A 202,987-nucleotide genomic window follows, 5' to 3' on the forward strand; every position below is an offset into this window, starting at 1 on the left:
TTTTTCTCCCTTATCTTTACTGTTGCGGTTTCTGCTGACGGTTTTACCTTCATTTCTTGTTGGGTCTCACTGTTTTCTCTCAAGGTCCTGAGGAGGAGGAGGAGGTGATTCCAAATCATAACAATTAACACTGCCCCAACAGTGAGCTAAGGCTTTGTCCCTCAAGGTCCTAATGCCCTGCACTGGTCTTATTTCAAAGCCTTGCCATCGTCCCTTTCGGAGTGTGAGACACAGGAATGCAGACTGCTTGTAACTTCCTTATCTTCCCAGCTTGAACCAGCTCTGAGGCCCTTTTCTTACCGGACTAAGTAAAAGTTCATTATTTTATCTAAGTGCGGCCTAAGGCTTCAGCAAATTTAGCTACTCATGCTAAGCAAGTTTTATAGAAGTTATGCTAAGCGGCTACCTCTAGACAGTTTCAGTTCGCTATTCTTTAACAAAGGTATTGCACAGCTATGTGGTATCAGCATTTTTAAAGATATTGAAAAATTGAAAAATGCAGTAAAGAATCACAAACATTATTTTGATGCCTGAAGAAGAACCTTGCAGTAGGAGGCATAGAGTTCAATCTGGTCTAATAAGCAAGAGAAAAAAAATGGAGAAGTAATTCAAGTAGAAAGGCCCTTAGTGGGAGAATATACCTAGTCTCTACATTAGTGAAGACATTCCGAGAACTGCTGAGTGGAAGGTGAAGCCACACAAATTCAAATGAGAGGCTTAAATTTTAACAATGAGAGCAATTAACCTTTGGAACTAACATGATGGATTCTCCATCTTTCAGTGTCTGCAAATCAAAACTCGCCTTTCTGCAAGTTATGCTTTAGAGCAAATTGTTGGGCTCATTATGGTGATAAATGGCTGGAATTTAATGATCTGCAGAGGAGGTTAAAGTAAAAGATCTAATGGTCTCTTCTGGATTTAAGCTTTATGAATTCATGGTGCCTCTGTTAAATTTGGGAACAAGCACACGAATTAGGGTCAAAGGTGATCTTGCAGGTGTTTTTGGCCTGCCTGTTCTAGTTGGATTTTCTCATCCATAATTTAGTCATCAGATAAAGCAACAATGTCTGTACTGGAATAAGAAGTGAAAGGAATCTAGGATTATGCAAGTTAGCTGGGATAAAGGGAATAAAATGTGGGACACCAAGACTTCTTGTGAATTCTCTAAGAGCTCTGTTTTTTTCTGTCTTTTTTTGTAATGACGAGAGATGCCAGCCCCTACTCATTATCACTAATGTACTTCTCTGAAGTACTTTGAATTTGGTTGATCACGGAAATACCTGATTATATTACTGAATGCGAATTAATGACTTCATTAACTGAAAGATCAGTGAACAAATGTAAATGCATGTTTGTTTAAGCACAACTAATGCCATGAACAGTTTTGTTCACCTTCAGTATAGTTCAGTAATGTTTATTATGCCAGTAATATTCATGTAAATGTACAGCGGACATGGGAGAAGTGTAGTAATGGGAAAGGTGCCAGAATTTAATGTCGGCATATTGTAGTGATAGGAAAGGAACTGTGGATATGGCACACATTATAAAATGTGGAGATTAATGAATGTTGATTAGTAGTACTCTAATACAGCTAATTCAGGGTTGGGATGTTACTCCTGTTTTCAGGTATATTTTAGTAACTTGATATGGTCACCAAAAAAAAAAAAAGTGGCAAAACCAAGAAAAGAACAGAGCTCTTTGGATTAGACAGTAGAACATGCTGCCTCACTCTGCCATGTCAGCAAATGGTAAGTCTTTACAATTTACAAAAATATAGTCAAGCATAAGGAGTCAAATTCAGTAAAGGGTCATAGAAGCTGAAAGTTGAACATATGAGGTGTAGAGTAGAATCCAGAACCCTGAGCAAGATAACTAGCTTCCATATACAAAGAATCTGTGATCATAACATGATCCAAAGTAATTAACATACTTATTAGTGACACTCGCAGCCATTTTTTTTAACTGTAGATGTCTAGTCAATACAAAACTACTGATCTCAGGGGCAAATTTTAAACCTCCTCTTTCAAACACCTTATTTTTTCAGGAAAATGCTTCTAGCCACCTAAAATTCACAGTGCTGAACCATAGTTTGAAGATGGCTTTTTACACCACTCCTGTCCAAAGAATAAATGAAGCTTCATTCATTATAATATTCCCACAAGAAATAGGGTGCATCCACACCTTCTTCAGTAGTCTCTGTGCTGTTCATTCAGGAAACAGATTTAGATTTAATTCTGTTTCAAAGACAGGAAAGTAAATTCACTTCTCCAGCACCCCAGTAAGATACCCTAGGGTACCACAATTCAGTAAAGAATTTAAAATGTGGTGGAGTAGAAAGGAAACACAGTATAACACATGGACTGCTGCTCTCACAAGGCAGATTTTTTTTCTGATCTCAAGACATTGGTTAGCTTATCAAACAATTTTGATAAGTCAGTAAGTGTTCTGGGCTACCACTTTTAAAAGAAAGTGGTACCTGCAATTTTGTTTTCTGAACAGCTTGCCCTGCTGGTGTTTAAGTATGCTCTCAGAACAACTACTGGAGTGAGGTACTTGGGGTACTTTGGTATAAGAACAACTACTGGACTGAGGTACTTGGAGTACTTTGGTATAAGAATATCTGTCTTTAAGATTGTGACTGAACCTGGTGTAAGTTCAATGCTGACCCTTTTCACAACAGAAACCGCTGAAGAGACACATGAATATAGCTGGCTTTTTCCCAGACCACCACTTAATCTCTGGGACTAAAGCTTTTTACTTGTCTGGCTCTGGAGGTGAAGAAGTTCATGCCTGTTCGACTGCCAATCACACCAGACACAAAGAGCAAGTCTCATTTGCCAGGTTATTGCTGATCCTGATTTGTGACCTAGGCCTGCTCAGCAGCAAGGTAGGATTGCCTGATGTAGTGGGGAGTTGTGACATCAACAATTCTCTGGAATTTTTGCCAGTTGGAGATGCTAAACAAGAGTGACCTCCTTCTTACTATGTAGCACCTGGTATTCCTATCATGCAGTTGCACCTCATACAAACTCATGTGGGATTTAGGGCAGAAAACAAGGCTTGGACCAGGCTATAAGAAGAAGAGCGCTCCCTCTTGTTTTTCTTCTGTTAATGAAGGATGTCTGATAAGGATTGTGATAAAGAGAGTTGCTCTGCTCTTGATGTGGTACACTTCAAGAATGCTTTGAAGCAGTTCCAGAAACTAGTTGAAAAAAAAGTAACCCAGAAGACAGAGGAGAGATTAGGACTGTACGTTAAAGATGATGGTAAGAGGTACTCTCTCTGACTGGAAGGATGTGTAATTTTCAAATTGAGAGAAGGTGTCATGGAGACAAGACTATAAGAAAGACCTCAAATTAATGTTCAAACAAGGCAGTGACTTCTTGACTTCTACAGGAAATAGGCAGATTGCTCTGTGAGAGTGCTTTTCACCTCCTGCTAGGACTTCTTCAAATTATAATGCTATGCTAATTGCTCACAAAATCATGGTTAGCAGAGTTGCCACGTATACAAGTTATCACTTCTAGGATGCTTTATGTTTGTAGTGGTCTGAAGAAGCACAAAGCCAATGAATTATGTAATTCCAGCTTCTTTACTGTAAATAATCAGGGTAAGTTTTGCTCTTTTTAATACAAGTGGCTGTTACTGCCTGAAAGGATCAGCTTTATCCCAGGACATATTTTGGCTTCAGATCAACAAACCAGAATTGTGGGATGAGAGTAAGGGAAGAAAGAAGAGCTGAAAAATTTCCGGCTTTTGTTTTATCTCTGTTTCTTGCCATTCATTGCAAATCAGGTGATTTTGGAAGTGAGACAATAATTTTTTGGCAAAGTGCTTTAATACAGTGTGAGGAGATGGAACTTGCATGCTATTCATATAGAAGGAGAAATAGAACAGGAGCTAGGAGAGATTAAGAAAAAAGCTATAGCTTGCCAGTTTTTGACTCTGTGGATATTGTTCCTTCCATACAGATGAGATAGACTATGATAAGTTCTATGAAACTGTACAAGCACTTTTTGGTCCAGAAATAAAGGACTGTAATGTTAAGGCCTTTTTCAGGAAGATTAGCAGCAACCTTGATGCAAAGACAGAATGGTGTGAGGTAAGGATTTATTTTATTTTATTTTATTTTATTTTATTTTATTTTATTTTATTAGATATAGACAATTAGAATCTTAGGTAGCAGTATTTAACTGCTGATTATGCATGTTATACATGAGTCTGTTATCTTTCCATGGCATAATGGGGCACTCTTTTGTTATTATTTATTCTGCCCATCATTCTTCTGCTAAAAGCCAAGTGATACAGAAGATGGATCTGCCTTTGAGGTTAGAAAATTACATTAAAAGTATTGTTTTGGATGATCTAGACAAAAAGTAAATTAAAGAACTGGCTTAGAGTATCTTACATGTTACTGTGTTGTTCTATTTAAGAAGCGATGTTGAATTTTAACAAGCTGAGAAAGAAGGGGGGTCCGTGTTTATTTTTAGTCTGATAGTGAACAATTTAATAACTTGCATGCCTCCATTTATTGAATCAATGTAAGTGTCTATCGAAGAAAATTGAAGAGAGGAAGGTAAAATCTGTCCTTTGGAAATTTTCATGTGAAACATAAATGGTGATATCCATTCTGGTAAGTGCTAATGTGCTTTCATCAGTGAGTTGAGAACTGAAGGAGTTAACACTGTAAAATTTAGCTCTTTCTAGCTATTATTAATGTTATTTTAAATAAGAAAAACCCTGTGCTCCTATTGAAGAAATCTGGAATGTGAAGCTTGAGCGTAAGACTTGTCTTCAGTGTAAGTGGAACTTGTACATATGAAAATGTCCCCAGAGGTGTCCCTAGGATTCATCCAGGCCATCATGTCAGTGAAAGATTAAGTATGGCAGAGTTTTGCTGAGCCCTGCCTTCCCTCTCTTTCTTCATGTGAGTAAATACATGGATATTTTGGAAATGACAGAGTTGTCTCTACAAGCTTCCTGTACTGGATTTTCTGCTGACTATCCCTGGCTAATTTCAGAGTTCTACATGTATCATGCAAAACAGCGTAATGCATAGGAGAATCTATGCTGCTAATTCTAGCATGTTTCTAAGAGCAAGATTTGTTCGTACTGTGCTGGTAAAATACATTTCTATTTGTAGAGAAACGACTTTTCTTTCCCTTCCTACCCCTACCTGTGTGGTACATCAGCTGAGCTTGCAAATCAGAAGTCTTCAGCATTTAATTATGCTACACTGATTTATGTGAGTTGAAGAACTTGGCCCTTGTTCTCTCCGAACCAAGTTCCGTAAGCCTGTTATGTGGATGCACATGGATTCATATTAAAGAACATCACAACTGAATAAAATCGTATTTTTCCTGCTTGTGTTGTTAAAGAGCACTGAGCTGTCTACCAGAACTGCTTATCCTCAAGCAAAGTGTGAAATATTAGATTCCTGACAAGGCAGCTGGATCTGGAGGGTGGAGCCTGAGGGCCAAAGTCAGTATGTCCAAGTCTTCTCCTGAATTGTTTCACTCATATACATTGGCCTCAGGCATCTTGACAAAATGCAAGGTCTCTTATGACTGTGGTATGCAATTTGTGCCTTGAGGATGAGTCTATCTTTAGCTAGGCTATGAGAAATTCTTTCTTTCTTTAAATATGTATCAAGGATAAATTTGTCCTTTAAATGCAAAACATTATAGGCATGTCAACATTTTAGTAGAGGTTTGTAACCAGAGAATTACATAGGTATTCTTTGACTCCGTAGCTGGGTGAGATTCATGTAATCCATTTTTCTGTCTCTAACGATGGTAAATAGCAAATCTTTGGGAAAAGCATACAAGAATGAGGCAACTATGAAATTGCAAATCTCTCTGTTTTACCCCTCTCAGCTTTTTGCAATATACAGAATTGTGCAGAATTGTACAGACAAGACGTAACTTCTAGCACACAGTGACTTCTTGTGACAGCATGGGTGGCATTGTATATATGGCAAGTCCTTGATGGACTCACCATATAGCCAAAAGGCAAGGTATTACCAAGTGACATGAACTATAAATTCATTAGCATATTTCCATTTTACTTTACAGTGGAACATCATGTTGCTTTTGTGAAGCTTGAAGATACCTATCTCCTGTTCTTTACACATTATCAAGGTTAATATCTAGTAAATTCCTGATACCACCCCAAGAGCAGTGTGTTCAATCCATTCAATTTAATAAGCTTCTATATGGTAGCATTTCTGGCTAATACGTCTCTTAACATTGTTTTTACTTGTGATGTCATATTGCCCCCAAACTCACTTAGGTCAGACATTAAAGATTTTCTTCTAAGAGGGCGTGGGGGAAATCTGTGAAATACTTAGCTGAAGAGGACTTAAACATCACATAACTCTCTGCTGGTGAACTTGCCTATATAGTCTCTTTATCAGATGAAACTTTAGGCCACATCCAATCCCTTTGTTACTAAATTGAGCTGCTGAGAGCTAAATTTGAAATCTGTATCTTTGCATGTCACCTACTTGCATGTCACCTTTCTTCCTTCTTCTTTCAAAATGAGAGGTTACTTAAATGTGAAGACCTGTTGTTACCAGGCTTTGCTCAACTTTTCTCTGAAACGCTCTAAAAAAATAGAAAAAAGTCCTTTCCAGAATTGCTGGTACATGATGCTCAAGCTTAGTTCTTGGGAAATAGCCAGCTGCCATCAGATGTGCCTATGTTCTGGCTCCCTTGTAACACTAGTCAAATTCTTGTACGATTCAAAATCCTCTGCTTCATTTGAAGCTTCCTGCTGCTCTTTGTGTGGGAGAGGAGAGAGAGATGGCATAATCTCTTGTGTAGATGTGGCAAGCTTGATACATATCCTGTAGAGAGTAAGATACGCTCTATGGGTATGAAGAAGGGACCCATTGGGAAAACTGCTTCTGAGTTCATGGAGACTGTCAGAATGAGCCAGCCCCTAGTTCAGGAAAGTAGAGCAGTAGCAAATTATGTTTAGATCCATTAGCTAATAGGATAACTGAAGGAAGGTCTGTTTATTAGTGGAGTGAATATCTTTCACTCCAAAACCTTACCTGAGTTTCCAATGCAATCAGAGTAGTTACCTGGGTTTGAAGATTATTTCTAATTTCTGGAAACATTGTCTGAGTTAATCATATGCTTAAGTAATGTTTAAAAGACTGCATGGAAAATAGAAATGTCAACTACTGTTACTCATGGATGCTAGATAAAACTGTAAAATGCTCAGTCTCTTGTGCACTCTCCCTTTTTGACAGCTGGGAGAAATATAATTTGAGGTACAATAATTTTAGCATTATTCAGCACCAGAATGGATAGTAACAGCTAATGTACTCAGCATCTTTATGAACAGGGAAATTAAAGGAAATAAAGAAGCAAAGAAACTTGGAACTGTCACAGAAAGTTTCTTCATTAGCCGATCCATGTTCAGGATGGTAAAATGATCAAGACCATTGACTGATTGCATACTGATATAGCAGTTCTTAGGGTTCTTAGGAAGAAATACCTGCAAGAAACAAGCTCAGAATGAAAAGGAAAACTATTCAGTTGATACAATTGAAATACTTTGGTCAAACTGCTTCATACATGCCCCAAAATAGCTTTTAGACCAAACAAAAATTTCACAGAAAGTATTTCATTTTCTTTCTGTTTTTTTTCCTTTCTGTTTTAAATTGTTATACTCTGAATTTGCTTTTATTTTAAGGATTTTTAATCAAAACATCTTCAGGGAAGTCAAAAATTTCATTCTAAGCTATCCAAAAAGTATAGCTTTTTTTGTTTAAAGCATCTGTAACTGCAAATAGTTCTATCAAAGCTCTCTGAAATTTCTGGAAGAATTATGATGACCAATAAGTTCACAACCCAAATATCAAAAGGCAAAGAGGGCTCTTAACCTGCTGCACGCTGTCAGGCATTTCAGTTCACCAGGATATGGAGCTCAGTATGGTATAGCACTCTGCATATGTCCCTAGGATGAACAAGAGAACCATTGAGAGCAGTAGAGAGAGTCCTGGAAAATTCCTGCTCCCCAAAACATAGCACCTGCTGTTTGAGTGTTCTCCTGCAGTTCATGACTAGGACAAATCTGAGCAGATCTGATTCTCTTCAAGAAAGGACTGTGTTATACAGAAATACTAGTCTGGATGACCATATTTCAGCATCTATAGAAGAATACAATGGGCAGTCCATTGCAAATGGAAGAAGGTAGGGTATAGTTTCTCCCTTTTTTGTAGGCCAGGGATGTGGGCTCACCACAGTTTGGGCCCTGCTGTTGAAGGGGGTAGCTACAGCCCAGCCGTGCAACTTTTCACTGATGATGGCTGTCCAGAATATGGGTCAGGAAGCTGAAAAGAAGCCATGGACATGCTATGGAATTGACAGCTGACAAGTGCAGTATGGGATCTAATAAAAGAGGTGAAGTACTTTTAGTTTTCTCATGAAATCTGTGTTTGTGTGGGATATGCCTGGGATAGAATTCCCCTGAATCCTTTCTGTGAGCATTCCTCAGATGTTACCAAGTATGAGAAGACTCATTATAGCCTTTTAAAATGCTCTGTGTACAAGCTTTCTTGAAAAAAGTGTGTGGTATTTGATGGAATCTTTGGCATCCCACAACACACATTTCATGTAGGAGATGGATGACAGTCAGACTATATGGAGTTCTGTAGGGAATGAAATAGGCATACTAGTTATTTCTCTGTTCAAAAGAATCCTGAATAAAGTATTACTACATTTTCTTATTTTATTTTCTCTTTTGCCCCCAAATGCAAACATATACTAAGAAAATATAGTATTTAATGTAAAATAACTAGAAGTTCAGGCATAGTGCAAGTGGCAATGCAATTATGAAAGATAAGAAGACAGAGCATTTGAATCAGCTTCAGTCCAACTTTGATTTCTTTACCGAGGCACAGCCTTATCCAGCACAGTTTGAAATATGATACTGCATTGAAAAGCTGCAGCAAGTTTTTCACTTTTTTGTTTTCTTCCTGTTTACTGTGAAATCTGATGGTGATACATATTAGAAGCTATCTATACGCTATGGAACACTTTACAAATCTAAGCTCCCTTCAGGACAAAAGAATAAGATTTGTTTTACAGGTAGTCTGGGTATAAAGAAGGAGATGAAAACTGAACTAAGCAAACCTCTGACTCCTGTAATTGTTCAGATTTAGCTTATATTAAAGGAAAATAATTTTTGCATTGATCATCTGATTGTTGTCTGAGCCCAACTTACATCAACCATAACTTGAACATCAGTTTTTGATCTGCTGTAATCGTGGTAACATCGTATCTGAAATGATTAGACCAAAACAGGTATTTACAGGCTTAGCTGAATTGGTTCTAATAAAATAAAATGGTACTGGTTTGTATCCTACATATTAAATAGTGGTGGGTCATTTTTATTTTCTTTCTCCAGCAAAATTTGCAGTTTCAGTAGGGTTCAGGTAATCCTGGAGAGAGACAATTATTCCTGGAATGAAATCTGTGTTCTCTATCCTTCTGTGTCATAGGCTTATGACTATAGCTGCACTTTGTCCTTTTTGCCATCTTTGCTAGACATTGCCTCCGTCTTTCTGGACTTCCTGCTTCAGGCCTTCCAAATATCCGTATTCCTTCTTTCCTTGGACTGGCAATATCTGTCAGAGATCATTCCTATCTAAAGTATCCTCATCTCTTGTTTTACCTCCTGATGCTCAAATACTTTTATTTGTTACTGGTAAGGATCACAGCCTTTTTTTTTTTTTCCCCCTTCCTCTAGTATTTGCAGCCCTCCTCATTTTTATTACATTTTATTTTTTAAAGTTGATTCTATGTAATACTTGGTCAGTCTAAGTGCCACTTGCTTCTTTCTCATCCTGCTTAGCTTTTTCATTCCTTTAAAACTGAACCTTTTCTTTCTTTGAAAAAAAACAAAAGGAAACCCCAGAAAACAAATCCATTCTGGACTGGTAAAAGGGAAACAGATATGCCTCCCTTATTTGATATGTTCGTTCTACTAATGTTCTTTGCTTTGACTTCTTTTTAATCACTTCAATTTTTCAAATGGATCATTGATAACAGCTACTTTCAGTAAGATCCTAAATACCCATCACAGTTTCTGCTGTCTGTGCTCCAGTTTTCTAATGAGCTTTTTGTACAAGGACTGTGTTTCATCCCTGTTCTCCTAAAATTCCCCTGCTGCTCTTGGCACTGCTGAGCATGCCTTCTGTCTTGAAAGTCAAGGAAGAGGCATATATGTCACTTTGCTCCTTTGCTGTTTTTCTTTTATCATCTTTGTCTCTCTCTCCCTTCTCAGAACTCCATCCTTGACCCTTTGCTCTTCTCTTCATGCTCTCACAAATCTACAGTTTTCAAATCTACCTCTCAATTTCCGGCCTCTTTTAGCTTGACAGTAGCTCCAGGATATATTTCCATGACCTAAAAGATCGTGGCCTGGTGTGTTTCTATTCCTTTCTCTTTCTGATGCTTCTCTTTTGCAGATATTGGCAGCCCTGTGCTTCCATTTCCAAGGATTTCCTAGATTTCTGGCAGTCTCCACAACAGTCTACCCATACTCAAAGGATGCTTTTTTGTTAAAAAACAATGAAGTAATTTTCAGTCTTCTCTTTAATTGTACTAGGGTGTACTGGCTCCAAGGAAGACCTATCCTGGACGGTCTGCTAGGTGTCATTTGTCAGTGACTTGGAGAATTGACCTCTGCTTCTCTTCCTTGAATCTAGCTGGCACTTTGAAAGCTCTATTTTAATGACAAATCTCTGAAAAAATGTGTAAATTGTGTTTTACCTCATCTTTTATGCTCTTTGTCAACCTCTGGTAGGCATTATGGGGTGGGGTTTGATGGAATTGCCTGTCTCCGTGTTGGAGACACAGAAGCCACTTAGGCAGTTGTGAGGGGTTTCTAAGATGGCTTTCTATGGGCAGCATTCTACCAGTGAGCTGAAGCAAAAGATCAGATCTGGCATTGTCTCATGTCTGCGGGAGGCATGGCAGGGCACGTCTGGGGCCTCACTGAGAGATTTCTACCTCCCTTGGCTTTAGGGCAGCTATTGGCCTAGCCTAGCTGCTGCCTCCAGCAATCCCATCAGTTCTGAGGAGTGACCTGATACCAAGTCACTGTATCATAAAGAAAAGTCCTCCCACCAAGAACTTAGTTCCCAGAAAAGTGAAGGGCCTGCTTTCCACTGCCCGGAAAATGTGAATGCTGTCTTTATATGCATTATTGGTGGAAAACTACTGCAAGAATATTAAGTGACAATAATGAAAACGCTACATCCTTGATGTTTTGGGAAGCAACGCATTATAAGGCTCTAGCCACATGAGTTTTTTCAGAACCCTTTTACATAGTACTGCAAGTTACATAGAAATAACTGTGGAATTCAGATGTAACTTAAAACAGTGAGAATCGGCTGTGAAAATGCTAAAACACAGAAAAGAATTCATATATAGGAATTACTAGTATTATTACTTTTTGCATATCAAGTGAAGACTGTGTCAATATATGACATTGCAGAAGGAGCATACATATAGAATTCTGATTCAAGTTTGGATACAAGATGGAAAGACAAGGTGATGTTACAAGAAACTAGGAGGAGGAATGTAAGGGGCTATAACTGACAGATGATGTATGAACAGATGGTGTGTGATAGATAGTAATTGTGCACATAGTAAGATAGAACTGTGAAGTGAAAAATGAAGAGTAATGTTATCATGTAAGAATATACAGAATATTTTTTGATGAGCTGTATATCTGAATTACCCAGGAAAGAGAACAAGGGAATTCTATTGTATAACATGAAAAATATCGATCTAGAAAAAAGAGTGAAGTTTTCTTTTGCATCCAATTGGGCTTTGATTTCAGAACTTAAGTGAGAAAGTGAATATTTATAATATCCACAATAGGAGAGAGGAGAAGAAAAAATACCTGTTCAGCTGAGTGGGATTGAACTCATTTCCTGAGGAAATGGCTGTCCTACTCTTGGGCCCAGAGCTTGAAGATTGGAGAGTATATTTTAGTTAAAGTATTTCAACACCCTGGAATAGAAATGAGCTGCCCATCTGAATCTGCTATCTTGGGATCATAAGGTATAAATGGGACATTTCAAGGCTTAGGAAGAGTGTTGAAAAAATTTTAAAAACGGAATTTGTTTTCAGGTTTTTTTTTCAGGCAAAAAGGCACCTTAAAGGAAAAGTTCTTCTGCTGTATAGGCTAACCACTATGCTAATTTGAATCTCTCAGTTTATAAACATAGTGAAATCTGGTTTGTCTGTATTTTACTGTTTTCCCTTCTAGCTAAGGTCCTTAATAGGAAGCAAAAATAGGTAAAACTGTAACAAGGAAATTCAAGATGACTGTTTATAAACAATGACGACAAACCGAAGTTGTACTAGCAGCTTTATGAGTTAGGCTTTTTTTTATTTCTAGAACCTCCTGTGTACGCTGGCTTCTTTCGAAACACTGAAGGAAGATTGTGCCTGACCAGCAGATCTCTGCAATCTAAAGTCATATTGATAGCTAATGATTAAGGGAAATAACACTAGGAAATTTATACAAAGAATATGAAATAATAATAAAAATGTCAGATAAATATTTGATTTTATACATGTAAACATATATTCCAGAAGTCATTTTGTTGTAAGTTTTGCTCTGTTCTGTTTTGTTTTGTTTAGATTTTTGGCTATTTCATAGTAGAAAGTGATGCCATTTCTTCACAGCTGAGTGAAGAAAACACAGTTTTCCTCGTATCCCAAAAACAGCAGATCACTCATACAGGTGACATATTTCATCTCCTATCTGAAACAACAATTTCAGTCTGTTTAATGCTGTGTGATACACACTTTATTGAAAGTGCAGTGATAAGATCACGTAACTGCCTTTGCTTATTATTAATGATACTCCTTCCTATGTGTTCCATAAGATATCTTTTTTACTAACCTCATTGTCTGAACATTCCACTGCTGCCTTGCCCAGTTCTCCATTTCCTTAAATTATTTTGAAATTGAAGAGTTGTCTGACTCAGACTATTTATTTATGCAGTTCTTCTTTGCCTTTCTCTGTTGTTCTTAAATATTGTAGAAAGAAACAGCACATCCACAGTGTATTAATTATATTTAAAAATGCAGTATGATTATTTAAATCAAGTATAGGATAATCTACAACACTATGCGTTACTGGCTTGAACTTGGTACCAATGCATATTTCAGGAAGAGAAACTGTTCTTGGCATTTTGGTTTTATTTGTTTATTTTTTCTATATTTGTGGGATGAACAATAATATTGTGTCATTGACAGGTGTCAAGAGACGAGATGTGATTAAGGGTATAGCGAAGGTGCCCCATCTGGATTTCACAGTAACATCATCTCAGAAAGGAGTGCTAACTGTTTTTAACAACCAGGTAATTCTGACTCATACTAACTTTTCATTATTCCACTAGGTAGTATATTTGTAAAGGAAGTGAATACAGGTCTAGAGTGCAAACTTTACCTTATTAAAAATATATATGTATATATTGCTTTTTTAAAAATGGGTAAGTTTAACTATATTTTTAGGTATATAGAGAAATATATATTGTTATTTTAAATTATAAACCTATTGAACAGTCCATAAAGCTTGCTAGTAAATAGAAAAGAAACTTATTAAAAAAAGAAATTCTTATTAGAAGGCAGTTTAATAGAAAATATCAGTATTTCTTTTTCTAGAAACTTTTCTTTAATACAAAATATGCTTTTGGCTTGTGGAATTAATTTTTGCATATACAGTGGAAACTACAGAATTAACTATTTTGTACAGCTACTGAGGACATCTAGAATGGAAAAAATATTTTTCAGAGGTTTGCAAAGAACAATTATTTCATAGAATAAAATCTTGAAGCTTGCCAATATTGAATTTTCTGACGGGTCTGCATAACTGCTTCACAGTCACTCCTCTCATCAATGAACTGTAAGGAGAGCTATACCATTTTAAGTAGGAGTTCAGATACAAGATGCTATTAAAGTAGAATTTGAAATCTCCTAGAGATTTAGAAATCTCCCAGATTTTTATATTACTGTTTAGAGGAATATACTTCCAGATATGATATGAGGTACATCACACATCTATGCTCATTGGCACTTTAAGTTTCTACAGTTTTAATGCAGCCAGTTTATTAAAATTGTTTTAAACAATGCAGTAAAGCTTTAAAGCAGCAATAATGCTCACCAGGGATTTCAACTAATTAGTACATAACGCTCATGACAGGAGCATATAAGGCAATAAAGGACTCCTGTGGATGATTAAAAAAACCAACAATGCTGAGGCTTTGGTAACAACTGGAATAATTTATTTGAAAGCCTAGTTCTCTGTCCTCCAGAGCGTTATCCCTCTTAAGTAGCTAGGAAAAATAATTCCACAAAGTATAATGTTAAAAATAGCTCTCCACCCCACCCCCCGCTATTTTGAAGTTCTGAGTTGCTGCTTCCTCATAGCCCAGACTGATGTCACGCTGACATCAGTGACTGCAGTGTGAAAGATTTTACACCCAGCTGCTTAAAGTAGTGCATTAGAGACCTCAAATCCCACTGCTAAAACTGTATGTTCTGCAAATGACTAAGGCATTACAGCAGTCATTTAGTCATGATGTGACCTCTGATCTCAGCTGACCTTAGCAAAGGGCCTTTGACTTCATTAGTTGCTCTGATGTACCCTGATGCAAGCAAGAGAAAAATCTCGTTCTTTAGCATTGCAGTCGCTTGAATCCTGTTACTAGAAGATGACTTCACATCACAAAGCCAAATATAGAGCTGGCATCTTTTACATCATGCTTCTCCCAGATGCCAAGGATTTAAAGAGACCTGGCCTTAAAATTTCAGTTTGAGTTGTTTCCTCTAGTTCAGCTTTGCAGCGTATTGGTAAGGGAATATGAAGATGCTTGACCTGAAGTTGATTCTTGGTGGGACTTGTGCTCTAGCTAGAGGGGCCAAAATATGAGTTCATGAGCACTGTATTGACAGCTAGACAGAGAGGCTTATTTTTGTATAATTCTTGCATTTTTAAAGCACAGATTGTTAAACATACAATGTTCTTGGATGCACATATATCACACAGAATTTAGTGTGTTCTATTTACATGAATGGATAATATTTTTTCTGATATAATTAGTAAATCTAGTATAATATAGATTTTAATTTTGCCACTTCTGGGGCATTTGGCTAGTGAAAAGCATACATGTGGAGGAAAAGAATGAGCCAAATTCTGTTCATTCACCCTCATGTAAATTGCATGTCCAGTTTGACCAAGCTTTCCACAAGATCAACTGGGTATTCTCTTTGGAGAGCATATGTAACTTGACAGTCTTCTTAATGGTTATATTATATCCCTGGAATCATCCCAGTTGACTGCTTTCATAAGGTGGGGTTACAGGGTTACGTTGCACTAGAAACTTAGAATAATTAAAAACTGTAAAAATCCCCACCCTATTTTACAAATAAGAATAGGAACAATAAAGAGGAATCAAGCCATCACACAGCTTAACTATTATACTTCAGTTAAATAAGAGTTAATCAGATTATTTCCAGCAAATAATTAGTATCTGTCATGTTAGCTGGCATTCAGAATGCTTGCTTTAGACTGGATACATCAGGATAGCTTTCAAGATCACCTCTTAGTTCACCTGTGACAGCCTTCCATCAACCACTATGTGAATTACTATTGAATCTAATTATTGTCTAAAAGAGGGCTTGCAGGCTTTTGCAAACCTTGATTGCTGTGACAAGAACTGCCATGTTCTCTTGCATACCTGCAGCTATTGAAAATTGAAGTGAAGGCAAAGAAATAATAATTTATTTCTAAACCAGTGGATTCTTTATTTGAGGGCCAAACATTGCCTTCTGCAACAAATGTGGATGTAATGTGCTTTAATACTTGTATGAAGCACTCTGCATTGTCAGCCATTTTCTGCTTATTCTAGTACATGAGCCGGGTAGTTACCCTCCTCAGGACCTCAGGCAAGGACTCTGCCTGCGTCCGTTCTAAAGAGCTTTCGGAGTAGGCAGCCTTAAAAAAAATTGTTTGTGCAGGTACTAGTTAATGTTGCTATAGATAATGTTGTTTATTTAACACTACTCTGCTTACAAAGACTCTCTGTGATGGACACTGGTTGTCACACTTACATGGGAAGCAAGACTTTGGCTACAGCTTCTCAGTTAATGAAATGTGGAATTGCTGGGATGTGATTGAGAACCACTGATGTATTATTACTGATGATGGGTAGTCGCAAGAGGAGGTGAAAAAGCAGCTGTGGGAGCTTCAGAGGGGAAAAATTTTAAACATACCAGTTCTAGTGGTATGTGCTGTGCTGTCCACCAATTATTAAACTTTGGTGAAACATGAGGTACCAACACAGGTATTCCTGTTTTGAATCTAAGATGTTGCCTCTACCTGGTATTTTGCTGGCACTAGTTGACAGGGCATTTTGGCCAGCATTAGCTTGGGTTTGTTTATACCACATCCTAACTCTTACAAGAGGTGTGGCTGTTCTCGCTTTGGCATCCTTTTGGCAGTCCTTCTAGCTAGAAGGACTATTAGAAACACACTTCCATCAGGAGAACTCTGATCCTGTACTTCACTATAAAAATGGGTATTTTGTACTTTGCTTACTCCAACATCTCCAAATTAAAAAAAAAGAAAAAGAAACAGCAACCATGGGAGAATGAGATGGTTAAAGTTCCTCATTTTACCTCTAGGGCGATAGAAATAGGGGAACATACAGTCAGCAGGCTAAAAGATGATCTCTAACCCAGAACTGATGCTGTCTCCTCTTGAGGAGTTAAAACTGTTGCTTTCTGGAAGATCTTTCCTGGAAGATCTCAACAGCCAACTCTTTCTGTTACTTATTATTGTTCTGTTCTGCTGGTGATATAGGAGAGCTGACTGTGTTCAGACTTTTAAATTAATTGCCAACTAGTTATTGATAGAACTTTTTTTTTTTTTTTCAGATGAGGGTTCTGGCAACCACCCATGTTAAAGTGAGTTCATTTTCTTCCTTCTATTAAGTAATGATTTGAATTAAAAATCAGCAGGTACTAAAGTGAATTAATTGGAAACTGAACATTATTCTAGTGTTACTTCTATCCTTGAGACTGCTGAATAATTTTGCATAGGGTGCCTTCAGATAGACAGGTTCAATTGTTTCCTTTCAATTATAGAAACATTTAGATAACTTGATTCCTTTCCTTTGGTAAATGTTGTTTTTCTACCAAATTGTCCTTCACCTTTTGAGGATTTTTTTTCTTCTAGGTAAGATATAACACTAAATTTGTGACTATAAAATTTAAATAAAGAAAAAAAGATTGTAAGTTCGCTAGTGGAAAAACAGTTCTACATGTTGCTAGTTAGACTGGCCTGCTACATGCTATATACTTTTAAAGTTCCTCTACCTTCCTTCATTCAGTGTTCTCATTCTTAAGGTGTTAAAGAACAGAGACTTACTTACTCAACTAGAGTGACAGAGGTCTTGGCCCTTTATTGAGGTGTTGAGCCAGAAAGGCTGTGAAACAGTAATTTTAGGAAAAAAAAAACAGTCAGTTTGAGCCATCAGAATTTCCCAGACTCGTGATGGTGTAAACAGAACACGAACTATGAGTACAGATCATTTCCTATTTTGTTCCAGGGATTTTATGGAAAACAGGTCCCCTGATTTCATTCCTTGATGAGATTATGTGACTGAGTGAAAAGAATAGGGGCAAAAAAAAATACACTTGAAATCTCTGTGCAGTATTTGACTTAGTACCATATAACTTTCTGATTTAGAATATGACCACTGCACTAAATGGAGTGCATGTTAAATGAATTAAGCACTGTCCAACAGACAGATCACAAAATATTAGTCAGCACGGAATCAGCACTGAATGGGGATACCGGTAGCAAACAAGTCACTTCTCCTGGAGAATGGAAATGTCTTTTAAATATGACAAAGAATAGCTTCCATCCATTGCTTCTGTTTATGCTTGAGCCAAACAAGCTGAAATCAGATATGGTACTGAAGATGAGGGCCCATGAGTAAGAGGATGGAACAAAGAGGAAATAGAAAGGGTTGAACTGGTATAGCTGCCTGGTTTGTTTGTCCACCAGATACTGCAGTGCTAAGAGGGAGAATGCTTATAGCCTTTGCTCTAAAGCTGGAATTAGACAACACATTCTGCTTATAGCCTCTGGCAGACTGTTCCTTGCATGAGCCACTTCTCGGTGTGTCAAGCTAATCTGTTAATTTGCACATTGCTCTCCTCAGGACTCCATGCTGTTAGTTTCTGAGCACTCTCAAGCCCCACTAGGAGTTTACTTTGGTGAAGAGCTTTCATTTTGGATATTAAGGATAGAGTACCATGCTCTGCTGTTTACACAGCCCTTTTATTCCACAGGTTGAGGTCCTTGAACATAAAACCTTCCTTGAAGGCAGTGTTAGCTAACTTTAACAGTCTTCCTGCCTCTATTAGGCTGTGGATGTCTCTGTGGGCATTCTCTGGCTATGCAAGAAGTCAGATTGGGTTATTATAGTGGTCTCTCCTGGCCTTTATATCCACCAATCCTTGGTGTAATTCAAGTAGTTTCACTAGAAATATCAAAGACAAATTCAGTGCAATCTGTCTTAAGATGTCACTCTTTCTGTTATATACATGAAAACAATTTTATTGCTGCCTGTTCCTGAAAACTTTAATTTCTCCATGCTGGACTTTTCCCTGAATGACAACTTCTAATAATCTGATGCAATAAATATCTTCTATTTCTACTTTTGCAGCTGCATTATGCAATAGGACTGCGCCTATAAATAATGCTAAAGGAAATAGGAGGATAAATCAGCAGTTTGTTTTATTTAGTCTCCCTGTCTGCTGTTGTATACAAATAGCAGATGTCATGTGTTGCAACCTGATTTTTTCAAATACTTTTTTTTATTCTGTTAGTCTGTAATTAGAAACACTTATCTTCTCTGTAGAGGAGAATCTTACAAAAGAAATTTTGTCTTGGTCAAGGTCTTTGGCCCGTGTTTTCCTGCTGTCGTAATGTTCACTGCTTCTCTATCCATGTTTTTCTTCTCTCACTCAAAGATCATTGCAGTTCAGAGGCTGTGAGGAAAACAGTTTTAGTGCACGTATACCATGTGGTTTTGTTTATATGTCTGTTAGATACAAGTCAGTGTGATTCAAGATGCCAAAGGTCTGTACAAAGGCTACATAAGTCATGAAATGTGAGACTGAGTCTTTATTTAACTGAGATCGAGTCCTTAGTTTATCTTCTTGTGTTTTCAGTGCACATTTGTAGAAGGATAAAGGATACTTGCATATGGGGTTTTAGTGTAGGTGTGGAGGGGACTTCAAACAAAGAATAAAACTCAGTCCTTTTTCCTTCTGAATGGCATGGGCTTTTGTGTTCTTATCTCCTATTTATTTCTTCCATTCTGTAAAAACCCTTGTATGAACACACATTCCTATTTACTCTTCAAACCAGAAAGCATTTAAATACTTCTCGGGTTATCATTTATGCCAGTTTTTCTCTGCTTGTTAGTGAAATACTATCTAAATGATACTCAGTTCTCTAAGCCAGTGCATCCTACAATGTAGTGGCTAGGCTGCTGCACTGTAAATGTAGGATCAACCTTGATTTTACTTAACTGTTGCTTAACTGTTTACTTAACTGCACTGTTTGTGCTTGGGAAAAAAGACAGTTAGAGCCAAAGAGGCATGTAGTTCAAAATTAGTTTTCCTTTCACTGCTAATTCTTTAGAGGGATTAATAGTCCTCAACCCTATGAGAGAAATGTTTTCACTGATAACATGCTAAACATTAGGATGCCTTTAAATAGCAATGCATGGGTGCACATTCTTTGTTTCATTTACCTTGAGAGTAACTGCTGCCAAGTTCTTATCTGACAGTCTGATTTTCTAGTCACAGATACTGTGATGAGAGAGGGAAGCTGAAACCTGTGCTCAGAGCCTATTTGGTGGCTCAGCACCATTAGCTACATGGAGAGAACAAGGAGGGAGGAACTAATACTCAGAATTGCCTAATAAAAATGAATCTAAAGTTATTTCATAGATTGGTGGGAAGAAGACACTTAAGGCCCTGTAAAGTGCAAATATATAGACTCCAGTGTAATTAAGACTCTAACTTGCTAAAAAGATCAATTGTTTAGTTGTGGAAACTTAAATGTTTTCCTTTTTTTCTGAATGTGAAAGGCCAAATCTCATTTATATATGCCTATGAAAATCTAAAAATAAATTCACTGACTCCAGTGGCTATATCAGATTTTTGAAGGAGAAAATGAGAGAAAACTTCATTCATAAATTACTTATAACAAGATTTTGCATTCTTGCTTCTGAAAAGTTTAAAGTGTTAAACTTACAATGCTCAGTTATGTCTATAAAAAAATCCTATTAATTTCATCATCAGTTTAATTCTGTAGCAACAATGCTTTCTGGATTTGAATTATATATATATATATGTACACACACACGCACATGTATGTATGTAAGGGATATTCAGGATTTTTTTTCCCCTAAGGTTGTTGCAAATGTGGTGCTTGGCTATTAATGTTATGTTTACACAGAGATAATATTTTGAGGTTTTCACTTATCTTTCTCCTGTAACACAGACCAGTTAGAAAGAGGGAAGAAAAATATCTCCCCTAACTGGGTTAATACTATTTTTTGTCTCTGTTGGCTTTTTTTATAAAGCCTGTGTCATACTGCCTGTCATGATCTGTAGATTGAAACACAGAAGAACACAAGTCTAACAGTTCTGCTTTTACCTGTGGTGTTGGTGTTGAAATACCAACTTGAGAACTGTCTCCTACAAAACAGAGATTGCCATATAAATGTGCTCCCATTGCATCTAAGAAAGAAAATCTTCAAGGTAAACCATAAAATGCCTTTATTCTTGGCTTACATTTTAAGTTCATTGCAACTTACTGGGGGTTCCTGTATAATCTACTCTATACCCCTTGCCTGGCCCCACTTGTTTTTTTCCATTTACAGGATAGCACTGGAGGCAACGGCTTACGTGCTTTATCCCTCACATTTCTGATTGCATAGACACTACCTTGTCATTACTTTGTTTTCTTCTGACTGAATGGAATATTCTACTTCCCTGGACCACCCGCTGATCTTACAAGCTATTGAGCTAGCAAAGTTCAGTATTTATACCTAGCCCAGACTCTTCTGAGACTTCCACAACCTTAATACCTTCTACAATCAACACAGAATAACTCCTTAAAAGATAATAAAGGATAAGGCTATGTTTTGTAGCATAATTATAATACCACCTGATAATAGGACCAGCGTGGTATCTTTGCAACTCATAATATATTTGAAATGCAGTTACATATGTCACCTCATTGCACTCACCACTAATCTGGATTTCCCAGCCTAGCATTCTCATTCTTCTTACTTGATGATGCAGAACTTTTGGGCATCCTGGTTACATTTAGTGCTAATCCCTCAAACCAAGCATGTTCACAAGACTACTCTGATAATCTAAATCAGTATAGTCTGGATCCCAGATAGTGGATGTAACAGTTCTAGGGCATTGGGTTTTCCTTCCCTGAAATAGATTTCCAGGAGAAAGGACGTTAGGTATTTCTATAGTATCTGTTGATTTATGTATGGATATTAACAATGTAACATTTGCTTATCTTTACTTTACAAAGCTTTATGGCTTTTGACAGTGGTATGTTACAAAAAAAAGTCTGCAAATGAACAAAATCTTGGATAAAACTATAGCCACCTGTTGGTGTATTCACTCATTTCCACTAGATTCTTTGTACAATATGAATATTGCTTGCTGTAGCGAATGAATTGTTTTTCAGTAATTTCTATTTTTCTTCTGCTCCAGTCTCCACACATCTCTGTTCCATAAAATTTTTATACCAAATCAGACTGTGGAACTTTTCTTTCATTTAGCTCAGCTGAGTGCCCTTCCCAATCTAGCTGTTAGTTTGCCTCTTGCTTTCAGTTGAGAACTACACGAACAGAAGACATTCAGTCAAATCGTTTTCTATATCATTTCCAAAGAGTGCAGCCTGAGGTAAATTTTCAGGCATGCAATAACAATTTAAACTGATTGTCGTTATGGTTTTTTGTTTGCCTCTGGGAAATAGATGAAGATTTACTGTCTTTAGATTTGTAATGTTTTTTGAAGAGGCTAGCAGGTGCTGCTGTAATTCAAAGCAACAGATCAAAAAGGTAAAACATTCTTGCCTTCCAACTGTGGAAACACAGTCTTCTGCTTCTCTTCTGAATACACTTCTTGTGCTCTCAAGTCAATGCTTCGTTAAACCAGGCCCTTTAGTTTTGAACTATTTATGGTAAAAAGGTCAGATAGTTCCATAAACAACAAAACGTAAGAGTGGTAGGCGATGTTCATCAACTACCTGTTGCATTAAGAATACTGGGTTGTCACTTCATCTGCAAGCTGTCCTGAATTTGTAGCTGTATACAGATATAAGTTGTTGCTACCTGAACAAAATCCTCTTACTTCCAAAGCTCTGGACCCCCCAGTATCAGCACGGTGCAGGCAGCACGCTGTTTCCATGCATGGTCTTAGCTAAGCAAAACTCACAGTGTTAACCATATTTATCTTGCTGAAGCAGTAAGTTCTATGAGATGGGCAGGCTGAGATGGAGCAGCTCTATGTTCTGTTCCCAGTTGTACCAATTAGTTAGAGGTTAGGTAAAACAGTAGAGAATTGTTTTCCACACACATTTATAGTGTGTAAAATTGGGAGGCACTGGAACATTAGAAGTTTCTACTTCATATTCTTGAGTTAAATCTGAACAAGACAGTTTCCTCTTGCTCTAGGTGGTATACTTGTCAATTTTAAGCATTACAGGAAATCCTTACTTGGGAATTTCAGCAAAAAATGAGCAGGGACATAGCAAAGATAAATGCACTGATAACCCCATCTCATTCTTTCATAAACAAAGAAATAGTAAAGAGTACAGTTGTATAAACTAAGAATAGCTAGAGATTTAAGTTTTTACTAGTGAAACTCTTTCATAAATTCCTCTGTTTACTGCATTCTCCTTGTCATGTGTCCTTTGGTAATTGTGCAGAAGCCCGTATCTGTTCATGAAAATTTTTTGTTCATGAAAACACACAGGCGCGCGCACACACACACACACATATGTGTGTGTGTATACATATGTCTTAAATATCTCATATAACAATTCAAAACAAATCTAAAATTCCTTTAAAGTAATCAGTCCACTCAGTCCACATAGGTTGTTCTAAAGACTGTTCTGAAAATCAAGCTGTTTTGGGGTAGTTGGTCTTTCCGTTCATGTTGTTACTCTTGTTTTGTCTTTTTATGATATTTCCAGGGGGGAAAATCTCATGTCCTGATGAGCACTTCTCAGTTTCCCTGTGTGGTTTTGTTCAGAAATACTGTTGATGAACCTGATTCCTCTAGAGATGTGCCTCCAATATCTTCAAGAAATGGGTTCTGGAAGCTCAGCTGAATTCAATCTAAATACTGCTTGCAGCTGTTGGCTCGGAGAGTGGCTTTCCTGCAGAATATATTCATGTTGCTTAAGTTTTATTTCAGCATCTTGTTTTGAAATTTGCTTCAGGTCAGACCACTTAAAATTTAAGCTGTATCTGTGCGACCGAAGATAACTTTCTTCTACCAGCCTTTAGAAGTTTCTTAGGTGAAAGTTAGAGATAAATGTCAGCCAGCCAGCAGGCCAAAATATACTATGTTAGAGTACAAATTTTATTTATTTATTTATTTATTGCAAAGGTCTTTAAGTTGACATTGCATTTTGTACTTTCCATTGGCTTAGATATAATGGGGACAAGTGGAATGATGTTAAAATTTAAGCTCTGTGCAAATGCTAAAAATGTCTAATAGGCACATGATTTGGAATACCTTCAGGAACTCCATATCTTGCAAATCCAAGTAGATGATATGTACCTTTGAAATTTGTAGAAGCAGAAATAATTTGTTACATCCATATGGCTACTTGAATCCAATAACTTAAGTGAGTGCTATGACAAAAAACAATCTCTGCTACCTCCTGCCATATTATATAAAGTGTCTGTGCAATGAATAGTGGTATCATGGAGATTTGCTTCCTTTCTCCACCTCTCTTTTTTTTTTTCTTTTTCTCTCTTTTTATGTTTTTCCTCCTTACTGTCTTCTACGGTCTTCTTAGTTTGGCTGGACACCCGAAGTGACTGTCCTGCTTGTTGATTTTGCAGAGCATTTCCTCCTTTAAAATGAAAGGTACAGTTCTTTCAGAAATAGAGCATTACCCATGTAACGGTTTTCCAATTATTGTGGAAAAGTAGACATTTGGAATTTGACCCATTTTTGGCAATCAAAAAAGATCCTGACATGTGACGTCCTTCTGTTTCCTATCTCTGATTAGATTCAGCCAAAGGTAAAAATAATAAATAGATTTCAGGATATATGACAATTTACTTTTCCAGCTTATCTAAATACAGACTACTCATAATTTTGTCAGTGTTCATATCCTTATAGTATAAAATTTCATGAGATAGTTGTGATTGTTTAAGAAAAGTAGTGTATTTGCCTACCTCATCTCAGCAGGTAGAAAGGCATCTGAAATTTGCCTAAATCTAATGGAGAATGGAAAGCGGAATTTCACATGTTTTTACTATTTACTGGATTGAGTAATGTCTTGCATAACTAATATTTTGTGCACCAGAAAAATAACCTTCAGATTTATTGTGCCAGTTTAAATATTCATTTATGAGCAGTGACAGACAGAATATACGCATACCATTTTTTGTATTACTAAGCATGTTCCATTTCTGCATAAACAAGAGAAGAAAAGATAGAATTTGAATGTTTTATGATTTTTTTTATTGCAGAAGGGAATGATTTCTGGCTGTCCAAAGTGCATAACATTCCAGCAAATACTAGAGACACTTATGAAATCATCTATAAGACTGAAAAGTTACGTTGATTTTAGAACTTGTTCTGCTGTGTCACTTGTGTAGGTTTGAAAATTCTTCTCCAGAACTAATTAACATGGATGAGGATGTACAAAGAAGTAACCAAGGGACATGTTTGTTTGTCTCCACTTGGAATAGGGAGAGCTGATCTTTCACAAGCCAAGAGACCTGAGAATCAGATCTAGCTTTCTCTCTTCAGTTACTCTATGCTGTGAAAAGGGCTCAGATCTCCGCTGAAAGAAAAACTTAAATGAGTGTCAGGTGCCAGGACCTGGTAAATACCTTCACAGAATGTCGAAGTGGTGACCCATAGCTCCTTAGAGGAAGGCTTCAGGAGAGTAGACTTCAGACAGTGGGCCTTGAGGCAGAGAATAAAGGAAAATGTTTGCCATATGAGACGTTTGAGGAAAAAATGATTGGAAACGGTAGCTAACTGTTGAAGACATAAACAACATTATTCTGACACTGCTTAATTCCTGTCAGAATTAGTAATTTCTGCCCTGAGAGAAAATCCCGTGCACACCCAGAATGATTTCATTCTGTCCTATGCTCTAAAAGTATTTGAATTTGGTCCTCAGTATGGGAAATGAGAATAGTAGCCCTTTGCTAATATGCCTAAAAGAAGTTTAAGTATCATGAAGACATTTCCTTTGAGCTGCCAAGCCAGTCCCTAGCCTTTCATATTTGTTCTTCCTTAACTGTTAACAGACACTTTGCTTTCTCCTACCCTACAACCTTAGCCTGTTCTCACACTTTAACTGAGTTGCTTCTCCTAACTGGGTGAGAAATACTTGACGTTTGGTTGAGGTAAGTCACCTCTCAAGGCATGTACTGACTGATTTGGGACGATTCAGTTACCATGAGAGCATCTATGGGGGATAGAACTTCTCAGGGGAGCAAGACATTTAATCTGTAAATAATGGCTAGCTGTGTCTTCCCAAATCACTGTCCGGTAATGTGATTTGTTTTGTTTTATTGTTTCAAAGTAATACCCGAGATTCTTGGCTGTATTTCTAGGTAAAGATATGAAATAAAGCTTTAGATACCAATGTTTAAAGTCTTTTCATCAGGGCTTGTTTTATTGTCTAGTATTCAACTACAACAAAAAAAGAAAGCAAGTGGACATCTATCCCTTAGACTTCCTCTGTCAGCAGTCAGGAATTGCAAAGACTCTCCTTTCTGCTTGGTTTTGGTCTTCCTTTTACCTCCATACCATCTCATCTATATGTGATAGCCTGTTAAATCTTTGCAAGATGCAGCTCCTTTACTTCGACTGTGTAATCACAAACCAGCACTACAAAACAGTAATTTAATTACAAATGTAAAACCAGCTTTGTCCCACTGGTTAGTCATTGTTATCTGGCATTATTGTAAGGATCCTAAAAAGCCATAAATAAAAAGGTCTTCTGTAAGAATTTCTGAGCAATCCCTCAGGACATTTGCCACTTGTCTACTGTAGAAAGCAACACAGGGAATCCTTATAAATAGATTAATGCTTGCCCACAGGCCATTAGGAAGGAATGACATTTTCTCTGCAATAGAGAGTGCTGACATCACTCTGCCAGGATTTCAGATCCTTTAAACTAATGGCAAAATCAATACTGTGTACAGCAATGGAAATAAAAGTAGGAGCATCAGCACCTGCCTTCTGTTCACCGTGGTCTTAGTCTTCTGCTTTTTGCTTCCTAACTCCCGTCATGGATGAAGATTATTTCTTTGGCAATATAGATCCCTGTTTTAGCTGCTTACTAAATACTTCTACTGGAACTACTATTTTTTAGAGACTGTAAGTAGGTAGAGCATGCTTGCAGAACTGTGAAAACTGTGTTGTTCAAGGCTGTGTCAGACTGTTTCTTTTGTAAATTTAAGTTAGAAGAAAAGATAAGTTGTTTTACTCAGTGTTATTTTATAGATGTTCTGAATTATTTTAAAGTAATAGATAATTGTGCTATTGCAGGTATAGCAGAAAATACCCTGTATTTCAGTACATTAACCTAATACAGTAATATGAAAAAAGCATGAAACTCTATATAATAACCTTTGAAATGAGATTTCTGAAACAAGATTTTAAAAACTTTCAGAAATGTAAATGAAATGGAACATATTCCATTTCAATCCCACTCTCCTTTTAGGACTGTCCATTACATTTTGGAAAAAAAAGTCAAATGGCCATTTATGTTTCAACAGAAAATAAAATTCTGGCCAGCATGGTAGTGAAGTTGAGTCCTTAACCTTACACTTTGCAAAAAAATATATTTTACATTAAGATCTGTATAGTAGTAGGTATACTTGACATAGGGGTGAATATGGGCAAAGGCACTGTATATCTTTGTAAATATTTGATCTACCTATTGGGAGTACATACTTAAGTTATTTCATGCAAGAGATGAATTATTTCTCTTCGTTAACATTCATTTCAAAAGGGTGCATACTATCATAGCTGAAATTTTTACTGCCTTGAACTTTCTTTTGTTTTGAACCAAAGTATACCCATGTAGCAATTTAATTTGCTTCACCATGGATGTACAAGCTAATACCTTTTAACTGAAGTTTGCTGTTCTCTGTCAGAGTGCTTATTCAGAGGTTCATCACAGTTCAGCCAGCAGTATATATGTTTTGTGTCCTCTCCTATGCAACACTCATGTACCTGAGGTGAGTCACTGATAAGAGAGGTTGAACCTCTGTAACTTCAAGTGTGAGCTACTCCTGGAGTTAGAACACCTAGTTGCATTAGTTAGGGCTGGAGCAAGTGGATCATTTGTCTTACCTGGGGATTGAGCAGCCACTAATGAAGAATATATGGAACTCTGTGTGGAAATGGTTTATAATATGTATTTTAATAACAGAGAAGGGTATAAATTTACATAGAAAGCCTTCTTTAGCTAGCCTTTTTTATTTTCCATCAGGATACTGCTTGGGTCACTGGATGTGACTTCCTAACTCAGCTGAAACGCGTCGTGGCTGTCACTGAAAGGACAGTCATCGTCTGGGACTATAAATCAAAAGGGAGTCAGGTAGTATGTTGGATCAGGCAAAGGTTAAAGAAGAAGCCTGAAAAAGATTTCTCTTTGTTTTCAGCATACAGTCATCTTCCTTTTGTCCAACGGGATGAAGTCCTTAAATTTGTCTTTATAGCAATTCGGTGAAACAGTGGAATTCATACTACAGAAGGAATACCCTTTCCACACCAAATGGTTCTTTTTAGACTGTCTAAAAACTTTCAAGAAAGATGAAAATCTTGTCCTATTCTGTAAACAGACCCCCAAAGCAATCTGTGTTTCTGTGTATATCTAATGCATATGTGTGAGCATGTATATGTAACATGTGTGCGTCTGTATACATATATTGGAATCTATTGTTTGAGAATCAGGGGACAGGTCTTTAAAAGGAATTTAACATACACTCCTTTGGGGTAACTTCCCAATTTAAAGAAAATCTTTCTTCACATCCTGCATTTTGTTCAGGGCTTTCCAAGAGCAAAAGCGTCTTGATGTTTATAGTGTATGTTCTAACAGTTGAAGTTTTCTTGAATGCCAAGAATTTCTGATCCATACCTTGGCTTTTTTCTCATGTCCTGGGGGCTTTTCTCAGTAATTCTGAGTTGGCAATTGCATGCCTGTTGTTGTTTTACTTCCTGAGTTGTGGTAACCAGAGAACCATGTGGTACACAAAGAACCATGAAGCAGTTAATTCCTATGTCATGTGGAAAGCTGCCAGTTTAGGTTGGCAAGGATGCTTTACTCAAATAACAGATGGAGTCAGGCAGTAGAAGCAATACAGTGGAATACAAATGACCCCAAATTCCATTCCTAGGCCTTCTCAGTCTAGCACAGTACTACAGTGGCTTGCACTTACATTCATTCCCTCTATCTCAATTCCTGAAAACCCAGACACCTGCCCATATAAGTACACTTGATATTCCCAGGCTATATTACTAACCAGGACGCTAGTATAATTTCTGGGCATGTGTTTCTGCTGCATTTTATGGCTTGAACAACTCTATAATTCTGCTATTTCACATTTTCTTGGCAGACAGCATTTTATTTTGAGCAAGATGCCTTGTCCTGTCTTGCTAAACATACCATACTGCTTAGTATGGTGAAATCTTCCCTAAAATTTGTAATGAATTTTTCCTCACTCAACTGCAACAGGCTGTGTCTGAAATAAAGCCTCACTTTAATCCTTTAATTCTTTAAAGGAAACTTTTAACTTCAGTCAGTGATCTTCTTCAATGAGTTCCTCATACCAGAAAACAGCTATCAGAGAGGGTCTTTGAAAAGCCAAAGACAAGATTTGGATGCTGATGTATGTAGATAAGTATATGTTCTGTCTATTTCAGGGCTTGTGTGGGATATCTGATAAACTATTTACTATATTTCACAGAGTAATTGCTTTGTCATCAAACCAATGGAAAATGGTCTGCTCTGTGTTTGCACGGTGACTGCATCAGATCATCTGGCTAAGGATAACATCCTGATGGGAGATGATGGGGGTTATGTCAATCTGCTTACAGTGACCAGTGATGACTTTGGATTGAAACAATCTAAAGCCAAAAAACAATCACAATTTCACATCTTGGACTCCAAAAATTTTAAGATGTAGGTTGCTTATGATAAAATATTATCAGTCTGGCAGTTTTTTTAAATTTGGGGTTTCTCTGGCCTGAGTGGAGGATTAGCTTTTGTTTATAAATTAACCCCACCTAATAAACAAAAAAAATAGTTTTTAAGACTGCAGTGAGTATGATTTGCTTGTTGTTGTGTGGAAGAAGTGTGTCATTTTTAGTGAGAGATTTTACTACAGAGAGACTGCAGAGTAGAACTCCAGGCAAGAATTCACGGTTGCATTTGTCCAGTTTGACATAGGCACAGCTCTTTTGTGCCCTATTAAATAGAAGCATAATTGCTGCTATAGCAGTGCATGATTCAACCCTAACCTTAGCTCTGCTCTAAGATCTGCTGGCTTTTAAACTGGAAGAGCAGTTCTGCATCTGCCCTGGATATTAAATTCAAGCATTTGTTGTGTATAATCTCACTGACAAAATCCCTAACCAGCTATGAGCATATTACACTGAATGCAAGTATATCCTAATAACCTCTCAATTTATATCCCTAGTGTTAAACGCAAGCTACACGATGACTGGGTTATGAAGGTTAAGTATATTTCTGACCTGAATTGTTTTGGATCGTGCTCTATAGACAGCATTCATTCATTTGTTTTGGGTGACATAAAGCGACTAGAGGACAACATGTAAGTACATGGCGTGTTCTGAAAAAACAGACTTTTTGCTTTTTATTGCTTCCTGAGATCAGTGCCTTGCAAATCCGTCCTGTTGTATTGAAGCTGTCTTTTCTAAAGCATTGCTAATACAAACTAAGATACAACTACTTAAATACTACAATATATTTGTTCATTAGCTTTTGATGCAGGAAAGGACTGTCGATGTGTTCATTTCTCACAGCCCTTAAAAATAAATTATGCTGGTAGTGTTGTCTGCTTACCTTCTCTTCAGCAGACAAATTTTAGTAAATATATTGCTTTCTAACATATATATTATGTATGCATTCATTTAAAATTTATATCCATACATATTCAAATACGTTTCAAGTTAAACAAACTTAGATCACTATAGCAACTTATCCTGAGGTCTGCAAAGTTGGATTTACCATGCATTAGGCTGTGGCCTCCTTATCTGGGCATATTCTTATTCATATGGCCCATCAGTGCTGTAGCTGACTCCAAGCCTTGCTAGCATGTGATTGTAGAAGAGTCTATAGCCCAGTTAAATAAATAATACATGCAAACACAATTTTATGTAGAAAGGAACTATAAATAACATTTATGTAGCACTTTTCATTCAAAGATCTCAGAGCATTGTAAGCAGTAGATCAACTTCACAATTTCTCTGTGAGGTAGGCCTAGAAATTAATAGATTTTTAAGGCTAGTGGCAACAATTATGATAATTTTTCTTGTCTTTTGTATAACACAAGCCATAAATTTTCATTCTAATTCTTGCATCAATCCAGGAACTTCAGATTTTATGAGTATTACATATCTGTTGTAGACAGGGAAAGTGAAATATGAAATAGTTATAGCTTGGTCAAGGTCACGTACTGTGTCAGGAGAAAAGCTGAGAAATCCTATCTGAATTTGCTGGGGATTTTGGAAGAACAGATTTAATCTGAGGAGAAGGAAAGCAGAGACCAGAAAGCTAAAATTATAGTCAAAAGTTTTATGCTACCACCTCACACTGTTTGTTATACATTAATATTTACATTAACTGCAAATATTTTGGTAGGTCTTTTTCATTTAACACTGACTGTAATTGTGTCTCCAATTACATTAAATACATTTCTCTAAGGAGCTTCTTATAGGAGTTAAATAAAATTACGTTTAGACAACTGAAGAATTACACTGCTGTTAAAATGAAATTAGTAGCCCTAAAAGTGGCTATGCATCAAATCATCTTTGGAATGCCCGTTCCATAAGTAATTGTGGTTCAAATATATGATTAACTGATGCTAACAAAATAAATTTCCCCAATTAACTATGCAGCAAGCAGTTGTTATTTTGATTGGAAAGGGAGCCAATATAGCCTGTCTCCTATGCAACTGTTAAGTTCCTTTGTGGATAATGGGTGGCAGTTATAATCTTTCCTTGTAAGGAAGCATGGCTGGGATCGCAAGGGGCTTCTTTGCAAGGCTGTGACTTGAGCAGGACTTCCCGTTGCTGGAACCTGTTATTCACTCTGATGTTGGAAGAGTATCAGGATCATTCATTAAGGAGCCAAGGGAAAGTTATACAAAAGTATTTAATTTAAGAATTAAAGGAAAAAGATGGCAAATCCCGTCAGAATCTGCCAATCACACATTTAAGTCAGTTACTTGCTATTTTACACCATCAAAGGTGTTAAGGTTCCTGTGTTAGAGCTCTGGAAAGAAAGCTTTGCCACCTCTTAGTAGTAGGAAGTGAACAGCCTTTTACTTACTCCTGCCCAGAAAGAGCAAGCCCTTTCATTTAAGCACTGAGGTCCCCCAGGTTTCCAGAGCCTTTTTTGGCAAATTTAGCCTCATTCCCAGTTACAGTTTGCAAGATCCATCGTTACTCTCTAGCCCAGAATGAATGAAATACCTACTTGTCTGGATTTTAAAGAAAAAAAAATTAAATTTCCACCCATTTCGTTTTATATAACTTAAGTAAACTGGCAGTCATTGTTTCCTCGCAAAGATGGGCCTTAGCCATGTAGATGCTGAATCCAGAATTCAAGAAAATATTTACTATGTAGTAGCCATGTATGAAACATGGAGAGACAAGCAGAGATTGCACAAAGAGTTTGGAAGGGATGCTGAGTCAATCTCAATCCGTGTTGGCTTAGTTTGAATGCTGGTTCTGTTGCAGTATTTTTCTGAATAATTCTGTTAAGCTGAGTTTCAGAAACATGCAGTCTCTTCATGTTATTATCTAACACAAAGTAGATAAAATAAAGGCTATACATTATACCATATGTTATTACAGAAGCAGCATAAAAGTAATTGCACTTGTTTTATGTAAAATAGAAGCCACGATAGAGTTCTGTGTCTGAAATAGGCACAGGCAGTTGGTTTTAATACTTCTGCTCAGTGATGAACTGCTTTATATGTGCATCAAATGACTTGTGTGAAGGCTTACTTTGACAACAGCTACCATTTTAGGATTCTGTTTGGAATATGAATGATAAAAGATTCCTCTGTTCATATCAGAGATTTATTATTCTAATGGAAAGTGGACCATGTTCCATTTTTATTTATGCTAGCATCTAAGTCACTGTTATAAATCAATTTGCTTTTAACAAGATACTGTATATATTATGCAAACATATATTCTAACTTAACAATATATATTGTATATAAACATGTGTATACAATATATACATAGCAATATATATTCTATATATATACAGAAGAGTAAAGTGGGAGGACTGTAGACTATATCTCCCTAACACTTTCTACCTGGTTAACTGTTTTATTAATGATTACAGGCCTGTAAAGGAATTTTCTGTCCCTAAAGGGGTCAATGCCTTCACCTACTGTGGAAAATCAAATGTCATTGTCACTGGGGGTAAGTACCAGGCTTATATAATCTATGAAGAAAGTTGGTTTTTTTCCAAGAGATTGTTCTGTTGTGATTTTTTTTTCCAGTTAAATAAGCTCAAATAAAAGCTGGGTCAGTTTGTTAGGAATTTAATGGCTTCAGTTTTAAATGATAGGGAACAGAGGTCTTGTTTATAGTGCTGGGAGCCTGGCTTTGAGGAGGTATAGCTCTTGACTGGAGTCTTTCAACAGTTTGATTCTACTGTAGTCTGGGTTTGATTTAAGCATCACAGCATATGTATAATACACCAGGAGAAACAGGATGCTGGACTAATTTAAGGCACCTTTCCCAGCCTCAGTGGTGACCATCTTTCACAGATTACTGCTCGCAGTGTCAGCAGGGTTCCCATCCCCTCCTCCTACTACTCCTTTTCCTTCCTTTCCTGCCCAAAGGAATCCCATTGGCTGCTATTAATAATTTTTGTTGCTCTTCTCTCTGATCACATATCCCCAAAGCTCTTATTATTCTGTCTTTCCCTTAGCACAGACTGCAGAAATAGCACTCTTAAATTAATTTCTTCCCTGTTCTCCAATATTTTTATGAGCTTTTATATTGCTGTTGTCATACTTCATGTTGCAGAAAGGAGGCTAGAGTGTGGCAGCAGTCTTGTTTGTGTATTCTTTCTGACAGGGTGGTGCCCTGGGGTGACTACATTGATGCTGCCTGTCCGTGAGCCTTCAGTACCACAGTCTTGCTTAAAACTTTCTTAAAAAAGCTTTCTAATACATATATCACCGCAATTCTTTTATCTGTGTCTAACAAGAAGAAAAAATTGACCGAGGCTCCATTGTCCAGCCTTGAGAGTATGCAAGACTGTGAAATAAATCTGGAGAAAAAAAAGACCCCTAGACGTAGGGATTAATGCAAATCAAGTTGAAGTGCAACAGTTTACAAAAGTTTACAAAACTTAGACAGATATCAAAATAAGTATCCAACTAGATATCTATTTTGGAAGTTCTATTGATTTTCTAAACATAAAATTCAAAGGGAAATCAGTAGGGTATAGGAAAGCTACAAGTGAAAATCCTGAAGTTCAGCCTTGGGGGAGATATTATTTACACTGATTACTCCAGCACAAAAAGTTCTCCAGTGAAATTTACTGATGACATGAAGTGGAGAGACCCTATAAAACAGAATATGATCAGAATTTTCTGCAGGTAGAACTGGAGGATTTTCCTGTAATAATAAAAACAGGATGAAATGTCACAGTACAAGACAGAAGGTCAGGTACACAGGAACAAATAAATATTTTTGTTACACACAGAAAATTCTTCATACAGAAATAGCAGAAGAGGAGAAAAATCTGAATAAATGTCTTAAGAAAATATTAATAGCTATGATAGGTCAGACCAAAGCTCTGTCTAGCCTAGTATCTGCTCACTGATAGTGGACAGCAATAAACACATATGGCAGAGTATACGGACAGAGCAATCATACAGCAGTACTTCCCCCAGGTACTCGTGTTATTTGAAATATCTGTTGTGCAGAAAAGGAAGCATTAACTTAATTGTGTATGACACTGTAAAATCTTATGTTATACTAGAATCCAGTATGTTTGTGATCAGACATGTTCAAGAAATATTAGTTGAATATGGAAAAAGGGGCAAGAAGGAGCTTTAGAATTACATGGGGAATGGGAGACCTATCACAAGAGAGAGACTAAGGAGTGTATTTTCTGTCGCCTAGCAAGTTGAGGGAGGGTTAACGAGGAATATCATTGCTATCTATAAAAATATCAGGAAGATGAACATTAGAGCAAAAATTAGAGTGGAGATGTTCTGGAAGACTTTTCCAAATAATGGCAATGGTGGTAAGAAATACCCTCCTGATTTTAAAATGGAGCTTGAAATTGTTGAAAGGATATATTACATATTTGTCTGTGCTGGCTGGAGGCTAGACTTGGAAGATAGGACCTCTTGTCTTATCTAAACAGTTTCCTAATCAGAATATTTGATAAAGAGATGTACTTTCTCATCACTGCATTTTAATATCCGTTTTCTACTGTACAAAAGCATGATAAACGATGAATGATTTTGTGTTCAAGAAGGAGTCTGCAACGATGACTGAAAATGTATAATAATTGTACTTAAAAAACTTTTATCAATCTTCCAGTCTATTCCTGAAGCATAACATTTACATTAACTAGATTTGGAATTCCAGGAATTTGGATTGGATTTCTGTCTGGCTTGTTCACCCACTGGCCTTCATCTTGACATTAAAAGGCATCCTCCTACCTCTTACCCTCCTTCCCACTGCTCAGTCCTGCTGCTTCCTTTGAACACAGAAGGAAATTATTCCTGAGCTGGATTAGTGTCACAGGAGAGAGTGGGAATGCATGGCCAAAGACTATGAAAGGGTGGGATTGTCCCTTTCAAGATCATTGTGGAGTTTAGGTCAACCAATGACTTTCATGAAGTTGCACAGTGAATTAAGAATCTAATCCTCCAGCCTTTGAGAGATCCATCTTCTAAACTGGTAGGATTCAAACATATAACTTACATTAGCAGGATGCCAGTGACCAGCTACACATTTCAAAAGTTTAGCTTTAGAGTTCACTGCTCTATGAATAAAATATACTGATCACAATGGCACAGCAGTCAGCAGGACTAGTGCAAACCGTGTTTGGCTCTGTGTCTTAAAACTTGTCCCTCTGTCTTATCAAGCTGGTGATGATTCAGTCAATGAGAGAATTAAACTGTTTCAAATGATCATAGGCAGCTGAGTCATTAAAGCCCTGCTAATTAACAAGCCTGCAACTTTATCTGTAATATATACTAAAAATCAATGACCGGAGCAGGTGAGTGATCCAGGAATCATAATATATAGATTTCTTGGTGACATGGGCAAACATTTGTAAAAGCTGTGTCTATACATCACATTCTGCAATAAAGACAAAGAAAATCCAGTCTTTAACTGCAGGATAGCTTCTTATGTATTCAGCAAGGATTAATTTGCTAACCACTTTTTCTGAGCCCCAATATTTCTTATTTAGCCAAGTATTTATAGCACAAATGATATGCAAAATACTGGATCCTACAACATATTTTTACACTGGGAACTGACTATGAAAAAAGTCATGTTTTAACTCCCCTACTCTTCCACCACATTTATTTAGTTGTATTTGAATAAACTCATGAGTTTCTGTAGGAACAGGAGACTGTACTACTGTGACACAGCTTAATTTTGCCTTCCAGACATTTGGCATTTATAATCATGAATAAGAAGCAAACCTGAGACAGAGTTCACTTTTCATGATGAAAGCTATACTTCTTTAACTGTTAAATGATATATGCCCTTTAGTAGCATAAAATATGGAGTCCACAGTAGTTTAGAGTAATTTTTCTGTGTAAAGTTTTGCATTAATATTATACTCAATGTTAAAGTGATATGGTTATCCTCTTACTCTATACCCATTTGAATTCCAACTATATCTTAATCATCGCTTTAAGGAATAGCTACATCTAGAAACAAATTATATATCCATATAAAAGCTGGGGATGATCAGTTTTAAATTATATAATAAATCAACTTCTAACATCATTAGTTTTTCAGATTCCAGCTATTGTTCTCTTGTGAGAAATAAAGAGGAAGCAAAACTATTAGTGATTTCTAAATCTAGCAGTAGCAGCTTAGGACTGATAAAAGCAAGTGCTTGTTCAGTAACCTTTGTGTAATCCTGGCATAAGTAAAGTAGCTGGTAAAGTCTCAGATTTTTTTCTATTTATCTTTTTACTGGCACTATAAATCAGCAATGACATACTGGGGAGTTCCCAGGAATCCTAGTTTTAGAAATCTCATCCAAGGACTCCAGAGTTTTTTCTATGGTGCATGCTAAATTTAAGAAGAACACATGAAGGCAGACAAGGCAGCCCAAAGAAAACAACAAAGAGACATTAGTCAATGTGATAAAGACATAAACTTGTCTTAGCTTACCAGATGTCTGACTGTTCTGAAGTCATTTTGCAGACATCATTACCAAAGAGTATTTAAAAGTTAGACTTGGAGGAATGATAGCGAAGTGGCTTTAAAGAGTAAGAGGTCCTCCTGTGTGTGAGAAGCAGCATGGAAAAAAAAACACAGGAGCTGTATTTTTCATTTTTAGCTTATTGGTGAAGGCTCAGTTAAGCCTGAGTTTTCAGTCCAAAAATGCTGTTCTGTATGGCATTTTAACACCATGGAAATGCAGACATCTCAGTAGACTTGTACCACACAAATTGCAAAACTGTATAAGGAAGGAAGACACAAAGGGTGAAGGATCACACTTTCTAAGAAGGCTATGAAATCCTTAACATCTAGCCAGGGCAGAGCTATGGTCATAAAATCTGTCTTTAAAAAACCCAAAGTACATGCTTTCATTTTTATTTATCTTGGAAGGGAGTACACTGAATGAAGCCCACTGTGATTCAGAGCATTGGTTTCACAAAATCTTAAATACTTGCTGTCTGTTATTTAGACACTTAATGCATCCTCTTCAAGCTTTTCTTGCATGTGCTTAATACTCATTCTATGTCAGGATTTTCAATGCTGAAGGCATATTTGGAGCACAGAGAGAATGAATGTTCCAGCACATGTTCCACTGAAGCAGTAAAGCAGTGAATGTCTGTCTTAACTGCTCTTAGGGCAGGATGAGCACATGGCCTTGCAGTGTCAGGGCCAATCTGGCATTAGTTCAGACAGAAGAGAGAGAACACTCCAACTGCACTATTACCTCAACATCAGTGAAAGGAACAAACTAATCAACCATTTCACAAAAGAAGCAAGCAGTATTTTTAACGTAGGGAAAGACAACAATATGGCCTGCCTTTTTAATCTCACTTTTGCTGCATTTTCTTTCTTAATGACAATTGTTCTTCATGTTTATATCTTAAGTAAATAACATGTATTAGTGATTCTATTCTTAAAGAAAATCTCTGTGCCACAGTTAAAGGGCAATATCCTCCCCTCCCTTTATCTGCCATCACCTGGAGGACGTAAAGAACAGACCAATTAGGAAAGCTAAGGAAGATTCTGTTCCTCAGGAACACAACAATTAGATAGTTATATTGGTCAGACACAATCAACAGCTCCCAGGTCAGCATCATTTTAAGACTTTACATTTTCCATTTGGAGCTGCTAAAGAGCATGCTGTTGAGGCACTCTTTGTTCCCTCTGACACTATAACTCATCTCACCAGTCTCACTGGAGGCCCCTGTCTACCATATGTCTTCTCTTCATGTTGTCTTCCTGGAAGGTCTGCACACTGAGTTTCATTCCCATGGTCTTATTTCTCAGGAATGTATTCTGACCTGGTCACAAGGGTTCTGCTAACTCATTGGGCATGTCTACAACAGCCTGACACAACATCTGGGGAAGTCAGCAGGACCCATTGTGCCCTGCATTAAAACCATCCAAAAGGGTTTCACAAACTCCTTGTGTGATTATGGCCTTTTAAAGAGAATTCCTGCCATACTAACAGCTTAGACAGTTAATCTGAAATAGTTTTGCCTCAAAGTGCTCCTGAAGGCACTTGATTCCCTTTGAAGCTACTGCCAATCCCCTTTCCCTTGCAGGAGTTATCCATCCCTCCATTATGCCAGTACAGCTGTTTGCATGGTCACATTCTCAGTCAGACCTGTGAAATGATCTGGCATAAAACAAGATGGCTTTTTTGTTGAAGCTATTTTAAGAGCAGATGATTTCTCCAATGTCATTTAGAGAGAGGCTACATAAGCAATAGAATTAATTTAACTGAGAGGAGAGTAATGGTTAATGGAGGAAAAGGGAGATGGAGTGTTCCTAAATGAATCACATCTTGCTGTATTAAGAGGGAAAGGACTAGATACATCTCTGTAGAGAGAGAGGGAGTGACTGACCCATTGATTGAGCTTGGGTTGACAGTGGGTTGAGCAAGCCTAAGGAAGATCCCTAAAGAGCAGACTGAAAGAGCTGACCTTTAACTGTTCTCCTTGTTAACAAAACTGAGTTGAGCTTCACAGTCATGAGGCTGGGTGTTCTGTGCTGTGGATGTTCTTCTGATGTGTGTACTTCCCAGTGTATGCATTTTTGGCTTCTGCACTTCACTTTAAGCTGAGAGCCTCGAAGCAAAATCTAGGTTAAAGGTAGCTGTTTCCTCTATTGTGTGTCCGAGTAGTTAGATTTTAGACTGCTCAGCTAATGCAAGGCTGAACTTGTACAGTAGTAAAATATGGATAATAGAATCGCAATATTTGCCAGGAACCAGATGTTAAAATACCAGTGCATTAATGTCAAATTTAAAGTGGGCTCAGGTTCTCTTGCAACACTTGTGAAAAACAGCAACTATTTCAAGACACCTGGTATAGCTGTGTTTGCATCAGTATGTAAGGAATTGACTAATACACTTTTAAGAACATTTTTGTTCTCAAATTTGAATATTTATGAAAATTGTTATGAAAATAGTACCAAAAGACTCTGCTATAATGCAATCAAAGGTGATGCCCTAAATGTTAAGAAATTTAATGTTTCAACATACAAACACATATAAAAGACCAAATTCTTATTTACTTAATACTTAAGACCAATTTCTTATTTTTAAAGAATTTAAAATTCTTTAAGACACAAAATCTCTCATCAGCAGTTACTGTTTGCAGTCTGCCCTCAGCTTTCATGTGTGCTCCCCTTCCTGTTCTTCACACCCATCCCCTTCCATTAGAGGCCATCATCCCTTCATTATCTGGTTGTGTGGACATCATTATTATTTTGATCTTTTTCTAAATCAAATCTTTGAAGGAAAATAATCCAATCCCCAAATCTATGTTTAATAGAAGTATTCTGCTTTTATGGGAATAGCGCATGTTCTCACAGCCAGTGCCTCTAGGCACTTCTCTGATAAAGTTAAATGGTTTTGAAGTACAAATGAGTTATGTGGGTTTTAATGCAAGTATGGGGAATAAGCGGTGAAAAGAGGTCTGAGCATAAGTTGGAATCCAGCTCTTAGAATGCAAAATTCTCATCCTTGCATGGGAGTTGCCTACACAGTAAAAGTAAGCTCTCCATTAAGAAGCTAATTTATATCAGTGACTATTCAGCCTCCCTCAACATAAAATATTTTTTCTTGTCAGGTGATGATAGACTCCTTCGTATATGGCATCCTAATATTAATACTAAGCCTATAGGAAGGTTACCAGGACACCTATATAGTGTTGTGGAAATCGTGACAAATGAAAAAGATCAGCATGTCATCAGCCTTTCCTCTGCAAAGGTAAAACACTTTATCCTTAACTTCATGGAAATCAATGCAGTAAATACTAGTAACAATATGTACTTGAGTTACAACTTTTATTGGTGTCTGGTCCTAATCTCATTGTTTATCAGTTAATTTCAATAAAAAGGTGGTGTTATGGCTTAAAGGTTCCAAATCATTTTATAATGAGAAGCAAGACTAGAATGGAACTATACATGTATCAGAATAATTTGACTTATTTTTTTTTCTAAACATAATGAAAGAATACTAACAATAGTAGGTATTAACATTCTGATAATTTCTGTATTGCTTTGACATCTCAGAATATATACATAACCTGTATCTGAATGCCTCATTCAGTAGTGATCATCTTCAACTTCCTACAGTTTCATTTACCCTTCTCTGTACCTGTCAGCCTACTAAATCCACAAGTGGAGTTTTTCTTACACTGACCACTCTATAGGCCATGTTAAAATCTTGACCTCTGTATTAACAGTGTCTGTCAAGAGGGTTACTGATCCGAAACATTGTCCATGAACAGGAAAACTAATAAAATCAATAATACAATATCTTCAAGAAAGTACTGCAAGATTCTTCTGGAAATGAATGAGTTTCCTAAATCAGTGGTTTCTCTCATTTGTCAAACTGAAACTACTCAGGAGAGAATAAAAACTTCTAAAAAAACTGTGCAAAAACAGTTGAGAAACAACCGAAGGAATAGTTCTTAAAGGCTACAGGGCTCTTCCAAGTGTGGTCCTATGCAATATTTTCAATATGCAATAGTGTTCAATATTTTCATTAACATCTACAATGATGGAATACAGAGTATACATACTAAATTAACCAGTTGACCCGAACTGGATAAGGGCTGCAGGCAGTGGGCAGAAGTATTAGAATTCAGAATGGTCATTAAAATTGGAGATATGATGTATGGAAAAAGTGAATTGCCTCTTATAAGGCAATAAGGACTTAATCATAGTTATATATGTAGATGGGAATAATGAGGTGAACGACTCTATGATGAACAAAACTCCCTAAACAACAGTGCTGCAGAGAAGAACCTTGGGGTTACCAAGGATCACAGCAGAGCATTAAAATTAGTCAGTCAGATCCTGGAGTGAAAAGGCAAGTGCAATACAGGGAGGTACCTACAGAGGTATAGCCTACAAGAGATACTGAGTGAGCCATAGAAAGGCATAGAAACAGTGGACAGTTTCAGGCACTGCATTTAATGAAACAGGAGGGCAAACAGGAAAACTTTCAGATCAGTATGAAAGAGCGGAAGTCTCAAAAATGCAACCTGTGAGGTGGAAAGAGATAAATCTGTGTAGTCTAGCAAAGAGAAGACTGAGAAACTGTGGGAAAGAAGAGAAATTCTTTATAGTTATGTGCAGTTCACAAAAAAAATTTGAAATTAGTCTACTGAGATAACCATCTGTCTCAAGATAAAAGGTTTCCAGCTTTTTGTTCTGTTTTGTAGGAAGTATTATAAAACTCTTTATTTAACCTGTCCTTGCTGCTTCTCTGCCTGTAATTTCTTACTACTGCTCCTTTTGTTGCTAGTAAAGATTATATTTTCATGTCTTCAATGCCATTTTTAAAATAGTCCACACACTTCTAAAAGTACTACTATCTGAAAAAAAGTAATCATAAGTCTCACATCTTCAGATAATCTTGGAGCCATAACATCCCTCCTCCCTCCCTCCCATAAATCTTTACCTGTACTTTTCCTGCAGGCATACATTACTGCTGAATTAAGGAGGTTTTTGACAGATAGCCCGCAAGCTATGCATGTAGGAAAAATAGAATAAGACATAAAATGTGACTTAAGGGGAATGAACATACATAAAGATATTTATAGAAAAATAACTAGGAATGAAGTGCCCAGAGCAGCTAAATGACTATAAGATCTCTTGAGTATCTTGCTGGGCCTGTCTATGATTCAATATGCTATCTTAGGAAGGAAACAAAATCTATTTTACAAGGCTACATCCACAAGCATGTGGATGCTCATACCAGATCTTAACTATAAGTTAAGTGGCATCAGTAAGATCACTTGTACGTGAAACTGAATCTGTAAAGGTATGTTCTAATTAAAAGCTAACTATGTGTCTTTAAGCAGCACTGTGAGTTATAAGGCAGATATTAAAACATGAAAAAAAAAGAGATATGACAATAACAAATAAAAAATCTGATAAATGCCAAGGCTTTCAAGAGTCAGGTAAATTTTGTTCCATAGTTGAAAGCTATAAGAAAAGAAGAAGGGATCCCTCACAGAAAAGTCTAGAGGACTTTATGAATAAAGTAGAGATCACTCTGTGCCTCAAAGAATTTACAATTTATAGATGATTTATGCGGTATACACAACAGTGAAGGAAGGTCAGCTATAATGTGGTTGCTTCCAACACAGTTAAAATATATTTGTGTTTGTCGGTATAAACAACTATTTTACAAAAGTGCATAACTTCCCAGGCAACTTTCAACATAAGTTAAAACATTCTTCGTTTCCACCTAAGTAACCAAGGCCAACCTGCTTTTTAAGCTATCTAGCATAAGGGAAATCAGAAGAGTTTCTCTATTACATTTTCGTCTTTTAATGGCTGTAGTGTAGAAGGTATAACAAGGAGAGCCTATACATGTTGACTGAAAAGTTAGAGAGCCATCAATGTTTTCAAGGAAGAGTTGCAGCCAAGGGAAACAAAACCTTTTGTGTTCAACAGATTTTGCCTCACCTATTTGATGGAATAGCAGCGCTAGGGAAATACTTAAGAAAATTAAATTAAAACATCTTCTGCATATTTCCCAAATTAAATGTAACCTAAAATGTGTCAGATATTCATATTAAAATAAAAGATTTTTAATTATGCCATTTTTCAGCTAAAATACAGTTTTTTTAATTAAGTTTTGTAATTTTTATATTACCACAATTGAAGGCTCAGACTGATTTTGTATTTTATGGCTATTTTTCTTGAACTATTTTAAAAATTTTCTAGCTTTAGTATAAAGATTTTTATGTTACATAAAAGTACCAAGCTTCAAAATGGCATCCTAAAGGCAAGCCTAAGACCAGTGCATCTGTTCATTAAGTTTCTATGACAATGAATGGAACCGGAAGGAAGACTGTGGGATTTTCCCTGTCATTTCCAGGTTTAATACTGTGTTCTTCAGATAAAGATACATACATTCACAGAAAGAGGTGTATCTCACCCTAACGTTAGGTTAGGCATTCATTCTTACCTAGTGGTACAGCGCCCCCTCTGAATAAAAAAGAAATTGAATTCCAAAAGAATTGGAAAGAGGTACATAGCTTTAGAGACTTACTTTGCCCTGAATGAGAAGGGAGAAGCAATCAGCCTTTAGATGTTTCTGTTTCTTTCCACCAAGTGTAGAGGCACCCTATATGACTAAGACAAGACATCTGACTTTTACATATCTAAAATTTGATGAGCTAAATCTGACTGACGGTTCATATTAACCTATACTGTTGTGTAATCCTAGTGTATCCCATACTCTTGCAACCTCTTACAAATAAAATATGTATAATTTTGGATGCAATTCAAAATGTCCACCAACTCCAAGAGTGCTATCTTGGATTCACTGAAAAAGTCCAATTTTGTTCCTATGTGAGTGAGGCCAAGATTTCACCCAATCAATTTAAAAATAGAATGCTGTTCACTGGAGATAGTATGTAAACCTACGGTGAAGAAGGCAAAGGGCGATTAACATACCTATCAAAATGCTCAAAGTGCCTCATGTAGCGAACACTAGATGCAATGGTGTCTACTTAGAGTAGGCAAAGCATATATAACATTATAAAAATAAGATGCTAATGTTTAGAGTGTAGGTACAGACACACCCAAGGAGAATGAATGAATGAATAAAACACTAAAAGAAATATAATTTTGAGTGGTAGAATTAATTGTTTTTCCAAAGAGGAAGAAAACTGCTACCTCCCTCGTTAGGTCTGAAATTTCTCACATTTCATAGACAAATGACTTCCCATCTTTACTTGTCAGAAAAAATGAATATCATCTGTTAGATCAAGGGGAAGCTTGACCTCAGTTCTTGAGATGTAACCGCTTCAAAAAGAGATTGATTTGAATGGGAGTTGCTTTATTTTATGGGCTGGGCACCTGTGTGGACTTCAGAAGCATTAGAAACCATAAATGCAAGTTACTCTTTATAGTCTCAAGGCCTCTCTCAGAAATGCTATAAACTTCTGTGTGAGCACTGTTTGTTTCCATTTCCTTCAGGAATTGAGATGTGAATGACAATAGGAGCTTCTTCCCAGTCAAGTTCAGTTTCTTAATTCTCACCAGGCAAAAATTGCCCTTATTTTTTGAAATAAGTGACTGTAGTGACAGTGTTGCACCAGTGGACAATCACAGATTCCAGCAGAGGAGAAGCAAGGCCAAGATAGAGAAAGAAGGGAGTTTTTTATACATCATGCAAGAACAGTACAAAAAAAGCTTTTGTATTACGGTGGATGGATGTCTCACTATTTTTAGCTGTTCTTTAAAGGATTTGAGAAATGGATGAAACACAAATGATCTATTTGAAAAGATAAGCACCCATACTAAGAGCAGGAAAGCGGACATTATTTTCAGTGCCGTTTAAATATCTAAAAATACTATTAAGCCATTTTAGTATCTTTAAGGAAATGAGTCAAACTTTTCTTTCTGTAACTTGTCGTCTGTACTTACCAGTAAAACTACACTTACTTACCAGTTTAGTTTTACTTTACTGACATCCTGAAATAAAATGCAGCAATATCTTCAGTACAGCTTTTCTATTACCACACAATTCTTGACTATAAAATAGCTATTTTTAGATTACTCTTATTTTTTTTTAATAGAACAGGACAAACTAAGAGTCAAAGAGAAAGGTTAAAAGTCTAGAAGGGATCTTAGGAGATCACATAGCCCATTTTCTATAACCCACTGTGGGGTCAACTATACTTACATCATTCCTGTCAGATGTTTATCTAACCTACTGTTAATGATCCTCAGTGATAGACACTATATACTCCTTAAATGCTTTATCTCAGAGCTCCATAATTTCCAGTGTTAAAAAGTTTTTCAACAGCTTTTCCTAACATCTTGCCTGAATTTCCCCAGCTGCAATTTTAAGGCCAATACTTCTTGTACCAGCCACAGTGAATGCAGAGAACAGCTTGTTCCATTTCTCTTTGCAGGGAATAGTTTATTCCCTTCACTTCCTATATTTGGAAACTGTCAGCTCGTCTCTCTTTTCTTTTGTAAGCTGAATGACTGGAGTTCTTTCCTTATCAGTCATGGTTTTAGATCTCTGAGAGTTTCTGTTCTTTTTTCCTCAATTTCTTCCAGTTCATCCACATAATTTCTTAAATGCATGGCCAAAAACTGCAGCCAGTACTCATTTGAGGACTTGCAGATTCTGAGTAGAATGGAAGGACTTCCCATATCCTCTAGGCTGTACTTCTTTTATGCATTGCTCAATGATGTTTGGTTGTTTGTTTTTTTCATAAAACATAAATGCTTTCCAAGTTACAGTTCCAGTTTACTAACTGGGATCAGTAGCAAGGCAGTTTATGAATGGCTAAAGGAGAACTATGGAAAAAAGCTAACCTGAAGCTTTAGGATGTGTTTTGCATCCATTTCTATTTTTTCTGCAGAGATGTAGTCAATAGATACTACAAATCCTACGCGTTACATTCCAGTTTTAGTTGAGTGTCCTGGCTTAGGCTACTAGTCTCTATAAAGCATAATTCTGTATTAAAGAGAGTAGTTTCACTCTGTTTTGTTTTATAAAAAATAGGTGCCTGTGTTCTAAGTATTGTTAACAAACCCTCAGTATGGCAATATTTGCATATCCTAGAAATATCTTCAATAATAATACCAAGAAATAATACAAACAAAAAGCTTTCTTGTTTATTTTCCTTCATAAGACTCTTTATGTCTCTGTGCCTAAGGAATAGGAGTGTTATGAGGATGGTTTGGGCTAAAGATATTTTTTGATAGCAGACTTGGGATGCTTTTATATCCTCCTGAGAATGAATAGGAAGCAGTGTCTGATATTGAAATCGTTCCTGACAATAAAAAGACATATTTTTTTCTTACCAATTTTTTATGTCTACTATTTTCCTGGAATTGTGTCATCCACATAACTTAGCTACCACTGAGCCCAAATTCAGCTGGGTGAATTAGTCCATCACCTCTTAACTTTAGGGAAATGAACAAGTCATCTTCCATGCAACACTGAAATAATTTTAAATGTGATTTGATGTTCTCTGTCTGTTGATGACTAAAATTCTGGGGATAATTTGTCCTCCAATGTAGCTAGAATGATGGTAAATTTCTCTTTTAGTCACTTTTTAAATAGATTTTGTATGTTTTAGCAGGGAGGAGGTCTAAGGATTTGAGCATGCAGTTACCAACAAACGAAAACTTTAAGGCTATGGATATTCTTCAGAGTATGACTAATAGAGTTTTGAGAGTTCAGCTAAGCACTAGCTCCTGTTACTCATTAGTCCATGTACATAAATGAAAAATAATGATATGGGAAATCTGAAAATATTCTTGAAATTCCCCATAATCAGATTAGAATTGAAATGGAGATTAAGGTAATGTAACATGCTAATTATCTTGACTCAAATGAGAAATGTTTGAGTCTTTACTCAAGCATTGAGCCAACTCAGTTCAGTTATATATACAGAAACTCTTAGGAATGTATACAGATGTGCTTTCCAGTAAATACACAAAATACTGTTGAGGGAACTGTTCTATGGAGATAGCTCTTTTTCTTTGCTTTTCTTCCCATCCAAAGACTGGAATGTGAGTCACTGCCACAAGTCCCCTGTGCTGGTATCCATCCACAGCCTTTCTTCACACTGTTATTATAAGGGTGGATGTCCTGTCATTTTATGAATTAAGCAATCTGATATTCCCATTCATCTTGTTTCCCTTCTCTATTTCTGTAATGTATGGGTGTAAGTGTTTGTTGTGATCCCAAGAAGAAAGGCACTCTGTAAAGTACTGATTAAAATGCCATTTATTAGAACTAACACTAGAAGGAAAAAAATATCCCTTCAGATTAGGGGAACCCTGAGTTTTGCACCATTGGACAGACCTCCAGTCAGGTCATGGCAAAGGTGCAGATCCTGTCCATGGAGAGGTTCACCCACATGGTGGTCTTTACAATTTTTATAGGATTGTCTTAGAAGTACACAATTCTATTCATCATTTTTACTGTCAAGTGAAAGGATGTTCACAAGAGAATGTGCTGGTTCACTTAAAGAAAAGGGCACACCTGTGGTGTCACTGTCAGGTGCCCAGTGGGGCCACCTACAGGCTCCCCCGTTAGAATTAGCTAGCTGAGTTTGTCCTGTGGCCAAGGGATATGTGCAGCTTAGCACAGGCCTGAAGCCCAGCTAGCCCAACTGATAGGTACAGCACAGCAGAGTAAAATGAGTGTCAGAGTTAAGAAACTATCCTCAATCTGTCTTTCTTTATCTTCATCATCTCTGTTGTGAGTAGGCACATGCTGATGATGTTCTTATTGCAGAAGTCAGATTACATGTATTGTAATTAACTTCCGCCTTTCACTTCCTAAATCAGTAACATGTAATTTTCTGTATTCCTTTACATATTACACTATAAAGAACAAGTAGCGTTTATCTTGGATAGATGGCTTTTAAGATATAATGTGAACTATATTCCTGGGTATTAATATCCAAGTAGGTATCAAGCTAGCAAGCACATTCTTCCTGTGTGTATTTAAGAAAATCAATTAGTCAGTCTTCTGGTAGCCAGTCTTCTTTGGTATGTTTTGTATATAGCATTCACTTTGTATATTAACAATTTGTAAAATGCTTTAAAACAAATATCCAAACAAAGAATTTTACTAAGTGCCTTGCATTGCCCTGATTTGACCTCAAAGGACTTTTAAGAATGAAAAGCCATAGACACATATGCTCCCAAGAATATTTCCCAGCCCACATATATAATTGATTTATAATATAGAGTTCAACAGTAAGGGCCTGGGTTTCAGGCCTGTGCTGCAACAGACATTTGCAGTGTGAAGAGGTATTGGCTGAGTTAGGCGGTTCCAAAACTCCACTGAATAGTTTTAAAGATATCACAAATGTTACACATCAGTTACAAGAAGAATGGGATTTAGTGGTTGTTATTAACCTTAGTTCCAAAATACAGAACATTAATGTATGCAGTAGTTAATATAGAAATGTAAAAATAAAGCACTCCTACACCATAGTTTCACAGCACTGATGAAAAAATTAGCAAACGGGCGATTTGTATGACACTGGAAAAGCCAGCTTACAAGATTATTAACTGTAATAGTCTTAATATCCCAGAGCATGGAAACCAAAGAGTGGAGCCTGGGAGAGGGGAGGGAGGCATCAGGGTGTTAGCAAAGCATCAAAAGAAACATCTCAAGCAACACAATGGCCAAGATACAAATCAAATGTCTCTGTGAAGGGAACAGTATGATCATGCTGATCTTAGATCAAAAACTAAAACTTCATAAAACAATAGGGTTCTCTCAGCTTCCGAAGTGCAAGGCTTCTTTAGAATTAGTTTTTACCAGTGAGTTATTGATAACTGCATGCTAGCTGAAAAGCAACATTCAAGTTTTCAGGAAGTTTAGGAAAACAGACAAAAATAAGCTATTTCATGTTGTGCTCATTTTGAAGGCCTTCTCCTTAGCATCTGTCCAAAGTTTTAAACAGAAATAAGTGATTTTTAACACAATGCTTGCTTTATTCACATTATTTTTCAGCTGTATGTGCTTTATTTTAGAGGACTGTTCTGCCAAAAAAAAAAAAAAGCAGAAGAATAACCTGCATTTGCAGTGAAAAAGCAGAAGAATAACCTGCATTTGCAGTGGACCCATGCTCAGTCTCACTGAATGCAATACAAGCTGAAAGTCTGAAATTCTATAAATTAGTAATCACATAAACAAGGTTTAACAATACTGTGGAAACTGCATGAGCTACTTTCATTCAGCAGAGTACAGCTCAGCTTTTATTATTATAATAAATGTGCCGTCCAGCACCTGAATGAACTGGAGAATTCTTAATATGACAGGCAATTATTTTAACATGGGCCTTGCTACACTGTATGTTGATATCACTTTACCAAAAAGTAAAATGAGAGTACAATGTGGATTATTTTCTTTAATCAGATTGTTATGCACCATAGTCTTCATCATGATAGCTGAGAGTTTCAGGCCTTGTTTAAACTGTGAATCTCCACCATACTGTCCACCTGTCTGATCCTGATGCATAACCTGTCTGAATCCCACTCGACATCAGCTCAGGACCAGTGCACAGACCGTTTTCCTCACCCCACATCCCAGCACAGTTGTCTCTACTGAAGTAAACTTAGGCATGGATAAAAGAGGGATTCACAGCACAGTTCGTCCGGATTCCCATCCACATTATCAAGAAGCAAGGACTCTGGGATGAACTCCAGCACACTGTTGTTTCAGTGTACTGTACAATTCAGATATAATGGTAAAATCTGCATGTATCATTGTAGTAGTTGACCTGCAGACTCTTATCAAGGTCAGCTATAGACAATGTATTCTCAACACTTTGGCTATGGTAATTAAAAAAAAAAAACCAAAACCCAAAGATTAGGTCTAAAAGGCTCACATATTTTAAATGAATTACTATTTTTTTCTGTCATTCCCCCCTGTATGTAAAGTATACTTACAGGAAATACTAATTATTTCTCTAGTGCTGTAATACAAGTTTAAAAACCAGAAGTACAGCTCTACAGTAATATCATTAAGGTAGCTTGGATAGTAAATCACTTTGACCCCCCCCCCCCCTTCATCCTTAACCAGTCAAATGGTGTTATGCAATCTAATGCATAGGCAGCTGTAGTCAAGTCTATATCTTTCTACAACTTTTTCTAAAGGGAGAGGTAGTGGCAAAATCTGAAATGGATATGCATGGCTTCTTTGTTTTCAGGAAGAAGATAGTTCTCTTCACTGTTACTGCCAGTAACTACGTCTTACATCTTTCTGGAATCATAGGATGATGTAAAATAAGCAACAAATGCATCCAGTGAAAGAAAAATGATATCAAAAGTTTGATCAGTCCTGCCTGATTTTTTAGTAATTATGTGAGACAGTTGCTGTCTGAGCAGTACTGAGTTTCTTGTAGCACATTGGTTTCTTAATGGTTGCCCGTAACAGATCTGCAAAGAGGATACACTTAACCTGGGTGTCAAAATTCAATACTATATTTGGTGGCAAACAAGACCAAAACAGGTTGCACTGAAAGCTGGAATTCAGGTTAATTGTTTTGAGCAGACTTTGTTTACAGGGGGGCATTCTGGCCAGTGTGCAATAGAGCTTTGTGGAAAAACATTGGACAGATCTTCTGTGATATTTAATTTAACTGAAAAAAGGTTACCCTAATCTGAGCCAGTAATAATAAAACAAACATTATTATGATAGCAAATAAGAGACTATTTTGGAACTGAACACAAATGACTATTCCATTCCAGAAAAAATGAAGGTTCCTCAAATCAGTCTATAACATGCATGCTTTATTTGCTTGAATATTGTAAAGAGTTCTTGACTGAACGAATTACTAGTAAACTTCTGTGTGGTAGCTATTAAAAAATAATGTATATATCAAATTCTCTTATCCCAAAAGTCGAACTTACTTTCTTTCTTTAATAACATAAGAATATCTACAAATTAGGCAGAGCCAGGGATTCATAAATAATTTCTATATGACCACTAGTCATATGAGTATCTCCATATTAGTTACACTGAGGAAGAGAAGATGGCAGAGACTGGAATTGCCATAATTCTGTGTTGCTGGCCTTGCTTTACAATGTAATAAGCCTAGAAAGAAGATTGTTTCTGGTCTTCCAGGTTGAGAAGACCTTAAACGCAACAGTATGCATAGATGCAGTTACAGTTGTAGTCCACAGCCATTTCTTTTTCATCTGCTGTTCAGCTCAGTGATTTTCCTAGGAGATCTGTTGACAGCCACTGAAGTATCAATGTCACATATTTGTTCCTAATCATTCTAGTGAAAATGTTGAGATTTCCCACAAATGCAAATTACTCCTTCTGTTAAACCATATATCACAGACTGACAGGAACCACATTCATCACAACTACTCTTGCAGTGTGTCTGTGCCTTGACTTATGTTTTAGTTGAAAATATTACTAAAAAGAAAATGCTGTTTAATTTGTTTGAAGGTACTAACTTGTATACTGTGTCATTGCATCAAAATACAGACTCAGGTTTTTGCATAATACATGACTCATTTCCGATAAAGTGTCAGCACCTTGAGCTCATAAATCAGTTTATTGGCATGAAAGTGAAAGTGTATGTATTTGACTGCAAATATGATATTGTATTTAACTCTCTAACTGAAATTATTCTGCAGAAGCCACTAACTGAGTTTGTCTGGAAGTGTTTTCTACAAAATGGCTCCAACAGTCTATTCTCTTGGTTTAGACTTGGAATTTCACTGATATGTATCATCCTGGAGTTACAAAAACAGGAATGAATGAGGTATTTCCCACTGGTAAAAAGATTCTACACCTTTTCGCTTAGGTCTGAGAAAGTAAAAGTAAAACAGTACAGCTTATTCAAGCACAGGAGCAATATCTTTTTTTGCTGAAGAGAAATGCTGACAGAACATATAAATATTTAAAGAGTGCTACCCTTGGACTTAGAATTACAGCTAAGCAGTATCCTCAGATGCTTCAGGATATACACTAGGTAGATAATGAACCGTGATGTGAGTTGGGTATCTCAAGCCACGCAAGGCAAGAGTGTCCTGTACAAAGGTCCTTGATCTGCCTGGTTTCTCTCAGTACTACAGCATTTTTCTACAAATATCATTGCTGTAATTTAATAGAAATTGCTGGCCTTTTTTTAAAAAATAGTCCCAATCCTTTAGCCTGTAAGTCTATCAGATACCACCCCTGGACTTCAGTGACAGTCCAGCTGGACTGGACAATACTTAGAGGAATGACACACTTGCCATCATTTGAGCTTAGATTCTGGAATGTATCTAGGTCTACCAGTCTATATGAAGCTTGATAGAGGAGGAAGAAGAGCAAGCAAAGGTTCCCATAAAATTTGGTTTCCAGAAACAAGGATTGTGACAAGTTTCAGAAAAGTTTTGGAAATCTGTGCAGAACCCCTGTTCATGTTACCTGCTGAGGCAAAGGAAAGAAATGGGCTTACATATGGAATGATGCCAAGACCATCAGCCTGACCTTTGAAGTAGCTGTGTTTTAGGAGTCTCCCATTAGCCTGCCATGGGAATGCCTAGCCATAAGAAGTGAATTTCCCTGCCTGATCTGGCAATGGTCCTGCCCCGGTACTGTCTGTGGTTCCCTACTGCAGTTGCCTCACTGGCTGCTGCAGCTCAACCCCCCCATGTTTTCAGGAACAGACAGAAATCGCAAATGGATATAAGAACAAATTTATTTTCTAAAACTTGGACCATTAGTTCTAGGGAATGTAAGGCAATATGAGAGCAATTTGCAGCACAGAGAAATAAAGGAAAACCGAGCTCACATCCCAGCCTAGACAGAAGAGTTTTTCCTCTCCTTCCTATTATCTGGACCCTTTGTTGCCCCTTCCTCACTATGGTTATTTTGCCCATTATTTTCTTCCTACAGCTTGAAGCTGTCCTTCAGCATTTACTATTTTAATTTTTCGTATTACAGAGCTCCTCAAATGCATTCAGGAACCAGTAAGAAAAGGAGCAGTCATAGGGATAGGAGCTATAAATCTGGAGATGTGGTGGGAAGAAGATCATTATCTGAGAGATGATCTTTCTCCCAGAATGCTCTACTGAAACAAGAATATTAAGGTCAATGGCAGAGACTGGACTGCACAGTCCTTGTAGAGGCTTCAAAGGCTGTGAAGCAGTGACAACCACACTCTCTCACTTAGTGTGGAGTGGGGATTCAGGACTAGAACAAGGGAGGCTAAAACTTCTTGTCTTGCTTACCTGAGTTGTTGATGGAAGTCAATAAGCCTAAATTTGCTGCACTAGTAGTTCCATGATTTTTACTAGAACTACTCCAGTGCTGGTTTGGTTGAATCAGGCCACTTAAGAGAATCAGGTGAGCAAGATCTGACCTACTGGCTTGAATACCTGAAAATAATCATAGTTTTGTTTGATCATCAGAGTGGGCAGAGGTAAGGAGCATGTTCCCAGCCTTTATAACACTATGCAGTATTGTTTGTAAACAATACAAAACCGTGGTCCAAATCAGTGGAGAGAATGTTCTTTGGCCTTTCTCTTTTTCAAAGTGATGTCACTTTTGGCAGCTAATACTGAAAGAGGGATACATACATGTACACGTGTTAGAAGAGTAGTGCAATAAATTGGCTGATTTCTTGCATATCTTTTCTGGGGCATGGCAGAGTTTGATTTGATTCATAATTTCTTCAAAATCTGATGCAGGTGTCTTGATGTAAGCACACAAACTCTTTCATGTTGAAATCTGCCCATACTAAGTTGATGCTGTTATATATATTTGGTTTTTATTTTTATTGAACCCATGGGCAGAAACCAGAAAATGGGTTTCAGAGAGCATAGAAGGAGGTAAGATATGTCATTAATTTTTGTATTTTCTGCCTTTTGCAAATTTACTCAAACCTTAATGTTATCCGTTTCAGTCCTTTCTCTCCAGGTCTCCTGAATAGCAAACTTGTTTTGCGATATTCCAGTGGGGAGTCCTAAATGTCTCTTGCCTGTTCAGAACTGAATAGGTGATTGTATTAACGTCTGTGTAGGCTAGTATGGATGTTTATCTAACCTATTTTGAAATCAAATGACATTGTTTTCAGGATGCATTTGTAATGCAGTCAGTGGTCTTCCTGAAAAGTGAGGGCAGATGAGCTGGAAGCACAGTGTTTAATTTATGTCAAAGCATTGCTAATCGGGGCTGTTACTGAAGTGTACTGTCTATCAGCATCATTAAATTTAATCAAGATAATTTGAACAAAAGGCATTCGGGAAATCTGCTTCAGTCATGCTTTCATGAAAATTATGTGGCCACATATTTATCAGATATATTTTTCATATACTGCTTTGAAAGTCAAAGTTAATCCTTCCTTTGCTGCTGAGTTCTTATAAAAGTTATTTATCCTCTTCTGTTTATTTGCTTTTCCCAGATATTAAGAATTTTATTCTCTTCTTTTGTTACATGATCTTGCAAGAACATTGAATGTTCTTCCTTGGACTTCTGATGTAACTTATCCAATTTTCTGTTATTTCCTGTCCCCTTTTCCTTTATGCAAATTACCTAGTTCCTTGGTTAGTCTGCAAATAAAAAGTGCAAAATGTAAAAGGGATTAGAACTAATTAAAAATATACTTTTTCAGCTCATACTTATGTTTTCTTTCTCTAGGTCTTAGATTTACTATAACATACATGCATGCAGACAGCCAACGGGTATCTGGAGTGTTTGAGGGAAATCTCTGTCCTTGCTATATTGAGGTATCTTTGGAAAATATATATTTTTTTCTCACCATAAATGACTGAAATGATCCAGTAGATATTCTGTTTCTGGTCAAGTATTTGATGATTAAAGTATTAAATAATATGTATTTGCTACAGATAGAAACAGACCTAGATCTATATGCAGCCCATGCTGGTTCCTATAGTGTTTCTACCAGAAAACTGAGCTTTAGAGTATGAGCTATTTTAAAAACATATTTCCAGACCAGTTGATTCCTGGTTACTGATTTTTCTACTAGGGAAAGAAGAAATAGGGGAGCTTCAAAATGTGAATGAAGAGCTGTATACCTGAAAATCGCTTCAAATGCTATACTATATATAGTATATAATGTGAGAGTAATGCACAGTCATATCATTCTAAGATTGCCTGAAGATTGATGGGAAAACCTGACTGCTTTTCGAGCACTTCTGCTGCAGGTGTTCATGGGCAGTCATCTCCTCTACCTCTAGCCTCCTGCTTCTCTCCTACACAGCATCTGACTCCTACTGAAACTGCTCCACACAAGCTGTTGAGGGTCACTTCATCTTTGCATTAGTCAGTGTACTGAGCAGGCTAGAGCCTTCATACCTTGTGGTATAGAACCCAATACATATCTTGCAGGCTCATTACTATACTATTTGAGGAAGTGATTTGAAATATGCATAATCTTGAACTTCACCAAATTACTGTATCATAAGGCACTAGCTACAGTGCCAGCTGCTGCACTACATTGCGTTAATATTCTTAGAGCTAAATCCTCCTTGCTTTAGCCTCACAACTAATCCCATTGACATCAATCTGTTCCTAAGTCTTCTAATAACTACAGGGAGTTGTCATACCTCACAAGATCACCTTCAGGGATCACAAGACACACAACTGCACTCTCTGCAGATAACTTCTCTATTAAATGACGCAGTAAGCAGAACTACCATTTGATCTCTGCTTCATGCCTGGTGATTTTTGTCTTTGAGGGCTCAGACCTTCTGTATGAATTTGTAACTTTCTTTACTTAGATGACACTTTGATGCCACTTTGAAACAGCTGAACAGTGTAATAGATTGGGGCAGAGAAACTAAGCATGTGAGCCTAAAATCAGCTTTAATTGTTGCTCACTCTTCCTGTCTCTGCTTACAGTGAAGTTGTGGCTCATGCAACTTCTTTCTGTCTGGCTGAATTTTGGTGATTCCTGCAGAAGTCCTTTTTTCATACAGCTGTTTTAAAGCCTTGCAGCGTCAGTCATCCATAAAACTGAGGAAACTAGTCAGTCCATTTCAAAAAACAAATATTCCTTAACCTATAAAAAATATCAACAGAGATGTGAGAATTTGCAATCATTAAAAAGAAATTATTGCATTGTCTTGAGAGTTTTTGAGATACTTTCTTTAGAGCAGTGTTTTAAGTTCACTTTTTTATTCTTTACTAGCAATAATTTGAAGCAGTATCTTTTTTTGATAAGCAGCCCTTGGCTATCTTTAGTCCTTCTCTAACTCCAGTTAATGACAGACAGAAAGGGGCAGAAGAGGATTCACTTCTCCCAGAGTCAAAGCATGTTTCCACAATGGCCTCTTCATGACAGCTCAGCAAGAGATATGGTGTTCCTGAGGCCTGAACTTTATTCGACTGAGAGCATGTAAAATATTTATTTACCAAATCTGTCTTGCCCAATTTCCCATTTTTGTCCTGTCTCCCCCTTCTGCTACCATATTAGTTAGTAAGTGCTGTGATGGATCTTTTGTCTTTTATTTTGGTATTAAGAAAAATAGAAGAGAGGGGTGTTGCAGGTTCTTACGTTTTCACAAAGTACAGGCTTTAGACCAAACGGAGAAGATAGCTCTGGCTTTTTTCTATGAGGTTCTGAATTTTAGGGCTTGGAAGAAAGATGATGCTTGAGAGAAAAGTGTTTATGTATGCAAATGTACACATTTACATTTTTTAAGGCATCTCAGAAGGCTTTGGCATGAATTTCCATTGAATTCTGGAGAGATTTGGCTCCCAGCTGTCTTTGGAAAATTCATCTGTAACTATATGGTTTTACCATTGGGTTGAAAGATGAAAGGCAGAAGAAAAGTAACCCAAAACTAAGGGGAGTGATCCAAGCTGTAGTCCTGAACAGGATAACAAACTATTTTGCTAAAGCTTTCGCAGCCGAGATACAAAAGAAATAGAACTTACGTTCCAGGAATGCTCTTCTGTGCCTGTTACCTACTGTGTGAAGGAGGTTAGCCACAGTGTGGGAACTTGGGCAAGAGTCCCTACACAGCAGATTTAGTCTCAAGCATATACACATGGTATATCTGTCAGTCAAGGCCAATTCTGCTAGCACTCAAACTGAGCCAACAGGCTTTTCATTAACATAAGCCAGCAGTGTAAGATACTTACTGTAACTACAGACGAGCTTTTCATGCCAGATGGAAACAGCTGGAAGAAAGAAAGAAAGAAGCTGTTTCCAAAAACAGTTGAAGCTCCTTCTCTTCACACTCCCACTGTTTCCTACTGTGTTTTGTTTGCTCGAATACAGTCTGCAGTTTCAGAAGACACAGTCTAGAAGTAGTTTACCATGAAGAATATGTTTTCAGAGGATTTCAGGGATTCCTGAATTAGTCAGGCTTCATCAGAAATTCTTCCATAAATAAGTAGAACAATAAAGTAACCATTAATGAAATATTCCTGAGGCAACTCCCACTGGTCACCTCCTAAGTTCAAAGTAAACATGCCTGTCACTGCCACTCTTTGTGCATGAATTCATGCACAGCCATGTGTGTTGATGCAGATGAACAGCAGTGACATTATATCTCACGGCCATGCTGGTGATGCCTTGTGTTGAAGTAACTCATGTGAAACAGTGGTTTGTGTAATTTCTCCATCCTCTGCCTACAGGCTAGAAAAGGAGGAAGAGAAAAGATTTATGAATGCTGTGATGTGTCCAGGTTTTTGCTGTCCCTTTAAGTGACTGCATTTTCTTAATGTGGTACTGATATTAATGCAAAGAATAGTACAAGAGGTTCTGACTTTTATTCATTTGTGCTGTGAAATCCCTTGTTCTTCTTACTGTTTTGATAAAATAAAATCCATAGGATTATTAGAATTGCCTGTCTTCAGTTTTGTTTTGTATTTTGTAGTTAATGTTGTTCTACCAACTTTGTAACAGATATAGGTGATGTTTCTGGAAAAAGCCATTATATCTCTGTTCAGTGACAGATTCTTTTCATACTACAGTATTTCCCTAGATACCTACTTCTGAATAGTCTGCAGTTGTTACAGTCACAGATATTATATATTAGATAGCTATTAGATAGCACAGCCACTGAGCCATCTAATATATCAACCAGAAAAGCACAAGTCATTTCAAAATAACTCCCAGTCTCACTGTCCAGTGGCTGGTGTTCTGATTCCACTGGTTCCTTTTCTTGTTGCAATGCCTATCTGTTATGGACAGATGCTTAGGATTGTTTCAAGAGGCTTACTGGATTGTCTTTCCACAATAGGCAAACTCATGTACCAATACAGCATCTTATGCTGCTTTTACCTGTGGGTGATAATCGGTATGTTTTCAGGAATATAATGCAAGAAGCTGCACCTGAAGTGTCTACTGCAGATGTTTTTGGCCTTGGATTCACCTTTACCATAATGTTTTCATCATCCAGTAGATCCTTGGAAGAATCAAAGAAATGGATGTAGATTCCCTTAGGGTTTTTTCTTATTTTCCTCATCATACCTCCAAAAATTATTGTTCTCTTAGAGAAACAGAAGCCCAGCCCTGGTCATGGCTAGCTGGTTGCTTCCTGCTTCCTGGCCAAGACTGCGAAGTTAGAAGTTGACTAATTGCTTCCAGATCATCTGAAAAAAGCCACTGAGTTATAAATTGAGTGATAAGGTCAAGAATAAGGATCAGCTGAGACAGGAAGATCTCAAGGGACTGTAGCACAGGAAGCAGTAGTATTTATGGGCTATTTCTGGCTGAAACACATCTCAGCCACTAAATTCAGTTGAATATTTGGTGTGGTTTGTGCTGATGTGTTTTATAGACTAACATTTTATGGGACATTTCATCCAAAGATTCAAGCACCTTTGTCCATGCCCGAAACACTCCCGATATGGATGGGAGCATTGTACCAACATGTGTCTTTGCGTTAAAAACAGAGTGCAGCCTCGCCTTTTAACAACACAAATGAACTTGCACAAATGCCCATATAAAACTCACCACAGTTTTGGTAACTGAATGAGAGTTGCACGTGGAAGTTCTTGGTGATGACAGAATAACTTTTGAGAGCCTAGTAAGATTATCTTGCTGGGAAATTTATCACACTAAAAACCGTGGCATCTGAGAAATTACATCATGATTTGTTGCAGGATTGAGAGCAGTTTGCACAGAATAGCAGTAATTACAGCACCAGTTTTGATAGGGATAAATGAGTGTTGCTTACATGTAATCACTGACCAGTAAGTTCTAGAGTTTAAGGCAACTGCTGTGTTCTCTGTTGGAACTGAAAGTAAGGACAAACATATTGAGCATGCTGTTCCTTACAGGATAGTACCCTCATTGTGGTTGGTAGTAGTTGCTTATGGAGAGCATTAAGCACTATGTGTGCATAGAAATGATCTTTTTGCAGTATGTCCTGATCCCGATTTGCTCCAGCAGCTGCTGTCAGTCAAAGATTTCAGGAATTCCTGAACTGGAACCTTCTGAAATTAATCTTTGTATTGCTGGTAGTTCAGATAGTGTATGCTCTGCTCAGTAGACCAGTTCAGAATACAAGCTTTTAAACTATTTTCATTTATCTTTACATGTCTGAGAAGCATAGTACAATGGAGTCAACTTGCCATTAAGGAGTAGAACTGATTCTCAGGAGATCTGGTTCTACTGTGGACTTGTCAGTTTATGATTAAGAAACTCAGTCTTTTTGTGCCTTTTATCCTTAGTAAAATGGGGATAAAGATGCCTTTGTTATTTGCCATGCTGATTTTGGGAAGTACCACACATAACCATGTGATTTTCACTGGAGGCTATATTCTTATCATACAAATGAAAAGTAGTTGAAAATCTGATCATGACATAGTACTAGATTTTTTTGCCTTTCTCTCTCTCTAGATTTTTAGAGTGTGGGATATACAGACCCTAACACCGCTACAGGTCTTCCATGATAATCAAGAGAGTCCTGGAGAGATGGAGATCTTTGCCATGGTATTTGACAATAACCACCACACGCTTATCACAGGTATGTTACTGCAACTAATGTGTGAGTGCATCCCCCTTGTTAAATTTGGTTTCCTTTATGGGTACATATAACCAAAGTTGAGGACAGGAAGAAGGTATATGGGATGCACCAAATTTTGGGAGGTAAGAGTATTTACACATTTAGATCATTTTGAAGTGATTCTTGCTATATACGGTGCTAGTTTCAATGTGGAATTATGCATGAAAATATGCATCAAGAGAGCTAAAAGCAAAAAACAGAGTAAATGAGAAATGCTTCTCTGAAGCCAAGGTGAGCCCTCTTCAGAAAAATTAAACTACACATACCCTTCTGGAGCCTTGTTGTTTGTTAAAACCTACTCAGCTGCTGATCTTCCTGGACCCCCCCCCCCTTCCTTTGGCCCTCTCCTCCCATTTAGAGGTTAAAGCAGCAAAGTGTAGTCTCTATACTCTCACCCTTATGGGTGTATTCAAAGTCCTTGTTTAACTGAGTGGCTACAGAGGACCCCACAATCTGTGGCTGCAGCACAGCTGCACTGTCAAATTTATCAGGAATTAAGTATTGCAGGAGCTCATCCCACAGTTTCTGTGCTCTGCCTCTTGACTCTGTGGAAGGGAGCCTGGAAGCTCTGAGGGCCCAGAGCTTAGTGGGTGATTTTATTTTCTCTGGACATATTCCTAGGGACTGTAGTCTTCTGGGTCTAAGGCAGAGAATCTGGAGACTGGCAGCGTTTCTCTGACTCAGGGACATAGTCACTGATATCCTGGAGTCCTGAGCTTTGAACCTCTCCTCCTGGGGCCATAGAGGCCTGAGACATACCAGGCAAATAAGGTCATTGTCTTTGAAGAGAGCTTTTTCTGTCCTTGTCTCAGGAGTAAAGGCACAAAGCTTGTCAAATCTGAGAAGATGAACCTTTTGTTTTCAGTGACCTCATAGTTTCTGCTGAATAAACCCCAGTTTGCCATTAAACCCCAGTTTTAGAAGCCTAAATATATACATTGAACTCCAAAACACAATTTGTTTAATGGATTTAGGCATTTGCTCAGTAGAGCAAAGCATAGGCAACTTCAGCTACTAGGTCTTATTTAAAAATGTTCAGAATACTAATCAGTCCAGTTTCTAAGGATATTTCATCACTCTAAGATACAGATAGGATCTTCAATTCAAATTTATGTCAGTGAAATTTTCAAGGCTCAGTCATGTAGTTAAATCCTTGTGAAAATTAGATGACTTTGCCTTTATAAACACTGATTGGAGCAGTGCCTAAATATCTTGAAAAATCTGGGCCTGGACTCTGTTAACAATTCCATTAAAAGGCTAAATGAATGACTCCTTGTCCCTGAAAAAGTGAGAGACGGAGGCTATACGTGAAAGAATTAATCCTCATAGCTATGTACCTGACTTTCCAGAGGAGATTTTCAATTAGTCTACTACATTCATAAATCACAAGAGACAGTGTTTATGGATGATTTCGACTCACCTTCATGCTTCATTTGAATATTACCACAGCATTCCTTCTGTGTCTTTTTCCAAGCTGGCCTGTATGCCTGGACTCATGCCAAGTATTAGGCAAGTTCTTCCTTTGCTACAAATGTACTGGTGACTGCTGCCCCTCTGCTGGTAGGACTGCAGTATATTGGAGCTGAAATAGGAGGCTGGATGTGTGCGCTGGCTTGTGAGCCTCTGTTGTGAAAACCTTGTCCTTTCCTTTGTCTTGTCTGCCCCGTCTGCTTTCCTGTCTTTGTAATCCTTCTGATCAGACACCACTGGAAGGTGGTGGCAAATGCCGTTCAGAAGGAATGTATTTATTTATGCTTCCATAAAGGAAGCTACTGAAAAGCCCGTATTGCCTGCAGATAGAATTGCTTTATCTCTAAGAATGCGGATACCAGAATTGTTTTTAGTGAGATATCTGTCAGTCAGTGTCATATATTTGCATTCATTCCGTTCCACACCAACCCACACTGGGACTGGGGGCTTTGCAGCTCCTAATGACCTTTGAGTCAGGGTATCGGTCCCATAAAAGGTGGGAGGGTTGTTGTTTAAGGCCCGGAAATACTTCACAGTTGTTTAACTGGTGCCTTTTTGGGGAGCATGTGTGAACATTTTCTGTTTTAGGGAACAGACATACTCAAGAAACAGCAGAGATTCCTTACCATGTTCAGAAGAACTCAAATGGACTTTATGGCTTATATAAGGTTTTTCTATATCCAGGGAATATAACTGGTACTGTACATAAAATGCATGTATTCTCACCGCTCTCACCATGTGCAGGTTCATCTGTCATTGATATTTATCCCCTGACTCATGTGATACAAGATACAAAACAGGTTCCACAGACACATGAGAAAAGCATCAATGTTCTGGTTTACAACAAGGCTTTTCACCAAATTCTCACTGTCTGCTCTGAGTCAATACTGAAGGTGAGTGTAAGTTGTCACCTTTTAAACTGAAAAAGAAAAGTTTCAGCTATTTGCATTACATATAAGTTACTGGGCAATTAAATAAGAGTGATTGTTGTTTATTTTTCAAAGTGTTGGTTTTGTGGCTATTTTGTGCTCTAATTGTTCAGGGAAGTGGTAAGCCATGAAAAGTAAGCTATTTGGCTTCAACGTCATTACTTTTCTCAGAAAACCACTTCTCTGACCTGCACTGACATAATTAGTTTCTTTTATCACTGCAAGCATCAGTCAGATGGAGTAGATTTTGGAGGCACTGGATTTGGTTGTGATTTTATTTCCTCTAGCTGTATTTTAGTACACTTTACCTGTTACTGCAATGGATTCTTGCAAGTGTAACAGAGGCAGTGAAAGTCCATCGGCTGTATAGTAGCTACAAAGGAAAATTTTAAAGCCCTGATGACAAATTGTGCATCCAGTCAATAATTTCTGGAAGCACAATTACACATTATTCCCCAATTCAGAAGGTGTATCTGGTGAGCACCTCTTTAAAGTTCAGTAAGTGCTTGAGTCCCAGTCAAGTCAGTGGAATATCTATGTGTATGTAAAACACTCTATGAATCAATGTCATGCAAAAAAAGAAAAACCTCACTTTGTATAAACAGGACTGTGTAAAAGATTTTGCTCTCACATAAAAAGCTTCCTTGACTAAAATTGGTAAGTTCCTCTAGTACATACAGTGTGCCTAAACTACACAACCTGACTTTCATCTTACTGTTGTATTTCCTATTCTTTTTTCTGAATCTGTTTCTATTTGGCTAGCAGTTCTTGGAGCCAATCTGCTGACCTTCTGTAGATCCTTTTCTCTTTCAAATAATTTCTTAGAACACATTTTCCTGAGTCTTCAGGATTTCAAGTCCTACTGTGAGGGAGAAGTGTTAAAAATAATAGCTAAATAGCAAGAAAACTAAAGTGATAGAAACCTCTCTCAGTTGTTACTTTTTATCACAGCTCACTTCTGTCCCCTGACCACAGGCTTTGTTCAAATGAGCTTGTGAGGCATTTGGGACGGGGGGATTGAGTGAAATGCATCTAAAATATCTAATTTTCCAAAGCACTTAGACTTAGATCACAAGAATTTGTGGGTATCTAGCTCCCATTTAAGTCAATGAAAGTTAAAAACGTAAATACCTTTCAGGGATCTGGCTGTAGGATTCTCCATTCATTTCAATTTATTCATTTCATTTCAGCCTCAGCCTCTTAGAGACAGTTGTTTGGACACTGTTTTAGAAACAAACTCAGTCACTCAGTAGATTTTCGAAGAACTCCTAGGTACCCAGTACCCACTGATTTCAATGGGACATTAATATCTGAGTGATTTTAAGTATTTCCTGGACATTTTTAGATACATAATGATAATAACCATAAAAATGTGGTCCTCACAAATGTTTGTTCATCCATATCAATTTTTGAATTGTGTTCAATGACTTTCATATTCTTACTGGTCTGTCAGCATCCATTGCCTCCAACATCTGCAACCTCTTCCCACCCTGTCAAGCTAGAGATGCATTCTGCAGCCATATTTATTTGTGTTGAAATATTAATGAAAAAATTAAATGTGCCTATTAATTCTACTAGTTACATTTGAATCAACTGAAAAATAGTCACCATGCAAGTGTCAGAAAACGTACAGCAAACATAACCAGTCATTACTGGTGTAATTAACAGTGTGACACTGATTATCAGAGGTACTGAAGACCTGCACTAATCATTAATTGCTGATGGAGTTAGGCGGCAAGATTTGTAGGAAGAGGTAGTATCCATTTTGGGGGCCAGCTGGTGATGTATGCCATTCCTTTGGAGAAAGGCTTGTTTGTATAATTGTTTGTGTATTTTATACACCTAATAAAGATGCTATTTCTCTCTGTAAACCTTCCCTTCCATAGACCATGGTGGCTACAAAACCATTACAATTGCAAAATAGTTGTGGGCATACAGTGATATAGAAAATCAGATCCAAACAGTGCATCTGACATGAGCAGCTACTTCATAAATCCGGTTAAATCCAAGCTATTCCATTACAGAGGCCAAACTCTATACTGGTATTTCATTACGAGGCACTGTTTAAAGTCCAAAAAGGCTTCGATAACGATCAGATATAGTCGTTCCTACACTTTCAGACCAAATATTTATGAAGATCCCCATTTGGATATTCAGCATACAAATTATAGATCTAACCATTCTGTCTAGTTAGATTTCCTTGATTTTTACATTGTAAAAACTAATATTTAACAACAGTCTCTCTGACTTAGCAAGGGTCTTTCTCATACCTTATTAAATAGGCCTCTCCATGCTACAGTGGTTTCACTGCGGAGTGGGACATTTTCAGAGAAATGACACAATTATTTCAGTGAAATAGCACAGTATTGTGATAGTGAATCAGATGTGATTTTCACATGGGATGTGAAAATTTGCCTTTGGAAGTATTCATCTTTCTGCAGTTACACTAGAACAGATTATGTGAGTTTTTTGGAGGTGCAAATAATTAACGTCTTACTTTTTTAGGTCTGGGAACTAGAAACAGGGTATCAAATATATCAGATTGAAGATGCACATGGGCTGAATATTGAAGTGACCTGTGCAGCCATTGAAGAAAAAGGTTTTCATCTTGCTACTGGGGCATGTGATGGTAAAGCAATTAAATAATTACCACCTTTTCATTAACGTTATTTAAAATTATGTATGGTGTGAGCAGTCAGAACTATTTGGCTTGAACCACTCTGTCTCAGTGAGAGAAGGAAGTGATTTTTGGCTGTCCTGCAAAAAGGAGAGGAAGTATGCACAGAAAGGAATACACAGCTTAAATCTGGGGAAAAGGGGGGGGGGGGTTGGTCTTGTTTGGGTTTTATTTGATAGGTGATTCATTGAAAGGTGATTTTAGGCTGCTTGAACTCTGGTACTTTGCTACTCTGTTACTTTATGGAAGACTACCTGCATAGCTCTTGGTCTGAGAAAGTGTTTCCTCATAGGAATTCAGAGCTAGAGCTGGGTACCACTGTAATTAGATGTTTCCAAATTCAGTAGACAGATTTCTGTTTTAATAACCATTTCAAAAGGCCTAGGATTAAACTGTGCATAATAGCTATGAGTATCCACCTTTGTTATGCAATCTCTAAAACACTTTGAGCTCTGCAGTCCTTCTGGAATGATAACGCTTAGATAATCCAATGTAAATTGAACTGTAAAAAGTATTGCATTTGCTTCCTGAGGAAAATAATCCATATATCTGAAGTTTGGTTGTTAACTTTACATTAGAAACCATTTGCTAATCCCTTATACTGAGTCTGCTAGAGTTAATATTGTAATGATGGCATTTTTTGGACTTCCAGCATCCCTATGTGTTCTTACTAAAACTGGCTTCTGCCTGAGATGATTTAACTCAGCTTTCTTGAATTCATATGACCTCAGCTCAGATATTTTTCACACTGTTTTCATTAGCATTTTATACCCCTGTAGCTCAAGAAAGTTGCATTAAAATGAAGGTAAATATGCCAAAATGTGTATCCTCTTCAAATTTAAATGTTTGCCACTTCAGAAATACTGCATTGACGTTATCCAAGTTTGTACTCTTTCTCATTCTTTGCTATATTGAGACATGGTTTCCATTTTAGTTTAAAATGGTGTTCATATAAAATAGATCCATTTACAATGGGAACATAATGAGTATAGCGGCATTTATGAGACAAACATATCAAAAGGACATTTTTTCCAATTTGGAAAAATAGTTATTTTGAACTAGCCAAAGCATGGAAGTCTCAGGCAGAAAGACAGAAAGATATTTTAATAATTTAGTTGTAAGATACTGGAGAAAAGTCATTTTTCAAATTTTATAGTGTCTCAGCTGAATTTTATAGTGTCTTGCAGACACTAAACACTAGAATATATATACATCTTGAATTTTTCCCCTGTGTTATTTAGGATGAATTAGTTTTAGATAACGTGACAAAACCTCTCCAATTTATTCACAAGTGCTACACTGTATTTTGCTGCAAACTTTAATAATTTTGTTATCTGTTAACATGGCTGAATAATTCTTGATTTCTTCTCACATTCATATGTTCAGAAGTGCACACCTGAAGTATTAAAATACATGAAATATATGAGAGCTGCCTCATACAAAAAGGAGATAGCCTTTTCCACACAGCTTGGTGACTAATGTTTCTTATTTATGCTTGGGAGCAGAGAATGCATCCTTTATGGATCTTAAGAGCACAAAGAAAGTGAATACTATCAAGCCTTACAAAAGCGGAGTCATATGTGATAACTGCTTCACAGAAGATAATGTTCCAGTTCCTTCTCCTCACTAGCTCTGTGAGATAAGTCTAGTGATCTGGGTCACTCAGCTCCCTGCTGTAGCTCAGACCCTGAAGTCTTCTGTCAGACTGCCCACCGTGCTGCTAATTCTCTGATGGCTTTAGTCCAGAAACAAAAATGAGATAGGCAGTGAATTTTCATCCTGGGCTGCAACATAAAACAGATGTGGAAAAAGGTAGAAAAATAACAGGACTAGCAGTGAAGATGTTTTCTGGTAAGGCTTGTCTCCCTAAGGGTGCTTTCCTAAGAAATACATACAATAATATTAATTTAAAAGATCAGTGACTTAGCTCTGAACCTTCAATTGGTTTTTATTTTTTTTCTCCCTCTCTCTGTCTGATCCATTTCAAGTTTCTGAGTTTGAAATGTGTTTTTCTTGAAAGTTCATTCCCTTTTATACATCTTCTTCATTCCTGTCTAGGAACAGTGAAAGTTTGGGATTTTGGAAGTGGGCAGGAAGTGAAAGCCTTGCCTTTGGCCCAGCACAGCAAAGATGATAAGCATCGTCTGCTTCAAGTAGTTTATCTGAAAGCTAATCAGAGTCAACATGTGCTTCTCGTTTTGGAGCAGAGTGGGAAGATGAAAATCATTCAGGTTTTTCATATATATGTACAAGTATATGCATATGTATGTAATTTTTTTAATAATTTCATTTGGTAGCTCCTAATTTTAAAGGTAAACAGAGACTTTTTTCCCTTAATCAGTAGATAAACTCTTAGAAACTGACAAGGAACAATCCATTTTCTGCATATCATCAAATTAGTTTTCTGCATTTCTAGTTAAGTGTTAATATGTTTATTAGTCCGTTGCTCTTTTTCAACATTCTGATCATTTCTTTCCATGCACTTCCTATAATGGGACATGCACATTTTTCTCTTTGTGACTGGGCTTTTGTGATTCAATTTCTGAATACGTTGTCACAGTTATCAGATTAATCTGTGTTTGCTGGAAAAGAGCCCCAGGATCTTATGTACTTAGGCATGCATATACTGTTACTCATTAAAGGTAATAGGAATACTCAAATAAGTGAAGTTATGCATGGTTGCAGAATGTGATTCCTATATCTTAAAATTGTTTCCCTTCTTTTCTCATCCATAAATTAACATTAGAGGCTGAGATGCTCCCCTCTGAATTATTGATGCAAAGGGACTACAATGGCCTGAATCATTTAGAGAAAGTTTGCAAAGTAACTCTGAGGCTTCATCATGTGCTGAAGCTGTGTAACTCCTAGTCCTGGTATCCATTAGCTTTTAAAGAGAAACCTTGACATAAATGTATTGTGGACTTGTGTATTTGATACACATTGTTTGCCTAGCATATATATCACATGACAAAATAGGATCGGTAGAAACCAGAGGCCTGACGCGGAGCAGAGTCTGCACAGACTGAGTCATGGCTACCATCTGCAAAACGCCTCGGAGCCATTTATTCTTCGTGGCTTATACAGCCAAGTGCTCCCTACCTTGTTTACCTAATATATATGTGCTGGCAGTTCACAGAGAGAGAGGAAGCACCACATTACTCCTAAAGATAATGTTTTAGTTATGAAAGAGATATCTAAAGACTTGATTCCATTCCATAGCAGTGAGGCAATGGGAGTTTGCATAAAGTAACACTGGCCATTCTGTGGCCACTCTGATCAGAATAGCTCCAGATCTGTCTGTTGTAATGATACCCTTTGGACTGGATGTAACATTAAAAACTGTAGTGTTTAAATGCTTTGCTTTGCATTAGAGAACTCATCTCAGTAATATTTATGTGATTTACTAGAGTGGTGTAAGAAATAAGAATTAGCTCTGCTGTCTATGCAGCAGCGGCTTTCAGCTGTGAAGGAACCAGCATCCATTTGGGAGGCTTCTTGAAGTGTATGGGAAGGATATACAATCTACACAAGAGGAAGAGGAATTTTGCTAAAATGGACTGATCCGCACCTGAACAGTATATTTTCTCTTTTTAAATAGAAGACACCATTGTTCTCAAGCCTCTTGTCTAGAACTCTACCCTGAGACATAGATCAAGAGCAGCTGAACATCCTTAACCCCAAAACCAGAGCCTCAGATCCCTCCCAAGTTCGGTCACTCAATCCACTCCTTCAGAGGGCTGCTAGGTTCATTGGAGAAGGAGAGCACAGGCTTAGCCAAGGAGTCACAAATTAGTCACAAGAAGCTTACTTCTGAAGCATTTAGTTACAGATCCTTTACAGTAAAAGCTTTAAAATAATGCCATTGTTGTTATAGATGGAATTTACCCTGTTTAAAGAGTTTTAGTTCACTAGCAGCTGGGACAGGCTAGAACTGTTCCTGCAAATCCTGCTTATGTACTCAGCCCCACTGCTCTGATTAAAGCTCTGCTCTTTAATAGTACCTCAGACCTAGTGCCATGTTCTCACAAGGCAGCTGTACCTTTTCCTCTTCCACAGCTGCCTCTCAGCCTCAGTGCACTCCTTGGACCATGGAACAGCACAGATCATCTTCCTGGGTTTTTGATAACCATCCTGTATAGAAAGACTGTCCCAATTCAGCCACCAAGCACTGAGATTCAGATACTTGCCATTCCATCCCAGCCATCTCTATGCCATAGGGGCTCCATTTAGTATTTACAGGTAGCAAACTCTCATGACTCAGGATTCAATATCAGAAACCTCAAAGGCCTCAAGCCTATAAACCTGTATGAATTTTGACCTCTCCAGCTAATGCCCAGTATTCCTCTTGTTACATTTTTCCTCTATGGGGAGTAGGTCACCATAGTATTACTCTGCAAGAAAACTCAATATCAGAAAAGATTTTGATTAAAGGATTTTTTTCCTACTAAAATACTAAATTAAGAAAGTGGCTCCTTAAAAACTGATACAAAGTGATAAGGCAGTAATACATCATATTGACTTCCTGAACTTGGCTCAATTTTCAGAGTCTACCCTGTGTTCCTTTCAGCTAAAAATTAATGGGATGTATTTGGAGCTTACAACTGGGGCCTGATTTGTCAGACAAACTGTGTTCTTCTGGAATTATCTTCCTCAGATTGAAATGTTTTGCTTATGACAGAATTCTCCATATGAACCCTTAAATCCACTGTGTGAAAGGGAAGGAGGATCCATAGGGAGGAGTAATGAGATTTATTAGCCAGATGATACATTTAGGAAAAAACATACAAGCTTTTGTACTTGGTATATAATTTATTACTTATGAGTCTCCTGCTAATAAAAAGCTGCTTTCACTTTTGATATTCAGATTTTTCTGAAATATTAAGCCCAATAAATGCCCCCCAGTGTTATTACTAAAATTGTTAAAGCATGCATGTGATGCAAATGTATACTTCGACAAACAGTTTGGTGAAGAATAGTTGAACCTCCTCCAAGTCTATATGAATCTAAGTACATTAGCATTCTGGCGTATAATTGTGAATCTAAGTACATTAGCATTGTGGCATATAATTGCAGAACTACTTTTTTACACAAATGTTTCAAAGAAACTGCACAGAAATACTGATTAAAATTTTAAGTCCTTCTCACAAGTTATTTCTTGTTTCAAACATTTAATACTCATTCTGGAGTTCAAGGCGTCTATGAAAACAGAACAAAACCCAAGGAGCTGCTTTTTGTAACACTTCTCAAAACAGAAAGATAGAGATATCAAGGTTAAAGCAGAAACTAGATACAGAAGTGAATTTGTTACAGGTGGAAAAACTATCATGATAACTCCCACTGGCTCTAGTCACAATGGGGAAAGATCAATAACCGAGAGCCATGGCTGAACCAAAGACCTTGATTATTTCACACAAGTGGGACAATCAACAGCTTTGCTGACATGCCAGATATGAACTGGAGATTACCAAAGTTAATAAAACAAGCAGCTGTAACTGAACCAACAACTCACTTTAAGTGAGTTAAACTGCAGACAATCAAAAAACTCTGAACTCCACAGCTAGTCAACTTCTAATTTACCAGCAGGTAATTCAAAGTAAGCTGAAATATCTCTAACTGGTGCTTCCATTTGCACTGTAGGCATATGCTGGGTGAAGTGTGTAATATTTTTTGTAGTTTGGCACAGAAAAACAAGGTTTTGGCACACACTTACTGATCTTTTACTTATGAACACAAAAATCCTTTCTTTATTCTTTCATTAAGTCAATTGTTTTAATAGGGTAATGAAGTTCAAACGTATCTAAATGTTACATGGGTGCTTCCTGAGGCAGTGGCATTTCCACGAAAGAATCCAGTGTTGTCTCTGTCACTGAAGCCTGACGCCTTACAAACACATGAATTTTTCCCAGATATGCAGCTGTTACCTGACACCAGTTCTCTAAGCAATGAAACAGAGGTGAGAAACACTTCAAATTTTGACATCATTTAGAAAAGATCAGAAAGTAAAAGGTTTACTATGCAGCTGAGAACTGCATGTTTTAAATACTTTAAATAAGTATTCCAAACTTTTCAGTACACTGAAGGTCCAAAATAAATCATGTAAGAGGGTAATTGTTTCTATGGGATATATTTGCCTAATAACCCATTGCATGGTTGTGTCCACGATTAAGCACTTCCCATTCCTGTACAAAATAATCAGTTGAGGTCCTTTTATGATGGGTCTTTTACAAAGGAAGTGCATTTCAGTATTATTGATAAACTGATCTTCAGTAATAGCAGCACATAAAGACTGGGCAGGCTGTTAAAGTGATTCCTACCCCTGTATGTAACTGGTGAGATATCTTTCCCATTTCAAATAACATTAAGCACTGACTTGCCAAATCCCTCTTCCCAGAACAAATATTTTTTCACAATGACTGTGGCTAGTGCTGCAGACATCTGCAGAATGCTGCCTCTCACTGTGCTTTTTTAAAAAGTGCTTCTAGTCCTTGTTGCTGTTTAAAACTGCCACAGCAAGTTGCAGATAACAATAGGATACTAATAGGAGATCATCTGCAAACCTAACTCCTTTGTAAGCTCTACTATTTCTGCTTCAGAACAGGTATGGAGAAAGCTGCTGCAGTTGATGCACCAAACATTTCTTTACCTTGGATAAGTGTAGAGAAACCAAAGTTACTGTAAATATCACAGTTCCCTATTTATCCTTACTTCTTGTCATCTCCAGCTATATCTCTCCAGGACTCCTTCCTTCAGCAGTGTTACCATCTGCCTGGTATCCTTTTTACTTTCCAGTCCATTTTTTTCCCCACATTCCTTCCCCATGGACTTTCGGAGAGAGCCTTCACTGAACTTCATCTCAGAGAGATCAAGGACACAAAATATATCTGAGCAAACTGTTGATCATATAATAGCCTAGTTCTTTAATTACTACCACTCCATACCTATTCTGAAGCAGAAATAGTAAAGTTATAATAATAGAGTTATAATAATAGAGTTATAATAATAATAATAGAGTAGAGCAGAGACAACCATTGTCCTTATCAATAAAAAGTGATAGTCATTTATAAAGTTAGGCTATGCTAGGGTTTACCATATAACAGTGTCTGAGACAGCAAGCTCTTAATACCAGGTGCTCCTTGCTCATCCATGCTGGCCTCCTCTAGTCTTTTGCTTTATTTCTTGCTCTTTGGGAGGAACCAGTCATAAGCTTGAAGGAGGTGATCCTAGAAAATCAGGAGGCCTCCTGGACTGCTCTTCCCTCCAGGACTGTATCCCATGGGGTTCTTCCAAGCAGGTCCCTGAACAGGCCAAAATGTGCTCTCCTGAAGTCCAGGGATGTGATCCTGCTTTTTGCCTTGTTCCCTCCTCTCAGGATCATGAACGCTACTGTCTCATGGTCACTGCAGCCAAGGCTGCCCCCGACCTTCACAACCCCAACTAGTTCTTCCTTGTTTGTAAATGTGAGGTCCATCAGAGCACCTCCCCTCATCAACTCTTCTGTCACCTGTGTCAGGAAGTTATTATCAGTGCACTCCAGAAACCTCCCGGATTGCTTGTGCTCTGCTGTGTTGTCCATCAGATATTGGAATGGGTCAAGTCTCCACTGAGGACCAGAGCCTGCAAACAGGAGGCTTCTTCCAGTTGTCTGAAGGTTTCATTTACTTCTTCCTGATCAGGCGGTCTGTAGCAAACATTCACCACAATGTTGCCCACATTGGTCTGCCCGTGAATCTGGACCCATAAGCACTCAACTGGCACATCTCCATAAATTCCCCTTGCTCTCTCATATAAAGGGCAACTGCTTCTCCTCACCTTCCCAGCCTGTCTTTCCTCAAGGGGCTGTATGAATCCATTGCAGCACTCCAGTCATGTGAGCTATCCCACCAGGTCTCTGTGATTCTAGTAAGATCATAGCCATGCAACCATATGCAGACCTCTAATTCCTCCTGTTTGTGCCCTGTGCTGAGTGTGCAGGTGCATCAGAGAGGCACTCAGTCATGCTGATTTCCCAGAAAAGGCATGAGCACTTCCCCCATAATGCTGTCCTGTAGCAAACTTCCTTATGTGTACATACTTGAGCTGGGCCCCTTTCTGCCCTATTTTGTTGATTATGAAGTCTCTCCTGCCTACATCACCCTGCACCTTTTGATTACCAGCCTGGTCCACCTCTTCCTCACATGACTGTTGGTCATCCTTTCCCTCCCCCGTCATTCATAGTTTAAAGCTCTCCTCACCAGGTTGGCCAGCCTGTTGGCAAAGATGCTTTTGCCCCACTTCGTTGTGTGGATCCCATCTCTTCCTAGCAGTCCTCAATCCTCAAAGAGGGTCCCATAAAAATGACCATAAAAACAAAAATCCAGTTGCTGACACCAGCTGTCCAACCAGTTTTTGACCTACCGAATCTGTCTGTTCTTCCTCAAACTCTTCTCTCTCACTCATGGCAGTATTGAGAACACCACCTGGCTCTCCATGTCCTTGACCATCACCCTCAGAGCCATGCAGTCACACTGGATACATGCCGAGACTCCCCTAGTAGTGTCATTGGCACCCACATGGAAGAGCAGCAGGGAGGCAGGTCTGAAGGCCAGGCAAGCCTTGGCAGCCTCTTCACAGTGTCCTGGATCTGAGCCATTGGCAAGCAGAAAACTTCCCTAGACAGCATGTTGGGTTGGCAGATGGGGGCTTCCATCCCCCACAGCAGGGAGTCTTCAACTACTAGCATTCACTGCTTCCTCCTGGTGCTGCTGGATGTCTTAATACAGTAGGATTTGAGTAAAATACATTGAATTTACGGTTGCCGTAGATGCTGTCAATTTAGACATCTTGTTAAATTAACAGTTAAAACATTTAACTCTCTAGTGTCCACATTACTGCTACTAAAACTCTTTCTTATTGCTTTTGTAGAATTTTGTATCTTCCAGGGAAATTAAGTGCTTTGATGTGTTAAAAGTAGGAGGATGCAGTTTGATAGCTACAGGAAGTGCAAACGGTGCAATAATTTTGTGGGATTTTGAAGCTGCCTCTGTCAGATGTCTGTAAGTAATATTTTCATGGAAGCATTTTGATCTCCAGTATTTCATTCTAACCTTTCAAACAAAACATTGGAAATTCTAAGAAGTATCATTCCTGATGTGTGACCCATCTATCAAGTGTGATTGAGAAGTAGGAGTTAAGAGTAGCAATTTATCTCCCCCCACCTCCCTCCTTCAAGATTATTCGGCTAGCCAGCATGCTGGCCATTTGTGGAAGGGGTGATGTAATCAAGAATAGGGTTTTGACATAATTCAGCACTGTCGCTGAGCAAAACTGTTGCTAAGTCTCTCTGTCATTGATTAGTGGCTGCTACAGAGCTGTAGAACCATCCTTATTTTGGATGTTTCATATTCGAGAGGACATCTGGAAAGTAATGCTATTTCCACTAATACTGGCAAAAGTGCTGCATTATCAGTGATTGATGTGGTGGCAGTTCTGCTCCCTATTTTATCTTATTTCTTCATCTTTGTTTTGGAAATGAGTGTGCCTCAGAAAATAAAGTAAGTAGAGGTTCTTTCACCCAGACATATGCAATCTTAGAGACACTTCTCCACATCCATATGAACATTTCTGGCACAAGGTAGGGACAGGCAAGCAGCTTCAGCGTAGGCTCTTAAATGACACTTTCAAAAGCTCTGCACATTTCTTTTTTATCTTATCATGTGCCTTGAGAAAGACACTGCAGTGGATAGGCTGTTGGCTTGTTCCACTGTTCTTGTTTGGCTGGAGAAGTTTAGTCAGCATCCCTCCCTCACTAGTAAGATGCCTTTTATAGATGTGTAGCTGAGTATCCCAGCCATTCATTGAAAAGAGAAATTGAAATGCCCACTGAACTGTGTTACAGCCATTGCTTCTGTCTTTCAGATTGGGATTCAGTTATATTTAGATGTACTTTCAGATGGGGAATTTGGCTGTTCTTCTATTAAAAGATCCCTTAACCTTGATTTTTGGGTGAAAATGGCATTACCAAACTAATTTTTAAAAAATGAGGCAAACAGAAATAAGCCTGTCACAGTCTATTGAGCTGAGGCTGTGGGATTAAGCAGTGATCTTGATCTTGAAAGTGAGAAAGATGGAGTAATGGAAAGACATTCCATCCCAAGAGGTGAAGGGGAAGGACAGCCATCACTGCTCGCCTGAAGGGGTAAGGTGTCAAAGGAGAAAAACAGATGATTTAATAAGCAACAAGAAGAAAGATATGACCAGTGAAAAACAACACAACCAGTTTTGTCTTAAATGAAAGAAATTAAATTCTTTTGCAGAGGAGAGTACTGTTTTGGCAACAGCTGGGTTTTTTAGGATTACTATTTTTGTATTATCCTCTGGCCTTTTTTTTAACCTTTGTACTGTTCTAATAACTGTGCCTTTTTCCAGTTCTGTATTTTTCCCCTTGACCTATATTTGTGGTAGTGCTTCTCTTGTTCCTTGCTGATTTTAAATGCCTTCTTATTCTTACCTTCAATTCTGATGAAGATAATTTCCTTTTGAAATAGCTATTCTTTCTCATAGACAATTTAGGAAAAAACAGGCAATTTGAGGGGGCTGGGAAGAGACACAACCCCAAAGCTGTACTGCTCTGAGGAATGTTTTACCATACCTTCCCATCTCCTACCAACTAAGGAGTGGAGGCATTTTGCTGAAACACCTCCATGATTCCAGCTGGCTAGCTGCCCAGATCAGATTCTATATCAAATACCACTGACCAATTTTGCCTAGTTCTAGCAAAAACTTTTAACAAGACTAGTAGTAATTAATATAAAAACTTGTTGGTTAGTTTGGGTTTTGGGCAATCAAATTTAGGGGAGAAAAGTGTGTTTTAGATTTGTAGAAGTTGAAAATTTATTTAATTTTCTTAACTTCCAAAGAATACAAAAATTCATCTGGGAAAAATGTTTACTTCAACTTGAAATGTTTAGCTGTCAGTCACTTGGAAGAAAGAGGAAATGTTGAAAGTCTCTCCACTCGAGAAGCCTATGACTAAGGTACTCCTCAGTACTTTGGAGACATGGGCTCAGTTCCTACTTATGTCTGGATGGTTTTGAACGTACATCTCCCACAAGAGTCCTTTAACTATCATGCTACAGGATACAGTGCAGTGCAAATGGCAAAGGGGAATCTTCATTTTCTTTTCCTGGAACAATTTCAGTTTGCATGGAATTCTTAGCTATGTAGGGAACCACAAGATAGGAAAGAAATATCCATACCTCCCAGGTCTAGTCAATTATTTTTTCAAAGTAGAGCAGCATCAACAGGAATGGTTGAGAGCCTGCCTTTGCTTCATCAGAATACGTGGCAGCTCTTTGGCAGGTGGAAAATGTGCATTCCAGTGCCAGAGTCAGTATTGGTATTGGTTTTTTCAATTATTAGTTTGAGTTCAAAGCTGTCAGCAACAAGAAGAAAGCCACGGGTCACATGTCCAACAAGGAGAAATCTGAAGTGATTTTGGAAGTCTGGTAAAGATCTTCCTATTTGCTCTTGGTTACACGTAATATGCTTCAGGAAATACAGAGGTTCACAGAAAGTGACGAAATGGTGCAGAATATTTCCAGAAGTTCACATCTGGAGTAAGCTGCCACATCAGGAAAGTGAACAATGACAGCATATCATGTTAGATGATTGAGTGGAGAGGCATGATGGTTTTTCTGTGTTGGTTATGGAATACAGGCCTTTTTAAGACCATCCAAAGACAAGATTTAGCTACACTACCCAATAGTTTCATAGCATCCTTCATTTGTAAAATTGGCATATCTGTGAGAAAGTGAGCTGAATTTATCTGCACAACAGGAAATAAAAGCTCAACTGCAGTTCTGGCACTGTCTCCTCTTCGTTTGCTTTTTCCTTCCTGTATATCAGGAGGCCAGTTCATGTGGATACATGGAAGAAAGGGAAATCAATAGTTTGCAAGTAGGGTATTATGCCTGGGGGTTACATGACTGGATTGAATGCCAGGAACAAGATATTTTTCTAATATTAACTTAGCTAGTTAACTCCAACGTAAGTTATTTTACTTTTATCTTAAATACTAATTCTCAAGGAAATACTTGGTGGAATGAAATGTTTATCATTCCATCAGGTTACTGTTTTTTCTGGCACCAGCACATTCTGTGCCTACTCTTTACTATCATTAATTCGTCATCACTGATTAACTGATTTTGGAAAACTGTCTAAAACTTTCAGCTGACATATGCGCTAGGAAACAAAATGTTTAATTTTTTGATTACCAATAAAGTCTACAACTTTTTCTGGGAACAATACACAACCTACCTGACATATCCTGTACAAAAATCTTTATTTTCAGGTATAATATTAATGAAGACAGCCAGCCTTCAGTTCCTCAAACACCTGGAGTCAATGCTGTGTTATTCCTTGTCCACAGTGCTTTCTGCTCTGGGTAACTGTATGCATTGTATCTTTTACCATGGCAGGGGCATTCATTTGGAATTTTGCTATATAAAACTGATGTAATTTTTGACCAAGACAGCTGTTTAAAATTGCAGTTTGGTTTTGTTTTTGTGTTTGTATCTAATCAATTCAGTGCCAAGTCCAAGCAATTAATTAGTTTTCCCATTATTCAATTTTTGGTATGTTTATTAATGCATATTACATAGTCTTCTTTTTTTACCACTCCACTAAACTATCCTTTTATGATCCAAATGACCTCCAAAGTCTCAATTCTGTTCCAGCTGAAGTCAACTTTTGTCTGGTATTAGTTCTCCTGTGTGCTGTACCTTCTTTGACTCCTACCTCTGTCGGATAACTCTGTGTCCTCTGTGGCAGCAGGTTTTTTCTTTTTTCAAATGTGGTACAATCCTCAAGGCATTAGACACTCTCAGAAAACAGAGGGAAGTTTGTTGAAGTGTGCAGCCTCGAGTCTCATCTTAAAACAAACTAGAAGCTGGCATACACTGGTAGTGCTGCATGGGGAACAGAATTTCAGCCAAAGATGCCAAAGATGCCCATTTAAGGCAAGCTCAGGAAGTATGGGACAGATGAGCAGACAGTGAGGTGGACTGAGAACTGACTGAAAGGCAAAGCTCAGAGGGTTATGCTCAGTGGCACAAAGTCTAGTTGGAGGCCTGTAGCTAGCAGTGTCTGCCAGGGGTCAATACCGGCTCCAGGACTGTTCAACTTATTCATCAGTGACCTGGATGGACAGAGGGTGCCCTCAGCAAGTTTGCTGATGATACCAAACTGGGAGGAGTGGCTGATACGCCAGAGGACTGTGCTGGCATTCAGAGGGACCTCAACAGGCTGGAGAGATGGGCAGAGAGGAACCTCATGAAGTTCAACAAAGGGAAGTGCAGAGTCCTGCTCCTAGGGAGGAATAACCCCGTGCACCAGCACAGGCTTTGGGCTGACCTCCTGGAAAGCAGCTCTGCGGAGAAGGACCTGGGAGTCCTGCTGGACAACAAGCTGACCATGAGCCACCAATGTGCCCTTGTGGCCAAGAAGACCAATGGTATCCTGGGTCGTGTTAGGAAGAGCATTGCCAGCAGGTCGAGGGAGGTGATCCTCCCCCTCTACTCAGCCCTGATGAGGCCGCATCTGGAGTACTGTGTCCAGCTCTGGGCTCCTCAGTACAAGAGACACATGGAGGTACTAGAGCGAGTCCAGTGGAGGGCTATTAAGATGATTAAGGGCCTGGAGCATCTCTCCTATGAGGACAGGCTGAGAGAGCTGGGAATGTTCAGCCTGGAGAAGAGAAGACTGAGGGGAGATCTTATGAATGTGTATGAGTATCTGAAGGGAGGCTGTAGAGAGGATGGGGACAGACTTTTTTCAGTAGTGCCCAGTGGTAGGATGAGAGGCAACAGGCACAAACTGTAACACAGGAAGTTCTGTCTGAACATGAGGAAAAACTTCTTTACTGTGAGGGTGACTGAGCACTGGAACAGGCTGCCCAGGGAGATTGTGGAGCCTCCATCCTTGGAGATATTGAAAAGCTGTCTGGACACAATCCTGGGTGGCCCGCTGCGGGTGACCCTGCTCGAGCACGGGGGTTGGACTAGATGATCTCCAGAGGTCCCTTCCAACCTCAACCATTCTGTGATTCTGTGATTTTGAGTGAAAGGGGTTGCATGCATACGTAACTTCAGAAGTGCTTATCTTCCAATGCATATGCAAAGGCAATGGCAGCCAAAAGGACTTAATACAGTTTAAATGCTTATGCAGCTTTAAGGTCTTAAGCAATTAGGCAACCTTTTTGCTCCCTTAAATCATAAAGATGGTTTATGCTCTTATGTTGCTTTAAAACCTTCAAGGAGCTTATGCATTTACTACACTCCTGAATGTGACATTGCCACTTAATTGAACATAGATCTGCTTTTTGACATTACAACTTAATGATTAATTTAAAAAATACTAGGTAAATTAAATGCAGTAATCATAATTCACAAATATATTTTTTATAGATCAAGAAAAATTCTGATAATGTTCAAGTGTGAGGTTCCTGCAGTGACTTTGAATTGATTTATGTTCTGTATGTCCTGTAAAGGTATCTGAGTGAATTTGACTGTGATCCTATATACACAAAGCATGTTAAAGAATGGTAGTAAGTTTGTAAAATCAAGCACTGAAAAACTACAAAATCAGGGCCACCTGTGTAAATCTAAGTGGCTGCATACTTTCTGCATAGTCTTTACATTATCCCAGTTATTCCGATAGTCTTGTAGAAAACAGAACAATTGTGATGTCAATGTAAGTTAAGTCTGTTGTCTGTTAGAACTTTTCTTGACTCAAAAATGCAAACATTGGAGACCACATCCAATTTTTTTTCCTTGAGTTTCTTCCACACAACCCCATTTCTGAGCACTGTCTTAATAGATTGAAAGGAAGTTTCTATAATTAATTGAAAGCTATTTGCAGAGCAAAGTACTGTGTAAAATAAAAAGGAACAAGCCATTAGCAAGTGCTGAATTTTTCCCCTTCACTTTTACACTAGCATGAAAACCAGCATTTTGATTTATTATGGATTTAATTTGTTCACAAGTTCTGACAGGATAGGTTGGCTGTGTGATAAGCAAATCTTGTTTAGTTACTTGGATAAATTTCTAAAACATCATCAATCCTTAGTCTAACCAGTCTAATCACTTCAGGCACTATTTTTATTATCCTTTATTACACTGGACAATGTTGATTTCCAGATAGCAAACAGTATCTTCAAGAATGTTAGTGATCTCCATTACTATATTTTGTACTGTCAGCAATCTCTGAGTATTTTCTTTCACACAGGAAAATTGGTTCCCTGTCTTCTACTGCTGCTACTGTAAGGAGTGATATCAGTGCCATTCCGGGACAGGGGAATACTTATTTGAACCTAAATAAGGTAGGTATAGTGGCTTCATGAATTCTGCAGCACCCAAAACAAATTTCTGTTTGGTTTTATTTTCAAATCTAGTAGCTTACTAAAAAGCCTCCATACAGCCACGCAGAAAGCTAGAGGTCAACAATAACACAGGAATGAACTTTGTTTTTCTAAGCTTGGAGTAGAAACAAGATGGGGAATTAAGAATATATTCTGTCAGGCAGCTGGCTCTCTGTTACATGGAATGGCTGACTACCAAAGTTTTTGTCAGATGCTTATCACCAGCAATTCTGACTTTCAAACAGTTGAGAACTAGAAGGAGAAGGTAAAACAGACAAATCATGAAGTGACTACATTGCAGTCAGACTGGCTTGGATGACGTGGATATATCGGCTAAATTTAAAGCATTTTCAAAGAACAGAAATGGTAATTTTTTTTAATTTGCAATCAAGCTGCTAGTATCTCAATTTGTGTTTTTTTGCTAGGGATACCATTGTGATCTTTATGGTACTTTTTCCTTTTCTGCCAGAAGAAGATGCCATATCTGCAGAACAATAAATGGCAAGTAGGGAAAAGGAGGAAAAAAACTGTTCCTATCTCTCAGTTTCTTTCAAGCTTTTTTTTTCAGCATATGGCACTTCAGTAGATTCCCAGGTTGGCACAGGTCTAGTTTTGATCTGCAGACTAAAGTATACAATAGCCTGTGCTATGTAGTTATTAAATAACAAAATGCACAGCCATATGCAGCTCTTAAAAAGATCCCAAAAAGCCCAACACATCAAGCCTGGCAATAGGTAGGATGAAATTGAAGTGGTTTGTCCTCTTCTAAGACACCTCAAACATGGCTAGGTAATTTTTCCTGCCTTCTTTGACTTTAATTTTTGAGGCTTGTGCTGATTATGGTCAGCCTTGGGGATCATCAGAAACCCATATAATGATACATAACTGAAGGTCTGTGAAAATTTTCCTACTGAAGATTTATATGCAAGTAGATGTTACTGCTACTCCTGAATTTTTTTGACCTTTTCTCAAGGTAATAACAAGATTATATGCATGTTCTAAATAAAACACAATAATCAAGAGATCTAGGGCACATTCACGTGACTGTAAGTGATCGAGTTTGCTTGCCCTAAGAAATTATTGCCCTCCAGCCAAATTTACCTTTTGCATATTCTTAGCTTATTCCAAGTAATGTATCCTCAAATTGCAGACTGGTTGAAGCTGGCTGTTTTTACTGTTTTTACTATTTACTACTGTGCTGTTGCTCTGCTTTCCCTGAGCATTCATCAGAATGCAGAGCTGGAAGAACATTTGGCCTGAACTCACAGTAGATGTACTTATACTCTACCTAAAGTGGATGAATATAGTGGCGGCATCTGATCATGGAAATGTTTTAAATTAACTGTATTTTGCATTTGCAACGAGCTAGCATTACAGCATCTCAGCTCAAAGGTGACAACTATTCAGGTGTGCTAACTTGACTGCCTGCAGTCATGAGTACTTACTTTACAAAGATACCTAACTCCTGTTCATTTGTGATTTTGACACCTTCCGATTAAATGTTCCTTGTTTTCACTCATTATTCTCCCAGATAGAAGGCAAATTGGGAGAATATTTGAATCCTCCAATTAAAATATTATAAGTTCCTAAAATAATTTCAAATAGAGAACTATTTTGTAGACTCACGTGAGTTCTGTTTTCTAATTCTGTTACATTTTATTCCTTCCTTTTAGGAAAATACAAGAAGTGATGAAATTAACACTCAAGTAACAACAGGTATAGAAGTATGTTGTTTTTCATTCTCTTTGTTGTTAATCCATGAGTGTTCTGCTCACATTCCCATATGAACTGAACAGGCAAACTGGCAAACTTCTTTTGAATTTAGAATAACTGGGATACCAGCTGGCATGTGGATGACACACCTCCATGTCTTTTGCTCACACCAATTTTCAGTTATTTCCCAAAAGCCAGCCCAAGATGCAGGCTTTACAAGGGCTCAAATACTGATTTTGCTAAACAGATGTGATGCTGAAAGTCTTGCGCAGTTTGGGAGCACTGATTATACAGTGTTCCCTTCCACATAAACATTTGAGCAATGAATTAGTGAAATGCTATACCAAGAGAGAACTTAAGTCAAATGTGAATGAATGGCCTTACAGAAAAAATCTTCAAAAGTAGATGGAATTTTAGAAGGAAAAGTCTTGTCTATAGTATGTATCCTTAAAACAACAGAAACAATAGAGAGTCCAGTGCTTACAAGCTAAGGCACTAGACTGTGCACAGGGAGGGAGTCAATGAGTTTGCAGGAAGCAAAACCTCTAGATTCTTCTGAATCTTTTAGAAATCCTCTGCTGAAAAGGAGACTTTCACAATAACAAGAAATTTGATGGTTTGAAGTGTGACTTTAAGCTGAATTTATTCTGCTAAAAAAATGTGCCCAGATTTTTAGAAACCAGAATATCCCCAAGCCTTGTACCTGGTCAGTGAAATATACATTCATGCCAGGTCTTGCACCCATTGAATGCCCATTTCACTGAGCACCTTCATAAAACCCCAGGATCTCCAGCTCTAGGGAAGTCACAGCAGGAACTCAGAAGGGGTTTTCTGTGACCCCCAGATTGGGTTTAGCAAAAGTTTTGAACATGAGATGTACGTATAGAAATCTATGAGTTCAGAGTTGGTAAGTGTCATTTAGTTATTAAACTTTATTTCATTGCTAAATTTCTGGTCATCTCAGAACCCTCACCGAGAGACTGCAGAACTGCCTCTCCCCTGTCCTGGTGACCACTGTCTTGCACTGCTCCTCCACCCTCACTGATGTGTGCAGTTTCTGTAAAATCTGTTGCTATGCTCTGAATAAGGTTTCTCCACCTCATGGAGAAATAGTTTAGATGAGATCATGGAGACTGTTCTCATGTCTTTTCAGTTTTTCTTTATCCGTATCTGTAACACATTTTCAAAGTGATGTTGTCCTGCAAATGAAGTTTCTTTCCAAAGTTACTTTTACCTAGTGTGATGTAATTTCTGTACATTCAAAACCAGTACCAAAAATTGTGTTGAGATGATGTATTATCATTTGTGTTCCAAAGCAGAAAAAGACACAACAATGTGTAAGAATGTGCAATACTTGGAGAAGAACGTATCGTTATCCAAAGCTGTAATGCGATACTCACCAGTACTGGCTTCTGCTCATGAAAATGGCTATATCTATCTGTGGAGTATTCAGGTAGCTATCTGAATGTCTTTGGGATGGGACTGGACCAAAGGAGAAGGCAATTCTGCCAATTTTTGTAACACGCTTTCTACTAACCAGCATTTGCAACAGCTTGCATTTTTTGGTTCATAGTTTCTTCCATGAACACAAATTACTTCTTTTACAACTGTAGCAGAGAGTAATCACAAATGGAAAATGAGGAAACATATGACTAGAAACAATTATGACAAAAACTGACTGTAAAGTTGTGTGAAAGGCTAGTAGTCAATTTTTCACCCATTTAATTTACCTTCTAAGAAGGATGATAGGCAAGGCATAGCATCCTGCTCTCAGAACAGGAGAATTATGTCTCACTAGCAGACTTTCTCCAAAATCATTTGGAGATAACAGACCCCGTGCCCTGTAATGACAATCAGAGATGACCTGCATCTGTGTCTGGGGAGGAGTAACCCCATGCACCAGTATGTGCTGGGGACTGATCAGCAAGCAGCTGGGCGGAAAAGGATCTGTGGGTTCTGATGGACAACAAGTTGAGCCAGCAATGTGCCCTCACAACAAAGAAGGCCAACAGTATCCCAGGCTGCATTAGGAAGAGCATTGCTAGCACGTTGAGGGAGGTGATCCTTGCCCTCTACTAAGCACTGGTGAGACCACGTCTGGAGTGCTGTGTCCAGTCCTGGGCTCCTCAGTACAAGAGAGACATGGATATTCAAGTCCAGCAAAGGGCCTACGGGCCACAGAGATGATTAAGGGATTGGAGCATCTGTTGTATGAGGAGAGGCTGAGAGAGCTGGGAATGTTTAGCCTCAAGAAGAGAAGGCTTGGGGAGACCTTATCAATGTGTATAAATACCTATGGGAGAGAGTAAAGAAGACAGAGACAGACTCTTCTCAGTGTTATCCAGTGACAGGACAAAAGCTGATGGGCGCAAATTGAAATACAGGAAATTCCACTTAAACATAAGAAAACACTTTTTTTACTGTAAGGGTCACTGAGCACTGGTACAAGTTGCCCAGAGACTTTGTGGAGTTTCCATCCTTGGAGTTATTCAAAACACAACTGGACATGGTCCTGAACAACCTGCTCAACCTGACTGCTTTGAGCAGGAGGGTTGGACTATACGATCTCCAGAGGTGCCTTCCAACTGCAACTTCTCTGATTCTGTGATTCTGTGAGTGCAGCATTGCACAAGTCAGTTAGCACTAGCAGGGTTACAAATCAGGGAAGAATAGTATCCTGACACATGGGATCTATAGGTATAATCAGACTGTAAAGCCAGTCATACAACAGGCTGCCAGTGGCTTAGGTGTTGTTACCACCTCAGGCTCTGCTCCAGGAAACATGTCATTCTAAACATGAGGCAAAAAAGTAAATACAGAAAGAGGATAGAGTACCATGACATAGTGAGATAATATTGGTCATCATGGTGGACAGTGATCAACACACTTCAGCCATGTCAGGCTTTAAAAGGTATCCCAGCAAAGGCAAGTCATAGGGAGAAACTTTCAGAAAGGTGATTAGGTAGCTTTGCAAATGTTCTATGCAGAAATAGAATACAATAATGAATGTCTAGAAGTACAGTAAGTGTGGAATATGTTCAGTTTTGTTGTCTTCATTATTGATACTTTAGTGTGCTCAGATGCCTGTAGGAATTCCCAAGTTCAGATGGCAGTGATGTCATCATTGTTACGATCATCATCATCATCATCATCACTTGGATGACAGAGGCAAGAGTCTCCTCATCAGTGAGACATTCTCCCTCACCTCCTCCAAGGCTGAAGGGATAGAAATGCAGAAAGTCCACTGGTGTTTGCTTGAACATATGACAAGCGGGTGAAGGAGGCATTATGGATCTATTTGAAGAAAGAACTGACATTTCAGTAGCAAATGTGATATACAGTGATGATATTTCATAGCAAATGAGATGTGACCAGTGAGGCAGGGATGGGTGTAAATGGGCTATGAATTGGCTCTAAAGTGAAACAGCACAGGCTTTTGATGTAGAAAAGATGGCAATCCAGTAGAGTACACCCCAGCTATCTTGGTGATTCAGTAGATTAGGAAAAAAAAATTCTAGTAACTTTCTGAATGGATATGAGCTGGATAAGGCTGCATATATCATTTAATGACATTCAACTTCTATTGCACTGATTTTTTTCATGTAGATGTTATAAAGAGAAATATGTGTGTTTATTTAATTATTTTATTGTAGGGAAACTTGCTGAAAGAAATTTTGCCCTTTTCAAAATATCCTTCAGTTTCTCTGACAGCACTGTGCACAGACATCTCTACTAAAGTTCTTTTGGCAGGCAGTAAAGGTAAGTGAACACATTAGTCATTCTGTCAAGACAGTTTGTAGGACCACAAAGACCAAAGGACCACATAAAAGATTATTCTGTAAATGTGCCAGAAATATGGAAAAGAAGGTCAAAAGGCTGCCAGCCTTTCTCTATCAAAGCTAACATTAAAATAATCAAAAAGGATATTTTCTATATGCATGGATGGTATGTTGAAGCTTAGCGTTAATAACATTTTCAGTAGTACAGTTGTTTTAAAAAAAGACATTACAATTTTCTTTATTCAAAAGCCTTGCATACACTTTCTATCTGAGTTGATGTATCAGTGCCAAAGGCAGAAATTATTATTAAGAATCAGCAAAAATTTCACATCCCTGGTAACAGGTTCCCACAAGTAAATGAAAAACTGCTGCTATGGCTGTACCAAGAGACATGTTTCAGTCACTGATGTGCATGCAGCGCACAGTAATGGCGTCATATGTACACAGCAATATAAGGAAAGAAAGCACTTGTGGTCTCTGGTAGCAGCTCATTGTCAGACTATTAATTTCACACCAAATCTGGCTTTCATCTGGCAGAAAATCCAAGAGTTTATCTGCTGTCTGACTCTTCTCCAAACTTTTAGGCTCACCCTGGGAATTTTTCTCTTCTGCATCTGTGATATGAGATTTGTGTCCCTTAATGTGTCACTTTTCTTCTAAAATACCTACTACAACTGTGTATCCCATTGGCTTCCTGCACTTATACTGTCAGGAAGTTGGATGGAGAAAGCTTTTTTTCCATTTGTTTCAAAACTGAGCAGTAACTTGAAGTTGATGCTGAAGTTGAAGGGGAGTTTCCAATCTCCTTTGGTTCAAATCAGTAAATGCAGTTCTGAAAGGCAGTAAGCACTGAACAAGATTTTAATTATTTGTGGAAAAGTATCCATCTATTCATCTGATATCCACCCCTTTTCATCTCATACTCTCCCTTTGTCCATTTTTGTTTATGTCACTAGGTCTATTTGCTTTTCATGTCTTCTGCATCCTTCTGTTTTATCTGCAGTGCTACTCATCACTTCACACCACTGGTAGCTTCTAATTGCCAAATGTGCTACTTTTCTTGTTCCCATTACAGATTTTGCTTGTTAGGAAAAGACCAACTTCTCTGTCTGCCTCCCTGCTTGCTGTCTTTCCAGCTCTATAGTCCTAGAAAAGAGATGTGACCAGGATATGGGCTGGAATTACCTACAAGATTCCTCTGTCTAGTGGGAGAAACTGAGAGATAAGAGGAGACTTCCCCAGCAAAGAGGGAGCCTAGGCAGGAAATTATTAGGAGCAGTCTTGGGTCATAAGGAAAAAGGTTCTTGTTTGCAGTCACTGTCATCTTGGTTTCTAGTTTCACATGAGTGCACTAAAAGGTGGTAAAACATTAAGCTTTCATTATGTATGCAATTCATCAAACTTTGTCCCTTTTACTAGAATTGAAAAATAGTTTCATCCCCAGGAAACGCTTGTTCTTGGTTTGTGCAATAGATAACTTTCTTGACAAGGTGACTCTCATTTATTCCTCATACCATTTAAAGAAAAATCTTTAAATTCTTTCAATGTCAAATCTATTCAGTTAAAGACACATTACTCACAAAGAGTATAGACATTTCCATTACATGTTAATAAATGGTCTAACATTTTCTACATTGCGTTTCACAATGAGATAGTAACATCCCATTAAAATAATTTTCACGTACCTGTAGTCTTTGCTTCATTTTGCCTGGTGGATACCAAGAGGATATGGTAGCAACTGGCAAATGTGTAGCACTAATGAAATCTATTCATGTTTTGTTTTTTCCTTTGTTAAACAGAAGGATATATTATGCGCTGGAACATTGGCTCATTCTTTGAAGATCTACAGAACAATAAAAATGTAAGGAAAAACCTGACAGATTTTCTTATCCTGGACAGTATACTGTTCTGATAAGACAAATAGAGAAAAATGGATTTGGAGCTCTACAGGGACTAAAAATGTTTCCTGCACATAAAGGTCATGTCTTCTGCTTGACATAATAACTTTATGCTGTGAAAAACAAGAAAAATATAAGTAAAGTGCTGCTATTGTTATTCTATTGTGTTCAAAGAGGTTATTTTAAGAATGAATTTATCCATGTCCCCCAAACAGTGTTTCTACCTAATGCCACCTGCAGCCTATTTCGTGGAGGGATTATTATTTCACCGCTTTTAATCTTCAGAAAGCCACACTGATAAACCGACTCAGCTAGTAACTGTGGTAGCACACAGAACTGCCTGAAATGTGGTTATGTTGCTTTTCCCCCTCAGCAAATAAAGGAGGAGCTCTGCTGGAGGGCACACTCTACTAAAGTGGTTGACTTATTTCATGAAGAGGAGAAAAATGTGGTAGTGACAGCATCTATTGATGGTTCAGTCAGGTACGAAAATGACTAATATTTCTTATTGCTGTGGCCAATGAATTGAACTGTCTCCAAAGTTCCTGTTCTTGCTGGACTTGCGTATAACCCAGAACTTAAATAAAATATAACATTGGGTGCACTTTCTTTTCTCCACATGTAAGAGCTAATGTTTTTATGGAATGCTTCCACTTTTCCCAGGAAGTCACCCCTTTAATAAACTGCCATTTTTTTTTTTTCAGTGATGTGACTTTGAATGCATAGGTAACAAACCCACCATTTGGAAATGAGCTCCTGTTCTGATCCCATTTTAGCTTTCAATACTTGCTAAGTTAGCATGGGCCCTAAACATTTCATCTGGCAGAGTAAATCATTTCAGTCTCAAGCTGCTTTATAGAAAACTACACAGTTCCTTCTTGGCTACCAAGTAGATTTGAAGGGATATTTTTGTTTTTTGGAAATCAGTAACATTCAGGAAATTTTGCATCGACAGAGCTTCCTGCTATGGTGGCAGCATCTTACTGCAGGAGCAGTTCAGGATATTTGTGCCTTTACTCTTCTATTTATTAATTGTACAGCTGAGCTGTTTGTTTGGTTTTGATTTTTACAATATCCTTCTGAAGTTTTTTTACTCTCAGGTTACATTTTAACAGTCAACTTCAATCTCATTGACATTGTTTTATGACTAGCATACTGCATTCTAGAACAATTCTGTGGAACTTTATCAAATAGACAGATATTTTTTCACTTTTTTTTTCCCACTTCTAAAAGCATCCATTTTTCCTTTCTCTCCTTTGGCACTGCTTCTATTACATATGTAGGCTCTGGCATGCCACGAACGGATACTATCTTGGTTACTTTGGACAGCCCAGGAAGTTTGAATTATCAGAGATCAGTCAGCTGATTTTGCCTTGTGATGTTAATAAGTTTCCCACAATAATTAAAGAGGAAAGCAAGTATATGGAAAAGAAGAAGAAATCTGAATATCCTCTAATATTGGACAGGAAAAAGTAAGATCTCAAACATTTACATACGTATATGATTTGGGGAACAGTTCTGAAAATATTATACTTAACAAAGCCCCTGTCACCTCAGGGTCAGAAAAACATTAATATTTCCGATGAATTATTAAGCATAATCCTTTCTTGAAATGATTTTGCAAACTTTGGATAAATCTCTTAATTGTTATGGATTAGGTAATGATCAGGATTTGAATGTAGTAATAGTGATGGCTAGATAATTGCCGGAAATCTTAGCTTAATTACACTCTGCATGTTATGTACATTGTTTGGGTTAGGAGCCTGTTTCCCTTCCATTTCTACAAGCTGATATTTTTCTGATATTTTCCTCCAAAATTTTAATGAAAAAGCTTCAAGTTAGTAGTCTCAGTCCCAAAACAAATCTTTCTGTAAGACTAAATCCAGTTCAGTCTTTCACTTTAAAAATACTTTTAAAAAATTTCCTGGAGTGTTGTGGATACATACATGTATCTCAGACCATGACATTCTGCCCTGGCATAAATGTGATGTATTCAATAGCAGTGTTGGCTACTTCCTTTTCCATGTACAGTTCTTAAGTTATAAGTCAAGCTAGAGAGCCTTGGCCCTTTAGTTAAGGCTGTAGTAGCTATATTTCTAGCCCAGGAACTCTCTAGTTCACTAGTCAGAGGGTTGAGCAACATAAACATTAAAGGAGGAAGCTTCAGAGGCATGTGGCCTTTATTGACAAGGATAAGTAGTTCAAGTTTGGGAAAAATTACTTAATGGCTTATGAAGTCATGCATGTTTTAATGGTAATGTTTCATGTACCATGTTTCATGTAGCCTATTCATTTCTGGGCTGCCCTTTCACCAAAGCACTTTGAGACAATGGGAAGGCTCTTAGGTGCTTTACTGTTACCACATTAAGGGTGGTATCCCACTAACACTTATTATTACATAGAGTTCTTGCTAGTGTGAGTAGTTCCACTGAAGTCAGTTTATAAATCCTCCATAAAGATAACTGCCTGGCTATGTTTGAAGGACTGTGCCCTTCAGTCTTTTCAAATAAGCAGCAACTTGTTTGAAACCTCTGGAATCACACCTGCTATAATTAAAGCCAGCTAGCCTTAAAGAAACGTTGCTTAAATGATATGCCTGTGTCAAACTGTGAGTAATTTTTAAGGATCCTTCAAATATTTCAGTAAAGGAGAACTGTTAGCATACATTCAAAGCACGTTAATTGAACAGACTTGAAGCAAACAAGAAGCTTGTTTAACTGTACAGAAATGACAACTAGACAAAAAAAAGCCATACGCTGCGCAATAAAAAGTTTAAGATTTATCATTCAGTGTATTCTGTGTGCTGTCACCTCAGGGTAACTAGATTTCTCTCAATTAACTGTAATGGATAGCTAGCGTACCTTTGCTAGTCAATGATCATCCAAAAGCTTGTGTTACTTATGTATACTAGTCTTTGTCCTTTACAGGATGTATTATATTCTTTTGGGTCTACTTAGACCCAAAAGTCTTCATGATGCTACTACTGTTTCTTTATTGGATAGCTTCACTAGGATGATATTTTAGAATTTCAAATAACAAATTAAGTTATAAATACAATTAACAGATATTCTGCAAATGTTCATATACACGAAAGGGAATGAACCTAGCTGAATGGCATACATGCTCACAGTTTAAAGCAGTGGCTCAGATGACCTACTGAAAAATTTCAGCAGTGCTATGCAGAAAAATGGTCTGAATTTTTTGCCATAGTTTATAATTCCTTAGCTTGTTTGATTTGACATAATTTTTCTGATTATAAATGAAACTGTGTTAAGCTCCACCAATAGACTCTAGATCTTTTCTTCTTGTGATCACCTTTGGAAGCCAGGTATATGAGCAGAGGAAACCTTTGTTATGAAGGTGGCATAGAGGAACTGTAGTCAGAACTGATAGAAATGCTGAAGAGTCATTATTAGACAGTGAGCTAGCACTCAGTTGTAATAACTAGTGTTTCTTATGTTAACATATCCAGCCTCCTAAAGATAACAAGCCAGTATCTGGATTGATGAAGTGTTAGGGAAGCACTTCATGACACCTATGAAGCTCCTAATATAAATTATATTTTGAAGATGTGCGGAATAATTTATACTTTAAAATAATTTTATTTTGGAGCCAATTATGAGTGTATGTGTGTTCAATTTTGGATATTGTCATTTTGATGGCAGCATGATTCTTTTCTGTCTTCTTCTGTCTTGTGTGTACAGGTGGAAGTCACTGACCAGATCATCTTTAGTTTTAAAAAAGCCTGCACATGAAGATGTAGTTCAGGACTTCAAGTTTTTCAGAGCTTTGACTTCTCCAAAGGTAGCTAGTATATATGCATCAGTTCTATGCAACATATTAAGAAACAGCCATAATAATACTTGTCATTCATGGAAAAGCTAGAAGAAAAATGCATAAACAGAGGGATCACACAAACCTTCTCTTTGGTTTTTATTCTCTTTGTGTCACACTCCCAAATTCCATTTAGAAAGAAGCACACACTGATTCACTTGTTTGGCTTAACAGCATAAAAAAATCTAGAATTTTTACATGCACCAACAGAAATCCTAAATATCCTAGGTTTAGCTGATGGAAATGTGAAAATACTAGAACATGAGTGGATCCCTGGTTATGTGCAATAGTTCTTTCAGGGTTCCCATGAAATTGGACTTCAGGAGGTTCTGAGTCAGTTTGGATATCGCTACAAATGTTTTCTACAGCTCTAACTGAATAATGGTACAGCTCCTAAAGCTCTAACTGAATAATGGTGCAGCTCCTACTTCTTTACCTGGCTTAGCACTCAAAAGTCACAGGCTTAGATAAGGCTTCTTTTATGGAAGTTGTACAAGAAGAGGAAAAATAAAAAATACTAATCCTATGGCCACTTGCCAAAAAACTTCCCTTAATACCTTCCAGACCATTATTCCCAAAGGTTAGTGACCAACAGATAGTGATGGGAATGAATTAACATCCTCTCCCAAACTCTGTAGTACTGTGGGACTTCTTTGTACCCCAATATGTTATCCTAATGAGACCAGCTAAGGGCCAAACAGTCAGTAAAAGACATTAGTCCATGTGATGAGTTACTTCTCTCCAGGTGCTTTTGGTGAAATGATGGCAGGGTGAGTCAACCACACTTCCCTTTACTGTTTATTGCCCTGGCTTGCCAGCCACTTCTTCCTTTCTCTCTTATCCTCGCTTACGGGGATTCCAGTAAGATCAGCTCTCTCTTCATCTGGATGCTTGACTAGTTGTAGCTCAGGGCCCTGTGGATTATGCACTGCTAGGTAATGGTAGTCAAGCATGCAGTATTGAGGCATTCTGTCATTTCATTCCAAGGCAGCAACAGGTTGCCAAGCCCCCTTAAGACACAGCTACGCCAGACATGGATACTACATAGTCTTTTGAATTGCTTGTGTTTAAGCCACAGGGAAACGACTGGAGCCACTCTTGTGCCATAGCAGCATGTGCTACACAGTAAGGATAGTTGAACATTGATCCCCTGCTGTTCAACAGCTGTAGACACAGCGCTGCATAGTAAGAGAGGAGAGTGTTATTGGGAAAAATATGTTGCTGCTCTGTACAAAACACAAAATCTGTTGTTACTGTTGTAGTGTCAGTGCCTGAGTGTATTGTGAGAGAAGACAGTAGAGGCAGGCTCCACTCTACTTGCACGTTCAGACATATTAACAGTGGAGTCCCCTTCTGATTGGGCTGTTGATGAGAAAAAAGGATTGATTCACTTCCATTTGCCTTAAAGAGGAACAAATCAGTGGACTTTAGTTTGCAGTTCAGCCTAGATGTGTGCCATTCAGTGGCTGTGCAAATATCTGGAGTATCTCATTAATTCACTGTAATATAGTTGTCCTATCCTGCTGAAGCCAGCATGCTTAAAATTGACAGACAGGAACTGGAGCAGATTCATTGAGGAATGTTTTACATTGCTGAAGATGCAGTGTTTCTTAAACTGTTACTATTGCAGTACACTCAGCTGTGTATTTAGAAAGAATGTGAAAAAATGTACTTTACAATGTACTGTTTCAGACAAAATTTGTGTTTTCAAAATTGATGAAAACAAGAATTCTTTGCAGTACTTCATGCTTTAGGTGTATTTGTTTTTCTTTGCAGTACTTCATGCTTTAGGTGTATTTGTTTTTCTTGTGGTGAATCATAAATTGCCCTCCCAGGGTGAAAGCATTGCTATATCATCTAAGGACAGTTACCTTTCCTGCCCTGTCCATAAGGGCAGGTACCTATTACCTAGTTAAGTCTCAGAATTCATGTGAGAGTGGGTGAACTATCAAAGTATTTGAAGAATTTTCACAGCTTCAAGGCTTTCAACAGCTTACAGCAGAAATGTCTTTTTGTTTATCTATTTCTGTTCCTAACTGGCAGCTGAAGGGTTCCTGATTTGCATAACCCAAGAAAGTTACTGACTGCCCTGAGATGATGCTGTCATCTTGGAGAGAGTGCCTACTCCATTACCCTTGGCTAGACCTCCACTGTCCTCTAACAGCATGCATCCACCAAATCTGACAAGTTCCCGGAAAATGATTCCTGCACTGAGCTTATTCAAGGTGCTAATAGGTGACAGACCTAAACAAGTGTTTAAAACTAGATGTAAAGTAGGTGATAAAAATCGTTTTGCTGTTAACTACCTTGATTTTGTGTTCCTTGGAAAGCTGGAATTTTGCTAGTTGTGCATTTTCTATAGCAGAAGAATGATCCCCTCCTAATTTTTAAACAAAACTTTCCAGACAGTCTTTACATGATACCAAGGAAACCTGGGCATAAACCACAATCTCTCTACATAATAATGACGTACATTTCTTCAGGTAACATGAGTGCTATCGTACAGTTCAATAACAGAAGTAATATTTAACAGCATTTCTTAATTAATTTTTAGCTAGTAATGAACTGACTTTGTTTTTGTGTGGTCAGATCCTTAGACAACCTTTGCAAAGTTTCAAGTCTGGAAACAAAGAGGCTGGTGTGATATTTGGCTCTATTCCTATATATGAGGTAAGCACAAGTGTTTTCTTTTCTACCTTTTGCAGTGGCATTGATACAGCAAAAGCCATTAGCATAAATAAATGTTTAAAATCACGTACTTTGACTTTCTATTATTAACTCTCTGCTTCTCAATTTAATTTTTTGACATGGCTTGCATTACTACCTACTGAACTCCATTCCGCTTTTGGTGGTAGCTGGGAAGCCCAGTTGAAGAGAGTGTGTTGCCGAGTGAGTATTCCAATCCTTTACTTCTCCTGCTAAACTACACGTCATTAACTTTGTACTCAGACTTTTTTCTTGTAGCCAGTCCAAAGACTATTGATTCTTATCTGCACAAAGCTTTGGCTACTGTAAGTTAATATCATTTATGGGTGGTATTGTTACGATTTACTGTGAGCTGTCTAGCTAAGATTTTAGGTTCCTCCTGTGGAGAGAGATCAGCACATCCACAGCTTAGTGTATTCCACCTTTTATAGGATGGAAAGAATCATGCCTTGCAGAGGTTCTGATATCTCTCTATAGAGAGAATCTAGACAGTTAGCTTGATGAGATGCTGTTTGATGATTAGGATGAGATTCCTAACTTTTAGATTTTGAAGTTAGGTGGGATGAATAGGGTACTATGCATTCAAATGTGACTCAGTGCTTGTGTATATGACTCAATGCTTGTGTAAGCAGCATTAGAAGCAGAGTATCTATCTCATTCATAATAACCCAATGAAGGAAAACTCAGGAGCTAGTATATCCTGTTAGTGTTCAAATAATTGGCACATATGATATTCTTCTGCTGCCCATTAATGTGCCTTGGAAATCTATGTTTTGTTTCTCCAAGAAGAAGAAAATAAAATGCAGGGGTCTTGTGCCTAGACAAATTGGGAGCAACTAAACTGAAGCCAATGGTATCTTACAGTAAGATGAGATCAGACTTTATTCTTTTCTATGGGCTGCATACCTGACAAGCAATTGTCTGTACTGTTACAAAACTATCAAAGTGGCCTATACACTTGAATTATTATCTCTTGAAATGTCACAATTTATTTTTTCAAGGTTATCAATGGAACGAAGCTGAAAGGTCCAGTCCCACTGAATGGAAAATGGAGCCAGCACTCAGTGGAGAATAGCGTCAAGATAAGTAAACATAGTATCTATCTTCAGGCAAGTGGATTAGCAGTTTCCTCATGTCAAAATTTTTCCTAATTTTTTTATCTTATATTTAAATCCATTTCATTAGTAAGTAGAACATTCAGAAATCGAGTATTTACCTCCATTCCAGTCATTCATGGAGAAAAAAATCTAATAATGCTAGTGTATGGTTATAACGAAAGATATTCACACAACAGCTCATCTCACTGCATTTTTTTGATGTTTAACGAGAAAGAAAAGCATCTTGCTACTATTAACTACTTACAGATTCAGGGATATAAACCTGCAAAAATGCTTGTGTTGCTAGCCATACAGATTTCTCTGAAGAATAAGAAATGTTATTCCAGAGCTACTGCTCTAACCTTTCTCTCATGTTTCTGGAGCTTTGGTGTTTTTGGATAGGCAAAGATTTGGGATGGGATGTTCCACAGATAGTACACGCATGCCACAGTATCCTAGACAAATGTCGTCTTCCAGAAAACATTTAGATTTCTTTACTAATCATGCTTGACAGGCTACCACTTTAAATAACTTGGAAACTTGGGAAAATTGTGTTTTGGACATTAAATGTGGAGAGTGCTGCCAGGATAATCTGTCCTCTGTCCCCATATTTGTGGGAGTGCACAGAGCATCAGCAAGTGGCATCTTTTAACAAAGTGCAGTGTGCATTTTCTACCCAGTGGAGACAAAGAAGGAAGCCTAACCAGTCTAGGTGCTGGAGAAACTGCAGGAAGGGGTAGTTCTGCATGACACACTATAAATATATATACTTGGTGACTTCCGAAAGCCAGTTACCTGCAGGAAGACAGTTTCTGAAACTTCAGGAGAGAAATCCCCCAGAATTTTTGGCTATCTTTTCTGGCTACCTTGGCATGCATTTTTATTCCAAATGGGAAATTACTATTAAAGGTTTTAGATCAAAAGGAATTCTACAGATGAAAGCTTATAGGCCAAGGACCAACACATGTTGATCTGCAAGTTTTTGGTAGAGAGGTATGCTTTGATCCACTGAAGCCAGAAAAAAGTTTTCCATGACACAGCTGGTGCCAGAAACCATATCTGCTAGCATGTTTGTGAAATTTGAATCAATATATTTGAGAATGTATCTGGAGTACTGTATCCAGTTTTAAGCTCCCCATTACAAGACTTCATATATTCACTTCATATACTGAAATGAGTCCAGTAGAGGGCTGTCAAGATTGTCAGGGGGCTGGAGCACATGACATATGAGAAGCGTCTGAGAGAACTGAGTCTGTGCGCTGTTAAGAAGAGAAGGGTAAGGGGAGATTTTACTGCTGTGTATAACTACCTGAAGGTAGGAAGACAAAGACAGAGCCAGACCTTCTCAGAGGTGCACAGTGACAGGACAAGAGGCAACAGACACGAATTCCAAATAGATACAAGAAAATTCCAAATAGATACAAGGAATTTTTTTTTTTTTTTACCGTGACAGTGCTCAAATACTGGAACAGGTCACCCAAAGAGGTTGTGGAATCTCCATCCTTGAAGGTGTTCAAGAGTCAACTGGTTGCAGCTGTGAGCAATCTGATCTAATCAGGCCCGTTTTGAGCAGGGGGAGGACTACATGACCTCTAGAGGTCCCTTTCAACCTAAATCATTCTATGATTCTGTGTTGAAATACAGACTGATATTTTATTAACATCATAGAATAAAGGCTTGTGCATGTAAATTACAACAGAAAATTGAGCTGAATTTGTCTCATACTGGAATATATTTGTTTTATATAGTAGAAGTGTAATGCAATAAGTTACCAGAAGAAAATGTGACTTGTTTCTTCCTAAATAAGCAAAGGATGGAAAAAGTTTTAAAATCTTTTCTGTGTTATCTTCTCTAATGCTTTGTTCCTAAGAAGGAAATACCTATGGTGAGCAGTGTGGCATTCACTTAGCAGTTAGTTATGTTAGTATAAGTTATTTTTTGTAACTAAATCTTGTGTTCTGTTTTACAGCAATCACATTTGTTTAAGAGAAGAATCACAAGAAGGCACCAGCAACAAATGTGGTCCCATTCTGCACTTTGGCTACTTCTTTGTGCCATGTGAAGTCCTACAAGTGTCTGCAGTTATAATCAAAATAAACTCTGATGTCAAGGAAAATTAGATGTACTGAAAGTAATAGTCACAAGCATTCAGGCAGGTGCTATTTCTGCTCTGAACTGCTCTATTTTGAGAACTTCAACAATATCATGTTAATTCACACACCAGTTCTTTTAGTATCTTGAATATCTATTACTTTCCATTCCAAGGATGCAGGAGACATTCATTAGACTTCACAGTCAGCATAGACTAACATCCAGGGAATGTTTGCTTCTAGCAAGTCCATTAAACCTAGAAAGCAGTTCCACAGAAAAGGGTCTGAGGGTCCTTGTGGACAAGTTGAACATAAGCCCTTGCAGCAAAGAAGGCCAGCTGCATCCTGGGCTGTATTAGTAAGAGCATAGCTCACAGATCCAGGGAAATGATTCTTACCCTCTATTTGGCACTCGTAAGACTGCACATGGAGTGCTGTGTTCAATTTTGGGTTCCCCAGTACAAGAAGGATATTGACATATTGGACAGAGTACAACGGAGGGCCACCAAGATGGTCAGAGGACTCGGGAACATGATGCACAAGGTGAGGCTGAGAGAACTGGGCCTGTTCAGCGTGGAGAAGAGAAGGCTAAGGGGAGACCTCACTGCTGTCTACAACTACCTGAAAGTAGGAGGATACAAAGAAGACGGAGCTAGACTTTTCTTGGAGATGTGATAGGACAAGAGGTAGCAGACACAAGTTGGAACATGGAATATTATGATTAGATATTAAGCTTTTTTTTTTTTTGCTTTTTTTTTTTTTTTTTACCATGAGGGTGCCTAGAGTGATTGTGGAATCTCTGTGTTTGAAGGTGTCCAAGACTCAACCGGACACAGGCATGAGCAACTGAATCCTATTAGACCTGTTTTGAGAAGGGCATTGGACTGGGTGATTTCTAGAGGTCCTTTCCAAGCCAAATTATGAACCTGTGATACTCAGTCACTTAGGAGAAGCCTCAGGCCTGCCGTGATACTAGGGCTGCCTGTGCAATGCTTGGTGAGACTTTATGCCTCAGTATAATAGTTACAAATTCCAGCACACTGAGCAAGAAGACACTCAGACTACCAATGAGAAACGCTATGAGGACCAGGCTATTGAAACCTATGTCCTTTTAGGAGATGGGCATCTTGGAGTCACATGATTGAATTCCTTTCTAGAGCTGAGGCTGGTATGTACACCTTTCTCAAAGACCTCTGCTTTATTTTTACTATAGCCTTGTTGTTTAGGAGCTTTGCTTGGAGAGAAGACATTATTTTCCACCCTGTGTTCAAAGAGGTGTTTAAATATTCTGTATTAGTTATTCATTTGGACTTTTGAAATGTCTGAAGAAACTAAACAATTTGAAAAGAACAGCCGGAGGGTCTAGAGACACTCAGAAGACAAGTATAAACATGGAAACAAAGCCAAATAGAACAGGTACCTCTCTTTAAATTACACTTGTTCCATGGTTGAAACTGGTTGAAGTTATTTCTGTGGTTTGCAAACCATTTTACAGGCTGCTTGTTAAAACCTTAGGAGTATTTGCCTTAAATAGTCTTTGCATCACAATGATGTTTTATAAGGACAAGAACGTTCCTCTTAAATTGTCTTCATGTTATCAGACCTTTTCATTAAGCAAAACTATCATTTAGTTATGGTAGATGTGTTTCAAATATACACAGTCAATACAGCACTCCGGAGCCATACGGACAATACCAAACTGGTAGGAGTGGTCAATACATTGATGGTAGGGCAGTCATTCAGATCTAAAAAAGACTGGAGATATTGGGCCAACAGGGGCCAATACAGTTTCCTGAAAATCGGGTGGGATAACCCCATGCAACATTTCAGGCTGGGAGCCAAATGGATGAAGAGCAGCTTTGCAGAAAATGACATGGGGTTCCTTGCAGACAACAACTGGAACATGAGCCAGCAGTGCACCTTTGCAGTGATGAAGACTAACCACATACTGGGCTGTATTTCAAAATTTCAGGTGTATTTCGACTATGACCAGCATGTCAAAGGACATGATTATTCCCCTCTATTTGGCATTTGTGAGAGTGCACCTGGAATGTGGTGTCCAGTTCTGAGCTTCCTAATATAAAAAAGACACTGACATACTGAAGGAGGTCCAGCAGAGAGTCATCAGGATGATTAGGAAGCTGGGCACACGTGACATGTAAGAGTCTGAGAAAATTTTAGCTCTTACTGCTATCTACAACTACATAGTGGGAAGTTATAGAGAAGACGGAGCCAGACTCTTCTTAGCAGTACGCAATGAAATGAGTAGAGGGCAACAAGCACAACTGAGATCAGACATTAGGAAGAATATTTTCACCATAACAGTGGTCTAACATTAGAAGAGGTTGTCCAGAGATTCTATACTTGCCTCCTTGGAGATAATGCAAAACTCAACTGAATATGATCCAGAGCAACTTTATCTAACTTTGAAATTGGACTGAACTTCAAAGTTGACTCTGCTCTAAGCTCAGGTTGGACCAGGTGACCTCCAGATAATCCTTCCAAACCTAAATTATTCTATGATTTATGATTAGTGTATGATAAAAGGGCCATCCCTCATTAGTAAATGTGAAGGATTTCTGTGACCAGATCTCAGTAAGGGAAACGATAAACAATGTGAAAAACCTGGTTTCCTGCAAATTCCATTGTTACAGGGTTTCTCTGCACTTAGCTATCAGTTTCAATTTTTGATTTGCTCTGTGGCTTCAAGCACAGTGTATATAAGTTATTAGATAAAGGTTCCCCAAATGGACATAAATTTTGATGATATGTCTTTAGTCCTAGATATCTTTATATTGTGTCTGAGCTTTTTCTAATGTTTTTTCTGGTGAGCGAGTGAATCTCACTACTGGAAGCAGTTTGTAAAAGCAAAACCGTATCAGTACTACAGGTTTTCCCTCAGGTGCAATGTATCCAGGTCTTTCCAAACTGAATTACCCTCCTAATGGTCTCTTTTCTCGTTTAATTTGCTCTTCTAGGTTGAATGCTTTTACCTACATGAGTCACATTCTATTAGACTCCTATTCTTGGTTATGTTTTCTTCCTTGGCAGATGAATTACAAATGACAAATACTGTTTCTGAACAGAGTAATCTTCCTTTACTGACATTTCCAGCCTGATCAGTTCTACCACCATACATTCTTTTCCCTGTAAAGCTAACTGACACACTATTAGGGGTTGTATAAAACCTAAACAATGTGTTTTCAGCCCACAAAAGTCTCAGTATTGGGTATCCTGGTGTGACAAGTCACAAATTATTTTTTCCCAGTTGTGTGTTCTAGTCTGCAAACTGGTTTTATCGAGCATATACATTTTTCTGCATTAAATATGTATTTGAAAAACAACTGATAAGTTATTTATTTATTCTGCCACCAATCAGCACTGTTTGTAAGTTGAGCCATCACACCTGGATTTGAGAATGAAGTGAATAAAAAGCTCCAGGCATCACTCCACCTACATAGAGGTCCACTGCTCAGGAAAAAAATGAAGGGCTTTTTTCTGCAGGAGGTGGAGTATACTGCCAGGAAGTGTCCTCCTTAAATAAAATGATGAACTCTGCAACGATGAGAGGAGAGATAGGAGGTCACTCAGAAGACATCTGAGATCTTTAGAGAATGCCAATGCAGAGGAGGAAGGACAGCCCAGCAAAGGAGCTACTGCAGTCAACCCAAGAGAAGGAGCAACAATCTTCTGGGAATAACTTTTCCCACAATGTATCTCTCTCAGCACAGTACACTGTCTTCATAGTCAGACAGACTATAATTGCTTTTTCTGTTGGCTAATCATATACATTGTTCTTTGAAACAAATCATTTGCTCAGAGTCTGTCGTTTTTGTATTCATCCAGACTTCCCTCAGAGCAAGCCTGTCAGATACTAGTGACAGAGACAGTCTGATTGTTCAGGTGGGGACAGACTGGCTTAAGTACTGGAAAAAAGACTTCCAAAAGCAGAAAAGGTAGCCTGACAAGAAAATGTATGAGGTGGTGAAATCTTGGTCTTTTCAGATTCTTTTTTCCTGTTGCCACAGTTGCTTTCTCTAACAGCTGCCTACACCTTTAACTAGACTTGAGCAAAGCATGTACAGTGGATCTAGGAAAGTTAGGTTGCTTACCTTTCTCCAGCTTGGGGATGAGAGAGCTTCTTACACCTCCGAGATGTTGTTTTGGAGGATGTCACAGCAGGAGGATGAGGAAATGAGAGTGATAGTGCTGGATGACTAATAGAGGAATAGCCTTATAAAGCCAGCTGTGGGTGCCAGAGTGAGGATCTGCCTCAGCCCTGAGTCACTGAGAATGTAAAGGCAGGTCTGAGGCTGCGAAGAGGCTCCCCTGAAGGAGCCACAGGGGTTCCTTACCAAAGCGCTAGAGGGAGATGCAAATGCAAATTTTCTGTTCCTGGCCCAGTAGCTCTTCAGTTGAATCCTCAGAAGATGCTATACATCTGCGGTCTTCTTTAGAGATACTACTAAGGACAGACAGTAACATGAGGTAAATTCCTTTGAATGACAACCTTGTTGCACACTTCTCCCACCAAGAATGAGCAAATGCCAGCCTGGAATAGACCAGGGCCTGATTCCTGAGCCTTTCCAAGTGACCAAATCAGCTTTAAGGGATACAGATGTAAACTGATGCTTGCATCACTGCTGTACTGGTTCTGTGGATAAAGAAGCTTGTCAGTATTGAAGATAACAAGCATGCTGCTTCCAAAAACACTAAAAAAAAAAATCTTTCTTACAAATTACAAATTATATATATATAAGAAATTGAAACATGATTGGGCTCTGGTTCCTTTTCAAGGACGACTTTTATGACTTTTATGACTGTAGCCTTTTTAGCTCTTTCCGTCGCAGTAGGTATCTTTTTTAAAGTGTCTGCCTCAGAACTCAATTTTATACTCACAATCTCATGGAAGTTAGATACAAAACAGAGCGTTAATATGCCCTTCTGGTTTTGCTTGTTAGTTCCTTGCTTATGCTTTCAAAGAGCATGTCCATCCTCCTAGCTAGAAGAGTACATGCTGAGCTCATGTTCAGTTGTCTATCATGATTTCCCAACTCCTTCCTGGTATTTCAGCATTCCAGGACAGTGGCCCACTCTCTGACATGACATGACACAGATTGGAGAAGACATATCCTATCACCCTTCATCTGACTAAAGGTATAAGTCATTTCTCAAGTGCATCACTTTAGTACATAGAACAATCCATGTAACTAGTGCAATTAGTACCTACTATTCTGGGGGCAAAAGTCCAGTATCTTTTTTCTAAAGTGTTTTTTTTTTTTCCTAAACAATTGATAATGAACAGTGTTTGATATGCTGGCCTTCTTAGAAAGACTGCCTTCTGATGAGCAGAATATGGAATGACTTGCAATGTTTTATCTGTTTTTAATTGATTTGTTATAGGCCTATGTTGGATTTTTGGATAATGATACGTTTTTAGCATAGTATCCTGTGGAAGTATGTTAAATAGTATGATCAACCAACCTTATTAAAACCAAAATCAAGTTTGTCTGACAAACCAAGTGGCAGCAGATAAACCATAATCTGTTAACTATTTACTATTTGTGTCCTCTTCATGCTTCCCATGATTTACCAGTAGCATATGAAAGCTAATACTCCTGCAATTCCCTGAGTCCTGTTTTCCTTTGAAAGACAGCCACATCAGCTTTCTTCCAGTTATCTGAAACTTACCTAGTCCTCAAAGATTCATTACAAATGAACAGTCCAGGTTCAGAGAGCCCCTACAAACAATCCATGCATGATGTTTTATAATTGTGTAAGGGTTTCTCTTTAGCGTTGTCCCTACTTATAATTGGAACAAAAGTATTTAAGTCTGGCTGTAAGATGCAGCTATCTCATCCCACTTCTTTCCAGTTTACTAAATACTTCTTTACAACTGACCAGTTAGTCATTCTTCTCTTTTATACAACCAGTACCACTGCCAGGACTTCATAAGTCTTACTTTCCGAGTTACACTGTTTTCAGTCTTGCTAGCAGTTGGCTTTGGCTTTCCTTGTTAATTGCGTGTATTTCTCAAGAGCTGATTTGTACTCATTTCTGTTCATGTCATCTTATTTTGCACTGTGCAGAATGGTCCATCCCTAAAGTAATACACTTCCCTGTAACAAATTAAGTGTTTAATCCTATGCTGAATGTAGTCAGTGCACAAGCTCTCAGGAGGGAACCATGCTGTAAGCAGAACTGTTAAAAAAACATGACTTGTATGTTCTAACTTTAGCAGCCTCCCATGCAGTTACTACTCCACTGCTGTGCTATTTAGTTGGAAAAAAAATACAGTGCAATGTAATGCTCTCAGACTTTTTTCTCATAATTCATTAAATTAACAAAACCTGAAGTAATTCAGATTGCATGTCATTGCTCAGCATTACTGCTTCCGTGAAGAGCTCCAAATCCTAGTGCTTTTTAAACACCAAATGAAAACTTTTCCCAGTCCCAAACATTTACACAGTGATATTACCCAACTGTCTGTTTTTTTCAAGTGTCACAGGAAAAGCAGAGACAGTCCATTTCTGTGAGCAGATAATTTACTAATGCACTGCAATGCACAGAATTATTTAGGACAAGCATAGTTGTTTATTGTATCCTACAAAACAGAGGATGCTACTGGAAAGAAATTGAGAACAGAAAAGCGTATCAGACAAGCGATATTTCCAGAGATGCCCACTCATCTTCAGGCAGTCTTTTCACTGTTGGATCTAGTACAAAGTTGTTTGTTAACTGGTTTGTTGGTACTAGTTGTGGATTTTCTCTGTTGATGTCCCTCTGTTCCTTTGCAGGTTAGCTTCATCCTTTAGTATCCATGACTGATTGCAGGTTTAAGTATTCCAGCTGTATCAATTCTTCTGTTGTTCCAGATCATTACTGTATTATGGAAAGCAACCTCAATAAAGACAGCCTCTTTCAGCATGGCAGAAGCTCGTGGCTGTACTGGTTGCAGTAGTTGGTTTGCCAGAACTTCATTACAGCCCTTGCTAGTGCTTTACAAAATTTGGGACGTTCTTCAGCTGCCCTCACCCACTGCGGTAATTCAATCTGAATGGCATCAATGGTGCCAGAAGTACGGGAGCCAAAAGTCTTTGTGATGTATCCACCACTATAATAGCTACCATTGTTTGGACTAGGATTGGATGGAGAAGGCACACAAATGTAACTGTTATTTTGTTCTTCGATGTATCTACCCAAACTTCTGTTCCCTGTGAGCAAAGCCTCAAAAGACACATTGACTAGCTGACTGGCCAGATGGCTAATAGAGGAAGATGATGCAGAAAAGACCCCCAAGTTGAGGGAAGTTTTTGAAAGTGTGTAACCTAGTTCTATCCATTGTTCAGGGTGTGCTTGTCCGTGGATATCCAGAATCAAGCCCCCTGTCATCTGTGATTTTGCAGTGCTCAAAAATCCCATGTACTCTTCCCAGGCCTGTTCTGCTTGGGGAATTCCAAAAGATGCTTCTTCCTTTTCCCTGTTTGCATCCATCTTGAATCTTTGGAGATGGTTTACAATGATATGTGGAAAAAAGCCGTCAGTAATTTGGCTGATTTCTTCAGCAAGGGCCTGAGCCACCTCTATGGTATACCTGTCTTGGTTGGTAAGCACCTTGCACTTCTTAAAATTTTGAATGCTTCCAGGAGGGCAGTCATGAGAGAAAATACAAGAGGATGTCTTTGCATCCCAACAGCCAGCATCTCGATCAAGGATGTCTTCGGGTTCCATTGACCCACCATGTGGGACAGAAAGAATCAGGTTCATGTTGCCCACTTGATATTCTGTAAAATGATTTTGACCAAAAATAACTTCCTTGGTGTCAGTGGGTTTCAAAGGCAAATATAAAATGTAAAGGAGGAACAGATACATTTTGTTTTCTACTTTCCACTGGAGGACTCAGCAATATGCAATATATCAGTACCTACACAAAAGCAAAAGACAGATTTTTAGAGGATTTACGGCTGTGAACATAGGAGAGAGTGTTCAGCTGCTGCTGAACAGTTATTGATTAACCTATTTTAATTTAACGCCATGTAGTGCAAAGAAGAAAAGTACTTACATGAGAAGCAAAAATGAACAGGGCACTTAGTGAAGCTAGACAGAGCTAATGCAGTGTTTTCAAAAGAGAGGATTTTCCCAGAATAGCAGGGGAAGGAAAATTGTAGGTTACTGGGCTTCCTTCCTTCCCCCAAAAAGCACAAAGACTATTTGATCATCCTGTATGGTCCCAGAGACTCACTAGATCTTCAAAAAATATTTAAAATAAATCTTTTCCCACCAAAGCTTCTCTTTCTTCACCTCTGAATTTTCAAGAAAATTGTAACAAAATTTGATAGAACATCTGCATCTCATTAAACTGCATGAAATATTTTTCCATTATCTATACGGCTACAGAAACTAGAAGCCATGTCAGCTCAGACCATCACTGAGTTTGTCTAAAACAAGCAGACTGGTAAAAATTGGGTGCTATCAAGTTCTACCTCTTGCTAGCTCCAGACTGTATTCATTTGATAGCATCATAGATAGGTACCAGTGAAAGGATTAAGGAGTGAATCTCCATTCTCTTCAGTTTTTCAAGTTTCCATTCTCTTCAAGAGAGCTAAGATTTTTTTAAGCCTTCACTAACTCTTCCATTTTTTGCAAAGCTGCAGTTCAGCAAGATGTTTGCAGTGCTTTCTGGTTTGAAGGCATTAAATCCCTAGAAAAATCAGAGCCTTGGGTGTCAGTGTGTTGGATGGATGTAAAACGAATGACTAAAGTCACGGGAGAGCAAATTAAAAAAGGACCTTGGATACTTTTCACTTCCATGAGTTAAAAAATGCCTCAGCTAACATAGGCCAGTTAAGGAGTACGTGAATAGGTGCAGATAAGGCATGCTGTGCTGTTGTCTCTCCCCTCCTTATCGTTCCATCACCTGCAGAAACGCAGAAGATAAGAGGGGCAGACAAGGGAGAGAGTAAGAAAGCTGCAGATCTGCAAAAATCTGCCCACATCCCCTGGCCTGAGAGCATGCATCCCAGCAGCCAGTAATACTGAGAAGAGAAGCGCTGAAGTTCGCGTAACCTCCTGCTCCCCTGTCGGTCTTTGCCCGCTAACCTGTTTGGGGCTGCCTTCCACAATTCTATAACATATCTGTCTTCAATCTAAAGGAGCAGTAACCAGCAAAGGAGGTATTCTATCCTCTGTCCTAGCAATGCTGCCACAAAGACAGCCCAAAGTATGGTTTCTCTCTACTCCCTGCTGCAGCCTCTATACAGTCTCCTACAACCAGTGCAGCTCCTGGCAGGGCAAGGTACCGTATGGAAACTGCTTCTTCACACATAATTGTCTCCTGCATGACAAGAGACAAATTACTTTATCCTAGCTTGTTTACTGCATCAATTGTCCATCTGCATAAACAAAGTCAGCACTTCTGTACTTATTGGTATGCATGCTACTCACAAAATATCAACAAAACTCTACTATTCTGGTTTTCAAAGAAAATGAAAGTATGAATGAGAGAAATGGAGTCCTACAGAAGCTGATTTTCCTCACACCAGCCAGCACAATGAGTGCCATGCACTGTTGATCAATTGTCTAGTCTAAGAAAAGGAGAGGACAATTTCACCCAATCAATGCAGCAAAAAATTCTTTCCCCTCTGTGAGGCCAGGCATCAACATCCTGCTGGATTTTAAAGACAACCTCCTCTACCCATTGGGCTGGTCCACACTGAGGAGCCTGTACATGAAAAGCAAGCATCTATCCTTCTCTCGTTTTTGTGGTCTGAAAGTCCATTGAAAGTCTGTGGACTGGAATCAGGTCCCTGGGAATCTGAACTGCAGTCTTCCCACGGGTCATGATCAACAGCTCTTTCACGTTTTTCAGAAGGATCTTCACTCCTTTTATATCCCTGTTACTTGAGCTTTAGGTTTAAAACAATCTTTTATCCAAGTCCTCACATAGTCCATGCTTCCCTAGGCTAACCTAAAATACAGGCCTTCACCTACTAGCTCACCACATTACCAGAAGTGTTGACACAAAGGAGTATTTTCAAACGCTATTCAAAATCCCTTTTGTCAGAGAGTACGGACTGCACAGGAAAAGTGACACAGGCTACCTGTGTAATTTAGGAACAACTTACCTCAGGTACAGTGAGGCCCAGCAGCACATTAAATAAATCAACAGCAACAACTCACAGGTGCTGTTCACCTGCCTCAGAAGGACTTAGGTTTCCTTTGCCTCAGGCCTCCAGCTTAAATATGATGACACAGCTGTTTCTTTCCCACTGCCTGCCAAAATGTTTATTGTCATATGTGGCAGTTTGCTTGATTTTGCAATTTCTCGTTAATGATTAAATCAAGCTGTTAAAACTGCTAGATCATCTTTAGAAGATATTTGGAGATGGAGCTGTGTATAACTCCCAAACTGAGAGAATGTCATCTAGGCACAACTCAGGCTCTGGTGAGGGTTGGAGAGCCCAAAAGAACCTGATGACACCAGACTGGTTTATAGAATTCTCTGGACAACATACAGGGGATGCAGAATAAAAAAATCCTAATCCCAGTAATAAAGGCTAGAAAGCTATTCTGGATCTCATCCCAGCAAAACACACACCTTCCCAAGGGATTTGAACTCCAAGGAGTTGTGTTTTCCCTAAACAGAAAACCACCTGCTCACACGGATGAATATGCTAGAAAAGGTATCTGCTCGTCTTCTTCAGCCTAAGTGTAAAGTGGTAGTGCATGAGCATATAAAATTTACCCATAAAGATTTACCTATAAAGAACATGAGTTCCTGCCTCTGTGCTTCCATAAGCAAACCTGAACTGATCCTGGTGCTTGGTTTCCCTCGGGGCTCAGTATCATAGCAGATCTCTAGAGGCCAGTCATACAGCTACTTGGTAGAGAGAATTCATGTGCACTGGGACTGATCATTTAACAAAGAAAGACCATAAAAAGGAAGAAAATATACACTAGTTTACTATAAGATTAGCATGCTTTTGTGCTCTATATTGACTTATATCTTTAAAGATCAAAAACTCTTGCCACAAGCACCACTTCGTTTTGCTGTTGCAAAAGTCTCATGACCCAGTGGGCCTTTGCATTCATCTGGTATTGTACTACAAATAACCCTCCTCATTGCCTTAATTCCCTTAAACATCTCTACTTCTGATGAGATACGAGAATGTCAAGGGATATTTCACAGCATTGGTGGACTACACAAATTTTGTGTTTATACATTCCTAACCACATGAAGATACTATTTATTATGGGCATTCAGAATTAATGCAGCCAGTGCTAGATGGCTATTTAGAAAAACCTTTTAAGCTTCAGAGAAACACAGTCAGTGAGTGGGCATTATGTATATGGCTCATACATCGAAACACTGACATCTACAAGAAAAGTTTTCTATGAAGGTAAATAGCAATTTGAAATATAACTCTTTTATGCTTCTTCTGTATTGTAAACATCCAGGAAGACTACTTTTTCCTGTTTACAGTACATCCATAACAGAGCACAAGGTGTTGGAGACAGGGCTCTGTTGTGGGTTAGTGTGAATGCCTGAGGCTGCTGACAAGCATTAGAATAGATTAGGCTGAGATGGCTGAAGTAGTGCTGGCCCCAGATGTTTGCTTTTCTACGTTCCTGGAAATGGTCATTCTGCAAAGAAGGAACAGCAACATGGCTTGTGAACCAACTGCTAGCATATTAGCAGGAACTAAAATTGATGCTCCGTACCCCCTAATACACAGGGAGGTAGACTGGTTACTGAATTACAATGATCCATACTATTGATTTGGAGCTTCCAGGGTTTCATTGAGTCATAGTTGTTCATCTGCTTTAACTTCTTTGATATCATTTGTGATGTCTGTTTAGACTACTTGAATTTTTGTAAGCAATAGATTAGTGAGTAATGAGGAACACGCTCAGTATATACTGTCAGATAAACAGAGCTGATAAACTGGAGCTTCATAAAGACTTTAAGTAACTGACAGCAATTAATTTTGTTAGCTTCATTCTTATGTATTGGAGTGAATGTCAAGCAGCATATTTCTTGTGAAACCACTTGGGAATCCAGATAATATGTATGTTTTACCAAACCTAAATCCTATCATTGGAATCTCTGCTTATAAATGAGTAAGACCAGGCCGTAAGTGGAAAATTTGTGGCTGATATGTTAGCCTATGCAACAGCAGCAAACTGTTAAACAAAGCAAGTTAAGATTGCTTTGCAGGAACAGACCCCCACACTGGTAGTTAAAGGCCTCTTTTCATCTCTAGAAGTGATACAGAGGATAGAACAGGTGGCAGGAGGCACAGCGTCCCGTAACTTCCCTGGCTTAGCTCTGAAGAGAGAGAAACCATCCCTCTTCCTAAAAGGTAGAAAGAGCCCAGAATTAAACAATGATTCCATTAGTGTAGAAATGGCTTGCCTAGCAAATGGCAGAACATCACTCTGTGCAAACTTAATAAAATGTTGTTGTTAAAAGTAAAATGCTGAACTACACCCCTTTAACTTCAGTTCTTAACGATTAAGCTTAAGCCACTGTATCCATAAGCAGTATTAAAGAGATTCATGTCATTCTGTGATGCCACACATACACATCCTCCCTTTTTCAACTGTGAAAACTACTGTATGAGGAGTGTTTAATGGGTAGTGTTAGGACCTTCAGTGATTTCAGATATTTTCAGACAGAAATATTCCTTGTCTACACTTCTTTGTATGGCAATAAATGGAATGGATTCTTGTTTCTATTTGCCTAATTGATTATGTTTCTATTAAGATATATAACACATCATAAAATAATACAGGTATGTAGGGACCTCTGGAGGTTGTCTTGTCCAACTGCCTGTTTAGAGCAGAGCCAACTCTGTTTGCTCAGGACATTGTCCAGCTGAGCTTTGAATATCTCCAAGGATTAACAAACCCTTCTCGGCAAACACCCTCCCGTGTTTAAGGTTTTCTATAGTCATCTTGGCATTGAACACAGCAAATAGTATGAATTTTATTATTTGCATTTTTTAATTTCACACCTTACAAACCTCCTGAGGATGCTAAGGTTCCTGGGTCTTCATAACAGTATGTTGCAGAAGAGGTCAGATTTTATGGCATTTTATCATAGAAAAGTGTTTGGTGCAAAGACTCTCCCCAGTCAGTGTAAACATGCAAACAGAAATACTAATGAATTTGCAGGAAACAATGTATACACTGCAAGTTCTCATCCAAATGCTAATCTCTTAAAGGAAATACAGGGACTGTAGTCGTCCCATTAGTAACTGCTTGCACAGGATTGTGTTAGCAGCCATTCCACTCCTTCCCTATTTCACCCTACACCTCCATTTCCCCATCACTTGCTATCAGACTTACAATCATTATGATCACAGCGTCACTGGAAAAGTGTCATTATAAAAATATGTACAGAAGTAGAAGAGGACAGCTCTGCAATCATTTATTGTAATTGAAATAATGACAGGTTTTCTTTTTTCTTCTGAAGCTATCAAGTTTAGAGATCTATACATTTGAAATATTACCTAGAGGTGAATGCTGTATGCTTGAGCACCCACTGATCCCAGAAGGCACATGGGATAAACAAGAAGTGTATTGTCAGAAACATCTGGAAGTAAGCTTACTGGGTGCAAGACAGGAGTAGTATGTGATTATTCCACACTTTCTTTTCTTACCACCTCTTATATCTTTATTTCCTCTTAAAAGGAAACCATTAGGTAAAGTGTAACGAGTCACAGTGCCATTATACCACCTGGAATCTACCCAGGCTAATACTTTCATCTTAGAAGTCTGCTGCCTGGATACGAGAACAACATCCTCTTAATTCAGGCCATGAATTGGTTGATTAATAAGCAGGAGAAAGGACTCCCATTTATTGAACCACCAGTGCTGCAGCCAAGAGCACCTGAGTTTCCATTAGAAGTCTATGAGGCTAATCTCTACTGGGTGCAGCTTGATTAAATCAATGGTTGAAATTGTAGACAAAAAATACTAGTGGAGGAAAGTGCATTTTTGTAAAGGGCAAATAGGGGAAGAATTAAAGTAGTTCTTTTAGCAGCAGAGTTAACAAAGCTTCATTTCCTGCCCCCTCCCCTCCAGATTTTCCTGATTTCTAACTGAAGGAGACCATTAGCCTTTTCCCTTCAGTAGGGGGATATAGACAACAACCTACTTTGTAAAGGTAGGTTTTCCAGGTCTAGCTATATTCCCATATGTCAACTGCATACAAAGAAGAGACCAGAGAACGCACCAAGCTCACCCCCTTCAGTAATTTTCATGCAAAGGGAACTCAGGCATGGACTGTGGACAGGAGCAGCCCACTCCCTACTGATCATGATTTGTACATCATGATCCATATGCCTGCATGATCGGGGAGCCGGACCATAGGCACTCCATGATACAGAGAAAAAGGATGCACCCACAAGTGCTGAGGGAACTGGTGGATGTCACTGGACAACATGTTCTAGGTGACCCTGCTTGAGCAGAGGGGTGGAAATAGATGATCTCCAGAAGTCCCTTCCAACCTCAACCATTCTGTGATTCTGTGATTTGTTTCAAATATTACTTAGCTGGGTTTGTGTTCCTTTATAGTATATATATAAAAATAAAGATATCTCTACTACCACATTCTCAGGAAGAAGCTAATGGACACAGATCTTACCGAAAAAAATTCAGGCAAATACAGTAACCTTTGCACAACAAGGGGATGCCAGAATTGTACTCACAGTTACCTTCACTGGAATGTGATTCTAAGAACTGGGTTCGCCCAGCAGGGAACAGTTAGGAACTGGGGCCAGCCGAGATGCTAACTCTCTGAAAATCAAGGTACATACAATTGTGATGCAGGAAATTAATATGGCTTCTCTTTTGTTCTGTTTTCTAGTACTGCAGTGGCTGAGATCTGAATGGCATCAGTTTTGCAGACCTAGCTCATAAGTGAGATACCACTCAAATCTTGCTCTCAGCCTGGACTGACTGAAGCAGATGGCAGTTACAATATTAACTAGATAATCCAGATTTGTAATGACTTACATTAAGATATTTCCCAGATGAATGAAGAGCTTTTAAAAAACATTTCCTCTGCAACTAAATATAGTTTTAAGGATGTCTTCCTCTATACTTCCCTCAGGTATGTGTGTGTATATGAGTTTGCTTATGCATACATACTAAAGCTTGGCTTCTCAGCTGAGCTAAAAAAAAAAAAAAAAAGTGAAAATCCACTGTCCATAAATGCAAAGTTCAATAAAAGCACAGATCAAGGGTGCAGTAAATGTAACACTGCCACCTACCAGAGAGTAATCAAATTTTGCTTTTCTAATGAATCGATTGAATTGATTAAATGAACTGACAGTCATACTCTCTGAAATAAAAGTTATCAAATTCTAAGCAATGCAGATATTATAACAGCAATAATAAGGAACTCCCTGAAATTCTGGAAAAACTAATACAAACCAGGAACCTGATCTACTATTTTCTGGTCTATGTCGTTAAGTTACTGCCATAGCTGATGATCTGACCGGGCGCTTCAGCAGAGTGCAAGATTTTGCGTATTTTAACCTACCCCATGAAGACAATTCCAGAAGTACCAGACTTACTATACGGAAGGAAGTTTTTTAAAAGTCTATAAGAAGTCCTTGTCCATTGTGGTGCATAGTGGGGACAAAATTAATTTTGTTTTACCTTAGCTGTGCAAAGGTTAGTTGTCTAAGTTCAGTTATCCCATTCCCTCTCCACAGTCAGTGTTCAGAAAAAGGCACCCCTAGAATCATTTAGCTCACTTATCTTGGCCACCTATCCTAGATTTCTATCAGGAGTCTACAGGGGTATTTTTTAATTATAAAGAGACTCGACTGAGATTCCACTGAGACTTTGACCGTCCATTTTAATTCAGTGAAATGCACCCCATACGTTGTGCCATATGCCAAGGGAGCAGCGAGGAAGCTGTGTAGCCCCCTTGTCTGGGCTGTGGCTGTTCCCATTGTTGATTCTCAAAGCCAAAGGGAGGGAGTCATTATCTAAGTGGGAGTCAAATCCAAGTGGAAGCTGCCCTGCTTCTACTCTTGCTGTAGGAGTCCTGTGGGTGTAGAGAATTTCAGTCACTCTCCCTGATAGCATGGTAACATCTCCATAAATAGCAAGCAAACAGGAGATTAACAAGGAAAGAGACATAAAGGTCCTGGGCTCCAGAAGTGAGATGTTTCTGGTAGAAATGCTAATGATTTCAGCAGGATAAGAGCACCCTTATGTTACTGAATTCAGTAGGAGGCCATGACAATACAAAGCCCTCCAAAACTGAAAGATCACACTGTTCACTTCAGCTACTGCTGCTGTACTTGCCAGAGGAATAGCAGATTGTAGTCCTTGCCAGGGCACATTCTAAATGTGCTCTCGAAAGTTAGCAAAATCTTCCTCCTGATCAGCTTTGGGAAGCAGGGACTGGTTGGCAGAGAGTCAGGAGAAAGAGATGAGAGACTGAAGTTCCAGTACAATCTCAGCTATTGAAATCTTATTGTAATCTCAGAGAAATGCCTGCTCCTGTAGGGTTCAGTCTGCTCATCTGTGGGAAGAGAATAACAATACATTCCTGCATTCAGGCGTGTCCTGCACTCATGAATGCAAACTGCTCTCAAAGAGCTAAGAATCATCAATGTTTCTTTCATTTATCACAATATTTGAGTGGCAGAGAAACTCAAGCTACAAGCTAGATACCAGACTTTAAACACTTATGACTGTTTTTCCACACATGAATTTCTTTCCCCAGTATCTGTAAGCTCAGTAGCAGAAGGCTTCAAATTGCAAACTACATAGTCAAAATCACAGCAGACTTGGTGAATTAGAGGGGGAATTTAACTAATGCAACCTGGGAAAAAAAAATACCTGCCAATCCATCGATAGTCCTGAAAAAGAAAGCGGATGACTATTTAGTTCCCATTTTCAAAATTCCTTTAGGATATAAACAGCTTATTAACAACCCAGCATAAGAGTAACCTCTACTAGCTTCTCCAAAAGAAGAATGTCTTTTCTCATTTATAGCGCAGAATACCATCAACCTGAAGTTCAAATGAAGTAACTCTCTAAAGCTCTTCATTTCTTATTACATGATACAAAGCAATCATAAAGGAATGTTTCTGCTCTACCTTCTATTTCCAGATCTATTTGTAATGTATTCTGCCAGTCACCATTACAAAACTGCCCAAAGAAGTTAAATAAATACAACAGGGATTTGGTACAGTCATTTCTAGCCTTATTAAATCCTCCAGGCACACAAGCTACTTGTGAAAGGAAAGGTTTTTACATATTATTATATTACATATATAATATCATTTTATATATATGATTATATACATTTTAAGTCTTGTTCCTAACTACAAGGACATGCCACTTCCTAGCTTCGGCTCGTATTTACAGGAAATTATACAGGTATATTACAGTGTTCTTTAAAGGAAAGATATTATATGCTTATACAACATACTCACATGCTTATACTTACATGCTTTACTATTCTTTAAATAACTCATCAAAGTATTATAATTTTACTACTTCCTTCTAGGAGGCATTACAGAGCTTAAAGAGCAGTATCTTTAGCCTGTATTATTCAAGATAACTCTGAAATCAACAAATCCTTTAACTCCTTGTATGTAACTTGATACTTCACAGAAATTATGAAATGCAGTGAAAGATGTCACAGATAATTTGATTAAAGCCATTTGTTATAAACTGAATGTTAATGGATATCACATACATTATACTCTTTGAGACATTTTTGTGAGAAAAATGTAAAAATGTGAACTTAATAGAATTTCTTTGCATGATTTATTTGTAGAGGACGCAAGACAGAGGTCAGTTTGCGTGATCGTGGTGACCTCAGATGCCTACTACTACTACTGTAAAATCTGCTTACAGCTTTCAAAGACTGAATGTAAATCATGGCACACCTTCAATTCCAAAATATCCGCCCTTCAAGAATAAGGAATTGAAGAGGAAAATCTGAGCTGGGCAAGAACTCTGTGGTTCTGGCTTTCTTTAATGAGTTCCTTGGCTCCAGTGCTTCTCAGTCTGAGGTTCATCTTACAACTATTTTTAATGTAATCTATACGAAATGGTCAAAAGTGGATGTAACTGAATTGCACATGACATTTTAAATGATACTGTTATATTATATTGTCTACCTTGGTTATTGTTTTCACCATGACCAGAACAGTTTGAGGTAAAGAGAAATGTCAGAACTGATGTAAAAGAACATTTTTTAAGAGAAGTGATCATAATTCAAATGGAATTGTAATTGCAATTGAATTTAAAACTTCTGGAGCATGCCAAATACAGACAGAATCATGGAGTGAAAAAGATCAGTAAAGAGGAATTTAATCAACATTTTCATCTTTAAAACACCCTATGCTGTCACTCTCACTAAATTACTTCTATGCATTTCTCAATGCACACACACTTTTCTTAAGAAGTTATAATTCAGATACACTCTTTTCAAAATGTGCTGAATTTAAGTCTTTGTTGTCCACTGTTTGGAAACATTGCTTTTTGCTCTGCTGACCAAGTCATTCATGTAACAAAATCAAATTATTGAAAGAGCTACACAGACTTCAAACTGGCAAACCATAAAACAAACTGTTATCTGGTAGATATCAGCCTAGATATATTTTTCACCATATATTTTATTTTTAATTTAAGCAAATGTACCTTTATGTTAACTAGCATGAAAAAGAAACTTTATAACATTTTTCAAACTCGAAAGTCTAGTCATTTGTTGATCATTTTACTCCAGACATCCTGTTTCTCAGTTCTACCTTGAAATCTTTGCAGCAGAAGTGTAGTACTAAGATCTCAGGATGGCTTGTGTTGTAGTTAACATGACTGGCACAAGGCCCTGATGCAGGGAATGTAAGTGTGCTCTGGCCAGCCCACTGCTAGTATTATTCCTGTTTTCTTCATTCCCACAGCTCTATCAGACTGACAGCAGGATCTCACTAGGACGTGTCAGACCCATCACCTGAGGATGAACCAGTCCGATAATTCCTACTTGTGGCGGGAAATGGGAAAAAAAATGAGAATGCTCTTCAAGATACTCTAAAGCGAATTAAATGCTATTTCATGAGGTCTGGATGGACATCTACAATATGGACAGAAACAAAGAAGACTGCATATGCAGTTTGCTGATTTTCATGTTGCTTAGGAATGGTAAATCTTATACATATAAATGATTGATTTCCTGTTTGTAATTACAAATGAAACAAAAATTCAAACTATGTGAAATTTCAAGTAAAGAAAGCACTGTTTGATCCTTCTGCATCCCTATAACTTTTTCCTCCATTCCAAGACAGGCTCATGGTTTCTCAATCTCTTTTAAAATGCAGACAACATGTCCCTAGTCAGGATTCAATCACCAGCTTTCCAGACCTCTACTGACAGCAGCTGAATACGGCAGTTAAAGTTAAAGCATTTTAAAATCATTATTTCAGAAAATAAATAAATAATTTATTCCTGTGAAGTGATAACTTCTGTTCTAGAGTGTTGGCAAGACCTCTGGTCCAATGACCTCAATACTTGCAGCTGGAAACATGCATACTTTCCAGTGGCCTGCAGTCTTATCTGAATACTGGCTCAACAAATAAGATAGCCATGCAGGTTTTTTTAGGAGAAAAGAGAAATTTTGCATAATTCAGTATTGCATACATGGTCTCTCCTTTGCTCTCTTTCTATATCTCTCTCCATTCTTTACCAAGTTTCTCATTAGCAAAGATATGAAGACATCTCTTGAGGATAAGAAATATCAGAACTAATATCAATCTGAGACTCCTCTAGGTTCCAGTATGTGCGCTACTAGAAGGAAGAAATTAAAGTTGGCACTGTAATGAGTCCTTTGTTGTCCTAGTCTGTGGTGCCTGCAGTTGGCTACCAAACTACAGTTTACAGTGTTTTGTGTGTCAGAGAGCTCACTAGTAGCAGATAGTTAAATTGCAACTTGATCCCATTCATGACATGCCCCAAAACAGTAACTAGATCTGTGCAATAAAAATGTTACTTGTATACCTGTTTGGTGCAGACTATTTTTTAAAAATCCTTTGTGCACCACTTCAAATTTCAGTATGTCATATGGATGCTCAGGGCTTTTTAATGAAAGGAATTATAAAAGCATGTAAATACAGATTTAGAATTCTAATTTTGGGCACCAATACTTGAACTAGCCCCAGAGTTTCACTGCTACAACATCTGTCCCTCACCTCTTTCTTTGCAGCCAGTGGCCTATTTCCACTCTCCCTGTCCTCATTCACTGGATGAGCTGCAGGACTAAGTGCTTTGTTGCATCCTCCCAAAATTCCGTGACGGTATATTTGATTCCAGTATATTTTAACATTTTAAATTTTCATGTTCATTGTTATATATAACTGCCTTCAACAGCACGTCATGGATGCTTTGCTGTAATTGACTGATCAACTGTCTGGAGTAATCACTATGAAGAATAATTTCAGAAAAGGCTCATTCTATATGACTACCATCTCTTACTAACAATAGTACAGCACTGATAGTTATTTAAGTTCCCTATTCATATCTCTGCTTAGATCTTCAGAACTTTTACTTACAGGTGTTTGGCCTCTTTAGAAGTAAGTACTATAAAAAGCACCAAATATAAGCATATTCTTGCTCCTATGGTGGTTCTTCTGTTGTATTTTTTCTTAATTCACAACTACCAGAAAAACTTTTCTATATACCAGGGTACAGATGTGACCAGACAGCAAGGATAAAAAGAAAGAACTGAAAATAAATCCTCAGTACAATAATGACACAGTCTTTCCGGGATGTTGACCATGGTTTTCTCCACTAGCAACTTAGTGGTTACAGAGAATTTGCATTATGAAGTACTGCCAACACAAAACTTCCAAAAAGGCATGTATTAACCCCAAGGTAAGGAAAGAGCATTTTAATTTTTTTCTACATTTTGCTGAGAAACAGCAAAAGACTGAATTCAGCACATGACATGTATTGATTCAGTGCTACAGCACTGAATATATTTTACTACATTAAATATATTTTAATACTTGTGCAGATGCTAGAATTTGCTGCACCTCCCTTGCTAGCAGCACATTCAGCAGTGTGCCTTTTAATGCCATTTTCCCTCAGAGCTCGGGGCGCCTGTCCGACGCTCTTAAACCCTTCCTCACCCTTCCAGCTTGGTTTCAAACGAAAGAGAAGCTTCCGGAAAACCGCCGGTCCCCGCCACGGAAGCGACCCCGGATCCGTCAGGGCTTCCTGAGGGCGCCACCGCCGGCCGTGTCCCAGGCGCTGCAGCCGGGCCCCGCCGCACCGCCACGACCCCCACCAGCCTAGCCCAGCCCAGCCCAGCCCAGCCACAGCCCCAAGCCTCGGCGGCGCCTCCTGCTGCCGTTAACGGCTCGCGCCCCTCCCCCTGCCGGAGCACCAGCGGCTCGCCCCGCGGAGTATGCTGGGAATCGTAGTCCGCCGCGGGGGCGGGGCCAGAGCCCGGAGCGCGCGCTGCTTGAAAGCTCTGAGCGGCTACCCCGCGCCGTGGCTGAGCGGAGCGGGTGGGGGCTGGCGCCGGGGTCTCCCCTCCCCCCGCAACGAGGTACTGGCGCGCGCGGGGCCCCACGGCGGTTGGTGACCCTCGCGTCCCCCCCCCCCCCCCCCCCCCGGGCGGGCGGAGGAGGGATGTGGGCCCGTGGAGGCAGCGGCCCGGAGCCGGGAGCGCTGCCTTAGAGCCCCTCGCACCGGGCGGGTACATGGCCGTTGTGCCCCTCTCCGCCGGCGGCAGCGGGGGTCGCTGGGCCCCCCCGGCCCCTGAGCGCACCGCGGGGAGCGAGGCCGAGGCCGCGCCCCACCCGTCCCGTCCCCCCCGCACAGCCCGGCGGGGAGCGCGGCGGGGCCTGCCGCCCCCCGGCCGGCGGCAGGCCCCGAGGCGGCCCCGGACGGGGAGCCGGGGACCCGCGTCCCCTCGGGCTGCGCACGCCCTGACTGGCAGGCTTGGCGTCTTGGCGGGCGGCGGGAAGGAGCCCGGCCCTGGCCTTGGCTGCCCTGGGTGCACGGTGGTGTTTGCAGGAGCCTCTATTTCTCTGGCTCAGCCAAGGAACTCCTCTGCAACCTGAGCTGACCTTCCCTGTGCAGACTGAGGTTTAATGCTGTGCTAATGCTTTTCTTTTTTCCGGGCTCTAGTTTAAGTAACATCATGGGAATTCAGGGCCTACTCCAATTTATCAAGGAGGCTGCTGAACCTACCCACGTGAAGAAATACAAAGGGCAGGCAGTAGCTGTGGACACCTACTGTTGGCTGCACAAAGGAGCTTATGCTTGTGCTGAAAAGCTAGCCAGAGGAGAGCCAACAGATCTGTAAGTCTTCATTAACATTTTGGTCTTGGCCCTTTTACAAATTAAAGTTTTGTTAACTTGAGATTTCTTGAGTTTAAAAAATAAGTTAAAGCAGTTTCATGTGTTAGCTGTTGCTTCTGAATTCACCCTCCCAGTTGTGGTATTTGGTAAAGGAAATACTGGCTCTACATAAATAAACTGTCAACTGTGCAAAGTATGTATTAAAGAAAATACTGGAAAAAGTCTACACTAAGATATTTTCTATTAAACCACCAGTAGTTTGGCAAGCTGGTTTTTTTCCAGCACGTCATTATCCCCATAATAATCTAATAACTCTGGTGAGATCCCACAGATGAAATTCACGTGTCCCAAATGTATTATTTTCAGCAACTGATTTGTACCTAGCCTGTGAATTCTGCTGTGCAATAGAAGCATGTAATGATACTGAGGCCTTCTGATACATAGTGCTGTGAATAAGGTGTCCTACACTGTTTTTATTATTGCTTAACATACGATATTTTTTAGTAACAGTAGCTTTTTCTAATGCAACCTACTATTTCACTTAGCAATATTGTTATATCAGGAAGGAGATGAACACAAATTGTGGTCATATTTCACTTCCAGCTCTGGAGCTTAGGTAAGGCTTGTGTAAGTTCTTGCCCTGTCATTGAAGAACCGATATGAGCTCTTGTTTAAGGTTGAAAACTGTTTTAAATGAAAATGAACCTTTTGCCTTCATTTATATGAGATTTTTGGTTAAATCTTTCTTTGGAGGCAAGAAACAGTTGGTTTGTGAACTGATACAAACTTTTCATTCCTATTTCTATTGATATGAAAAATGGCAGTTTCATACAGCTCTGCCTTTAACTTTGATTCCTCAGAGCTCTGAGAATAGAGTATATTTCAGGCAAGAAAGAAATTGACTGACAGGGGGAAGTATTAACAGTCATAAGAAACTTTGAATCCTAAGCTATGTAGCAAAGTCAAACTGAATTCTACCTGAGTTCTTTCTTCATCTTGTGTAGAAGAGTAGTAGTCTGTCCAGTATTTGCATTGGGAAATGAAGCATTTCCTTCTTCCAAAAAAAAAAAAAAAAAAATCATTCAGGTGTTCTTATTCTTTTTGTGGTGCTGGAGCCAGCACCGCGTAGTATGGCCCACTAACATCCGCAAACAATAGTTATCCTGACCTTACATTTGTCCTTTCCTGCAAATAGGAAATATGCAACAGACTTGAACAATAAACCTTATTGCTAAACACTTCTTACTTTTTGTTGTTTCTGATACAGTTATGTAGCTTTCTGCATGAAACTTGTTGATATGCTCCTGTCATTTGGAATTAAACCAATTTTGGTATTTGATGGATGCACCCTACCTTCTAAAAAGGAAGTGGAAAAGGCCCGAAGAGAGTGAGTACTGAAGTGTATTAATTTGCAAACAAAGCAATGTGTTTAATACCTCAACTCATTTTCAAAATGTTGAAAAACTTGAAACTTGAGTTAGGCAGTAATCTTTGATAAACTTTCTTACAATGTGATGCTATTTTATTTAATTTACATTTAAATCATACAAATCTGTTCTTAGAGGTTTTATTCCAAAAATAGAACAGTACTTCATAAATGAAAGCTCCCTTTATAGAGGAAGGAAGTAAACCTCTGAGCATTATTTCCTGTAATGTGAGTTAAAGGTTTTCACATGACATGTCCCTATGATCTTTCTGGACACAAAAGGTATTTCTTCCCAATATAGTTTTAGTTGAAATTAACACCATCTTCTTTGGATTTGGGTTTCTTTATAATGGGGCATCTCATGAAGTTGTAATAGTTTTTCATTAAAGTGTTTTTATTTATAATTCTCATGAGACTTATGCCTTCTTCAGCCTGCAGCGAACAATTTCTGGTATTTGAAATGAGGCAAATTATGCCTTCTAACCTCCAAACCAATAAATATCTGATATCAAATACTCCCAGATTCATTTAAATCTCTTTTCCTGCATCCTAAGAATACCCGTCTCTTCTTTTTCACTGCTGATTTCAGTTTCTGAGTTGTCACTCTTTTCTGATTATCTATTTCAACATGCCAGTCCGAGCATCCTTTGGGACAAAATGACTTGCAGTTATGCTCATGTTTGAAACATCAGACAGTAGAATAGGTTTGGGAAGTGTTCACTGGTGAAACAATTCATTTAATTTTTTCCTACCACTCTTTTCGTCCTTTCTAGCACCTTTTCTTTCAAGTGAAAGATAATCTGAGGTAGGATATTTTTGTTTACCTTGCAGGAAGCGTCAAGCCAGCCTTCTGAAAGGGAAACAGTTACTTCGGGAGGGAAAGCTGTCAGAAGCTAGGGAGTGTTTTGGGCGCAGTGTAAATGTTACCCATTTTATGGCTCATGAAGTTATTAAAGTAAGTTGCTAGTGTTGTTCAGATCAACAGTTTAAAAAAAAAATATCTACACAGTAAGTAGCATTTCTTTCTTCATGCCTTCAAAAAATATTTTCTCCACTTGCTTAGCCTTGTATTAGCCAATTGTATTGCATACCATGAATTGTGTTAAGCATAGTTCACTAAATTTAGCTTTTCTGCAGATTTATTATGCCTAGTTGTGTATGATGCTCCTTTGCCAACTAAAGCCATAAACTGATTTTGTTATCATCTGGGGTTTTACTTTTGCCACATGAAGAATAAACACAGTACCTTTTTTCCTCAAGGTGGTTCCTGAAAATAGACTATAGAAAAATTATTGGCTGCTTAAAAACCTTTTCAGTCACTTTTCCCTACCTTTCTGCTGCAGTCACAGGTTCTCTAACAAAACAAAACTACATTTGTTCTAGTGCGATTTTCTTTGTCCAGCATATAACTGATATGAGTCTGAAGCTGACAGTCGTAGTCAGATGCAGTGGCCATAGTCTTACAGACCAGCACAGGAAAGATGTTTAGATCTACATAGATTTGCTTACAAAAACTACTACAGACTTTGGAGTCATGAATATGAAGTTGTTTAAGGGGAGCCATATTAACTTCATTGAGAATTTTGTGGTAAAAAGAGCAGGGTTTCAGTTTAAGGTTTTTTTTGAGGGAGGAGTTCTTCTTCAGTGATCATCTTAAGATGTCTGAAAACAAAATGTTCCTATGCTTCTTGTTCACGTACAGGCTGCACGAACCCAAGGAGTTGATTGTATTGTTGCTCCTTATGAAGCTGATGCTCAGCTGGCTTATCTTAATAAAACTGGCATGGTTCAAGCCATAATTACAGAAGATTCTGATCTTTTGGCTTTTGGATGTAAAAAGGTATGGCAGAAAATAGAAATATCCCTTACCTCCCACTGATATCTTAAAAGGAGAGTCCAAAGTTGCCAAAAGTGTTTGATGTATGGATTTATTCTTCTACAATAAATAGGGAAAACTGGGAAGATAAGAGTTACACTTACACTTTGCAGAGGTAACAGAGGCTAACAAATTAACACATGTATAAATGAAAAAATGAGTTTATAATGTGGGTGAAAATCACTGTTTTCACTTCCTTTTCATTTCCAGGTGTTTCTGAAAATTGACAAGTTTGGAAATGGACTAGAGATCGATCAAGCTCGGCTAGGAAACTGCAAGCAGCTTGGAAATGTGTTTACAGAAGAGAAATTCCGTTATATGTGCATTCTCTCTGGTTGTGACTACCTCCCATCAATCCATGGAATTGGGTTAGCTAAAGCATGCAAGTTATTAAAGTTGGCTAACAATCCAGATATTATAAAGGTAATCTTACTTCAGTCTAGTATATTGGCTTTTTAGAAGCCTCTAGCTAGCTATCTGAGATTAACACTTAGTCGAAAACATCTGAGCAGTTTTTAACTTTCTCCACTTTGAGGAGATGCTTAAAGAAGTATTTTACTGTGCTTGAGAAAGATGCTGAACTAAATTTATCCATGTGTTGAAGCTATTATATACTAATGAAATACACCAAAGTAAGCAAGTCTAGATAAACAGTTCAGCTAATCCTCCAAGGGCCTATTCTATTCAATGAGTTCAGTTAGAATTCGTGAAAGTAAAAAGAGAATTTAACTTTTTCCATTCTAATCATGTTTTTTAGTTAACTTCTTTTTGAGCAAATCTTCAAGATTTCATCATTTGTAAAGCTTATCACTTAGTAATTGTCATGTGATTCATCATTCCTGTAAGTGTTGGAAAGTCCTGAGTCAAAAGATACAAAGTAGTCCAATACTGCCAGTCAGAATTCCTATTTCTTACTGAAAGGAGTAAATTGACTTGGAGGTAGGACACATTGCTGAAATACAACTGATGTTTTACTTCAGGAAGAGGACAGATTGTGGCCTTCATCAGTATAACAGACAAACTCCTCAAAATAACATGATATGTCTTCTGTGAAATTGGAAAATGTTTTGGGCAATTAATGAAATATAAGGAAACACTTGAAGTGGCGTAGTAATAACATATAGGAGGAGCTGCTGGATAAATCTGTTGTTCTTATGACAATCAAAAATGTTGCTAATTCAGTGTTTTTCTACCTATAAACACCTACATGTGACGTATGTGTTCCGGTAATGTAAAGGATAAAACTTGATACACCTTACTTCCAGTAAATATATGTTGATGGAGATGCTCCTTATTTCTATTCACATTTTGTATTTATCTGTTTGACAAGAAGACCTTATGAAAAGTTGAATTGTACCACTTATGTGATGTTAAACAATTTGAAGGTGGAAAAACAATGCACAGGACTTCTCCCCCACCTAAACCTAGGCTGCTTTTTCTAACAGGATGCACATTCTACATTTAATGACAAATAAAGATGCTTAAGAGTTAAACAGAAGGGTAAACTTATTTTAAGTTGCTTTTTGGGAAGGCTGTTGTGTATTCCTTCTCTTCACTCTTCTGTATATTCTGCTAAAACCAAAATTTTGTTTAATTAAAAATCTGAAGATTTTGGAGTAATGCCTCTGAAGACAGGCATGGAATTGTCTTATCTGTTTAAATGCAACAATTAAGAATTTTTTTTTTTCTGACAGGTTATTAAGAAAATGGGTCAGTACTTGAAGATGAATATAACGGTACCAGAAGAATATATAGAAGGTTTCACACGAGCCAATAATACATTCCTTTATCAGTTAGTTTTTGATACAGTCAACAGAAAGCTAGTTCCTCTGAATGCCTATGGTGATGATATTGATCCAGAAACACTAATCTATGCAGGACGGTATCCTTTCTGTATTAAAATAACAGGTGAAAATATGGGTGAGCAGTTGTAGTGTTTCATCCTGTTTTCCATTGTATGAATCTCCTATTGGTTAAAATCTGGCTTTTCTGCAAACTAGAAAATCTTTTCCTCTGATTTAATTCATTTTTTAAAAAGTAGGGGGAACAGAGTAATTAAAAAAAACCCCTATCACTTAGGTAGGAATAACTTTTTTTAATTTTTTAGAAAATAAATCCTCAAATACAGGTTAAATTTAAATTGTTGAGTTATTTTAAAACTTCTTTTAAAATTTGTGCCTATGTTGTGTGTCATAATATCAGTCAGTTTAATTCTTACAATCAGTGCTCAGCTCATTGCCTAATCTAAGCATTCTCCATTTTACCAGATTTTTTTTTCCAATAGAACAAGTAACGTTGCTCCACATTTGTGTAGCCTAATTTCATCATGGAAGATCAGGAAAATGAACAAAGGGAGAGGACTGTTGAAATAGATACTAGTCTCTGTATGTTCTTCAAGCTATGGCATTTTCACAAGTTAGGAAGGAGAAAGAGGGTAAATTTTCCTGCTGATGATTGAAGGTTTTTCTTCTGACTTTTGAGATCTGCCAAACCCTGCAGATCTGGTATAATTCTTATTGAATCAGATTGAGCCATGAGTATGTATCTTTCTTTTCCTTTTTGTCTTTTAACACAAAAATGGGAAACAGCAATCTTAATTTTCATGTTACGATTCTTGCAATTTAGTCTGTATTCAGATATTTTCCTTTAATATGATGTGGACAGACATTTTGGTGATGTTACTGCTTTTCAAATTGCTATTGGTAACGTCGATATCGACACAATGGAACATATTGATAACTTTAACCCTGATACTGCCCAGGTAAAATTTTTGTTCTAAAATAATATAGTAGGATATTGACGTGTGTCTGAAGACTTATGGGAAAACATGGTTGCATGTTATCCACAACTAACTTGGCAATGAAAGCTATTCTACTACTACAAAAACTGTGTATTCCCACAAATAAATATAAAGTAAGGGTCAGAGAGCAACCCAAGGTAAAACTGTGTTTTCTTTTTTTCTTATTTTTTTTCTCTTCTGATCGTGAGTAAAGGATTAGTACTTCAAAAGGGATTTTTGTATCCTAAAATATAACTGACGCCTAACCTACCAATTTTTGCAGCATCTTTAAGACTCTCTAAGTAGTAATGGATATGTGGGGGTTTTTTTGTTTTTTGTTTTTTTTTTTTTTTGTTTTTGTTTTTTAAATTCTTGTGACTTTTTGGTTTCTCCATTCACTAAAGAATGCCAGATGACGTTTCATTCTGGCAGTTTTGAAAGCTCCCATTCAGGAAAACATTCTCACATGAAGTGAATTGTCCCAATGGCACTTAAACTTAATTTAAGCTTTTTAACAGGTATAACTAATAAAGCCTTTATTGTCAGTTAAAAGATGCTGAAAAATGTAAATACAAGGGTGTGCTTTTAGCATGCATTGTTTTATGAACTATCAGAGTTCTGATTATACCTGCTTTTTAATTGCTTGCCTAACTATGGTTGTGTTTTAACTTTTAGTGAAATAATGGATGTTGGTGTTTGGAATGATATGTTCATTTTGATAGTAGGGCAAGACTGAGTATAGTAGCATTCGAATCCTGGTTCTTGTAGCTTTTCACTTTGCTTTAAATTCTCTGCAGTTTCTGAAAAATGTAGGCAGTTAAGCACTCTGACTTGAGTGGTCCTTGACTCCCAAGGAAAGGCTCCTTACATGTAAGTGATGAAGAGAAATAAATGATTTGGCAATGATCAGAATAATCCTGATTACTTACAACTGTCCAAACATAAGAAAATAATCTACCACCTAGAAAACCACCTAGATTGGGCATTTATAGAATTAAATCTTCTGTATTTTTACCTGGGTTTGGAGGTTCTTTGGTTTTTTGTTTTTTGCTTTTCTTTGTTTGTTTTAATGGGCACATTTGTGAAAGTAAAGTATGGACAGCAATAGGAAAAATAAAACACTTCGGCAGTTATTCGTAGGAAAATTTGCAATGTCCTTCTACTGTAACCTGAAACACTCTTTTCCAGTGCTGAAAAAAACCTGTTACTAGAGATACTTGCATGATATAATATGAGGTTTGGGGGATTTTTTTTTCTTTCCCTCCCTTGAATATGTTTATTTACAGTAAAAGAGTTGAACTCACGTATCTTAGCTGAGTGTTGATATCTACATATGCAAAGAGGATGACTGTGTAAATTAGGTGACCTGTAGCTTACAAAACTGTACTTTTTGTTCTCTGCACAAGTAAAAATCTTACTTTTCAAGGAGTTTGCCTTTAATGCTTGGTTTACTTTCAGACCTTCTTGATAAGTCCTTAAGACTATTTACAGAAATAATTAAAAATAAACAAAAAAACCCCCAATTCATGAAGTGACTGAGCATATACTTTTTTCAGTCATATACAAGAACTGTATTTCCCAAAATTAGGGGTTTTTTTGAACCAATAAAAATTAAACTTTTTAATTTGTCTTGGATTAGCAATTAATCATGTTGGAATGAACTCTTGACAGAACACAAGAAAAATAATTTGTATGGAGAGCATGAGAGATGTGGGAGCAAGAAGAAAATGTTTATGTGGAGTAGCCATATCAGCACTTGGTGTGCAAATGCCAATATGTCCTTATATGCTAAACTGTGAAACAACTGTGAAAAAAATTATTCAACTGATGTCTTGCTTTTATTTCTTCTGTAGTTTATGCAGCAGAGAAATCGTGGCTGGAATGATAGATCTGCTAACCACATAAATAGCATTTGGAGCAGAGACTACAGATTTGGCCCTAATACAGATACTTTTCCACATACGATGCATTTGCTAGAGAAAGCAACAACCAAAGGCATTGAGAAGATAATTAGTATCAAAGGGCTGAAACTTTCAGGCAAAGAGCTCTTAGCAAAAAGGCCAAGAGGTGGTATGTTTGTTTAAAGAAAAATTAACACAGAAGAGGGTTGTGGGAAAGCAAAACTTTTATCTTTGACTTGATAGAATTAAAGTAGAGTTAGGCCTCCAGAAATCTCATTGAGTCCTACGTATTGTGTTCTCAAGAAGCTGCAAGACTGCAGAGCCACAATATTAAAGCCTATGTAACAATTTCATGTTTGGCAGCAAACTTTCAGCAACATTAAATTGTTTGCTTTTGTTATAAAAGCTTATCCTTTTCAATTGTTGTCATTTAAAAAACTATTTGTTCTATTTTTAGGTATTTTTGGTTTTAATTTCTATTTTATACCGGCTTGTGAAGAACTGAAAGTAGTCCATTCTTTATAGATTCTTCACTCTTTTGTCTTTTTAAATCTCAGCTGTTATGTTTTTACTCCAACTACCTCTTCATAGAAAGCTACTTTAAGGCTATGTACTAGAAAAGAACTCTGTTAAAGATTTCCGAGCTGTAACATCTAGAATGTCCCTACTAGATCTTATAAGTGTTTTTAAGCCTGTGAGAATAAGTATGAAATACTCGGTTCTCTCATAACTAGTAATTAATTCTAGAGCATACTTCTACAGTGATGTTTAAATTGTCTTTAGATTTAGAAGAACTCTCAGATGGAGACCTGCTGAACCAATATTCATTTTCAAAAGCTAAAAAAGCCAAGAAGGAGAGTGTTGAAGATTGTGAACCACAAAAGATTGTCTCCGCAACACAAAGCGCTGATTCTTCAGAGAATTCTGTCAGTAAAGAAAGCTCTAATTCCCTGCCCAGAATTAGAAATAAATTTGCTTCCTTTCTGCAAAGGAAAAACAAAGAGCGAGATGCTGTAGTTGTTCCAGGAACAAGAAGCAGGTATGCTTGCATCACACTTTCTTTTAAGTATGAAAATACTATTAAATATCATAGTTACTGAAATACTGGTTTTTTGTTTTGTTTTGTTTTGTTTTTTTGTTTTTTATCTTCGGTGTTTTATTTTGGGCTTTATTATGAAACTATATTAATGCATGTATAGTCCTGAGCTGAGATGCGAAACTCTTTGTGCTAGGCACATTATGTGTGAAAAGCTATTCTTGCGTCCTAAAGTGTTAAATACAAATTCATTGTTAAAGGGTGAATAATAGAAACAGCTGAGGGGTGAACTCACTGGTCTAAAATCAGGTCACTGCTTGATAATAGAACTTAATCCAGTGTCCTGTGAATTTGAGTTGGTCTTTTGGAGGAGGAGGGAGGTGGAAATCATACTAAGTAACTGATGAGATACAATTTTTACATTTCCACTTGTTTATGAATCCCTTGATGTTTGATCTTTGGTAGAAGATTAGGAATAGTACAAAAGGCTTTAGTTCTAGTTTTGTATTAAAACGGAAAAGTCTGCTTGGATGGGAGGTTAATATATTTATACCTAGATGTGAGATGAATGAAGAACACGTATGATAATTCAGCTCTATTTTTGCTAGTGGCTTGTAGTATAAAAGCATGTGATGGGACAACAAATCATTTGCAAAACAATTTAAGTGATATTTTATCTTGTGACTGAACAGTTTGAGGTTTGGTTTTGCTTTGGTTTGTTTTCCCTGAGGCCAATCGTTTCTCTTCATAAACACAAGCTATGCCCTGACTAAGCTTGTATTACTTGGCTTTTGCTGAGTTTGTTGAAGAAACATCTGTGGATATTTTTCCCATCTGAAAAGTGAGTGAAGAGTAGAAAGCAGACCTAATTTGTGGCATATAGTTGATGCTTTTTTCTTTTTCCCCCCCCCCCTCCAATAATGAGGACTGTGAGGCAGAATTTATTTTAGTTTTCCTTTTTACAGTTCAGTACATGGATATCAAAATAAGCTAGGAATTGATGATGCTTCTTTTTCAGGAAAAGATCATGCGAAGTCTCTAAAAAGAGTGTGTGTTTTGTGCCAAATATGTAAGCAGTTACTGCATTTATGAAAATGCAACATTTACTCATTGTCTGACTTTGGCAGGTTTTGTTTGTTTCCATTAAAGCCAGTCCTTGGTAATACAGTATGCCAAATACTTATTTTCTTTTTCTTATCCCATCCTAATCAGTTTCTGCTTTTCATGTTTGCATCAGTACTTTGGGAAGCAGGATGTTGGACTTATCAAGACTACATAAGCAAGACTCTTTTGTGGCATTTGGCCACAGCTAGTTAAATTAGTTTTATAAAGGATTCTTACACTTCTTATCTCTTCTATTGTATACTTTTTATCATAAATAGCATGAATATTAGAATTTTTTGAGAGCTGTTGTTTTACAGGAAAGTCTTTGATGTTGCTTAGCTCAGGAAGGTGTGAGTGAAAGCTTGAGAGTTTTGTTATGTTGCATCGAAAGTTAAGAGCTGTCAGTGATGGTTGCTTTTTCTGTGAAACAGTGCACAGTTTCATAAAAATCTTTGACTAGTAATTACTCCTAAGTGCTGCTGCTATAATGTGGAAAGAGCTGGCTAGATTGTAGCTTTCTTGATAAGAAGCACTGAAGGGTTCTGTTACAATTTAGCTTTTTGATAATTAATGAATATAACTTTTACATTTTGTAGAATTCCTAGAAGCTTGTTTTCCAGATGAAGAACTTATTAGTATTTTCATTCAATGGCTGATGTGTTTACAGATGATTTTTCCCATTGAAATATAAAATGGTTTTACTGTTGTATTTTTAAGTTAAATGCCTCCATGAGGGTCTAGAGGATGACGACCTTAGTGACTTGCCCATTGTCAAAATAATCTGCCTCCCCAAGTGCAGTTCAAAAGTCAAATTGTTGGGTACAGAACTGCTATTGGATTTTGGAGATGAAATACTCATTTGCAGTAACTCTTCTCTCTTGCCTTCATCTATATTACGCTTTGTTTCTTTTTTCCTTTTTTAGGTTTTTCTGCAATGCTACAGATATGCTTGATTTTAGAGCAAAGACAGGTGACAGCCAACTAACTCGAGGTGTGGAGAGGGACTGCCAGAAACAGGAAATAAAACATGTAGTGGAAAATGTTTCTCTGTTTTCAGAAACTGAAAAACCTAAAAGGACTACCTTATCACTTCCTGGAGAAACACAGAAAAGTTGCTTCCAGTGGTTTGGCAGTCTTGAAAGTAGTTCAGGAAATCCTGGTCCATCTCATGCTGTTTTGTCACAGCAGTTTCACCAACAGAAAAGCAACTACATGGCATCCCAGGAGAATGAGATCAATAAATTGCAAAGGGAGAGTGGGTCACCATGTGGCGAATCAGATGAAGAATCTTCTCCCGTAACAGAACTGGAATGTTCCTCACAGTCTCAGGTGTTTTGTAAGCTATCAGAAAGCAGTTTGGAGTCTTCAAAAGTGTCACAAGTGTCTAACAATTCACCTGCAGAAGTAAGAAAATTACACTGTTTCAGCATTTGCTTTCACCTTTCACCATCTAAGAAATTAGGCATCAAAGTCTCCTCTTTAGAACAATATCCTGCAGATAGCACAGCCAGGTTTTGTTAGAAGTTATGTTTAATATAGCTGTGTAGCATGGATTGACTTACTAGCTTAAAATCAAGTCTGTACCTTGTTTCTAGTTTGTACTGACAGCAGTGGAAACACTGAAAACAATAGGTTACATCAAAACTGGTAGCCTAAGTTTTTTTCTCTGCTTTTGTTAGTCCCTGAAGAAGTCTTTTAGAAAACATATATATCAACGTAGTGTTGCTTGCTGAAAGTAAGCTCATGCTTTTGGGTAAGTTTATAGAAATACTGAGAGCACTATGTTATAAATGTAAGGATATAAAAATATACATTGTATAAACTGTTTTAAAACCAACTGACTGTCTTTCATTGAAGGAATCTGATTCCAGTCCAAAACTGGCTGATAATCCATGTACTTGGAGCTCTCCAGTATTTTCTGCTGTACACCCTGACAAAAAGAATATGCTCCCAAAGACCAAGGTAAGAATTTCTTTAATTTTACTATGAGATCTATTGAACACAGAAATTTTTATTTTGTATGCTAGTTCATTCTAAACTTATGCATATGCTTAAGATTCTTCCATTATGTGTTGGTAAGAGAAAATTAGTTTCTTGTTCATCTGCATCAGGACCAAGATGAACTTTAACCTCCTATGACTGACATAGTTGCAGCTTGCTTTGGGATCTTGAACATTCAGTGTACATCAAGAGGCCAACCTAAAGCCAAAAACACCTATTAATTTTCCTCAGGCATGCTAAATATGTAGGTTTTTATAATGTAGATTAGTCATGTTCCTAATTCAGATATAGTCACAAGATACAACATTGTTTCATTGCTGGTGTGGATGAATCCACCAGTTTTGCTGTCTCTTCCTCTTTTACTAGAAAAAGAGCGTTTAAACTTCTAAATTGGGAATAAGTTTTAACTAGTCTTTTGTTTTAAGTTGCTCTAGTTATAAGCCGCCTTAGACACTAGAGAACTGCATTGAAGAACAGTCAGTTTTGCTTTAGAGCTCAACTTTTAGTCAGATCCCTTTTCCTGTTGGTAGGGCTTGTCTTCTATGTGCTTTTTTAGATGTCTAAGAATGGTTGAACTCATGTTCCCTGTCACTGTGACATTCTTAAGAGCTTTATCTATCTGTGTAGTTTACAAAACCCTAACATCTGAGAATCCTCTGACTTTTTAGGCATTTTCATTAGAATTTGGCTAAAAGATTCGTATCTAAGGCAGGACACTATTCCTTGTATGTGCATCCTTGTTAGCTTCCTTCTCTTAAAATGGGCTGAAAAGCTTGAGCTTTGCAGAATAGGAGAACTGCATGTGTTCTATAGAACAATAGTGACATCTTGTGGTTATTTGCACTAACTTTCATGTTAAGAAACTGGAATTTTTGTCTTTTTTCTTTAACATTTGAACTGTTGCCACCTGTTTACAAGGCTGTGCTTTTTCATTAGAATAACATTTTGTGTGGTTCTCCACAACAAGACTAGACAATGAAATGAAATCATCCAGGGATTCAGAATTGTATGACTTTCTTCTTAAGAAGTTATTTAATGTTTTGCTTAAAGAATAATTTTTCAACTCGAATGTATACTGGGGGAAAGTATATATGAAATACAGGGGAATACACAATATAATGATAATGTAAGCATCTTATATAAACAAACTTTCAGGATGCTTGGAGCTCTTCAAAGTATACAAATGTGCTGAAAATCCATTATGACAAGAGGGTTCACTTAAAGCAGGCTGCTAGTGGAAGGATTTTCCACACTTTGGCCGTGCATTCCCTCTGATTCTTTTATGTGCTGGCAGTAATAGTTTTTGACCGGGTTAGTTCTCCAGTCAAATCCTTGCGACTAACTCAGCAACAACAGCAATTACATCAACTATATCAGAACTCTGGCCTACCTGGATTCATGAGCTCTCTTCATTTTAGCACCAGAGAGACCATGGGAGCAAGTAGCCAGTACTGAGGAGGGGAAAGAAAGGAGCATCACTTTTGGCTCAGCCTTCCTTTGGGATAAGCTTACTGCAAGTGTAAAAATTACTAGTAGAACAAGGAAAAACCTTGTTGATGGTGGTAAGTACAGGAAAAGACACTGAAGGGAGTAGTGAGTTCACAATTTATGGAAGATGCAGCCAATCTCTTAAAAGGCCAATTGTTCCAATTTTTGCTGAGTCGAGTAGCATAGCTGATCTGTACAGAAATTTAACAGCTAGGAGAGGAAATCTGGAGAGGTTGTCAGCTGTTGTCATGGTTCCAGTTCAAAATGCATGTGCCTAGCTAGTCAATTCCAATATTAAAACCAATGCATGCCTATAAAATAATGAACTCTATAGGATCTTGAAGTCAACTATCTATAACAACTAACTATAGAAGGCTACTACCCTACAGGTATTGTACCCTGTTTTAATAATTATGTTTTGGTACTTTGGACAGGCGAAAGCTAGCATAATGAGCTGGAAGTGAGTGATTGCTTAGAAACCAGCCACTGTGAGCTGTTGATGTTCTATAATCAAGTGGCAGAAGAGCTGAAACAGAAAAATGTTGTTCCAGTGCCTTAAAATGGCCACCTCTCAAAGTTGAGGAAAGTTATATGTTAGACAGAAGAAAATAGATGGAAAATATGAATAAGAGGCCATTTGTGGCCTTTTTTCATTTGTGAATTTGTAGTTTTAGACAAAATTAAAACTTTCTTTGCCAAAGCAAATTACATGCATTGAATTGGTATGCTGTGATTATACCCACACATAGCACAAAGGGAAGAGATTAAATAGATAGCAATAGGTATAACTTCAAGCTAGACACAGGTAGGAGAAAAAATCTAGCTGACTTGACTAAAGTGTATTTCTTTTGCTGTTAAGATAATGTTATAAATGCTTTACTTTCTGGCAAGGTTAATTTTTTTTGTAACAAAAAAATAAGCTTTAAGTGGTATTCATATTTCTGTCCTGCATATAGGAAGAGGTTGAAATAGTATGCGAAGGAGTTACAGTGGATAAACACTCTAAATGGTCAGATTTGCTTGAACCCTCAGCTCTCAAGAGAACTGGCTGAGACTTTACTGACTCACTTATAGTAATATTAACCAACAAAATGTGTGAAATTCCAGAAGGCAAGAAAGACCAATGTATCAGTATTGGAAGGGGTGAGAACAGCAATCTGGGCAGCTATATGCTGGTTACTTTGATACTGACCCTAGAAAAAAGATAGGGATGTAAGAGATTCAGGTTAGGGATGAGGGCATAAAATACAGAAATCATACTGCCTAGATTAATCGCAGGGATTAGGTCATGTCAAAACACTTCTGTATGCTTGTAAATGTCAAACAGATTCAGTGCTTTGAAACTAATATGTGTATTGACATACATTTTTAATCATAAGGATAGTTCATAGCTAGAGTAAATTATTTAGTGAAACAATGTATTTTGCTTTAATTGATGTCTTCAAATTTAAGACTGGTTGCTGTTCTAGAGATGTGTTCTGGCCAGTCACAACTGCTTTGGCTTCCAGATAGAGAAACTGTGATAAGAAGGTCCAACTAGAGATCCAGTGATCCTTAGGGTAATTGTACTGGTATCCTTCTTTGCTCTGCTTAGATTTTGTGAAAAATTGAGTCCTTTGTGTCATAGTGGCTTCTCTTAAAATTCTGGAAACTGATATTGAAGAGTTTGGTTTATTCTACTCTGTCATGTGAACAAATGAGGGAAAAAAATATTCAGGAGATTAAAAAATTGCTTCCAAAAGAAAAGTGCTTTTGCAACCTCTTCTGGTTGCAAAGACTCATAGAAGCTAGTTTGACAATTCTTACAACTGTATCTTCTATAACGTGTATGACAAGGAGCTTTTTAGATTATAGGTATATAAATATACATTGTTGTGATGTCAGATTGCATTGTCTCAATACAATATAAAGAACTTCATTTTTTGATTATAATCTTTGCAACGGCAGCATCTCTGTTGCTTGCAGGTTGTCACTTTAACCAGTTTATAATGTAACATTAAAATCCCACAGGTTCCTGGTTTACATAAATCCAGTTTGGTAGGGTCACATATTGTGACAAAGCTTAAGCCATTGATACCAGCTAAAGTAAGTGGGTTAAGCAAGAAACTATCACCTGTCCAGAAGAGAAATCACTGTGATGTTGAAAATAAGCTGGGACTGCAAGCCACCATTAGTGAACTCTGGAAAAACTTCCAATTTAAAAGGTGAGTGTCTTTAACCTCTTACTATGCTAAACTATTTACTTCTCCCTCCTCCCCACCCCTCCCCATTGCTTCTTCCCTCCTTCTTTGTCTGATCTGTGAAATGTAGCTGGGCTTTTTCCCCTTTCCCTGCTACTCCTTCAGTATCATTTTAGGGAAAAAGATGGACGCAAAACAGAATTTCCACTTTTTCACAGAGAAAGGACACAATTCTTTTTTTTTTTTTCCTAATTCCTGTGAGATGGAACCTCTAATAGCTTAGTTTTGCGTTTTCCATATTCTGCGGTGTGCTAAGAGTCAAACTGTGAAAACAGTGAGGCTGTTCACATAATGTCCTACCGGTGCTCTAAGAAACACTTTAATCTTATCACTAAAATGTTAAGCTGTGCACAGGTCCCCACTGTGTTGAAAATAGATCTGTGCATAATTCAGATAAGTAACGAACTACTGAATTACTCCATCTGGCCTGATGAATACTAGCACCCTGTAAACTAGAGTCTATTTCAAAGCAGGCTCTATACATGTTTCCTGCACACAACCTAACAGAAAGAACAGCTTAAAAGATCTATTTTTCTACATACCATTCTTTAATTTCATAAGCAATTTCACTTTTTTCATTGTTTGACATAACCGTGAAGTATGATTTGTGGTAAATATACTCTTTACTTCTAATTGCTACTTTTTCTTTCTAACCAGGAAATACTCTTGGCTAAAATAAATTTTAAGTAGTTCATTTAGTTTAACATAGTTTATATAAAAGTTATCATTATATTTAACATCAAACACAGGTTTTTTTGTTTGTTTGTTAAATTTATGTGCCTCTCGCATTTTGGGGTGGCTGATTATCAAATATGTTCTGCTTTTAAAATAATGAGGGTGAATGGATGGAATATTTGTTAGATAGTCTTTGATTAAGAGAGACCTTTTTGCACATCATAAAATGCCATTGTTTTCTATTGTGCATACAAATTGGCTAACTTGAAGTTTTCTGAAAATCTCATCAAGGTTTATTTAAACTTGAAGGACAGTGATCTGCTTTTTATTAAAAGGAAATATATATATATATATATATTTTAACTTACACTACTTCCATTTGGGCTCAGGTAAAAAGGCATGGTGGCAAAGCTTTCCCAGAGAAAAATGCTTTCAAAGAGCAAGTGACAATATCTGAGTATGTCTCTCTTGTCATCAAACTGGGAATGTCTGATTAGGATTGTTCACAGGGAGACCACCTGTGCATTTTGATTTGTCCAAGTACAGACATATAAGACAGTGTAGATGGTATCATGTTCCTTTTCTCTGCTGATGACTGCAAGATTTTGCTCCCCAAAACCATGTTCTATCCATCCAGTTTTTGCTGTGCTGTAACTGTTGAACCTACCTAATTTTGCATAATTAAAGTAGCTGCTTATCAGTTTTTTTTAGGGGATTTTTTTCTTGTTTTGTTTCACAAAAAGGTTTTTCCCATTGCCATGGCTTGCTTAGCTCTGAGTGTTTTGGTGTGCATCCCCCACCTCCCACAATTTTAAGCTGTTTCTAAACTAGCCTTAGGTCTTAAGAATTACATTCACTGGTGGCAAATAAATCGCGTGGGATTTAATCTGTTCTGTCCTTTTGTCAATACTCTCAGGATATGCATAAAACTACAGTTCTTCAAAAGACTTGTATCTTTACTCTGGGCGTTACACACTTCCTTGAATGTGGTACATACTGTGTTTCTGATGTAAAGCTAATAGCTATCATTTGTTCACAGGATAACTGGAACAGAGTTGAAATAATTTTCAAAAAATTGTTCAGCAGGAGTGAATTTGGATTTAGAACTCTCATGAAATTTATTTTGTGCTTATTCACGGAGGAGTGGGTAGTTGGGTGAGGGTTTTTGTTTGGTTTTAACCCATGTGTTCTTACAGGTCTGTGATTAGAACATAAAATGTCATAATATCCCTGTGGTTTTTTTGTGTGTGTGCAGAGAGTATGAAAAACTCCCATCCTGTAAAAAGTCAGACCCGTTGTCTCCAATCAAAGATAACATTCAGCTCACTCCAGAAGCAGAAGAAGAAATCTTTAATCATCTTGAATGTAGTCATGTTCAGAGAGCTATATTCCAATGAACTGTATGCAGCTGTTTGCACAATAAGACGCATTTTTAATCAGTATCAAAATTTACTTTCTGTATATCTCATCAATATAGAAAAGATATTTTGAAAATCACCTGTATATTTTAGTCTGACTATTGATTTGTAAATTTTTTAAAAACTGTCATTTGAAAGGTACAGTTTTATACGGACTGGAATAAAAACCTTCAGATATCTGTGTTCTGTCATTCAAAGTCCAATTCTAAACTTCTGTCCAAGCTTTTCTAAGCTGCCCCTGACCATTTTATATAGGTTATATGTGTAAAACAACTTTCAATACTATGGTTTGCCTTTGCATAACAACACCAGAACAAGTTTTTAAGTGTTTTAATTTTCATGCCCCTCCCTTCTTCCCTCTTGGACTTGATCTTCTGTCTCCAACACACAAGTAAAACTGCAGATGGCTGTTCTTGTCTTCACTATTCTTCCTGTGTTTTGGTAACAATTCATTTCTATAAGGTAAGATCTTTTCTCTCAGCTGTTAGTTTTCTATTCCTTCCACATGACATAATTATGTTATTGGCAGGGATAATTTGGTACCTGCAGTAAAGGATATCACAAGTATTCAGTCCCCAAACCCTTATGTCAATAGAACGGTCTCTGAACAAAGTTAATGCGTTCTTCTGTTTTTCCTGCTCTTCTCATTTTGTTTTTGTTTTTCTTGTCCAAAAATATCCAAGCAAGATATCAGTCTTCATGGCTAAGCATCATCTTCAGAACAAACCAAGCGTCAGCCTTCAAGGCCCAATCAACTAAAGGGAAAGAACCAGGGAGTTTGGATGACTGAATTATCATGAAATAACGTGACGGGATTTCAAACTCCCACCTTTAAAATTGAGATTTGAGTCTGTGTAAAGATAGGTCTAAAACTTAATTTTCAAGAAAAGATAGCATTTTTTCTGCAGCAGACAAAGGTACAAAAAGATATCTAACTTATGAAATGTATCCTTGCCACTTTTGAGATGAATACTTTCCCTTCATCTCTGAATTTTTTGCAAAAACAAACTTTTAGATTGGCATATGTTTTTAATTGCAAGGTACTTTTTAAGACAAATCCTTCTGGTGGACGGTGAAAATATGAAATAAAAATGTCTGGGAGAAAAGGAGACTTTGGAGAGAAAGAGAGAGAGGTTGGTTAGAAAGTAAGAATTTGAAAGATGGCAGATGTGAGGGTGGTTGGGTACAAGGAGTGAGTGGTAAGACAGCACACTGGAGGTATGTATCTTTGTTCTTTCAGTATAACTTTTATTATTAAGTTCTGTGTGTGTGTATATATATATATATATATATAAAAGAATTAATAATACATATAACTAGTACTCTAATTCTATCAACAGGATTTCAAAGAATTCTTACAAGGCAGATGGCATTATTATAGCCTATTATTAAAAGGGTGAATCTAGCCTGGAAAAGCTAATTCTACTAATAGTGATCTAATCAAGCTTCACTCTTGAAAGTGCTGACTAGACATTCCTCCAGGAAAAATGATATGAGCTACAAATATTCAGAATCAGAGAGAATGAATATCAGAGCCTAAACATCCAAATCAACTGGCGTTATTGAAAGTAGGTAAGTAATTTGTCCAAATTCAACAGAGTCCTCCTACCTGAATCTTTGTTCTCATTACAGCAAGCTGATACTATCCACATTCCCCTATTGTGAATCAATGTAGTAGTTAGAATCATTTTTGTAGTACAGAAAAATATTTAAAGACTCTAGGGTTTTGCAATCAGATTGTAAACAGAAAGTCATTGTATTTGAATAATACTTTTTAATGCAATTTGCAATATTGTGGGTTTTTGTATAATATTAACTGATACCATTATTTTATGAAGCATTAGAAGTTCAAAGTATTCAGATTTTATGTAGCAATTAATGTTTGTTTGAAACTTTTTTGTTAACAAAAGGTCACTGGATTCTGAGGTGGTGAAGCTATGGGATGGTTTTTTGCTCTTACTCTTAGTATCGAAGATCAACTACCAGTTCCTCTTTCATTACATGGCATTCTTACCAGTGTAGCTATATGCTTTTTTGGTTTTATTTCTTTGTTGGTTTTTTTGTCCTTTTATCTTTGTATGATGATTCCTCCAACAATGTTTTTTTTATAGGAGTGATACAGTACCAAATTAAAATTATCGGTATAGGAGGGAGGAAAAGTAGAGAAATCTCTTCCTGAACAGTAGAGGTCACTTTATACCGATAAGACACCTGCATTTGGCTGCAGTAACCTAGAATTTGGTTGTAATAGCCTAGAAATGACTATCCTATAGCTGTCCTGTGGCCTTTTTGTGTTTGCATACCTTTGAGTCTTGCAATGAAATGAGAGGGTGTCTAAATGTTTCATGCTAGTTGGGTAAATATTGCAGAAACCAGTAGTATAGTTTCAAGAGACTTCAGAAAAGCTTTAAGGTGGTAGCAAGAGGGAGGAGAGAAGAAAGTGGGAAGTGAGTCTTCAAACAATCCCTGAATTTATTAACTCAAAAGTACTATGCAGCTATTATTATAGCATGAACTGTTGAATTACTACATTTCTTGCCAGAGTGGATAGATGTAAGTTCCCATAAAGAACAACTTTCACAAGTATATGCCTCAGTCCTCTCTGTCATAAAATATTGGTGACTTGTTTTAGGAATTAAGGGTTTGGCCCAAGATGGCAAAAATAAATCGTATCAAAGGTATTATGAAACAGCTCTAGATAATGAGGCACTCAGTCTGATGGAGGCCTCCATCTTGTTTTTTCAATGGTATTTGGCAAGTCATGCCGGATTTCTTATCCAGAAGATAGCCCGTATGGCACAGAGCCTTTCAAAGCTGTCGAATAGGGTGGGCAGGGAGTGCAATGCAGGTCAAAGGGTATGCATCTGTACTCTGCCAGAAGTAGGATGAATTGTGCACACAAGACAAAGTAATTCTGGATGATGAAAACTTAAAGGTGACAGAGAGGGGATAAGGAAAGACAGGATAACAGAATTTGGCTTAAAAAAGAAAAACGATAAGGAGAATTAATAGCAAAACATCACCTCAATCCTATTCCACAGAACAGTTATGTTGGAAATCAGATAAGGTGGAGAATATCTTTCAGGCTCAGGTAGATAAGTAACTCTTCTAAAGTATTCAGAGGTTTAAGTCTGGCCAAAAAGAAACAGAAGTCTGTTTAATATTTGCTTTGAATGAAAGGCATACTTGTGAAAGGATTGCCCCTCCTTATGTGTTTGCACAGCAAGGTCATAAGCATAGGTAGGATTCCTATGCTACTAATGACAGAGGGATATTAAGTAAGTATTTTTCTTTATATTACAAACACTGTCTCTTTCTGTTCAGGAACATTCTAGTAGAGATGCAGGAGTTCCATGCTTAAGATGAATTTAAAACTGACTTTTTTTTTTTGGAGAATGCCATATGCTCTCTTCACATTTGCAGAATTCATCTTCTAGGCATGGAGTGAATTTTGTCAGGCTTTGCAAGAATATCAGTTAAATTAATCTGAGGTGTAATGAATGGCACCTAATAGAAAATGATTGGGACATCTCTCTTCTGTGTCCTGCATAGCTTCTGTAATGCAATAACTGTATGTTTACAACTCTGTCTAAAATCTGGTGCTTTATGGATACCCTGTATCTAAATTACTTTTTTATGGTTTCTGATCATCTTGGATCATTCCTTAACCCATTTTCACTTTCTCTGCAGATGGAAGAATAATGTTCTGTGGTGAATAATGAGAGTTACTACCCCTGTTGGAATAGAATCTCCCTTGTTTTCCTTGTTGGGTTCAGCTTATGCATTCCCACAATGGACAGTTCAAAAATACTGCTGATCTCCAGTTCTTTTCATTTAAAACTGGGACTACACATATTTCCCTGATTCGTTTAGGAGATTGTAGGAAACATTAGGTCAGTAGGATGGAAATGCTTGTCACGGAAACTTTCCTTGTACAAAGGATTATTTTCTGTTTTAACAGCTCATATTCTCCCCAGACTCTAGTGCTTTAGGCAAAATTTTACTTCTAACAGATGTAAAATTCTGCATTTGGAACATGACACATGTCTATGTGAGGTCCTGTTTTGGGGAGGCTTCTTTAATTCCTTCTACCTTACTCTGTTTAGTGTTACAAATATGCATATGAAATACAACGGGGGCACTGTAAATGCTTTGAGACATATAGGGAATGTGCCACTAAAGATGGATAAGACTGTGTTTGGGAAGATCAGAATATTCTTTGTTTCAATTAAAAAACAAAACAGGAGGAGTTATGAACTACTCTAATTTCCTGGTTAACACAAGCTGCAGCATTTTCTTTAACTTGTTTCAAGGCCAGTATCTGAGGAAGAACCAGAGTTTATTTTTCAGAAAACTTCCAATTGGTTTAAGGACTTCCAGTGATGGAGCATTTGTTGCAACACTTGTAATAGCACAAGTGTTCAAATGACTCTTTAGTTTTAAGTCTAGCTTGTCTTTCATCCACTGGCTTGTGTTATTTCTTTGTCTGTGGTATTAAAGGTCTGTCCTACGATATTTAAAAAAAAAAAAAAGTCACTAGATGTTTCTTTTAAGCTCATACTAACTGGATTTAATTATATTATTAACTTCTCTGAGGTGATGATTGTCTTTCCCCCTTAATGATTTCTGTTAGTACTCAGCAGAACTTGAGATCAAACTCTGAGTGAGAGAGATTCCAGAAATACACTATAATTTATGGCTGTGAAGCCAAACTAATTTTTTTTGGCAGTTCTTTATGTCTGAAAGTAGATTGGAGACTGTTGTTTGGCCACTTCAGACACTTTTAGAAGGTGTCAGTACCTCCATGGTAGCAATGGAAAGAAACATGGCTTAGATCTTACTATAATTCATTTTTTTCATGGGTTTGTTTTAGTTTCTTTAAAACTAGAAACAAAAAAATTACACAACTTGCCCTTTAGGTTTTTTCATTGTAAATGTTCATGCCAATTCAGAGCTGGTTACACATGAGATTAATGAATCTATTCTTTTTACACAGATTACTAAATTTAGTGGACCACACTTCACTTTGCAACTTGTATAATGGGAATAAGAAATGTTCCAATGTTACTGTTTGGCTTTAAGGATAAGTCTGCAGAGCTTTGAAAATTGTTTGTGGCTGAAGAGACAGAGATGAAGTTGAAGCTTTTCCAAATCCTAGTCTAATTATTTAGAAAGTTACTTGTTTTGTAACTCTTTATAGTACTGAGCCTACTTTGTTATCCAAAAGTGAGCCAATTTTCAATTGAAGTGAAGCATTGATCTGGAAGGTGGGTTTTCCTTGTTTACACTACAGTCAGTTGAGCTGATGGAATGCAAAAAAGAGGAGGAATCGTCTTCATCCACAGGATTATTCTGATTTATCTAGCTCAAAGAGAAACTGAAAGAATTAGGATAAATACACATGAAATATGTTAAATGTACAAGTCATGTAACTGAAAGAGTAGCAGTTCAAGACTGATGCAACAAAATATGAAATGATACTATTAGTTCATGACTGTAGGCTGCAATGAGCTCTGTTAGAGTGCACAAAGGAAACTAATACATCTAAGCTTGTGTAGGGTAGGATGCAGTAGAACATGCAAGGCAACTCAGTGTGGTCACTTAATGGAGAAGCCCATGTTCCAGGAGGCCTTCTCATGATTCTCCACAAATCTCAGCACAAGAATGATTCACTCTTCTCACTTTTTTTCTCACTTTTTTTCTACCCAGCAGCTCATGAGTTAACAGAGCCCACATGTAGTGAACAGATTATGCTTTTCTTCAGTGGATAAAGATGGAACCAAGTAATACATGGAGCCTTTTGACAGCATTATATTTATACAAAAGTTAAGGATCTAAGTGCTTGTTTAGACCAGGGCAGTGTTTCCCACATAACCAATATTATGTTGGTGCAAAGCCCAGGGGTAGACAGAGGAGATTCAGCCCTATTTGTATTTGGATTGACACTTTTAATTCTCCTTGTCACTTCTGCATGCATGCAAGTGCTTAAACATAAGGAATTTGGAATCCTGCTACTTGTAGAAAGCTGAGAACTAGAAAACTCAGCATCTCAGGGAGGCTCAGCACCTTCTAGTATTGCTTGCCTACAGTTCATTCAGCTGAAGTTTGCACACCCATTTATTGTATAATGATCATTCAATTAGTGATTCTCACTTTCTTTTTTCTTGATAATAGAGATACTTTTACAGTGCATCAAAGAAAGAGGGAACATTTCAGAACCCAAATTAATACATTTATTGTATGTAGATGTGTAGTACTTTGATTTGGGAAAATCTAGGAACCAAGAATGGAGTATCAAGTTCTTAATTAAATTAAACTGGCATCATCATGTCACTTATGGAACTGCTGAAATAGTGTGGCAAGTTTGCTTTATTGCTATATATGGGCTGGTAATATATGCTAACAATAATATTGAATTTTAGTGCAAAAGGTTGCGTGACTGAATATCCAGACCATAGCTGTCCTGTTCATTATTCTTGTGTTTAGAATTTATGAGCAAATTGGAAAAAATGCCATCTGTCATAGAAAGCAATCTTGTAAGACAAATAGAAATAGTTTTAAGTAGAGTAGTTGGCAAATATGCTTTCAGCTGATAATTCTTCATTCAGGGCATTTAGTGAATGCATGTGAATTTGGAGGCTTTGAGGTCAATTGGCAGCCAAGGAGGAGGCTTACATCATTAATATATATATATTTTTTAAACAACTAGCCATTTTGGCTAGGTGCTTTTGCTTAGAAAACTGGAAGCTATTATAATAAATAGATGCCATTGATTATAATAAATGAATGGTGTTGATTTTGGTTAGTCTGCCCCTCAACTCTTTTCTCCAATCAAGACTGTTTGAAATTAGTTGATCATAATTTTAGTATATTAAAATATTTTTTATTAGCATATAAAATGATCCTCAATGTTCACCTGAATTTTAAAAACTTTCTACTTACAACTAAGTAACATAACTTCAGTATTGATTTCTAAATTGCTTCTAGAATAAATATAGACAGCATAACTTCTGAAACTGGTGGTTATGTACAAGAAACCAGGGAAGACCTTTTTGTTTCTTGAAAGGTAGTCAGTAAAGAAACTATTCTCCTGATCTGGCATTGCTAGCAAAGTAGAGATTGGTTAATGGTCTAAAAAGTTAATCAAAACTCAGCTGGATTGTCCTGTGTCTAATACATGAATGTTTAGAGACTTCAAAAAATAAACTAATATTTGTATTGGCTTAAAAATCTAGTTCTTGGAGGTCAGTCACAGTCAGAACATCCATCTTCTCGCTAAACTATAAAAATGATATAATTTTGGAGGTTTCTGTGGTTTTTCTTGTTTTCTCTTGGTTTCCTGTGTCTGGCATGCACATTTTGCCAATGCCAGAGTTCTGAAATGATATCATCCATAACTTACCATTGGAAGATCTATGCTCACAGTAGGCTGAATTCTATTCTCTTTTTCCCCTTTCTGACTGATTTCTCACAGATGTGAGAGCAGAATTTGGTCTTGAGACCATTGCAACTTCAGTTTTTAATACAGAGAGGTTTGTATTAACCTGGAATGTAAAGAGCAGGGGTCATTTTCAGTCTATTTCAGAAGTGTGTCAGTGAAGTGGATATTCTGGGGTTCATGGATTCATTGATTGCAGTTAAGTACACTTACATGTATCAGTGTACACTGCAATTAAGTAACATTTACATAAATTTCACAATCGTAACAGATAACCAGGGTATAGTTAGAGAAAAGATTCGGAATCGTGTATCTTTTACCTTTCAGGGACTATCAGAGCTGCCTACCATCTGCTGTGTCAAGGGGGAAGTACAATTTGATTTTTCTTTCTGCACAGTCCACAATCCAGAAAAAGAGCTTTTTTAAAAAAAAACAACCAAACAAAAAAACCCCTAAAGCCTCGAATGAAAAAAGATGTCCAATAGCAACATAGGTCTGACTCTTCCATTACTGCTGACTATTATCTTCAGCCTTTGATCAGGCCACCTCATTATCTCATTACTCATGACTTAGTAGATTGTTTTCCTCTGACTTTTTAAGTACTGCCAAAATGTAGGAAGGAAGAGAAGGACAGAGATAATTTCAGTGGATGAAACCATGATCCTTGCAATGACATCAAGACCCAGTTTCTTCTGCATTGCCATCAAGATTACATGAGTTATGATCCAGTCAAGGATGGACAGGTGAGAAATAAGAGGTGAAGGAGAACAACAAACAGCACTAGCAGGAAGGGACTGTTCTGTGGTAGAAAACGGAAAGCTTCTCTTCTCCTACTTACAGTTCTAGAAAACCAGATGTCTGTGGATCTAAAGCTATTTTTTCTTCCTCTGTAAATGAACAGGACTCTTCACAAAGATTGTGTCAGACCTCTATGATACTCCAACCTCCTAACACTATTTAAGGTTTATTTCAATGAGTTTTAGAGCTTTAGTCCCCCCCCACTTTTTTTTTTTTTTTTTTTTTTTTTTTTTTTTTTTTGTACTTTATCTCCAGATGGTCTCATTTAGCTTAAGACCACATTATTTTTCAGAGGAACTCAGTGCTATATTGTGGCTTGCTTCCCCTGCTCCCAGTTGTCTTTCTTTTGAAAGTCTGCTGTTATAGCCAAGGAGCATTCTAGAGGGGGGTTTGTGTGCCTCCTATAGACAGCTGGAATGCAATTCAGTGATCAGGTTCCCTCTCATGTCTATTTAGAAATTCCCATTGGAGCCTGCTAATCGAGTGACTAAACTTCTGTTTTACTATTTCATTAAAGGGCCATTAAGCTGAAAGAGCAGAACCTGTTTCCACTGACTTCATTTGGAATAGCTTTGAATTCCTGTACTCTCCCTCCTCAGTTACGTGTCATTATGTGTATCATACTTTGACAAAGTCAGTAAGGGTTAAATGCTACAAAGCCATACATGGAACAAGCACAGTTTCTATTTCTGTGAGAAACAGGACTTTCTGTGTCAAAGCAATTTCAGATTCCAAATACAGTTCTTACAGCTCTAAAGGCAGATGAATTGTTTGAGAATGCGTTGTGTTGGATTTTGATTGTTAATTCAACTTACCTTTTCTAATGGCCATGTACTCTATTTTCTGTATTCCTGGATAAATGAGCTGCAGTCTTTGCCGTTTTCCCAATGTAAATTTAGTGTAGAGCTGCATCATGATGAGAGAAGAATTTGAATGAAACAGGATACTTGTGATCTTTCCTCCAGGGGAAGGTGCATGGCCAGGAGACTGAAGCATGTGCTGTAGGCAGGTACTGCTGCTGGAATTTCAGGGAAAATGCATCCGCCCCACAGTAGTGAACTGTATGGTACGGATCATTGCAAACCTCCCTGTCAGGGCTGTGTGAATAAACATGGGTTTCTACCATGTGATTCCTGCTGTTACATGCTCTGTATCAAACAGCTGTCTTCTGTATGGTTTGAATCTCCTAGAATTTGAATTACGCAGACCTAAAAGGCCTAGAGGTAGTTAATTCACATAGGCAAACTAATGTTTAAAATCTGTGCTCAGGTGTGGGGAGAGGGAAAATCATGTTTGGCTAAGTGAGGTACAAACTAAGGGGTAACAATAGCTGAACTGTGGTGTATTTTGCCTGGTTCATTTACAATTTTCATCCGAATTTGCTTATGTTACAATATTGAATACACATTTTCATCTATACATACATATATGTATATATATATCAAGTATGTTTACATAAAAGGAAATTGTTAGAATTAAATGCAAAAAAACTTTTTAATGACATTGGTACAAATTAAAACTTTGTACAGGATTTGGGTGGGGGGAACACGAGGCTGGCTTAATGGCAACTCTGTATGACCATGTGCTATAGCAGACTGAGGCTGTTTTCCTTCATCCTACAATGGCTTTATTCAGGTGCATAAAGGGTAGCAACAAAGAAGGAAATGAACTATTATCGATATCCCTTGGAATAAGATAAAAAGCAATGATTTTTAAGCTGCAACGAGAATAACTTTCATTAGGGACTGGGAAAAGCTCTTAGAGTAAAAATAGAGGAAATGCCAAAATAGATGGTTTAGCCTCTGTTATGAAGTCGCCTATGATGGAGAGTCCATGAGCTTTCCTAGCCAACATCCTCCAGAAATCATTATTAGGCATAGTCTGGTCTCTATCATGCATTCTGGGTGCCTTCCAGAGTTTCCCTCCTGCCCTTCTGTATTCCTCTGAAATATTTAAAATACAAAGAAGAAAATAAACATGTGTTAAAACTTTCATGTTAACTCTTCTATTGTTGAAATACTGCATGCAATATTTCACACAGACTAGTTAACAGTATTTATTTATTGCTGTTGCTTAGATATTATCCAGAGGTCAAAGGTCTATTACACTTGATAATGTGCAAACATAAATTCACCATGTTGGGCTAGTTTTTTTTAAACACCTCTTTAGATTCACAAAAATCAGTGAGCCTTCAGTGAGATGGAACTTTCTTGGATGTCTACTCTCACAGCCTCTTAGTGCTAATTACAGCTATATGGTCTTACATGGCAAAATAAAACTGGGACTGCAGGTCAAGTTTTGTTCTTCACTATAGCAGAGGAAAGCTTGAATAAGTCTATTTGAAATGATTTTTCCACTTTGATACTGATGATACTAAACAAATCAGTGACTTTAAAGGAAAAATAAAATGAATGAACGAAAATAGAAACTAAGATGTGGATTTCAATAGACAGTGTTTTTTGCCATGAGGACAAATAATGAAATCAATGGATAAATAAGATTAAAATAAACAAAAATCCTAGGGAATTACAGAAGTGTTCAATGCTATATATATCAAAGACATATCAAACAATCATTCACTTCAGGGAAATCACTACTACAGATTATCATAAATTTTTAAATAATTCATGAATTTTTTTCACCATTTGTCACATTGTGCTTAAAAGGCACATGGGGAAAAAAATTGTTGTTTTAACAAATAAATAATGAGGGTTGGGGCAAAAAAGGGGAGCCTTCCAGCAGCTTTCCTGCTGAGGAAATACCAGAATGGCAGCCAAATCACAAAATGTTTTATCTATACTTGTCTTAAAACTTTGGCTGCTGCAACTTTTTAATCTCTTACCCAAAACTTTTATGTGTTTTAAACAATTGTTTAAATTAAGAAATTGTTTTTCTGTGAATATGTGAAAGCTAGACTGGTATATATGCACATGATAAAATATGGTGGAATTTATCTGAGTTTTGATTCAGATAAATATTGCTGGTGTATGTGCTTTTAAATTGATTTCTTTTTTCTTTTTTTAGACAAACTGAAATTTGACTTGAGAAAACTAAACAGAAAATTAGGAAGTTGAGTATTTATATTGTACCCCAAGAGCTAATAGTGCCTTGAAATCAGTGTATAACCCACTTTGAGAAAGTCTCTTTGTCTTTCTACACGGAAATTTGTTCAACAATGAACAGAAGAAATGGTTTGCTTTGGAAGAAGACCAAGAATGTTTTTCTGAAATAGCTCATGAAAAAGAAAGAGATGCAGGATAGGTCACTTGCCCATGCTAGGCAAAAAATCTGTGGTAGAATAAGCAGTAAGCCAAGTTAACTGAGAATTAAAACATTTCTATTGCTGCTTGATACCCTTCCTACCTTCTCTTACCAAAGAACAATCCTCTAACTTTGTACTTTCACCATTACTTCAAGAAAAAATTGTTTTGGTAGGCAAAAAACATTAATATCTCTCCCAAATCTTCTTTGTAAGTGTTATGTAATTTAAGACAACAAAATGAACTAATAATAGCTTATCAGCTTTTTAAAATAAATATCTACACTACTTTAGTCTCTATAGTGCATTAAGTAAGACTATTCCACTAGACCTATTGTAAATAGTAAAGAATACATTGCTACCTATAAGACCGTAGAGTTAATGATGAAATCCAAGTTAATGATAGTGTTGTCATTGTCTTTAACGAAGCCAGTGTTTCAACTTAAAGGTACAAAAAAGTAACTTAAGGCCTTATACTTTGTAATAGTGTGAATATCTCAGAAGGTAACAGTGCTGTGATGTTCCTTGCGAGCAAAGCTCTTCCCAGATTCAAATCTCTACCTGTGTCTGGAATTCTGATAAACTAGGTAATAGTTATGTTATTTTAATAGTCCAGAAAATGTGGTAGACTAGCTCTGAAAAACACAAGTGACTACTAGAAAATCAGTAAAGGCTGAACATTCCATAGAGATCGGAGCTAATTTCTGGTTTACTGGTGTGCTCTGAAATGAAGTTAAACAAAGCTTTCTGACCTTAAGACCCTGATTAAAAAAACTGACTGAACTGAGCTTTCATGAGGAAGGACTGTCTCTGAATATAAATTTTCATTTAATAAAAATGCTACCTGCACATACCACATGGTGTACGCAAGATGAATAACATAATTCTTCTTGATAGTGGTAAGGCAATGAATACTGTTTTGGACACTCTCCTTCAAGAAAAATGTGGACATGCTGGAAAAAATCCAGGAGGGCGTAAAAAGAATGAGCAATAGTCTAGATAGCATGAGGGAGGGTGGAAGGACTTGGTATTGTTTAGTCTAGAGAAGAGAAGAGTAAGGAAAGATGGGGTGACAGCCTACAGCTATGAAATATGTTACTGCAAAGAAAAGGTATAAACTATAGATATGAAAAGAAGTAATGAAGATACTGCAGCAAGGGAGATTCAGTACAGTCACTAAGAGAAACTTTTATTGAATAGATTGGTCAAAGGCTTGGAAAAATTTTCTGGCTAAATATGGTTTCCAATTTCAAAATTAAATGCTAGTATCTGGCAAAGATGTGAGCTATAATTTCTAGGGCTCATTTGAAAACAGCCCAACTGTCTGTAGAAACTCTTGAAAGTTTTATTATATTGAACCTATTTCTGCAATTGTTCATGCCCATTTGGGACAATGGGATGCTAGTTCCTGAATGCAATCAGAGTTGCAGCTGAACATAATTTGTGCCAACATTAAAAGTAGCAGCACTCAATTTTTATTTGGGTTTTCATATCATTGTTCACACCGGCAAGAATAATGAGGTAATGATTCAATCTCAACTTTTGACTGAATTTTCTCTTTCTGTGGGCCACTGAACAGAAGTCTGAGTTATGTTCAAAGCCATAATTATTAATTCTGTGTAAGACCTGGGCCTCTTTCTATTCCTATTCTATTAATATTTCCAGAATTGGCATGTGAGACTTTAGGGACTTCTGAACCCTAGCTTTTCTCTCGTTCTGATTTTTTTCTATGTTTAACTAGGAAACTGATTTTTCTTTTTATATTTACCTTCATTAGGTAATCTTGAATTTTGAAGTTGGTTTTTCAGCCTTGTCCTCCTGCTCCATTTCTGCTCCTTTCTAGAGATATAAAAAACAAATTCAGTGGGAACGCTCCATTGCATGTATAAGTAAACTCCTGTCCAACCCAGGAGATTTGTGTGTGTGTGGATTTGCATATCATCAAGCAAAATCTGATAAGATGTAAATACCACAAGAAAAAGATTAAAAGGATGTTTTAGACTTACACCCTCCTAAGCTGAAACTGGAATGTTTCACTTTGTATGTGGAAAAGTGTTTATAGTATTTGTATTACTCATGTTTACTTGGTTTATGCTTTTAGAAGCCTGATATCTAGAAAGAGACCATTTATCTGAAATGTAAAAATACATCTTGGTCAGAGAAGAAAAACAAGATGAGCTTCCCTGTACAGAGCACTCATAGAAATCATCAGACGTGCCAGGTAGAGCAAGTTACCCTATCACAATCACATTTTACCATATGTGGTATATTGTACTGTACTTTCTTACCTCCCTAAGAATGCAGGTCTTCTGGAGTATTGACCTGCTTGACAGAATAGGCTAACCGTGATACATACAATCACACAGAAGATTGCTGCTGAGTAGCAGTAAAGTCTAGCCTTTCTATAGAGAGCTTTCAGTGAGCAGCCTTCAAAGCAACGAGTCAGCAGTACTGTCCTCATTTTTAAAAAATGGAGACAAGGAGGGACTGTGGCTGGGATAGTTCGCTACAGTTCTCCCATTGACCAATGGCAGAGTCAAAAATAGCACTCAAGTACCTTGCATCTCAGTCTTTCTCTGTAACCAGTAGACAACAATCCTGAAAGCACCATGGCAATTATATCAGTGCTGAAGCTTGGTTGTAGCACAATCAATGGGACCTCTCTGCAATATGTCACATACAGTCAGAGCGAAAGGGTATATACAAGCCCAAAAACTTTGTTTCACAGGAATGAAGTTCTTTATGAATTCATCATTGCTCACATTTTAGGAGGTCTAAAAAAAGGATGGAAATTGCCTCTCTTGTTGTATTTTAGTTTCTATAGAAGAAAAACTAAAAAGAAAGGGGAAAAGAACAAAACAGATGCGTAAAAGGAAGTAGGGGGAATGTCCAACCATTAAGAAAACTCACCCCAAACCTAGCCCTAACTCCAGGAACAAACATACATCTCTTTATTCCTCTCTCCTGCCATTGACAGTTTTGTTTGTATATAAGTTCAGGTGATAAAACAATGTTCTTGGAGAATAGTTGCATTTCAGCAAAAGACCGAAGATGCATATTTATTCTGTACAATACTAAATGAATGGATGACACACAAGAATGCATCAGCCCAGTGAATTATATGTCTAAGCCTACATTGTTTGGAATATAACTTACAAAACTGCTTCTGCAACTGAGACACGTACCTAATGCTATCCTAATATGGGTATGGTAAAGTTTGTCTGAACATTCCTCCGCTGTGCCTGCAGGAGAATGAGCACAAAAAAGCTCAGTCTCCCACATTTATATCTGTTGTGAAATGCTGGCATGCTCTAGCAATCAGCATTAATACTTGATTTGGTTTCGTAGGGTTTTTTATAATGCTAGTACTCAAAATTTGGAAATTGTATGTCTCCTATATCTGTACATATGTATTTTAGATGTGAATGTGTATCTGTGTGTTGGAGTTGGAGAGGTTTAAACAGCCTTACATGTCCTCTATATACTGTGTTTCCTTAAATACCTGTGGATCAACCTCTAAATATGAATATGAACAGCTATCTCCAGTGGTGCATCCCTGTACAACTACATGAGCACACAGGTGCAAAAGTAGAGCTGATTTCCAATGATCCCTATAATGCCACTGAAGTCACACAAAGTGAAGTCTGAATGTCAAGAAAAATACTATAGCTTAATTATAAAGAAAATAAAGATGACTTCTGAAGTGATGTAATGCAGTGTATTTTGATGAATGTGATAAACTATTTCAAATAAGTGACTAGCCAGTGAGCTCACTCAATTGGCTCCATTTTGTTGCTTTTCCAAAAATAGATGTGGCATTGTGCATTGAAAGGTCTATTCCAGTTGTGCTGCAGGAGAATCCATTACTTATAGATTTATTCTTAAAAAAAACCCCACACTTCTCTTTTTTCCCAAGACAGATGAAATGTTTGTGTTTCAGGACTGTGGAAGGCCAGGCATCAGTTAGAGCAGCCAGCTGTTCTGCTTTCATCCAGGGACTGGCCTGTAACCTGAGCATCTGCAGCACCTGGGGACTTTGAATGTCGTTTGAAACTGCCTTGGCTTTGCCCATCAGGCTTGCCTTGAACCTGGCTTGACTGGAGCAGAGATTCTGTCTCAGAAAGTGTCTCTCACAACTACCTGCAGGTAAAGTAATCCTAGAGAAGCATGGTAAGAATGATATTTAAGATTATTTAGCTAATCTTTATTTGTGTATATGCATGGTCCACTGAAAGTAGACCATTTGCTGGATCTGGCAAGTTTGTTTCCAGTCAGAAACAAATGTATCTTTTTTTTTTCCTTAGTGATTACATTTTCAAGCAAAATCTCATTTTTTTTAATTGTGCCATGGTTGATATTCACACGAAATTTTGCTTTGAACAAATAGTATTACATCCGGACATTTCACAGAAGATTAGGAAAGGTGGCATCTCTTGGGTCACATAACGAGGCAGGTAAATGTTTAACCCAATGCCATCTAGCATGCATGGCAGATGAGGGAGGGATCTAGAAAAATGAATTTGTTGCCTCAGCTTTACCAGACTGTAAATGCCAGGCCTTATTAATCCAGAGCTCTAGGTTAGCTTTTATTCTAAACTCCTTATCCTACATAAAGAGAATCAGGCATCCCAGGATGTTGCTGCATGGGCACTTTAATTGAGCAGATGCCTGCACTGCTGCCAGAACAGATGGGTCTTGGCTTTTCTCCTCCCCTCCAGTATCTCACTGCCTTTTTCATGCCAGTTTCCACATCCTACCAGTAGTGTCCACATAGCAACCCTTTGAATCAGACCAGAGGACGTGACCTGTTTGAAAACTAATACCAGGGAAACAAAAAAATGCCAGTGCTCCTACAAGGGACAAGAAATGATTGTCCAAGAGTGGAAAGGTGTATAGGACTCCCCCTTTAGGCAACATTACAGATTTACTGGACAAGAATGACCATGTAACAGAGGCGTTCAGAGAAGATGGCACCTTGAGGTGAAGACAGATCAGCTAAGCAGGAAATGGGAGGAGCTATCAAAAATCCCAAGTTCTGCATCAAGATTGCTGATGACCTTTCTTTGAAAATTTCACAGTTAAAGTTGGAGATGGTTATTTGTCACATATGATATATCAATATTCAGAGCCCACACAAAAGCTATAGGTTCGAACACACATCTTCTACCTTTGCAGAAAGCACCTTCACCACCAGCAAGCAGACCATCCTGAAGTCTGTGTAGGGGAGCTTTTCCTTGTGGCTGAAGGCACAGTAGCACCACGAAGGAAGCTGTTTCAGATGACTTGGGACAAAGAGCTGGATGCGAAGGAGCATGATTCTCTTATCAGCTGGTTTGGATGGGGCTTACCTGGGAAGAGAGACTGGAGTTCTGTTTCTAGGATGTTTACATATTTTACAGTAAACAGGGCAGAGTGAGTGCAAGAATGAACAGTAGACATGAAGAAAATAGAAACCTATTTAAGCTGGCACTGCCAAAGGTTGTGTGTATAAATGCATCCTTACTGCTAACTGCATCTGAAACATTTTAAAATCCTAAGGAGGTTACATTAAAACTCCATAAGGTGTCTTAAGAGGAACCCACCACCTATTTTGGGTGAGGGACTGAGATAAAGTTTTTTATGATTATTCCCTTCTACACTAGCAAAATTGGCACTGGAGCAGGAAGAAAAAACAACAGTAGTTCAAAATATTGTAGAAGTCAGCAACTACATCCAGAGATATACATGACGCTGTTCCTGTAATAAATATGCACAGAACCAGCCTAACTCTTGCTGTAATATGTTAAAGATATCTCTTTCCTGCTTCTTAGGTAATCTAGGCTGTGACAGCTCATTCCAAATCAGTTAGCATGTCTTAATTTGAGCCACTTTTTTTCTGTCACAGCAATGCACTGCTGGCATATATGATTTTATTTATGCTATATAACCAAGTTAACGTTCTTATTACCCTGCTGTATATCTCACAACACCTCTGCAGGGGATGATTCATCTTAACTGGCTTATCTAGTGAAACTTTTTAAATAAGTGTATGCTAAGCATATGGTTCAAGATAGACAACATTTTGAGAGTGGAATAAGGCCAGGAAAAGCAGCTGTTGCTAATACAGTATAGTGAGATCTGATGCGTCATAGAGGGCAAACCAAAGCAAACTTTATTCTCACAGAATCTTTGAGCTTACAGACTCTGGTTAAAAAATACAGTGCTACAAAACATTTATTATTTTTAGGTTAAAACTGATTTGCCTTTTCTACTGTGGCTCCATGAAAATGCTTTGCTTTGTAAGTAGGGTAAAGTTTCAGGCTGTAGGCAGGCAGAGACAGCTGGTTGTTATCTGGAAGATTCAGGAGAGAGGAAGTTGGCAGGGAGGAGTCAGGGTGTGACAATTCACCCGGTTCAGGGCTCAGAGGAGGGGGCTTCTGCTGACTCACTGCTGGCTGGAGCCAGGGCAAGTGAGGCCAGTGTTTGTGCCTCTCCGGCAAGCCAAAGTTTCTGTGCCCCATTTGGGGGAATACAGTACTACTAAGGATGGACATGTGTGTGAAAGTAGCAAGAATATTATAGAGGGAAATCTGTATTTAGCGACAACACAGATTTTAAAGTGAATATGTGAGGAATTACGGTGGTAGTTGAAGAGAGTTTACAGCATGAGAGTGGAGGACCAGAGCTTGATTGGAGAAGCTGTTTGAGAGAAAAGTTATTTTTTTCTGGGTCTACTTGTTTAAGGTTGAAATTCTCCCTACTGTGTTTTACTCTTTGTATGGAAATCAACACCTTTACCACCTTTCACATTTGAATAGCCATAGACTATCAAGTAGGAAAAACATAAACCCTCTCCCTTGCATTTGTCTGTCCAACCCTGTAAACAGAAGCCAGCTTATCAAATGGACAATCTAAGTTGGCAATATTCATGGGTATTTTTCCATGCCGTGTCAGTCCCAGTCTCTGGAGCTTGAATGGGAAAATAGAAATGTCAAATGACATATGCCCCAGTCCTGGATGACCCTAAGGTCTTCTTGAAACATGAGGGGAAAACATTCTTTGTTTCTTCTCTAACGTTCAGATGTGAGAGTAGCTGAGGAGCAGGAGGGTGATAATTTTAATAGATTGTTCTTGTGATAGCTACCTTCACCAAGCAAAAAAACTCTCAATATGTCTAATCTTGCTTTGTTTACTTGCAACCCCCACCTACCGGACCTTGTCATACCTTTGTCTGCTGAACTGAAGAACCCATTATGAATGCTTCCTGCCATCATTAAAGATTTAAAGAGAGTGGTTAAGCCACATGTTATCCATCTCCTAGGTAAGGTAAATATGATGAGTTCCTAGAATCTCCCCCTCTTTGCAGGTTATTTTTTTTTCCAATGCTTGCATCATTCTCCTGGCAATTCTCTGTATTTTCTCCAACTTGCAACATTAATCCTGAATTGTATGCATAGACTGGATGTAGCAGCAGTTATCCCAGTGCCAGGTGCAGAGGTAAGATTAAAATTCTTCTCCCTCTTTACATATCCAAGGATAGCATTAGCCTTTCTTTGGCCACTAGTGACACATGGCAGCTACCAAAATATGATTATTCCTATGTTCTTTTGCAAGATGAGGCCCAGTACAGTCTCCTGTAAATATAGCCTATGTTTAACTTTGCATGTGGCTGTTCTAAGACCACTGTATGTGCTCTCCTAGTCATCCACATCACCCAGTAGCAGTGACCTGTCCTTCAGTTTTTATCACTATTCTATTCTTTGTGTCACAGGCAGGCTTTGTCCCTGATAAGTTTATGGTGGGGAAGATTTTTTTTGTTTTTCTCCTAGATTATTGATGAAAATGCTTAATAACACAGGCCCAGAAACATGGCCATATAGGACTGAATTAGAAATACAATTACTTAATGAATATAGGGATGGTCTCCCTATTTTCAAGTGTTTATTGAGATCTGCTTATAGGCCAGGGTATTTCTCTAGCTTCTTTAGTCAAAATGCTGTGTAACGCCAAGTTAGACATCTGAAAAATAAAATGGAAGTCTTACATGTTAATATCAATACCTGTTTAACCCTAAACTGTAATCTTACTGAAGAATTTGTTTAACAAGATCTGTTTTCAATAAGTGCATATTAGCATCAGTATTCATCTCCTTTTAAACTCTTAGTCAGGTCCTTGATATGCACTACCATTACTGATGTCAGGCTAGGAGGCTTGTCTTTACAGTGCTAACCCATTTACTTTTTTACAATACTGTCACAGTATTAGCTTTCAGCTAGTTCTCTGTGAGTTTTCAAGTGCCTTAAGCGATATCAAAAATGGGTGCCACCCCAAATATAGTTCACAAGTGGTAATTGCCATATGGCTCTGAGAAAGTCAGATTGTATCTTTACGATTCATCTTTGCTTCTGTAATATGGAAATAATACTTGACTCACTCTTAAGATGCACTTGTATGAGCAGCCAAGTGATCTAAGACTTTCCCCGCATCCCAGGAGGCTCTGCTTTCCCACTCCTTCCCTCATGCACTCACACAATGACAGCACTCACACACCATGGGGCCAGTTTGCCAGGTTAGTTTCAAGCATTAACACTTTCAGCAGCAGCATGCATTTAAATCATCTCACGCTGTTTTGAAACCACACCCATATCTTTGCATCAATACAAACTTTTTGAAAGCAGTCTTATAAAAGTAACTGCATAAAAGTAAGGTAGCCTGTATGTCTTTTGTGTGTGGCAAGTAGGTGATGTGTAAAGAAAAACTGGGTTTGGTTAAACTGTGTGTTATCAGCCTAATGACTGTAAAGAGATTTTAGACATCTTGGAAGTGCACATGCAGGCAAACACACACAGCAATAAAACTTGACCCACAGTGGCTCTAATTTATGACAAGTAATAGAGGATGAAGAACCCCTTTGGGATAGAAATATAAAAGTGGTAAAAAATGTTATGATATATAACATGGTCAAAATACTAACCAGATACCAAACCAGAGACCAGACTTGCAGGTTATGATTTTTCTGTTGGGGGGGGCTGCGGAGGTGGGGATCACTTTTTCTGATGGAAGTGATGAAAGTAGTTTAGATAATCTACAGTGTTCACGAATTCATTCCCTGTCTGTTGTCAGGTAGAATAATAAGATATACCTGGAATATCTCAGCCAGTGTTATTCTGATTGCAGTTGTGTTTCTTTTTAAAGATTTTTAGAATTCAGATAAAGAGGTTCCATGTCTCAGATGAATCACAGTATGGGGAGGTGGGAAGGGACTAGGAAGCTCCTTACTAATATGTGAGTAATCTCTGGCACATTGGTATTGGCTTTCAGTTTTAAAGCAGTTTCCTCAGTTTGGCATAAAGGGGCTGGACATGATGGAAGGAATTGAGATCATGGTGTCATGAACACTTGCGTACCTCCCATGAACTTCTGTTCCACACACACACACATGCAAATGTGGGAAAGTGGATTGGGGTACTGCTGCAAGTGAAAAATATCTTTTTATTTTTTTTACCAACTAGTCCCCTGATTTTGTTCTCTATATAGCTGCACATGGTTGTGCTAGTGAAATAGAGAAGTAACACAGAGGGAGAAAGGGTGAATCAGTGGGGCTGGAGCAGCTAAGCCCCTCTATCACCAACACTGAAGTCTCAGCTTGGGATGGTGGGGGTTGTTTGATGCCTGTCAGTACTGAAGAAGCTCTCCCAGAACAAAACTTCTCTTGTACTAGACTGATCTCATGTCCTTATCTTTTTCTTCAGAGAAAAAAAAAACAAGACAAAAAGATCGGGTACGCCTTATGCAGTTCTGCATCCCTTCTATTGTGATTACACAAGTCTGTGTGGTTCAGCACTGTAAACTTAGAACTTTCAGTACCAAGAAAAATGTTCTCATGACTAAGAAACAAACATGTTTTAATAGAAAACAGAGAATCAAAGGAAAACAGGACTGGAAAGGACGTCCATAAATCCTCCCTTCGCCTCATAGTAGGATTAATTTGGACTCGTCTTCCACATGATGGACACTCCACAAATTTCCAGGTAAACACTATTCCAGTGTTTCACTACCTTTTTCTATTGAAAGTTTTCCTAGCTTTTTCTTGCTGCAATTTAAGCCCTCTAACCCTAGTAACAGCCAGCATAGACAGGAAGAACAGATTCTTCCCTCTCTTTTTGCAAGAGCCTTTTGTTTGTGAGGAATACCATCATGTCCCTTTCCAGCCTTTTCTTGTCAAGACTAAACCACAGCAATTCTTGCAGTCTTTCATCATAGGCCATATTCTAGATCTCTGCTCATTGCCATCACTCTGAATTCTCAGTCATTTCATATTCTTCTTTCAGAGTGCAGTGCCTAAACTAGGCACAATATTTCAGCTAGAGTCTACCACTGTTGAGTACAGCAGAAGGCTTATTTCACACATCTTGCAGTCTCTAGTCCTGTTTAGAAATCCCAATGTGGTGTTTGCTTTTTTCTCAACAGCATGGTAGTGTTGACTCACACTTGACTTGTGATCCAATTTATCCCATGGATTCTTTTAAGAAGAAATGCCACCAACCAGTTGTTTTCCATCCCGTATTTGTGTACCTGATTATTCCTGTCCAAATGAAGTATTCTGCATTTATCCCTCTTGAATAGTGATTAGGCTGGGATGGGAGTCCTCTTCACCCATCCTGTAGAACATTTGCCAACATTTTGTGTGTCTTATTGCAAAATCCACAACACACACAGGCCAGCTATTACATGGAATTTTTCAGACTTTGGATTTATGTCTTTATTTTTTTAGAAGGCATAGGGAATGAGGGTGTTAGATGAGCACGAACTCTATTAGCAAATACTTAGTTTATTATGCAGTCAAAGAGAGAGGAGAAGAAACTCCTCAGTTTGTGTTGTAAACTCCATAAATTCTGATTTGTTTAAACAGAGATTAAACCCAGATGTGAAGCAAACAGCATTAAGAAGAAAAAGACAGGCACTGACATTGATAAAACCTTTGTAAAGTTCCATGATGTCAGGCAGATGATTAAAATTTTAGTCAGGGGAAAGATCTGCAGCATTTAAAAATTTACTTTGTATTCTTTTGCAATGCAATCACAACTTCTGATGCAATGTTATAAAGGAGTTGTGAAGAAAACATCTCTTTCCAGTATTTTGTAAAAATAGGTCTTTATAAAGTACTTAGCTCACACTTAATAACCAAAATCAAATAACCAGATTCTCAGCAAATTATTCTGGAGCCAAAACTGGTGCTGAGCACTCCTGAGAATATGAAAGGAATATGAATATGTGTATAAATAAAAGTATCGTTAAGTGTGATTCTAAGCACATTTTTATATCACTCACTCTTTTGCTGGTAGACAGAAGCAGCATTCAACTGTAGCAGCAACCATGATGTAAGATGCTAGATTAATTAGATTTAGTATATTTGCTTCAATTTAGAAATTCCCCAAAACACCGGAATTTGTTCTGAGCTCATTTCCATAAATACTGCATTTTTGGAATCACTGTTCAACTATTTTCTGTCTAAACCCAGTAAAACAGAAATTAGGCCAGATGCTTTAATTGGAAAGACAGTCTTATATTTTGAGCATTTAGAGCTGTCTCAGCCTTGAATTCTGGCCTGCTGTAGATGTTTTTTATTAATTTGATTTTATTTCCTCTGAAGTCCCAGAACTAGACCAAAAATAACTTTGAAGGACCAATCTTTATTGCTTACAGAGGGTAAGTTTGCATTTATGTAGAATTCCATCTCTTTAAAATGAAATTTCCCTTGGAAATCGATGGTTTAAATTAAGGTGAAAGTGCTCTGTGAAATTCAACATTTCTCAGAAATTCTCAGTTATTGATGGTGAAGGTTATGTTGCAGACTTCAAAGCAGCATTAGCTTCTTTGATAGCTACATAAGCACAACAAACAGTATTCATGGGCCTAGTCAGAAGGGTCAGAAAACAAAAGTGTAGAGGAAAACCCTGTCCTATCCAGAAGATTTTATTCATAAATGTCCTGAACATAGGTGCTTTCCCTGCTCTCTGTATCCCTCCTAGTATTAATCTCACAAAAAAACCCAAAAGTTTATTAGCAGAATTGCAGAAGGGTAGGCCTTAACTTACAACAAAGAAATACACACATACAGTCCAAAAGATTCTGTTTGCAGAACAGTTTGTCTGTAATATCCTCCTAAGCATTTATCAGCAATAACTTACTGAAATTCACATTCCATGGATAGGCAAGTTAGTTACGCTGTACTCTTTTTTTTCTTCTTACAAATCTGCTGAAGATAGGCCTGATTTAGCTATTTCTTGCTTCAGTAAAATTTTGCTGAGATTCACAGATAAATACATTGATGGGCAAAGTAATTCTCAAAACCATTTTCCATTAATCTACAAAACTGGCTAATCACTTCATGTCATGGATTTTCCTAGTTTGCCCTTGCCAAAGTGCATTCAGAGAAATTATTCAAACCTTTCCTAATATTACAGTTTAAGCGATAGCTCTAATTACATAGAAAAGGTGGAACAAAATATAGTTTCTGTATCTCTGTATGAGGAAATCAAAGACGTGGTTACTTATTAAGGAAGTATTTGATTTAACTACCAAACAGTAGACTGCTGCATCAAGAAAAAAATCACCAACAGCAGTAAAGTTTTTTGGTTTCAGCTATGCACACTCTTTTGGGATGGATTTTTCCTGTAATTGTGTTTCAGTCATTCAGCCTCATTCTCCTCAGTCCTACCTCATGATAAAAGCCTTTAAAGGATTCCTTGAAACACTGTCTCGTTGGACTTTTCATAATCAAGAGCGTCACTCTTTTGCCATATATAACTTTCTTTCATCTTTATCCTTTTGTTTTCCAAAATGTGCACTTGTGCCCTTTTGGCTATTCCCCTTCCCTGCCTCGCTTGAGGTTGCATTTCAGCAGTACACAGCGTGTGTGTAGGTTTGTGTGTTTGGTAAATGAAGTGTTTTGGAAACAGTGTTGGAAGGAGCCTGACATGGGAGCAGTGGAACTTACTGCTAGGATCTTCTTTCAGAGTTTTTCCTGAATCACCAAATGAGGTATTCACCTAACCACTCAATAGGTGAGTTAGCCAGGAAATGCAGGAAGTCAAGACTAATTTTAAGAAGGCCTAATTCCTGTGAATGAGAACCCAAACATATTTCTTTAGCTATGTTCATGCACGAAGTCACAATACTAAAGCCACTACTGTTTCAGGACACACTCTTTGGGACTTACCTCTGTGCAGAGAAAGCTCTGGAAAAGATATTGCAGCTTCAGCCAGCAGGAATTCTTCTGACCTGCTTGCAGCACTTTTGGAGAGAGATTTTGATAAGGTACATCTTTTCTCCAGTTCTCCAGTAAAGCTCATCTTCTCCAGTTTCTTGTTTCTTGTTCTGTTTGAAAATACTTGTAGGATGTCCCCTCTGCACGTAAACGTTGGCCGGTTCTGGCTTTTATGCATAAAAATTTTATGAATTATTACAGGTTCATTTCTTCCATATGCTGGCAAACTACTCCCTGCTGCTCCTCCATGCTTTGTTTTTTATAACATGACTTACAGGTATTCTCTTATAGCTTGTTTTGCAGCACAGCAGTTAACAAATCACTCACTAGGAAAAGAGCCTGACCAAAAGTGTGTGGAATCATGTGTGTGGAATCAACCAAAACACACAAAAGACCCCAAACCACAAAACTTCCTATGTTGAGAGTTAGCTGAAAAACCTCACCTCGTTTTAAAATGAGGAGACATGTCTAGCATAGAATAACCTCTGTTTTGGCTTTTCAGCCTTACCCAAGTGCCTGTTCCCATATGTATTGCAAACTTTTGTGGCAGTTATACACATTTGTAACTGTACAGTCAACAAGTGTTTTCTTTAATTCATTTTTTCCTTCACATAAAAATAAGTTGAGCTGTGGGATTTTTCCCTCCTGGCAAACCGGTAAAAAAGGAAATCTGATGAGGGAAAAACACAGCAGTCAGAATGGGGAAACAAAAGAAATGGCAAAAACACATTTTGAAGAAAAATTTTCATATCTGCCACAGTGTTTGACCTTTCCGCTTTCTCTCTAACCCCTGTGGGTAAGTGCTTCCTCACATGTATTGTAACATAGTAGCTTTAGCTCTGCAGCCTTTATGGCTCCAGGCGGTACTTTCAGTGCATGCTCTAGCTTCTGCTGGAATTGCCTCATGTTCTTCATATGGTTTTGGATCAGGCCCTTCAAAATAGTCTAAATTTTCCACTAGTAAAATGAAACTTCTTGCAGATCTAACAGCTGGATAGTTATTTTCAGAAAGGAAAAATGGCTAGAGACTGAGCTTGGGAGCTGTGTTCAAGCCCCTTGGCCACACACCTCCTGTGTCACTCTGGGCTACGTCTGTAAAGGACCTAGCTTCTAGCTGCAGCAAGTACATTTTCTCTGCTGGGTTAAGAGAGACAGGAGCTACCCAGGAGTGAGCAGCAGGGACTGTGTGGCTCAGCCTCTTCAAGCAGAAGAGGGAATTCTAGTGAGGTCTCCCCCACTCTAAGTAATTGCTATATCCACTGAGTTATCAAGGGTGCTTCTCTGTGGAGCAGGTGGATACAGTTATCATGCTCAACAGTTGCCCAATGGACCAGCTGCCTCAGATGGCAGAGATCCTGACATGGCTTAGCCTACAAACACGTCATCTTCAAGATCCACCTATACCTGTAGCAGTTCCCACCCTCATTTCCCTCAGTTTCTTGTAACATACTGCCTCTGCATTGACCCTCTCCTGGAGATTGCCACCTGCCACCAGTCTGACATGGGAGCAGCTCATGTAAGGCATCATCACTCTTCTGAGGCAAAATCAGCTGGATGAACTGAACCACCAAATTAAACTGCTGTGTTAACCTACCTTCTTGTGCCTGAAGCAAAAGTAGTTCACTTTAATGAGCAAGGCTGAAACATATAGCTGTTTGCAGCTGATTCAGGAAAGGATCAGACACTTTCTCTCTCAACCAAGTGCACTGGAGGGGGGAGACCTACGTAAATGGCAGTGACAGCCTCAACCATTCCATTTAAACTGCTGCTCCAGATCTGCCTTAGAAGTCTGAGGGAACGAGGCAGATCCAAATTTTGTGGCTTCAACACAGGCTGAATTACAATAACAGAACAACTGTGAATTCTCATACAAGTTTGTTACATGGCAACTAAAGACATCATTATTTATAGTTTCTAGCAGCCTTGGAATCTGTACCTAGGTTCTACAAACACAGAAGGTCTGGGCCCTTTCCAAAAAAAAGAATGGGAACAAAAGTCAATGAGTATGAGGATGCCTGGGAAGAGCTGAGGATTAAGCCATATCCAGCTGCCTGCTAGGAAAATGCAGTATTTCTCCTGAGGTCCCTCTTGACAGTTTTGACAGGTTTATAACAGAACCAATATAGTTTTGAATAGAAAAATTATCTTCATAACCCCAGCAATGATTGGTTACCCTGACAGTCTAGACAGCACAGATGTGTCTGCACTGAGTCAGTGATCCTTCCCTCACCTGTAGTAGCTGTTTTTGCTGTTGATGGCTGTTTTATTTTGTTGATGAATAATGCATCAAGCTGCTGAAAAATGAGTTACTCTTCCTCAGCCATTCAGTATTCAAATATGCAGCTCATATCACTATCTGACTGTTAATTTTTGACTACAGATGCAGCTTTTTAGGGCAGTTGGGTCAGACAGAGACCATATGCACAGCCATCATTTGGCATTAAGTTTTTGAGTTCTCAGAGCAAGGGCCAAGTCTCCTTGTGAAGTACTGCCAACACTAAGAATAGAATTTCTTTACTCACCGTGTCTTCCTTTCAGCACCTTCTTGTGTGTTTTTTTTTCCATTGACAAAGTTCACTTTTTATTCAGGAAAGGGCTATATCCATCCTCCATCTGCGAGCCGTCTGTGCAAGTTTTCCTTCATTTAACTTCTCTTTGTGAGCTAATGGGTGTAATAGTTGCCTTAGTTGCCACTGCGGCTCAGGCTTTCCATTCAGTCACATGCAGGCTTGTGAAGAATAGAGGGCTGCAGCTGCTTGGGTGGAAGCATTGATATGCATGTTTAACCCCACTCCCTGTCCCCTTTCCTCATCCACTGGTTGGCTGACCTAAAGATTTCCCTGCAAATCCATCTGGCAGGTTGTTGAAGTCTTGGCTCTGTTCTTGAAAACTGGAACTAAGCCTCGGGTCTACCAGGGATCTCTTCAACAGCAGATGAACCTAGTCCTTTTTGCTTTGTCCCAAGGACAGTGGAGTCATAGCTTTCCCACCTTTCTCGTACATAATGGGCTTGGGCCAAGGTCTGACAAACCATGATGTTTCACACAGAAAGAAAGCAAGCAAAGCCAAGTTCTTGGGGCAGTTGCAAAAATAAACACCACCAGCCAAGCCCACCCTGCAACAAATCATAAGCAGCCTCATAAAGGTTCTTTACAGTCCCAGCCGGACATGACGTAAGCGTTGAGAGGTCTGGGCAGCCCCTCCTCGCTCCCTTCCTGCCAGCTCCAGAAACTCCATGTGCGCCCGGCAGGGCACACTCTCATGGGAGTGAGGATCTGTGGTGGGGGAGGTGGGACAGGGACAGGGCTGCTTTTCAAAATCTGGCCTTGATACTTACTACATGTTCTTCAAAACCAGTCGGGACTACACTACTCCTAAACAGTTGTGTGAAATAGGAATGTTACTGTCACAAACACCAGGTGGAAAAGTGATATGATTACAACTTTCTAGAGTGAAGCCTTAAGGGCACCAGCTACCTTCATTAAAATCATGTTAGTGTTCCTCTAAACTAGGGTCAGATTGTTATTTATTATACAGCCTAAATGCCTTTGCATCTTATAGACTGTAGGAACAAGTAGCAGCTACCTAAGGAACTTTTGCTCTTTGTAAGCAAGCTGCAAACACCAGGGAAAAGAGCTGGGTACAACAACCATTAAGAAACATCCTGGGGAACACCCCAGAAGTGGAGCACCTATATATATGTAGAACTCCATTATTTTTGCTAGACTAAAATATAATAGGCTGATTTGAAACTCTGTGGATAGAGAATGGGATATTTTTAAGTTCAGAACAGTTGTCTAGAAATGGTAGTGGAATAGTGATCCTTGACAGAAGTGTATGTTCCCTTAAATTTTGTACATAGACTGCACTGCAACATATATGAATTTGTATATCTTAATAACTTTTCTGATACCCTTTGGAAGTTGTCCAAAGAAACTCTCTCTCTCCTCCTCCACTTCACAGTCCATAAGTTAAAAAACAGTGTTCTAAAAATAGTGTCTCTCCTGGTTAGGTTTTTTGGTTTTATCCATATAGTTTCTATAGGGTTTTCTTAAAATGGAAATACAGCCGTGCAATTTGATGATGAAGGTTATATTCTGTCCTATTATTTCATTTGACCTTCTGAACTTATAATATCATATATATATAAACAAACCAAAAAACTTACTTGAAGGAAAAGGGGCTACAGTCTGCCACTTCATGTATTCAACAATTTATGTCTTTTAATATTTTTACCTTTAAGCTACCACTGTCTGGAAGCAGTTAGCAGGAGAAAACATTCAAAATCACATCTAGATTTATATGACTTGTTGCCTGCAGTACTTCACAGAGAAGTTCGGTATTCCCATTCATTCATTTATTCTACCTACACAATGTTCTCAAGTAATTTTTAAATGAAAACAGTTTGGAAAGCTCCTGCTGTTGCTTATGTGCCAAAGCCCAAGCTGAGGTTATCATGTCTGCCTTGAAGCAGCAAATGACAACCTGCACTCCATAAAGCTTCATAGGCAGTTTGTAGCTGTGTTTGTAGATGGCTGTAGTATGTCAGCTGTGGCAAGGCAAGCACAGACAGCTGAATCTCTAGTGTTAGCAGGCACAGAAAAAAATTATTTCTAGCATCCTGAAACCTCATATGCATTGGTGACATTGCTTTCCTTTTTTGTTTTGTTTTGGTTTGTTTGTTTGTTTGGACCAAAATCCAGAGCTGAGGGTTGACTGTTTTTTGAGTTGCTACTATATTCTCCTCCAGTTGCCCTGCTGACTATTCGGTGTCCATGTAGTCCACAGCAGACACCCTAGAAGTCAAGCTTGCTCAGGACTTCTGAAAATAAGAAACCTCTACCCTGTTCCTAAAGGAGCCACTGTGCAGCCATGCATTATAGACATGAATGGCATGTTTCATTAATAGATTGCTTTTTGCAGCATCCCCTTTTAAATGAGGGATACATAGGAAACAACTATAAAATTTACTTTCATGGGCTTACGGTGGTGTCCTTCATTGAAATAACTATGTACCTGTCTCTGATCAGTTAAGTAACAGTTCAAACAAATATTGGCTCTTCAAACAGAGCTATGTTGGAAGCAGCTGTGGTTATCTCAGTTGCTGATGTCAGTATGTCAGGCAGCACAGAAGACTTTTTTTCTGTTTGCATCTTTTCTCATTGTTGTTCCCCACAGTTGAAGAGACATTTGCCTAAATCCAAAGTTTCTAGTCAAGCCAAGACAACTCCACCAGCAGGATAACTGTGATTTATTTGGGCATCCAACTCCTGGGTTATTTTAGGCATTTTGAAAATTCTGCCTTTGATAGTAATTCCTACCTGTTTTAACACCCAGGAGGAGGGCAGGCTTGTTACTATTACCCAATGATGAAGCTTTCCCAGCTCTTTAGTCTTATCTCAGGGTTCAGCAAGCCAGTTTAAACATATTTGTAATGATGTTTTTTACCTGCAACTGACCTTCTTACTGTATTTTTTTTTTGGGGGGGGGGTGGGGGGGGAAGGGGAGAGAAGGTGGCTGAATCTATGACTCAGTCTGTAAGACACCACACAGCCTGATGTCAATAAAAGCTGGAGGGATCAACACTTACACCTCAACCCCTATGTTACAAACTAAAGAAAATTGGCTGTCAGACTTATGATTGCTCCAGCCAAGAATTTGGAGTGCTTTCCTCTTTAAGTACCAAGCATCACACAAGACAGGAAGACAAACACAGAGGAGCCAAGAGAACCAAATATTAGCCCAGCTCTTAGACTGGCAAGAGAGCTTGAACATAGTAAGACTTCCCTTTGTTCCCCATCCTCCCTGCCCCTGCAGAGGTTCCCACAGCTGTTCAGTATTGCTGTATATTACCCCTGCCAAACAGGTGTCTTTGTGCCTTCCCCAGGGCTTGTAACAAACTACTATTTCAGTTCAATTTGCAAAGTGGAAACTGTTTCTATTATGAGTATAAGCAAAATCTACCCTAGTAACAGATTCTGGGATCCCAAAGCCCACATGTTTTCATAACCTATGCTCTAACATAGCCTTTCCCTTTCCACTAAGTCAGTCAGGTCAATGATTTCTTTGTGCCTCCCTTCTGTTTTATGAGTTGGCAAATAACACCTTCAGTACGGCAGGTACCCCCTAACAGCCAAATACAGTAGCTTTAAGGGTTAAAGGCTTGAACCCACACATGCTCAGAGCTTTAAGTTCAAGTGATTATCAGCACAACAGAACTCTTGCAAAAGACAATGCATAAGCAAGGAATGCATGTGCTTATTTAAATAATGTCAACTTTGCAGTCTAACAGTTCCTATATTCATCTCCACAAATATCAGTTTGGTACTAAACAAAGGAATTTCACCTTACTGTAAAGATTTGGCCATCTTAAGCTGAGGCTGCTGAAGGTTGATGATTAACTGACGATTAACTGACGATTAACTGACGATTAACTGACGATTAACTGACGATTAACACTAACAAACTTTAAATGACCTGGTGCTTTAAGTTGATTATGCATGACTAGAACACTTACAACTTTGATACATACCTCACATCTAGGAGAGAAGAAAAGCTAGCTTGGGCTACACTTCAGAGTGAGCCTCCTGCCAGGAGTTCTTATAGTTCATGTTTAGGCACCCAGTTTGCTCATTAGATGAATCAGCATCTCACTACATGGTAGTTTTCAAGGGACACTGGTACACCTAATTCCAAGGTACAATACATGCTATCTGCCTTTGAGAGAAGGGTCACTGAAGTTTTTCAGATGAAGAGACATAAGTGCGCCTCTAAGGGAAACGACAGACTACCCACCTACCTAGACCACACTAGCAGAATTCAGTAGTAAGGGCAGACTCTTGAACAGCTGATTAAACTAGGGTTCAAGTCATACTATCTGCATTTTGGTTATGCTGACTACCAATCAGTTTTGCCTATTTAAACCAGAATTTACCTTTATCATAGGTATTCACAGCAGTTTCTGTAGCAGATTACAGTAGTAGTTTATCTAGGTGTTAATGTACATTGCATTTGAACTCTGCTTTAGCACCAGTAGGGTCTGCTTTTCAACCTGCAACTCCAATACCAAACTTGATGAACTGTTTATAAATATGGTTCTGCTCCTGTGTGACCAAGCTTAAGCTTCATTATCCCATTCAGAAATGCAAAGAGTTGCTGTGCAAGCACTCCTTCATTTTTAAGGGACATTGAGCTCAACATTACTGAGGAGAAGGTCCTAGAATAATTCTGGTAGCCTACAGTCTTTCCCCAGATTAACATTCAACCCAATACTTAAGTGTCTTTATTTTATTCTTAGGTTTTAAGGACATCTTAAAAAGCAGTTACAGAACAAAAGATTGGTATTGCAAAGAAAAGTGGAAGTGCAGTTTCAGAAACCCATAGTGTCTTTAAATATTTTATATATATATCCAAACTGTTATCTAAAAGAGAGTACCACCATTTCTGCCTCAAGCTGGTCCTGCCAACCTCTGGTTCATTACTCCCCAGTACAGAGCTCAAGGACTCATTAGAAGGAGCATCTCCGAGCTTCATGTCACCGGCATGATTCATAGCACAGCTGCTTAGCCAAAGCAAGTAGACACCACCACCTTAGGTTTTTTGAAAGCATTCCATAGTTTTCCTTTGAGCAGTGGGTAAGAGGCATCCAAACATCTCTTGGGAAGCGTATGTCATATACACAAAGCCATCTTCATCTTTGTAGTCCCTGTACACTTCTGCCATTGTCAAAGACATACTGGCTAGGCTTTTGTTGTTCACCAGCAGGTAGAAAGCTTGTGTAGCAGTTAAAGCCATTCTGCTTCTAAGTTAAGAGGGGGGAAATAGAGGATTAAGTGTTAGCAAATTCAAGAAGGTCTCATCTTTAGTCTTTGAAAGAAATTACACAGAGCAGTGACATGAACTATGTCTAGGAAATGCTGTATAAAGTCATTATGTGTTTGACATCTCATCAGCAGGAAGTTAACTTTATGTTTGGAAGCTGGAAGGCTTGTGCTCTGAGGAAAAGGCTTAAATCAAATTGTTAAGACCATGACTGCTATCAGGTCTAGCCTTTGTGTTCCCAATTACCAAAGAGAAGTGCCGAGTAGAAAACAAACGCTTCTGTAGCATTGCTATAATGAAAGATTTCAGCATAGTCTGTTACACTTGAAGTCTCAGTGTTTGAAAGAGTCCTTCTCAGAGGTATTAAATACAAAGATCAGGACCCCAGGTTGTGCATCTTTTATAGATGTTTAGATATCTAGAAAGCTCTTCTGCACTTTACAGAAACACCATATGAAAGCTATAGTTGCTGATAAAGCACTGAAAAATCACATCACTCTGAAGACTTTGGAAGACCTCTTGACTATAGTGTTTTTGTGAAGAATAATTTAAAAGCATTATATCTCACACAGCTCACATCTGTGAATTGTTATAAGCTTGAGCAAATTCAGTAGACAAAAAAAAAAAAAAAAAAAAAAGCAAGCCAGCAACAGAGCAAGGAGAACAGAACCAGAGAGCCTCAGTACAACTTCTTTAAGTTCTTCATGCAGAGACAAAGCAAAACAGGAGTCTGATGTAATACTTATTCACTACCATTAAGGGGGTAGAGGGAAGACCTTATGCATCCAAAAGCATAGACCAGGTTCTTCCCCAAATCCACCTGAAAAGACATCTGTTGACTTTCTTCAAACTCTTGCAGGAGAAGAAAATCATTACTAAGACCTTTATGCTTTCCTCCCACATAAAGAAATTAAGTAATTTTTTACAGCAGAGTGCTAGAAAATACCTGCTTAGAGACCTGCCACAGAGCCCAGCTGCAGCCCACAGCCCCACCTACACAGTGCCACTTGCTACCCAGGTGTTCACAACCTACCTAATGATGGTTATAAACTGTGTCATGGTCAGCTCCTCAGGAACAAGAAACTTAGTTTTGTCCAAGAGAGGAAGGTATTTTTCTTTATGGTATCTTTCAACAATTACCTGTTTTAATCAGAGTCACACTTAAAAAAACTAAAACATTTAGTTCCCTTTCCCCCTCCTCCCTACCCCACTTTTAGAAAAAAGTTACCCGCATTTCTCTTTAAAGAGCAGCAACAAGCACGGCTAGCAAAACAGAGAGATTTACCGGGATTTTTGTTGGGAACTTCGCCCGGATCCCAGCTACTTCTTCCAGCCTAGTCGCTGTGCAAAAGAGAAAACGAGCGTTACGCGTGTGCGCGGCCCCGGGCGCCCGCCCCGGCCCCGGGCGCCCCCGCCTCTCCCCTACCGAAGCTCTTCCGCAGCTTGAAGGGCCGGGAGGCGGCCGGGCCCCCGGGCGCCGCCTGCATCCCCCGCGCAGGCCCCGCGCTCCCGCCGGCAGCGCCGCGCTGCGTCGCCCCGCGCCTCTTATGGCGCCGGCCCGGCCCGCCCCGGCCCCCCGGTTCCCCCGGCCCCGGCCCCCCTGCCGGGCGGTGCGGCTGGGGCAGGGGCAGGGCTCCTCTCGCCGTGCTTTCGCTGCCCCCCTCTGCCTCTGCCGTACAGGTATAGCGATGCCTCTTGCTGTCAGCCCCCTTAGCGAGAGTTTACAAAAGCAGCTTTCTTGCCAGCTTCTCGGCACTTGCCAGTTATTTTGCTTCTTGTTGCACGCTTTCTTCTCCCGACTCCCCCGTGCGTTTCAGGCAAGCGTTGCGCTGCAGCCCGCTTCATGAGCAAGGTGCGAAGTGAATGAATGCCTCTAGAGAGCTCACTAGGAGGAACATCCAGTTTTCATCTCTGTGAGCCGCTCCATGTCTCGTGTACCTGTGACAGAGAGTTATGTGGGAGCTTGACTGGGGTGTCTCAGGACCTCAGTTCCTTTGATGGGAGCCATATGACTGGAGAGCAGTGCTGTTGTCCTTCAGTATGAAATGTCTGTGGAGAAATGTCTTTGCCTATGGAAGGGAAGGCTGTCACCCTGCTATATAGTTCAGATGTACATCCAGAACTGCAAAAAGAGCTAGGTGCTAATACTCTGCTGAAAGCTGTTTGTGAACCGGCCTCTCCATTCTGTCATAGCAGCATTCTACTTATTCTTCACTTTCTTTGGTGTAAACTACCCAAAGTGGAAGACACGTTGCATACAAGCCAACATGATGCTTTGCGAGGGGACTTAGACTACCTCACAGAAGCCTGCAGCCCAGGAGTGGACCATCTCTGTCCATTTTCCCTTTTCAGATGGCTGGTCTTCTGTCAGGTCAGTTACCTCCTTCATTCTTACAAACTGCTTTGAAACTTTTTCTTTGGGTTTAGACTAACATTTTTCATATCCTCAGGTTACCAAACTGCTTATTTTCTGAATAACTCGAGAGGTTACTTTTAAGATTAGTTTTGTCTCTACAGAATGAGTTTAATGGTTTTCAAACAGACTTCAGGTCCATCTATTTGCTGAATATGATTAGGCGCATTACTTGCTTTTTGGATTGCTTGCATATCTGCTATTACTTCAGGTGTCAAGATGGTTTCACAGCCAAACATGGCTCAGCATGGAGTAAAGTTAGCTGAAAACTCGTTGTTATCTAAGTAAGTCATCTCAGTGAATGGTTGGGATTGTCCCCCATCACTCAGTTTGCTTTGCTTCTGCCTTTTTTTAATATAATAGTTGCATTTTATTCAATCTTTCAAGCTAAGAGCAGCCCGAAGTTGCTAAGGTTTATGAGTTACTGGGTCTGGCTGCTTTTTCAAGGCAGAATCACTAACTGTCACCTCTCACACTTTTATTTTTAGTCTTTCAGTATTTCTTGCTATAACTAAATTTTCTGTTCCTAAAATTTTCTGATTATAGGAGAACCTCAGTTTTTATTTAAAAATAAAACTAGGCTTGTAAATGCATAATTGCAGTAAAAAGTGCTGTGCAACATTGAAGATGCCCTCAAGATTCAACCAGAATATAATTTTGAAAAGGAACATCTTTATTAAAATGTGTGTTCACTATGTATTTATATATCACCATTTTCAACCAGCCCTTTCAGAACTGCTTCCAGCTGCTGAAGTTGTCGGTGTGTCAGTGCTTCTGAGCTACAAGTGAAGGGCTTTAGTCACAGCACCAGCTCCCCCACGTGGCACTACGAATTTAGTTGTGCAGAGAAGACAAGATCCTTGCTTTGAAGAGTTTATGAGCAAGAGCTCTGAACTTGGAGAGAGGACTTGAGCCCACTCTGGAATGGTCTGGAAACAACTGCTCCTCATGGACAGACCTCTGCTTCTGTGCAAACAAGTCCAGGGATTTGCTTACAGAACTGGGTCTGATTTCAGCTCTTTTGAGTAGAGGCCAGTGGGTGGATGACAGGCTGAGGAAGCATGAGGGGAGGAGGGCATGTGCCGCAGAAGTGACATGATGCCGTAACAGGCTGGTGAGACAAAGTATTGAATGAGATCAGTGAACACAGGAATAAGTAGAATGGTAAAGAAACAGAGTAAACTTACATATAGCACATGAATGAAGTCAGCTGGAGGCTGAAGGATGTGAGGAGGTTGCAGAGTGTGTCCTGGGAGACGTGGTCAGCACAGGGCTTCCCAAAGGTGATCAATAAGTGGACCAGCTCTTCCAAGCACTGCTATGGCTCTGCTCAGTAATCTGCTTCTCAGTGCTTGCCCATTCTGTCACCATATAAAGAAAAGTTTTCTTATTGCTCTGTTTCTTCACCAAGCAACTCTGTGAATTGCTGTCAAGTAGTGTAGTGAAGGAGCTGGCACCTTGGTGCCTTAGCAGTCTTTTTTTAAATTTTGCATTTCATTGTACTAAAATGTTTTCAGTGTGTGTAGACAAGAAGGAACATACCATACCAGTGCTGTGCTTTCTGTGCTGCCTCTCACTGCACATGAAGTACAAAAGAGTGGTTCTCGCCAGGCCTTGCTTCCAGTGAGAAGTAATTTCTTTCCATAACTGTAAGCAACTGCTAGTGAGAAAACTGCATAGCTGATAGGAAGGGGAGCCAAAGATGGAGAACTTCTGCTGAAGCTGGTGAGCAGTTATGAATCTAACTTTTGTGACAGCTAAGAATGAACACAGATCCAGGTTTTAGGTAGCATGTGCCCTAAGTTACATTATCTGGAAGCAGAGAGTGTGGGAGATCTAGGTGTGTTGACATGGTAGCTGCACTCACTCTTGGTTTGAATAATCCTGTTTCAGACCTAAATGTGGAATTTATTCTTCCTTCTCTGCTTCCTCTTGGAAGTTTTTCTCAGATGCACAAAATTAATGGACTGGTAGAGCAATTCTGCACAGAGAATGGAGTACTCAGAGGTCCATATGGGAGCAGAAACAGAAGAAGTATCAAAGGACAGGGTTATTCTATTTTTATCTGCTCGAATGCCCAAAGACTACACTTACATGAGTCCTGTAAGTCCCTAAACATTAGAGCACAAGTTTGCATATGTGTATCTTATCTGTTCTGGTTTCATTGCCACACTTACAGACTTTTCCTAAGTCCCAGGTTTGCGGCTGTGTAACCGAATTGTGATATATCCATTGTTTCTGTTTATAATAAAGTGATCCCATCGTAGTGGATCTAATCATACACACAGTCTGGCTGAAAATAAGCTTGTGTAAGAGCAGTAAGGAAACAGTAGGTCCTTTGCATTGTCCCATTCCAGCTGAAGACATTAAAAAACTTGTCACATAGGGATGTGATTTAGTTAAGGAATTACTTTCCCTGAGTGGGAGTGTGCAAGGTGTCAGATACTTGAGAATTCTGCAGAGTTTTAGTTTCAGTACAAACCAGGGAGCTCCTGTGAAAGACAAAATGACAGTGTATGAAGAGAGGCTGAAATAAGGTGGTAGGAAAGGGTGGACAATCATCTGGTGCGTCCCAGACGTATTGCTGGAGTCTGAACATGTGATACTGCTGGAGGGGAGAAGCGAGTCAGCTAATGACTGAGCAAATGACTGAGGGCTTTGCTTCCTGACTGAGTGAGGGGGTGCTTGTTTCATTGGCTTCCTAGTAAATGTGAGCTTTCTGTCCTAAAATCTGACTGCTTTGCCTGCAAATTCAGTTTAGTGCTTTCATGTTTTCACTGTTTACCTTGTTTCTTGTATTTTTTCATCCCAAATTCCTGAGTTTTTTGAAACATGAGTAGGGAAGCAGAGTGAGAGTGATGAATGTGCTCTAATATATGGCCTTTTCCTTAGTCTGTGCTGTTTCATTCATGTTTGTGTTGTTCAGAAAAAGGTCTTTATTTGGGTTAGACAAAATCTTTGAAAAGTCGGAAAAAGTGTATTTCCCCAAATTTTTCTTGTTTGTTATTGATCTCTCATTCAAGTCATATGGGCCCCTATGGATATGCAAGTCCCACTGTGCTAAGCAGAATATAAGCAGCTCAAAAGAAATGACTCCTCTCTAAAGAACTTGAAATCTGAATTTCCCAGACAAGATAAAATGGGGTAGTAATAATTATGGCAGCTGCAAGAATCCAAGATGCAAAGAATGTGTGCAACAGTGTGCACACAATTTCATAAGGAGGCTATGGCACAACAGATACCCAGTTCTAGATTCTTGGAGCACAAATGCATTGAACTGATCACAGGACCACCCTGCCTTTTAGGGAATTAAAAAAAAATCACAAAAAAAAGAAAAGAAAAGAAAAAACAAGCAGACAAATAAACTTCAAGGTTTTGTATGTGATTGCATTTAAAAACTATAAAATATCTGATCAGCTGCCTTCATACATGCTGCATGTTAAAATCACACTTCCAGAGCTTCCCAGTAACTGCTGCAAGAATAAAACAGAAATATAAACTACAAAGTACTTGAGCAGAGAGAGACAAGTTGCTTCTGAAAGGGTTTACCCCTGAAATATCACAAAGCAGAGATTACACCACAATGTCAGCCTGTCAAATGTGGGTCTGTGTGTCCAATTGCCTTCTAGTGGATTTTTAACTTAGTATTTCCTTAAAGGCAAATGCGAAATGCATCTTTGAATGATGAATTCTCCTTCAGCTGATTCTTCTGTTTTCCTGCTCTGAAGCAAAAGTTTTGAATATTTCTGTAGCACACATGAAACTTGGAAGGACAGTGCTTGTGATCTGCTGTGGTTGTGGGACTGGTTTTAATAAGCTCTGTTACACTAACAAAAAAAGTTGTACTAGATCCTGAGATTTTGTACCACTGTATTATAACCTCTCCTCCCCTCTGCAATTGCGTTTGAATACCCAGATACGTTACAGAGGTATAACGACATTCTCAGAGGCAGGCATCTAATTTTGTCCAGATTCTTTGAGAGATGAGTAACAGCACTGCTTCTTTCAGGTAGGTCTATGAGCTATTGTGGAAATGAAGATCAGGCGCTGCCCATGTTAACCAGAGGACTGAGATGCTCTGATCAGTCCGCCTGCTGAGGCAGTGGTTACAGCTCGAGTAGCATACATGAGTGTTAAGAGGCTCTAACCAAGATTTTGCCCATTGTAGAAAACATACAACTAAATTCTGCTCCTATAACCAAAAGCATTTTAACTTTGGAAGTCGCCACGGTGCTCACTGGTGCTTATGTACCCTTGTGGTTAAAAGCCCTGTGAGCTTTGAGGACTAGAGGTGATCAGAGGACTTTGACTCCTGAGCTTGGGGGGATTTAAGCTGTGGTGGTTTAAAACTAACCACCTGGCTGTCTGCCCTTCCTCGTAGCATGAGGCTACTCTCCCCGCAGGCACAATCTGTGCCAGTGTGCTAGAGCTGGTCCGCTCCTTGCTTACACTGCTCAGCTGGGCACTGTCCTCGGGCAGCGGCAGCCGAGGAGTCAGCACGTGTCCATTCCTGCCACTCCTGCCACCAGGGCAGTAATAGCCAGCACAGCAGCAGGATGGAAGCAGTAACGGGTTTAAATTGCCAATGCTTAATCTCCCCAAGCTCAGGAGACAGAGCACTCAGCCTGAAGTCAGACTGAATCTGATTAGTTTATTCTGCCAGGCTAGCTGAACGATTTGGTGCCTGACGAAGGCAAACCCAGGGGTCAGATTTAGTCAAGAGAAAAACCCAATAAATGCTAAAACATGGACTGCATTTTTAGTGATTTGTGTTCCAGTGGAAATGATTCGCTGCACTGTTATGTGGTGAAAAGTGCTGTAGTTCACCATAAACTGAAATGAGCTTTTCTTCCTAAGTCAGTATGCAGGTGCTGGGGAGTTAATTCCAGTGTAGCAAAACTCGGATGAGGCTAAATGAGGCTTAGCTCTGGCTATGAAGTCCATCCCACACTTAATAATCCTGAACACAAGCTGATATGCAAGCAAGAGAGGCTGAGGGAATAACTGCATAAGGCACAAAACAGTTATATGTAGACTAACAATTTGAATATGAATGATAGAGCACTAGAGGGACGGAGACTTATTTATTTATGCAGCCTCACTGAATCAGAATAGAAACTGCAGCATGATGTTCTAGGGAAAAACATGGACTGGCAAACATTATTTGTTGCACTGCAAAAATCTGTGAAGGTTTACAGAATTATGTATAGTTATCTTAAATACATGCTTTCACAAAGGTTGTCTGTAAGTGAAAAAAAAGTAGTTGAGTCAAGAGGGGTTTTAAAAGCCCTCAAGCGGTCAAACTCAGCCAGCCAATTTAAAGGTTTTCAGAAAAGCCAGCCTGAATTCTTGTATGCTCCCTGAACATTGCTAGTTGCAGATAAGGAATCCTTTGCCTCCCTCTTCCCTTCTGTAACTCTGAACCTGCTCCTTCTAGGGCACTGTAATAAACCCACATTCTTGACTTCTTTCGCATTAGCCTGAAAGTAAATGTATGCCAGTAACTGACTTTCTCCCCAAATTCATATGCCCTCATACCAAATAAATAGTTGGAGCATCCTTGTATTTCAGCAGACGCTTAGTTTGGGATCTCAGATTTATTGTCCAAACCTGTTTGCTCATAAGACTCAAATTGTGAATTGAGCCCTTCTCAATGCTGAGATAAGTTTAAAATTCATCAGTGGTACTTCTGTGTTGATTGACTAGGTTTTATCTATACTTGTGGTTCTTTTTCTTTGACTTGTAATTCTTTAACCTTTAGGCTGCACCTAGGTCATCTCTCTGATTGCTTTTTGGTGTAGCCACAAGCTTTAGAAATTAGATCTTTTACTTTTAAATGAGAGACTATGTAACTATCTTGCATCAGATCTTGGTATTCTAAGATAAAAGTCACTTCTACAAAGGAAACTTCAGTTAGACTTACTTCATTTATTCTCTCTTTCTCACCTTTAACCGTCCTGACCTGGTGTTGGGCTCATTTCTTTACTGGGCTGTACTTATCAACAGGTTAAAATACTACTGTCTGTTGTGCACATAATGTACATACCACCTTAAGGATGGCAAAATTCAAACAGTAGTTTATTGTGATAGAGTACTTTCTTTATGTTAGTTTTTGTTTTCAGGGGCACCTTTAAACATGTTTTTCCTTAATGTTGTATCTTTCATTTAAAGATTTTGGGACCTTTCCCAACATTATTTTATTAAATGTTCCAAACATCTTCAGAGATGTAAGCAGGCTGGGGTATAGTGATGTAGCCTCAGTACTTTTTAAGTTGTTCCACATTTTAGCATTTTACATTTGAGAAGCATGGATGTAGAGTCTCAGTGATTTTCTGCAAGTGTTGCTCAAATTGGAGATTCTAACTAGGTGTAAAAAAATCAGTGACTGTTTTTGAGAAAAACTGGCATAAGTGACTTGTTGATCAAGGTCCCCGTAAGTATATCTCTGGTTTTCAGTTTCCCACTATACCAGTGGATCACCAGCTTTCTGTCCCACAGGGACTGAGCTCAACATCTAAATAGATGCTGAAAAGGCTAAAAAGGGAACTACTTCACTGGATCCTCTTTTCCCACCATCTGCTTTCTCATTGTCATTGCTCGCTCATTATGTCTAAGATGCATGCTCTCCAGGATGCATGGTATTATATTTTCTACCTAGAGAAGAAATCAAACTAATGTTGTTCTTGCTAGCCAATTTTCTTGGTCACCTTTTGGAAAAATTGAAGAAATATTCCTTTGTGTGGAGGAGACACTTAGTTTCTCTTTGCACTATAGCTTCAGTTAATGGGTTTCCCTTTGTAAAACTTCATAACCTTCTGTCGTCATTGCTGCTTTATAGGCTAGCAATAAAGGAGCACATTGAATAACACTGTTCAGGGTTTCTTGATTACAAATCCCTTCTGTGGGACAGGGCCTAGTTAACGAGTGTTGCTGCTAAAACACTGGTGCTTTTAGGAGAGTGTGCATGTTTGTTCTTTACAAGGGACTGCTGGTACTTCCCATGCACACCAGCAACAGTTAATACAAAAGCATGAGCTCCAAATTCGAATCTGATTAGAATTTACTGAGCATCTGTGTGAAGAAATCAGATTTTTATGAATTTATATGTGGCTGGAGTTCTGGAAACATGATTTCCCTCTTCTGTTAATGTGTCTACTGTTTGACTTCATAGCACGTGTCCTGTTGGTTTTAGCAATGTTACTTCTATGAGTAAAGACCTCAGTACCTGAGCCTTGGTGAGGGGAAGTAGTATTCTGTGTTCTGTAAAAATGAATTTAAAAGTTAGGCTTTGTCCATATATGATAATACTCTTGTTTGAAGAGGTTTTCCCTGTCTACAAGTTTTTAAAGCATTTTTCTAGTATGGCTGAATTATTTTCAGATGGGACCTCAGTGGCTTTATGTCCGGCCTGTTCCTGGCCTCCCTGCTGAGACTGCTAGGAATGTGTCAGATGGTGCCAAAAGTAACTATTGGGTTTTGGTTTGTGCATGCTGGAATCTGTTTTCTATTTTAACCTTCAGAAAGGGTGTTATAACTGACAGAGAGCAGAGGATGTTAAAAATATCTTTAGCATGTCCCTATGAAGCTGGCAGCTTTGTTGTTTGCTGGAATGCTAGACAGAAGGGCATTTTCTAGTTCTCGTTTGGGGTCAAAAGCATGCCTCTTCATGAAAGCACAGTTTCCAAGAGTGGCCGGGATTTTTGGATACCTCCTTTTTCAGGTGCTTGTTAAAGAGGTCTGATTGTACTGGGAAATTGCTCTGGATTTATTGAAAATTTGGACCCTTTAAGATGCCCACATTAGGTATTCAGAGACTGTGGCTCTCGGGACTTTAGGTCCCTTTCAAATGTTTTCAGCAGAAACTTCTAAAGTTTAGATCTAAAACATGAAACTGTAGAAAAAACTTCGCAGCATGAAGGAAAGATTGAGTTCCTCCTGCTGCAAATTCTGCTAGGTCACTTTATCTTAGAAATCCGTATTTAGGGAATTTTTTAAGATGTTAGAAAAAACACCCAAATTAATGGATGGAAGAGAGAGGGATGTTACTTAATGTTCTGAGAAGTGGGACTCCTGGATTACTATTCCTAGTGTGAATTGCTGTGTGATGTTAAACAAGTCTTGTAACTGTGGCCAACCCCTGAGCAATGCCGTGTATTTAGCTGCATGACAACCGTGTTGTGGAGCTCAGTTAATGTGCATGTGGCATGAATAAAATTCTATAGAAATGTCAGCAATTTATTGAATATGAACGTACTGACAAGTGGTTTGGGCTGATACTGGCTTTCTGAGAATCACAGCCCAAATATGTATGTTAGCAGATATTCAAAACTGTCTACTTTAGGAATCTAAACGGAGATGATAAATCCAGAGCTTAGTCTTCTTGGGTTCTGCACATACTGAATGCAGAGAGAGGTGCTCCTGCAGAGGATCCACTCAATGCAAGTGCTCTGAATGATCTGCTGCCTGAGTCCTTCCCTTTACACTGGCCTCACTGAGCCACACTGCACACCTGAAGTAGGTCCTGTGAATAATCTCCAAAGAGCTCAGCCTCTTAGGAGGAGGTTTGAATTGTGCTCTAAGTCACTTTCAGCAGAATTTCCTTTGCTTAACAACATTCAGGTTTGTTCGGTTCCTCAGTGCTATCAAGTGAAATTATCACAATAGGGTATACCGTTGCAATCCTGCCTATCCATTTGGTGTCTTTAACCTGAGTTTTGTTTAAAACTCAGTTATAAGGAGTGTGCCTGTATAGTTTAGAAAGGATAGTCTTGTACAAATCGTTAGTTATAAGAGGTGGGTTTATAGTGAAACACTGAACAATAGCATGTGTAAGATATAGGTGGAATGGGGAACACTTAACAGAGTGCAGACCTGTGAACCCGAAAGTGCAAAACATCACCCTGTTACACAATTTGTAGGCTTTACTTTGTATGACTAACATGTAGGCAGTAGATAAGCCATTCTTACTGACCTTCACAGCACTGTGGTTGCACTGGGCAATCTTTACAAAGGGATGAATTGTTCTTAAACCCCAAATTAAATATGCTGCACACAAAGAGACTGTTGACTATGTGAGACACATGCCACCATCTTCTGCCTTTTGTCTTCTTGAGCAGACCTAACTGCTTGGGAAGGCAGAAAGCTTTCATCATCTATTTGCTCTCAGGTTCCCTATCCTCTTTCAAACAATATCTTGAAAAGCGCTACAATGCTAGTTTCAGGTTGCTGTGGACAAGAGCTGAAGGCAGGAGTAGATCTGCAACTGTTATTGTTGGTGTCTGTAGCCATACAGCACTTGCTAGCAACAGAGTGGTCTTTCCCAGATACCCCTGTGATTGTAAGGCGAGACACTCGCAAGAATCCTGCATAGTAAAGGCTCATGAAGAGTATTTTTCTCATGTTTTAAATGAAATCTAAAGCAGTGATAGATGGCAATTGTTGAGTATTGAATAGCTCCTGTTGCTTATTTCAGGCAACCCATACTTAAGGATCAAATGACTCACAGAACTGGTATCAGGGCTGTTCAGTACTAGGTTCCTGATATGGATCTTGCTCATTATCAGTAACTCATATAAATTTGTATGTGATGAAGACTATGACTCCCACCACCACTGCCAAACTCTTGCACCAGTATGATAGGTGATTTGTCCTGCTACCTAACAATCTTGTAGACTCTGGGGTTCACTAGCCAGAGGTGCTCATCTTTAAAACTGGCTCTGCTTGCAGGCTTTGGCTTTTGCTAAAAACCGAACAGCTCCAAAAAGTCTGTGATCAGAATCTGGTAGGGTAAACTGAACTTTTAGAAAGAAAAAGCAAGAGTTGTTTCTCCCTATTCTGTTCCACTATATATTTAAATATTTCACCAGGCTGTGACTTTTCTAGGTCACAGCATTCTCTCCTGCAAATAGTTTTACCATTTAGTTTGTCCTTTAGTTCATCATATGCTTGCTTACTTACATTTATTTTTGTGTGTGTGTGAGCAGTAAAACTATCATGCTACACTGAATTATGCTGAATATTATATTACAGATATATAGGTAGATGTGTATTTACATATATCGCTAAGAGCTTTTTGGAAAATCTAGTTAGCTCTGAAACATTTGAAGCATTCATTTGCATCATCTTTCTGAGTGTGGACAATCAAAACAAATTAATCAGGCTCACTCTTGCTAATTGTCATTGTTAATGTTCCTTATGTAGCATTAGCTCCATGTAACAAAAGCTCCATGTACTGCAGAAGCTGAAGAGAAATGTTTTATTAACATAAGAACCCTTCTTGCCTTTGAAATTTCATTGTCCTCAGTGAATTGAGTTAAAAACAAATTCTTTTCTTCTTGAATTTTCTTTAACAGACAATGAGATGATGTATCTCATCAGACACTGTGGGGTGTGTGTGTGTATACTTACAAGTATATATACTTATATATAAGTGTGTACTTACATACACACACACACACACATATGCTACTTCCTCTTCTTTCCCACTGAAGGTTAATAGCCAGATATACACAGTGGGTCAAATAAGTTGCTATGGATGTAAATGATACTAAATGATTAAGCATCCCAGCTGTCTGTGGTCAAATGCAGCATCTCACCAAATGCTTCTCCAAAATAAAAATTCTTCCAAGGAATGATTTATAATTTAGACCTGTAAAAAGGCTTCCTGGACAGTATTTGTTTCCCATGTGTAATGTGGTTTGAAATCTACTTTCTGATCCAACTCTCTGCAGTTGTCTCTGAAATGGGCTTGGTGATGGATGGTGGCAAACAGCCTAAAGATGACTAGATATTTTGCCTCTCTAACATATGTCTCCAGAGTGCTGAGTTAGTGTCTAGCATCATATTAATGTCACAAAGTAAAGGAAGCGGGGTGAGAGAGTCACTAATGAAAAATTACTTGAGCTGGATTCATAGAAGAAGAGCTAGTGAGCCAACTGCCCAGTCTGGATCCTTTTCTTCCATGAAACCCTGGATCTCTTCTCAGGGATATCTTGATAAAGCAGAACAACTTTTGAGAATTTTTCCTCAACAGGCACAGAATTAACTCTTTTGAAAGCTTGGATGAAAACAGATATGTAGTGTCTGTGGCAGGGTGAGTCAAGGTGAGATAGGTCGTCAATATGGTGGTGGGACAGTTGGTCTAGGATGTAGAAGGCACTAGAGCAAGCTTCTGCCTCTGCTGAATGAAAGCAGAGAGTTTTCATCCTTTATTACTTTAAGTGACCTTGTCTCCAGCACAATAGTTAAAGGCCACTCATCAGGATATAGATATGTGAAATGTCCTCTCCTCTCCCATGGCAACACAGCCTCCAGTGCAGTTCAGTTTGGTAAGTTCTGGTATCACTGTTTTTTCTGACTCCAGCTATTAAACCCTGTGGAAGTGGGCATCTTGCCACTTTCGTGTGGCTCCTTTTTTTCTTTCTCTTAACTGAAAGTTCAGCTAACTTACATGGGCCAGTCCCAGCCCTCTCTGTGTGAGCTGGCTAGCATTCTGGCACCATACAGTGATTATTATTAAAAAGTTTTTTTTGTTTTGTTTTGTTTTGTTTTTTACCAGGGGAGAATCACTCTAAGATTGGCCTTCTCTTAAGGATCAACTCTGGAACTCTGGATTAAATTCCTAGTTGTGGCACAGCCTTCCTGTGTGCCTTTGGAGCATGCAGTCTTTTGCTCTTCTGGTGGGATTTTCAACCTATCTAAGAGAGGGAGGCACCAAATTGCGCATTTGTACATTGTGCAGTTATTAGCAAAGCACTATCTTTTCTCATTTGGAGTATGCTTGATATGCTCTCTAATACAAATAATGGTAATTGACATGCTTTTTGCTTTGTCCTGGAATAAGGTTCATCAGTCCCATATAAAAAATATTTTTATATGTTTTCCTATTAACGTACTTGTTACTACTCTTGAATTTTAGCTTGAGTGAGAGCTACAAATAAACTTACATGGATATTCATTAGAATACTGAGCTGCAATTGCTCTGAATCAACATTTTAGTAAATTTTAAGTATTAGTCAATAACCCCAATTAAAATGATTAATGGAGGAGATCTGAAAACTCTTATTATTTTAGCTATCTTATGATACTTGCACTTTCTTTAAAACTTCATCTCCTGCAATCCCATGAACATGTCTCAGGTTTCATTTAAAAATGGTAGTTTATTTCTGCTCCTCACAGAAACAGAGAAGAGCTGAAAAATATAAACCCCAAAACCCTTGAAATCCAAACAGCAAAGAAATAGATAGTATCATTTACTATTTTTGAATCCATGTTTTTTAAACCAAAGTTATTAATTTGGTTTAAATTCCTAATTGCTAATGCTTTATGTGTTTACAGTTAAGGATATCCCGTGAATATTCTCTATAGAAAACTGATTTTGAGAAGCATATTTCTCCGCTAAAAACAGAATTGCACATTGTGGCTTGTGCCTATATTTTTACATTACCAACTAGGGTAGTTTTTGTCAGATTGTTTTGTATAGTGAATAGATTCAAGGAAACTGAAACCCTTTGAGACACCTCATCAAGATACGAGAGCAAAATTTCAAAAGTTTCAATGCGCTGTTTCTCTTTACATCCCTGGTAGCCGGAGGGTCTTCCATCCTGATGTGGGAACTGTGTGAATCAAAAACACCAGCGATGTTCCTGGCTGGCTTACACTCAGTTCCGTGCAGTTTGGCAGGTTTGTGTCTCTCTCCCTCCTCTCCCACCGACGTCTTTGCTGGAGGCAGCAGCTGGTAGCCCTCACACAGCAAGCCCTGTGTGTCAGTCCAGCCCTGTATTCTGTTTCCAGCAGTGGTCGATATAAATAGCCATGTCGCTAGTATAAACTCACTGTTCTTAAACTATTGGCTAAACTTGAAAACACACTACGTGGCTAAAAGGACCATTGGTCTGACCCAGTACAGACTTTTTTTGTCCTAAAATTACAGATGTCAAGGGAAGAATATGAGAACATGGAGTGATAATTCTCTCTCCTCGGCCATTCAAAGTGCAATAATTTTCTGAGCCAGAGTTAGAATTTAATACCTTTAGATCCACTCTCTTCCATGAATTTGTCCAGTTGCTTTTGAACTGATGTTGCTGTGAACAACATCAATTTGGTCATTTGGTCGTTTGGATGACCAAACGAAGCAACAAGAAGTAGTCTGGCTTTTCACAGTGTACCTCGCTATTCTTCAGCTCTCTCGTTAAGACTGTGTTGATTTAGGTACCAAGCATGATCTCTGTTTTCTAATTTAAGAGTGCCCAAGTTAAAAGATTGTTTTGTCCACTCTTTAATTGGCCTTTCAGAGTTATTTTAAAAAAAAGGCTTTGCCCATAATGTTAGCAGCTCTGACTCAGACACACAAGCAGCACATCTGCAGAGGGAGAAGGTAGTTTTTCATAGTCTGTTTTCTCACTATAACCGCGTTGTCACACACTAGAATGAAAACTCCAAAAACTTCAGTCAGCCTCTGGCTCTCTGCAGAAAGTCTTGCCCTGTGAAACCTGCAGGGAACAGTTTATGTGTATGCTCCACACGCAGAAGACTGGGAGTTTATTCACTGCGGTCACTGCACCTCCAAAAAGACAGGAAGAAAATGCTAATATGCTCCAGACTGATCTGGGCTCCGAACATGCTATAGTATTTTTTTCTCCCAGCTGGTGGTAGAAAGTAGGGCTGTTAGAAGTCTGCCTAGCAGAGAATGATATAGTACCAAACAATTTTTGCACAACACAGCATGTCAGATGCAAGGTGGAACGGCCAGGGCAGATGTGATGCAGACTTCTGAAGCCCAAGTTTCAGGCATAAATTATTTACTATAATTGCCCAGTCAGGGCAGTTGTCCCTTTCCAGAGTGGACTGAAATGTCCAACAGCACTAGCAATTTCAGTGAGAATTTGCATTAATTTTCGTACCTCTACCAAGATAACGAAAACCTTTGTTTTTCCCTGGCTTCATTTGTGTATTAAGGTAAGTCAGCAACCTGCAACACTTGGTCCTTGTATTAAAGGATAACATGCTCAGCCTAGAGCAGCTGGACTGCTAATTAAATGAAAATTCCTTACATCTCCAAAAATAACATAGCTGAATATCCATCCACCTGTTAGAGGATTGTATATTTTGGTAATGGATTTAACAGGAGGTTTATTATTTGTACTTCCTTCTTGTTTGTATTAGCTGAGTACTAGAGAGCCCTCTTCTGCTGGGTGCTGTACAAACACTGTGCAAAAGGAGGATGTTGCCTTGAAGAGTTTCTAGCCCGAGCAGTGGACAAGAGACTTGTGTTTGTAAGGGGGCAAAAGAAACAGTAAGACTTTGCTGGGCAGTAGAGGGGAACAGCAATTTTGGAGCGCTGCCAGCTGAAGATTAGCCACAGTAGACATCACACCTCACACCTGAAGAGAGACTAGAAAGAGGTTCCTGATATTCACGTATGTTATGGGAGTTTCCATAAATTAAAAGGCTTAACATTCACATTGTTCACATTGTTGTTAGTACTATTCCTAGTGCATGAAATGTGGTCCTGTCTTTCTCCGTCATGCTGTGAAAATCAGTGGCCTAAAAGGCGCTTCCAGATGGAGAGTTTAGGTTGAAGTTTTTTTGATGGAACAAGTTCTATTTGAAAGATTCCAGATTTTGGAGACTGAACTTCTTGCACTCAATGAACATTTTCTGAATTCTTCAAAGCAAAGGTCTGCGCTAAACCAGTCTCCCCACATAAATCAGCCCATGGCAATCCCCCGATGCATCGGTCATGGAGCCAGCGAATCTGGGAACGCCCTGCTTTCAGTGACATTGATACCTGATTTTGCTGTTGGCATTAGTCCTGAGGCAGCTCTGCTGAGCAGTCACAGAGTCTAATAGGCTTCCAGCTAAGTGGAAGATTGTGAAGAAAACAAATTTTCATCTGATTCAAACTGAAACTGAATTTTGAAAAAAATGGAGTTTTCTGCTAGCGGGAAACCCTCCTTCCTGGCTGTCCTTAGTTCTAACTTGGAGCCTCTCATCAAAACTTGGGATGTCTGTGCTTCATGACTTCTGGAATTTCAGTATACAAAGGAGTTGTATAAATATAGTTGAGTATAATGATGGATGCTAATGGGAACTGCAGAAGGGGATTATTATCTGCATTCAAATTACTAATGTGTCTCCTAACATGGATTCTTGCTAAAACACTGGGAAATTCACAGTAGATTCTAACGGATGATGTTACATAGTTCCAGAAACAAATCTGACTACTGTGGTTGGAAGGGAATTTACTCTACCAAAGCTTGGACAGGTTCTAAGTCAGTAAAAGATACGTGGCAATTTCATAGATTTATCTGTTTGTAGGCCAGAAGCAATGGCTAGATCTTCCAGTCTGGCATCACGTATAACAGGCCATAGATTTTCACCTGGCATCTCCTGTCTTAAGCCTCTTTTTATATAGATTCTATCATATTTTTTTAAGTAGCTGTTTTGGCTTTAGGTCTATCTTCTCCCTTACCAAATCATTCAGGTCTCGTTGTTTTCACCATGCATGTTTCAAATGTCATCACCATAGAGAATGCAGTATAATATTAGACAGTAAAAGTTTCAAGGAAATAATTCACTCATTCTTGCCACTGCCTCTAATAACGGTATTAAAGGATTTTCCCTTCCACCTCTGAACTTCAGACTGGCTGTCAGCTGTCATACTATGCTTAGTTTGGTTCAAAAAAGTAATTGAGTCAGATTTTTGTAACTGTAACTTACAAATCTATTCTGTTGTGTCTGTTAAATAAGTGATGAAATGGTGTCTTTCGTATACTTTCCCATTAACATTTAGCATAAGCAAATTTCAGAATAGCTAAACTGGTATCAATAATATTTGTTATGCAGCTTTTCACTGGCTGGATGATGCTAATTTCCACTCATTTAGACTTTTGTCCCCTAAGTCCTAGGATGACCACATGGGAAAATCCATAGGACAGCTGTCCCTCCCTGCACCACAAAGAAGACCCCAGAAAGGGGCATATCCAGGGACACTTCTTTAATCCACTCTCTACCATGGCAGGCATCAACAGCTCCCTGTGCCAGCACTCCAGCACAGGTAAGCATGCTGCATTTTTAAACACAACTTTCGGGTGGGGTCTGGCAGTGATGAGTGAGGCTCCCAGTGGCATTAGGGCACTTTATATCACCAGTCAGACTACAAGGGCTCCCAGACATAAGCAGGTGCTGGCACTGGCTGAGTTTCAGTGCTGTTGGAGAGGAAGCAGGCTGCAGAGGAGTGAGCTGTTATGGCACAGAGCAACAAAATGGGAACAAGTTAGCCAGTCTCTAATCATCAGCACTAGTTGCTGGGCAGCTAGTCAGAAGGAACTGTTTATGTGGAAGAACTTAATTCATGTCTCATGTTGAACCACTGGTAACTCCCTGAATGTGGAGGTCTTGGGAGTGATTCACATGCGTTTTGCCTTAGGGATATTTGTGACTTTCATAAATTCATAAATAAATTCATAAACACATGCCAATAAATGAAAGCAGATACATGAGATGTTACTTTGGGACACAGCATTTTTTTGAGTTGACAAAAACTTGATTTAAAAAACCCACAGGGTTAATCTTGAATTTATACAGTGTAAATGTCTCATTTGTTATGCACGTTACTGGAAACATAAGTTGTCAATATGAAACTAATAAAAAGTTTCCTTTCACTTTTGCTTTTTCCTATTAGTTCCCTTTCAGAAGCAGAAGCTTTGCATGATCAATAGATTTGTCAAAAGTATTCCTTTACCTCTTACTTGTTCAAAGATAGCAAATTTCTATCCTTAACCCCTCATTTTGGCTCCTTCTACTCTTGTAATTCTGTTGTATTTTACTTGTAAAGCCTTTCACTGATGTATGTTCATTTATTTGGAACCTAACAACAGAGACAGCATAGTGAAAAGGGCTCTTTATCCAGAGGCCTCTAAGAGACAGAAGCAAGTAACAGACAGATTAGTCTTGGTCTTAGTCTATCAGAAGCAAAGAAGTCCTTGGTGATGCCCCCCCTGCCACTGCTTTGCTGCTCCTGGATGCCAGGAAAACAGTTCATACATACTGTTAGCCAGCAGCTCACTATCCTGCCTTCTCGCTACCCTTTCATTTATGTGCATTCTGGGATCCTCATTGCTCCCCTGAAAATGTGAAAAGCCAAATACGGAGCATAATACATGAGGTGTCAGTGATTTGCCTTCCCCTGTCATGTATGTGATTTTTTTTCCCATGCTACCCATTTTCTTTTGAACTCCCTTGTTGTCCCAAGCTGGTAAGCTCCTAGACCTTAGTGACTTTAGGTCTCAGTCTGACCAAAATAGCATGAAATCTTCTCTGGGTACCCTTCTCTGGGTACAAATTATCTCAGAATTAGAGATTATCAGAGTTAGGATGATCAGCACAGTATTTCAAACCTTTCCAAGGAAAAGAAAAAAAACAGGTCACGATCTTAAAACACTTTTTTGTTTCAATTATCTTTTTTCTGTCAGTATTTTCAGCTTCATCATCAGGTGAGTGAAAATTAAAGACTCTTGTCCCTGTGATGAAATATAGTCACTGAAGCATAGTTCGGAGTTCTTTCTCCTTGAGGGCTTAAAAATAAAGATCAAGATATCTACCTCGAAAATAATTGGGAAAGGTGCTCTTATCACAGTTTATTGCAATCAAATGGTGAGAAATTATGAAAATAATACAGCAAAGCAGGACTATTTAACTGAAAATTGTCAAATATCAAAACCTTGCCATTCTCTCCAGATTGGTCATTGTTATTTGTGGCTGTTTTGGCAATTTTAGATGGATTTGATCTAAACTCCAAACAAATTTATAAAAAGATTGCTAATTGGAAGGAAGACTGAAAACAGGTTTAGGCCTGGCTTTTTAAAAGATGTGATTATTTAAGTTATGTTGGTTTTTGGCATAGTGCTGAAAATCTTGTATTTGAAGGGTAAATGTTTTTTTAGAAATGAACAATGGGAGAGAAAGGGCTGGGTTTTTTGTACCATATAGCTTGTATGATATTTCCCAGAATTAAGAGTAGAGCATTTGTGGGAAAATTACAGATGGGAATTCAGCCTTGCAAAGATGAATTGGGACTGTGAGGCCCTTGCAATGAGGGATACCCAGCACAGGCAGCAATACTCTCTGTTGGAAGGATTGGTGGAATATGGCTCATACTTTATATGTTTCTTTAGTTTGCACAGTACTTTAAAAAGGTGATGCGTTTGTTCTGTGTATGAGCAGGAAACCATGCCTTCACTGCAAGGCATTTGCTGTCAGGAAAGATTTATAAAAGACTCTGTGGATAAAGGAAGCTGTGAGGTGGTAAATGGTATCTGTGGTTTTCTATCCTTCTTTTAAAATACTCCCTTTTTGCCTTTTAATAAAGAAAATCAACCCCCAAAACGTACGTGACTTTTTTCAAAATATGCCAGTAAATTAAACAACAGAAATCCGTTCAGCTTATCGACTTTATTATACTATGCAAAAGACATAATGAACAGAACAAGAAATAACAAACACCAAGCAGTGGAACAATTTATACTTGCTAGAAAAGATGCTCTAGTACTCTACCCAGTTAAGTTCATGTCACTTCCAACCTTTCTATTTATTTTGCTTTCAGGAAATGAGAACATACTGATGGGAGGTATCTGCATCTGTGCACAGCTAGCTGCTGTGTAGCCCTTAGCTTTTAGTAGACACAAACAGAATACCAAACATGTCCTGTTCTTGTACTGTAGTTTCATAAGACAACCAGAAAATGTTATGAACATTTCAGGTTAGCTGCAAAGGGTATAAAACCTAAGATTTCTATTTTATGCTTGGATCATAGGCCAACAAGCTACTACTTAAGTTTACATTATTAGGCTCTTTAAAGTAAATTTAAGGACTGAGGTTTCAGCTCTCACTCATTTGAGTTGTGTTGGATTACCAAGTAAAAAGATCCATACAGTTCTTAGGAATACCATATCCTGCCCTGCTGCATTTTGTCAGGGGGTGTCAAGAGGAACTAACCTCCTTTTCAGGCTCCTTTGATGGCTGCTCAGCCCACCTGTGGGCTGGTCTGCAGGCAATATAGACTGCTGAGGAAAACGGCATTTGTTAGGTAGTTTTGACCATTTGCCTGCAGGTTGCTTATCCAGGAATAACACTCAAACCAGAGAATATATTGAAGAAGTTCACTATCTTATGAAGTAATTTAGGTAGAAATGATGGAACTCATTTCATTAGAGATCAGAAATCTCCCCCTTTGTCAAAGAAGGAGCATGAAATAACCTTGTGCTGCCAGGGTCTAATGTACGAGGAACATTGGCTTCAAGAAATTAGCACGGTATGGGGTAGATGGACAAGCCAGGTGGGTGCTATGAAACTAACACCAGTAATATGGTCAGAAATTCTAATATGATCTGTCTGGATTTATGCATTTATATGCCACCGGATGCTATTTTTGCTCTTATAGGTTTTCTCTTGGTTTAAATTGGTATTGGATGTAGTTAAGGTTCCCCCTGTGATTAACGGGAAACCAGTTTGGGCCTCTTTCTTATTATGTTAAATAACAACACTTAATATCTTTAATCCTCAAAGCAAACTTTGGGATATCTCTACCTCTAAGGACATGTAACATATCACTAGCAGCAAACAATCTGGGGCAGTAGCCAAATAGGAAAGAAACTCAGAATAACAGATCAGCAAATGCCTGTTTTGCAACCCCAGCATTCAAGCAAAACAATTTTATTTCTTGTGAGTACCCCTGACTCTCAGTGCTCTTGGCAGTCTTTTGTAGGTAAATGGTTGCTAGCCAAAATCTGTTCCACTTCCAGATTGAGGTTATCCAGTCAGATGGCAAGCTGTACCCAAGAGAAAGAAGAACTCTGTCTTCTCTTTCCCTGGTGTCATTTTCCAACTGAGGTGGTCCTTTCAGCCTCCATACAGGCAAACTCCCACCAAAGAAGTGAGCCACCCTGGGCTGTCCCTTTGTCCATTGACAGTATGGTCTCTCAGGCAACAGGCATATGTCAGACTTTAATTATGCAAGATTTAAACATTATGTTAGAAGGATCGCTGACAATTTCTTCACTGTGGCACAAGATTTGTGTGTTGGAGGGGAAGCCCTTGGTGAAGTATAAACTAATGGGGCTAGTTCTTTATTATATTGGTATTTTAATACCCGCAGTAAGAAAAAAGAAAAGTTTAGCTTTGTAAAATGACTGTCATTTAAAAAGTCAACTTTCTGAAATTAGCGTATCACATACAACAAGCTGAAGTGTTACCGAATTCAAGTAATCCAGGGGTATCTATGTAAAGACTTCCGGTTAGTGGTCTTCTTTAAACATCAAATAGCTGTGAGTATTGGAGGCCTGTTTCTCTGTATGTATGATTTGAGTCTCCTCCCACAACTGTACAAGCCTGTTAACTCCATCACTTTTCCACTAGTGGAAGAGAGAACACATTCAGGCTGTAGTAACCCGCTCAACAGAAGAGATACTGAATGAAGGAATGATCAATATGTTTTTGACATATTAAATGCAAAAGTGAAGACTAAGTGTGAGATGATCCTTTTTTAAAAAATGAACAAAAGCACAATAGAAAACACAACAAACAACCCCCCTGCCCCAGGATACCGATTTGAATTTTTAAGATTTAAGAGTACTGAGAACCATTTTCACTACTATTGCTAGTGTTTATGCATTGCTTCTACTGCCATCTCTCATTGTTTAAGGGTTTTTAAAGTATATTTATGTTTCTTTTTCCTCTGGATGCCTCCTTTGCAACTGGTGTATTTGCAGAGAAAGTATACTTCACCAACCTCTGTATTTTTACCCCAAAGTGAAGTTTTACTCTGGGAAAATTCATCTAGGTCATCTTAAATGCACAAACTTTGTTCAGTGCTCTTCCCAAAAGAGGATCTGGCAGCGTGTGTGGTGTTCTTTAGACTTTCACTTTCCATTTTGGATGGTCTCTGCAGCATCTCTGGGTTGAGTGCACTTCCTCCTTCCTCTGCTTTAAGATTACTCCCATTGTTTTAGTTACTTTTCTTCTCTTTGCCAAAACTGGTTCAAATGGCAGAGTTTGCTGTTAAACAAAAAGGATCCAACATACATGCATTGATTTGACTTTAATTGGAGTTGATACTCTTATCAGGCAATCTTTATTATTTGAATAAGAAGGTCTATTCTAGGAAACTCTGGGTCTGTGTGAGGAGGAGAAGTAATGTGTTTATAGCTGAGGTATTATTCTTTTTCCATGCTATCTATCTAGGAAGAAACTTCTTGCAAATCGGATAGTTAATGCCTACACTCTCAGCCACCTGTCACTTAACCCATAATTTATTTGCTTTCCAAAGAAAATGAGCTAGGCTGGTGAGAATGTACAATACCTCTGGACAGTGTAGGAAAAAAACAAAACCAAGTTTATTAGATCAAGATTGTTGTTCCTGTACACAAGGAGATTCTGGTGTTAGTTATGCAATGCACTCACATCTAGCATTTGGTATGCAAATATATTGCAGCTAATAGTACTAAGATTTTAAAAAGGACCTGTTGTGCTTGATATTAATACATCATTACATTACTGAGTTCGAGTTTTTAAGATACACTCCAAAATTACGGTCTTTGCCAAACCAGTAGAATAACAATATTATTGGTAAAAAATGGGTCTGGGCTAAGATCCTGTGGTCTGACTAGTTTTCATTTGGGAAAAATTCAAATGTATATATTAGTTTCATTTCTTACCTCCACTTTTACTGTGATTAATCTGTGTGCTGTTCAAAGGGATATATATAACTGTACCTAAGATGTAGACAGATACAGATTCTAACATGCCAAAATATTTATTAGGATGTCATGTATTAAATGTGTCAGTGATATTTCAGAGCATTTAAGCATAATTTAATATACTTTTATTAAATGGTTATCAGAAATAATTTTAAGCATACATATAAAAAGATGCACTTCATTACGGCATTTGCTGAAATATAACATTGCCTGGTGCAACCAGAGAGATGTGACCTAGAAATGGAGAAAGCAGACATCTCCCTCTGCCTTTATGAAGTTCTTTCCTTTTGGGATCTTGTTAAAAACTACCTTTTGCCAGATCTGCTATTCTTGCAGGACTGTTTAATTAAAGTCTACAAAAAATGACAGAATGTAACAAAGCAAATCTAATCTGCAAAGAAAAGGACATGACAGCAAAAAATATTGCAATAACAGTCACAGCAACAATTAAGGTTAGTGAGAGATATTAACAACACTGTTGGTAACTAGAGGCTTCCAATAGCAGACTAGCAAGTGGAAGCATCTGGGTAAAACAGCTGTAAAATAAATCCAAGCATGAAATGTTTCATGAAGTATTTGATCCCATTTAATTTGTGGTATGCATGTCAGGAAATGATACTTTGGATAGATGGAGAAACACTGTCAAAATCTGACTATCCTGAGAAGCTGCCTTGGCATCTTTACTGGGAAAGAAATTTTAGGAAAAATGAAAGTCACATAAATTTTCTGAAAATGGATTCTTCATCTGGGTACTGGCATAAAAAAAATAGTAGTTCACGCCTGTTCTTTTTTAAACAAACTCTTTGGAAGGTATTGCTTTATCTGGCTTTGAGGTGTTTCACAAAAACATACAATATGTTTTTCATGAATGCTGAGCATATAGCATACACTAATGATGTTCTGATACAGGGACAAATAAAAGTAGACCATTCTCAGGAATCTCGGAAAGGGCTGGTGATGCTGGTTTAAAATTCAGATGACAGAAATGTAAGTGTAACACTACAGACTGAAAAAGAGATATAGACAGATCCTGGTGAAATACAGGTGATTACTAATTTATCTACAGATTAAGAAGTTGAACAAAGATATATTGAAATGGTATAATTTGTTGGAAACTTTATGTCCAGTTTGGCTGCTGAAACAATTTAAGAGCTTTAACATAAAAAAATACAAAATGGACACAGGAGACCAATCGCAACCAAGAGTTTGCAAATTTCAGGGAGCAGATAAAGTAGATGCCTGTTCTGAGAGTCTATGACAACACCAGGCAAAACTGCCAAATCATACTTCTATGCAAGGACTTAGGGCAAGACTTTTTCAAAGGTAGGGCAATGACTAAAGACCTGTAGCTTGCACTTCTAGAACTGTAATTAAAAGTGAATGGCAATATTTCCCAAACCAAAAAGAGCCTAGCATGTGGATAAAAAGCCTCCTGTCTCTGCTTATGAGAAACTGGCATTGGCACAGACAGATTGCAAACCCTAACTGGCAGTAAGAGGTCAGCAGACACTTTTTCTACACTGTAAAGGTTTTTCTTTCAGTTGTAGTTATATGACCTGCAACCAGAATACAGACCTGGAAAAGACTTCAGCAGTAGCTGGCGTCCTGGCTAAAACTTTTGCTAGAACTGAAATAAAAGACAGAACGTGACATTTTGCAAGTAACTGTGCTAAGGAGAACTTTACATGTCTTGAAAAGCATGGGGTCATTGGGCTACATAGTGAGCCCACAAAGAGAGAGTGGAGAGGCTTCAGAGTACTACATGCAAGGCTCCTGTTTTGAACTGGCCTCTGGCACAGCCTCTCTCTCTCAACTAAAGAGAAATTTGTCTTTGAGAGAATCTTCTCGTTTATTCCACATCCTGTGTTTAGCAATTTTGTAGGAAATAAAAATGGAGTTGTGAAAGGAATGCTTAAAAAGCCGAAAAATTAAACTCAAGTCCTTATTTGGTCTTAATGATTTATATGACAATACTCCTGAAATTTTAGCTATCATGTGCCAAAATATTGCTGATAACTCAGGACTATCAACAGAGGCAGAGTGTCCTTACTCTACCAATAGTCCCTGATATTAAAAATATCAGCACTGTAAATCCTTACAAACATGGCAAGATTCTCATGTAGAAAATGTTTTATGACAAGGAGTCAAATGAGTTAAAACCTTCACAGCTACATGGCAAAGTATGTATTGAAAGCAAAATCTGAGCACAAAAGACAGCCCTCTTTCTCAAAGATACTTCTAATTTCTATAAGAAGATTATAAACTAGGACAGATTTCCTCCAGTTTCTTCTGCAGAAAAAAGAGAAAGAAGAAATTAAATCTAAGTCAAAAAGCTCTAAAAAGAAAAAGCTGCAGTGATCCCAATGGACTGAATAGAACAAGATGCCAAAGCCCCTAAGATGCTGATCAGGCTCCCCCAGTAAATAGATTGTGAATGCCAATCCTGATTTCTCACTAGAAACTTCATGAGAATATTATAGTTTCTCAGCAACTGAGATGAAAAGTTTTGAAGAGTGCACTGTAATGATCACTTAAAGATGACTGAATGTATTACTTGTGTATATAGACAATCAAATACCTTTGACATGTTTTTCCATTTCTCTGTCCTGGTGGTTACCTTCCATTTACATGCAGAAGATTTGCCAGAATCCCCTGTAAATTCAGTGGGATTTATCCTCTTGAGATAGACCCTTACATCTTTAACAATACCAGATTTCTTTCTTAGTTCATTATCTTCTTCCTGATGTGCTTCTTTTCCATTTCTTTTTTGCAAGTCTTCTTCAGGTGGAAATACAGTCTGGTTGAGGAACTGAAACAAGAAAGAGTAGAATTTTACTATCTGAAGGTGTGTGTTTATCTTCACTCATAAAGAAGATAAACTTCCCCAGTTTATCTTCAAGGTTTGTTTCTACATTCTTCCCTACTTCAGGGATATGGCTTTGCAGGAAGAATTTGATTCAGAAGTGACCTTGCCAGCTAGCCCTTTCTCTCTTCTAATTTCACTGTTATTTTAAAATGTGATCCTGATGGCACTCCTCACCTGTTTCCAGAAACAACACCTTCTCCCTTGGGAAACACTTGCCATTACTCTAAACTAAGCCTTACTATTCTCTAAATAGTAACAGGTTGCTCCCATGTATGCAGTGCTTTCATCCTGCTCAAATATTAAGAAGTCTTTATATATCTCAAGATGGATCCTGCATTATCTAATTATATGTTCTTTTTATATTGTAAGGTCTTAAAGACCTACAAGCCTTACTTAGATTTACTCTACAGTGATTTGTGTCCACTGGAGTTGTGTTTGGCTTTTGAAATCAAAATCAGGGCATTCATCTTTCTTAAAAATCTGCTGAAAAATGCACTTTGATTGCATTCTGCTGTCTTAAAAGGAAAGCAATTTACTATGCATATATAGACATTCAGCTGATCACCCCATGTTACTACCTGTTGTCCTTTCCTAGAAAAAGGAGAGCACTGCTTGGGCTGAGACATGGTAGTCATCCCGTGTGAAGAGAAAAGTGTTGCATTCAAAGTTTCATGTTGATGTGGGGGGGTAGTAGGACATTTTACGTTCTGTTTTACAAAATACAGGTCCCTTCTTGACAGCAGTGGATGTGGAACTTTGCTGGTTATATCATGGATAGCACTACATGTAATGAGATAAACTGTGGTCTTCCTGAGCAACATATTGCGGGTGTGTATTTCCATTTCTGGTGACAGAGCTTCATCCCTTGTTACATATAGGAGGTAGACTCGTCCATTATCTATCACTAAAGCGTTATGCTTAAAGAGAGGAATTTCTATTTGGTCTCCAGTAGGACTGATAGATTGAAGTGGTAAAATATTTTTTAAATCTTTATTCTTGGTATTGGTCAATGATTTTAAAATCAGTGAAACAATGCTGTTAGATGACTTTACAGTAAGAGGACAAGATCTTGCTGTCAGTAGCTCTTCTTGTACAAGCTGTTTCACTGGGGTTATTTGGGAACATTGCACATCTCCACTTACTACCTGTAGACTAGAACTGTGTTTTGCTAAGTTTGGGCTGGTTGCTGTTAATGACTTTGGAAAAATGGCCAAAAAGGATTTGGAAGGATCTTTCATCTTTATTACTGGCCACACATAAGTAACACTTGATATTTCTGGAGCTTGTCTTATTTCAGAGACATTTTTAGTTCTGGATGACATTAGTTGCTGAATTTTAAGTGGGAGAGAAGAAAGCGGTACAGATGCGATTTTGGCCTGAGGAGGTATCTCTAGGTCATATTTAAAAAACGGTGCTTGAGGCTTCTTGGTAACATTTAAAAGTTCAGTGATTCCTGACAGGGACACTTGGTCCTCTTGGTCGGCACAAGTTAGTAAGGGGTATCTTTGCAGAGAGAGCTTTCCAGCTGAAGCTTCATTACCCTGAGAATTCAGACCTCTTGAGGACAACTTTTCTCTCCTAGCAGAGGTCATGCTAACATTTTCTAGCATGTCGAAACTTCTGGTAGAAAAATTCCCTTCACTATTAAATTGCGGATACACTAGCATCAGAACAGATGTTGTATTGGCTTCCGGCACCAGAAAAACATTATGGCTTTGACTTAATGTATTCTGTTTAGACAGGTGAGTTATGATGATCAGGCACTGGTATATGCTGGCAAGGTTTCCAGAGGAAGAAGAATGTAGAAGCACTTTCAGTAGGTCTCTGCTATCTTCATCTCTTTCCTGAAGGGCTTCATTTATGCAGTCTGACCCACTTAAAATAAAGGTTGATATAAATTAAAATGTGATTATATATTTGTAAATGCACAGTAACAGTGATTTTTTTTCTACATGCTTTTTATATGAAAAATTACTCTAAAATAAGTTAATTAAAAACACAGAAATATATTTGTGACTTAAGTATTAACTAAAGCTTATCTAGTCAGTAGGATTTTTCTGCAATAATCATTTGTTCTGTGATACTTCCAGCTTTCAATTAAATTGGCAGTGAGTTCCTGTTGGCTTCAGCAGGAGTTGCATTTGGCCTGATAGTGCAAACTGCTGAGGGACAGGATCTATTTTTCTTAGATGTTGCATTCACTCACATAAGAAGATGCAATCTTAGATACAATGCTGTTAAAATCAGTGCACATTTCTAACAAAGATGGCCTTAATCAAAGATCTTTAGAGCCAATTTTTACTTTGCTTTCCGAATTAATTGACTTCAGCAGTCACTCCTAGCTTACACTACTGTCAGCTGTAGCAGAATCAGACCCAGTAGCTTTGTCATGGTTTTTAGTAAAGACTTAGCAAAAAACAGATTCAGATGCTTATCCAAGACTTATCAAACCCTTCTAAGCACAGGTATACTTGCAAGATGCTAAACAACTAAAAGTGCCTATTTGAGTCTACTGTAAAAGGAAACATGAAATGTAAATTCACATCATGAGAAAGGCAAAGATGGAGATGGATTAAAAACAAATTAATTTTGAACTAGTCAATCCTATTCCAATGGTTCTGTTCTCCTAGGAATAACCTACTTATCTTGGAACTACAGACTTGATTTTGTAGAAAGTAAATGTAAACACTTGCATTATTTGCATGCCAATCACACAACTCAGATGTTTCTTGGCCTTCCTGACTATCAAAAAGCACATTGAATTCACCCCTGTAATAATTTGAAGAGGTTCTACTACTTATCTTACATAAATATAATTTCACTCTTTCGAGTTTTGTGAGCCTTTATTTACAGATCATGTAAATTAACCTTCCTGGGTAATTCTAACTAGTAAAAACAAATAAGTTGCAAAATAAAATGAGGCTTCCTTTTCTTCTAGGCTGTGCCTACTGCATTTATGATGCATAGATCTAGAGGTAATAACATTAATTCCCTGAGTCTAATCAGGAATAATTAGAAATAATTATATTAATTGTCAACAAATCATTTGAATAATTGATTGCACATATAGGATGAGTGAGACCTTCTGTAACAAGCAGAATGTAAATCCAGTTTTTTCCTTTGTTATCTTTTGTGAGTGTTTTTTTTGTTTTCTCTTAGATAAGCACTTCTTGTTTTAAGGATTCTATCTATAGTCTGAATTAGGGTGTGATCAAGCTAGGACAGGTCCCCTGCCCAGAAATTCTATTAATGGCCTGTGCATTGGCCTTTGCACTCTTTTCATTGGCCTTTAGTACCGGACAATTAAATATTCCTCTTCTGCTGTGTAACCACAGCCTGAATGATTTCTGAATAAAAAGAAAAAGGAGAGGGGGTTGTGTTTTTGAAGGCAAGAAGATCTGGTGAACTGTGGAAACCAGCTGAAAAAGAAAAAAATACGGCAGCAGAAGAGGAAGACTCCTTGATTCTGAGAAGCCCATTTTACGTATGAAAATCCACAGCTTCCTATGAATCTCTGATATAAGCACAGGCAACTTTTGATAATGCAGGGTACATGAGGAAGAAGAACCATGCAAGCACAGCTAGGAGTTTGCTTTTCCTAGATCTGAATATTTCTTGAGCTTAAAGAGTGGCTGGCTTTTGAATTTTTATCACTTCTGTTTATTACAATTACTGCATCTCATTGCTTTGAGTGCCTGCAAGCACAGAGTCCCCATCAAACTGAAGTTTGGTAAAAACTGTATTTAAACTACCAAGAAATCTTCGCACTCACCCTGGAGGCTTAAAGTGACTTCACCATGAGATCATACATTTAGGGAGAAATAATTGGCAGACAGCCTGAGCTCAGGAAATGTATCAAAGACACCTAGACTGAAAGCTGGCTATAATTTACATAAACCAAGAGAAGCTAAGAGCCCTGAGTGGAAAGCATCATGCTGAGTTCACCAAGGGGAATTTTGCTAAAATCATGAAAACAGGTTATGCTTCTGATGAGCAGAAATGGATCACAGACAAAGTGTGATGCATCAGCAATCTGAAATGCACTTTAGTAATGTGCTAAACCTGAGAAACCTGAGTGCTGAGCCTTTCAAATACTGGGTGTTTAGGTACCCCTCCTTCCTCAGGCCAAAGAGGCTGATGACTTGAAAAGTGTTCCTTACATTTTGAATGATTGCAGCTCAGAAGAGTGACTCAGTAGCTGTGCCTATGTCTTCCTTTAAAGTATTTATTAAACAGTTGCAACTACATCTTTAATTATGACTATAATTTTCTACTGTAAAGGCTCTGAATTGGTTGATGTGGTGATATGGCTCATTATCATAGTCTCAAATTTTGTTATTTAGTCTTATGGGCCATTTAAAGACTTTCTAGTTAGTTGTCATTGCCAAAAAAACCCACCTCAAAACACAAAAACGCAAACAAAAGTGCTTTATAGATCTGAATTACTGTGTCACTGTTCTAGCAAAGTTTCTGAGTTCACAGACTGTCAAGGTGGCTCAGAGGGGTGTGAACTGTCCCATTGTACTTGCAGGTGCCCAGAAACTCTGTTAACAGTTTAGTTTCTCCTGTCAGCACATGACAGACTAGCATACCATGCCACTGCCACTGAATAGTGCGAGGGATATATTTTTTGCTACTTTCATCATATAAGTGTCAAGAACCCTTTATGGACTGCAACTGGAAGAGCAAGGAATGCCACCTAGACCTCTGACAAATCTCCACTGTGATGATGGTACTAAACCTGTGCGCTGGGTGTGAATCACCAGAACAATTATTTTGGCCTACAACCTGCTCCCAGCACCTTTGTTCCTGCGAACCATGAAGGAGCAAGTGGCAGGTGAAGTAAAAATATCTGGTAATGGCACCACTTTCCCAGCTGCCATCTTTCCAGGGCAACTCAGGAGCACTCAAGAACATACCTTGTATATGTACGTGTATACATTTATGCAGTATGCACTGCACATGAATTCAGCCTGCTACTCCTAGGAATGTCTGGCCTAGGCATGTTTGCATGTACCCATTTATTAGCTGGCTTGGGCACAGTCATCTGTTTCTTTGCCTTTGGAAGATGTTCTGTTTTCCTTTTCAGTCAGAAAATTCAGGCATCAGTTTTCTATGCCATCCCTCAAAATGAAAAAGCAAAAACTTAAGAGCTTGACTGTCCTGAATCTAAGTTAAGATCAGCCTTATAATCCCACACATGACTGAGGACCGTGTAAATTCAAGCATGATGTAAATTAGTAACATCTTAAGTCTTTGCCATGTACAGCAACCAGCAGACTGAGCTGATCTCCTGACACTGGAAGATCCAAGGAGTCTCAATATCAGCATTTTATCGACTTTAAATAGTAGCAAATCACACTGAGGAACAATGTATTGTACTTTACAGTTCTGGGACTGCTAATATATAATTTTGCTAGTCCCTGAGTTCAAGTGATAACCACTTGTGTTTTGGATCCCCAATGCCATTTTAAAAAAGAAACACTC

General features: G+C 38.3%; 4 protein-coding genes and 2 long non-coding RNA genes across 7 annotated transcripts; 2 read left to right on the forward strand and 4 right to left on the reverse strand.

Annotated features, from left to right (window-relative positions):
• Positions 1-1,360: 1,360 nt before the first annotated feature.
• Positions 1,361-104,069, forward strand: WDR64 (WD repeat domain 64). Its single transcript, XM_026102538.2, has 29 exons — positions 1,361-3,266; positions 3,972-4,102; positions 12,672-12,774; positions 13,293-13,396; positions 16,974-17,003; positions 27,853-27,960; positions 29,330-29,544; positions 30,062-30,196; positions 32,965-33,044; positions 40,157-40,296; positions 59,864-59,990; positions 62,244-62,392; positions 64,934-65,057; positions 67,164-67,336; positions 70,882-71,058; positions 74,007-74,137; positions 77,434-77,526; positions 80,367-80,460; positions 82,173-82,215; positions 83,532-83,665; positions 85,866-85,971; positions 87,791-87,852; positions 88,263-88,372; positions 89,173-89,361; positions 91,594-91,693; positions 94,313-94,393; positions 94,579-94,612; positions 95,431-95,538; positions 97,496-104,069. The coding sequence occupies exons 1-28, from the start codon at positions 3,119-3,121 to the stop codon at positions 95,502-95,504; spliced, it is 3,195 nt and encodes a 1,064-aa protein (XP_025958323.2). The 5' UTR covers positions 1,361-3,118; the 3' UTR covers positions 95,505-95,538; positions 97,496-104,069.
• A 118-nt stretch (positions 104,070-104,187) lies between these two features.
• Positions 104,188-107,858, reverse strand: LOC112984591 (uncharacterized). Its single transcript, XR_010388481.1, has 2 exons — positions 107,741-107,858; positions 104,188-105,540 (listed from the first exon to the last, which is right to left on the reverse strand). It is a non-coding gene; the product is annotated as an uncharacterized LOC112984591 (long non-coding RNA).
• An 11,182-nt stretch (positions 107,859-119,040) lies between these two features.
• Positions 119,041-138,078, forward strand: EXO1 (exonuclease 1). 2 transcript variants are annotated; one of them, XM_026102668.2, is made up of 14 exons: positions 119,041-119,199; positions 119,784-119,957; positions 121,225-121,344; positions 122,215-122,338; positions 123,086-123,223; positions 123,470-123,682; positions 124,954-125,141; positions 125,924-126,020; positions 127,892-128,105; positions 128,723-128,978; positions 131,003-131,483; positions 131,937-132,041; positions 135,579-135,772; positions 137,739-138,078. In XM_026102668.2, the coding sequence occupies exons 2-14, from the start codon at positions 119,797-119,799 to the stop codon at positions 137,878-137,880; spliced, it is 2,433 nt and encodes an 810-aa protein (XP_025958453.2). In that variant the 5' UTR covers positions 119,041-119,199; positions 119,784-119,796; the 3' UTR covers positions 137,881-138,078. The 2 variants fall into 2 exon arrangements, with proteins under 2 accessions (XP_025958453.2, XP_025958451.2); XM_026102666.2 differs by having other exon boundaries at positions 119,042-119,199; positions 127,892-128,108.
• Positions 138,079-147,238: 9,160 nt separating this feature from the next.
• LOC135327905 (uncharacterized) lies at positions 147,239-166,300 on the reverse strand. Its single transcript, XR_010388482.1, has 5 exons — positions 165,168-166,300; positions 162,598-162,812; positions 154,564-154,744; positions 151,165-151,235; positions 147,239-148,080 (listed from the first exon to the last, which is right to left on the reverse strand). It is a non-coding gene; the product is annotated as an uncharacterized LOC135327905 (long non-coding RNA).
• Positions 166,301-169,917: 3,617 nt separating this feature from the next.
• On the reverse strand, positions 169,918-172,041 carry MAP1LC3C (microtubule associated protein 1 light chain 3 gamma). Its single transcript, XM_026102602.2, has 4 exons — positions 171,893-172,041; positions 171,752-171,807; positions 171,500-171,606; positions 169,918-170,446 (listed from the first exon to the last, which is right to left on the reverse strand). Exons 1-4 carry the CDS (start codon positions 171,951-171,953, stop codon positions 170,236-170,238), a joined length of 435 nt encoding a protein of 144 aa, XP_025958387.2. The 5' UTR covers positions 171,954-172,041; the 3' UTR covers positions 169,918-170,235.
• Positions 172,042-191,317: 19,276 nt separating this feature from the next.
• LOC135327988 (ligand-dependent nuclear receptor-interacting factor 1-like) lies at positions 191,318-199,110 on the reverse strand. The gene is made up of 2 exons (XM_064510176.1): positions 198,079-199,110; positions 191,318-197,443 (listed from the first exon to the last, which is right to left on the reverse strand). The coding sequence occupies exons 1-2, from the start codon at positions 199,108-199,110 to the stop codon at positions 197,162-197,164; spliced, it is 1,314 nt and encodes a 437-aa protein (XP_064366246.1). The 3' UTR covers positions 191,318-197,161.
• Positions 199,111-202,987: the final 3,877 nt, after the last annotated feature.

Source organism: Dromaius novaehollandiae, chromosome 3 (assembly GCF_036370855.1).
Source record: "Dromaius novaehollandiae isolate bDroNov1 chromosome 3, bDroNov1.hap1, whole genome shotgun sequence".
Classification (NCBI taxonomy): domain Eukaryota; kingdom Metazoa; phylum Chordata; class Aves; order Casuariiformes; family Dromaiidae; genus Dromaius; species Dromaius novaehollandiae.

What these genes read in the sequence shown, in the direction of transcription:
- EXO1 (XM_026102666.2), top strand. Translation starts at nt 119,797, where the DNA reads ATGGGAATTCAGGGCCTACTCCAATTTATCAAGGAGGCTGCTGAACCT. An exon ending in TGGCTTTTGGATGTAAAAAG is followed by an intron (nt 123,224 to 123,469) that starts GTATGGCAGAAA and finishes TTTCATTTCCAG; the next exon opens with GTGTTTCTGAAAATTGACAA. An exon ending in ATATGCTCCCAAAGACCAAG is followed by an intron (nt 132,042 to 135,578) that starts GTAAGAATTTCT and finishes AAAATCCCACAG; the next exon opens with GTTCCTGGTTTACATAAATC.
- MAP1LC3C (XM_026102602.2), bottom strand. Translation starts at nt 171,953, where the DNA reads ATGCAGGCGGCGCCCGGGGGCCCGGCCGCCTCCCGGCCCTTCAAGCTG. An exon ending in CAAGCTGCGGAAGAGCTTCG is followed by an intron (nt 171,808 to 171,892) that starts GTAGGGGAGAGG and finishes TCTTTTGCACAG; the next exon opens with CGACTAGGCTGGAAGAAGTA. An exon ending in CAGTTTATAACCATCATTAG is followed by an intron (nt 170,447 to 171,499) that starts GTAGGTTGTGAA and finishes CTCTTAACTTAG; the next exon opens with AAGCAGAATGGCTTTAACTG.
- WDR64 (XM_026102538.2), top strand. Translation starts at nt 3,119, where the DNA reads ATGTCTGATAAGGATTGTGATAAAGAGAGTTGCTCTGCTCTTGATGTG. An exon ending in AAGCGACTAGAGGACAACAT is followed by an intron (nt 30,197 to 32,964) that starts GTAAGTACATGG and finishes TAATGATTACAG; the next exon opens with GCCTGTAAAGGAATTTTCTG. An exon ending in CTAATATTGGACAGGAAAAA is followed by an intron (nt 89,362 to 91,593) that starts GTAAGATCTCAA and finishes TTGTGTGTACAG; the next exon opens with GTGGAAGTCACTGACCAGAT.
- LOC135327988 (XM_064510176.1), bottom strand. Translation starts at nt 199,110, where the DNA reads ATGCTAGAAAATGTTAGCATGACCTCTGCTAGGAGAGAAAAGTTGTCC. An exon ending in TTTCTAGGAAAGGACAACAG is followed by an intron (nt 197,444 to 198,078) that starts GTAGTAACATGG and finishes TTCTTGTTTCAG; the next exon opens with TTCCTCAACCAGACTGTATT.